A 234691-nucleotide genomic window follows, 5' to 3' on the forward strand; every position below is an offset into this window, starting at 1 on the left:
GGAAGCTGGGTTACGTCACATCATGAAAACCTTTAGCAGTTAATTTCTCTTTGAGCACACATTTTTATTTTGTGTGCACAAACAAACCGAAATACTTTTATTCACATTCTTATATGGAGCGTCCGGTTTCCCCCACAGTCCAAAGACATGCAGGTTAGGTTAACTGGTGACTCTAAATTGACCGTAGGTGTGAGTGTGAATGGTTGTCTGTGTCTATGTGTCAGCCCTGTGATGACCTGGCGACTTGTCCAGGGTGTACCCCGCCTTTCACCCGTAGTCAGCTGGTATAGGCTCCAGCTTGCCTGCGACCCTGTAGAACAGGATAAAGCAGCTACAGATAATGAGATGAGATGAGATACGGAGCGTCTCAGGTTTCATCCTAATTCTTGTCCTGTTTAAAGCGAGACAAATGAGCCAACACAAAAGTCAGATTTTCCTCAAACCATTTATTGTAAATATTTGACAGACTTATGAATCGAGGTAATCTATATTTTTCTCATTTTGTCTCAAATATGCATCAACATGCTGTAAACGTCTTTAACCTCCTAAGGCCCAAGCTGTTTTTTTTACATGCATTTTTTATTTCTTTTTGCTATTTGGGCTTATTAGAACCTGATTAGAAAAAACTAAGCATCATCTTTGATAAGATGTACTTTTTGAGAAAAAGTATGTCCACATATGTGGATTCTTGTTCTGAATTTCTAAAAAGTGCTGTCCACGTATGTGACCGCTAAGCCCTAGGAGGTTAAATTAAAAAAAGAAAGAAAATGCATATTCACGATCACACGAGTTGTAAAGCAGACGTTTTCAAAAGACGGCCTCTGACCCAGATACAAATGAGACAAAACGAAAGAAGACAAAAAATAAACATGAAACAGCAGTGTGTTCTGAAACAAACCAAACAGTCAGTCTGTCTGCAGTGTGCTTCCTGGACTCGAGCCATTTCAGCTTCCCCGTGCCAAGCACACGAGCAAAATTTCTCTTTAACAGCTGATCAGAGGGCAGTTTTTATTTATTTATTTTTCGTCTATTTGAGGTCAGTCTTGGATCAGATGAAAACAGCTTATCTTTTTGGATCACGTTACGAAAGTACTGTATATTTGCCAGCTAGCTAGCTCAAGTGCAATGCTACTTTAAAATTAAAGCATTTTTTTTTTTTGTAACCACAATACATCTCGGTTTTCTGAAGACACCAACCTCAAAAGAAAAGCCAGTCCATTTGGATTTTTCACATACGGGAATGTTGTGTGCCACATGAACATGCCTGCACTATGAACAAAAGTGTATGAACTTTAAGTCAGTTGTAACGAGCTCTGAATGAGGCATGGAACAGCCTCCGTCCTCCTCAAACTTCATCGTTCCAAAGTGCCCATCAGAGGCTCTATGGCTGCCAAGAAGGACACTTCAAACTCCTGATCAGAGAAGCGGCTGACGGACTGACGTGCGCGACGCCGGATCTCAAGTCGTGCTGCGGGAGTCATGGTGAAGATTCGCTCCATGGCATCAGCGTAGCTTTCTTCATCATCAGCCAGGAAACCTGTGATTGCGCCATCATATGGCACCACGATATCCAGCTTAGGACCACCAGACCTGTGGGCCAGAATCACTGTCCCAGCGGCCATGCATTCAACCACACCTGAGAGAGAGAGAGAGAGAGAGGAAAAAAAAAAAGCAAAGGAAAGTTGTGTATGGTTCATTCAGAGGTGGGCATGGCCATGCCCTGCAAAGCAAAAACTCTGATTGGCCTTCACCTTTGACCCCGTTTTAGAGTTCACGTCTTTATTTTTCCAAACCAAAGCTATTCTACTGCAGCACATTCACTGGCACTCATGTAAACAAGCATCAAAGATTAATAATAAACAGATCAACAAAACCGACTGCCCACCAGCTTCATTTACTTTTTACATTTTAAATCATCCAGTATCTATCTATCTAGATTAAAGCCCTAAATTCTGGCATGATAAAACAGACAATTGAGCGCCAATGGTGCGAAGTGAAACTAGGGGGTCTGGGGGCATGCCCCCCCCCCCGGAAAATTTTTTGAAAATTGATGCTCTCAGGTGCATTTTCAGGGTCTCTGAGAGGTTTTAGATACATGATTATAGGATAGGGGCAGCACAGTGGTGTAGCGGTTAGCGCTGTCGCCTCACAGCAAGAAGATCCGGGTTCGAGCCCCGTGGCTGGCGAGGGCCTTTCTGTGTGGAGTTTGCATGTTCTCCCCGTGTCCGCGTGGGTTTCCTCCGGGTGCTCCCACAGTCCAAAGACATGCAGGTTAGGTTAACTGGTGACTCTAAATTGACCGTAGGTGTGAATGTGAGTGTGAATGGTTGTCTGTGTCTATGTGTCAGCCCTGTGATGACCTGGCGACTTGTCCAGGGTGTACCCCGCCTTTCGCCCGTAGTCAGCTGGGATAGGCTCCAGCTTGCCTGCAACCTTGTAGAACAGGATAAAGCGGCTACAGATAATGAGATGAGATTATAAATAGTATTAATGTATACACATTTGAAATTTCACCTTAAAGTTCAACATGCAAGTTAAACTGTTTTGTTATAAGTAGATTACTGAGGTATACGATAGATTTGAAAATCTACGGGGATCCCTTGCACTTAATTATCTATGATCAAGTAGTGTTGTAACAAAAACGTGCATGAAAATATGACCAGTGGTTTTGCTCCATCTTACGCAATCCAACGAAGAGAATCGATCATCATGACCTCCTGTTGATCACAAAGGGATCTGAACCTAAGACCTGCCACCTTAAAATAAGTTGCTGTATTACTAGAACTGTAGTGATTTAGAATGTTTCTGATGCAATTACCGTAATATATGTAGAACTAAGATGCACTGAAAAGAAAAGTAAGGCAACTGCGTATTATAAAGTTTAAATTTCGGTACTTTATTAAATGGACTCGATTAAGATTAAAACATATTTAAAGGAAAACTTAATTCATACATTTAAGTTTGCAGAAAGATTATGTATTTATAAAAACATGCATGAAGAGATTGTGTTAATAAGTGTCAAATGTAGCATAATTTCGAATAATAACGATAAGCATATCTGGCAGCGTGATGTCACTGTGAGCCTTTAACAAAAGAATAATCCGGAGCCGCCTTCTGTTAAATGGATCGCAGTGACATCACACTGCCAAAAATGCTTATGATTATTATTTGAAATGATGCTGTATTTGACACATTTGGACAACTTCACTTCGTGAGAGTGTTTATAAGTACATAATCTTTCTGCAAACCCAAACTAATGAATCAAGTTTTCTATTCCTTTAAAGCAGATTAATTCTCCTTGGCTTTTGCTTGGCCCAATGTTGGCCAACCCTCTCATAGTCCATCTCGCGGTCATCCATGCTGATGTGGATTAATTTGTCCAGCGAGTCTTCTCCTAGCTTATTAAAGTCAGTCGGCTTTGTCCGTCTGGTTGGGGACAACATCGGCAGCCAATGAGATCGCTTATAATGAATCGGAAACTTCCGGGATGTTTGACGTTTTCTTTCAATGTTTTTATTGGACGGTTTGAACACGTGATCTTGACGTAGCCAACAGATTACAGTTTGTTTACATCATACCACGCGGACATATTACTTTGACAGAATCAACACAAACATTGGAAAAAAAAAAAGACCGCTTGTTTAACACAAATATCAATCAATATGTAAATGGATCTGTTATTTGCTCTCCGGTGTATCTAGTTACTTGTGGGTAGGGAATTTAACGTATCGGTATAAATCTAAGCGTATCGGATTTTAACTAAAGCGACTAAGCGTATCGGCAGGCAGAGCAAGCGTATCGGACCCGATACGCTAAAACGCTTTGGGGAAAACCATATCTGTTTAATAAAAAAACAAAACTTGATCAGGCCGTCGTTGTTGTATTCACGACTTTGGATTGTTAGTTTCCCAATATTGGTGGGACCCATGTTGATTTGCTGTTAAGAAAGAAAACAGTGTAATTACATTTGTAGTCTTTTCATAGTATTATCCCAACATATCTGAAAAAAATGGTGATATTCCCAGTCAATCTGTCATTTCCACCGTCACACTGCATTTACTTTGCCCATATAAAGACTTTTAGCGAAATAGTTAGCATCTCTTATTTGCTTGGATTTATATTTCCTAGCAATTTAATCAACAGCATTCTGTGGACTTTATCCACATGAACCCAAGTCTAACAATGCTATTAATCTGATCCCAGGTCAGGACTCTGTCTCTGATATTCAGCCCCCAAATACAAGAATTCTCCGAACTGTTTTGCTCTCACCGATGCCAAAATGTTCGTTCCACATGGTGTGCAGGCCGATCGTAGCGTCCACCAACTCCTTCTTCAACTCTTCAAATGGGATGTTCAGCTTAAACTCCACCCTATCGGCTACACCCAGCTCCTGGCACAGCCCCCTCAGCATCAGCACTCTATCCTCGTCTTCCTGGTTCCGGCATCCACCAATCAGGACCAGCTTCACCAGTTCCCTCCTGCCAGGCTCCTCTCTATATCTGTCCAGAAGTTTCTGGAAAGCTCTGACCTGCAGCCTGTGGTCCTTCTCTGGTCGAAACTGGGCCACTGACACTATGGAGCGGCACTTCCTGTCTCCATCTTTGTCCTCCTCATCCTCCTCCTCCAAGGGGACGTCAAGGAAGGCCTGGACATCGCAGGGTGGGTAGATGACGCTGGTGCGGTTCGGGGCACGCCACAGTGCCAGGATGTGACCCAGTGTCCAGGTGGAGTTCACCATGATCACGTCACTGCAGGAGCCGGCGAGACCGTACAGCAGGGCGAAGACGCAGTAATACACCACTTTAATGGCACTCAGAATAGGGTTATTACTGATGTAGTCTGCATTGTTGAACCTACAGATGATAAAATGACATAGATAAAACAGGACTGATCGGGTTATGATTAGATTTTGCAGTTCTGTCAGAACAGGTACCGTACCTGGGGTTTCGGTCACGAACCACCGACAGCATGTCTGTGCTGATGGTGGGGTAGTGCACGTAGCTCGCCACTCTGCATCCACTCAGGTAACGGAAGACGGGCAGCGTGAAAGCGTAGCCCATGGAGTCGATACAGAGATCGGGTGTAAATTCCGTGAGTGCTTCCCAGCCGAGGAAAAGTGAGCCGATGCTCTGGCCCAGCAGGGTGAAGTGGGGGTAAAGACTGGCCTCCACCAAAAGCCGGTGTTTCAGGAAGATAAAGCGGACCGGACGTGGTAGGCGGATGTTAAAGCGGCGACGCGCACCATCCACAATCTGTTCGCCCGTAACACCTTGATCGCCCGTGTAAATTACAAAATCCACATCCGTGTACCTGCGGTGAAGCAGAGAGATACGGAGCTAAATAACTCAATCAGGGGATACGTGATTACTGTCCCAATCATGTTATATTGGGGGTTACAGGGTAACGGAATTACATTCACAGCAAAACGTGGTAACTTTTTTAGTTGTAAGTACTCAAGACAATAGTACTACATAAAAAAAAATTTCACATTGTATGGGGTATCTTTTGACCCCCAAAAAAAGCATAGAAAAACCTTTTACAAGGAAAGAAGAGTCAGTAACAGAATTACGTCAGAAAAAAATCTGAACTTTAATTTCTTCAAATTCAAACCAAGATTTCTCTGAAGCGAAGTTATAATAATAATAATAATGTCTTTCTTGCACAAGATAAAAACACGTATCCTATGTTACAATGAAAATGTAAAACTAAAAAGGGCAGAAAAATACAGAATAATAAAAAAATATATAAAACCAAAGTACGGGGGCGTCATAGCTCAGCTGGCTAAGGCGCCATACCATAAATCCGGGGACCCGGGTTCAATTCCGACCCGAGGTCATTTCCCGATCCCTCCCCGTCTCTCTCTCCCGCTCATTTCCTGTCTCTACACTGTCCTATCCAATAAAGGTGAAAAAAAGCCCCCCCCAAAAAAAAAATATCTAAAACCAAAGTACAAACTAATTACCTCGCCCGGGACGGAGTCCACCAGGGGGCGAGATATTGTTTTCAACTGGGTTTCTTTGCACGTTTCTTTGTTAACGATGTTACGAGAAAACGGCTGGACCAATCTTCATAAAACTTTCAGGATAGATGGGCATTGGTCTCACATAGAACCTCCAACATTTTGAGGGTCATCCAGTAAAGGTCACCAAAAAGGTCAAAATCGTTTTTTTCGCGATGTCTTCCTTCATATTCATTCAGATGTGTTCTGATTGGCTGAGAGCAGTACGGTGTGTGAATGAGAATCAGAATCCTGTTTATTGGCCAAGTATGTTCACACACAAGGTCAAAATCAAGGTCACCAAAAAGGTCAAAATCTTTTTTTTTTTTGCGCGAAATCTTTTCATATTCATCATAAGTGCTACCAGGGGAGGTTAGTTTTGCCTGGCAACACTTGTTTATAAAAGCAAGTCCAGTTGCTCTCTTCTACCAACCACAGACTACAAGTAATATAATATTACAATCTCATCTCATTATCTGTAGCCGCTTTATCCTGTTCTACAGGGTCACAGGCAAGCTGGAGCCTATCCCAGCTGACTACGGGCGAAAGGCGGGGTACACCCTGGACAAGTCACCAGTTAGCTTAACCTGCATGTCTTTGGACTGTGGGGGAAACCGGAGCACCCGGAGGAAACCCACGCGGACACGGGGAGAACATGCAAACTCCGCACAGAAAGGCCCTCGCCGGCCACGGGGCTCGAACCCGGACCTTCTTGCTGTGAGGCGACAGCGCTAACCACTACACCACCGTGCCGCCCAGTTTTGGATATATGCTCCGGAAAACAATATTGCTCTTAGAAATGAAGTCAAAATATATTTATGTAAAAATTTGAAAAATACTTTAAAAAAAAAATTCCAAAATAGCAAAAGGCACCAGTTCACATGTTGCTTGATATGTATACAAAGTTTCACCCGACATGAGATCAATGATAACTAATAATATTATAATATATATTAAATACAACGTCTAATGGAAAAACTAAACTGTATCTAAAAATTAAGTGGCTTACAAAAGAGCTCATAAAATGCTTCATGTTTATTTTAGGCTTCTTAATTGACTTTCTTCTAAACTGATATCTGGTATCTTTGACCTTAGGCATCATACTGTATAACAGATGACTCTCCAAGTTCAGAGCATTCGTGTCTATTTTCTTATCTTGTTTTTCTAGGAGTTTATGAACGTCTATACTATTTGAGATATACCTACGTTTCTTACATCTATCCAAAATCATTGAACTGTTGTTAATTCAGCTTCTGCGGCCCTGTACACTGCAAGCCCATATGAAACATTAGGTAGTGCAATGGTATTGAATAAACAGTCAATTTCCATTTGATTATACCCTTCTTTTCTAAGCGTTCCAAGTACATGTAGGCACTTGTTAGCTTTTGATGACTTATTCTTTACATGAGTGGTAAATCTGGTGTCTGACTGGAAACTGACACCAAGCAAAACAAGTTCCTTAACCTGAGGTGTTCCGGTTATCCTATCAAACGTTCTCTACATCGCTCTTTTTCACAAAACTAAGTTCCTTACATTTACTGTGAGTACAGATCATAGAATTGGCTTAACTGGGGTGGTGATTTTTAATTAGGGTTTTTAGTACATTTTACCTTGGAGTTCATACTTTAGCAACATCACTGAGATGACGACAAGTTAAGGCAATCTTAATAATTTCATAATTTTGGCGTCTTTTGCTGAAGAATTGGCCTACACTTGAACCAAAATGAAGCCTCACAACTCTCAAAAGAACTAAAACAAGAAGAGTCATCTATATTCCCCGCCCTGTATACCAACTATATACCAAGTTTCAAGATATTTTTTCCAAGTTCTGCTGCAGGGAACCGACTCTACCACTTTACACTGACCTCAGCAGCCCATGGCATAAACCCACCGGACCTTTGGTCCAGGTGAGCTAAAAATTAAAATTTCTCACATTTCTTAGTATCAAAAGGCACATATACATTACTTAATCAACACATACACCAACTTTCAAGCCCACAGCACTCATAGTTTTCAAGTTCTGCTCCGGAAACAAAGTCTACCCCCAAGACTAACTGGAGAGACCAAGTCTGAAATTATTTCCATGGAAACATGAAAAATTTAAATTTCTCAAATTTCTTAGTATGAAAAGGCACATCTACATCACCTTGTTAGCATGTGTACCAAGTTTGAAATCCATATCATTAATAGTTTTGGATATATGCTCCGGAAAACAATATTGCTCTTAGAAATGAAGTCAAAATATATTTATGTAAAAATTTGAAAAATACTTTTTTTTTTTAATTCCAAAATGGCAAAAGGCACCAGTTCACATGTTGCTTGATATGTATACAAAGTTTCATGAAGATATCTTCAGTAGTTTTAAAGACATGGCCCGGAAACGAAAACATGACCGGACAGACAGAACCTGTTTCTATAGGATGAAAGAAAGAAAGGAAAATAATAATAATAATAACGACGGGGCGGCACGGTGGTGTAGTGGTTAGCGCTGTCGCCTCACAGCAAGAAGGTCCGGGTTCGAGCCCCGTGGCCGGCGAGGGCCTTTCTGTGTGGAGTTTGCATGTTCTCCCCGTGTCCGCGTGGGTTTCCTCCGGGTGCTCCGGTTTCCCCCACAGTCCAAAGACATGCAGGTTAGGCTAACTGGTGACTCTAAATTGACCGTAGGTGTGAGTGTGAATGGTTGTCTGTGTCTATGTGTCAGCCCTGTGATGACCTGGCGACTTGTCCAGGGTATACCCCGCCTTTCGCCCGTAGTCAGCTGGGATAGGCTCCAGCTTGCCTGCGACCCTGTAGAACAGGATAAAGCGGCTAGAGATAATGAGATGAGATGAGAGATAATAATAACCCCAAACCAGCACCAATCATGTCATGGCTGATTATCATATTTGGGGTAAAAGGGGAAAACTGTGCAGGTTCTTGGCTGAACTGTGTCTTTTATTCCAGGGTAAGTTTTGGTCTACTGTACAGTACTGTGTAAAAGTCTTAGGCACGTGTCAGGAAATGCTGTAGACAAAAAATGGCTTAAAAATAATAAAATGAAACGAAAAGTTTCAACATTAAACAAGAGTGCTCTGAGAGCATAATATCCCCCGCTGGCAACTATACCGTAACTCTGGCAAAATGAAACTGAATTGAACGAAATTACAATACGCGTATTACCGACATAGAGAATCCTGTCAAGTTTTGTGAAATTCCTCCAAAAATTGTGAGAGGAGTTGATTTCAGAAAGTGAGTACCCTTCCCGGGACGGACGGACAGGCAGACAGACATCGCCACAACATAATCCCCCTTCGAGCCTTTCGGTCAGTGGGGGATATATAAATTAAAAAAACACTATAAACAACAGTAAGCCATAATAAATGAAAGTCAATATTTGGTGTGAGACGACCCTTTGCTTTAAAAAAAATATTAGTCTCAGGTACAGTGAGTGCAGTTTGATAAGGTAATGAGCTGTAGGTTTTACTGAGCATCTTCCAGAACCAGCCACAGTTCTTCTGGACACTTTGACCGTCACACTCACTTCTTCATTTTGCACCAAAACCCAGCAGCCTTCACTGTGCTTTCTTTTTTCATCTGAAAAGTGCTCTCTTATGGAATATGCTGCTCAGATACTATTTTTCTGTAACATTTAAAGCTCACAGGCAACAGTTTTAATTTTATGCACATTTGAAACTTTATATGTTAAAAAACCCTCTGTAATTTTCTTCTGGTCCCAAGAAGTATTGTTAATAAGTAATAATTAAAATAAGTTGGCGCGGATCACGGCGAATTTCTGTTCGGCGATTTTTGTGACCGCTTGGCGCGTGACGTCATTTAAGACAAACAAACCGCTTGAGTCGAGTTCACTTCCGTTTACTTGCATTGCCGTTCGGCTTGAGTGCAGACGTGCATTCGGGAATTTCCAAAGAAAAACCCCATGCCTTATTGTTGTGCAGTGAACTGTAACAACGGGACCGGTTCAGGAAGAAGTTTTTACCTTTTTCTGAGAGAGGAGAAGAGGCAGAGAGAGTGGATTGGCTTTTTCCAGAAGAGGAGAAGAGGCGGAGCGAGAGGGTTGGCTTTTTCCGGAAGAGGAGACGAGACAGAGAGAGTGGATTGTGCATGTGAAGCCAGAGGGTTGTTTTTTTCCGGAAGAGGAGACGAGGCGGAGAGAGTGGATTGTGCGCGTGAAACAAAATCAAGCAGTCAAAGAAGAAACGGAGCAGCAATGCTCAAGCAAAAAGGAGAAGATTGGAGGTAAACATTTTTACTTTTGCTTGCAATTGACAAGTCAAGAATCCTGAGGGATCCTGTACAATCATTGTGGAAATGAGACAAAGGGATATTTCCTCGCTTAGAGTCGGCTATAAATAGTATCAGGCATGCAAACTGGTCAGGGGTGAAAAAGGTGAGAAGGATGCACGGGGACACGGCACGCGCGCAAAAGTACATTTCGTAGTCTACGTTACAAAAAAAATTGCAACCAGTGACATCTTGAATTTAATACAGTACAAAATAACTTTCCATAAACATGTCTTAATAAGTTACTGTTGAGTGGCCGGTAAATTGTACCATTTATTTGTCAGTGGCCGGTAAAGTTTGATATTTTGTGAAGTTAATTTTCACCCCTGTGTACAACACAGTGGGCTATTTACAAAAAGGTATATATTACTGCCTGTGCTATCTAACAGACCTACCCCAGAGGACACACCTGGCCAATCCCTGTCTGTCAATTTTCTTAAAGACATCACCTATGTGAAATCAGGGGCGGATCTAGAAAAATATTTATGGGGTGGCAAGAGGGGGGCAGGAATTTTTGAGGGGTGGCAACGTATTACAGACATGTATATATACTGAATTTAATCACAGTTTGACGACAAATAGTATGTACACACTACAAAAGGGCACAGACTGCCATTTACAAACTCATACAGATAAACTTAATCTCATGCCTTTATTGTTCACGAAGAACACACATTCTCAGATGAGGTCTATACCGTTTCTGGACAGTTTTATACTGTATATGCAAAAGAACAGACACTAAAAAACAACAATAACAACACTGCTTCAAGTTCAGCATGATTTAAACCATTTACACCAGTGTCACATTTTATAGTTTTTTTTCCCTCACGCTTTGTAAAGGCTCACCAGTGAGCATAACATGAACTTGTCATGCCTACAACAGCTGAATGCGGCAATTTCCATGTTGCTCAGCAAAACACTTCACAAATTTATCAAGATCTAATGCTTTTGTGCGCTTTGATTCAATGCTGAGTACAGCCAAACTTGATAGTCTCTTTTCTGTCATAGTCAACCGCAAATAAGTCTTTATGAGCCTGAGAGATGAAAAACTTCGTTCACAGGATGCACTGCTCACAGGCAAGACAACCGCTATTTTACACAACCTGAACAACTCAAAAAAAACCAACATCATCATCTTGGTATGGGTCCAAAAACAGTGAACTCCATGAGAGTGGTAGGACTCTCCTGTTCCCCCTTTTTTCTGTCTAGTACTCTCCTCGTCTGATGTAACTCATGTTTAAGATCCTCAATATTTGAATCATAAGCTTCAGCCAATAGCAATGCTTTCCTTGACAGACGGTGAATCAATATTAACTTTTGTGGCCGACTTTACACAAAACTAATGTCAGACCTAGCTAACATTAGGCAAAAAAAAAAAAAGTGTGTTTCAGGTAACATGAAATACTAAAATAAGGTCGGTAGGTAGGAAATTTTTTTTTCTTAATTTGTTTTATTTTGTTCGAAAAAATTAACACAAGTAAACATCTTACAAAATAGTATTTTGGCACAGAATCCTTTATACCACACATCATAATAAAATAAGTGTTTTAAATCTTTAAACGAATAAAAAAAATATCGCAAGAGTTCGAGTTATGATCTGCGGAAGCGTATTGCTGCCACACTCAAAAAAAAAATGGCTTAGACTCAAGTAATTACGTGAAAAGATATTGTTAACAGAGTTATCACGTTTTTACAATATATTTATCATGTAATAACATAACACGTAATTTCATGATATTTTCATGTGAGAATGTGAAAACACCTTATCAAGAAATAACGTGAAAATATGGTTTAACGTCCTAGGCTCGGCTACTTCCATTAAAAGCAGCCGGCCTCGCCTAGCCTACTGTAGAACTTGGGTCGAGCAAAAACACCGAGCAAAAACATGGCTGAATCCTGAATGACTCCTATTTGTATAAATAGGGGACTACATAGGCGGCAAAATGTAGTGTTTTTCCCTGCCATGGAAGTGCACTTGTATACTGAAGAGGAAGCAATTTGCATTACAGCCAGGAGGGCTGATAGAAGTGGCAAAACATTTTACTTTTTATCGTTTCTTTCACAACTTGAATGCGTTGAAACAAAAAAATTATGACAAACTAACGCCGCTTACACTAAAATATCGAGGGAAATTTGTAATAAAAACTTTACGGTCGGCAATTTCGACGCGGAAATTCTCGATCGGTCGGGTTACCGGAAACACACTTTTTTTTTTTTGCCTTACATGTATAGTTAGCTAAATAACCTTCTCCAACCTGATTTTTATCCTCTCAAAATCAGCATCGCAACTATGCTAGCACTGTTCATTCATTATAATTTCATTTTTTGATAGATAGTTAATCAGCTTTTACCCCTTTCCTCCCGTGTCTCCTTTCCTCGCGACTCCTGGCTCCCTCGCTTCGCGCCTCTCAATTTTCCAAAACAACCAATCTCTGGCGTTATCTCGTGCTGCATTCGCCACAGTCGGACATTGGAAATTCGCGCACGTAAATGTCAAATTGGCCGTAATTTTTCTTTGAATTCGTCGCTGCCAACTGGGGTAGCAGCAGGGGTGGCAAGGCTTTCTTTTAGAGTGGCATATGCCACCCCGGTAGATCCGCCCATGGTTATTCACCCCCGAGCGCGCTGGAAACTGTTCCATTGGTATTCAGATTCAGTCGCGAGATGAGGTTGCCAGATCTCTCTATAAAAAGGTGACTTTGCGGTCTGAATCTGTGGAATATTCGTAAGCGAGGAATGGCAACCAGCAGTGGGTTGTGCACCAGCTGATCAGAACTCCAATGGAAAAGAAGCGTGTTAGTAACTGTTTATCTTGATTGGCTGTAACCTTGTAAGTGAAATGTTTGGCAACAATAGCGTTGTAGCCTGCCTACCCCCCCCCCAAAAAAAAAACTCTTCGGATCTACACGATTCACACAAGTGACCTATTTTGGGACCAAAACGGCGAATTTCGCCGAAAGGTGAGGAGTTTGCATGTGTGTAGTATAATGCCGCGGATGGCAGGCTAATGTGGCCTACCGGCGCACTGTCCAGTAATCGTTCCCTATATCCACTAGGGAGGGCGGTTTAATTATTCTTCAAAAGGGCTCTTATTTAGTATTACGACGAAAGTAAGAATTTATCATAACTACCAGGATAAATCATTTGAGCGCGAGTCTTGTTGAGGTCCGGGGTGACCGTGATCAGAGTCGGCAGAGTCGCTGTCCGATTCCGAGGCTGCACGGTCAAACCAGTGAGCCACATTCACCGATTGCTTCGCAACGGCCATAGGTTCATACATATATGGTTTCACCTCTCGATATTCAATTTGGAGAGTTCCTACTTCAAAATCACTATCGCTTTCAGACATTTTACACAACCTCTCACAACCAAAGTCCGTACACGTGTGCTCGGTTCACAGGTAAACACAGAACTGCTCCCGGTCTGTTTGCCTTGAATGATGTCACGACGACGGTCCCCTGGCAGTGAAAGTGCGCATAAGTGAGATGTAAACAAACCTTTGGAAATTGGGCAAAACAGTATATTTTAACCATTTTATTCAATTTTAGGGTGCAAATTAGACACTAGAAAGATTGAATTCACTTTTTGGGTCGTTCTTCTAGACAATAAAGTTGATATTCTACGTTTCACCTCGGACCATTGCCTAAGACCCTGAATGTTGTGCTGGGGAAAAAAGAAAAAAAAAAAACACACAAAAACGAATGTATGGAACTCAAATGTTTTTGTACTGACTCAATAATCTAGAAGTCATAAAACAGAAATCTATACCAAAGTTTATATGAAAAAAATGGTGTCTCAGACTTTTGCACAGTATTGTAAGTCCACGTCTCTAAAGCAACTGACTTACTGATCTAGGATCAGCTCTGCTGGTGCACATTACAGTGTTTCCCAGGATATCCAGGATAAAACCTGAGCCTAGATCAGCACTGTTCTTAGAAAGGCTGTCCAACAAACAATTCCAAGTATTAGTGGAACGGTAAACAGCCAGTCCAAGTCCAGCCATAGATTTTACTAGCAATAAATCTATAGCGCAAGTTAGTAATTCTCATACATATGTTATTTACCAGCTGGGAGGTCTGTATGGTGAAATACTGTGACCGAGGTTTTGAAAGTACTGAGCAAGGCCCTCTGGGCCGAGGTCAGTATTCAAGGCCGAGGTCACGGTATTTCACCATACGGACCGACCTTAAGCTGGTAAATAATATATTTATTTTTTTCTTTACCAAATTCTAACAGAAAACGAGAGCGCCCGAAAGGGAAAACCGAGCCGAGCCGCCATTTTGAATCCTCATTCACAGCTCTAATGCAAATGGCTTCCTCCTCGGTATACAAGTGCACTTCCATGGCAGGGAAAAAAAACTACATTTTGCCGCCTATGTAGTCCCCTATTTATACAAAATTGAGTCATTCAGGATTCAGCCATGTTTTTGCTCGGCGTTAGCAGCAGTTACAGGTTTTAGCTTTCTCCTGAAATGTTTTCTTTTATTTCTTCTTCCTCAGGGTAGTAAAACTCGCTTTCGCTGTGAACACTGTCGTTATCGCTATCCATGCTGTAAAATTAATGCTATTCTCCTGAGAAATGCTGGCAAAAATTTACAAGATTTTTGATAAATCTTATAAATAAATCTTATTAAAAAAATAAATAAATGTTGACACAAAATGCTACTATGTTTGTCGTTGTGAATGAGCGAGTCACCAGAGGTCCGTAACCGGGGTCCGTATCGTAGGATACGGACCCGCTCGCCAGCCAATCAGAGTGCAGGATTTGGACCGCGAAAAAATATTTCCCAGCTGGGAGGTCCGTATGGTGAAATACCGTGACCGAGGTCTTGAAAGTACTGAGCAAGGCCCTCTGGGTCGAGGTCAGTATTCAAGGTTGAGGTCACGGTATTTCACCATACGGACCGACCTTAAGCTGGCAAATAATATATTTATTTTTTTCTTTACCAAATTCTAACAGAAAACGAGAGCGCCCGACAGGGAAAACCGAGCCGAGCCGCCATTTTGAATCCTCATTCACGGCTGTAATGCAAATGGCTTCCTCCTCGGTATACAAGTGCACTTCCATGGCAGGAAAAAACTACATTTTGCCGCCTATGTAGTCCCCTATTTATACAAAATTGAGTCATTCAGAATTCAGCCATGTTTTTGCTCAGCGTTAGCAACAGAGATTTTTAGCTTTCTCCTGAAATGTTTTCTTTTATTTCGTCTTCCTCATGGTAGTAAAACTCGCTTTCGCTGTGAACACTGTCGTTATCACTGTCCATGCTGTAAAATTAATGCTATTCTCCTGAGAAATGCGAAAATAAATGTTGACAAAAATTGCTACGATGTTTGTTGTTGTGAACGAGCGAGCTGCCAGCCAATCAGAGCGCGGGATTTGATGGAAACCGGACCGCGAAAAAAATAAACCTAGTTACTGATTGATTGATTTCAACTTGCTCGATCTCTTGGTTGCACAATTCCAGTCACAAACAACCTCAACTCAGAAGTGAACCAATTAATTGATTCACTGGCTTCTGAGGGCTGATGATAGACACGCTGATCCAAATTGACTCATAATTCAACCTTAAGAGCGTTTACTCACATGTCCATCAGAGGCACTCGCTTACTGAGGTTCTACCCGAGATGTGCAACAGGAAAAGCACACTAATATTAGTGCTTTCAGCCTTCATGCCAGTTCTAACAGAATTCAGACTGCAGTTTTTAATCCAGTACAGACATACCTGTTCTGCAGGGCTCGAATGGCACACCAGAGCACCCTCTCTCCTCCACCTCCTGCGTTACAATATGGGTGGAAGAAGGCGACAGCGGGTCGTCCATCTCGAGCTCGGCGTGCTTTCCTGTTGGACTGAAGCCAAGTGCGAATCCCGGCAATGAACAGGAAAAGCACTCCCGTCAGGACGAGACACAGGTAGAAGCATGGCAAGAGCAGCGACCACAACAATCTGCAGCAAACACACAGCAGGACGGAAGGAGTTTAGCATGCAATTAGTGGCAGCACAATAAAAACAGTGTTTAAATCATAAAATAATTAAGTCTCCACTAAGGAAAAAATAAAATCATAGTTCATTATCGAAGTCCAAATGAGGACAGCACTACAGGCAGAGGTGGACAGTAATGAAGTACATTTACTTGAGTACTGTACTTGCCGTAGCCTTGTCCACGGCTAACGATAACACATAGCTAGTTAACTTGGACACTGTTAGTTAGCATGTAAAAACAGAGCTACACTAACATGAATAACGTTAACTTATCTGAAGTCTCATCTCATCTCTAGCCGCTTTATCCTGTTCTACAGGGTCGCAGGCAAGCTGGAGTCTATCCCAGCTGACTACGGGCGAAAGGCGGGGTACACCCTGGACAAGTCACCAGGTCATCACAGGGCTGACACATAGACACAGACAACCATTCACACTCACATTCACACCTACGCTCAATTTAGAGTCACCAGTTAACCTAACCTGCATGTCTTTGGACTGTGGGGGAAACCGGAGCACCCGGAGGAAACCCATGCGGACACGGGGAGAACATGCAAACTCCGCACAGAAAAGCCCTCGTCGGCCACGGGGCTCGAACCCGGACCTTCTTGCTGTGAGGCGACGGCGCTAACCACTACACCACCGTGCCGACCCTTATCTGCAGTCCTTTCAGAAATATGTTTTCGCGTAACTTTGACAAACAAAATGTCGAAATCTTTTCTAGTAACGTTAGCTACCCAGTATGATTTTGAGTTTGAAGAGAGTTTGTTAGCATGTCAGATGAAGCGTCACTAACTAGCTTGCTTAAAGGTCCCCTTGCATCATTTTTTCATTAATTGTGCAGTGGTCTCTAGTATGAATGAATGCCCTATGAGTCGGTTTTGGTGAAAAAAATGCTGTGGTTCTCCTGTTTCAGGCTGTTCTAGCTTGGTGGAGGAATGAGTGGCGGGAGAACGACAGGATTTCAGCTCTTACTCATTAATATTCATGACATGTAAATGTATTACCTCTGATTGGCTAACAGCAATCAGTAAACGTGTTACCTCTGATTGGCTAACAGCACTGTGACGCTACCTCCAGTGGGTCAGAACAAGCAGATGTGGGTGTCTTTGTAAAAACTTTTGATTGGCTATTATGGTCTCGACATCAATGTTTTGACCAATAACAGTGTAGATGTGGCAGTGGGGGCGTGGCTGAGCATCAGTCTGTGAATGGAGGGCGGAGTCAGGGAAGGTAAGTGGCAGAATCACTGCACCTGACGGGAATTAACGTGTGTTTGTATGTCTTCCCCAATGACCGCGCCCTATAAGAGGAGAGGGAGAGCAGAGGAAGGGAGCTCTCTCCCCAACCAGAACGCTTGTGTGTGTGTGCGCGTGTGTGTGTGTGTGTGTGTGAGAGAGAGAGACTGGGAGGGAGTCATTCATTCATTCGTTTGTTTCATTCATTCATTTATTTGAATACTACCTGCGGCAGCGGCTCTCATTAAGGCACGAGGCACGGAGCGAAGCTCGCCTCAGGGTGTGTGTGGGGGGAATAACGTCCCTTGGCTGGGAGCTGACGGGCCCTGGCAGTGCTGGTTTGTTCGGGAGAGGGCAGGGGTTGCTGGCTGCCAAGTCTGGGGAGGCTAGGACCTAGGGTTAGGTGAATTACGTCCCGAGGCACGGAGCTAGCCCGCCCAGGGAGCACTCTTTCGTTCGGGAGAGGGCAGAGGCCGCTGGCTGCCAAGTCTAGGGAGGCTGGGACCTCCCCTACCTGAGTTATGAGCGTGCAAAGTCGGGCTTGGAGCCGCCGTTGAAACGAAACTGATGCGGAGCACCGCGCCGCGGGGTGAATTACATCCCGTGGCGCGGAGCTAGCCCGCCCAGGGAGCACCCTTTCGTTCGGGAGAGGGCAGAGGCCACTGGCTGCCAAGTCTGGGGAGGCTGGGACCTCCCTTGCCCGAGTTACGAGCGTGCAAAGTCGGGCTGGAGCCGCCGTTAGAAACGAAACTGATGCAGAGCACCGCGCCTCGGGGCGAATTACGTCTCTCTCCTCGCGCTTTCTTCCCGTGGGTGGCCGCAAGCCAAGGTGGACAAGGCCATGAATACTAATTTTCGAAGTGTGACAAGTTCGTAGGGCTTTTTCTGATCCGCTCGTTTTTCCGACTATTTTCTTTCATAAGCTATTACAGGGAATGGGAGTAGAATTACATTTTCACATGCAGCATGCATATGCAACTCGGAGTGAACTATGGGATTTCAAAAAGAGCCAGTATTAAACGTTTTTGGTGGAAGGGCACCTTTAATGTTAAACCACCATGATGCACAGCATACGTTCATTTTGTGAATTCACAAAATAATCCAGTCGGTTGTTTCAGAGGCATGAGGTATTATAAGCGTTGTGACAATAATACAACAATGTGTTGACAGAAAATGTACTTTTAATACTTAAATATTTTTAAAAGCAAGTACTTCAGTACTTTAACTTAAGTAAAAATTTGACTGGACAACTTTCACTTGTATCGGACTAACATTCGACCAGCGGGATCTGTACTTTGACTTCAGTAATGAAGTTGGGTACTTTGTCCACCTCTGCCTACAGGAATATCATTAAAGGAAGAGTCCACCGTACTTCCATAATGAAATATGCTCTTATCTGAATTGAGACGAGCTGCTCCGTACCTGTCCGAGCTTTGCGCGACCTCCCAGTTAGTCAGACGCGCTGTCACTCCTGTTAGCAATGTAGCTAGGCTCAGCATGGCCAATGGTATTTTTTGGGGCTGTAGTTAGATGCGACCAAACTCTTCCGCGTTTTTCCTGTTTACATAGGTTTATATGACCAGTGATATGAAACAAAGTTCAGTTACACAAATTGAAACGTAGCGATTTTCTATGCTATGGAAAGTCCGCACTATAATGACAGGCGTACTAACACCTTCTGCACGCTTCGACAGCACATTGATACGGAGCTCAGATATCAATGCGCTGCCGAAGCGCGCAGAAGGTGTTAGTACGCCTGTCATTATAGTGCGGACTTTCCATAGCATAGAAAATTGCTACGTTTCAATTTGTGTAACTGAACTTGTTTCATATCACTGGTCATATAAACCTATGTAAACAGGAAAAACGCGGAAGAGTTTGGTCGCATCTAACTACAGCCCCAAAAAATACCATTGGCCATACTGAGCCTAGCTACATTGCTAACAGGAGTGACAGCGCGTCTGACTGACTGGGAGGTCGCACAAAGCTCGGAGAGGTACGGAGCAGCTCGTCTCAATTCAGATAAGAGCATATTTCATTATGGAAGTACGGTGGACTGTTCCTTTAAAGTGAATGCACATTGCAAGACAAGAGTAGATCTTTTGTGTCATGATAGGTCACGCAAACAGAGTGCACTGCTATTCATTTGAGAACAGGATCACAAGCAATGCTGCAAAGTCCCATTTTGGCCTCTCAAAGCGTCTTTCTCTCCCCATTTTGGCTTAATCAGGACCAGAAAACTAGAGGAAGCAAAGCAGACTGTTTCAAATCCATGGAAATATCAAAATGCTAAATGTAAGAATCCTCCCAGAACCTCACCCGGACAACGTTCCATGACGCTGGCGTAACCTAATGCCAATAAAAACTGGTCAGGAAAGTTGACCCCAGGCATTTTTGTCCAAGGTGTTCATGGACTCCATAATGAGCTGGGATTATTGCTGGAAATATGCCAGTTAAGGAATTTAAAAGCAAGCGTTCTGTCTCCAGGGGATTCTAGAGGTGAATTCAAGAATGTTGCTTGAATTAAAGTGACACTTCGGTGGAAAAAGATGTCTTGTTACAGGACATTACAGGCATTTTGCAGACGCTCTTATCCAGAGTGACATACAACAGACCCAGAGCAGCCTGGACAGCCTTGCTCAAGGGCACTTCAGCCATTCCTGCTGGGTTCAGGGAATCAAACTGGAATTCTTTTAGTTCCAAAGCCGCTTCTCTAACCATTAGGCCATTGCTTCCCCTTCTTGTATGGTAAATGTTTAGCCTCGATTTCTCTGGTCATCATTTTCATTCACTGCATCCTTTCCTTGTGTCTTTAGAGGAAAGAGACAAGTAAGGAAAGGAATATAAGGAAAAAGAGTACTTGACTAGCACCCTGGGTTTGGTGGCTTGGGTTCCAAGTGCTTTCTTACTCATGGAGAACCAGCTTTAATTTTCTCTCTTTTATTCCTTTTTTCCCTTTTATTTATTTATTTAGGCGGCACAGTGGTGTAGTGGTTATCGCTGTCGCCTCACAGCAAGAAGGTCCGGGTTCGAGCCCCGTGGCCGGCGAGGGCCTTTCTGTGCGGAGTTTGCATGTTCTCCCCGTGTCCGTGTGGGTTTCCTCCGGGTGCTCCGGTTTCCCCCACAGTCCAAAGACATGCAGGTTAGGTTAACTGGTGACTCTAAATTGAGCGTAGGTGTGAATGTGAGTGTGAATGGTTGTCTGTGTCTATGTGTCAGCCCTGTGATGACCTGGCGACTTGTCCAGGGTGTACCCCACCTTTCGCCCGTAGTTAGCTGGGATAGGCTCCAGCTTGCCTGCGACCCTGTAGAACAGGATAAAGCGGCTACAGATAATGAGATGAGATGAGATTTATTTAATTGTTTTTAGACTAAACTGGAACTATGCCATTTACTTATTTTACTGTAATGTATTGTTCTTAAGGTCTGTTGTTTTGTATGATGTATTTGTCTTTTAGTCTTCCATGCCAGTGCCAAAGACAAATTTCCATTTAATGTACACCATAGGTGCTAAAGAAGGCAACTGGATTTGCTTGAAATTCTTGAAGACGTTTCACCTCTCATCCGAAAGGCTTCTTCAGTTCTGTGTTACCCCTTTTCCACCAAATCAGTTCCAGGGCTGGTTCGGGGCCAGTGCTGGTGCTGGTTCACAACTCGTTCAACTTGCGAGCCAGCTGAGAACCAGTTTGCTTTTCCATAGCTCGGGGTGCTAAGGGGAGCCACGTCAGTACGTCGCTGTATACGTCATTACGTCGCTGCGTTTGCATAAACCTTGGCGCGAACATCGAAGCAAAAACAACACGGAGAAGAAGAAGCAGCAACAACAACAACAATAATGGATGACTGTGTTTGTACAGCTGCTGCTTCTCATCGATTAAAAATGGTGATCTTTCGCGGTCTTGCTATTGTTGTTGGTCTTAACAACTCTGCCCCCGCGCTGACATAAGCGGTTCTTTCCTCTGGCCCAGCAGAGAGTTGGTGCTAGCCTGGAAGCGGTTTTTCTGGCCCCAGAGCCAGTTCTTTGTCAGTGGAAACAGAAAACCCGGTTCCAAACTAAGCACTGGCCCCGAACCAGCCCTGGAACTGCTTTGGTGGAAAAGGGGTATCTGACTAGTGGGGAGTTCCAGGTATTTATCCTCAAGTGGACCAAAAGCAACCCATGGGTCGGTGACTCTTTCAGGTGGTATTTACGTTAGACCGTATCCGTCTCGTTTTCGTCGCGGATGCACTGTCCGTTCACATTAAAACGCCGGGAAACGACTCCACAGGCGGAACAACTTGAATCCGCCAGGGCCCACGTATTCAATCCATTATGTATCTGATCCGGTGCTGTGTAAACATTGAGGAACGAGGATACGCAGTGCTGAGCTCTAGCTGACGTCGTCATTGGACAACGTCACTGTGACATCCACCTTCCTGATTCGCTGGCGTTGGTCATGCCACGTTGGTCATGTGACGCGACTGCTGAAAAACGGCGCGAACTTCACTTCCTGCTATTTGTCCCGAATCACTGCTCGTGCGCTTCACTCACGCGCTCTGTGAGCTGCGCAGGGCCGGAGTCCGCACCCTCCAGAGGGCACTCGCTTTCAGGGCGGAGTGATTTGGAGCCCAGGATGCCTGCGGAGCCGAGCGTATCCGTGTATTGGCGTTGCTGTGTGCACGCGAATCGTGTATTGGCGTTGCTGTGTGCATGCGAATCGTTTTAAAAACGTTAATCTGATGATCCGCTGATACGGTCTAATGTAAACACCACCTCAGTCATCCTGTAAGTGTTAGGGTCACTGGAGGCTGGGTGTGAATGGTGTTAACAGTCGAGAGTCGTTAGGGTGATCTGTGGGTCGCTGGCTCTCTCCGCCATCATGCGAGTCGTTGAAGTCAGCTGAGTCTTGGTGTGGATGTGTATTCAGTTTTCTGAGAAGTGTGCCAAGGACTGCACTGTAGGTGGTGTCTCAGACCACCTGTTCTGTTCAGTGATGGTCCTTCCAGGTTGATGAAGATGGCTTCTTTTACTCCTCTTTCAAACCACCAGTCTTCTCTGGCTAAAATGTGTACATTGCAGTCCTGAAACAGTCCGATTTTGATATTCACGTACAGCACCGCTAGATGGTGGTAAATGAAAATCCCATGAGAACTTCTATGACATTACGGAGTTGAATCTTCTCCAAAAGGTACTAACCTGAAATGCTGACTTGCCCTTCAGATCAGACTAGCCATGTTTGATCCAATCTACAGCCACAACTCAGAAGATTCACCATAGGATATAAAATGAGCTCTTTAAGCACATCTCAGATTTTTTTTTTTTACACATCAATTCACAGCTTAACCTTGCAAATAAGTATCAGATTGGGGATTATGTTATGGTGTAAATCACTGTCTTCTGGAAAAGATGCTGATTTTAGTGCATTCTAATCTACAGTGGTGCTTGAAAATTTGTGAACCCTTTAGAATTATTTATGCAGAAATATAGAAATGACCTAAAACATCATCAGATTTACACACAAGTCCTAAAAGTAGATAAAGAGAACCCAGTTAAACAAATGAGACAAAAATATTATACTTGGTCATTTATTTATTGAGGAAAACGATCCAATATTACATATGTGAGTGGCAAAAGTATGTGAACCTTTGCATTCAGTATCTGGTGTGACCCCCTTGTGCAGCAATAACTGCAACTAAACGTTTCCGGTAACTGTTGATCAGTCCTGCACACCGGCTTGGAGGAATTTTAGCCCATTCCTCCGTACAGAACAGCTTCAACTCTGGGATGTTGGTGAGTTTCCTCACATGAACTGCTCGCTTCAGGTCCTTCCACAACATTTCCATTGGATTAAGGTCAGGACTTTGACTTGGCCATTCCAAAACATTATTCTTCTTTAACCATTCTTTGGTAGAACGACTTGCATGCTTAGGGTCATTGTCTTGCTGCATGACCCACCTTCTCTTGAGATTCAGTTCATGGACAGATGTCCTGACATTTTCCTTTAGAATTCACTGGTATAATTCAGAATTCATTGTTCCATCAATGATGGCAAGCTGTCCTGGCCCAGATGCAACAAAACAGGCCCAAACCATGATACTACCACCACCATGTTTCACAGATGGGATAAGGTTCTTATGCTGGAATGCAGTGTTTTCCTTTCTCCAAACATAACACACCTCATTGAAACCAAAAAGTGATATTTTGGTCTCATCCATCCATAAAACATTTTTCCAATAGCCTTCTGGCTTGTCCACGTGATCTTTAGCAAACTGCAGATGAGCAGCAATGTTCTTTTTGGAGAGCAGTGGCTTTCTCCTTGCAACCCTGCCATGCACACCATTGTTGTTCAGTGTTCTCCTGATGGTGGACTCATGAACATTAGCCAATGTGAGAGAGGCTTTCAGTTGCTTAGAAGTTACCCTGGGGTCCTTTGTGACCTCGCCGACTATTACACGCCTTGCTCTTGGAGTGATCTTTGTTGGTCGACCACGCCTGGGGAGGGTAACAATGGTCTTGAATTTCCTCCATTTGTACACAATCTGTCTGACTGTGGATTGGTGGAGTCCAAACTCTTTTCCAGCCTGATGAGCATCAACGACACTTTTTCTGAGGTCCTCAGAAATCTCCTTTGTTCATGCCACGATACACTTCCACAAACATTTGTGAAGATCAGACTTTGATAGATCCCTGTTCTTTAAATAAAACAGGGTGCCCACTCGCACCTGATTGTCATCCCATTGATTGAAAACACCTGACTCTAATTTCACCTTCAAATTAACTGCTAATCCTAGAGGTTCACATACTTTTGCCACTCACAGATATGTAATATTGGATCATTTTCCTCAATAAATAAATGACCAAGTATAATATTTTTTGTCTCATTTGTTTAACTGGGTTCTCTTTATCTACTTTTAGGACTTGTGTGAAAATCTGATGATGTTTTAGGTCATATTTATGCAGAAATCGAGAAAATTCTAAAGGGTTCACAAACTTTCAAGCACCACTGTATACAACATTCAAACGCTACTTCATTTTCTAACACTAAAGTATAATTTCTGCCACTTTTACACGTGACAGCTTGTCTACGAAAATAGCAAACAGTTAGACTATTTAGGTTTTAAACACCAAAACCTAAAAAGTTCATTCATTACACAATGAGAGAACGAACATGCAGCTTGGTTCATTTAGCTAAACTAGATACAGTACAATATCACTCTGTCTTTCCTGTAAAACCTCACCAAATTTAACACTTTAATTAGTTTTATATATAAATATATCTATATTTAAAGTTTTAAACAGTCATTACTACCTGATTAAATTACACAAACAGATGGACAAGTGCTCGTGCTCAGACATCTTCGCATTAGAATCGACAACACAACAACATGTACACTTCCGGGTTGCGCTCTTCTTCTACGCTTGGTATGAGCAGTGTGTGAGACTCTGAACCCGAACTGTGCATTAGCGCCTCCGATAGAGCGGGAGTGAAAACACATACTTGGCCTGTACATGAAAATAACACTTCACTTCATGTCTCATGATCAAAACAAACAGTATAAAGGATTTAACTAGTTTATCTAGTTTTTTCTTTGGAAGGAAGATCAAAATAGTTCACTATTTGTGCGAACAATATATGAATTGGCATGGACAACGAGAAGAAATACAGAGGTGGACAGTAACAAAGTACATTTACTTTAGGGCAAGGGAGTAACTTTGATTTTGACATTGGTGGGGACACTAATGCCGCTTTTCCACTACAAACGCGGCTGAGTCGGGCTGAGCCGTGCCGTGCTGAGTCGAGCTGAGTGGGGCTGTTGGAGTTGCATTTCGACTACAACCGCGCTGAACCGTGCTGGCTGGAAGTGGGTGGACACATTGGGTGGAGTTAGCGAAAGTGGGTGGACGTCACGTGATGTCGTTAAGCGGCGCAAACAGTGACATCAGTGACTTTTTAAGTGGTAGTCTCACGACCCGGATAGTAAACAATAAACATGGAGGACATGGAGTCGTTAGTGTTGCTGGTCTTGGTGCTGTGGCTTGTTGTCACCGACAACGCCAACAGATACTGGCAAGAGCGTATAGATGAGGCGAGGTGCATTAAGGCTTCAGAAATTCTCGTAATTCATAATTATTCTTCTTCCGGGTTTACGGTGTTTACAGATCTCAGCGTGCTCGCGGGGCGTGTGTGGGCATGTGAGGACACTCCTCCTCACCAATCAGTGCACAGGGGAGTGTCTGCTCACGCCCCCAGCCCTACTCCAAAACCGTGTGAGTTTTGGGTGCTAAGCAGGGCTGAAGCAAGCTGAGTCGTGCTGTTCTGAGGTAGTCGAAACGCGAGCCGTGTCGGGCTGAAGTGAGCTGAAAAAGGGTAGTGGAAAAGGGCCAAAAAGTGATCCAAGGCAGAGCTTCCAAAAGGTGTTTTTTTTTTTTCATTAGCAATCATAATTTCATGTCATGCAGATCTTATAGGTTAACGAGGCCTAATGGTTAGGGAGTTGGTCTTTGGATCCCAGGTTTGTAGGTTCAAATCCCACCCTTACCTCTCCCTACATCTCCATCCATGGCTGAAGTGCCCTTGAGCAAGGCACCTAACCCAACATTGCTCCAGGGACTGTAACCAATGCCCTGTACCAAAATAGTAACAGTAAGTCGCTTGGGATAAAATGTAATGTAACGTCATGTAATGAAAGTCAAGGAGGCAACTTCAGAGTTCTCAGCTTTACTCATACACGATGTTAAGGGCAACATACTGTCAATTAACATACATCAAGAACACTGAAACGCCTAACTACAACATGTAAGTACACATAAATGAAATGTAAATGTGTTGGTTATTGATACTCAAACATAAAACGGTGAACGCAGCAGACTCAGTGGCTGTCACGCTGTTGATTCTGAAATGCAAGTCGCACATCTGCATGGCCATGCAGTAGCCTACATCTGACTACTTACATTCTGTAAAACCATTAGGTCTATAAATTTAACATTCATTCATCGAGGATATTGTACCCTGATTGTAAAACAACCCTAAAGCCCTAGCTTTAGGGTTGTTTTACAATCAGGGTACAAAGTTTGTGTCACAGGGGTCCAAAATCCAAATTGATTCAAACTGGTTCTTGTACCAGTTTTTAAGTGAAGGACAAGTTAAAGGGGAACAGAGGGCAATATATAGAGTAAATATAACAATAAAACACACATTAACGAACCTTATTCAAGACTTACAAAAGTTTTTTGTTCTAAGGTTGGAAAGTTATAGTGTTTTGAAAGTAGCTCGAGCAAACTATTTCCGCAGTTTGAACAGCCCGCCATGATATTAATTTTATCCAATCAGAATGCACGTTCATTTTCTCTGCGTAACACTCATGACGTATGTATGTGCCCAGTTGTGTTGGCTCATTGAAGTTGGGACTAGCACGTGTGAATCGGAAAGTAGGATGAATTGTAAGTGATCGGCTACACAAACTGGTTCAAACTGGTACCCTTCTAAGCCATAGCCTGCTTGCAGTGTGTCTTGCGGGATCTCTTCGTATGATTCGACAGAGCTGTCGCTTTCACTTGATGCGCCCGACGCCATGATTACACGCTTCTCTCCTAGTGCAGTGGGTAGGGCTGACGTCACGGTCTTTTAAAAATGGCGACTCTTGTGCCGTTTAGCGTACCGACTATTATATTTACAATTACCAAGATATTTCGTTGTTTTCTAGTATATAAATTTGATAGAATACTTAAGAATACGTTACTTTGTCACATCAGCAACTGTATATATTATATTTGGTACCCCTTTAAAGAACAGATAGGCATGTGTAATAGTTTGTATTATCACAAGATTAAGTGTAGCTTTAAGCAGGGCTGGGAGAAACAAATGAAGTGATTCTCGGAGAGGACGTTTTTTTATTTTTGACAATTCAGAATCCACTACTTCCATAGTGCTTTTAAATATAAGGCTGTAAGCTTTGTGTTAGTTGTCTCTAATATTTATGTCCCAATATCTTGACCACATTTTAGGATGAAAATAATCATTTTAGATATGTTATTTTATATTGAAAAATTAGCTGTCTCAGAGAGGACATTTTTTTGACACAATTACATATTAATTTGATCAAAATAGTCTGAAAACTTACTGGCATTCAACATTAAAACTTAACTATGTTTCCAATGATATGGAACCAAATATGTGTTTTATGGTATAAAGAATGATGTAAGTGCATCCCTTTTGGAGCTACCTGTGGTCAAAAAAGCACTTTTTCTAAATGACACAATTAATTATGCTAAATATGACATATATTGCCATACATTCACCAAAAATAACGTTATCACCAAATTTTTTTTGCATGGTAAATAGAGCGATCACAGGGCTACAATAAACAACCAAGTTTATTTAGTCAAGCCTTTTGATATTGAAGTGTTAAATGTGATTTTTAGCTTGCGTACCCTGATTGTAAAACAACCCTTTAGTACTTTTTGAGTATCTGTACTTTACTTGAGTATTTTTATTTTTTTTTTGGAAACTCATGACTTTAACTTCACTACATTTGAAAGGCAAATACTGTACTTTTCACTCCACTACATTTCTATCAGGGTCCTCGTTACTCGTTACTATGAAGCAGCTTTGAAAGTTGATGTTTTTTTCTTTTCTTTTCTAAAACATGATGGTTTTTCCACAGGTGACACTGAGACAGCCCATCAGTAATCACTAGGGTCACATTACATCCATAGACTGTACAAAATCAAGCTCAATTATTTCTCGGTAGCATTATTTAAACACGATCAGTTGATGGCAGAATGGAAGGAGGCGGTTCTTCTAGAGAATGTACTCACCCATGGCCCATGTTTCAGTTTTCTGAAAGGATTAAAGACTTGTTTCATTTTAAATGTTTGCTGAAAATGAACCACATCACAGCCTACAAAAACTCGCCATCCAACCTGCAGAAGCATCTTGAGGTATATAAATGTTTTGTTCCAAGAGAAAGCTTGCAACGAAGTTGTCTGTGCTTTTAGAGCTAGCGATAACATTGCAATAGCTATGCAGTCTGGTTAGTCAAATGACTTTCTACGGATTTGCCCGCCAAGTTGTCCATGGCTAACATTAACACATAGCTAGGACACTGTTAGTTAGCATGTAAAAACGGAGTTACGCTAACATGAATAACGTTAACTTATCTGAAGTCCTTTCAGAAATATGTTTTAGCATAATCTTGCCAAATAAACAAAATGTAGAAATCTTTATTTTCTAGTAGCATTAGCTACCCAATATGATTTCAAGTTTGAAAAAGGTTTGCTAGCATGTCAGGTTTCACTGACTAGCTAGCTTAACGTTAAACCACCATGATGGCACGGCATGCGTTCATTTTGTGAATTCACATTTCTGTCTTTGGTAACGGCGTTAGGTTTTGTAAGTGCTGTGGCAATAATAATGCGTTGACAGAAAATGTACTTTTAATACTTAAGTATTTTCAAAAGCAAGTACTTCAGTACTTTAACTTAAGTAAAAAATTGATTGTACAACTTTCACTTGTATCGGAATAACATTTGACCAGTGGGATCTGTACTTTCACATACATGTCAAGTTATACGGTTTCCCCGTATTTTGTACGGGAAAATGCAATTTTTTGGCTAATACGGCGTACACTGATTTTCATACGGGAAAATCACGTTTTGTATCAGAGATTTTTCCGTTACTCCGAGAAAATTTTCTGAGCATCCACCATTTATTTTTTCAAACACGTGTGCCCGATGAAATGGAACTATTTTCGATTTATGTGGTTTTATAGTTGCATGTGGTTTTCTCGGTCATTTAAGTACATCGGCTTGGACTGCCCAGACTTCTGTGACGGCTGCAGAAGTTATGTTCTGCCAATTTCCCGTGGAACACAACATCCCCCTGACTGTGGCAGACCATTTTTTGCAGCTAGCGAAAAAAAAAAAGTTTCTCAATTCAAAGACTGCACAGATAAGAATTTGTTTGTTTATTTATTTATTTTTTTAACTTTTTACTGTTTGCATGTAGGAAAGCTTCCTCCATTATGATGATAATTTAGGGAGGCGATACTGGGAGTCGCCGTTTATACAATGGCAAGTGTAGTTACCTGGCGATTTCTGGTTTCGTTTCCCTCAACATTTTAATTGCTGATAGACATTATATGTAGACGCAGATGACCAACACCCGTTACTACCATCAGTCGTCAGTAAACTGGAAAAGTATTGAATGACGAGTAATGGTGGTAATGACCGTTGGTAACCTGTCTCGAAAATGTGTAGTAGGGGATGGAAGCAATTTAACACCATCTACATGTTTGCCGTGCTCTGATTTTCTTTTATTGTCCAGGAAAATAATAGATGTGTATTGGGGAAAGGTCTTCGATGTAAAAACTGCTCTGGATGTTGCCAGGTTGCCAATGCTGAAACAACTTTTTACTGCTTTGCTGTGCCTCCCACAGAGCAATGCAGATAGCGAGAGGGCTTTTTCATTGGTTAGGAAAATTCATACTGAGGACAGAAAAAATCTGGCTGTAGACACATTAACTGCATATCTGCAGATTAAAATGAACTGTGATGAGGAGCTACAACTGCTACCCAAGCAGTGATATTATAGCTAGTGCCAAATCTGCAACATCTTTGTACAGCAAAGAACGCTCCAAAAAATTTAAATTCTTGTTATAAATTACTGGGAGGGGCGGCACGGTGGTGTAGTGGTTAGCACTGTCGCCTCACAGCAAGAAGGTCCTGGGTTCGAGCCTCGGGGCCGGCGAGGGCCTTTCTGTGTGGAGTTTGCATGTTCTCCCCGTGTCTGCGTGGGTTTCCTCCGGGTGCTCCGGTTTCCCCCACAGTCCAAAGACATGCAGGTTAGGTTAACTGGTGACTCTAAATTGACCGTAGGTGTGAATGTGAGTGTGAATGGTTGTCTGTGTCTATGTGTCAGCCCTGTGATGACCTGGCGACTTGTCCAGGGTGTACCCTGCCTTTCACCCATAGTCAGCTGGGATAGGCTCCAGCTTGCCTGCGACCCTGTAGAAGGATAAAGCGGCTAGAGATAATGAGATGAGATGAAATTACTGGGAAGATTTTAAATTTAACTTCATAATTTATTAATATTTTCACTTATCCTTGTTTACATAATATACTTGATGTAGTTCAGTCATCTTTAGTTGGCTCGAACACTGCTTGTGGTGTCGACACTTTTTTTTTTTTCTCAAATGGAACTTTTACTAACTGTGACATGATTATATATAATTTATTACATGTAACCTACTATTTTAATTAACATACCTACTTAGTACTGCTGTTATATTTCAAGTAATTTTCTTTGGCGGAATGTACAGTAATATTGTCGGTGATGTCAACACTTGTCAAATAGAACTTTGTGTAATTTTTATGAACTATTTAATATTCATACATTTTATTTGCAAAATTTACATCAATAATTCTGGTATTACTGATACAATGTATATTAAATAATTAAGTTTATAGTTCAGTCATTCTCTTTAGTTGATAATTGTTTACTTGACTGGACATATAGTCCTTTTTAATTCAGTTGTTTTCTCTGGGATCTAAAATTTCTTTTTATTCACTACATGCTTATTTGATCCCTTTAACTTGATGCAGTGTGATAAATACGCCGATTAGATTAGATTCACTTTATTCATCCTACATCGGGGATTATTCACGTGTTACAGTAGCAAGAAAAAGTCAAACAGATAACAAATAAAACTGAAATAAAAATTAGACAAACGAAGGATTAAATACAGAGGGCTATTTGCATTATCTACCGTGAAAAAGTATAGAAAAATTGCCTTATTGAGAGGCTTGGAAAAATTGCACATTACAGGTAGACTCTGTGTGTGTGTGTGTGTGTGTGTGTGTGTGTGTGTGTATATATATATATATATATATATATATATATATATATATATATATATATATATAATATGCACACACATACATAAATTATCTCATCTCATTATCTCTAGCCGCTTTATCCTGTTCTACAGGGTCGCAGGCAAGCTGGAGCCTATCCCAGCTGACTACGGGCGAAAGGCGGGGTACACCCTGGACAAGTCGCCAGGTCATCACAGGGCTGACACATAGACACAGACAACCATTCACACTCACATTCACACCTACGGTCAATTTAGAGTCACCAGTTAACCTAACCTGCATGTCTTTGGACTGTGGGGGAAACCGGAGCACCCGGAGGAAACCCACGCGGACACGGGGAGAACATGCGAACTCCACACAGAAAGGCCCTCGCCGGCCACGGGGCTCGAACCCGGACCTTCTTGCTGTGAGGCGACAGCGCTAACCACTACACCAGCGTAAGTATGCATAAAAATAGTTTAAGGCCTATAATATTGCACATAATAATTGCATCGATGAGAGATGGCAGAGGTAGTAGTGGTGAAGTAGTGCAAATATAACGACAAACAGGTTATTGGTGCTACGTTACAAGTTGTGGGTGTTATACAGTCTGACAGCAGCAGGTATGAATGACCTGCGGTATCTCTCCTTCTTACACCGTGGGTCTAGCAGTCTACTACTAAACGAGCTGCTTAAAGCCCCCACAGTCTCATGTAGGGGGTGAGGGGGGTTATCCATGATTGAGGTCAGCTTGGCTAACATCCTCCTCTCACCCACCTCCTCAATGGAGTCCAGTTCTACTACAATAGAAGTGTATAATGTGGAATAAAACAATCGGTGCTTTGGATGATATATTGGAATTTTTTCTCGTGTATAAGGGCTCATGGGTGTATGTAAGGGAAAAGTACAGATTTTGTAAGGGCATGGGGAACTAAAGGTTGACATGTACCGTATGCTTTCACTTAAGTAATGGAGTTGGGTACTTTGTCCACCTCTGAAGAAATAAGTTTATGTTATGTCCAACACAATTCTCAGTAACCTTTTGAGTTGTTAACTCATTTATGTCCTGCTGTAGCTACTAATCCAAGAGTTTTAAAGTGAATTAAACACAAAAGATTGTGCAATGATGATATATTTAAGCATATACATACTGTATGTGTGGAACTTTTTTTTTCTTTAAGGGAAAACAGCAAAAGTTTAACTAGTAATGTCAACATGTCCAAATCAATACTGTTCACTGTCTCACTATTGCACAAGAGTGTTATAAACCAACAGACCAAAGATGAGATCTCTGGCTTTATTGGCTGTTTTAATATATTTTCATTGCGTTCTGAGAAAATGTTTTTGTACATCAGAACAGTAAGTACACTTTTTCATACTTTGCTCCTCCATTTCTCTTTCCCGGTTTAATAAACCCTTGTCAGTTTGATTCTGTCCTACAGATCATACCGAAAACTGAGATCGGCCATGTTTCGTGTGAGGTTTTACCGAGAGCTTTGTTTGTAGAATTTGTGGAAAGTTTGATTATTGATGTGAAACAGACATGAATACATGCAAGATGCTTAAGGTTCATATTGGAAAGGAGTTCACGGTTGCACAAACTACTCTACTGTAACCAAATGTGTTATATCTACAAATGCCTCAGTCATGATGTCACAGATCTTTGTGCAAAAACATCTTGATCTGAATTCCATGGTTTTGCTTTTCTTCTATAAATCAGAAACAAAGTTCTGTCCATCACTGCTACAACGCAGGACCAAGTGAGCCTACTGCAGAATATATCCAGCCATAATGAGGCACGTACTGCACACACACACACACACACACACACACACACGAGTATGTACATTCAGCTCCTTAAAGTACATATGTAAGGAATAAACCACTTGGAGTCTTGCTTTTGTCGGAAAAAAGAAATCAACGATAGAGTAGTGTGACGCAAAGCACAACCACGTGTAGCATCCTGCTGTTGATTATTTTCCAATAAGATCAGATCCTAAACATCTGAAAGCATTTTAATCCTTTTATACCACATCGATTTCCAGCTATCTTTAATAAATAGAAATGGATTTCTTGTTTATTAAAGAATGACACCTCGTACTTTTTACCATTTATTTTTACATTTAATGTTGTTGAATATATGGCGGCACGGTGGTGTCGTGGTTAGCACTGTCGCCTCACAGCAAGAAGGTTCTGGGTTTGAGCCCAGTGGCTGACGAAGGCCTTTCTGTGTGGACTTTGTATGTTCTCCCCGTGTCCGCGTGGGTTTCCTCCGGGTGCTCCGGTTTCCCCCACAGTCCAAAGACATGCAGCTTAGGTAAAATACCCAGCCACTGGGATTGCACAAGCCAGTACATACTTGATACTGGTCCCAACCCTGGTGTAAAACCTATGCCAAATCAAATATGTAGAACAGATCTGCTGTAGCGACCCCTAACAGGAACAGCTGAAAAAAGACAAAGAATGTCGTTGAACGTCTGAGAAGCAAGTTAGTTTCTGTTATAACCTCTGTTCTCGTACCAGTGTCTCTTGTTTTTTCTGTCCTGAAGTTAATAAGACAAAATAGAGTTTACTGAGTATGTCAAATTTTCGAGCATACAGTAGAGTCCGGCGGCACGGTGGTGTAGTGGTTAGCGCTGTCGCCTCACAGCAAGAAGGTCCTGGGTTCGAGCCCCGGGGCCGGCGAGGGCCTTTCTGTGCGGAGTTTGCATGTTCTCCCCGTGTCCGCGTGGGTTTCCTCCGGGTGCTCCGGTTTCCCCCACAGTCCAAAGACATGCAGGTTAGGTTAACTGGTGACTCTAAATTGAGCGTAGGTGTGAATGTGAGTGTGAATGGTTGTCTGTGTCTATGTGTCAGCCCTGTGATGACCTGGCGACTTGTCCAGGGTGTACCCCGCCTTTCGCCCGTAGTCAGCTGGGATAGGCTCCAGCTTGCCTGCGACCCTGTAGAAGGATAAAGCGGCTAGAGATAATGAGATGAGATGAGACAGTAGAGTCCAAGATTAAAATTAAAATAGCAAGGAGAAAAGAAAGACTTTTTAGGATGTTCAAGTACTCAGAACAATCATCATTGTGTATGTCAGTATCCATAATGCAACAGCATCCATCTGAGCCTTCATCCAATGTACTGCACTGCGTTTTAAACTTCTGACCCGTGTAAAGCATGAAAGTGGATGATATACAATTTCTGTGTCATTAATATGGGTTTACTGTGTAATGCTGTGGATCAGACGGAGCTGTGGCAGCCGGTGTCTCCCAGTCACATCACAGTGAACACAAATGTCCATCTGTACGTCCAATCCAGCAGCATGACACGAGTCACTGAGCTGCTAAACACACATGGATTCACCTTCAGGTAAAGCAGCTTTCTTCAAGAAATCCTGCTGAGTTATATTCTAATGTAACTCTGATCTCAGAGTATCTGACACAAATGCTGCAAAGACTGTGAACTGAATCTCAGACATGTTGTGGTTTGTGCAGAGTCATGTTGGAGAACACGCAGCATCTGATCCAGGAACAGACCCAGAACAACACGGGAGATCCCAAGAGCGGCGGCACAAATTATGAAAGATATTACTCTTTAGAAGACGTAAGTCAAGAATTTAATTGAACATGTTAACGTCAGAAAGAAAGAAAGTCAAGTCAAGTTTATTTGTATCGCGCTTTTAACAATAAACATTGTCGCAAAGCAGCTTTACAGAATTTGAACGACTTAAAACATGAGCTAATTTTGTCCCTAATCTATCCCCAATGAGCAAGCCTGTGGTGACGGACGGTGGCAAGGAAAAACTCCCTCAGACGACATGAGGAAGAAACCTCGAGAGGAACCAGACTCAAAAGGGAACCCATCCTCATTTGGGCAACAAGAGACAGCATGACTATAACATTAACAGTTTTAACATGAAGTCAGTTTCGTTGATGTTGTAACTCTTCATTGATGGAAACTTGAGTGCAAAACTGTTCATGACAACTGCAGTCCTAAAGTTAGCAAGTTAACTGTAGTCCTCAGCCATAAAAGCATTACTGTAAGAGTCCAGAGCGTCCTCCAGGTGTAACCCTCAACTGTCCTCATGGGGCCGTCCTCTACAGGAGCGATGCGATAAAACCCCAACCAAAAAGAAAGAAAGAAATTGTATTACTCAGTCGTTATGAGAGTTGTGTTCATTTGATCATTTCATGTTTTTATCCAGATTTATCATTGGGTCAATATAACAAGCCAAAGCCATCCCAACATGACCAAACTCATTCTGATTGGCTCGTCATTCGAGAAAAATCCACTTTATGTCTTGAAGGTAAATTTTGTCGATTTTATTTCTTATTCCTTCAAGGAAATACTGTACAACTCAAACAAGACTTCCAACATGAAACAGCACGGTTCATCTTTTTCATGTTTTATTAACAATTAATCCTTTAGAAGAAGGGCTCCTTTAAACTCTAGCTGGTTTTACAAGTCTAGATAAGCCAAAAGAATCAGATTTCTAGATGATTCATTTGAACGAACGTTCGTTTGTGTTGTAGCTGTCAGGAAGACGAGGCCCAGTGGATAAAGCCATGTGGATGGATTGTGGGATTCATGCCAGAGAGTGGATCTCACCTGTTTTTTGCCTTTGGTTCATCAAATATGTAAGATTTACCTAGCTTTCTAGGAACAAATTCAAGCACAATATTGTTTTTAAAATGATTATTTAAGACATTCTAGGGCTGCGTACCTAAACGTAACATCAGGTACAGGTACACGTACCGGTACAGAGGTTTAGGTACAGGTCCGGACCTGTACCTGAACAATTTGACAAATTAACATGTGTTCTTCTGAACTTCTTCAATAATGACAGAAACATTAATAAACTGTTGACAACTTGTCAGTATCTTTATTCAAAGAAAACGGAACATAACTAGGCTTCCTACCTCACTTCTCAGTCACCCTCTCAGTCTCACACTTAGTTAACTTGGGACAAAAAGTCATAAGTTGTCTCACAGCGAGACAACTTGTGTTCTGGCCCCCTGAAAGCTTTGTTACGTGATCCCAGACCTGACTGGTCTTCCCACGTGGCATGACAAACAAATTCACTCGGCGCAGTCCGCGGCCTTTAACTTGCGCGGCAAAATTACACAAAGCAACAAAGGCCGCCAATGCCAGCAAAGGAAAAATGGCTGACCTGCTTTTGAGTCTTTTTGACCAATCAGAACGCTGGATCAGCCAAGCTCTCGCAATGTCTCGTGAGACTGTGGCGAGAGGATCTCAAATCAAAGATGGCTCTGATTTCAAGTTTCAGCGCGGCATTTTACGTCTTTTCCAGTGCTAAATTTTCATCTTTGTGGTAGGATTTGCGCATCTTCAGTCACAAAATAAGCAGATACTTGGTGTAAATTTATATCGGTACAGTACCGGTACTTCATGATCCGGTATTTTGGACCTGTACCGAATCGATTTTCACGGTACAGTACCGGTACGCAGCCCTAACACATTCTTCTTCTTGACGTCTCCTTATCACCAAGAGGTCAAAGCAAGTGGTAAATAATGTTGCTGAAACACATTTCTGTATCTTGTTATTAATAAGCTTGCAACCTCTTTAGAACCAGATTTTCAGTACCAAAGCAAAAGTTTTTTGCACTCTTGGGTGTCTTTTGTTTCCTCACGAACGAGAGTCGAACTTTACTCAAGCTTATCAAATATCAGTCCTTAAATGGTTATTTTATGTGGAAATGACAACATATTACATTACGTAATATTCAAGTTATTCCACGAAATCGAGTCGTACATGAGCCGATAGTCGACGAGGCGCAGAGCGCCGGGTTGGCTTTCAGCCATGTACGACAAGATTGAGTGGAATAACTGTTTTATTCTATCCACATTCACTGGATTTTGAGAAACAGAGCATTTTTATTTTTTGCAAATTCAGTCGATAAAAACTTTAAACAAGATGGCTGACAAAATCATTTCCGCTTAGAATGTAAACAAGTTGGCGAAATGACAGGAGCAATTTGTGAAAAATCTTACAATAATAATAAAAAAAGATACAGTACGTTTTTACCATCAAATATTTTCATTCCATATTTTGTTGCTTTTTTGTATTTTTTGGGGGGGGCTTGTTTTCAAGTAGAGTTTTATTTTGTCCTCGATTGGTTTAGCAACGTGTTCTGCCATTTTGTTTTTCTCTACTCATGGTATATGAGCTGATAGTCTAGTAGTAGTGTAGCCAATCAGAGCACGCGATTGCTCATATCCAGTGAATGTAGATCAAATAATACATTAGGATAGATAGATAGATAGATAGATAGATAGATAGATAGATAGATAGATAGATAGATAGATAGATAGATATGTCTTAAGATTTTTTTGTCTGGTCAACTGCCTAAACACGCCTTAAGTGGAAAAATGGATAATATTTCATGGCTTCCTCTCAAAGCAGTATTAAAAACACAACTTTATATGAAATTTGTTTCTGGTAAAAATCTGATTTTCTGAGATGAAACCCCTCACAATTGTAAGTAAAACAGTGTATGTTGTCCTTGTCCTTCCTCAGGCTCTTACATTTTACAAGGAAAACCGCGACATCACCACAATGCTGGACAAGATGGACATTTACATCTTACCAGTCATGAATCCAGATGGTTACAAGTACACATGGACGACAGTAAGACCTTTGTGTCTTACATATAGAATTTTTGAAATTATGTTAAAATGCGGGCAGCACGGTGGTGTAGTGGTTAGCGCTGTCGCCTCACAGCAAGAAGGTCCGGGTTCGAGCCCCGTGGCCGGCGAGGGCCTTTCTGTGCGGAGTTTGCATGTTCTCCCCGTGTCCGTGTGGGTTTCCTCTGGGTGCTCCGGTTTCCCCCACAGTCCAAAGGCATGCAGGTTAGGTTAACTGGTGACTCTAAATTGACCGTAGGTGTGAATGTGGGTGTGAATGGTTGTCTGTGTCTATGTGTCAGCCCTGTGATGACCTGGCGACTTGTCCAGGGTGTACCCCGCCTTTCGCCCGTAGTCAGCTGGGATAGGCTCCAGCTTGCCTGCGACCCTGTAGAACAGGATAAAGCGGCTACAGACAATGAGATGAGATGAGATGTTAAAATGCTTTAAATAGTAGTAATTTGACATCATACTGTAACAGATAGTAACATAATAAAAATAGCTCAGAAGTGGTTCTATCATCACACTATAGGAACCGAAGGTAATTTCTAAATATTATTTACTTGCACAGAGTTGTAACTCATCAGGCAAGAAACACGTCCAATCAAGTTAGTGTTGAACACATGATGGACAAGTGTAAGCGCATTTCAATATAATATAGTTTTAATATACAGTATTTTTGTGATGATGGTAAAAATATTGGTTATTGGGCACAAATCTCATAACACCAACAAAACAGAAAACAGAACTATAATGCAGCAAACTACACAAAGCAATCATAACAAGCCCCAAATTAAACAAAGATATGGGTTAAGAGGTGAATGACAAGCTCATGGCAAAAAGTTAAGTCTTCACAACATGAATAGTGAAGGAGAAACAAGCTCCAGGTGATGGGGACACAATGGGAGACATGGGAGAGTATATACATTTTGTTGTCTAAATATAGACCTTGTTGTTGGTCATGTTAATGCTTTGCTTCAGCACTGTGTGTCGGGTCTTACTGTACAGAACCGCATGTGGAGGAAGAACCGGTCAGTGAGGGAGGACAGTGTCTGTGTCGGAGTCGACCTGAACAGGAACTTTGATGCCAACTGGTGCAGTGAGTGATAAACCCTGGAATTCCTACACTGTAATTCTTCACTTCAGGCATTAATGACAAACTACTACTACTAATAATAATAATTTCAATTTATATAGCGCCTTTCTCAAAACCCAAGCTCGCTTTACAATTATAGGGAACAAACAAATAAATAATTAAAAAAAAAAAGTCTACCAAATATGCCGCTTTTCCACTACAAACGCGGCTGAGTCGGGCTGAGCCGTGCCGTGCTGAGTCGGGCTGAGTGGGGCTGTTGGCGTTGCATTTCGACTACAACCGCGCTGTGGACACATTGGGTGGAGTTAGCGAAAGTGGGTGGACGTCAGGTGATGTCGTTAAGCAGCGCAAACAGTGACATCAGTGATCTTTTAAGCGGTAGTCTCACGACCCGAATAGTAAACAATAAACATGGAGGACATGGAGTCGTTAGTGTTGCTGGTCTTGGTGCTGTGGCTTGTTGTCACCGACAACGCGGACAGATACTGCCAAGAGCGTATAGATGAGGCGAGGCGCATAAGGCTTCAGAAATTCTCGTAATTCGTAATTATTCTCCTTCCGGGTTTGCAGTGTTTACAGATCCCAGCGCGCTCGCGGGGCGTGTGTGGGCATGTGAGGACACTCCTCCTCACCAATCAGTGCACAGGGGAGTGTCTGCTCACGCCCCCAACCTCACTCGGCACGGCTTGGCTCGCTTCAGCCCCACTCCAAAACGGTGCGAGTTTTAGGGGCTAAGCAGGGCTGAAGCGAGCTGAGTCGTGCTGGTTTTTGGTAGTCGAAACGCGAGCCGTGTCGGGCTGAAGTGAGCTGAAGCGAGCTGAAGTGAGCTGAAAAAGGGTAGTGGAAAAGGGCCAATAGAGGCCAGGATGTCATTCCAATGGTGTAGCAGCCACAGTCCCACCAAAAGGCGCACAAAAACAAGTCCCACGCCACCAGCACAGCCGCCGTGTCGCCGCCAGCAACATCACTCGGAACAGCACACCATGGATCCACAAAGCGAGCACAGAAGCACCGCCACGCAGAGCGTCGGTACGTCCCAAACCGCCTGCACAGCCACTGCGACGCCACCGAGCAACATCACTCGGAACACCACGCCAAGCAATAAAGCACTGCTGCACAGAGCACTGGACAACCACGATGTTAAAATGAGCAACGAGCTCACTGCAGTCCATAGTGAGGAGCACAGGCATCACCCACGACGAACCAAGGCCTGGAGGGAACAGACGCCCAAAACTGGGTCCGGAGCTACAGCACAACCAGAGGACAAAAACACTCAAAGAAACATCAAACTACACAAACATAAAAAAAGAGAGAGAGAAAAGAAAATAAAAAAGCTCCGGTGAGAAGCGGCAGCCAGAATGTGCATGATGTACTCTCAACCGGAAACGGAAAAAAACAATATATTAATATATTAACATGTACATATTGCTATGATACAGTGTGTGGTCACATTAACCTCGATTCATTACATTAGATTAGATTAAGATAGATAAATACTTGCTTACATACTTTTACTTACTTTACTGACTTTGTTACTTAGTTACTTACTTGCTTACTTTCTTTCTTACTTATTTACTTTACTTACTTCGTTACTTACTCACCTTACTTGCTTACTTACTTTTCTTACTTATTTACTTACCTTACTTGCTTGCTTACTTACTTACCTTACTTACTTACCTTACTTGCTTACTTAGTTAACTTACTTATTTACTTACTTTACTTGCTTGCTTATTTACTTTACTTACTTACCTTACTTGCTTACTTACTTTACTTACTTATTTACTTACTTTACTTGCTTGCTTGCTTACTTACTTTACTTACTTACCTTACTGACTTTGTTACTTAGTTACTTACTTGCTTAATTGCTTACTTTACTTACTTGCTTACTTACTTGCTTATTTATTTTACTTTCTTACCTTACTTGCTTACTTACTTAACTTACTTATTTACTTACTTGCTTATTTACTTTACTTACTTACCTTACTTGCTTACTTAGTTAATTTACTTATTTACTTACTTTACTTGGTTGCTTATTTACTTTACTTACTTATTTACCTTACTTTACTTACTTACCTTACTGACTTTGTTACTTAGTTACTTACTTGCTTAATTGCTTACTTTACTTACTTGCTTACTTTACTTACTTTACTTACTTGCTTATTTATTTTACTTTCTTACCTTACTTGCTTACTTACTTAACTTACTTATTTACTTACTTTACTTGCTTGCTTATTTACTTTACTTACTTACCTTACTGGGCGGCACGGTGGTGTAGTGGTTAGCGCTGTCGCCTCACAGCAAGAAGGTCCTGGGTTCGAGCCCCGGGGCCGGCAAGGGCCTTTCTGTGTGGAGTTTGCATGTTCTCCCCGTGTCCGCGTGGGTTTCCTCCGGGTGCTCCGGTTTCCCCCACAGTCCAAAGACATGCAGGTTAGGTTAACTGGTGACTCGAAATTGACCGTAGGTGTGAATGTGAGTGTGAATGGTTGTGTGTGTCTATGTGTCAGCCCTGTGATGACCTGGCGACTTGTCCAGGGTGTACCCCGCCTTTCGCCCGTAGTCAGCTGGGATAGGCTCCAGCTTGCCTGCGACCCTGTAGAAGGATAAAGCGGCTAGAGATAATGAGATGAGATGAGACTTACCTTACTTGCTTACTTACTTTACTTACTTATTTACTTACTTTACTTGCTTGCTTGCTTACTTACTTTACTTACTTACCTTACTGACTTTGTTCCTTAGTTACTTACTTGCTTAATTGCTTACTTTACTTACTTGCTTACTTACTTGCTTATTTATTTTACTTTCTTACCTTACTTGCTTACTTACTTAACTTACTTATTTACTTACTTGCTTATTTACTTTACTTACTTACCTTACTTGCTTACTTAGTTAATTTACTTATTTACTTACTTTACTTGGTTGCTTATTTACTTTACTTACTTATTTACCTTACTTTACTTACTTACCTTACTGACTTTGTTACTTAGTTACTTACTTGCTTAATTGCTTACTTTACTTACTTGCTTACTTTACTTACTTTACTTGCTTGCTTATTTACTTTACTTACTTACCTTACTTGCATACTTAGTTAATTTACTTATTTACTTACTTTACTTGCTTGCTTATTTACTTACTTACTTTACTTACTTATTTACTTACTTGCTTACTTTACTTACTTACCTTACTTGCTTGCTTATTTACTTTACTTACTTACCTGACTTGCTTACTTAGTTAATTTACTTATTTACTTACTTTACTTGCTTGCTTGCTTATTTACTTTACTTACTTTACTTACCTTGCTTGCTTATTTACTTTACTTACTTAGTTGCTTGCTTGCTTACTTTCTTATTTACTTAGTTGCTTGCTTACTTATTTACTTACTTACTTTGCTTACTTAGTTGCTTGCTTGCTTACTTACTTACTTTGCTTACTTAGTTGCTTGCTTGCTTACTTTAGTTATTTACTTGCTTAGTTACTCACTTACTCACTCACAATTGTCTGCTGTGAGGTTTTTGTTTGTCTTGCATTTGTATGTGTGTATCTGTGTGTCATATAAATTATTGGATGCCTTCATTTCCTCCGGGAAGAAAGAAAGAAAGAAAGAAAGAAAGAAAGAAAGAAAGAAAGAAAGAAAGAGAAAATTACTTTACTTACTTAGTTACTTAACTTAGTTACTTGCTTACTTTAAGTAAGTAAAGTAATTTACTTTACGTAGTTTACTTATATTCTTTCTTTCTTTCTTTCTTTCTTTCTTTCTTTCTTTCTTTCTTTCTTTCTTCCCTCCCTTCATCCTGAAGGAAATTAAGGGATCCAGTAGCTTATATGACACACAGATACATACATACAAATGCAAAACAAACAAAAACCTCACAGAAGACAATTATGAGTGAGTAAGTAAGTAAATTGCGAAAAACAAAAAACATCGAGTGAGTGACAGTTCTGTGGGTGGAAACATCTCGTTGATAAGAGAGATCAGAGGAAAATGGCCAGATCGTTTTGAGCTGCCAGGAAGGATATAGTAACTCGTATGAACACTCTTTACAACCATGGTGAGCAGAAAAGCATCTCAGCATGCAACAGCAGAAAACCACATTGAGTTCCACTTCTGCAGCCAAGAACAAGAATCTTAGAATCAAGAACAAGTTCCTATTAAAGTAGCCGGTGAGTGTAAGTGAGTTTGAATTGCACTGAAGTTCTCAGTACAGGGAGACATTTGAAGTATTTGTGATACCTACACATATAGTACAGATGCAGACGAAAAAGTTTAGATTGAAAAAGGAACACTGAAGTGCTCCTTTAGCTATAATCAAGATAAAAACTATTTTTAAACAAGCAAGAGCTGACATCCTCTTTTCTGATCAACCCTTCTTTTGCTCCCTAATTCTTCCATGATGAAGCGACGGGAGCGTCTAGCAACCCCTGTTCTAATATTTACTGTGGGCAGTATCCGGAGTCCGAGCCGGAGGTGCAAGCCGTGGCCAATTTCTTACGCTCCCACAAGGACTCTGTCAAACTTTACTTCTCCATCCATTCCTACTCGCAGATGCTGCTGTTTCCGTACTCCTACACAAAGGAGCAGGTCCCAAATTACACTGAGCTGGTGAGGGTTAACACACAAACCTTTTTACACAAATACCTTTTTTAAGTATCTGTGTTTACAAGGGAATATTCATCTGTATTTCATCTGTTTTCAACTATTCCTTTAATACTGATGTTAAATAGACAGAGGGACCTTGATAAACTTTTCAGTGTGTGTGTGTGTGTGTGTGTGTGTGTTCCCTGGCAGAATAAGCTTGTCCAGGAGGCATCCTCGAAAATACATCGGTATTACAAAAATGTGTATCGCTATGGTTCTGGAGCACAAACAATATGTAAGCTTATTACCTATTTTAAGATATGTTCATTATGCTGAAAAAAGGTTGAGTTGTTTTTTTTTTTAATAGTGTCCATCTGATGGGCAATAAAGATTTTTTGCTGATATATACACTACCGTTCAAAAGTTTGGGGTCACCCAGACCATTTTGTGTTTTCCATGAAAAGTCACACTTTTATTTACCACCATAAGTTGTAAAATGAATAGAAAATATAGTCAAGACATTTTTCTGGCCATTTTGAGCATTTAATCGACCCCACAAATGTGATGCTCCAGAAACTCAATCTGCTCAAAGGAAGGTCAGTTTTATAGCTTCTCTAAAGAGCTCAACTGTTTTCAGCTGTGCTAACATGATTGTACAAGGGTTTTCTAATCATCCATTAGCCTTCTGAGGCAATGAGCAAACACATTGTACCATTAGAACACTGGAGTGAGAGTTGCTGGAAATGGGCCTCTATACACCTATGGAGATATTGCACCAAAAACCAGACATTTGCAGCTAGAATAGTCATTTACCACATTAGCAATGTATAGAGTGGATTTCTGATTAGTTTAAAGTGATCTTCATTGAAAAGAACAGTGCTTTTCTTTCAAAAATAAGGAAATTTCAGTGACCCCCAACTTTTGAACGGTAGTATGCACCTTCCACCATCACTTCCACCATATCACATCCTGTTTTCTTTCTCATTAGATTTAGCTCCTGGGGGATCGGATGACTGGGCCTATGATCTAGGCATTAAATATTCGTTTACCTTTGAGCTGCAAGACAAAGGGCGGTACGGCTTCCTCCTTCCTCCAAGCTTGATCCCAGTTGCCTGCAATGAAGCTCTAGCAGGGGTCAAAACCATCGCTGTGCGTGTCCTTGAGAAACTTCAATGAATCAGTGCTTCAGCCTTAACAGCTAAAAAGTTCTCACTGCCCTCCATAGGTTTCATGTTATTTCTACTCTTAACACACTCAGGTCATAATAACATGCTTGATAAGGTGGACATACAGTACTGTGTGTGATGGAGTAGAAAAAACCTGAACCTGTGCTGTGCAGTGGTTCACCAGGCCTGCGTTCCAATACTGTTTTTAATACACCGTCATCGACTTTCCTTTGAGTTAATTTAAATAGTTGCACAAGGCTTTGGCGGTCTCGCCAACCAAGTCAGCATTGGCACAGCTTTCTCAGAGGAAATTCCCTTCATATTATTAAGAATAGCATTGAAATGCAGGAACTGTGATACTGTTGTGGAAATTTGCTCACCAGAGAGAATCAAAGGCCAAGGCGTTGCACAAAAATAGACTTTTATTCGTTAAATAATAAAAGCCGAGCATGATCTCGGTCATCAATCATAGGTTGTTGTTGTTGTTTTCACTCTATACAGTTCCAAAATATCACAGTTTATGCCATTTTTTTTGATAGTTAGCAGTTATTCCACAAAATCGAGTCGTACATAAGGTGATAGCTGACAAGGCGCGTAGCACTGAATTGGCTATAATCCATGTACAACGAGATTGAGAGGAATAATTGTTTTATTCTATCCACATTCACTGGATTTTAAGAAACAGCATTTTTATTTTTTGCAATTTGATAACTAAAAACTTTATACAAAACATCCGACAAAATCATATCTGCTTAGAATCAGTGTTCTCCACTATCGTTAATGACTCGGTGGCCCGCCGAGTCATAACGGCTAGAAGAGCTATTACCGCCGACTCATAAATGCGCCGTCGAGCCTTAATTTTTGGCCGCCCAGTCAAAAATAAATAAAAGTTTACTTCAAAGAAAAGTAAAAAAAAAAAACACGCCAATACAAACACCAAATACAAACACCAAAGTAATTCTCTGATCACAGATCGTTGATGCGCTTTACTTTACAATAAGTTCAACAGGGGCCCTTAACGCTTGCTCGCTCACTTGTCACTACGCATGTGTAGTGCGGCGACGGAGGAGTGCGTGTCAGTTAAGTGGCTCCGATTGCCTCAGACCTCCGAGAGGAGTACGGTGGAAAGAAAAGACACATACTGCACATCAAATGAAAGGTAATTTTGTGTAGAATTCAAATAAAAACAAAGATATTCTATTCAATAAACATTTCAGTAACGGAGTGACAAAATAAATGTAAAGTCGGCTCCCAGTGTCAGAAGATTTTGCACAAAAGCAGCTACTTGCGAAATAAATAACATGCAACTTAGATGCCAGGAAATGGCATCTGAGGGGTTTCTTATTTAAAAAATTTCTGGTGCGAGGGGAGACACCCCCCTCACGAACCCCCCTCACGAACCCCCCGGCGACGGCCGCTCAATACTACCGCCGAGCTATAACTTCAGGTAGTGGAGAATACTGAGAATGTAAACAAATCGGTGAAATGACAGTAGCAATTTGTGAAAAATGCGATAATAATAATTCTTGAAAAATAAAAAGAGACGTTCTTAGCATCAAATACTTTTATTCCATATTTTGTTGCCTTTTTGGTGTGGGTTTTCTTCTTCTTCAGGGTTTTTTTTGCTGTTGGCAAACCAACTTAAAGGTGCATTACTGCCACCAACTGGGCTGGAGTGTGGAACAGGCGACATTGAAGAAAACAAAAACTTTATTCTTTTAGCCATTTCTGTTTCTTTTAAATACTTGATGACAATTTTTTGGGGTTTTGTTTTTGAGTAGAGTTTTTATTTCATCCTCGGTTGGTTCAGCAACACGCTCCGCCATTTTGTTTTTCTCTACGCACGGTATATGAGCTGATATCCTCGTAGTAGAGTAGCCAATCAGAGCACGCGATTGCTCATATCCAGTGAATATTGACAGAATAATGCCAGTTATCTAATTTGTTAACATATCTCACTATACCTCACCAACATCCTCTATTGAGCAGTAAATCTCATCGTTTCATACTTTGTATCCATCAGTATTTCCAAACAGTCCACTACATGACTACACGATTCAGAATGAATAACACACAATCAATTCAGAATGACTTGCAAAGCCAACACAACACACGATGCAGAATGAACAATATGCGATTCAGAATGACTATATTAAATAATATTTGGCAATAACAACCTTTCAGTAAAATCAGTCTCAATTTCATTACTCTGTTTACTTGTGTACTGTAATTATGATCATTCATAAATCAATGTATTGTTGCTTGTAATATTATCAACTTCATTTACTTTAATAAAATCAACGTCATTGTTTTGTTTAACATGAATAATTAAGCAGCGTGATTACATATAGGGCGGCACGGTGGTGTAGTGGTTAGTGCTGTCGCCTCACAGCAAGAAGGTTCTGGGTTCGAGCCCCGTGGCCGGCGAGGGCCTTTCTGTGTGGAGTTTGCATGTTCTCCCCGTGTCCACGTGGGTTTCCTTTGGGTGCTCCGGTTTCCCCCACAGTCCAAAGACATGCAGGTTAGGTTAACTGGTGACTCTAAATTGACCGTAGGTGTGAATGTGAGTGTGAATGGTTGTCTGTGTCTATGTGTCATCCCTGTGATGACCTGGCGACTTGTCCAGGGTGTACCCCGCCTTTCGCCCATAGTCAGCTGGGATAGGCTCCAGCTTGCCTGCGACCCTATTGGACAGGATAAAGCAGCTACAGATAATGATTAGATTAGATTCACTTTATTCATCCCACATTGGGGAAATTCATGTGTTACAGTAGCAAGAAAATGTCAAACAGATAACAAATAAAATTGAAATAAAAATTAGACAAACGAAGGATTAAATACAGAGGGCTATTTGCATTATCTACCGTGAAAAAGTATAGAAAAATTGCCTTATTGAGAGGCTTAGAAAAATTGCACATTACAGGTAGACTCTGTACTATATATACACACATATATACATAAATTTTATATATATATATATATATATATATATATATATATATATATATATATATATATATATATATATATATATAAAATATGCATAAAAATAGTTTAGGGCCTATATTAATTGCACATAATTGCATTGATGAGAGATGGCAGAGGTAGTAGTGGTGAAGTAGTGCAAATATAACGACAAACAGGTTATTGGTGCTACATTACAAGTTATGGATGGATGGATGGATGGATGGATGGATTACATATGAAAAACACTACAATACTGCACATGTAATATGGTATGATACTGGTCCAACACAGTACACACTTTCACAATAACTGCAATGATTACCAGTCATTCCCTATTAGTATAAAGTCCATTTGGCAGAAAAGAAAATAATAAAGCAAATTTTAAAAAAGCAAAGTTTCGCTGAGTTATTTTGTTGGTTAACTGTATAATTAATTTTTGTTTATTTTAAAACTATTTCCAAACTCAAATATACAACATCCAACTCACACAGCAAACACATAACATTATCCTAACATTAGCCTTTGTTACTCCTTAGGGGCTTCTTTGTTTTAATAACGTTGAGGAAACGTTCAGTTTAATTAACAAATTCAGCACTGCTCCTGAAATACTCTGGGAAACACCATGACCTTTTGCAATTCAGCAATGTTCACCAAAGGTTATTGTATATTTATTTGTAACTTAAAAACTAACCTTCCAGGAACATTCCCATAATATTCTCTGACAGGAAGTTTTTCATGTTCACCAAAGGTTTCTTTTAGGTTTTATGTTTATATACAAATGATTGTACAGTCAGCCATTAAGATAAATGTAGAATAAATCGATTGGCCCAATAGATTGGCCACTTTTTAAAATATTGTGTTGATCAGAAGGGAATAAATGTTGTTTTATAGGCATTATTGTGTATTCTGCAAAGCTAATAATGAATCAGACTACAGAAAAAAAGTCCTAGGAGTAATACAACAATAATATTCTTGTAGTTACAACAGTAATACCTTAAACCAACTTTTGGTGACTGTTTCTTGTCTGTTGCAGTATAATCATAAGAGAGCGTTGTGTTTTAAAGTTCCCAGAAGTTTCCACAATAGCGCTGAATTAGTTAACCAAAATAGAACATTCCCAGAATGTTACGGAACCATTCTGTGTATGCAGGGCAAATAAGTTAAAAGCTATGGGAATGTTATGGGAATGTTAGAGGAACATATTTAAAGGTTATGGGAACGTTGTATACAGGGCAAATAATTTAAAGGTTATGAGAACGTTAGAAAAATGTTCTGTGTACGCGTATGCAGGGCAAATAATCTAAAGGTTATGGGAACGTTATGGAAACGTTGTGTATACAGGGCAACTAATTTAAAGGTTATGGAAACAAGAAAATGTTCTCTAAGTATTCAGGGCAAATAATCTAAAGGTTATGGGAATGTTATGGAAACGTTCTGTGTATGCAGGGCAAATAACCTGAAGGTTATAGGAATGTTATGGAAACGTTGTGTACACAGGGCAAATAATCTAAAGGTTATGGGAATGTTAGGGAAACGTTCTGTGTATGCAGGGCAAATCATTTAAAGGTTATGGGAACTTATGGAAATGTTCTCTGTGTGCGGGGAAACTAATCGAGAAGTTATAGGAACGTTATGGAAATGTTTTGTGTATGCAGGGCAAATAATCTAAAGGTTATGGGAACGTTATGGAAACGTTGTGTATACAGGGCAACTAATTTAAAGGTTATGGAAACAGGAAAATGTTCTCTGTAAGTATTCAGGGCAAATAATCTAAAGGTTATGGGAACGTTATGGAAACGTTCTGTGTATGCAGGGCAAATAACCTGAAGGTTATAGGAATGTTATGGAAACGTTGTGTACACAGGGCAAATAATCTAAAGGTTATGGGAACGTTAGGAAAATGTTCTGTGTATGCAGGGAGTAATCTAAAGGCTATGGGAACGTTCTGTGTATGCAGAGCAAGTAATCTGAAGGTTATGGGAATGTTAGGGAAACGTTCACTGGTCCATCATGAAACAACGTGTAAATTTTATATTTCTGTAAATAAATCTTTCCTGGGAAATCCAAGCGGCACGGTGTCTGTTCTCAGAACCAAAAACAAACATTCCCACAACCAGAACCAACTGGACCTGTAAACGCCACACGAGATACCCCCCAGGTTCCCATAATCCTCTGTTCTGTGCTAAAGGCTCTGCACTGAATCCCAAATGACCTCTTCCACCCTGAGTAAGCGCACTGTCTAGGGTATGAAGTTAGTTCTTTCTATACCCTACCTAGGGCACTTCTATTAGTATAGAAGGTCGTTTGGGATGCGGCCTTAGAGATTCGGAGTCTCGCTACCTAGCATCATGAAGGCGGCTTGGGGAGCCCCGTTTAACGACCTGCGATATTTTTCCTGTGTGTAAGGAGAAAACACATTTCACAGCAGTTTATGAAACTGGACGCGGTGCTTTACTAAACATTTCGGTGAGTGTTTCTGGGTTTTCTTTTGTTTTCTTTCCTGACTAGCTTGGCCGTTAGCTAGGCCGAGGAGCTAACAGTGCTAGTGAAGCGGGCTGTGGTGCAGGTGGATAAACAGGACCAGAGCGAGCTAAAGCGATTCTGCAATTAAATACATCAATGTTTCTGATGATAAATATCAAACAATGCTAAAAACACACAAGATAATTTTAACTCTTGTTCATGCAGTTTACGGCACTCGTGCTAAATAGTTAGCTGTTTTCACTTGTTAGCCTGCTAGCTAGCTAGCTAGTGTTAATTCATTTGAGCAGAGTGAAATGAGTTTCTTTAGTTAGCTGGTTTCAGTGTGTTCTTTTTAAAATTATTCTGTAATTAAGCAAATAGAAATAAAATAGAAGCTGTTTTATCGACATATAATGCAGTGTGTGGTGGTCTGGTCCAATTCTGGCATTTCTTTTCTACACAGAGTTCAGAAAACCGTTCAGGATTTTCTTGAGCTGAAATACACACTACCGTTCAAAAGTTTGGGGTCACCCAGACAATCTTGTGTTTTCCATGAAAAGTCACAGTTTTTTTTATTTCCCACCATAAGTTGTAAAATGAATAGAAAATATAGTCAAGACATTTTTCTGGCCATTTTGAGCATTTAATCGACCCCACAAATTAATGTGATGCTCCAGAAACTCAATCTGCTCAAAGGAAGGTCAGTTTTATAGCTTCTCTAAAGAGCTCAACTGTTTTCAGCTGTGCTAACATGATTGTACAAGGGTTTTCTAATCATCCATTAGCCTTCTGAGGCAATGAGCAAACACATTGTACCATTAGAACACTGGAGTGAGAGTTGCTGGAAATGGGCCTCTATACACCTATGGAGATATTGCACCAAAAACCAGACATTTGCAGCTAGAATAGTCATTTACCACATTAGCAATGTATAGAGTGCATTTCTGATTAGTTTAAAGTGATCTTCATTGAAAAGAACAGTGCTTTTCTTTCAAAAAGAAGGACATTTCAAAGTGACCCCAAACTTTTGAACGGTAGTGTATAGGGCTGTAACGATACACCCAACTCACGATTCGATTCGTATCGCGATTTTTGACCCACGATTCGATACACCCACGATTTTTTAAAATGTTTTTTTAAAGTAGTAAATTTGACTTATTAACATTTACTTACTTACAATAACTATTTAATAAATAATTCAGACCACTGCAGAGAATGAGTAATATGTATGCAAAAATGAACAAATGTATATCCAAAGATTGTTTTATTTCTCAAAATAATACTGTTGAGCCGGAAGCTCTGTTTTTTTTCGGTTCTGAAAAAGTCATTTTTCCAAATCGTGTAAATCCGTTAAGATTTTTTTTTGGGGGGGGTGGCTCTCTCACGGTCTCACTCTCATAGGGCCAATGATTTTCTGTGATCACGGAAAACAGATGGAAATTACGGAATTTTTATGGTGAAACATTGCTCGCGTGTCAAAGTGTAACTGCCGCAGAAGGCTTCCGCCCAAGCAGACATGCCTTCAGTGTTGCCAGATATTGCTAACGTTTTCCACCCCAAAATATGTTCAAAACCAGCCAAAAAGCACCTAAACCTGCCCAATCTGGCAACACTGCATGCCTTTCCGGTCAAGTGATTGTGATTGGCTTGTGGCACACCTAGCCAGCCAATGAGCTGCTTGTTTACAGATTCGCTCCCCACGTCGCAACCAGAATGGCGACCGCTTAAAAGAAACGAATGCTCTGGTGGCCAAGGACGCCATATGGTTGCCAGTGGTGAGTGTGGACGTTGCGTGACTCGCAGAAGATTGTCGCAGGTCAGCGAAAAAACGACTTACTAATAGATATAAAAAATAAAAGTAATTTAAGTAAGTTTAAAATGTAATTTAAATAAAAAGTATTCATAAATTGAAGTTTGGAAGCGCCTCTGTTTTTGGGCTGAGGAGAAGTTTGAAAGGGTGTACCGCGATTCTGCCTTCTTGTATCGCGACACGGATCGTGGCTCTGCGTATCGCGATTTCGATTTCGATACGCATATTGTTACAGCCCTAGTAGTGTATTTCTCTTTTTGCATCAGTTTCAGCCACAAGTAAATATACTGCATTTAAGCTAAAGCTATTCCCAAAAGTGAAAAAAGGGGAAAAAATTACATTGAAGGATTTAATTCACTAAAAGACACCTTGCCTGTTTGTATATTTCTAACCTAATCTACTAATGGATAAACATGACTAAGAACTGTAAATCCTCACTTTGGTTACAAGTTTGTCGTGGAAACTCTTCAAGCAAAAATGATTCAAAGTCCAAGAGGTTGCAGAAAGGTTTAGACTTTTATTAAATCAATTAATAAAAGCCGTGTTCGGTCTGCAAAGTGACCCAACTCAAAATCGCAAAGTTCTCAAAAACAGTGTATACAAGTCAAGTTTATTTTTATAACATTTTTAAAGCAGATACGCAGAGCCTTTATTTTTAAATTTGAGTGGATAGTATCTCCATCCTTGACTCTTGTATGCTGCGTAAATGGGAATAAACAAAAATATATTTTTGAGAGTTAAAATCAACCGCAAAGTTGGCGTTCGAGCTGAGCCAGCCAGCCCTGAGTGCGTGACATCACAGCGGGAACAGGTTTTAAAGTGCATATCCTGGACCAATTTTGTTTTTTGTTTTTTTTAATATGAAAGTATGTCCCTTTACACACTCATCCAGAAGGGTAATTTTGCACAAGGCCATCTGTCTACAGCAGAAAAAAATAAAATAAAACGCATCTGGAAAAATCCCAACGGAGTCTGGAGCCAGATTCGTGACGTCACGTGCAGAAGCGCCAGCAGCAGGACTGGAATTTTGTCATTTTAGGGGCAAGGGCAGTTGGCCTTTTGTGCTGTCAATTTTTTGAGGGCACGAAGGCCATAAAATAAAACAATGAATTTAAGTTCATGTCTATAATGAATTTAATTTAAGGACTAATGACTCTTCTGAGGGGCGGCACGGTGGTGTAGTGGTTAGCGCTGTTGCCTCACAGCAAGAAGGTTCTGGGTTCGAGCCTAGTGGCCGGCGAGGGCCTTTCTGTGCGGAGTTTGCATGTTCTCCCCGTGTCCGCGTGGGTTTCCTCCGGGTGCTCCGGTTTCCCCCACAGTCCAAAGACATGCAGGTTAGGTTAACTGGTGACTCTAAATTGACCGTAGGTGCGAGTGTGAATGGTTGTCTGTGTCTATGTGTCAGCCCTGTGATGACCTGGCGACTTGTCCAGGGTGTACCCCGCCTTTCGCCTGTAGTCAGCTGGGATAGGCTCCAGCTTGCCTGCGACCCTGTAGAACAGGATAAAGCGGCTAGAGATGATGAGATGAGACTCTTCTGAGGAAGATTGGAGTCTCAGTCGAAACTATCAAGCAGGTAAAGAAACAATTCTGCACCGACAAATAGTGGTGCAATATCAGAAAGGAGTTCGACAGTGTAAAATTGCAAAGAGTTTGAACATATCATCTACAGTGCATAATATCATCAAAAGATTCAGAGAATCTGGAAGAATCTCTGTGCGTAAGGGTCAAGGCCGGAAAACCATACTGGGTGCCCGTGATCTTTGGGCCCTTAGACGGCACTGCATCACATACAGGCATGCTTCTGTATTGGAAATCACAAAATGGGTTCAGGAATATTTCCAGAGAACATTATCTGTGAACACAATTCACCGTGCCATCCGCCATTGCCAGCTAAAACTCTATAGTTCAAAGAAGAAGCCGTATCTAAACACGATCCAGAAGCGCAGACGTCTTCTCTGGGCCAAGGCTCATTTAAAATGGACTGTGGCAAAGTGGAAAACTGTTCTGTAGTCAGACGAATCAAAATTTGAAGTTCTTTATGGAAATCAGGGACGCCATGTCTTTCGGACTAAAGAGGAGAAGGACGACCCAAGTTGTTATCAGCGCTCAGCCTGCATCTCTGATGGTATGGGGTTGCATTAGTGCGTGTGGCATGGGCAGCTTACACATCTGGAAAGACACCATCAATGCTGAAAGGTATATCCAGGTTCTAGAGCAACATATGCTCCCATCCAGACGACGTCTCTTTCAGGGAAGACCTTGCTTTTTCCAACATGACAATGCCAAACCACATACTGCATCAATTACAGCATCATGGCTGCGTAGAAGAAGGGTCCGGGTACTGAACTGGCCAGCCTGCAGTCCAGATCTTTCACCCATAGAAAACATTTGGCGCGTCATAAAACGGAAGATACGACAAAAAAGACCTAAGACAGTTGAGCAACTAGAATCCTACATTAGACAAGAATGGGTTAACATTCCTATCCCTAAACTTGAGCAACTTGTCTCCTCAGTCTCCAGACGTTTACAGACTGTTGTAAAGAGAAAAGGGGATGTCTCACAGTGGTAAACATGGCCTTGTCCCAACTTTTTTGAGATGTGGTGTTGTCATGAAATTTAAAATCACCTAATTTTTCTCTTTAAATGATACATTTTCTCAGTTTAAACATTTGATATGTCATTTATATTCTATTCTGAATAAAATATGGAATTTTGAAACTTCCACATCATTGCATTCCGTTTTTATTTACAATTTGTACTTTGTCCCAACTTTTTTGGAATCGGGGTTGTAGAGAAGGCATTGAAAATAAGTGCAACATTCAACCATAAATATTGGTTTAATAAAACATAAGATTACTAAGATATCAACTAGACAGGATCAGGTCCAGACCTGAACCTGGACTCGAACCTGATCAAGCTGAACCGGTATCAGCCCTAGTGCTGCCAGTTATGTATGTATCTGTATTATGTATAAATGTGTGTTGTGCAGTGCAGTTTTTATAGTGCTCCCTGCAGATGCTGCACCACACCTTAGTAATATAGTGTAGCAATTCGGATGGGTTGGTGGAGCACAGAAGGACGGCAGGCCAGAACTGAGTTCACAAAACCTGTTTGTTACAGCTTTTCAGCCTTAACTAAAATATATATATATATATATATATATATATATATATATATATATATATATATATAATATTATATACACACGCGCACACGCTCCAGTCGTCTGGTTGGGGAGCGAACCCTCTCTGCTCTCGCTCTCTTCCTTAAATAGGGTGCGGTCACTGGGGAAGACACACAAACACATTAATCAACCTCGGGTGCAGTGATTCTGCCACTTACCTTCCCCGACTCCGCCCTCCGGTCACAGACTGATGCTTGGTCACAGACCGATGCTTGGCCACGCCCCCGCTGCCACATACCCCCACCGCCCGACTCAGGCCGGGCGGCCATCCGGCCTGCAGCCGACTCCCCCCCCCCCCGACGGGAGAGGAAGTCCGCCACGGCCATCTGCGCCCCCGGCCTGTGGATCACCTTGAAGTTGGAGTGCCAGATACCAACGGGTGATCCGTGCGTTGGCATCCTTCATGCGGTGGAGCCACTGGAGGGGCGTGTGGTCCGAACAGAGGGTGAAAGGGCGTCCCAGCAGGTACTAATGGAGGGCGAGGACCGCCCACTTGATCGCTAGGCACTCCTTTTCAATGGTGCTGTAGCGCCCCTCAAGCACAGACAGCTTCCTACTGATATACAACACTGGGCGGTCCTCCCCCTCCATCTCCTGGGACAAAACAGCTCCCAGCCCTCTGTCCGACGCATCCTCCTGTAACATAAAGGGGAGAGAAAAGTCAGGGGAGTGTAAAAGTGGCCCCCCACACAGTGCAGCCTTTACCTCAGAAAAAGCCTGCTGGCATTGCTCCATCCACTGGATCGGATCTGGTGCCCCCTTTTTAGTCAGATCAGTCAGTGGGCTGGTGATGTCCGAATAGTTAGGTATAAACCTACAATAATAGCCAGCCAGCCCCAGGAACTGTCTCACCCCCTTTTTGGTCTTGGGCCTCGGGCAGGCCGCAATTGCCGCTGTCTTGTTGATTTGGGGACGCACCTGCCCGTTGCCCAAGTGGAAGCCCAGATACCGTACTTCCACCTGCCCAATCGCACACTTCTTCGGGTTGGCCGTGAGACCCGCTTGCCTCAGCGACCTAAGGACAGCCCTCAGATGTTGGAGGTGCCTCGGCCAGTCATTACAATAGATAATGATATCCTCAAGGTAGGCGGCCGCATAGGTGGCGTGGGGGCGGAGGACCCTATCCATCAGCCGCTGAAACGTAGCCGGTGCCCCAAACAGCCCAAAAGGAAGTGTGACAAACTGGTGTAAGCCGAACGGTGTGGAAAAGGCCGTCTTTTCTCGGGATAATGGAGTCAAGGGGATCTGTCAAGAACCCTTTGTTAAATCCAGTGTCAAGTAAAAGCAAGCTGTGCCTAGCCGATCGAGCAACTCATCAATACGAGGCATTGGGTACGCGTCGAATTTAGACACAGCGTTGACTTTCTTATAGTCTACACAGAACCGGACCGACCCGTCGGCCTTGGGTACCAAGACCACCGGGCTGCTCCAGTCACTGTGGGACTCCTCGACGATGCCCATTTCGAGCATGGCCTCAAGTTCTTCCCGAACCACTTTTTTCTTGTGTTCAGGTAGCCTGTAAGGGCGGCTACGCACTACCACCCCTGGGGGCGTCTCAATGTGGTGCTCTGTGAGGTTGGTGCGGCCGGGCAGGGGTGAGAATACGTCCGAAAACTCGGTCTGCAACTGGGCAACCTCTGCAAGTTGGGTCGGGGAGAGGTGGTCTCCACAGGGGAGCGGAGAGGTACGCGATGCCAATGTTCCCTTTTGAACCTCCGGCCCCAGCTCCGCCTTCTCCGGAACCACCGACACCAACGCCACGGGGACCTCCTCGTTCCAGAGTTTGAGCAGATTGAGGTAGTAAATCCTGTAGCGCCCCACCCCTGTCCGTTCGCCTCACCTCATAGTCAACGTCCCCGACTCGCCGTGTGACCTTAAAGGGTCCTTGCCACTTGGCGACTAATTTGGAGCTCGATGTGGGCAACGGTACGAGAACTTTTATCTCCCGGTGCGAACTCCCTGAGGCGCATATGCTTGTCGTACAGGCGGGTTTGTCGTTCTTTGGCCTGCCGCAAATTCTCCTGGGTTAGGTGTGTGTGTGTGTGGAGTTTTGCGCGCAGGTCAATAACGTATTGGATTTCATTTTTACTTGGTGAAGGTTCCTCCTCCCAATTTTCCTGCAGCACATCTAGAATGCCGTGCGGCTTACGCCCATATAACAATTCAAACGGGGAGAACCCCGTGGAGGCTTGGGGGACCTCTCTCACTGAAAACAACAAGGGTTCGAGCCACTTATCCCAATTACGTGCGTCCTCACTTACGAATTTTTTAATTATGTTCTTGAGGGTGCGATTGAACCGTTCAACTAAACCGTCCGTTTGTGGGTGATAAACGCTGGTGCGGATCGGCTTAATACCCAACAACCTATACAGTTCCTTTAGTGTACGTGACATAAACACGGTGCCTTGGTCAGTCAGAATCTCTTTCGGGATTCCAACTCGGGAGATAACGTGGAAGAGCGCTTCCGCAATACTGTGTGCTGAGGGATTGCGAAGTGGCACTGCTTCCGGGTATCGCGTTGCATAGTCCACCAGGACTAATATAAAGCGGTACCCTTGTGTTGACCGATCTAATGGCCTGATAAGATCCATCCCAATTCTTTTGAACGGGGTCTTGATTAATGGGAGAGGGCGCAAAGGCGCTTTTGGAATGGCCGCTGGATTTACTAACTGGCATTCGCGGCAGGCCGTACACCACGTACGGACATCGCCGCAAATCCCTAGCCAATAGAACCGGGCCATTATTCGGGCTAGTGTTTTATCCTGCCTTAAGTGTCCAGCCATGGGATTAAAGTGAGCCGCCTGGAATACCAGTTCCCGGCGGCTCTTCGGAATCAACAGCTGCCTGACTTGCTCTTTAGTTTGAGTGTCCTGCGTCACTCGGTATAATCGATCCTTCATAATTGCGAAGTAGGGCAAGGACAGGGTGGCGTTTGGCTGGAGCATTTGACCATCGATTACTCTCACTTGGTCAAATGCATGCCGCAGAGTCTCGTCTCGCGACTGCTCTAATGGAAAATCCGCGAGGGATTCCCCAATAGAGAGAGGAGGAGCCGGCGGCTCCTCACTCTGACGCGGAGCTGACGTAGACGGTTTGTGACAGCTGCTCCCGCCAACGCGACACCGGGACCTCCCCTTATTAAACTACAGCAGGACCCACTCTTCACTAGGTGACTCATTAATTCCCCGGCCAATCCGTCCCCAAAATTATCAAGTGGGTAAGGCGAGGATTAACCGCCGCCTTCACTATAAATTTTTCCCCTCGAAAAAAATGTGGACCGACACTAAAGGGTAGTTGTGAACATCCCCGTGCGCACACAACACCTTCACCAATTGTGCTCCCCTAATGCCTCGTCTTGCACCAGGCTTTGGTGGATTTGAGGTCTGATTACAACCAGAATCCACCAACGCCTGATGTGTATCCCCTTGGATACTCACTGGTATGCGATACACTCCGGCCCGATCGAGGGCGGCTCCTGGTGCGTCGGGGATCCAAACCACCGCGCCCACCTCCATTACCGAGCACTGCTGTTGGAGGTGGCCCGGCTCCCCGCAGCGCCAGCAAACCGGCCTGGGCTTCCTCTTTGCACTGGTGCTCTGGGGCTCACTCACCTGGGGGGAGACAGACACAGAAGGGAGAAACGGGAGGGCACCGTGGGTGGGGTGGACCGGCTGGGGTGGGGCCGGCCCCCGCCTCCGCGGTGGGGGAACGGGGCGAGGATGAGACACAGGAGGAGAGGGAGAGAGGAGAAGAGGTTGTCTGCTGTCCTGCTGTCGGGACAGCTGCCAAATGGTCCTCCGTCAGTTCGATTGCCTGATCCAGCGATGCCGGGCGGTGGCACTGGACACACTCTGTAGCTCCGGCTGGTAGATGCGCGATGAACTGCTCCAGCGCTACCTCATTGATCCCCTCGGTGTCGCGGTTGTCGGCCCTCAACCACCGCCTGCAGGTGTCCTGGAGTTGCTGGGCAAACGCGAACGGCCGGCCGACTTCCTCCAAGCGCAAAGCGCGGAAACGCTGCCGTTGCTGCTCGGGGGTGCGCCCCAAATGCTGGAGGACGGCCCGGCAAAGGTCCGCGTAGGCCGGTCGGCGGGGAGCTGTAGCGCGGCCAGTTGCGCCTCTCCCGTTAGCAGGGGGAGGAGGCGCACCGCGCACTGTTCCATCGGCCACCCCGAGGTCTCCGCTACCTGCTCAAAGAGCATAAGGAAGGCCTCGGGGTCGTCCTGCGGGCCCATCTTCGTCAGGGTGAAGGGGGATGGCCCCGCGGTGGTGGACCCCGCCGATGCAAGGAGGTGCCGGAACGCCTGTCGCTCTTCCTGCTGAGCCAGCACCAGGGCCTCGAACTGCTGTTCCTTTCGGAGGGCGACTAGTGCCTGGTACTGGCTTTGCTGGGCCGTGGCGAGGGCGTGGACCAGCTCGGCGAAAGGGGAGGACTCCATGGGGCTGTTCTGCTTCGGCGCTCCAAGTCCCGGGTTTCGGCACCACTGTAGCAATTCGGATGGGTGGGTGGAGCACAGAAGGACGGCAGGCCAGAACTGAGTTCACAAAACCCGTTTATTACAGCTTTTCAGCCTTAACTACACACACACACACACACACACACACACACACACACACGCACTCCAGTTGTCTGGTTGGGGAGCGAACCCTCTCTGCTCTCGCTCTCTTCCTTAAATAGAGCGTGGTCACTAGGGAAGACACACACACATTAATCAACCTCAGGTGCAGTGATTCTGCCACTTACCTTCCCCGACTCCGCCCTCCGGTCACAGACCGATGCTTGGCCACGCCCCGCTGCCACATATAGCCTTCCTTGTCCTTCTCAAAGTGCAGCCAGTAATACCCCCAGGACTCTACAGTGGTGGCAGTCGGTTTTCTTTTCCTGGTTCCATCTACCTCTTGCTCCTGCCCTTGACTTGGTCCGTCCATGTCTCCTCCCTGTTCTCTCCTTCTCTCTCCCTTGTTTCTGTATCCCATCTAGTCTTCTCCCGCCTTTTCTCCTTCTCTCTCATCCCTGATTCTTGGTCTGTCATTGTCTCCTCCTGTCTTCTCTCTCATTTTCTTCTCCTCCTCTACCATCTCTGTGTCTTGGTATTTCTCCTCCCTGTTTCTTCTGCTTCTCTCTCATTATGTGGACCTTTATCGTCTCCTCCTCCATCTTTGTGCACTGTACTTTGTCTCTCTGCTCTTGTCTGTTCTCTTTCATGTTCAGCTCTCTTTTGCTTGTTTTCTGGGTCTCTTGTGTCACCTGATACCCCTTTTCCACCAAATCAGTTCCAGGGCTGGTTCGGGGCCAGTGCTGGTGCTGGTTCACAACTCGTTCAACTTGCGAGCCAGCTGAGAACCAGTTTGCTTTTCTATAGCTCGGGGTGCTAAGGGGAGCCACGTCATTACGTCACTGTATACGTCAGTTACATCGCTGCGTTTGCATAAACCTTGGCGTGAACATCGAAGCAAAAACAACACGGAGAAGAAGAAGCAGCAACAACAATAATGGATGACTTCGCGTTTGTACAGCTGCTGCTTCTGGCTTTACGGTGCTTCACTGGGATCAGAAAACGGCAGATCCAATATGTTTGTGTTGATCGACAGGTTTTGAGTGGACGGCGATTACGTTCTAGGAGACAGGTAACCTAATAACGTTTTGACTCTTCCACTGAATGTGAGATGGTTATGTTAGCCTTTGTTATGAGCTAACGTTAGCCGGTGTTATGTCAGCTTTGGCGGTCTTGCTATTGTTGTTGGTCTTAACAACTCCGCCCCCCTGATGACATAGGCAGTTCTTTCCTCTGGCCCAGCAGAGAGCTGGTGCTAGCCTGGAAGCGGTTTTTCTGGCCCCAGAGCCAGTTCTTTGTCAGTGGAAACAGAAAACCCGGTTCCAAACTAAGCACTGGCCCCGAACCAGCCCTGGAACTGATTTGGTGGAAAAGGGGCATAAGTGATCTGCCTTACTGTGATTTGAAAAATATTGACACACAATCAGCTGGGTAAAAATGGCCAACAGCAAATAAAAAAAAAACTGTAAATAACTATTTACAACATATTTCAATGTGCTAATCCTAAATGTCATAAATTAGTCATTCACATCACACAGCAGGACTGTTTACACAAACCCCCTCCTCCCTACAGCCACATACGCACCTTCGCACATACACACAGACGCTCACAACTCCTCCTCTCTTTCACACTCTCTCAGAGGGGAAAAAAAGGAAAAGAAAGGGTTGTTTACTCCCTAAAAACATGACTGTAAGGCACTGAGAACAGGCAAATGGAGCCTGTTCAATGGTTCTGAGCGGCTATGACCCCGAAATGTGACGCCTGTAAGCCAATGCCCAGGGTAGTAAAGTTCAGCGAATTGTTGAAGCGTGACCACAGGCTGTATGCAAATCATTCAGGGCTCGCTGAAAGCATGAAAGGTCATAGAATTATTTGTTTTTACAGAATTTAACTAGAGCAAACGATGTATTTTCTGCAAATTTTCAAAAATGACGTTCGACTCAAAGCGATTTTGATGAAATTTCACTGTACCGTTTTCTCTAGGATATTTAAATACGTTGCTGACGTCGCCTGTGAAACATTCAGGTTCCCTCGGAAACTTCAGAATCTCTGACGATTTCGCCAGTCCAGAGATACCAACCACTATGAAATTTTCATATTTTATACGATTTTCTGCCACTTTTGCACCACTACGACTAGTTAATTCGAAACTACGAATTTCGCAGTGATCGGAAAAAAATCAGTTCGTTCCGCATTTTTGTTTGGTACGTTGAACTCCGCCATGATCGAAGAAAATTCGATCCGTTCCGCATTTTCGGAAGGATGAAATCCGCGGGAATCATTCAAAGCTTTCGTGATACGTCGTCGCTGATTGGTTGCTATTCGCTTCTCGACCAATCAAAATTTGTGATAGTGCCGTCCGACAATGGAGAAGCCGAGCAAGAATAACCAGAAATTTAATGATAAATATACAGCAACATGGCCGTGTATTGTTCCTTCGCGAAAGGCAGGGCTTAATTTGAGCCGGAACAAGATCCGGAACCTCCGTCGTCGGATCCGGCAGCTATTTTCATTTCATTCGGTGTTTCGGCAGCTATTTAAATGGATCAGATCACCTCCGTGACCATCACGAAGGGAAAAAAAAAATCAAACAATAAATTAAATAAATAAGTAAATAAAAATTTGTTCGGTTTTGATTTTGATATCTGTTGTTGATTTTCTCTCCTATGACATCCACAAAATCTATGCGAAAGGGGAAGAGAGGGGGGACATGGGGTGTATACTTCCGCTCAATAGAACACCGGGTTTTTTGTAGCCGTTAGCTTGCGCTGTGGAAAAAATGGCAAAAAAACAAGAAAGCTTACTAAAATGTTTAAAATGAATTCTCCAGCTTGTTTTGTAAACCCTTTATTTCTTAACTAAACTTACGTTTGCTGGCACTGCTTTTAAATTATTCTCTTTTTTGGGCTTTTTCCACCTTTATTGGATAGGACAGTGTAGAGACAGGAAATGAGCAGGAGAAAAACAGGGAGGGCTCGGCAGCGCTCGAAACTAACGGTGTCCCGATGTCCCGGGGACCATAAAAAATGTCATCGGGACACAAAATTATCATATCTGGGACAATCCCGGGACAATGGAAAAAAATAGATCTAGAAAAAAAGTTCTACATTAATATTATTTACAAAGCCGTAACACATACGTAGACATTCACCTAATTTGTCAATTTTAATTTTAAAACGTTAACAGCGAAAAATACATAGTAGCTACACTTTCGATGCACCTGCATCCGTAGGCTACAGAGCAACGCATTCTGTTCTAGAATCTTCGGCCGGAGTCCGCATTATATGGACTTGGAATGGAATTGCTACCGCACGCGCTGCGCCGACTCTCGCCAGAACAAAAATGCTGAAGTGGTTGAAGCGGACCGACCGCGGGGAAGAAACTGAAAGCCCAGACATAACGTCTCCGGGACCTTCAGGATCCAAAGTGTCATCGCCTGGTCTGCAGGCAACGCTAGCAACTGAATGAACTTAATGAACACTGTTAGACACGTTATAAAATACAACAGGAATGATGTGGATGATATTGACGGAAGATACCGTTCAACAGAATAAGTGAGTTTTCTTGGTGTCTTTCTAGTTCAGAAAGTTTAGTCAGTCAGCAGCACAACTAGGCTCGGACCTGCCGCTATGTTGATGTTGCTAACATTTGCACCCACGTTTCGGCAGCGAAAGTTCATAAAAATGGATAACGGTAATGGTGAAAATTATAAGTTGGCCTTATAAGTGCCAACAGATATTCAAGGTATAAGTAGATGAAATGAACATAAAAGGGGTCTTATTTTCAGCTAAAGTGTACTGCAGATGTAGGGAGTTGAAACATTTTCTGAATGAGCTAGTTGGCCCCTTTAAATAAACGGGTATCTATTCATACAGTGAGATCGCCAAAGTTTAATAAACTGAAAATGCAATAACTGTAATTTTGAAGTAGATGATGCATAGGACATGTGTCGCTTGTGTCTTGTGACTTATTGTAAAAATGATATAAAGGGTTCAAAATCGCATAGTTACAAATATAATAGTAACTTCATATGATAATATTAACCACTGGTTATTTCAGAGAGGAAAAAAATGGGGACACTATTGCTTCCATTCGGGACAATACAACACAGAATTCGGGACCACTGGGGGACACAAAGAAAAAAAGTTAATTTCGAGCCCTGGGGCTCGGAAAATGACGCAGGTCGGAATCGAACCCGGGTCCCCGGATTTATGGTATGGCGCCTTGTGTAATCTGATCTCCAATGGTGAAATAAACTGGTTGTGATATGAGTACAGTCTGTTATTTTAGAAGATAAATTTAATATATAATTTAATATATAGCCTAATAAAAATAATATTTTATCACATATCACGACATATTACTGTCTGTAACTGCCACCTCCTGTGTTCCGGGACCTCCCACTTCACAAATTAAGCACTGGCGAAAGGGGATGTATTTCACACAATGCACGGTTTGCAACTGCGATATTTCTGTCCGGCACAGCGGACAATACGAAAACTACAGATTCTTCGGCCCCGTACTACAGATCTGTTTATTGAAAGGTTGGCATCTCTGCCAGTCTTTTCAGCTTTTGGATGAAAGTGTTTATAAATTCAAATCATTTAAAAATAAGTAGTATTTTGAGCCCACCGGCAGGCTCTGGGATCCAGAGGGTTAAATACTGTATATGGCCTAAATATTTATGGAGTGTGCATGATAAACTGATTCCCTGAATTTCACTTTTGGTGTGTTGTTAGATAGCGAACAAACAAACTACAATATCTTGTTGCCTCTTGAATCACAATTAAGCTACCACTCACCTCTTGAAAAAAGCGTCCATTGTTTTGCAGTTTTTAGCTGCATCTTCAACGTTTTTTTTTTTTAACGGCACCTCTCCCTCCGCTCCTTGCTTGGCATAACTATTACTGGGGGGTAAATGAATAAAAGTATATGTTAATGTTGTAATGACGCCAAAAACAATGTGAGAATCTCTTGCGATGGTGATCTCATCAAGATGGCAGCAGTTACACTTCGGTTAAACAGCAAAAAGAAACGTGCAATGCTAGTAACAAAACAATGCTAACTGCATAGATTAAAAAAGTGGCTATGAACAGACAGCAGCACATATCATGTATCATATTACAGCAGGAACAAGCAGTAGTAACATCCATGACCTTACGCTTAAAGCTCGACAAAGGAAAAACTTGACAGCAAGCTAATTAGCATTTGTTACCGGCTACAGTCGGTACTCGGCGCGTTAAAAGTGGGTCAACGTTGTAACGACGTAACGTTACTGTACAAGCAATGCTTATTTAACGGTAACAAACTTAAGCCCTATATGTTGAAATTCCTATCTTATTCGTTTGTTAATTTATTACACAGTCTTGCCTCAGTCAACTTCTTCCCTTCTTCTGTGAAAATTCAGCGTCTCAGACGCGGACACAAGTGGACGGGGGATGCGTTTGATTAAGTCTCCTGGTTGGCTGGTGATAAATTGGTGTCATTATAGCTAGGGATGTCCCGATCCGATCACGTGATCGGAAATCGGGCCCGATCACATGGTTTCAGACTCGATCGGAATCGGGCATTGCCTCCCGATCAGGGATCGGATATATATCTATATAATATATTCTCATTTTTAACACATCAATAGCTATGCATTGGCACAGAGTGAGACCAGACCTCTTGTCTCAACACAGCAACATCAACGCGTGCGGCATGACATCACTTTGTAGCGGAGACGCTATTGGTTATTGGCTGCCTGTTGCCGGCAAAGTTGAACACGGAAGCAGTTATAAGCGGAAAGCAAAGCATGAGATCATTTTTTTTTTTCGTTGGATGACAAAAGAAACGGGCTCAAACCTGAAAGGGTAGAAATGCTTGTTTTCATCAAGAAAAACGTTCATTTCCTTAATTGAAATTAGGGATGTCCCGATCAGGTTTTTTTGCCCTCCGATCCGATACCGATCATTTGATTTTGAGTATCTGCCGATACCGAGTCCCGATCCGATACTTCTTATAATCCATAAAAAATAAAGACGAGGAAAGAAACGGATCCAGGATGTTCCTCATTTTTTATTTAACACCTTATTTTAACATCCAACAACTCCGTTAGCAAACAGAGCACTTACGTGAGGCAGTTTGAACAATAAATAACAAATTAAAAAAATAACCTTAAAATACCTGGCAGGAATGTAAACAAATAAAAAAAAAATAAAGTGCCACAGTGCCAGTAATTTGCTTTTAAGAACGCATCTCACAGTGGTGTACAGTAATTTCAATTAAGGAAATGAACGTTTTTCTTGATGAAAACAAGCATTTCTACCCTTTCAGGTTTGAGCCCGTTTCTTTTGTCATCCAACGAAAAAAAAAAAAAAAATCTCATTCTTTGCTTTCCGCTTCGAACTGCTTCCGTGTTCAACTTTGCCGGCAACAGGCAGCCAATAACCAATAGCGTCTCCGCTACAAAGTGATGTCATGCCGCACGCGTTGATGTTGCTGTGTTGAGACAAGAGGTCTGGTCTCACTCTGTGCCAACGCATAGCTATTGATGTGTTAAAAATGAGAATATATTACATAGATATATATCCGATCTCTGATCGGGAGGCAATGCCCGATTCCGATCGAGTCTGAAACCATGTGATCGGGCCCGATTTCCGATCACGTGATCGGATCGGGACATCCCTAATTGAAATTACTGTACACCACTGTGAGATGCGTTCTTAAAAGCAAATTACTGGCACTGTGGCACTTTATTTTTTTTTTATTTGTTTACATTCCTGCCAGGTATTTTAAGGTTATTTTTTTAATTTGTTATTTATTGTTCAAACTGCCTCACGTAAGTGCTCTGTTTGCTAACGGAGTTGTTGGATGTTAAAATAAGGTGTTAAATAAAAAATGAGGAACATCCTGGATCCGTTTCTTTCCTCGTCTTTATTTTTTATGGATTATAAGAAGTATCGGATCGGGACTCGGTATCGGCAGATACTCAAAATCAAATGATCGGTATCGGATCGGAGGGCAAAAAAACCTGATCGGGACATCCCTAATTATAGCACATCAGAGCGGTTCATGCCAGGCTCGAGTCCGATCCACCACTGATGAGTTGCCCAATAAGAATCCAGAATGTCATCAAAAGACGTGTTTTTTTTTCCTCAATAGACGCAGGTGATGTTAAAGCCTATTGGCAGTCACGAGGCAGACTACAAACCGCAGGGCATCAAGGCCACTGTGGCCTTACAGCAGATATTTTTTTCCAAGGGCGCAAGCCCAAATTGAAATTCCTGCCCTGGCCAGCAGGCTGCGCGAGCTTGCACGGTTTCAGTGCACAGCCTGTGTAGGCCAAGCGCTCCCATTTCTCTCTCATTGTCCGGTCTTTTGGGAAACGATGAGTACTAATCCCATCAAGATTGGTGTTGTTACACCCTCCTACGATACATCTGTTAACCATTTTAATAATTACGCTGAAGAAATTTGCAAAAAAACACCAGGTCGTTTTCTCATAAACAAAACAGCGCTGACATAGGATTCAGAGGGAGGCGTCTCGCACGCGACGTCACGAAAATCAACGTTTGCCAGGAAATCCAAATGTGGAGTTTTTTTCAGAGGCGGACCAATTCGCCTCAAATGGCTTGATTTCAACTCAATTTTTCTGGTATTGCGCAAAGTAAAAAAAATTGCACAAAATGCAAAATGTGACAGATATTTGACCAAAGTTTACTATAAAATAGGAGAATTACATTGATCTTGCGCCTGAATTTACCCGTGATATGTACTTTAAGGTTGAGGCCTTTTACAGCTATAGACCAAAGTCCTATTAATAAAAAAATTATGGTGAAAGTAAGAAATACGGTTACTGACTTGCTCAACTAAGACTGATTTGACTTCATTGATTGTGGGTTGACTCTCATTAAAACAGGATGGGTGTTATAACTTATGCAACATACATGTACATGCATGCATTTTCACTGATAAAACGTAAAAGGCTCATTAAATAATCAGATGAACTGAGACAATCACGTTCTGAAGCAAATTAAATAATCTCATACCGGGAACTTAAACACACAATACAAGTTACATGGATTAATCTAAATGCAGGTAAACAATGTTTTTTGTATCCAAATGAGAGTCGGAGCTTACCCGTCTGTGTTCTCGCTTCTCGAAGGCCGACCTTGTGGCCGATTGCTTTGAAACAATCTGACTTTCAGTTGTTCGTTCAGTTCTCCGTTCGTTCACTTCTTCCACGTAAAGGCGAGATATTGCTGCTGAGGCGAGCATATCCAGCAGAGAAATCAGATGGCTGGTCCACTCATTCTCCATTTTCTCCATACTAAGTACTCCGCCATTACTGCTCGGCTCAAGCAATTACTAAAACCCGGAATGGAACGGAACCTCACCGGTTTTAGCAACAACTGCAGGGAGGTCACTGCCCGAGCGATATGTCCCGTCCTGTTCCGTCCCGGGTTTTACCAACAACCCTCAGCTCACACTCCGGGAGAACTGGTGCAACTGAACTCACTTTCCTTTAAAAAAAAAAAATTTTTTTCCTTGTAGTTTTCTTTTCCTTTAATTTTTGGTACTGCACCCTCTTTCAATACGGGCTTATAGCCAACGCTCCTCAACAGATCCGAGGTCTCGTACGAGTCTTCAGTAAAATGTGCAGAGCAGAGGAGAGACCACTTCATAGGCACCCAATGTGCCCGTGAACTTCTCGCAGAACGCGTCCAAATCTTTGCAGTTTGAACATTCTTGGGCCATGAATGCAACGTAAATCCACCTTCTGTCGTGTTGCTGGCACATCTACGTGGCATGGCGATAAATTGGCTCAAAATGGAGGATTGGAGTTGCAGTCAGCTCTGTGTTTTAGTATAGCGGAAATGGCGATGAGACCGATAGACTTCCTGCTGTGACGTTACGGACGTCAAAGCCATTCACTCAGACCGCTACCTATATGAGTCACTTTAATCGTAAAAATTACTATGTTAGATTTATTGTTAACGCTTAAAACTATTCCTGTGCCATTCTTGAGGTCTCAAGGCATTTATAAATGAAAGTGAGGCCATGGTTCTGCGTACATGCTTTAAACATGAGCTAATTTTATCCCTAATCTATCCCCAATGAGCAAGCCTGTGGCGACGGTGGCAAGGAAAAACTCTCTCCAACCTGCTGCTGACCTTCTACCGCTCATCCATCGAGAGCCTGCTGACGTACTGTATTACAGTATGGTACGGCAGCTGCACTGCTGTAGACAGGGAGAGGCTCCAGAGGGTAGTTAAGGCAGCACAGAAGATCATTGGCTGCCCTCTTTCCTCCCTGATGGACAGTTAAACCTCCCGCTGCCTTAGCAGAGCTAAAAACATTATCAAGGACAGCTCCCACCCTGGCTTTGATCTGTTCGACCTGTTGCCCTCAGGGAGGCGCTACAGGTGCATCAGGACAAAGACAAACCGATTCAAAAAGAGCTTCTTTCCAAAAGCCATAACCGCCCTGAACTTGGATATGCTCTGACTTTTTATAGTCTATTTTACTATGTGACTCTCTTCGTGCAATAATTTATAATGTGCAGTACTTTTATAAGGGACTCTGTGCAATACTTTTATAATGTGCAATACCTCACTCCATAATGTGAAACACAACACATTCACCTCACCTCAGGACTGTGCACCTTACACACAGCACATACACCTCAGGACTGTGCACCTTACACACACCAAGTCTGTGCACCTACCTTACCTTGCAATACTTCATAAATGTGTAATATTTTATTTTATAATGTGACTCTCTCTGTGCAATAATTTATATGTGCAATGAGCAATACCTCACTCCATAATGTGTAAAACAACACACACACCTCAGGACTGTGCACCTTACCCCCCTTACACACTCCCCCCCCCCCCCCCCCCCTTTTTTTTCTCCCTCTCTCTCTCTCTCTCTCTCTCTCTCTCTCTCTCTCTCTCTCTCTCACTCACTCTACACGTTGTTTTGCACTGTTATTGGAGATGCTTTAATCTCATTGTACATGTGTATAGTGACAAAGATATTCTATTCTATGAGGAGGAAACCTCGAGAGGAACCAGACTCAAAAGGGAACCCATCCTCATTTGGGTGATAACAGACAACGTGATGTTAAAACTGTTAAATGTTATCATGAAGTCTGTTTCGTTGATGTTATAACTCTTCATTGATGGAAACTTGAGTGCAAAACTGTCCATGACAACTGCAGTACAAATCATTTCATTGATTAACATGTCACGCCATACCACTTCAACATTTTCTATTGGGCAGTACATCTCACGCTTCTCATATTTTGTATCAACTGAGCCACATTTTCCAGTATTGAATGGTCAAGGTAGAAAGAATCAAAACATATGATGATAAGAAATGGTACGTCTTGAACAAGACAGCATTTAGAGCATACAATACATGATTCAAAATGACTGGGGCTAAATCAGGTTAAGGGTTGATGCAGGCTGTGGGTGGAAATTAACACAACACTCATGGCCTTGGCCAGTCCACTACAACATAGGATTAAAAAAAGAAAATGCACATTGCAGCTGTGGAGCTTGTGCTGTACAGGGCTGTGAAAAATCCGTGGAGTTGCAGAATTCCATGGATTTGATCACAAAAATACCATTTTTGCAAAAAAAAAAAAAAATGTAGGGGATGGGGGCACTCTGCTAATGGTTGGGGACTGTAATCGCCAACCAGTACATTGTTTACTGGATGGGGGGAAAATCTGATATCTGGTGTGTCTGTATTTTACGACATCGTACAACCCCGATTCCAAAAAAGTTGGGACAAAGTACAAATTGTAAATAAAAACAGAATGCAATGATGTGGAAGTTTCAAAATTCCATATTTTATTCAGAATAGAACATAGATGACATATCAAATGTTTAAACTGAGAAAATGTATCATTTAAAGAGAAAAATTAGGTGACTTTAAATTTCATGACAACAACACATCTCAAAAAAGTTGGGACAAGGCCATGTTTACCACTGTGAGACATCCCCTTTTCTCTTTACAACAGTCTGTAAACGTCTGGGGACTGAGGAGACAAGTTGCTCAAGTTTAGGGATAGGAATGTTAACCCATTCTTGTCTAATGTAGGATTCTAGTTGCTCAACTGTCTTAGGTCTTTTTTGTCGTATCTTCCATTTTATGATGCGCCAAATGTTTTCTATGGGTGAAAGATCTGGACTGCAGGCTGGCCAGTTCAGTACCCGGACCCTTCTTCTACGCAGCCATGATGCTGTAATTGATGCAGTATGTGGTTTGGCATTGTCATGTTGGAAAATGCAAGGTCTTCCCTGAAAGAGACGTCGTCTGGATGGGAGCATATGTTGCTCTAGAACCTGGATATACCTTTCAGCATTGATGGTGTCTTTCCAGATGTGTAAGCTGCCCATGCCACACGCACTAATGCAGCCCCATACCATCAGAGATGCAGGCTTCTGAACTGAGCGCTGATAACAACTCGGGTCGTCCTTCTCCTCTTTAGTCCGAATGACACGGCGTCCCTGATTTCCATAAAGAACTTCAAATTTTGATTCGTCTGACCACAGAACAGTTTTCCACTTTGCCACAGTCCATTTTAAATGAGCCTTGGCCCAGAGAAGACGTCTGCGCTTCTGGATCGTGTTTAGATACGGCTTCTTCTTTGAACTATAGAGTTTTAGCTGGCAACGGCGGATGGCACGGTGAATTGTGTTCACAGATAATGTTCTCTGGAAATATTCCTGAACCCATTTTGTGATTTCCAATACAAAAGCATGCCTGTATGTGATGCAGTGCCGTCTAAGGGCCCGAAGATCATGGGCACCCAGTATGGTTTTCCGGCCTTGACCCTTACGCACAGAGATTCTTCCAGATTCTCTGAATCTTTTGATGATATTATGCACTGTAGATGATGATATGTTCAAACTCTTTGCAATTTTACACTGTCGAACTCCTTTCTGATATTGCTCCACTATTTGTCGGCGCAGAATTAGGGGGATTGGTGATCCTCTTCCCATCTTTACTTCTGAGAGCCGCTGCCACTCCAAGATGCTCTTTTTATACCCAGTCATATTAATGACCTATTGCCAATTGACCTAATAAGTTGCAATTTGGTCCTCCAGCTGTTCCTTTTTTGTACCTTTAACTTTTCCAGCCTCTTATTGCCCCTGTCCCAACTTTGAGATGTGTTGCTGTCATGAAATTTCAAATGAGCCAATATTTGGCATGAAATTTCAAAATGTCTCACTTTCGACATTTATGTTGTCCATGTTCTATTGTGAATACAAAATCAGTTTTTGAGATTTGTAAATTATTGCATTCCATTTTTATTTACAATTTGTACTTTGTCCCAACTTTTTTGGAATCGGGGTTGTACAAGTTATACATACATTGTAGACCATTTTACGACATAGCACCATTTCTTTCTTACCATTTTCTGGTTACGCTTTTCAAACACTTGTTGACATTATACAGTAGTTTGCGATTTAAGTGATGATAAAAGATTTTTTCGGTATGCCCGTGTCGCGGTGAGACATTGTACAGAGGGAGGATGGTGATAATGACGATGTGAAAAAAGTAGACAAGGGAAACGGTATCGAGAATCCGTGGACTTGGCGGCGGCTGGAATTTAATGTCGGAAACGAATATCTTTATGAACCCACCTGAAAGATCAAGGAACCAGGCAAGGCGTACCGCAAGTTATGACATCAGGAGGTAAAATACGGATCGGGAGGAAGAACACGCTTGGTCGATCATGTGCAGGGAAAGAAACACGCAGAACTGGTGAAATTAAAGCATGGGAAGACTACTGCAGAACTATTCAAGAAGAAAGGCTTCCTTCGTGATGCTGTTGACAGAAAGTTGTGTCAAAATCTGAGAACTTCATCCAAGGCAGTGATGAATGATGAAAAGGCAGAGGAGGCGTGAGAGTGGTGTGAGACCAGGTATTTGGGTCAATCCATGTGAAATCACCAGAGGCCTCGCCACTGACCATCTCAGATTTGCTTCATACTTTCTGGAAATATCGTCAGTGTGCCCAATAAATAGTGTACAAAATTTTAGGCTTGTACCGTCATTAGTTTGAGATATAGGGGCTTAAAAAAGGGGTGTGGCCCCAATTTCACTGTTGAAACGTGTGCTACGGAAAACGGACCTAACTTCCAGAAGTCATTACTTTTAAACTATTCATGCAAGATGCATGAATTTTTCAAGGATTGTTCTTCAATGCCAGATGCCTTTTAAATATTAAAATAGAAAGTTCACAGTTCAATATTTGCCAAGTTATGGCTTGCTGAAAATCATAAAAACATGTGCTTTGGAGCAACTTTGACGCCCCATATCTCCACATTGAGGCACACCAGATCTTTCAAATTTTCTTACTTATTACTCATGTTGTTGTACTCTTTAGGCAACTAGGTATGTGTTCAATACTTATAGTTTGGTTTAGGGTACCAACTTCATATTTTGTGCATTTGCTAATCAAAACAAGCTCTTTCCAGTGGTATAATTGTTTTTGTGGTAGACCTTGTCATACATTTGTAATATGCATTTGAATTATAGGCGCAAATTTTTTTTTTTAAATTTTTTTATTTTTAAAGCCTAATAAATCAAAGTTTGATTTTCTTTTGAACACATACCTAGTTGCCTAAAGAGTACTATAACATGAGTAATAAGTAAGAAAATTTGAAAGATCTGGTGTGCTTTAATGTGGAGATATGGGGCATCAAAGTTGCTCCAAAGCACATTTTTTTAATGATTTTCAGCAAGCCATAACTTGGAAGACCGTCCGCGTGGCTCTCAGTGCCGCCCCTAGTGTTGCAGAACGCAGCGGACCTATGGGAGTAAACCCAGACAAAAAATCCCGGGAGTATTTGCGTCACCCCGGTTTTTCACAGAAATTTGAAAACTTGATGATGAGATCCAATACTTGCACCATGGTTCAAGCCTGTGCTCTAACCGTCTAAAATTTCATCTTTTTTTGGTGTAATCTGGTGACTTCTGGAGCTGCCTTAAAAAGAAATGAAAGAGCATTAATTTTAATTGTGAATTATATTTTATTAGGCATTTAACACATTTTATTTATTTACTAACTTAATAAAATGTTATAACAGTTTAAATGTAGCTTCTTATTCATAAACCAGAACTTTACAAATCACTGTAATTATCACTAAAATCATCTACAAATTCCTGCAAAAAAAAGCAGAAACCTTAAATTATAATTTCTAGTGCATTTAAGACAAAAAAACAAAATAATCGAGTCCTCTTACGCAGAATACATCTTTAGTAAAGATGACAAATGAGATTCAGCCAACTCTGAAGATTAATATTATGAAATATAATATACACACACGCACAAGTGAAAACAATAGATACCTTTTAACAAGTTTTGATTTTACGAAATATACATAATGCAAATGTTACATCACAAAATGTTAGGAATCATTTTGATTCTGTCAAAGTGCAGTAAAGAGGAGTTGAAAATAAGTGAAATTAAGTTACAAATGAAAGGAAGTTTTCCTGTAGTTACCTGAAATGTAAATCCTGTAAACAATACAAAAAATTCAGTAATAATGGTAGTTTATGAAAGTACTATTTACGATAATGCAAATCTTGGCGAAAGATTGAAAATGATTATTGTGCCGTTACCATGGGAACAGTCTTTTATGAATGCGGAAGTGGGCTCCCGGCGCTGAGTCCGGTGCGACTGAGGAAGGGGACAAGTTTTATGTTTCATCTAATTTAGGTCATTTAAAAACTATAATATTATTTGGCAGTGGGCACAGAGGGAAGTGTAAAGTTTCTGTCAATATGTTTATCATGTTTGTATGATGATAAACTTGCGAAGATCTTTATCTAAATGCACGACCTACTCATTCTAAACCTGCCGAGCTTCGCTGGCGAAGCTCTCAAAACTCGTAGTATTTTGCTTCCATTCAAGCCTCATTTCGAAGTCTGACCGATAAGAACGCTACATTTTTGGCAGTAGATTTGATTTTCTTGATTTAACTTCCATATATGGAAAGCACGCACGTTGGGCACGCCCTGGGAAACCGCTGACCGTCAACAAAAACGTCCACAGAAATGCACGAAATTACTTCACAAAACAACAAAATTTTGGTTAGCACGGGTTGGTATAAAATTTGTAGGCCGTGTTTGGGGATTTATGGCCATGTTTTTTGAGAACTGGCCGTGTGAAACACGGCTGCATGGCTCACTAGCTAAGCCTGTGTTTTGCTGTATTTTACTGTAATTATGATCATTCATAAACCAATTTATTACTTTTAATAGAATTAACTTCATTTATTCTTTACTGAAAATCAACATACTTGGCTTCGAATTAATATATAATCATTATAAACCACATTACTGCTTATGCGATTACATCAAGGTGTGTGTGTGTGGTTACATATGAATCAAAATACAATCCTCATAAACCAAATTGTTGTTTATATGAGGCCAAGAAAAAAATAATTGTTTCCTATTACATCTTGAAAAAAAATAGGGTGGGTAGGTAGGTCTTTTTATTTTTTTATCACACAAAATACCGGGTAGGTAGGTTTTTTTTTTTTTTTTAAATAAATTTTAGGTGTGGGACAAACAGTGGCACATAGTGGGGAAGTGTCATTCTGTGACTCAACCATCCAGAACCAGGCCTAAGAAAACCAGTGAAGCTTGTGGAATACAGGATTCGGAGCCCATGGATAAAATATGGAGTGCTCGGACGCTGAAAGGAACTATAAACATAATAACTACAGATGTTGAACCTTAACTTTATTAGGAACACTATTTTGTGAACTTGTATGTTTAATATGAATACAAAGAACATCGTGATATCGATACCGCCGTTAGCCTGGGCGCTGTGCGTATACTGTTTGCATGACTCGTCCAGCGGAGGATGATAATGTTCGTAGAGTTCTTTTACAGTTGAAAACTTATAAAATGAACTTATTGTCTTACAATCTTCCGTGTGGTCGCAACCGATCACGGTAATCGAGAACACTTCGTTGGCCGCCATGATGCCTAGCGTTTTGTGCAACACAAGCCGGAGTTTCCCGGAAAGAGGTCATGACGTCAGATTGAGGCCGTGAGAAATCAATGAGTGTTTCTTGTCCAATACATGCGTTTTAGAATTAGTCACTTGTCAGATCGACAATATTATGCAAATCGTAATGCAGATATATTTTTTTTTTCAAAATTTATTGTTGGTCGGTGAAAATACTTTTTTTTTTTTTTTTAAACATCTAACAAAAAAGTCTAGGGTCGGGGCATTTTTTAAACGGTCGGTCGGGTAACCGGAAACAAACAATTATTTTTTTCTTGGCCTGATGGCATCAAGGCATGTGTGCATGGTTACATTTAGGATATAAAATCTCCACATCAGTCTCGTCTCATCTGAGGTAAAAGTCACTCACGGTGTTTAAACGCAACTCGTTGTCATCTCCTCTTCACTCCACTGATCACTTTTTATACTTATAGCACGAAGGAAATAATTCATTCCCTTCTTTACTGTTGACTAAATACAGTGGTGCTTGAAAGTTTGTGAACCCTTTAGAATTTTCTATATTTCTGCATAAATATGACCTAAAACATCGTCAGATTTTCACACAAGTCCTAAAAGTAGATAAAGAGAACCCAGTTAAACAAATGAGACAAAAATATTATACTCGGTCATTTATTTATTGAGGAAAATGATCCAATATTACATATCTGTGAGTGGCAAAAATATGTGAACCTCTAGGTTTAGCAGTTAATTTGAAGGTGAAATTAGTCAGGTGTTTTCAATCAATGGGATGACAATCAGGTGTGAGTGGGCACCCTATTTTATTTAAAGAACAGGGATCTATCAAAGTCTGATCTTCACAACACATGTTTGTGGAAGTGTATCATGGCCCGAACAAAGGAGATTTCTGAGGACCTCAGAAAAAGCGTTGTTGATGCTCATCAGGCTGGAAAAGGTTACAAAACCATCTCTAAAGAGTTTGGACTCCACCAATCCACAGTCAGACAGATTGTGTACAAATGGAGGAAATTCAACACCATTGTTGCGCTCCCCAGGAGTGGTTGACCAACAAAGACCACTCTGAGAGCAAGGCGTGTAATAGTCAGTGAGATCACAAAGGACCCCAGGCTAACTCCTAAGCAACTGAAGGCCTCTCTCACATTGGCTAATATTCATGAGTCCACCATCAGGAGAACACTGAACAACAATGGTGTACATGGCAGGGTTGCAAGGAGAAAGCTACTGCTCTCCAAAAAGAACATTGCTGCTCGTCTGCAGTTTGCTAAAGATCACGTGGACAAGCCAGAAGGCTACTGGAAAAATGTTTTGTGGACGGATGAGACCAAAATAGAACATTTTGGTTTCAATGAGAAGCGTTTCTTTCTCCAAACAGAAAACACTGCATTCCAGCATAAGAACCTTATCCCATCTGTGAAACATGGAGGTGGTAGTATCATGGCTTGGGCCTGTTTTGCTGCATCTGGGCCAGGACGGCTTGCCATCATTGATGGAACAATGAATTCTGGATTATACCAGCGAAATTCTAAAGGAAACTGTCAGGACACCTGTCCATGAACTGAATCTCAAGAGAAGGTGGGTCATGCAGCAAGACAACGACCCTAAGCACACAAGTCGTTCTACCAAAGAATGGTTAAAGAAGAATAAAGTTAATGCTTTGGAATGGCCAAGTCAAAGTCCTGACCTTAATCCAATGGAAATGTTGTGGAAGGACCTGAAGCGAGCAGTTCATGTGAGGAAACCCACCAACATCCCAGAGTTGAAGCTGTTCTGTACGGAGGAACGGGCTAAAATTCCTCCAAGCCGGTGTGCAGGACTGATCAACAGTTACCGGAAACGTTTAGTTGCAGTTATTGCTGCACAAGGGGGTCACACCAGATACTGAAAGCAAAGGTTCACGTACTTTTGCCACTCACAGATATGTAATATTGGATCATTTTCCTCAACAAATAAATGACCAAGTATAATATTTTGTCTCATTTGTTTAACTGGGTTCTCTTTATCTACTTTTAGGACTTGTGTGAAAATCTGATGATGTTTTAGGTCATATTTATGCAGAAATATAGAAAATTCTAAAGGGTTCACAAACTTTCAAGCACCACTGTACTCATTTAGGCCAAGTTTACATTAGACCGTATCTGTCTCGTTTTCTTCGCGGATGCACTGTCTGTTTACATTAAAACGCCGGGAAATGGGAATCCGCCAGGGTCCACGTATTCAATCCAGATCGTGTCTGGTCCGGTGCTGTGTAAACATTGAGAATACGCGGATACGCTGTGCTGAGCTCTAGCTGGCGTCATCATTGGACAACGTCACTGTGACATCCACCTTCCTGATTCGCTGGCGTTGGTCATGTGACGCGACTGCTGAAAAACGGTGCGGACTTCCGCCTTGTATCACCTTTCATTAAAGAGTATAAAAGTATGAAAATACTGCAAATACTGATGCAAATACTGCCCATTGTGTAGTTATGATGGTCTTTAGGCTTGCCATCCTTCCACTTGCAAGTGGTAAGTGACGCGCATGCCTGACATGCACTGGGATCACACACACAGCGGCTCAGTCCCGAATCACTGCTCGTGTGCTTCACTCGCGCGCTCTGTGAGCTGCGCAGGGCCGGAGTGCGCACCCTCCAGAGGGCACTCGCTGTTCAGGGCGGAGTGATTTGGAGCGCAGGATGCCTGCGGAGCCGAGCGTATCCGTGTATTGGCGTTGCTGTGTGCACGCAAATCGTGTATTGGCGTTGCTGTGTGCACACTAATCGTTTTAAAAACGTTAATCTGATGATCCGCTGATACGGTCTAATGTAAACCCCACCTTTATCTTTCATTTAAACCTTTTAAAACCCCTGTGTGGCGATCTCTGTTTTGAGGATGACCGTGCAGGAACATTGCTGATATTTTGACAGCTGTGATCTGATTACAAACTGAATTGATTTGGATTATGTCCACGTTGATCAGACTGTGAGGAGATTTTAGACTGACTGCGTTTATCGCTGTGTATTTTACCTGGCATGATCTTTTTAGACAAAGACAAGACGAGGCTAGAAAATACCCGAGGTAAACAATTTCATATCACTTTAGTATAATGGATTTTTTTTTTAAGGTTGAGGTGTCCAAGTACAAGTATTGGCAGGAAAAATTCAATTTTGATCATTTTTATTTGCTCATCTGGCCTGCAGGCCAGGCTGGATGAGCTTATGCGATCAACAGTCATCCATCGTCTGTTGTCCGTCCACAATTTACAAAAATCGCTACTCCTCCTACAGGATTGATCAGATTTCCATCAAACTCGCCTACGATGTTCCTCAGGTGGGTGTGCATAAAAGCTGTCAAGCCGGTGGCGCCATCTGTAATATTTACGATTTTATGGGTGTCTGAAATTTTTGAGTGACTCATCACATTAAACACTACTCTTCGTATACTGCTGGGACATTTTCACTGAAACTCACCCAGAAGACACTAAAGACCTATTCCAACAAGAATGGTTCACCAGGTTGCGCCACCTACCATAGATGAGGCTACAGAGGGGTCATGTGCAATTTCACAAAAATCGCTATTCCTCCTCCAGGATTGATCAGATTTTGATCACTCTCATATGGAATGTTCCTCAGGTTGGTATGTATGAAAGTTGTCAAGACGATGGTGCCACCTGTCATATTTACGATTTTATGGGCGTTTGAAAATGTTGTGTGGCTCATCACATTAAACGCTACTCTTCATAAACTGCTAGGATGTTTTCATTGAAACTCACCACCCAGAAGACTTAAGAATTGTTCACCAGGTGGCGCCACCTGCCATGGATGCGGCTACACAGGGGTCATATGCAATTTCACAAAAATCGCTACTCCTCCCAAAGGATTTATCAGATTTCAAACTCGCACACAACAACAGTGGCCGGTACGAACTACAGCCTCATTGAGGCTATTTTTTTGGTCAGAATTCAGGCACAGACATCCGGCAGGTTTTTGCACCCATGTAAACCACGTAGTCTCATCATTCATCTCATTATCTCTAGCCGCTTTATCCTGTTCTACAGGGTCACAGGCAAGCTGGAGCCTATCCCAGCTGACTATGGGTGAAAGGCGGGGTACACCCTGGACAAGTCGCCAGGTCATCACAGGGCTGACACATAGACACAGACAACCATTCACACTCACATTCACACCTACGGTCAATTTAGAGTCACCAGTTAACCTAACCTGCATGTCTTTGGACTGTGGGGGGAAACCGGAGCACCCGGAGGAAACCCACGCGGACACGGGGAGAACATGTAAACTCCGCACAGAAAGGCCCTCGCCGGCCACGGGGCTCGAACCCAGGACCTTCTTGCTGTGAGGCGACAGCGCTAACCACTACACCACCGTGCCGCCTAAACCACGTAGTAGATGGAGAAATGTGGGATATAAATGTGATGTATAGTTATCAATGTGCAGAATGACACTCCTGGGTTCTCATAACTTAACTTTTTTTTTTTGTCTCCAAGCCCTGCAGAATGTCCAAGATCAGGCGGAAGGTGACAGTAGAAAACTCAAAGACCATATCAGAGAGCAGCAGCAGTACAACCACTCCATCCCGCAGGCCCAGCGTCTTCGAGAGACTCGGACCCAGCACGGGCAGTAATGCCACAGAGGTGATGTACAATCACACTGACTGTGTGAACGACAAGAATCAGATTAAGGGCGTGTCCATATAGTGTTTTTCTCTGGCGGAAAAGTGCTGGCTTCATCACAGAGCCTCACCCAAAAAAAACCCAACCCTCCGCTGTGCATAGGTTTTGTTTCAGAATTTGGATGTTACCACTTTAACTGCCGTTGTAGGATAGACTTGTATCACCCCTTTGCTTTTTATTATCCATTTGTTGTTCTTTGTCTCAGGATTGACCGATACAGCCAGAACAAGCTTCTCCTCCATTTTCTTGTCTTGGTTACCAAGTCCCGCCTATACAATTGGTTGCCTGAAAAGACGTGACAGTGATGACACCAGCACCTTTCTGAAAAGTTTTTCAACTAGAAATGCTCACACAAATAAGCAGGGCTTTGAACCGGTTCAAGGAACGAAAACGAAAACTGGGAACTTTTTCTATTTCACATGGAACAGAAACGAAACCAGAAACTTTATTTTTTATGTTCTGGAACAGAAACGCTTATTAAAAATAATGGTAACCGGTTAATACCGGTTTTTATTTCGTTCCTCAAAGTTTCCGTAGCCTACAAATAAAAAAGTCATTCTTCTCCTGCGCAAGTTTCTATGACCCGCTGGGGTTCACTTCCTGTGTGACGTTCGCTGACTGAATGGAGAGAGCGGGAGGGTGGACTACTATCACTTCTCCACATCTTAAATAAGAGGTAAATATTGCAGTCTATCGTTATTCAAAAACGTCAATTTCAAACATGATATCAATATATTTGTCCACGTTAATGAGAGGCTCGCGAACATTAAATGACATTAACCTCTGTTAGCCTATCAATGCATAGGGCCTGACTAGCCTTTGGTAACGCACTAAACGAATTATCTTTCATTTTTGGCACTTTTTCTGTTTGTGTAGATGGGAAGACATACTGAGAATCCAAATCGCCAACATTTGAAATAATAATTGTTTTGAATTATTTCTTGTCTTATTTAATGAAGGTTGTAATAGAATTAGCCTACATTTGGCTTAAGCTGGATGAGACAGAGACATCATTTTATAGCCATTTGTTAAACAGCTGACAGGGAACGTAATTAACCGTTCCGGGAACGAAATTTTTTTGTTCTAACCGGTTCAGGAACGTCTATTTAATGGTCGAAACCAGAAACGTTAAAATTCCGTTTCTGTTCGGAACGAACCAATAGGAAAAAAAATTCTGGTTCAAAGCCCTGCAAATAAGAGGACCGCTTTGAAAAAATCATGACAGGTTCAGCTCTCACGCTCGCTCCTCATTGGGAACAATTGTAAAAAGATGCTCATGTTTAGAAGAAAAGAAAAAAAAAATGCTATGTAGACACTCGCACCATGTTCCAATTCTCTTGTTTGCCAAAGAGCAGCGCCTCATCTTTTGATTCCGTAAAGTAAGGACCGAAGCAGAGTTAACTTTCGCTTTAATTTCCCCCAGACCCAGTGTAGAAATTGGTTGAAGACAGGAAATTGCAGTTACGGCAACACTTGTCGCTACACGCATGGAACTCCAGCAAGAGGCAAGAATTTTTCTGGATCATTCAGCAGGTAAGGCGGCTTTCCATTAGCCTGGTCCTGATGGGTAACAAACCGATAATGGACGTCAGAATGTGTTTAAGGTCAAGTCTACTTATAGTCAATTCACTCAAAATGAAGAATGAAATAAACCTTGTGTTACTTGATGTAGGAAAATATCTCTGGGTAAATGAAAAACGTAATGGATATGAGATTACATCCAAGTTTTGTTTGTTTGTTTGTTTGTTTGTTTTAACTTGGAGTTGTAATTTTTTGTGGCTGAAACACAAATGGTGTTTTTATTAGTAGGATAGTATAAGTAGTGCACTTATCTAGGGTCTACATTTCCATGGAGTGGACACACAGTGAAATGAGAATCCACTTGTGATTGAATTGAACTGCTTGAGGATGATTTGAAGATGTTAGGGACTTGCATGGATGAGCCGGGAAACGTGACTAGGTAGAGACAGTGAATAAAGTCACAGTAATTTGCGCGAGCTTACCTTTGTCAATTGAAGGTCAAGGTGAAGGTTGTTTTGCTGAACGAAAAAAAACCCCCACAAAAATAAAAAAAAAAGTCATGAGAATTGACAGTTATGAGTGATTTTTGAAAAAGATCCCGTTTTTCTTGGATCATTCCGGATCAGTGATCCAGATCAGCACCAAAAGTCATAGCAATGTAATTCAGCCCGGAGGTATTCATGTGAGATTTGGTGATTGGTTGAAATCTGAGGGAGAATTAGCATCCTAAAAAACTCGTCTCATCTCATTATCTGTAGCCGCTTTATCCTGTTCTACAGGGTCGCAGGCAAGCTGGAGCCTATCCCAGCTGACTACGGGCGAGAGGCGGGGTACACCCTGGACAAGTCGCCAGGTCATCACAGGGCTATCCTAAAAAAAACTGTTAGGATAATAATAATAATAATAATAATAATAAAGTAGAAAGATCCTGAGTGAGAGTAATAATTTGCACTCGCGCAAATTAAAAATGAGAATTTTTCAGTTTATAAAATTGTCAGCTTTTGCTCATCAGCAGTATTATAACATCATTAAAGTGCATATCACGGGTAAATTCAGGAGCAAGATCAATGTAATTCTCCTGTTTTATGTTAAACTTGGTCAAATATCTGTCACATTTTGTGCAATTTTTTTTTTACCTTGCGCAATACCAGAAAAATTCAGTTGAAATCAAGCCATTTGAGGCGAATTGGTCCGCCTCTGAAAAAACTTGGCATTTGGATTTCCCGGCAAACACTGATTTTCGTGACGTCGCGTGCGGGACGCCTCCCTCTGAATCCTACGTCAGCGCTGGTTTGTTTATGAGAAAACGACCTGGTGGTTTTCTGCAAATTTCTTCAACGTTATCGCGTAATTATTAAAATGGTTAACAGATGTATTGTAGGAGGGTGTAGCAACACCAATCTTGATGGGATTAGTACTCATCGTTTCCCAAAAGACCGGACAATGAGAGAGAAATGGGAGCGCTTGGTCTACACAGGCTGTGCACTGAAACTGTGCAAAGCTTGCGCAGCTTGCTGGCGCTTCCGCAGGTAACGTCACGAATCTGGCTCCAGACGTGTTTTATTTTTTTCTGCTGTAGACAGACGGCCTTGTGCAAAATTACCCTTCTGGATGAGTGTGTAAAGGGACATACTTTCGTATAAAAAAAAAAACAACCCATGAAATTGGTCCAGGATATGCACTTTAAAGGCTAACTCAGGATATTTTTAAGGTATTTAACCTGTATCCCATGGCATGTACACGTAGTGCTCTGCTATTGTGTGTGCGTAGGTCGTCCGAGAGGCCCACTGGTGATCTCCGGGAGAGGATGAAAAATAAGAGACAGGATGTAGATACAGATACTCAGAAAAGAGACCAAGACGATTCTACTTCACCCACAACTAGAGTAAGGGCAATTAACAAATCAAGCCCCGCCCTTCTTCCCTTTTGTACAGTGTGTTAATGTTACGAACGTGTGTGTTACACGAACAGCAGAGAGATTCATCCCGAAGCAGACACAGAGAGAAAGAGGATATAAAGATCACTAAAGAACGAACGCCAGCCAGCGAAGAGGAAGCAGCAGAGTGGGAAACCAATCGTGAAGGTGACCCTGTCTTCTGGATTTTAAACGTATTACAGCGTATTGAAGGATAGATAAATTGATAGAATTATTACAACACAAGTCTGAGGGTTAATTGATGTTGGATCTGTATATCCTGTCATTACTGGCTGCAAGAAAATGTGGCTTGTTTTGAAAGGATTTTAAAATCTCTCTAGAGCTTTAATATGTTTTAAAAATGCTTTATAAAAACTACATTCTGTGACCAAAACACTTGTTCAAGTATACCAGCATTTAAAAAAAAAAGAAGCAAACCTTAGTAGAGCAGCGGCTACAATTATCGACAGTCCGTAATTATCAACACCTTTTCAGATTTACCAATAAAAACAATTTTACAAAGGCGAGTTTCAGTTACAACAGTTATTATCGGTTAATTAATCAACCAGAAGACCCGCCTCACCCTTTGATCTTGTCATCTGATGACACAGCTCGTTACCTGAGATGGAATTTTTTTAGCGTGATCAGCAATCTGAGGAAAACCCGGACGTTCTCATCGCAGGTAAGCACGGTGGAAAGATCATGGACATGTTTTTACTGATCAAATTCACCGGTATGTCATGATCTCTTCGTCGAAACCTACTTTGTTTCTTACGCTTTCATTTGACAGTCGCCATTTTGTATCTAAACGCGCGTTTGAGAAGTCACGTGAGGTGTTGATAACAGTGATCACTTTCACCGGTGTCCACCATTATCGACACCCTGTGGAATTAAGCAACACTTACAACTGTGATGGATCGATCTTTGTGTAACGTTGTTGAAGTAGATGAAGCACTTTTATATAGATTTTTTTTTTTCCTGATTCATAACAGAATGGAATGTTTATAGAGTATCCGATTGCAATAAATAGAATTAGACCAGAATTAAATTCCTAGCATATAAAAAAAAAATTACATGCTTGAAATATTCAGATTTTTCGATTCAGAAATTTTTATTTTTTGCAGTTTGTTGTAAATATCTACCACATATTACAATATCAGTAGACGTTTTATATTTTGGTTCGAGGAATGACGTGCGGCCTTTTGACCTGGATTTTCATGAGGTTACAATGTCAATTGCCTGACATTTTATTGGTAAACTAGAAATTAATACAAACAATGAATGATTAACAAAATGTGATCGACGAAAATACTTAGTGGGTAGAAAGTGGAACAAAAAGATTTTCTGACACAGGATAAACATATATAGATGGAAGTCTTTGGGATATTTGACAAAACTCTTGAAAATCTCCGGTTTTCCGAATGGAGAAATTTATTTTTCGGATTTTTCGCATTCCTAGATGCGGCGTAATACTGTGCATCGTCCTTGCATAGTTTATTGATTAAAGACAGGTGTTCTTTGTTAACGGCGCGCGCGCCTTCAGGTGCACGAACTAAGGTGCGCAGGCAGGGCTCGAAATTAACTTTTTTTTTCTTTGTGTCCCCCAGTGGCAGCGCTTGAAACTAACGGTGTCCCGACGTCCCGGGGACCATAAAAAATGTCATCGGGACACAAAATTATCATATCTGGGACAATCCCGGGACAATGGAAAAAAAAATAGATCTAGAAAAAAAGTTCTACATTAATATTATTTACAAAGCCGTAACACATACGTAGACATTCACCTAATTTGTCAATTTTAATTTTAAAACGTTAACAGCGAAAAATACATAGTAGCTACACTTTCGATGCACCTGCATCCGTAGGCTACAGAGCAACGCATTCTGTTCTAGAATCTTCGGCCGGAGTCCGCATTATATGGACTTGGAATGGAATTGCTAGCGCACACGCTGCGCCGACTCTTGCCAGAACAAAAATGCTGAAGTGGTTGAAGCGGACCGACCGCGGGGAAGAAACTGAAAGCCCAGACATAACGTCTCCGGGACCTTCAGGATCCAAAGTGTCATCGCCTGGTCTGCAGGCAACGCTAGCAACTGAATGAACTTAATGAACACTGTTAGACACGTTATAAAATACAACAGGAATGATGTGGATGATATTGACGGAAGATACCGTTCAACAGAATAAGTGAGTTTTCTTGGTGTCTTTCTAGTTCAGAAAGTTTAGTCAGTCAGCAGCACAACTAGGCTCGGACCTGCCACTATGCTGATGTTGCTTTCGGCAGCGAAAGTTCATAAAATGGATAATGGAAAGTTCATAAAATGGATAACGGAAAGTTCATAAAATGGATAACGGTCTCATCTCATCTCATTATCTCTAGCCGCTTTATCCTTCTACAGGGTCGCAGGCAAGCTGGAGCCTATCCCAGCTGACTATGGGCGAAAGGTGGGGTTCACCCTGGACAAGTCGCCAGGTCATCACAGGGCTATGGATAACGGTAATGGTGAAAATGATAAGTTGGCCTTATAAGTGCCAACAGATATTCAAGGTATAAGTAGATGAAATGAACATAAAAGGGGTCTTATTTTCAGCTAAAGTGTACTGCAGATGTAGGGAGTTGAAACATTTTCTGAATGAGCTAGTTGGCCCCTTTAAATAAACGGGTATCTATTCATACAGTGAGATCGCCAAAGTTTAATAAACTGAAAATGCAATAACTGTAATTTTGAAGTAGACGATGTATTGGACATGTGTCACTTGTGTCTTGTGACTTATTGTAAAAATGATATAAAGGGTTCAAAATCGCATAGTTACAAATATAATAGTAACTTCATATGATAATATTAACCACTGGTTATTTCAGAGAGGAAAAAAATGGGGACACTATTGCTTCCATTCAGGACAATACAACACAGAATTCGGGACCACTGGGGGACACAAAGAAAAAAAGTTAATTTCGAGCCCTGCCCAGTGGTCCTGAATTCTGTGTTGTATTGTCCCGAATGGAAGCAATAGTGTCCCCATTTTTTTCCTCTCTGAAATAACCAGTGGTTAATATTATCATATGAAGTTACTATTATATTTGTAACTATGCGATTTTGAACCCTTTATATCATTTTTACAATAAGTCACAAGACACAAGCGACACATGTCCTATACATCATCTACTTCAAAATTACAGTTATTGCATTTTCAGTTTATTAAACTTTGGCGATCTCACTGTATGAATAGATACCCGTTTATTTAAAGGGGCCAACTAGCTCATTCAGAAAATGTTTCAACTCCCTACATCTGCAGTACACTTTAGCTGAAAAGAAGACCCCTTTTATGTTCATTTCATCTACTTATACCTTGAATATCTGTTGGCACTTATAAGGCCAACTTATCATTTTCACCATTACCGTTATCCATTTTTATGAACTTTCCGTTATCCATTACCGTTATCCATTTTTATGAACTTTCCGTTATCCATTTTATGAACTTTCGCTGCCGAAACGTGGGTGCAAATGTTAGCAACATCAGCATAGTGCCAGGTCCGAGCCTAGTTGTGCTGCTGACTGACTAAACTTTCTGAACTAGAAAGACACCAAGAAAACTCACTTATTCTGTTGAACGGTATCTTCCGTCAATATCATCCACATCATTCCTGTTGTATTTTATAACGTGTCTAACAGTGTTCATTCAGTTCATTCAGTTGCTAGCGTTGCCTGCAGACCAGGCGATGACACTTTGGATCCTGAAGGTCCCGGAGACGTTATGTCTGGGCTTTCAGTTTCTTCCCCGCGGTCGGTCTGCTTCAACCACTTCAGCATTTTTGTTCTGGCAAGAGTCGGCGCAGCGTGTGCGGTAGCAATTCCATTCCAAGTCCATATAATGCGGACTCCGGCCGAAGATTCTAGAACAGAATGCGTTGCTCTGTAGCCTACGGATGCAGGTGCATCGAAAGTGTAGCTACTATGTATTTTTCGCTGTTAACGTTTTAAAATTAAAATTGACAAATTAGGTGAATGTCTACGTATGTGTTACGGCTTTGTAAATAATATTAATGTAGAACTTTTTTTCTAGATCTATTTTTTTCCATTGTCCCGGGATTGTCCCAGATATGATAATTTTGTGTCCCGATGACATTTTTTATGGTCCCCGGGACGTCGGGACACCGTTAGTTTCGAGCGCTGTGCGCAGGACTGACACCGTTCTGTGCAAGCGCAACACAATCGCACTAGAAAGCATGTTGAAGCTGCCAGTGTAGCTGCAGTCTTTTCAGTTGCGAATTACGAGTATTTTCTCTTGTGTTAATAATTCATGTCAAAACGAGCAAAACTTTTCTCCTCCTTTCAACGTGAAGAGAGGTAAAGGCCCGGTCCCACTGCACTTAGGGATGCAAAGAGGATGTAAAACGTAAAAAAATCTTTGCCATCCGTTGGAAAACGCTATGCATCCGTTGTGTACTCATTGCATACGTGCTTCATACACTCTATCCATCGAGCATCCGTCCACTGTGATTTCATCCGCGCAAAAAGTTTTGAGCTGCACAAAACTTTTAGAACGGATGAACTTTCCGCCGTGTACGATGTAAATCCGCGACATATACGAGCAACAAACGTTCTATGTCCGTTATCCGTTAAACGTCTGCTGTATCCTCTCTGCATCCTCTGGGCATCCTCGCAACTCACATCCGCTGCAGCTGAAAACGGAAAGAGGGAGGAAAGATAAGGTACATGAAACATCTATTCATCGTTAGTAGCACGGAAATAGAAAGGATGTAAGCGTATGCATCTCGTGTATAAAGTATTCAAAACGGACAAAGCGTTTATATCTGGGATGTATCTCGTATATTTAGGATGTCTGGAGTATGTCTAGAGTATGTAGAAGGACACCTAGCGGACAATCGATATTTTGTATAAAAGGGGGGAGAAAATCATCTGGATCTCAGTATGAGTCGAACAGCCATGGTGTTGATACAAGATGTAGTAGAGATGTATCAATGTAGCCTTCTTCAAAAACGAGATGTAGTAGAGATGTATCGATGTAGCCGCCAGCACGTCTTTCCGCTTTATGCTGACGGCGTGCGTGCTGCATCCCTTTATATCCGCGGAGCAGACGCAATTCATACCCCCCGCATGCGCAGTGAACGGTCTGCATCCGATATACATCCGCGCAACATGCCCTTTGTTTCCGTTAGGCGTACGTGATGCATCCCCTTCATCCGCTATGCATCCGCTCTTTGTGCTATGCGTCCGCTTCTCAGTTATCACCGGTAACCCCTTCGGAGCTGTCATCCACTTCCATCCGCTTTCATCCGCTAGGCTTCCTATGAACATGCGTTTAACATCCCCGCTATATACTACCCACGTCCGTTCTTTTCCGTTCTGTTTTTGCCAATTTTGTCCATTTCTGGAGCGGATGAAAACGGATAGAGCCACCCCCGAAATTTTGCTCGTCCGCTGTGTCCTTTTTGCATATGTTTTGTGTCCATCGGCCAGTGGGACCCGGCCTTAAGCAATTTATTTAGTGCTGTCAAGCGATTAAAATATTTAATCGGGATTAATGTCGCGACTGTCATAGTTAACTCGCGATTAATCGCACATTTTTGTCACATGAAAAACCATTGTAATTCTCTTATCAGCATAAAGTGAATGGGCTTGCTTTGTACCAATGTTTTTTTTTTTTTTTTATTGCAGAGCATAACACGTCTTGTCACAGCCACTGACATCCATAACTTCCATATTAGATGAGAAAACCAAGGGATGAAAAATAAAGTGCATATCACTGTGAAAATAAAAAAAATTTTATTTTACTCTTCATTAGTTTATTTTGAAGAGAAGTATTTGCCATAAAAGAAGAAAAAAACAGATAACAAAAATAAAAACATTCATCATACGTTCAAAAACGTTCATCATAGTGTGGCGCTGTATTCTCTAATTCTCACTGCTTATAACTCTACACCCCCCCGGTGGAGATGAGCTGGGAGACTGAAGACTGAAGGAACAGTATTGAAAAGTATTTTTCCAGTCTCACCTGTGAAAGGTAATCCCATGTGATCTCGTTTGGATGGTAAACCTGTTGGTACAGTTAAACGCAGCACATGAATGAGGCATCTTTATTCTCGGCTACTGTCTAGACGCTATACCAGAGACGGTTGAAGAATCTCCACTTTGCCCCATCCAATATGGCGGCGAGGATGTTTATATGTCTATGCCTTTCTCCATCACTCACACGTACTCTTATTGAAGCAGCGCGCGACAAGCCTCAACAGGAACTACGGGTGACTCGCAGGGCCAAAGTAGAATTTGCGTTAACGGCACTATTTTTTAAAATCGCGTTAAATTGAGATCGCGTTAACGTGTTATCGCGTTAACTTTGACAGCACTAAATTTATTATATTTTTTTTCCTTCAAAGTTGCATTTTGTGGTTTTGAAGCTAAGTTTTAGTGCCATTTCTCGAACACAACATCAAGAAAACGTGGAAGAAACAGCAATAATGGAAGAGCCGGTTTCTAAGCTGCCTAAAACTAGCAGTGGTAATGTATTTTTTGTTACATAATGCACTCAGGCTGCCAGTCAGTGTGTGACACACACACACCCTGAAAAATCCTAGCTACGCCCCTGGTTTACGTGAGAAATTTGGTATTCATTGGTGTTTAAATTTACAGACAATACGAACTAAATGTAAACAATTGGCTTCAACTCGCATAAATCTGAATTGGAAATGTTTAGTTCACTTTAGCTTCTGCAAACGCACAACTCTACTAAAAGATTGATAAACGAGGCTCAATGTCCCCAACACTGAAACCTGAAAGCTTTAGAAATTCTAACAGACCTTTACTTTTTAACAGGACTGTTTTGGGATTTTGCTGAGTTTACCTTCAACTGTCTGAGGCCCTGTCCACACGGCAACGGATTCAGGTGAATCCGATAAAATTTTTTATCGTTTCGGCTTGGCGTCCACACGGCACCGGCGTTTTGGGTGCCCCAAAACGATATTTTTTGAGAATGGTTTCCAGAGTGGAAAAATCTGGCAACGGCGCCGTTGCGAAGTCGTCTGGATGAGTAGAACGGATTTGTTTACGATGACGTCACAACCACATGACTAGAACAAGCAGCACTCTCGCGCGCATCATTCGTAGCAACAATGGCGGACCCCAGAGTAGTAGTAGTTTCAGTGCTGCAGTCGCTGCTAAGTTTAGCAGACAAGAGAGTCGGTTTTTCCTCGCGTAATCGCAGCCATCTTCTTGTTGTTGTGTGTGTGTTCCTGTGAGTGCTTCACGCCGGGTAGAAGAAGTAGGTTTATGCGCATGCATCCTACTTCTTCTGTTGTTCTGGTGTCTCCGATGGGACTGTCTTACAGCGCACGTAGAGGTGTGACATGTGTATTGCATCGTTTTCAGCAAGCGTTGCATTGCCATATATACCTGATATTTTACTGATCCGTTGCCCATGTGGACGCGATATTTTTATTTTTTACCCGCTAAAAAAAAAATCTCGTTGCCGTTGTCGTGTGGATGTAGCCTGATTTTTTTTTTCAAAGTAATGAAGTGTGTAGCAGGAAAATCACCGCGTTTTCTAAATGCACTCCTGAAAATTACTCATTAACTCGGGGAATTAAATTAGATATTTTTGGCATGTTAATCATTAATGTACATGAAAGAAAAAGGCTTAAAAGTTATAACTTGTTTTAGTGAAAATAAGTACTAAAATGCACTAGAATGCAGGGTTTTGCGTGTTTATTAAAATATTTTCGGGGGACGTTAAAACACCCCCCCATCTTAGTTTGACTTTCAGGATTTTTTTCTTTGCTCCACTTTCATCTCTAAACAGATCAGTTCATTTGTTTACAAACATTAGAATTACTTCCTCATTTAAATAAGCACCGACATCCATATATTTATATAAAAGATATTTTGTAGTAAATACAAGTCTGTGTAAAACAAATTTTAAATAAAAACTGTTTTGTTAACTTAATACCACATACCGGTTATTATTTATTTATTTTTTAAAATAAATTATCTGGATGCCGATAATTGTGGAACGGTGTTGATGATTGTGGACAAAGGTGTCGATAATTGTGGAACGGTGTCGTGTGATCTGATGCACTAAGTAATCGGGAATCAACTAATTTTTTTTTTTACCCAGTGGAAGTTTGAGTAATTATTCATGCACAATTTACGTATTGAAAGTCTTTTCTACTGTTGCAACGGCCAAAAGATCGTTAAGGTGTCTAATTGTAGCTGCCGCTCTAGTCAGCGATTTTTGCAATACGATCAAAATTTCTCTCTTAAATGTTTAGGAGGGGGATTTAATACCTGTGAGGTTAATACTAGAATAGTATTTTACACTTATTTTATTTTTTTTATACCTTTGACACACTTTTTATGACTTGTTTAGGAAAAAAGGTGAGATTTTATTTTCAGCAGAGTCGCTCCTTTAATCCATCCCCTCTTTCTTTCTCCGAAGACTCTGATAACGGTGACTACGATTACGAGTTGTCCCTGGAAATGAAGAGGCAGAAGATCCAGAACGAGCTGATGAAGCTGGAGCAGGAGAACATAGACAAACGAGAAGAGCTCCTCATTAAGAAGGAGGTACAAACCCACATCGATTAAAGCGGCTACACATTTATGAGCTGCTATTTATTGAATGCCAACTATGGAAAGCGCATAAAGCCGTAATGTTAACACTGCTTATTCTCGGAAAAGGAATCAGTGGCCAAGACCAGGACCAGCAGCACTTCTAAAGATAAGGTACTTTAGCTCATAAAGCTCTTCTCCCCCCACCCCCACCCCAAGTTAGACTAAAATGTATTGAAACTCAATGAAAGAGAATTGTACTTAAAAATTAGTGATAAAATTGAGCCTCAAGAATTAAACTCTTTCGAAGTTTAGTAGATGAACTGGTGTTTTTTTTTGTTTTTTTTTTTTAAAGTACAAAGGGTAAAAAAAAAAAAAAGTGTTCTCAACAAAATGCAACTTGCAAATGAATCATTTAATTCATCAGGGATGAAAGTCTTCCGGAAATACCCAGAAATCCGGATATTTGACAAAACTCTTGAAAATCTCCAGTTTTCCGAATGGAGAAATTTATTTTTCGGATTTTTCGCGTTCCTAGACATGGCATAATACTTCGCATCGTCCTTGCATGGGCGCGGTCCTTAAATAGCCCAAACATAGTTCATTGATGAAAGACATTTGTTCTTTGTTAACAGCGCGCGTGCCGGAGCTCGTTAGGCGTGCGCGCCCAAGGCGCGCCTTCAGGTGCACGAGCTAAGGCGCGCAGGACTGACACCGTTCTGCGCAAGTGCAACACAATCGCACTAGAAAGCATGTTCAAGCTGCCAGTGTAGCTGCAGTCTTTTCAGTTGCGAATTACGAGTATTTCCTCTTGTGTTAATAATTCGCCATGTCAAAACAAGCAAAACTTTCCTCCTTCTTTCGACGTGAAGAGAGGTAAGCAATTTATTTTATTTATTTATATATATATATATATATATATATATATATATATATATATATTTATTTTTTTTTCCATCAAAGTTGCATGTTGTGGTTTCGAAGCTAAGTTTTAGTGCCGTTTCTAGAACACAGCATCAAGAAAACGTGGAAGAAACAGCAATAATGGAAGAGCCGGTTTCTAAGCTGCCTAAAACTAGCAGTGGTAATGTATTTTTTGTTACATAATGCACTCAGGCTGCCAGTCAGTGTGTGACACACACACACACACCCTGAAAAATCCTAGCTACGCCCCTGATTTACATGAGAAATTTGGTATTCATTGGTGTTTAAATTTACAGACAATACGAACTAAATGCAAACAATTGGCTTCAACTCGCATAAATCTGAATTGGAAATGTTTAGTTCACTTTAGCTTCTGCAAACGCACAACTCTACTAAAAGATTGATAAACGAGGCTCAATGTCCCCAACACTGAAACCTGAAAGCTTTAGAAACTCGAACAGGCCTTTACTTTTTAACAGGACTGTTTTGGGATTTTGCTGAGTTTACCTTCAACTGTCTGATTTTTTCCAAAGTAATGAACTGTGTAGCAGGAAAATCACCGCGTTTTCTAAATGCACTCCTGAAAATTACTCATTAACTCGGGGAATTAAATTAGATATTTTTGACATGTTAATCATTAATGTACATGAAAGAAAAAGGCTTAAAAGTTATAACTTGTTTTAGTGAAAATAAGTACTAAAATGCACGAGAATGCAGGGTTTTGCATGTTATGTTGTTAAAATATTTTCGGGGGACGTTAACCCCCCCCCCCCCCCCCCCAAAAGATATCTTAGTTTGACTTTCAAAAGTGCAGGATTTTTTTTCTTTGCTCCACTTTCATCTTGATTATGTTTATTTAAGCACAGGGATGCCTCCAGACGTATAGATTTATAAAAATACATCGCTAACATTTTATATGTGTCCTATTCTATAATTGCAGGTACATTTCAAGTGTTGACTCTGTTGTCAACTTTATCGTTAAACCGAGCAATCTGTTGACAGAATTGACGATAACAGAGTTGCCCCCCCCCCCCCCCCCCCCCCCCCCCCCCGTGCACCACCACCATTTTGTGTCTTAATGCTAACATGCTAACCTCAAACTAGCTACCACATGGCATGCATAAAAACAGAATTTGATGGATTTGTTGGTTTTTAAAAAATGAGTCCAGATTCACTCCAATATCCCAATAACAGATTTGACAAATGATTAATTGTTAGATTATTAGATTAGGGATAAAATTAGCTCATGTTTTAAGTCGTTCAAATTCTGTAAAGCTGCTTTGCGACAATGTTTATTGTTAAAAGCGCTATACAAATAAACTTGATTTGATTAATCTACTACTGGTGTATCGTTAACATTTTGTTCAAATTAATGAGAGAAGAAATATGACGCCTCTCGCTGCCTTTCTGAAGTTTCCCGCCAGAGAAAGTGACGTCTCTTGGTGCACGTGTCGAGCGTATTATTAAAAATCTTCATGGATTTTATGCGGTTTTATAACAGCGGTAACAGACGCTACGTTCACACTGCAAGGCTTAATGCTCAATTCCGATTTTTTTGTGAAATCCGATTTTTTTGTGAGGTCGTTCACATTAACAAATATATGCGACTTGTATGTGATCCTCAGTATGAACGAAAAGCGACCTAAAAGTGTTCCGCATGCGCATTGCAAGATACGACGACGTCACACGCAGTGAGCATGGCCAGTGTTTACGGAAGTAAAACCGCCCGGTTGCGGTATGACCCATCCAATCTAGCTTGAATAGCTGCATCCCCCCAAATGGAAATCAGCTCCCTAACCTCTGCGTCCTTCCATTGAGAAGATTCAGAACCTTCACAGCCCGAAGCGTCCCTCGCATTGATGTCATGCGCAGGGGCGCAGATACGTTTTTTGAACTGGGGGGGACAAAAAACTGGGGGGGGACAAAGCTGCCAGCAAACCAACCCCAACCCCGATATGCCTGTCAAACTTGTTGTGGGTTACCATAGCAACCAAGCTCAAGCTCGCAACCTGTGCAGTCTGCGCAGCTCAACCAACCGAATATCAGTCTTTGTTTTATGTGAGTTGTTGCAACTATGTATACACTGCTGTGCACCTCAATAACCCGAATGGTAATTAGTCTTTTGATTTTTCCGTGAGGTTTGCCTTATGCAAAGAAAGACAGCATAGACGTTTTTTCCTCCCTATAAGTGGGGGGGACCGAACGAGGTGAATTTAAATCTGGGTGGGACGACTCCCACCCTCTATCTGCGCCCGTGATTATGCGCCATGTTGTTGTAACTTTTTTGAGAGACCCGCCGCCTACTTCAGCGCAGAATAGTGACGTTTGTGGCTTGTTGATGACGTGTAAGTCGGATGAATGCGACCTGGCGGTTCAGATTGAAGTCGCATATGAAAAGAGCGGATAGGAATCGGAATTAGGACCACATATCCAAACGGCCTAGGTCGGATTTGAAAAAATCGGATCTGTGTCGTTCATATTGTCAATAAAAGATCGGATACAGGTCACATATGGGCGAAAAGATCGGATTTGAGTCACTTCAGCCTGCAGTGTGAACGTAGCCAGAGTTGACGAGAACATTTGGACTGATAAAATATATACTGTGTATATTTTTTATTACTGAAATTTCACAAAATACAGAAAATGGACTTTCTATGCAGTTGATTTTATAATAGAATAGGCCCCCAAAATACAGATTGTTCGACTGAATCACTTCATGTTTATTCGAGTTGAATGGATGAATCAGGAGTTGAAGACGGCCAGTAATGTTGGGGGAGGGGTGGGAGTCATTTAGTTAGTGTTTTATGGATAAATTGGGTCTAAAATGTACATCAAGCATCACTATGGGTGAAAGTTTGTCATAATTTGCATTATTGTTCAAAACTGATTCAATCAAGATTTCTTTTGTGGAAAATAACAACAGGTTTATCTCGGAGACGCGAAACGTACCCCGAATTCTAGAATGATATATATATAATTTTTTTAAATGATATTTTAACACGATGCTTCTTCACCAAAGTGATTTTTCAAGAAGGTCCTGTAAAACCTAATTACGTATTACAAAATTGGGAAGGTGTAAAAACAAAGTATTTAAACAACTTGATTAAAAGAAATTGCATTATAATAATGTAAAAATTTGAATCGTATGCATTTGAAAGACTTTTTAAAAGAATTTAGATTTAAAGGTCATAGGCAATGGTCCGAGGTGAAACGTAGAATATCAACTTTATTGTCTAGAAGAACGACCCAAAAAGTGAATTCAATCTTCCTAGTGTCTAATTTGCACCCTAAAATTGAATAAAACGGTTAAAATATACTGTTTTGCCCAATTTCCGAAGGTTTGTTTACATCTCACTTATGCGCACTTTCACTGCCAGGGGACCGTCGTCGTGACGTCATTCAAGGCAAACAGACCGGGAGCAGCTCTGTACTTACTTGCAAACCGAGCACACGTGTACGGACTTTGGTCGTAAGAGGTTGTGTAAAACGTCTGAAAGTGATAGCGATTTTGAAGTAGGAACTCTCCAAATTGAATATCGAGAGGTGAAACCGTACATGTATGAACGTATGGCCGTTGCGAAGCAATCGGTGAATGTGGCTCACTGGTTTGACCGTGCAGCCTCGGAATTGGACAGCGACTCGGCCGACTCTGATCGCGGTGACCCCGGACCTCAACAAGACTCGCACTCAAACGATTTATCCTGGTAGTTATGATAAAGTCTTACTTTCGTCATAATACTAAATAAGAGCCCTTTTGAAGAATAATTAAACCGCTCTCCCTAGTGGATATAGGGAACGATTACTTGACAGTGCGCCGGTAGGCCACATTAGCTTGCCATCCGCGGCATTATACTATTTATAGCCAACTCTAAGTGAGGAAATATCCCTTTGTCTCATTTCCACAATGATTGTACAGGATCTCTCGGGATTCTTGACTTGTCAATTGCAAGCAAAAGTAAAAATGTTTACCTCCAATCTTCTCCTTTTTGATTGAGCATTGCTGCTCCGTTTCTTCTTTGACTGCTTGATTTTGTTTCACGCGCACAATCCACTCTCTCCGCCTCGTCTCCTCTTCCGGAAAAAGCCAACCCTCTGGCTTCACATGCACACAATCCACTCTTTCCGCCTCGTCTCCTCTTCCGGAAAAAAACAACCCTCTGGCTTCACATGCACACAATCCACTCTCTCCGCCTCGTCTCCTCTTTTGGAAAAAGCCAACCCTCTCGCTCCGCCTCTTCTCCTTTTTCAGAAAAAGCCAATCCACTCTCTCAGGGTCTCCGCGGATCCTTAAAAAGTCTTAAAAAGTCTTATTTTTAATATGTGTTTTTTAAGGTCTTAAAAAGCATTATATTTCGCTATTTTTTGAGCTATGGTATTAAATTTCACATGGGAGGTATTAAATTTCATCCGGGTAGCCTACGGTAAATGAAAAAAAAAATATATGTCTGGATTTTTTTTCCGCGCTAACGTTATTTATTCAACCAGCGTCGTTTGTTATCAAGATGCTGAACAAGTAGCACAAGAGCCGTTGTGTGTCTAGCACTAGTTCTAATAGCGCAGGAACCACGCCACAGGGGGCAGTGTGTTCTTTTATCCATGTAGTAGAACCACTGAGAGTAGAGCAGACGAGGAAGAAGTGGTTGAACTTGAACATGAGCGGAGATGGGGAAGTGTAAGTTTAGTAACAAGTGGCTTGAGGAGCCAAAATACAAAAGTTGGCTAACAACAGCAACTTCAGAATATGAAGCGAGATGTAAGGTATGTCGGAAAGACATCAAGTTAACAACAATGGGCTGTAAAGCCCTTGACGCTCACTCGAAAGGGGAAAAGCATATGCGCTATGCTGCTAGTCGGGCAACAACAGTCCCCATGCCAATGTTCGCCTCTACGGTCACAAAAAGTGCAACGCCAGCTTTAGCGTCTCCGGCAGCGCTCGAAACTAACGGTGTCCCGGGGACCATAAAAAATGTCATCGGGACACAAAATTATCATATCTGGGACAATCCCGGGACAATGGAAAAAAATAGATCTAGAAAAAAAGTTCTACATTAATATTATTTACAAAGCCGTAACACATACGTAGACATTCACCTAATTTGTCAATTTTAATTTTAAAACGTTAACAGCGAAAAATACATAGTAGCTACACTTTCGATGCACCTGCATCCGTAGGCTACAGAGCAGCGCATTCTGTTCTAGAATCTTCGGCCGGAGTCCGCATTATATGGACTTGGAATGGAATTGCTACCGCACGCGCTGCGCCGACTCTCGCCAGAACAAAAATGCTGAAGTGGTTGAAGCGGACCGACCGCGGGGAAGAAACTGAAAGCCCAGACATAACGTCTCCGGGACCTTCAGGATCCAAAGTGTCATCGCCTGGTCTGCAGGCAACGCTAGCAACTGAATGAACTTAATGAACACTGTTAGACACGTTATAAAATACAACAGGAATGATGTGGCTGGATAACGGAAAAAATGGATAAAATGGATAACGGAAAAAATGGATAAAATGGATAACGGAAAGTTCATAAAATGGATAACGGAAAGTTCATAAAAATGGATAACGGTAATGGTGAAAATTATAAGTTGGCCTTATAAGTGCCAACAGATATTCAAGGTATAAGTAGATGAAATGAACATAAAAGGGGTCTTCTTTTCAGCTAAAGTGTACTGCAGATGTAGGGAGTTGAAACATTTTCTGAATGAGCTAGTTGGCCCCTTTAAATAAACGGGTATCTATTCATACAGTGAGATCGCCAAAGTTTAATAAACTGAAAATGCAATAACTGTAATTTTGAAGTAGATGATGTATAGGACATGTGTCGCTTGTGTCTTGTGACTTATTGTAAAAATGATATAAAGGGTTCAAAATCGCATAGTTACAAATATAATAGTAACTTCATATGATAATATTAACCACTGGTTATTTCAGAGAGGAAAAAAATGGGGACACTATTGCTTCCATTCGGGACAATACAACACAGAATTCGGGACCACTGGGGGACACAAAGAAAAAAAGTTAATTTCGAGCCCTGGTCTCCGGGTCCCAGCACAAGTGCTTTCGCGGCATTCGCCCCAACCGCTACGCTGAAGGCAGAAATACTGTGGGTTCTGCAGAAGATGCACTTATTTATTTTAAAAAAATGCTTTGAACTTAACCTAGAGTGTGCTTTTTTTTTTTACTGTACGTATTTGTTCCGCGGTAGTGGTCTTATTTTTTATACTCAGTGGTCTTAAAATGGTCTTAAAAAGTATTATTTTTGCTGGTCAGAAATGTGCAGAGACCCTGCTCTCTCCGCCTCTTCTCCTCTCTCAAAAAAAGGTAAAAACTTCTTCCTGAACCGGTCCCGTTGTTACAGTTCATTGCACAACAATAAAGCATGGGGTTTTTCTTTGAAAATTCCCGAACGCACGTCTGCACTCAAGCCGAACGGTAATGTAAGTAAACGGAAGTGGACTCGACTCAAGCGGTTTGTTTGGCTTAAATGACGCCACACGCCGAGTGGTCACGAAAATCGCCGAACAGAAATTCGCCGTGATCCGTACTAACTTATTTTAATTATTACTTATTAACAACACTTCTTGGGACCAGAAGAAAATTACAGAGGGTTTTTTAACAAATAAAGTTTCAAATGTGCATAAATTGAAAACTGTTGCCTGTGAGCTTTAAACTGGGAAATCTTCAAACATTGTTTAATAGTGTCACTTTAGATAGTTCCATTCTTTAATGGCTTGATCCGATATCATTTGTTTTCCCCCCAATTCGTTTTTGCGGTTAGTAGACAAAACTCGCTTCCATGTCTTGTCATAACCATGTTCATTCAGCTTAGTCAACTTTAAGTTTGACGATAACCAACTTATCCATGATAAGACAGAATCCCAGAAAAATAAAAAGATCTTGAGTTTTTAACTGTAAGTTTTGACATAAAAATAATGCAAAGCAACTAAAACCAGTTTGTATCTTGCAAAGTAAAATGAAAAATTAATTTTGTATTAATAATCTGTCCGTTTACAGATAGATACCAGTAAAGATTTAAGTAAATAACAATCACCAAATTCAGATCTTTGTAAATGTTTACACTTTTGTCTCTCCAGAGTTGAGTTACTTTCACACTTTCTCTCACACGTCCTTCCTCACGTTCACCCTCGCTCGCAAATGGAAAATGCAGATCTAAAGATCCAACTTTTCTTGAGGCTACATTAAATAAACTAAACATTTATAGTTTTGTTTTGACAGCACTGATGTGGAAAAAGCCGTCTGATCAGCGATTTAAATCTGCTGTATTACACACTAATAGGTTTTTAGATAAATGTTTGATTGTGCTGCAAGCAGGGCTTTGAACCAGAATTTTTTTCCTATTGGTTCGTTCCGAACAGAAATGGAATTTTAACGTTTCCGGTTTTGGGTTCCACCATTAAATAGACGTTCCCGAACCGGTTAGAACAAAAAAATTTCGTTCCCGTAACGGTTAATTACGTTCCCTGTCAGCTGTTTAACAAATGGCTGTAAAATTATGTCTCTGTCTCATCCAGCTTAAGCCAAGTGTAGGCTAATTCTATTACAACCTTCATTAAATAAGACAAGAAATAATTCAAAACAATTATTATTTCAAATGTTGGCGATTTGGATTCTCAGTATGTCTTCCCATCTACACAAACACAAAAAGTGCCAAAAATGAAAGAGAATTAGTTTAGTGTGTTACCAAAGGCTAGTCAGGCCCTATGCATTGATAGGCTAACAGAGGTTAACGTCATTTAATGTTCGCGAGCCTCTCATTAACGTGGACAAATATATTGATATCGTGTTTGAAATTGATGTTTTTGAATAACGATAGACTGCAATGTTTACCTCTTATTTAAGATGTGGAGACGTGATAGTAGTCCACCCTCCCGCTCTCTCCATTCAGTCAGCGAACGTCACACAGGAAGTGAACCCCAGCGGGTCATAGAAACTTGCGCAGGAGAAGAATGACTTTTTTATTTGTAGGCTACGGAAACTTTGAGGAACGAAATAAAAACCGGTATTAACCGGTTACCATTATTTTTAATAAGCGTTTCTGTTCCGGAACATAAAAAATAATAAAGTTTCTGGTTTCGTTTCTGTTCCATGTGAAATAGAAAAAGTTCCCGGTTTTCCTTTTCGTTCCTTGAACCGGTTCAAAGCCCTGGCTGCAAGTGACTATAATCAGCGCATATATGCAGGGGCCGTAAGTATAAAATTCAGAGGAAACATTTGGTGCATTTTTGAAAAAGTACTATAATCTGAGGTTCCTGTCTGAACATGGCATATTGTACCTAAATCGCATAAAGGCCTGGAGTTCTGCTTGAATGGCACTATTATACATTTGTTAATGTTAAGCACTCTGTATTTAGTAGCACAGCATTGAGGTCATTTTATGTACTACAGAGTATCTTGATTTTTAGGGCTCTCCTGATCACTCCAGTTCCAAGACTTCACCCCTGTCCCGCAAGTCCAGCGGCTCCCCTAAACGAAAACCCAGCGGTTCTCCTAAACGCAAGAACATTGGGAAAGGCAGCAGCTCCAGCAAGAAGGAGAAGAAATCTTCCTCTTCGTCAGTCATCTCCTCCCCGGCGGTGGAGCAGAGCCGAACCGAAGAGGCTGAGAGCAGGCAAGTTTTAACTCTGTCCCCTGCTCAGATATGGAGTTGAAAGTTTGATGTGCATGTTCCTGGGAAAACTGCACCGAGGAACTGTTCAGGTTTCCCCGATAACGTTGCCCTTTAGGGCTAAAGACAAGTTGAGAGACTCTCTTGAGCAACGAATGTTGTTTCTGTACATGGTTTTTCCGAACTCACTCTTAAGAAGGAGTCTTATGAGCAACACTACCAACAGCTTCTTTGCAAGGCACATCCCCGACATAGGCATTTGTACTATCCTTGCAGAAGGCAGTAGTCGTTGCTAAATCCAGTCGATAAGGTCACATGGGGGTCGTGTTTTTTTTTTTTGGGCAAAAAAACAAATATAAAGTGTTGAAAAATGTTAATATATTGTATCGTCATAAAGCATTACACATATATAATGTGGTAATTAATAACTGAAACTTTTATATTTTTGGGCTATAATATTATTTGGGTCCGTCTCAGAAATTGGGTACTGTGGGGTACCCCACTAAATATACTTGGTCAATAAACTATAAGGTTTTGAACGGTGATGTTTGTTTTAATTTGAAATAAAATGATGAAAGAAATAATACAGATAAAACTAAATCTTTGATGTGAATACTCTATTCAGAATTTGGCAAAAATTCTGCAAATTTGTGGAAAAATGGCGGCTTGATCTGGGACATGATAAATGGTTGACTACATCGCATTCCCTTAAAAAGGCTGTAGTCCACTGAAAAGTCTACAGTTATCACTAATTGTATTTTAAGTTGTAACTTTATCCACCTAAGGATCGGTGCGCTCACAGAATGATCATAACCGTAATAAACATCATGCAAAATATTTCATCACCGTTGTAACTCCATTTTCCGCAGACCCAAAACCAATACGATCGTGTGTTTTGATCTAAACGGAAAGCCTCAGGGTCGAGGTCACGACCTCACCAAAAGTAGTAACTTAATCACTACGCCATATAAACATTTAGTTATAAATCTGCGATTTTGTTTTTTAAAACGAAAGCTGAAAGTTAGGTGTAGAATATGTTTCTTACAGAATGTGTTACGATGGTAGCTGGTCCTGTGTGAATTTCTGAGCTATAAAATGAGTTGTGGTCTCTTTTTTACCGTAGCGTGTTATTTGTGTGCGGGGAAGGACACACATTAACAATTTGCATGTGTAGAATGGAATTTTCCACTCCAACAGTTAGTTGATCGTGCTTCCATTTGCGGTCTTTCTGTTACGCGGGTGATCTGTTCGGACGTTATCACTGAAGAGGTGAGTCTTGCAGTATAAGGCAATAGAATGTTTCTTTTTCATCTTACTTTCATATTTCATAATGTTTGCGTATTTTTGGCCAATATTTTGCAACCACGGTCAATTTAGATCGAACTTTTGATAGAATCTACGGCCAGTCATTTTGCCCCGCCCCCGCCTCGCGCTCCGTCCGGTGCGGTAGTGATGTCCCGTTGCTCGCGCGCCGCAGCAGAGACCCGCGCGACCTTCAGCCGCTACAGTCGCTGTTCTTTTACCACCGCCGTTATTCTCATCTTTCCGGTGTGTTCTTGATTTTTCCATTGTGTCCTATTTCGCCGTATCAAATACCCGAAACGCATCATATTATTCATATTTAAGTGAATAATCAATTCAGTCATCATAACTTGGCATTTTTAACCCAAGCAATCAAAAAGAGGAAATTTATTCAATATTTTCACTCATCTGTGAAGGAGGGGCTTTAATTCTTCATGATGGAGTTATTTTATATGGAAATCGATTTTACAAAAGCATTTGAATTGTAACCAAAAAAATTTCCCACAGTGGAGGCCAGATAAAGCAAGATGCTATCTTTATTCTTATTAAACATGACAAAAGAAACATTGAGTGTTTGGTAAATGCAAAAAAAAAAGTAAAATTAGAAAATTTATTTTTTGACCATAATGTCCCAAATGAGAGAGCAGTTTCTGAGACGCACCCATATATAATATTTTCGAAATAAACGGATGAGACTAAAGAAATCGCTTTCAGACATGTGTATGCTTATTTCTGAGGGAACGTGCGTTCCTATTTTAAAATGTACTCCAGGTCGTCCCCCTTTCCTCGCCGCCTTCAGCCAGTGGTCCCATGTGTGATTGTAGGTGTGACGTACTTCCGAGTTGTTAAAGGAAGTTGTCGAAAAGAGACCACTGAGCTCTAGCGCCGGGCCTTTTCCGGGAAATAAGAGTTTGGGTCATGGTGACAGTGTGTGTACGTCAGCCTCAGGTCGGCAGTTTCAGTTTCAAAAACTGTAAGACTAGAGTAATATAAAGTACTCTTGGTATATTTTACTTCTGTGATTTTGTTAATTTTTGGACTGCACTTCATTTTTTTGCTACTGCCTCATAGAGTAAATATACACTACCGTTCAAAAGTTTGGGGTCACCCAGACAATTTTGTGTTTTCCATGAAAAGTCACACTTTTATTTACCATCATAAGTTGTAAAATGAATAGAAAATATAGTCAAGACATTTTTCTGGCCATTTTGAGCATTTAATCGACCCCACAAATGCGATGCTCCAGAAACTCAGGCCCTGTCCACACGGCAACGGATTCAGGTGAATCCGATACAATTGCTTATCGTTTCGGCCTGTCGTCCACACGGCACCAGCGTTTTGGGTGCCCCACAACGCAATCTTTTGAGAACGGGTTCCAGAGTGGAAAGATCTGGCAACGTTGCCGTTGCGAAGTCGTCTGGATGAGTAGAACGGATTTGTTTACGATGACGTCACAACCACATGACTGTGAGTGCTTCACGCCGGGTAGAAGTGTAACGAACTCGATGCGAGTTGTCAACAAATCCTATAACTTGGTTCATGAAACGCACTTACAAAATATTTTCACTGTGAATATTTATTGTGTAATGGTGCAAAGTGAGAGAGAGAGAGAATAGCCCTTAGGGCAGAGTCAATCCCACCAGCAAAAATAGGGGAAAAAAGGAGCGATCTCACCTCTTCAGATGTTGGTTTAAGTCCTACAATACATTCCTCAAAAAGGGCGTAGAAGAACAAATTAATCCATCAACGTGTAGCATTCAATTTATTCCGGACCATTAAAGACGCCGCCTTCCGCGTAGAATCATACGTCATCCTCGCCGCCATATTGGATGGGTCAAAGCGGAGAATAAAGATGCCTCATTCATGTGCTGCGTTTAACTGTACCAACAGGTTTGCCGTCCAAACGAGATCACATGGGATTACCTTTCACAGGTGAGACTGGAAAAATACTTTTCATTGTATTTGGTCATTATAATGTAATTTTATGAACAGATTTTCCTGACTTTGTGGCTAATATGAAGTCTCGCGCATAATAGTTTATGCGCATGCGTCCTTACTACTTCTATTGTTCTGGTGTCTCCGAAGGGACCGTCTTACAGCGCCCCTAGAGGTGTGGCATGTGTATTGCATCGTTTTCAGCAAGCGTTGCGTTGCCATATGGACCTGATATTTTACTGATCGTTGCCCATGTGGACGCGATATATTTTTAAATAACATCTCGTTGCCGTTGTCGTGTGGATGTAGCCTCAATCTGCTCAAAGGAAGGTCAGTTTTATAGCTTCTCTAAAGAGCTCAACTGTTTTCAGCTGTGCTAACATGATTGTACAAGGGTTTTCTAATCATCCATTAGCCTTCTGAGGCAATGAGCAAACACATTGTACCATTAGAACACTGGAGTGAGAGTTGCTGGAAATGGGCCTCTATACACCTATGGAGATATTGCACCAAAAACCAGACATTTGCAGCTAGAATAGTCATTTACCACATTAGCAATGTATAGAGTGGATTTCTGATTAGTTTAAAGTGATCTTCGTTGAAAAGAACAGTGCTTTTCTTTCAAAAATAAGGACATTTCAAAGTGACCCCAAACTTTTGAACGGTAGTGTGTATGCAAAATTTATTGTATGGACATGGGATCAGAAAAGAGCTTTATTTATAAGCAGTAGCCACTTGGACCCATAGGGTACCTATTTTTAATTAAATGAACAAACATTCACACGAAAGAATGAGCAAATAAGCTAAATAATTAAGTAAATGTGTTCCCCATGCCCACAATTTTCACCGTACCGTCCCCCCCGCCCCCGATCATGCATTCGTGATTATTTCAACTGTTATCCACAATGACAAGTTGGCAGTATTCTCGGCGAGTCCCTCAGCGGCGCATGCGCGTTCTCTGTGTATTCGGCTGTGACCGAGTCGCTCTTTATTTTGAACAAGTGGGCCGGGTCCATCAGAGCACACTAAAGGACTACTTGGGCTACAGTGTTGTTTGGGAAAAGCACATTAGCTTGACGATGGATCTTCGGAGGTATTTAAAGACAGTCTTGGCGTTAAGAGGCTTTCGGGAAACCCAGCCCAGTTCATGTGAAAACGTCAGTTCGATTATAAATTAGACGTACACTACCATTTCAAAAGTTTGGGGTCACTTTGAAATGTCCTTATTTTTGAAAGAAAAGCACTGTCCTTTTCAATGAAGATCACTTTAAACTAATCAGAAATCCACTCTATACATCGCTAATGTGGTAAATGACTATTCTAGCTGCAAATGTGTGGTTTTTGGTGCAATATCTCCATAGGTGTATAGAGGCCCATTTCCAGCAACTCTCACTCCAGTGTTCTAATGGTACAATGTGTTTGCTCATTGCCTCAGAAGGCTAATGGATGATTAGAAAACCCTTGTACAATCATGTTAGCACAGCTGAAAACAGCTTAGCTCTTTAGAGAAGCTATAAAACTGACCTTCCTTTGAGCAGATTGAGTTTCTGGAGCATCACATTTGTGGGGTCGATTAAATGCTCAAAATGGCCAGAAAAATGTCTTGACTATATTTTCTATTCATTTTACAACTTATGGTGGTAAATAAAAGTGTGACTTTTCATGGAAAACACAAAATTGTCTGGGTGACCCCGAACTTTTGAACGGTAGTGTAGAAAAAGTCCAATGTGGTGTGTGTGGAGTTTTCAGTGAAACAGAAGCGATCGTTTAAGCCCATGCTTCTAATTTTGAGAACCTGAGGCTTAAATAATCATCAGTGCTGTTTCTGAAATAATATCCAGAGACTCCACATTTCTGTCTAATTATGACACTTTTTAATAAATCTGGATCCTGTGGGTATACAATAGTAATAATAATGTTATCATTATTAACCAAATACTGATATGCGAGTGGAGTGGCACTCCTGGCTTGGCCCCACACCAGCCCTGATTCATGTCCATGATGAAAGGCTTGATGATGATGTTGATGATTTATTCATGTATTATTGTAAACCAAAACCATGGACCACGGCTGGACTGCTATTCATGCTACTGATACTTTGATTTGATCATTTGCAAAGAACTCATTTGACCCTCTAATCATTGATCAGATCATCCAAGAGTGGACACAGCAAGAAGAAAGGGCCGCGTACGCCCAGCCCCCCTCCCCCTGTGCCCTTGGACCTGCCCATAGGAGGCAAAAAGCACAAGGGCAAGCACAAGAACAAGGAGAAGAATGAAGACAAGCAGAAAGAGGCCAAGGAGCGGGGCAGGGATCTCGATAAGCACAAGGAGAAGAAAGAGAAGCGCAGGTACATGCCGATGTGAACAAACTACCTTTATAGGATTAATAAAGCAGGGTTTCTTTTTTTATTTTAGTGCTTTATGCTGTCACACAGAGAGCGCAAAAATGTAGTAGATGCATGGGTGCAAGTTTTCCGGCATGTTCCGGAAGCTCCGTTTTTTTCCGTTCTGAAAGTCATTTTTCCAAATCGTGTAAATCCGTTGAGATTTTCAGGGGGTGGCCCTCTCACTGTCTCACTGTCAGCGTATTACCGGGTTACCGCGGTACAGTCTCCACACGAGACAAATCTTTTCATCTCGTCTTCACCACAAACGGTGTTATACATGTGGTGATATGTTTCACGCACGTAGCACGTTGTTCGACCAAATCAACACAGCTATTCCCATGAGTCGCCATTTCTTTTGGTGCAAGTTAGAACGGTGCTTTTGATTGGCTCGCTGTTAAGTGCCGTCCAATGAAACTTCAGCTTTTATAATAAGCCTTATTTCGCTTCCCTCCCTTGCGACAGATCCACGTGCTTGGCTTCTGGTTGCTGATCAAAACATGTCAAAATGAAGTTTTTATCGGAAGGCTCCAATACAGAAGAATTAGAAAAGACGTCTAGGAATGAATGGAGATGGGAATGGTTAAGCGAGTGTGACAAAAACGGTGACAAATAGGGAATATGGCTGAGAAAACCGGACGTCCCGGGAGTTGCGGACTGCTGTTCAAAGACTATCAAGTCCGGCTCCAGTGGGAAGAAGGGACTTAAGTCACGCCGATGAGACTAATCACTTTTCTGATTTTTGTGCTATGTAGTAATAAGTGAATTCAAAACATTTATTGGTGATTTTAAATTGTCATCTGATATTGTGTGATGTGCAAATGCAATGTGCTTTCTTCTAGAACTGAAATTATTCATCACAAGTATCTGCTTTTATAAACTTTTTTTTTTTTACATTTGATTACCTTTCAATTATTAAATAAAAGTAAGGTAGGTCTTGAAATAAGTTTGTTAGCTTTTTTTTATCATCTTTTCTAATGTGGTTGTTAGGTTGAAAACTCATTTGTAGTCAGTAGGGCTGTAACAATATGCATATCGAAATCAAAATCGCGATACGCAGAGCCACGATCCGTATTGCGATACAAGAAGGCAGAATCGCGGTACACCCTTTCAAACTTCTCCTCAGCCCAAAAACAGAGGTGCTTCCAAACTTCAATTTATGAATACTTTACTTTTTATTTAAATTACATTTTAAACTTACTTAAATTACTTTTATTTTTTATATCTATTAATAAGTCGTTTTTTCGCCGACCTGCGACAATCTTCTGCGAGTCACGCAACGTCCACACTCGCCACTGGCAACCATATGGCGTCCTTGGCCACCAGAGCATTCGTTTCTTTTAAGCGGTCGCCATTCTGGTTGCGACGCGGGGAGCGAATCTGTAAACAAGCAGCTCATTGGCTGGCTAGGTGTGCCACAAGCCAATCACAATCACCGACAAAGCTGCCTTGACCGGAAAGGCATGCAGTGTTGCCAGATTGGGCGGGTTTAGGTGCTTTTTGGCGGATTTTGAACATATTTTGGGGTGGAAAACGTCAGCAGTATCTGGCAACACTGAAGGCATGTCTGCTTGGGCGGAAGCCTTCTGCGGCAGTTACACTTTGACACGCGAGCAATGTTTCACTATAAAAATTCCGTAATTTCCATCTGTTTTCCGCGATCACAGAAAATCATTGGCCCTATGAGGGTGAGACAGTGAGAGAGCCACCCCCCCAAAAAAAAATCTTAACGGATTTACACGATTTGGAAAAATGACTTTTTCAGAACCGAAAAAAACAGAGCATCCGGCTCAACAGTATTATTTTGAGAAATAAAACAATCTTTGGATATATTGTACATTTGTTCATTTTTGCATACATATTACTCATTCTCGGCAGTGGTCTGAATTATTTGTTATTAAATAGTTAATGTAAGTAAGTAAATGTTAATAAGTCAAATTTACTACTTTAAAAAAACATATATTTAAAAAAAAATCGTGGGTGTATCGAATCGTGGGTCAAAAATCGTGATACGAATCGAATCGTGAGTTGGGTGTATCGTTACAGCCCTAGTAGTCAGTAATGGATTATAAAATAGATATTTTTGTCTATGGAAAAAGCTGAATCTTATTTGCTAAAATCCAGGAGTTTCTGAGGACATCAAGACATGCGGCCCCTTATTTTAACTCGAGCTGTGTGTATATTGTAAAAAAGGTATCACAGCAAAAGCATATTAAAAATGGTTGTTTTAACATTTAAATTAGTAGTTGCTAGATGTTTTTGAAATATCAAGCCTTGTACTGGAAATATTATTTCAGATGAATTGATGAAATGTATTAAACATTTGATGTGAATATGCAAATCATATAACTATTAATATTATAAATGTTTGCATGAGAGACAACCATTTTAACTTGTAATTTAAATTTTTTTTGAGCCCTAAGGGGGGCTCACCCCCCTTTGTAATCCCCCCTGCATGGCTGCGCCATGCACGTCTGACTTTTCAGGTTTTTGAAAATGTTATACTTGCACCCATGTAGATGTGGGGGGAAAAATGGAGATAAATAACTTGGTGGGTATTTTAGGGACCGCTCAGACAGTTCCCATAAGGCCAAGCGATCAGTGACATCAGAGGAACGTTCGGGAAGTGTCTCATCTCATGGGCGAGAGGTCTCACCCCACACCAGGAGGAAGTCCTCGTCCCCCAAGTCTGCCACTCAAAAACAAAGCTCACCACAGAGGTAAGCAAAACTACTGCAGTTCGACCAGATAACAGCTGGACATACTAACTCTGTTTTACGAAGTATTTTACATCAAGTCTCACAATAAGTGTTGGTTTGAATACTTTTTTTTTTTTCCTTCAAGTTAAAAGTGGAACTCGGGACGTCACTGGGTGAAATTCTCTCAGCTGATGATATAAGCGTAGAGGCAGCTATCCAAAACCACTGACCTTACCAGAGTTATTCAAACTAGACTGAAACAGCAAGTCAGGTTGAATTAACCACTGAGGAGCTGGGGGTGAGGAGGACAAAGGTGGTGTAGTGGTTAGCGCTGTCGCCTTCTTGCTGAAGGTTCTGGGTTCGAACCCAGCGGCCGGCGAGGGCCTTTCTGTGTGGAGTTTGCATGTTCTCCCCGTGTCTGTGTGGGTTTCCTCCGGGTGCGCCGGTTTCCCCCACAGTCCAAAGACATGCAGTTAGGTTGATGTGGGGCGGCCTTGGGCTGAAGTGCCCTTGAGCAAGGTACTGAACCCCTGACTGCTCCCCGGGCGCTCTGGTGTGGCTGCCCACTGCTCTGTGTGTGTGTGTGTGTTCACTGCTTCAGATGGGTTAAATACAGAGGATGAATTTCACTGTGCTTGAAGTGTGCATGTGACCAATAAAGGTTTCTTCTTATTAAAGGTCCCATGGCATGAAATTTTCACTTTCTGAGGTTTTTTAACGTTAAAATGAGTTCCTCTGACCTTCTTAAGTCACCCCAGTGGCTAGAAATTTCATAATGTGTAAACCAAACTATGCCCACCCTTTGAGAATGGCGCGTCAAAACGGCGCGTTGATAAACCCTTCCCTTTACTACTTCAGCAAGGGAGATGATCCCCACGCCCCCCCCTCTGGATTCCCACCCACTGTATGAATTGCCCGCCCAGTTGTAGTGAGGAGACCATAGAGGGAGGACACAACAACATGGCATCACCTAAGCGAGCGAAACATGGAAATTGTGCTGTACATGGATGTGACAACACAGAAAAGAGTCTGTTTTTACTGCCGACGGGAGAGCCCCTGAAGACGCAGTGGCTTAATTTTATTTACTTCAATAATACGCCGTCGAGTCTACCTAAGACGGTGTATGTTTGTCGGAAGCATTTTCCTGAGGAATGTTTCCACAACTTGGGACAGTACAGGGCAGGTTTTGCACATCAACTGTCACTGAAGCCTGGGTCCGTACCAAGCATCCCTGCCGCATCAGCAACAAACACCGAACAAGCAAGTGTATAACTGTTAAGTCGTTTTGCCGTGTTTTAAAATCGGTGCCACGTTAGCCGTGCAATGGCTACATTAGCTGTGCAGCTAACCGCTTCCTGCAGTTAGCCAGGTACTCTGCGCTACAAAACCAAAAGCATGCAGCATGCTCTGTTATAATAGCCAATCAAAACAGTTTTTACAAAGACACCCACATTCTTTTTTTTTTTAAGTCACTCGTTCATTTTATTTGTTTGTTTGTTCAGTAAAAACCCAAACATTTGTTGAATTTATTTTATTTCCTCGCGTCGCACCTTAATGACGTCAGCGCGCGGTATTTTTCCCTTCGCGGTTTGTTCCTTCTCTCTCGCCATAGTAAGACACCCACATCCACTTGTTCTGACCCACTGGAGGTAGCGTCACAGTGCTGTTGGCCAATCAGAGGTAACACGTTTACATGTCATGAATATTAATGATAAGACCCGCCCCCACCCTCTACCCTTCCCCGCCTCCTGCTTCTCATTAGCAAAATGACGCACTGGGAAAAGCGCTGAAATGGGGCTTTCTCCCAGGAGGCTATATCTACGTGCCGAGGGTTCATTTCGAGAAAGGCTGCGGATATAACATCCGGAAACCTCCACGAGCCCGTTTAAAGCATCAACAAACCACCATGCCATGGGTCCTTTAATCACGAGAGCACCATTTTGGAAGGGGTCAGTGATTTTTCAATCAAATGTACAAACTCGTGGTTTTAAATTGACTCGGGGCTTAAAAAATATTTTGAATACACAAATTAATCCCAGTCAGACCCAAGTACACTTCTTTATAATGTTGATTTTGTACACTTCTTCTAGGTCTCGTACTCCACCACGTCACCACCGGAGCCCTTCTCCTGCGCCCCGCCCTCACCACTCTCCCTCCTCTCACTCTGGGTCTTCCCACCAACGTCACTCTCCGTCGCCGAGGAGACGCCGTGGCTCTGCGTCTCCGTCTTACCAGAGGGACCTGCTTCCTCCTTTGTCCTCCTCACCCCCAGCTGTTCAGGCCTCGCGCCGTTCACGTTCACGTTCGCCCCCGACGCCGCAGAGGTCAAGCCCCGCCTCCCGCCACCACTCGCAGGGCCGGGAAAGGGAAAGAGAGAGAGGACGGGGGGAAAGGGAGAGAAGCCCTGCCCAGGACAGACGTCACGACCGCCGAGATGGTATGAGTGTAGCAGACTTTAAGATCTAATATCCAGACATGCAGTCTAGTAATTCAGTCTCTTTGTCTGTCTGTCTGTCTTTGGCATCCAGAGAGTCGTGGGAAGCGTGAGAAAGATAGTGGGCGTGACGATCGCAGCTACGAGGCTGACCAGACCTCCTCGCGAGATGACCGTGAGACCCGAGAGAGCCGTGACCGAGACCGGCGCTTCGACCGTGACCGACGAGACATGCGTGATGACCGTCAGCACCGCAGCAGCGATGCCAAGGATTTGCGGGACACCAGAGACCGCTCCGGCCGGGAGTCGATGGAACACCGAGAGCGAGACCGGGACAGGGAGAGGGACCGGGACCGAGAGAGGGACAGAGAGAGGGAAAGGAACGATGCTCACAGGAAGGATGACTCATCAATGCAGGAAGAGAGAAGTTACGGAAGAGGGCATGGCAGAGAAGAGGGGCGGAGCGAGAGCAGGGCGGAGAGCAGGAATGACTCGCGTGCAGAGAGGATGGGAAGAGGACGGGGGCGTGCGTCAGACACCTCCGAGAAAGGTAAAGAAATAATTCAGCACGTTAGACATGCTGTTCTCAAATGCTTGTGTGTTTTTAATAATCCGTTACGTTTTCCTCCTGCGTAGGATCAGCTCGTGGGTCTCGTACATCGCAGGCAGACAGCGGCGGCCATGATGGATGGGAGTCTCGTAGTAGTAGCCTAAGAGAAAGAAGCTCCGAGAGAAACTCGGAAAGGGGGACCGAACGTGATCGCTATGACGGCGACAGGCAGCGTGGAGAGCAGGCCCGAGATTCGTCTTACGACCGGCGTGGAAGTCAGGCAGACCGAGATCGCCGCGACCACAGGGACAGAGGTGATGAAATAAAAATGTTTAAAAACCCCGATGCTGCTGCATTGCATTACTTATTGGAAACGTAACACTGCTTTTACGCTCAGCAGATCAGAGAGCGCCCTCGCCAGGTCGCCACCAAGGCCGCAGTGACGACACCGAGCGTGAGGAAAGAAGAGACGAGAGGAGGAGCGACCGAGGCGAGGACAGACGGGAGGACAGGGGCCGCGAGCGAGAGGGCCGTGAGCGAGACAGGGAAAGGGACAGGGAGAGAGAGAGGGAGCGTGAACGGGAGAAAGAGAGGGAGAGAGACGCCGAGAGGGAGCGGGAAAGGGCCAGGGAGAGGGAGAGAGAGCGGGAGCGAGAAAGGGAGAGGGAGGAAAGAGAGCGAGAACGGGAGAGGGAACGGGAGAGGGAGGAGCGTGAGAGGGAGCGAGAACGAGAGGAGCGGGAGAGGGAGAGAGAGCGGGAACGCGAGAGAGAAGAACGGGAGAGGGAACGGGAGAGGAAGGAGAGGGAACGGGAGAGGGAGCTCCGAGAGAGGGAGAGGCAGAGAGAATGGGAGGAGAGAGAGAAGGGCAGGGAAGAGAGGCGGGAGAGGAGAGACGAGGCACGAGACGAACGCTCAGTCAGAGATACTCATGAAGAGCGAAAGAACACGTGAGTTTCAAAGCTTTTGTGATCTCAGCTGCTACCAGAGCTTTTCTTTATCATTCGATGAGTTTCACCGAACACTGAAAAATAAAACTTTTTATCTCCGTTAGTGGGCGCAAGAGGCACCGTGTGGAGAACACTCCCAGCCCCCGGCCCTCTCCTAAAAAAGCGCGGGAAGGTAGTCCTGCAGACAGCGATGGCTACAACAGCACGGAGGAAAAAGGTAATTACTGGTAAAAGATACCGTGCAGTAAAATAAGGCCGGAGTAAAGAACGCCACAGTACAAAGCAGAGTTATTTCCGTGCGTTTTATTTTGCACAGGTGATAAACACAGGCTCCTGAGTCAGGTCGTCCGTCCTCAGGAGTCAAGCCGCTCCCCTCCCCGCATATCCACCGATGACAAGCCCACCCGCTGGAGGGACAACGAGCGTCGCGGTGACAAGAAGGATGCACGTGGTCGGCACGAAGAAGCAGATCCTCGTAATGAGCGAGCTGCAGGTCGAGGGATGGAGCGCCGGGGAGATCATCCTTCTGAGAGTTCTCTGAACATACCAGCAGCTGAGTCTCGAAGGGGTAAAGAGCAGAGAGAGGTCATCACACCGCCTGCCCCTTCGGTTGGTGCACCTGAAGGACGAGATTCTGCGTCAGCTGGCCATGAGGAAGGCAAGAAAAAAACAAAGTCTCAGAAAAAGAACCTGAAGAAAAACAGGAAAGAGGATGAGAGCACTTGCACCGGCGGTGACCGTTTTAACCCCGAGCCCCCACCGCTGCCTCTTTCCTCCTCGGTACCTTCTGAAGCTCCACGCCCACTTCTGTCATCCCCTAAGATGGCCAAGAAGAAATCACTGGAGCGGAGGCGGAAGCGCTCCAGGGGCCCCGAGTCTGACCCATCTGAGGATGAGCAACCCATCAGCAAGAGACGCCGTGGCCCTCAGACACCTCCGCCGATCAACAAAGAGGACTTGCCTTCTCAGCGAGCGCTGATCTCCGGCCATCCCGTAGCAGCACCGCTCAAAATGGACACTAACTTCAGCGACTGGTCTGACGAGGAGGTCCCAGAACGCAACGACGCTTCATCTGAGCGAGCTCCAGAGCGGCTGCTGCCCCGCCGAAACCCACCTCTAGCCCCGCTGCTCCCTGACCCGCCCATGGTGCTGCACGCACTCCCGTTGCAGCCGCTGCTCCCACAGCACATGTTGCGCAAACCACAGCAGGCTGACCAAAGGCAGCAACGGAGTAGCAGCATGGGAAGCAATCCAAGTCGGGCAACATCGCGCCGGCTCCGTTCACCCTCCAGTGACTCCGCCCACCGTACGGACGACAGCCAGCCAGGGCCACGATCGCGCAGGGCACGTGGACAGGGCGCCAATTCACGTGACCGTGACAGAGAGAGGGACAGGGAGAGAGAAAGGGAACGAGAGAGGGACAGGGTGGCAGCCGCTGAGCCGATTGGAGGAAGGGAGGAACGGAAGTCGCGGATTGACCAGTTGAGGAGAGGAGAGCCGAGTCGCAGTACTTCATCAGGTAACGCGTTCCTTCTGTAAGATACGTGGTCAGCGCTCGAAACTAACGGTGTCCCGACGTCCCGGGGACCATAAAAAATGTCATCGGGACACAAAATTATCATATCTGGGACAATCCCGGGACAATGGAAAAAAAATAGATCTAGAAAAAAAGTTCTACATTAAAGGTGCAGTACAAGATTTTGGAATAATGGTTCCCGCAAGCCATATTTTGAAAAGAAACACTCCCACCCCCCGCGTCTCCACCCCTCCTCCCCCTTATAAAGCCTGAGAAATTCCGGCTTTATAATGGGTATCTATTGCGTTACACACCAGTGGAGCTCGTTAAGTTAGAGTGTAGAGAGCTTGGAAAAATAGCTCAAACTTTCTCATTTAAACTGTGTTTTCAGCCCCAATTTTCACTCCACACACATAATTTTCTCAAAAATAGTAGCCACACTTGTCCTGATTCACACAATGTGTCTACCTGAGCGATAGGATTTACAGTTTTTGAATGAGAAGCCTGAAAGTAACGAGAGCACAGCCGCGCAGCCTCATAGACTCTCATTATAAACGTGGCAGAAGTCACTCGTTTTTAACTCGCTCTAGTGACCTCATTTTTTACACTACAGACAAAAAAATTGCATCAGTGTGTTCAGGAGAGCCTTGTGGCGCTCACTGTGAAAGAATTTTGTGAATATCTCCTTCCGTTTTCGTGTAAATCCCCGTTGTTTGGAGGAAGCGCACTGAGAGAATCCTGCGCTCTGTGACACTCTGCTCGCTCTCTCTCACTCACACACACACACACACACACACACACACACACACACACACACAGAAGGGACGGGCTGCTCGCGGGCTTCAGTCTGATTGACGTGTCAGTATCCAATCATTTTGAGGTGGTACCTCGATATGATTGGATGGCGTTTTTCCTTTATTTTACACTGTAGACTGGATTAAAATATTTCGTTTTTTGGGTCAAACCTTCTATTGTACTGCTTGCAACATGGGTGTGCATTTCATCCATTGATGGTATGGCTGATGGCTTTCAGAACATCTCTGAATGGGGCAACAGGTATATTACATAAAAATGGATAACGGTAATGGTGAAAATGATAAGTTGGCCTTATAAGTGCCAACAGATATTCAAGGTATAAGTAGATGAAACGAACATAAAAGGGGTCTTATTTTCAGCTAAAGTGTACTGCAGATGTAGGGAGTTGAAACATTTTCTGAATGAGCTAGTTGGCCCCTTTAAATAAACAGGTATCTATTCATACAGTGAGATCGCCAAAGTTTAATAAACTGAAAATGCAATAACTGTAATTTTGAAGTAGATGATGTATAGGACATGTGTCACTTGTGTTTTCTGACTTATTGTAAAAATGATATAAAGGGTTCAAAATCGCATAGTTACAAATATAATAGTAACTTCATATGATAATATTAACCACTGGTTATTTCAGAGAGGAAAAAATGGGGACACTATTGCTTCCATTCGGGACAATACAACACAGAATTCGGGACCACTGGGGGACACAAAGAAAAAAAGAAGTTAATTTCGAGCCCTGTACGTGGTTCCCCGAGTCAGGAATAATTATCTATAATTGCTTTAATGCATGATTAATGTAATTCTGTATGAATCGGTCTTCTGATTGGTGGTGATAATGAACTCTTGTGTTTAGGGAAAAAGATCGGTGTATGCAGGGCTCGAAATTAACTTTTTTTCTTTGTGTCCCCCAGTGGTCCCGAATTCTGTGTTGTATTGTCCCGAATGGAAGCAATAGTGTCCCCATTTTTTTCCTCTCTGAAATAACCAGTGGTTAATATTATCATATGAAGTTACTATTATATTTGTAACTATGCGATTTTGAACCCTTTATATCATTTTTACAATAAGTCACAAGACACAAGCGACACATGTCCTATACATCATCTACTTCAAAATTACAGTTATTGCATTTTCAGTTTATTAAACTTTGGCGATCTCACTGTATGAATAGATACCCGTTTATTTAAAGGGGCCAACTAGCTCATTCAGAAAATGTTTCAACTCCCTACATCTGCAGTACACTTTAGTTGAAAATAAGACCCCTTTTATGTTCATTTCATCTACTTATACCTTGAATATCTGTTGGCACTTATAAGGCCAACTTATCATTTTCACCATTACCGTTATCCATTTTTATGAACTTTCCGTTATCCATTACCGTTATCCATTTTTATCCGTTATCCATTTTTATGAACTTTCCGTTATCCATTTTATGAACTTTCGCTGCCGGGTGCAAATGTTAGCACCATCAGCATAGTGCCAGGTCCGAGCCTAGTTGTGCTGCTGACTGACTAAACTTTCTGAACTAGAAAGACACCAAGAAAACTCACTTATTCTGTTGAACGGTATCTTCCGTCAATATCATCCACATCATTCCTGTTGTATTTTATAACGTGTCTAACAGTGTTCATTCAGTTCATTCAGTTGCTCGCGTTGCCTGCAGACCAGGCGATGACACTTTGGATCCTGAAGGTCCCGGAGACGTTATGTCTGGGCTTTCAGTTTCTTCCCCGCGGTCGGTCCGCTTCAACCACTTAAGCATTTTTGTTCTGCAAGAGTCGGCGCAGCGTGTGCGGTAGCAATTCCATTCCAAGTCCATATAACGCGGACTCCGGCCGAAGATTCTAGAACAGAATGCGCTGCTCTGTAGCCTACGGATGCAGGTGCATCGAAAGTGTAGCTACTATGTATTTTTCGCTGTTAACGTTTTAAAATTAAAATTGACAAATTAGGTGAATGTCTACGTATGTGTTACGGCTTTGTAAATAATATTAATGTAGAACTTTTTTTCTAGATCTATTTTTTTCCATTGTCCCGGGATTGTCCCAGATATGATAATTTTGTGTCCCGATGACATTTTTTATGGTCCCCGGGACATCGGGACACCGTTAGTTTCGAGCGCTGGGTGTATGCTGCCCCAACGACCTTGAAACACCAACTAGTGCAACTAATAATATATATATTGTTTTTCAGACCGACAGGACTCGCGTAGTCACAGTTCTCGGCGCAGCTCTCCAGAGTCGGAGCGGCAAGGTCGCTCCCGCGCCGGCTCACACGACAGCCGTGAGCGGGACCGGGACCGTGAGCGGGACCAGTTCGAGCGCGACAGGAAGGACTATCGGCAACCGCAGAACCAGCCACTATCACAACAGCGTGATTGGGAGCCGGAACCCCGTGAGTGGGGAGTTCGAGGTCGTGAGCCCCTCCTGCTCCGCCCTAACCGGGAGCCAATCAGAGAGCGGGACTTGCGTGAGATGCGCGAGCGGGAGAGACTGCTGCCCGAGGGATTACTCTCACATGAGCGTCTTGACCGCGATAGAGAGTGGGACAGGGACCGAGACCGAGGGGAACGAGAGCGCATGCTTCCCTTTGACCCCCTGCCGTTAGGGGAGCCCAAGAGCCGAGCAGAGATGCGCATGGAGCGAGGAGACTACGAGCCCCTGCTGCCTCGGGAAGCCCTGGTGGACATGGACAAACCCAGCGCTATAGATGAACCACATATACAGATAGAACCCTGTGAGACCGAGAAGATAGACAGCCTTGATGGTGAGCTGGTTCTCCAAATTACTTATTTAGTGATTGTTGTACACTATCTGGTACCGTTCTAAGATGTGTTTTCTGAGCTGTAAACTAAATGATGTGACTGTACTGTGATGAAAAGCAACTGAGAATGACCATTTTTATAAAAAAAAAAATCAGCGTTTTATGGGTTGAAAATGACTCAAAATGCCAGCTATTGGTTTAAATCATCCTGAACCAGGGTCAATGCGGACATAGAGGTGACCGTTTGGTACGTCCCTACATTCTGAAATGGTGGGATAACCCTCTCTAACCAGAGGTGGGCGGCTCACTTCCGCCAGCCCCTTCCCTTGACTGGGAGTCGGTGAAACGCTGCTCGTTTTCAATTAAATGCTGATCGAGACTCACTGTGCAACTCCTGCTTCACATAGCCACGCCCATCCAACCCACCTCTTTTGCTGTCACAAAACAGAACTTGCACATTGAGCCATTCAGTAGTTCACGTCTTGTTTCCTGATGAAAGAATTTTATTAAAGAACCGTGTGTGTGTGTGTGTGTGTGTGTGTGTGTGTGTGTGTGTGTGAGAATAGAGGATGAAGGGAAGTGTGAGGACGTCCAGTCAGTAGTGTCCGCTGGGGAGGAATACGAGCCTATCAGCGATGACGAGCTGGATGAGATCTTGGCTGACAGCCAGAAAAGAGACGATCAGCAAGAGGAAGAGAAAATTCCAGGTACAAACAAACCGTGTGTGCGCTGTTGGCTGGAGTGAAGGCCATCCTTAAAAAAAATCCGTTTCCTGTCCACCGGGTGAGCAAAAAAAAAAAATTTCAGTCGGGAGGGAGGGATTTTTTTTTTTTTTTTTAATATATGGATGGGTAAGAAATCGCAATGCTGTGTTTGCTTTTTCTTTCAGTACTTTTTTATTACAAAAGCAGACACATTTAATAAAATGACAGTTTAATCAACTGAAACTTGTACAAAAACTTTAAGTTAGCATTTTAAATGCTGACTGCAACATTTGCAAAACTTTTACAAAGGTACTTAAAATGTCCGACACATGGACTTTTTCTAGTTCTAAATCGACCGCTAGGCCTAGTTCGGATGAAATGACACTATTAAAATGATCACTGAATGATTTGTTTTTCTGAATTTTTACTATTTTGTTGTTCGCGAGAATACCATTTTGCGATTTCACACTCAAGCCAAATGTTTGAAAACTCCGGATCTCCTTCCTTCATGGTGGCTGCCATTTTTTTGTGCCGCACGGCGCATGCGCAGAGCTGATTCAATTCTATATTCTGCGCGGAATGCAGGGCTTTCCACAAGCGCCGGCTGCCGGCCATACAGCCGACTACACAATTAAGTCCAGCCGGCTACTTTAATGACTATTATTTTTGTAGCCCACAGGCTCTAAATATTAATTTTCGATTTTAATAAAATTAAATGTTCATCTAACGGACTGACAATAATGTCAAACTGAACCGCACTCATTTAAGTTGTGATTCGCGCTGTTTGTACCGATAATAACCACAAATTCCCCGACAACTTCGCTGATCAAGGGAGAGTAACTCATTCGCGGCCCCGACATGCGGTGTGTGCGCGCACTCGGCGGAGGCAGTAGTGTGTCGGGGCTGTCGGAGGGAACAGAAGCAGAGATGACGCTTATTTTGTCTCCGGTAAACCAGTCTTCTCTCGTTCAATTACGTGCTGGCATCAAAAGACACCGTTGGTTGTAAATGAAACCAAACTGAGTGGTTGGAGTGTATTTTCATACACAAATGGAGAAATGTTCGCTGAGTGTGTAATTGTGTAGCCCCACTGCAGACCATTGTCGTTGTTAATTCATAGCATGCTCAGCTGCGTGAATGTGTCATGCACCGAAAATAAGAGATTTACAAGCCAGGACCGCCTCATGATGCAATACGCAAGAAAAGAAAGAAGATTTACTGCCATTTTACTTTGTATTTGAGTAAAGTGAATAAATAAATGGTCTGTGGAAAATACATTTAATCCTGGGAACTGCGTGCACAGGAGTTTTTGTGTTTACTCCTCCCCCCCCGGCTACTTATTTGTCACTGGGCCCGCCCATCCTAAGTGTGACACAACACGAGGGCCTGTTGCAAGCTTAGGTGGGGTTTACATTAGACCGCATCAGCGGATCATCAGATTAACGTTTTTAAAACGATTAGTGTGCACACAGCAACGCCACTACACGATTTGCGTGCACACAGCAACACCAATACACGGATACGCTCGGCTCCGCAGGCATCCTGCGCTCCAAATCACTCCGCCCTGAACAGCGAGTGCCCTCTGGAGGGTGCGCACTCCGGCCCTGCGCAGCTCACAGAGCGCGCGAGTGAAGTGCACGAGCAGTGATTCGGGACTGAGCCGCTGTGTGTGTGCTCTCAGTGCATATCGGGCATGCGCGTCACTTACCACTTGCAAGTGGAAGGATGGCAAGCCTAAAGACAATCATAACTACACAATGGGCAGTATTTGCATCAGTATTTGCAGTATTTTCATACTTTTATACTCTTTAATGAAAGGTGATACAAGGCGGAAGTCCGCGCCGTTTTTCAGCAGTCGCGTCACATGACCAACGCCAGCGAATCAGGAAGGTGGATGTCACAGTGACGTTGTCCAATGACGACGCCAGCTAGAGCTCAGCACAGCGTATCCGCGTATTCTCAATGTTTACACAGCACCGGACCAGACATGATCTGGATTGAATACGTGGACCCTGGCGGATTCCCGTTTCCCGGCGTTTCCAGGCATTTTAATGTAAACGGACAGTGCATCCGCGAAGAAAACGAGACAGATACGGTCTAATGTAAACTTGGTCTTAGTCTGGCAAGGCAAGCTATCTACAGCTCTTCCAAGCTCCCAAAAAATCGGGAGCCAATCAGCTTTGAGCATCTCCAACGGCCCTGGGTAGAGGCGTGTTCAAGGCAGTGATGTAGTCGAACTGCGACCGGAAGCCATAGATTGTTTACAGAATCTATGCCGGAAGCGCTTCATTCACTAGAAACATTACGAACATGGAGCAAGTTCTCATTGAAAACGGAGCAAAGAGCAGCCCTGGAGGTATTTATTGAAAGGAAGGACGTTTTCGCCTTGCTCCCGACCGGCTTCGGTAAGAGTTTAATCTACCAGTTAGCCCCGTCGCGTCACATACGTCAGAGGAAAGAGTGATGTGATTGGTTTAAGCTTCGTCACAGCCTTTTCTGGCTTCGACCAGTAGCAAACTGAGGCATTTCAGGGAGGCGGGTCAACCACGCACTTTGGGAAACGGTTGGGCTTAATATCTTTGCCAGACCAATGCTCGCAGAGCTTTGAAGTCGCGTTAGCCAGACTAACGGCTGCCTAGTATGAGCCTTAGTGGAAAGCCCTGGGAATGCGGAAATGTCGAGTTCAATTTTAGATTTACGAACCCGAAAAAAATGTCAAAAAACCGGCGTTAAAAAAAACATTTCAACCGCACAAACGGCACTCACCCGGCCGGTGGACCGGAAACAGAACATTTTTTAATAATGGCCAAACGCTTGCTCTTTCTTCAGAACGAATGATTTCAGTTCTAACACGTTCAGTGAGTGTCAGATTGAAGTATGAATTAAACTGTTAGTGGTGAGGAAAAACTCCCCATGACCCAATCCTGGCAAATTATTGAAACGGTACACTATTTTCGTAGTTAAAAAAATGTATTACTGGTCCATCGTTCACCTAAACCTGATGGATAATTTGCAATAAACAATTACTTTAATAAAAATTGTTTGGTTTCCGCTTGAGTTGTAATTTTCAAGCTCACTCCTTTTGTTTTTGTGCTTCCAAATGTCTTGCTTATATATAAAATCTTGCAGCTGATTTGCTTCAAACTGTTGAACAATAAAGAGTTAGTCGCAATAAATTTCATCACTGCTCACAAATTTGGACTTGTGTAATGTCTCGACCCTTCACGTGGTTCTGCAGGACCCCTGGACGTGATCGACGTGGACTGGTCCAGCCTGATGCCCAAGCAGAAACAGGAAACCCGAGCACCGGGGGCTGCGCTGCTTAGATTCACACCCGGAGCCATGCTGCTGCGAGCGGGCGTCTCTCGTCGTCTGGCCGGTCCTCAGCTCCTCGCACGCGTTAAAGACGTCTGCGCTAAAGAGCTGGAGGATGCCAAAGGTGAGGAAATGATTTGAAACAGTTGGACAGATAGCTGAAGAGGTAGATGTCGAGCTGCCCTTCTTTCCCTTAAATCTGTGCTTTTTTTTTGAGGACTGGCGCCCAGCTTTATAAGTTGATCTCACCCCTGCTGCTGTTTTCAGATGCGGAGAAGCTGTTTGAGCACGACCTTGGTGCCCTGAACATGGCCGCCCTTAACAGGAGGACCGAGAGAGCGAACCTGCTGAGAAACCTGGGGCCGTGTGGCAAGGCTCTCTGTGCACGTCGAGACATCGCCATCCGCAGACAACTTCTCAAAAACGACAAGGTAACTAAACACGTACAACCGGAGGCAGGGTTTAGTTTTATGAGTATAACGCTTTTAACCGTAGACGGTCTCAAAGCAGCTTTACAGAAATCAGGATGTAGATGTAGGTTCTTTTTTTTAAAGATTTTTTTGGGCTTTTTTCACCTTTATTTGGATAGGACAGTGTAGAGACAGGAAATGAGCAGGAGAGAGAGACGGCGAGGGATCGGGAAATTACCTCGGGTCGGAATCGAACCCGGGTCCCCGGATTTATGGTATGGCGCCTTATCCACCTGAGCCACGACGCCCCAGATGTAGGTTCTTCAAGCTGGGCATACACTGTGCGATTTTTGGCCCGATTTTGACGATTTTCACTCGTGCGACTATTTTGGAGATCGGGCCGAGTTTTGGCTCAATCGTGCGTCTCGGATCGTGTAGTATACATGGGGTAACGACAAGCAATTAACACCTCACGACCTCCTCCCAATCGATCGGATGAAAATCAAACCTGTTTGAAATCCTGAGCATCGCATCCAAGCATCGGATCGTATAGTGTGAGAACAGGAATCGTAAGCTGCGTGCTGTTTACCCCTGCGATTCACTCGTACAGTGTGAGCAGCAGCTGAATACCGTGATTGAAAAAAATCGCACAGTGTATGCCCAGCTTAAGGCAGATACGCAGAACCTTTATTTTTAAATAGTGGATAGTATCTCCATCCTTGACTCTTGTGTGCTGCATAAATGGGAATTAAAAATATATATTTTTGAGAGTTAAAATCGACCGCAAAGTTGGCATTCGAGTTGCCCCGCCGAGCCAGCCAGCCCTGAGTGCGTGACGTCACAGCGGGAACCGGTTTTGAGGCCGAGGCCTTTTACAGCTATAGACCAAAGTCATATCAATACAACTTTATGGTGAAAGTAAGAAATACGGTTACCGACTTGCTCAACTAAGACTGATTTGACGTCATTGATTGTGGGTTGACTCTCATTAAAACAGGATAGGGTGTTATAACTTATGCAACATACATGTACATTAGGGCTGTAAAGATGCACCCAACTCACGATTCGATTCGTATCGTGATTTTTGACCCACGATTCGATACACCCACGATTTTTTTTAAATGTATTTTTAAAGTAGTAAATTTGACTTATTAACATTTACTTACTTACATTAACTATTTAATAACAAATAATTCAGACCACTGCAGAGAACGAGTAATATGTATGCAAAAATGAACAAATGTATATCCAAAGACTGTTTTATTTCTCAAAATAATACTGTTGAGCCGGAAGCTCTGTTTTTTTCAGTTCTGAAAAAGTCATTTTTCCAAATCGTGTAAATCCGTTAAGATTTTTTTTGGGGGGGGGTATAGGGGTGGCGGTCTCACTCTCATAGGGCCAATGATTTTCTGTGATCGCGGAAAACAGATGGAAATTACGGAATTTTTATGGTGAAACATTGCTCGCGTGTCAAAGTGTAACTGCCGCAGAAGGCTTCCGCCCAAGCAGACATGCCTTCAGTGTTGCCAGATATTGCTAACGTTTTCCACCCCAAAATATGTTCAAAACCAGCCAAAAAGCACCTAAACCCGCCCAATCTGGCAACACTGCATGCCTTTCCGGTCAAGTGATTGTGATTGGCTTGTGGCACACCTAGCCAGCCAATGAGCTGCTTGTTTACAGATTCGCTCCCCGCGTCGCAACCAGAATGGCGACCGCTTAAAAGAAATGAATGCTCTGCCAGTGGCGAGTGTGGACGTTGCGTGACTTGCAGAAGATTGTCGCAGGTCGGCGAAAAAACGACTTACTAATAGATATAAAAAATAAAAGTAATTTAAGTAAGTTTAAAATGTAATTTAAGTAAAAAGTAAAGTATTCATAAATTGAAGTTTGGAAGCACCTCTGTTTTTGGGCTGAGGAGAAGTTTGAAAGGGTGTACCGCGATTCTGCCTTCTTGTATCGCGACACGGATCGTGGCTCTGCGTATCGCGATTTCGATTTCGATATGCTTATTGTTACAGCCCTAATGTACGTGCATGCATTTTCACTGATAAAACGTAAAAGGCTCATTAAATAATCAGATGAACTGAGGCAATCACATTCTGAAGCAAATTAAATAATCTCATACCGGTAACTTAAACACACAATACAAGTTACATGTATTCATCTAAATGCAGGTAAATGTGTTTTTTATCCAAGTGAGAGTTGGAGCTTACCCGTCTGTGTTCTCGCTTCTTGAAGGCCGACCTTGTGGCCAATTGCTTTTGAAACAATCTGACTTTCAGTTCTCTGTTCATTCGCTTCTTCCACGTAAGGGCGAGATGGCAGCAATATCTAATGAAGAAATCAGACAGCTGGTCCATTCATTCTCCATTCTCTCCATTCTGTGTACTCCGCCATTACTGCTCGGCTCAGGCAATTACTAAAACCTGGGATGGAACGGGATGTCACCGGTTTTAGTAACAACCGCGGCGAGGTCACTATCCAAGCGATAAGTTCCTGTCCCGTTCCGTCCCGGGTTTTACCAACAACCCTCAGCTCACACTCCGGGAGGACTGGTGCAACTGAACTTATTTCCTTTTAAAAAAATAAATCAAATAATGCCTTCCTTTTCTTGTAGTTTTCTTTAATTGTTGGTACTGCACCCTCTTTCAATACGGGCTTACAGCCAACGCTCCTCAACAGATCAGAGGTTTCGTACGAGTCTTCAGTAAAATGTGCAGAGCAGAGGAGAGACCACTTCGTAGCCGCCCAATGTGCCCGTGAACTTCTCACAAAACGCGTCCAAATCTTTGCAGTTTGAACATTCTTGGGCCATGAATGCAGCGTGAATCCACCTTCTGTCGTGTTGCTGGCACATCTACATGGCATGGCGATAAATTAGCTCAAAATGGAGGATCGGAGTTGCAGTCAGCTCTGTGTTTTAGTATAGCGGAAATGGCGATGAGACCGATAGACTTCCTGCTGTGACGTTACAGACGTCAAGGTCATTCACTCAGACCGCTACCTATATCGCTACGTTCACACTGCAAGGCTTAATGCTCAATTCCGATTTTTTTTGTGAAATCCGATTTTTTTGTGAGGTCGTTCACATTAACAAATATATGCGACTTGTATGTGATCCTCAGTATGAACGAAAAGCGACCTAAAAGTGTTCCGCATGCGCATTGCAGGATACGACGACGTCACACGCAGTGAGCATGGCCAGTGTTTACGGAAGTAAAACCGCCCGGTTGCGGTATGACCCATCCAATCTAGCTTGAATAGCTGCATCCCCCCCAAATGGAAATCAGCTCCCTAACCTCTGCGTCCTTCCACTGAGAAGATTCAGAACCTTCACAGCCCGAAGCGTCCCTCGCATTGATGTCATGCGCAGGGGCGCAGATACGTTTTTTGAACTGGGGGGGACAAAAAACTGGGGGGGACAAAGCTGCCAGCAAACCAACCCCAACCCCGATATGCCTGTCAAACTTGTTGTGGGTTACCATAGCAACCAAGCTCGAGTTCGCAACCTGTGCAGTCTGCGCAGCTCAACCAACCGAATATCAGTCTTTGTTTTATGTGAGTTGTTGCAACTATGTATACACTGCTGTGCACCTCAATAACCCTAATGGTAATTAGTCTTTTGATTTTTCCGTGAGGTTTGCCTTATGCAAAGAAAGACAGCATAGACGTTTTTTCCTCCCTATAAGTGTGTGTGTGGGGGGGGGGGGACCGAACGAGGTGAATTTAAATCTGGGTGGGACGACTCCCACCCTCTATCTGCGCCCGTGATTATGCGCCATGTTGTGTAACTTTTTTTTGAGAGACCCGCCGCCTACTTCAGCGCAGAATAGTGACGTTTGTGGCTTGTTGATGACGTGTAAGTCGGATGAATGCGACCTGGCGGTTCAGACTGAAGTCGCATATGAAAAGAGCGGATAGGAATCGGAATTAGGACCACATATCCAAACGGCCTGGGTCGGATTTGAAAAAATCGGATCTGTGTCGTTCATATTGTCAATAAAAGATCGGATACAGGTCACATATGGGCGAAAAGATCGGATTTGAGTCACTTCAGCCTGCAGTGTGAACGTAGCCTATGAGTCACTTTAATTGTAAAAATTACTATATTAGATTTATTGTTAACGCTTAAAACTATTCCTGTGCCATGCCTGAGGTCTCAAGGCATTTATAAACTAAAGTGAGGCCACGGCTCTGCGTACATGCTTTAATGAGAAAGCCAGAGGGGGAAAAACTCCCTGAGGAGCAACAATATTAGGAAGAAACGTTCAGAGGAACCAGATTCAGAAATGAAACGGATGATGGTGTGGGGTCGTGGTTCAGTCCTGACACTGTCATAACACATAAAACACTACAATGTAGTGTTTTATGTGTTATGACAGTACAGTAAAGCACTTCCTGATCAAGCTGAACTGTGCAGTGCAGTGTGTGCATGCATGCGTGCGCTTCGACTCTAAAATGATGAAGTTATTCACTCCAGTCGTACAGCTTCAGAAGAAATGCCAGCTTCTCAAGCATATCCATTTTGCTATGTTTATACATGTACTGTATGTGTTTACGAACTCCTTATTTGCAGCATAACTCCTCCAGGTAGGTTATTTGCCGAAGGCGAAGTGAATAATAAGACAAAGTTGAGCCTGACGCGGATAATTATTTTAGTATAAATGCACAGGTGATTTTATTATTATTTTTTAAATAAATTGTATTTAAAAAAATAATTTATTTCAAACTTCCAAAACAGCATGCAAACGTAACAAAGGCACGGCGCAGTCTTGTCGCTTATCTGTGCCACTTCACATAAAATACTTTGTTTTGAAATAGATAAAATGAATCACAATTCCACCTTACCTTTGAACAGTTTTAGACCAAACTTCGTAGCATCTTTAGTGCTTTTAGGAACAGCATTTTCTTTCACAATACGCCATTTGCAGGAATTGGTCACATGTCAATTTTCCCCATAGCAACAAGCCCGTGGTGAGCAAGCTAACTTGACATTTCTTGACAACCATAAGAGTTTGACTGGCGATGCGAAGCAATCCATTTCTATACTAAGTAACTTTAAAAACGCACATTGATAAAACTTGCTGAATTCGTGCTGAGTTTATCTCAAGAAGAAAAGAAATATATCACAATGGAAAAATAACTTTGTTCCGCCCGAATAAGTTCCAAATCTGTGCTCAAATCAGAATTTAAGGGAGTTGTACTCAATAACGTACAATATGACTCGGGGAGTCAATGACATGGACAGGCTTTAATTTTCAAACAAATTTTGCATACACTGTACACACACAATCTTGCCTATAAATACCCGGGGGAAATGATGGGAAAATTGTCATTATTGAAGATGCCACGCCTAAGCCAAAATCAACGTGAACAGGCCATCGGGATGTTGCGTGCCGGAAGTACACAGACAGAGGTCGCCCGGCACTTCGGTGTTCATCATTCGACCATTTCCCGTTTGAGTCAGCGTTACAGACAGACAGGGAGCACCAGGGATCGTCCACGCCCTGGTCAGCCTCGAGTCACGACGCCAGTTCAGGATCAGCACATCAGGCTAGCTCACCTCCGTGACAGATTCCTGACACCCTCAGTCACTGCTGCTGAGACCCCTGGACGACACAGACCCAGAATCTCCAGCATGACGGTCCGAACATGGACCAACTGTCACTTTGAATTTTTTTATTGTGAATTAATTCTTGAGTTTGACAATAAATGTCCTTTATCGATGTTTCAAGATGTGTGTGCATTACATACAATATCATAAATTTCAAATATATGCATGGATCTAAAGTGATATCGTGTTGAATTCCATTGTGCGTTTTTAAAGTTACTTAGTATATAATGGCTGTTTTAACCTTTTCTACTGTTTTTTTTTTTTTTTTAACCCAAATTTTCATGTGTACTTGGAAAAAGTTTGTGATTTTAACTTCCGTTGTAAGTTAAAGCGAATCATTGGCTATAAAAGAGAGTTTTTTGGACTCAAGTTGGTCGCCACCGAAAGAAATTCACATGCGAAATGACGGACTTCTCAGGTATGTTTATAACTTATAATTTCTCCTTTTCTACCTTTTATCATTCGCTCGAAACCCGTTTTGCACTGTTTCTTTTGCAAACATGGCATTGCTTCTTATGTATTTTTAATCAGTTTCTTACCTGTCGACATGTCGTATGATTTTTCTTCTTTGCTTTACAGTACCACTCCAGTTAAAAACCGAAGGTACACCACCAGATTTCAGGTTTCTTTTTCCTTTGGTACTTGTTGTTCGATAATCAATTTCTTTCGGTGGCGACCAACTTGAGTCCAAAAAACTCTCTCTTACAGCCAATGGTTCGCTTTAACTTACGACAGAAGTTAAAACCACAAACTTTTTCCAAGTACACACGAAAACTCGGGTCAAAAAAGACAGTAGAAAAGGTAAAAACAGCTATTATAGAAATGGATTGCTTCGCATCGCCAGTCAAACTCTTATGGTTGTCAAGGAATGTCAAGTTAGCTTGCCACCACGGGCTTGTTGCTATGCGGAAAATTGACACGTGACCAATTCCTGCAAATGGCCTATTTGTAATTCTCCCTGACTTACGGCGACAAAGCGATGGGCTGCCATTTTGCCAAGGCGCTCGAGGTGATTATCAAGAAATAGTATAAATACGCAGGTGATTATACAAATTGTGAAAGAAAATGCTGTTCCTAAAAGCACTGAAGATGCTACGAAGTTTGGTCTAAAACTATATTCAAAGGTAAGGTGGAACTTTGATTTAATTTTATCTATTTCAAAACAAAGTATTTTATGTGAAGTGGCACAGATAAGCGACAAGTCTGCGCCGTGCCTTTGTTACATTTGCATGCTGTTTTGGAAGTTTGAAATTTTTATGCCTTCGCCACCGTAAGGTGCAGGAGGCATTATGTTTTCGGGTTGTCCGTCCGTCCGTCCCGAAACCTTGTGAACGCGATATCTCAAAGGCTAATGAAAGGAATTTCACCAAACTTTCACCATTTGTGCGCTTTGGGACAAACAGGAACTGATTAGATTTTGAGGTTAAAAGGTCACAGGTCAAGATTACTGTGAGGTCAAATGTCCATCCCCAAATCACAACTTAATAAGGCGTGTAGTCTACCAGGCGGAGGCATCCCCATCGACGCCGTTGGCGTAGAGTTCTATCTAGTTTTTTTTTTTTTTTAATAATTATCTGTGTATTTATACAAAACAGTTATCCAGCGCAGGCTCAGTGAATATCGGTGAATGATAACCTCGACTTTCTCAGTTATTATTTAAATAATACTGGCTGGCTTTGAGTGGTATATCAGATATTTCATTCAGCTACTCGTCTTCAACTCATTCAGTATTACGCTAGCTGAATGGAATATACAGCGCCCTCCACAATTATTGGCACCCCTGGTTAAGATGTGTTAAAAGCCTTAAAATAAATTCAATTTTTATTGCAGAAGCATAATCTTACACTGAAAATTGTAGAAAAATGTAACCCTTAACTCAAGTGAATTTTAAAAAAAAAATCCCTGACTAAGAAATAACTATTTTTCATAAAATCACCTGTTCCACAATTATTGGCACCCATAATTCCTAGAAAATAAATGTAATTGAAGCATTTCTGTCATTTCTACTGTAGTTTATAAAGTTGATCAGAGTATCTAGGAACCTTTAATTAGTAATTCATCACATCCTGTTCCCTGGGGTATAAATATGATGTGACACAGAGGCCTATTTCTCTTATCCACTCTTCAACATGGGAAAGACCAGAGAACACACCATTCAAGTAAGGCAGATGTGTGTCGACCTTCACAAGTCAGGCAATGGCTACAAGAAAATAGCCGCTCGCCTACACCTGCCCGTATCTACAGTCAGAGGAATCATCAAGAAGTTTAAAACAACTGGAACAGTGGCAAACAAGCCTGGACGAGGATGCAAGTTTATCTTGCCACCACGCACAGTGAGGAGGATGGGAAGAGAAGTAAAAAGTTCTCCAAAGCTCACTGTTAGAGAATTGCATCAAAGAGTAACATCTTGGGGTCACAAAGTCTCCATAACAACCATCAGGTGCTATCTACTGTACATGCCAACAAGCTGTTTGGGAGGCACGCACGGAAAAAGCGTTTTTTCACTTACAAGCATAAACGTAAACATCTGGAGTTCGCTAAGCGGGACTGAGACTTCAACTGGGACCGTGTGCTTTGGTCAGATGAGACCAAGATGAGTGTTTGTTGCCAAAAAGCTCTTAATACATCACAAAAGATGAGTATGCGGAAAAGCACCTCATGCCCTCTGTGAAGTATGGGGGAGGATCGGTGATGCTGTGGGCCTGTTTCTCTTCCAAAGGACCCGGGAACCTTGTTAGGGTGCATGGCATCATGAACTCTTTGAAACACCAGGACATTTTAAATCAAAATCTGGTGGCCTCTGGCCGAAAGCTGAAGATGGGTCGTCACTGGGTCTTTCAGCAAGATAATGACCCTAAACATGTGGCCAAAGCCACACAAAAATGGTTCACCAGACACAAAATCAAGCTCCTCCCATGGCCATCTCAGTCCCCAGACCTCAACCCAATTGAAAACCTGTGGGGTGAGCTGAAGAGGAGAGTGCATAGGAGAGGACCCAGGACTCTGAACGATTTAGAGAGATTGTACAAAGAGGAATGGTTGAATATCCCTCTCTCTGTATTCTCCCATCTTGTGAAATGTTATAGGAGAATATTAAGTGCTGTCTTGTTGGCAAAAGGGAGTTGTACAAAGTATTAACATCAGGGGTGCCAATAATTGTGGCACACATGATTTCATGTAAAATAATTATTTCTTAATGTGGGATTTTTTCCCCACTGAATAAATGCACTTGAATTAAAGGTTGGATTTTTCTCTTTCTTTGCATTGTTGTCCTATATTAAAAAAAAAAAAAAAAAAGAATTTATTAGAAACCTAAGAACATATCTTAACGAGGGGTGCCAATAATTGTGGAGGGCGCTGTATCTCATACACCACTCAAAGCCATTATTATTATACATGCACATTCAATGGAACAATTACAGATTTTACAAAAAGTTAAGAACAGGGGGTAACTTACCAATATTGAATGCTGATTCTGATTGAATGTAATTCAGTGTTTTGTCAATCCAGTGTACTGTACAACGTCAAAGTTTGAACAATAAAAACGGTACAAGTCCAAGAAACCTGAACAACAACCCAACTTATATACAAGCTGTATACAGGTTGGCAGTTCAAATTTAAAGTTACTTTTGGTTGTAGTTAATTGTTGTTCAAAACAAAAGGGCTTTTGGGTGTGTCGTGGCTCAGGTGGATAAGGCGCCATACCATAAATCCGGGGACCTGGGTTTGATTCCGACCCGAGGTCATTTCCCGATCCCTCCCCGTCATTTCCTGTCTCTACACTGTCCTATCCAATAAAGGTGAAAAAAGCCCAAAAAAAATCTTGAAAAAAACAAAAGGGTTTTGCTGAGTGAAGTCCACGAGTGACGTCCTCTTGTAAATGTCTCTGTCACTTTTCCTCACCTCCAAGTAGAACTTTGACAATATTTCCACTATTGCTCTCTCTTCCAGTTTTTCGATGTCCGTTGGTATGTTTTTCTCTTGTAAATATGCATGAAGAATATATGATCAAGTTTTGGTAGCATTTCAGTTGCTCAACGTGTCTTTAGTTTTCAGTTTATTTATTTAGTGCTTAATCTGAGCACTGAATTAACCCAGTCTTTCTTTCTCTCTCTCTTTCCTGGCCGACAAAGAAATGATTGTGCGCATGCGCAGCAGAAAAGTTTTGTCATTGGATCTTCGCATGAGGTCCGAAGTGTGACGTGTTGTCTTGACAACATGCGATATTATAATATTGCGTGCTCATTCTCCATTGGGGAGAGTGGCGTAATACATGGAGGATAAGCAATATGATGATATTGCATGCCATCAATAAACCCACTAGAAGCAAATGGATTATATGTTTTTATTCCATGGAAAAAGTGGTCTGTATGTATAATAATCACCGATGTTCACTTCGCCTTCAGTTAATAATTGTTAGAGTCGAATTTCCCAACCAATCAGTGCACGTGATTTTCTGTAACCACCTGTGTATTTATACTAATGTCTGGCATCACTAATATTTTTATTATACCCATAATTTAAGTTAATTTTTTTTTTAAAGATATTTTTTTGGGCTTTTTCACCTTTATTGGATAGGACAGTGTAGAGACAGGAAATGAGTGGGAGAGAGAGACGGGGAGGGATCGGGAAATGACCTCGGGTCGGAATCGAACCTGGGTCCCCGGATTTATGGTATGGCGCCTTATCCACCTGAGCCACGACGCCCCCTAATTTAAGTTAATTTGATTATTATTATTATTAACACTTCAGTCACTGCTTAGCAGCCGTTACTGTTTGCTGCTCAGCATTGAGGATGCCATCATTTCCCGTGCACATGTCGGTCAACATAGAGCTGTAAATTTACATCTCATACCCTGACAATATGTCTATCAGTTGCCACATCCTCCTCAAGAAGAGCCGCATTGGCATTTTCAGATAAAGCGATCTCTTGTTTTATTCCCGTTGTGTTCAGTTAACATCTGACTGCTCGTCTTGGTCTTAGGGGACGACTAAGCAGATCTACACCAGCGCTCCAGTGGTGGACCAAGAACTGCTGCAGCTCAGCATACGTCTCTTCAAGAAGAAAATGGCTGCCGGGCAGGAGAAAGCTGACCCGGCTCCCGTGGCTAACACCCCAGCTGAGGTGTGTGTGTCTTAAACACCTCATTGAGTACAGTACACGGAAACTGATCACCTGGACTCGGCCGCAGCCTTGTGCTGTGCAACACTGAAACTGTTTATAAGTCAGTGCTAACGGAGAATCAGCGACGCAGGCTTGAGAGATCAGCACCGTAGAGACTGGACTAACACTAGCCCACGAAGACGCTGTATAAAGTACAACAGCCAATGAACTTTCTGTTCTAAGCATGACAGAGAACTGTTGAGAAGAACTGGCTCTCATTCCAGCTATTGTTTTAGAGAACCTGTTTTTCCTTTTTCATGATCAGTCGTTAATTAATTATACCCGAGCTGCTTTGTGTTTTATTTGATGTACTACGTATTGGAGTTGTGCATTAAAGTGGTCTTGGTCATTTTTGAGTCGTCTTTGATTCCTCCAGTAGATCAGTGACCTGAAATGGGTATTAATTTTTACATTTATTTAGAATATTTATTTAGGAAGTTCCAAATAATAAATAAAAAATAATAATTCCATGGTCTTTAAGTAAACTTTCATTTGACACTATGAACAAACAAAAAAACAAAATTTAAAAATATATATATTTATATTATGTATTATATACATATTTTTATATACATATTTTATATATTTTTAATATATTTACATTATATGTAATATATATTTTTATATATGAGTGATTCCACGCTTATGGGTACTGAAATGGGGACATGAACTTATTTTTAAAAATTCACCTAAAACCATTTCTTTTTTTACCATCAGGTCACAAAACATGTAATCTTTAATGAATGATATGTTAAAAGATAACTTTAATTTTCGGAGATGTAATAAAAACATATTTATATGCCAAAGTCAGAACGTAACAGAAGTGTTGTGGACATATAGATTCTCAATTTTAACAATGTAGAATTACTTTTTGAAACATAGGAAGGTGATGTTTTAGCAAATATAATTAATAAACATGTGTAGTAGAATAAACATACACATTCTTTCAATAAGATTAACATGGTATAGAGCTAGATTGTAATTAATTTGTAACAGACGCGAGATGGACAATCGTAACAGAAGTAATGGAACAGACATCATTTTGGAACTCATAGGCTTGACTTTGGCATATAAATATGTTTTTATTACATCTCAGAAAATTAAAGTTATCTTTTAACATATCATTCATTAAAGATTACATGTTTTGTGACCTGATGGTAAAAAAAGAAATGGTTTTAGGTGAATAAGTTCATGTCCCCATTTCAGTACCCATAAGCGTGGAATCACTCATATATATGTTATATTTATTTATACATGTATATATTTTTTTATATGAGTGATTCCACGCTTATGGGTACTGAAATGGGGACATGAACTTATTCACCTAAAACCATTTCTTTTTTTACCATCAGGTCACAAAACATGTAATCTTTAATGAATGATATGTTAAAAGATAACTTTAATTTTCTGAGATGTAATAAAAACATATTTATATGCCAAAGTCAAGCCTATGAGTTCCAAAATGATGTCTGTTCCATTACTTCTGTTACAAATTAATTACAATCTAGCTCTATACCATGTTAATCTTATTGAAAGAATGTGTATGTTTATTCTACTACACATGTTTATTAATTATATTTGCTAAAACATCACCTTCCTATGTTTCAAAAAGTAATTCTACATTGTTAAAATTGAGAATCTATATGTCCACAACACTTCTGTTACGTTCTGACTTTGGCATATAAATATGTTTTTATTACATCTCAGAAAATTAAAGTTATCTTTTAACATATCATTCATTAAAGATTACATGTTTCATGACCTGATGGTAAAAAAATAAATGGTTTTAGGTCTCGTCTCGTCTCGTCTTCTTCCGCTTTATCCGGGACCGGGTCGCGGAGGCAGCAGTCTAAGCAGGGAAGCCCAAACTTCCCTTTCCCCAGACACCTCGGCCAGCTCCTCGGGAAGAACACCGAGGCGTTCCCAGGCCAGCCGAGAGACATAGTCCCTCCAGCGTGTCCTGGGTCTTCCCCGGGGCCTCCTCCCGGGGGGACATGCCTGGAACACCTCCCCAGGGAGGCGTCCAGGAGGCATCCGAAAAAGATGCCCGAGCCACCTCAGCTGATTCCTCTCGATGTGGAGCAGCAGCGGCTCTACTCCGAGCTCCTCCCGAGTGACTGTGCTTCTCACCCTATCTCTAAGGGAGCGCCCAGCCACCCTGCGAAGGAAACTCATTTCGGCCGCTTGTATCCGCGATCTTGTCCTTTCGGTCATTACCCAAAGCTCATGACCATAGGTGAGAGTCGGAACGTAGATCGACCGGTAAATTGAGAGCTTCGCCTTTTGGCTCAGCTCCTTCTTCACCACAACGGACCGGTAAAGCGACCGCATCACTGCGGAGGCTGCACCGATCCGCCTGTCGATCTCACGCTCCATCCTTCCCTCACTCGTGAACAAGATCCCGAGATACTTAAACTCCTCCACTTGAGGCAGAACTTCTCCACCAACCTGGAGAGGGCAAGCCACCCTTTTCCGGTCGAGAACCATGGCCTCGGACTTGGAGGTGCTGATTCTCATCCCAGCCGCTTCACACTCGACTGCAAACCGCCCCAGTGCATGCTGAAGGTCCTGGTTTGAAGAAGCCAACAGGACAACATCATCCGCAAAAAGCAGAGATGAAATCCTGTGGTTCCCAAACAGGATTCCTTCTGGCCCCTGGCTGCGCCTAGAAATTCTGTCCATAAAAATTATGAACAGAACCGGTGACAAAGGGCAGCCCTGCCGGAGTCCAACATGCACTGGGAACAGGTCTGACTTACTGCCGGCAATGCGAACCAGACTCCTGCTCCGTTCGTACAGGGACCGGACAGCCCTTAGCAAAGAGCCCCGAACCCCATACTCCCGAAGCACCCCCCACAGAATACTACGGGGGACACGGTCGAATGCCTTCTCCAGATCCACAAAGCACATGTGGACTGGTTGGGCAAACTCCCATGAACCCTCGAGCACCCTATGAAGGGTATAGAGCTGGTCCAGTGTTCCGCGACCAGGACGAAAACCGCATTGTTCCTCCTGGATCCGAGGTTCGACTATTGGTCGAATTCTCCTCTCCAGTACCCTGGAGTAAACCTTCCCTGGGAGGCTGAGAAGTGTGATTCCCCTATAATTGGGGCACACTCTCCGGTCCCCTTTCTTAAAAAGAGGGACCACCACCCCAGTCTGCCACTCCAGAGGCACTGTCCCTGACCGCCACGCGATGTTGCAGAGGCGTGTCAACCAAGACAGCCCCACAACATCCAGAGACTTGAGATACTCAGGGCGGATCTCATCCACCCCCGGTGCCTTGCCACCGAGGAGCTTGCAAACCACCTCAGTGACTTCAGCTTGGGTAATGGACGAGTCCACCTCTGAGTCATCAGCCTCAGTCTCCTCAGTGGAAGACATGACGGTGGGATTGAGGAGATCCTCAAAGTATTCCTTCCACCGCCCGACAATGTCCCCAGTCGAGGTCAACAGCTCCCCACCCGCACTGTAAACAGTGTTGGCAGAGTACTGCTTCCCCCTCCTGAGGCGCCGGACGGTTTGCCAGAATTTCTTCGAGGCCGACCGATAGTCCTTCTCCATGGCCTCCCCGAACTCCTCCCAGTTCCGAGTTTTTGCCTCCGCAACTGCCCGAGCTGCAGCACGCCTGGCCTGCCGATACCCGTCAGCTGCCTCGGGAGTCCTGGAGGTTAACATGGCCCGATAGGACTCCTTCTTCAGCTTGACGGCATCCCTTACTTCTGGTGTCCACCACCGGGTTCGGGGATTGCCGCCACGACAGGCACCGGAGACCTTGCGGCCACAGCTCTGAACAGCTGCGTCCACAATGGAGGTAGAGAACATGGTCCACTCAGACTCAATGTCCCCCGCCTCCCTCGGAAGCTGGGAAAAGCTCTCCCGGAGGTGGGAGTTAAAGACCTCCCCGACAGAGTGCTCGGCCAGACGTTCCCAGCAGACCCTCACCATACGTTTGGGCCTGCCAGGTCTGTCCAGCTTCCTCCTCCGCCAGCGGATCCAACTCACCACCAGGTGGTGATCAGTTGACAGCTCAGCCCCTCTCTTCACCCGAGTGTCCAAGACATAGGGCCGGAGATCAGATGAAACGACTACAAGGTCTATCATTGACCTCCGACCTAAGGTGTCCTGGTGCCACGTGCACTTATGGACACCCCTATGCTCGAACATGGTGTTCGTTATGGACAAACCATGACTAGCACAGAAGTCCAATAACAAAACACCACTCGGGTTCAGATCGGGGAGGCCGTTCCTCCCAACCACGCCCCTCCAGGTGTCACTGTCATCTCCCACGTGAGCATTGAAGTCCCCCAGTAACACAATGGAGTCCCCAGTCTGAGCACTCCTCAGTACCTCTCCCAGGGACTCCAAGAAGGCCGGATACTCTATACTGCTATTTGGGCCATAGGCACAAACAACAGCAAGAGCCCTCTCCCCAATCCGAAGGCGCAGCGAGGCGACCCTCTCGTTCACTGGGGTAAACTCCAACACATGGCGGCTGAGCTGGGGAGCTATAAGCAAGCCCACACCAGCCCGCCGCCGCTCACCACGGGCGACTCCAGAGAAGTGGAGAGTCCAGCCCCTCTCGAGGAGCTGGGTTCCAGAGCCCAAGCTGTGCGTGGAGGTGAGCCCGACTATCTCTAGCCGGTACCTCTCAACCTCCCGCACAAGCTCAGGCTCTTTCCCCCCCAGCGAAGTGACATTCCATGTCCCAACAGCCAGCCGCTGTGTCCGGGGATCAGGTCGTCGAGGCCCCTGCCTTCGACTGCCACCCAATCCACATTGCACCAGTCCCCTACTGCTACCTCTGTGGGTGGTGAACCCACAGGAGGTCGGGCCCACGTCAGCTCTTCGGGCTGAGCCCGGCCGGGCCCCATGGGCAAAGGCCCGGCCACCAAGCGCTCGCATACGAGCCCCAACCCCGGGCCTGGCTCCAGGGTGGGGCCCCGGCTGCGTCATCCCGGGCGACGTCACGGTCCTCGGATTTTTCTCCATAGGGGTTTTGGTGAACTGCTCTTAGTCTGGCCTGTCACCTAGGACCTGTCTGCCTTGGGAAACCCTGACAGGGGCATAATGCCCCCGACAACATAGCTCCTAGGATCATTCAAGCACACAAACCCCTCCACCACAATAAGGTGGCAGTTCAAGGAGGGGATGGTTTTAGGTGAATTTTTAAAAATAAGTTCATGTCCCCATAAGCGTGGAATCACTCATATATATAAACAAGCACCTTGAAATGATGGCTCGCACTGTACAGTCCTCCGCTATCCCAGAATTCCGTTGTGTACCAGGTGACGTGTCTTCCCCAAGCGTTATTTTTATCATACCGGTTTTCCGGAAAGCCCCGCCTCTTCCGCTGGGTTTGACTGGCTTCTTGATTTTCCTATTCGCTAATCATTCTCAGAGCTCTCCAATCCTTGGTCTGGATAAGAGTACGACCCAATCAGAGTCATGGGGCGGGGATAGTCGGAATACAGGTAGGAGGAAAAAAAGTAAGGCAGGCAAGTGTCTGAACTAGAAAAGTGGGTTACGCAGGCAGGCAGGGGCACTCTGCTTTTAACGAGCCGATCACAGCAAATGAGCTGTTTCTGGTAGCGGCGCTGTGGTTTGGTTGAGTTGAGTTTTTGCAGGTAATACGCTGCTGAATGAAGTGTTAGCTCTTCGACGGAGGCATGATGGTGTTTTTGCGAGTCCGGCTGGTGGTGATGTCCGCCGTTCTGCTCCTCGTCCAGGACGCTTCGGCTTTCTATCTTCCGGGTTTGGCTCCGGTGAGCTTCTGTGAGAAACCGAAGGACGCTGCGAGGGAATGCCAGGTGAGCCGCTGTGGCCTGCTTAAGTGTCTGGGTTTAAATATTGTGACTAAATTAAATTAAATGCGTCTTTCATATCCGTTGAAACCTCTTTAGCCTTCTGTGACTAGCTTGCTAACTAGCTTGCTTGCTAACTAGCGCTATTACTAGCTAATAAGCTCGCAGTGTAAACATGGCGCTGATATAAATTCTTTAAATTCCTGCTATTAGTTTCATACCAACGCCGTTTACAAAATCCGGACGAGTCACAGAAAATAAAATGCTTTTATATATAATAGACTACAAAGTACGGATCTTTTATTCACGGATGTGACGTTTTCTGTGAAATATATATCAGTAGCCTAGTAAGTGAATAAAGTAAACATACTGTAAATACAGGGAAGATATATTTTAATGATGAACTAAGGCAGTCCAGACATTTTTAGTTGTTTTTTGTTGTTAATTTGTATTAAGAAGCTGAATATGGAGACTTTGGTTTAATTCCTTTCATATGTTTTCTGTGTTCTGTCCTAAAATTGCAATAAGATCCGGAAAAGTTGCAATGAAATGAACAGATCCTGTGTCTTCATATGCAACATTATTAGGCTTTCTTTCTTTCTTTCTTCGGCTTTTCCTCTGTTTTGTTTTGTTTTTTCTCTCCTGGGTTTGACGGTTGGTCGGTCGGTGTCCTGTCCGTGATTTCCGCTCGCTAATAACCGAAGGGTTCGGTGTCGGGGAGGTTTGTGTTTGCTCTCTGCGTTAGACAGAGCTCTGTCCCCGGTGCAATGCAACACTGCAATGTTCAAGTTTGGCGACTCGAACCTCGTGTCGATCTTCTTGCCGAACTTGTTTTCTACATCATTTTTTTGGTGAAACATGTCAACTTCAACTCCTTTTAGCAAAATTGGCATTTCAGAGTTCTGGATATGATGAGATGCAGTGTTTCTCCTGAGGTTGCTGGTTTTGGAGGGGGATGAGGATGGGCCCCTGCAGGACCCCTCTCTGCGGCTCCTGTGGCACAGCATTTGGACCTGAACAAACAGTCATGTTTGTCTTCACATTTATTTTAGAAAATTTTTTACAATATAATTGCACTCCTGGGTGTTTTTTTTTTTTTTTCAGGGGGCAGGGTCCTGTGAGGGGATCTTTCAGCGGGTGGCGGGTCCCGTTGGGAGAGGGGTGGGGTCCTTTCAGCGGGTGGCGGGTCCCGTTGGGAGAGGGGTGGGGTCCTTTCAGCGGGTGGCGGGTCCCGTTGGGAGAGGGGTGGGGTCCATTGGGAGAGGGGTGGGGTCCGTTCAGCGGGTGGCGGGTCCCGTTGGGAGAGGGGTGGGGTCCGTTCAGCGGGTGGCGGGTCCCGTTGGGAGAGGGGTGGGGTCCGTTCAGCGGGTGGCGGGCCCCGTTGGGAGAGGGGTGGGGTCCGTTCAGCGGGTGGCGGGCCCCGTTGGGAGAGGGGTGGGGTCCGTTCAGCGGGTGGCGGGCCCCGTTGGGAGAGGGGTGGGGTCCGTTCAGCGGGTGGCGGGCCCCGTTGGGAGAGGGGTGGGGTCCGTTCAGCGGGTGGCGGGCCCCGTTGGGAGAGGGGTGGGGTCCGTTCAGCGGGTGGCGGGCCCCGTTGGGAGAGGGGTGGGGTCCGTTCAGCGGGTGGCGGGCCCCGTTGGGAGAGGGGTGGGGTCCGTTCAGCGGGTGGCGGGCCCCGTTGGGAGAGGGGTGGGGTCCGTTCAGCGGGTGGCGGGCCCCGTTGGGAGAGGGGTGGGGTCCGTTCAGCGGGTGGCCGTTGAGTAACCGATGACCGTTTGACCGGTGGTTGACCGAATCAACGTCAACCGGTTAATTTTTTTTTTTGGTTGTCGGTTAAAAAAAAATCAATCGTTTTGAAGCTGCCGATTTTGGAGCGGAGAACCTGGAATTCTGTGTTGTAAACGCTTGGGGCATGCCATGCGGTGTAAGGACGACAGCTGACAAATCAGAAACACCCATTCAGTCATGTCCCGCCCCAGTTGAACACAGCTGCCACTCGGCGAGAGAAAAGTGTAGACACAGGCTTTTTAGCTTACAAATTACTATTCTGTTTTTTTTTAATTGTTAGTAGAAGGCACATGGAGTTTAGCCCTGCCTTGGCCAGTGCATTCTGAAAGTATGTTTCGGTCTGTAGCCAACAATGCATGGTATTGCAGATCATATCTCTCCACACAAACTAAAGGCGCAGATGCCGACTTTTTCACAGCTGAATCGCGCAGATCCGGTTTTTGGGGGGGGGGCGTTGGAGTGTCTGATTGTAATTTCAAGGTGGATTCTGTATTAAAATTACTAAATAGGCGGGTGCCGTTGCAGTCCATGGGGCGTGGGAGGAGGGCAGTGGATCGGGGGGCTGCGCGCGTTTGCGCAGAAGTTGCGCAATCAGTAGATCAGAAAGCTGCGCACATTTGCGCAGGCGTGCGCGGCTTTCTGATTTGCTGTTTTCTTCTCGTGCTTGTACTTCCTGTGTTTCGTGGACTGTGGCGGCATTTGCTTATATGCAGAATTTGCTTTGATGAAGTTGTGGTCGGACACTCCAGCGCCCCCCTTGGGAAAGGAAGGTCGGATCTGCGTGATTCAGCCGTGGAGAGGGCAGCATCCGCCAAAAGGCGTGCCGTTTGCATCCCTGTCAATTCTAGAATTTTAAACTCCTAGGTTAACCGACTTTAACCGGCTAATGAGGCTCAGTGGTCGGTCAAGATTTTTTTTTAGTTTTCGCCATCCCTAGTTGGGAGAGGGTTGGGGTCCTTTCAGCGGGTGGCGGGCCCCGTTGGGAGAGGGGTGGGGTCCTTTCAGTGGGTGGCGGGCCCCGTTGGGAGAGGGGTGGGGTCCTTTCAGTTGGGTTGGCTTCCTGGTGTGGAGGGGAACGCTGAGATGTTCCACATCTCTTATCGAAAAACTCGACTGCCGATTAGTTAGTATTGGCTCAACTTTATCTGGCATTTCTACCTCCATCATGTAGCTGCCATCGGGAGATAGCGTTGCCATGGAGACAGTCTTTGTGATGTGTCGTTGTTCTGTCAGCTTGTAGCAACGTTCATAAAATAAACCGTCCGTGATGCATCATCATGCGTATGAAATCTGTAACCACTCTGTAATATACTGAAACATCCGTGACCAATCTGTAAATTGCTAGCATCCGTTTTAAAATCTGTAACCATGCCGTATTTTGTATCCTTTTTTTTATGTTTCTGTAATCTGTGACCTATCCATATTATCAACCACCTCATCCCACTGGCTGTTTAACATCCCTATACGAGTCCAAAATGTTAATAAATTAATATGTACTAATGAATATTAGCTACAGCATTAGGCTTCAATAGAGAAACCTTTGGGGCTGTTGGTGTAACCGACTGATTTGTCTGTGGAGCGAGCTGTGTTCCACACGACTCCCTGTTACACTCGACATTACTGTAGATGTGTAAGGAGTCATGGAGTGATTCAGGACGCAGCCTTGATCCTGTGATGAGATACAGACAGTAGTAGTGCGACACTGATGGTTTCCTTGGTAGAGCTGTTTAGTAAAATCACTTGCAGGAACAAGGACAAAGCTTTCCTAGAAGAGTGGAGCTTATTATAACAGCATCGCGGAACTCAATCTGGAATGAGATGTTTAACAAACACACATGGGTGTGATGCTCAGCTGTCATCAAACTTATGGCTGTAGGGAGCGTATATCAACATCCAGGCTTTGAATCACGTCACTCACATAATGATTAACTATTCTTTAAGATGGTCTGTGTTTGCGTGTAAGATCTTTACCATAATCATCACCTCAAGCACTTTTTTTTTTTTTTTTTAATGACAGTGTGGAATCCGATCTGATACTTGTCCAGTGTCTGAGGCCAGTTTCTGATCAATGTGTCCTCATTAACCTTAAAGCAGATACGCAGAGCCTTTATTTTTAAATAAATTTCTGAGTGGATAGTATCTCCATCCTTGACTCTTGTATGCTGCATAAATGGGAATAAAAATGTATATATTTTTGAGAGTTAAAATCAACCGCAAAGTTGGCATTCGAGCTGAGCCAGCCAGCCCTGAGTGCTTGACGTCACTGCAGTAACCGGTTTTAAGGCCGAGGCCTTTTACAGCTATAGACCAAAGTCATATAGAAAAATTTATGGTGAAAGTAAGAAATACGGTTACCGACGTGCTCGACTAAGACTGATTTGACGTCATTGATTGTGGGTTGACTCTCATTAAAACAGGATAGGGTGTTATAACTTATGCGACATACATGTATATGCATGCATTTTCACTGATAAAACGTAAAAGGCTCATTAAATAATCAGATGAACTGAGACGATCACATTCTGAAGCAAATTAAATAATCTTTTACTAGAGCTGTAACAATACACCCAACTCACGATTCGATTCGTATCGCGATTTTTGACCCACGATTCGATACGCCCACAATTTTTTTTAATGTTTTTTTTAAAGTAGTAAATTTGACTTATTAACATTTACTTACTTACTTTAACTATTTAATAACAAATAATTCAGACCACTGCCGAGAATAAGTAATATGTATGCAAAAATGAACAAATGTATATCCAAAGATTGTTTTATTTCTCAAAATAATACTGTTGAGCCGGAAGCTTTGTTTTTTCCGGTTCTGAAAAAGTCATTTTTCCAAATCGTGTAAATCCGTTAAGATTTTTTTTGGGGGGGGTGGCTCTCTCACTGTCTCACTCTCATAGGGCCAATGATTTTCTGTGATCGCGGAAAACAGATGGAAATTACGGAATTTTTATGGTGAAACATTGCTCGCGTGTCAAAGCGTAACTGCTGCAGAAGGCTTCCGCCCAAGCAGACATGCTTTCAGTGTTGCCAGATATTGCTAACGTTTTCCACCCCAAAATATGTTCAAAACCAGCCAAAAAGCACCTAAACCCGCCCAATCTGGCAACACTGCATGCCTTTCCGGTCAAGTGATTGTGATTGGCTTGTGGCACACCTAGCCAGCCAATGAGCTACTTGTTTACAGATTCGCTCCCCGCGTCGCAACCAGAATGGCGACCGCTTAAAAGAAATGAATGCTCTGCCAGTGGCGAGTGTGGACGTTGCGTGACTCACAGAAGATTGTCGCAGGTCGGCGAAAAAACGACTTACTAATAGATATAAAAAAATAAAAGTAATTTAAGTAAGTTTAAAATGTAATTTAAATAAAAAGTAAAGTATTCATAAATTGAAGTTTGGAAGCGCCTCTGTTTTTGGGCTGAGGAGAAGTTTGAAAGGGTGTACCGTGATTCTGCCTTCTTGTATCGCAATACGGATCGTGGCTCTGCGTATCGCAATTTCGATACGCATATCGTTACAGCCCTATCTTTTACCGATAACTTAAATACACAATACAAGTTACATGTATTCATCTAAATTCAGGTAAACAACGAGTGTTGCTTTGTATCCAAATGAGAGTCGGCGCTTACCCATCTGCCTTCTCGCTTCTTGAAGGCCGATCTTGTGGCCGATTGCTTTGAAACAATCTGACTTTCAGTTGTTCGTTCAGTTCTCCATTCGTTCGCTTCTTCCACACAAGGGTAAGATTGCTACTGAGGCGAGCATATCCAGTTTAAAAATCAGACGGCTGGTCCACTCATTCTCCATTTTCTCCATACTGAGTACTCCGCCATTACTGCTCAGCTCAGGCAATTACTAAAACCCGGGACGGGATGTCACCGGTTTTAGCAACAACCTTCGGCTCACACTCCGGGAGAACTGGTGCAACTGAATTTACTTTCCTTTTCTTATAGTTTTCTTTTCCTTTCCTTTAATTGTTGGTACTGCACCCTCTTTCAATACGGGCTTAGCCAACGCTCCTCAACAGATCAGAGGTCTCGTACGAGTCTTCAGTAAAATGTGCAGAGCAAAGAAGAAACCACTTCGTAGCCGCCCAATGTGCCTGTGAACTTCTCGCAAAATGCGTCCAAATCTTTGCGGTTTGAACATTCTTGGCCCATGAATGCAACGTAAATCCACCTTCTGTCGTGTTGCTGCACCGGCCAGCAACACATCTACATGGCATGGCGATAAATTAGCTCAAAATGGAGGATCGGAGTTGCAGTCAGCTCTGTGTTTTAGTATAGCGGGAATGGCGACGAGACCGATAGACTTCTTGCTGTGATGTCACAGATGTCAAGGTCATTCAGTCAGACCACTACCTATATAAATCACTTTCAATTACTATATTAGATTTATTGTTAACGCTTAAAGGTCATGGGCAAGGGTCGGAGGTGGAGCGTAGAATATCAACTTTATTTTCTAGAAGAACGACCCAAAAAGCGAATTAAATCTTCCTGGGGTCTAATTTGCACCCTAAAATTGAATAAAACGGTTAAAATATACAGGTAGTCGTCGACTTACGACTTATGCGACTTACGACCGATCGACTTTACAACCGTCTGGTTATGACTGGCAAGTGTTTCCCAGCTGAGCTAGCTGAGCGTACAACAGTTTCCGCCCCAGCTCCCAGCAGCGCCTCTCGCCGTGTACAACAGTTTCCGCCCCAGCTCCAGGCACATGCGCAGTCTCCCTCGCGCTCCGTCATACAGTTTCCGCCCCAGCTCCAGGCACATGCGCAGTCTCCCTCGCGCTCCGTCATACAGTTTCCGCCCCAGCTCCAGGCACATGCGCAGTCTCCCTCGCGCACTCCGTCATACAGTTTCCGCCCCAGCTCCAGGCACATGCGCAGTCTCCCTCGCGCACTCCGTCATACAGTTTCCGCCCCAGCTCCAGGCACATGCGCAGTCTCCCTCGTGCACTCCGTCATACAGTTTCCGCCCCAGCTCCAGGCACATGCGCAGTCTCCCTCGCGCACTCCATCATACAGTTTCCGCCCCAGCTCCTGGCACATGCGCAGTCTCCCTCGCGCTCTGTCATACAGTTTCCGCCCCAGGTCCAGGCACATGCGCAGTCTCCCTCGTGCACTCCGTCATACAGTTTCCGCCCCAGCTCCAGGCACATGCGCAGTCTCCCTCGTGCACTCCGTCATACAGTTTCCGCCCCAGCTCCTGGCACATGCGCAGTCTCCCTCGCGCACTCCGTCATACAGTTTCCGCCCCAGCTCCAGGAACATGCGCAGTCTCCCTCGTGCACTCCGTCATACAGTTTCCGCCCCAGCTCCAGGCACATGCGCAGTCTCCCTCGTGCACTCCGTCATACAGTTTCCGCCCCAGCTCCAGGCACATGCGCAGTCTCCCTCGCGCACTCCGTCATACAGTTTCCGCCCCAGCTCCTGGCACATGCGCAGTCTCCCTCGCGCACTCCGTCATACAGTTTCCGCCCCAGCTCCAGGCACATGCGCAGTCTCCCTCGTGCACTCCGTCATACAGTTTCCGCCCCAGCTCCAGGCACATGCGCAGTCTCCCTCGCGCACTCCGTCATACAGTTTCCGCCCCAGCTCCCAGCAGCGCCTCTCGCCGCGTACAACAGTTTCCGCCCCAGCTCCAGGCACATGCGCAGTCTCCCTCGCGCTCCGTCATACAGTTTCCGCCCCAGCTCCAGGAACATGCGCAGTCTCCCTCGTGCACTCCGTCATACAGTTTCCGCCCCAGCTCCAGGCACATGCGCAGTCTCCCTCGCGCACTCCGTCATACAGTTTCCGCCCCAGCTCCAGGCACATGCGCAGTCTCCCTCGCGCACTCCGTCATACAGTTTCCGCCCCAGCTCCAGGCACATGCGCAGTCTCCCTCGCGCACTCCGTCATACAGTTTCCGCCCCAGGTCCAGGCACATGCGCAGTCTCCCTCGTGCACTCCGTCATACAGTTTCCGCCCCAGCTCCAGGCACATGCGCAGTCTCCCTCGCGCACTCCGTCATACAGTTTCCGCCCCAGCTCCAGGCACATGCGCAGTCTCCCTCGCGCACTCCGTCATACAGTTTCCGCCCCAGGTCCAGGCACATGCGCAGTCTCCCTCGTGCACTCCGTCATACAGTTTCCGCCCCAGCTCCAGGCACATGCGCAGTCTCCCTCGCGCACTCCGTCATACAGTTTCCGCCCCAGCTCCAGGCACATGCGCAGTCTCCCTCGCGCACTCCGTCATACAGTTTCCGCCCCAGCTCCAGGAACATGCGCAGTCTCCCTCGTGCACTCCGTCATACAGTTTCCGCCCCAGCTCCAGGCACATGCGCAGTCTCCCTCGCGCACTCCGTCATACAGTTTCCGCCCCAGCTCCAGGCACATGCGCAGTCTCCCTCGTGCACTCCGTCATACAGTTTCCGCCCCAGCTCCAGGCACATGCGCAGTCTCCCTCGCGCACTCCGTCATACAGTTTCCGCCCCAGCTCCCAGCAGCGCCTCTCGCCGCGTACAACAGTTTCCGCCCCAGCTCCAGGCACATGCGCAGTCTCCCTCGCGCTCCGTCATACAGTTTCCGCCCCAGCTCCAGGCACATGCGCAGTCTCCCTCGTGCACTCCGTCATACAGTTTCCGCCCCAGGTCCAGGCACATGCGCAGTCTCCCTCGCGCACTCCGTCATACAGTTTCCGCCCCAGCTCCAGGCACATGCGCAGTCTCCCTCGCGCACTCCGTCATACAGTTTCCGCCCCAGCTCCCAGCAGCGCCTCTCGCCGCGTACAACAGTTTCCGCCCCAGGTCCAGGCACATGCGCAGTCTCCCTCGCGCTCCGTCATACAGTTTCCGCCCCAGGTCCAGGCACATGCGCAGTCTCCCTCGCGCTCCGTCATACAGTTTCCGCCCCAGCTCCAGGCACATGCGCAGTCTCCCTCGCGCACTCCGTCATACAGTTTCCGCCCCAGCTCCAGGCACATGCGCAGTCTCCCTCGTGCACTCCGTCATACAGTTTCCGCCCCAGCTCCAGGCACATGCGCAGTCTCCCTCGTGCACTCCGTCATACAGTTTCCGCCCCAGCTCCAGGCACATGCGCAGTCTCCCTCGCGCACTCCGTCATACAGTTTCCGCCCCAGCTCCCAGCAGCGCCTCTCGCCGCGTACAACAGTTTCCGCCCCAGCTCCAGGCACATGCGCAGTCTCCCTCGCGCTCCGTCATACAGTTTCCGCCCCAGGTCCAGGCACATGCGCAGTCTCCCTCGCGCTCCGTCATACAGTTTCCGCCCCAGGTCCAGGCACATGCGCAGTCTCCCTCGCGCACTCCGTCATACAGTTTCCGCCCCAGCTCCCAGCAGCGCCTCTCGCCGCGTACAACAGTTTCCGCCCCAGCTCCAGGCACATGCGCAGTCTCCCTCGCGCTCCGTCATACAGTTTCCGCCCCAGCTCCAGGCACATGCGCAGTCTCCCTCGCGCTCCGTCATACAGTTTCCGCCCCAGGTCCAGGCACATGCGCAGTCTCCCTCGCGCTCCGTCATACAGTTTCCGCCCCAGCTCCAGGCACATGCGCAGTCTCCCTCGCGCTCCGTCATACAGTTTCCGCCCCAGCTCCAGGCACATGCGCAGTCTCCCTCGCGCACTCCGTCATACAGTTTCCGCCCCAGCTCCTGGTTTATGAAACGAGCAAATGCTCCCGCCAGCCCGAGCGCTGCAACAGCTGATGATGACGTAGACGACCCACAGCCAAGCACCAGTGATGCCAGCGGTCACTAAGTTTTGTATTTTGCTATGTTTTACATTTGTATTTTGGTATGTTTCAAACTAAAATGGTTTCTATTTTTCACACCTGTATTTCGTATTTTTTGTTTTGCGCATATTAAACGAATTGTACTGTACGCAGTGTAGGATGCAGTGTTTGACTTAAACCAAATAATGAGCCAAGGTAATGAAATAAGAAAATGCTGATAAAATAAGACTTTAAGAGGATTACATCATTTAACATGGGCCGACTTATGACCGGTCAGTCGTAACCAAATGCAGTCCTAAGTCGACGACTACCTGTATTGGTTTGCGCAAGTTCCGAAGGTTTGTTTACATCTCACTTAAGCCTAGGTCACAACCGGACATACAATTTTTTTTTTTTTGGCCGTGCGATTTTTGGCGTTTCCCATATCGCTGCGTTTTGTTTTTTTTTTTGTTCGTGGAGAAAGACGCACGTTGGCTGTAAGTTTGTCTTGCAACCTGAAAAAACGTAAGCACCCATAGAGTTTGTTTGACATGACGAAGAACCTCTGCGGCCGGTCTACGGCTCGAAAATCAGCACGTCACGCGCGCCCTCCGTGCGTTTCTTGCGTTTTTTGCACGCAGACTGGCCGTAGGAGCACGTACGGCCGGTTGTGACCTAGGCTTTTTTTTTTTTTTAAAAGACTTTTTTGGGGCTTTTTTCACCTTTATTGGATAGGACAGTGTAGAGACAGGAAATGAGCGGGAGAGAGAGACGGGGAGGGATCGGGAAATGACCTCGGGCTGGAATCAAACCCGGGTCCCCGGATTTATGGTATGGCGCCTTATCCACCTGAGCCACGACGCCCCCTGTGACCTAGGCTTTACGCACACTTTCACCGCCAGGGGACCATCGTCGTGACGTCATTTAAGCCAGACAAACTGGGAACGGTTCTGTGTTTACTTGCGAACCGAGCACACGTGTACGGACTTGGGTCGTGAGAGGTTGTGTAAAACTTCTTCCTGAACCGGTCCCGTTGTTAAAGTTCATCGCACAACAATAAGGCATGGTTTTTCTTTGGAAATTCCCGAACGCACGTCTGCGCTCAAGCCGAACGGCAATGCAAATAAACTGAAGTGGACTCAACTCGAGCAATTTGTTTGCCTTGAATGACGTCACGCACTGAGTGGTCACGAAAATCGCCGAGCAGAAATTTGCCGCGATCTGTGCTAACTTATTTTAATTTATTACTTATTAACAATAGTAGTTCTTGGGACCAGAAGAAAATTGCAGAGGGTTTTTTTTAACGTATAAAGTTTCGAATGTGTGTAACTTGAACACCTTTGCCTATGAGCTTTAAAACTATTCCTGTGCCATTCTTGAAGTCTCAAGGCATTTATGAACAAAAAGTGAGGCCATGGTTCTGCGTACATGCTTTAACTCTTGACCCCTTAAAGCAGTTGCTACAGCCACACTTGTATGTGTATATACTGTTCACCCTGAGAACGTATTTACAAGAAAAAAAGTCTAAAGACAAGCTTTTGTTCATATCAGTTTTCCCCTTCATTATGTTGAAACAGTCATGACACATCATACATTTTTGAAAAGAGGGCGTGACACAGAATACAAAAATCACTCAAGTTATGTTTCAACATTCACCAACTCGCAGGTAGTGTCTGAAAGGTGAGTAATACCTGTGTGAAAACCGGTCTTCACACTTTACATGAATTAATGTCAAATGGCGTACAGTAAATGATTACTGCAACCTTACAAAGATGCTTTATGTAACGCTGTTCGATTATCTTTTCGGAATTCATACGTTTTATCATAAATATTCACCTGGGATGCCTGTAAAGGGTAAAATACGCATGTAGAGGCGAATTCAGAGTCGTCATTATGGTGCGTACGCGCCAGTGTCGTATGTCGTCATTTTGGGATATACACGGGGTCGTCATTAAGGGGTAAAGAGTTAAAGCACCTTAAGCTGGCTTTTGAGACGAAATTATGGGACAGACACTAATGCTGTGTTCACACTTATACCGGTACGAAAGTGGTATAACTGTATCGATACAAAGTATACCGGTACAGTTTAGTGCATCTGTCCACACTAGCGAGAAACGTTTGTGGTTTTCTTTCACGGAAGTTGAAATGCGTGTGCGCGAAATGTTTCCGTGGTTACCGAGTAACTTTCTTCCGAGAATATGGCGGATGAAACAACGTGTGCGCGCTTTTTGTCGTCAATGTACAGTCTGTATTTCTGGTGGTCATTTATTCAGTCGAATCGTATAAAACGCGCGACGCAGTTGAGAAAGAAACAAAGAAAATGAATCTCCCCTTCTTTGCTCCATGTAGCTCCACGGTCGTTTCGTTTGCGTATGCGCGTTATATTTGTATCGATACAGAACAGCTTCATCTGTCCACACTACAGCGAAGCACTACAGTACCGATACTGTACCGGTACGAAACCCATACATTTGTGGGTTTCGTACCAATACAGTTATACCGCTACAGTACCGGTATAGACCCTTTTCAGTCACGTGACCTTCGTAAACGCAACCACCATTTTGGACATGTAGCGGACTTCGGCTCAAATTGGTTTGAATGCGAGGAAGGCAACAAACGGAGAACATACAAGAAAAAGGAGCGAGATGCAGAAAATACCTTCGCTATCCAGCGACGTAGAGCATTTACAGGGCGAGCAGAGGGAGAAATAACAGTAACGACACATTAGCAACGCCGTACAGAAATAACGGTTTATGGCACAGACCCTTTCGGTTCTCGCTCATCTAGCTGCTACAATGACTGCTTAGACTGCAACAATAATACCTAACACACATTTAAGTATCCGTCGTAAAGACGTGAAACTCATCGAGTGACGAGTGTGTTCATTGATAAGCTAACACAATCTAAAAGTAGACATACCATCACACTGCCCTGGCGCTGTGTACAGTTTGCCTTCTACGGTTTGTGCACTCGCTATTTGCCATTACTTTCTCCAACCGTTGTTACAGATTACAGGGAACGGCCTGGATTTAAGAGACAAATACATGTTCCTCTTATTTTGAACACTTATTTGTAGGCAGTGCTTAATTTGTAAAGTGGGAGGTCCCGGAGCGCAGAGAATGAGCGGCTCTGGTGCGGAAAAAAAAGAGGGGGGCGCGGCGCTGCGCTTCTGGGCATGTTTTGTAATAACACTGCAAATTAAGTTCATCTGCAGATATTTTGTGGATGTCGTTTCATGAGAGAAATCACCAAGACAGATATCAAAATCAGACATTAACATTAAATAAACTTGCATTTTTTTATTTAATTATTTGTTTGTTTGTTTTTTGTTACATAGTCAAAAGAGGTGTCGGATCACCGGATCCAGTGTAAATAGCTGCCGGAGCCAACGCCCGAGGTTCCGGAGCGCGCTCCGGCTTGCTCCCCCTCAAATTAAGCGCTGTTTGTAGGACACTGCCTCTGATCTGTCCTACAGTCTACCAACAGCAAAGGAACACAACGCTAGCTAATGTCGTTAGCTAATAGCTACTACAGAAGAACAAAGAGGTTACAATGGGTTATTTTAGCCTATTTGGTTACACACTCGCCGCCACAGAATGTTAACAGCAATGTAATGCCTTTTCTGGCTAATTTTATTCGTCTTACCTCCAACAAAGTGGTCACTACACAAGCGTTGGTATGCCGCTATCCATCTTCTCCGTCAGTCAGCAACTACCGGGATCCGATAAAATGATAACCCTTGCCTTGTTTGTTGATGGTTACTACATCCAGGTGCACAACAATATAGTGGCATGATGGAAGTCTTGCTGAAAATAAACACTTTCTTTGCTGCCGTTCCTCAATGCTGGCTGTGGTAAACTACTGGTAGTACACGTCCAAAATGGCGGCCGCGTTTGTCGTGACGTCACGTGAAAAGGGTCCATAGTCGCTAGTGTGGACAGGGTAAAATACAGTAGAGACAATGACAAAATGTAAACTAAGTGCTCAGGGTTTATATTTAAAACAAATTAATGAAATGATGTGGGTCAGCACAGAGCGGAGTTACTCTTGCCACTCTGAAGTCGATTGTTTTCCAATAACTGTGCTTCTCGGAGTGTTTTATTTTATTTTATTATACCAATAATTTGCCAACAGTGACCACTTTTTATATTAAAGTCTGTCATGCTTTTATCAGTCTAGTTACGTTTAACAAGTTCCTGTTATCACAGGTTATAGCAGCTGTAGCTCTTTCCTTCACCAGCCTCTATTTTGTCTCCTCCAAATGCAGTCGGTCATGTTACCAAGGAACAAAGTCCGATGTCCTCGGTCTCGGAGCATTTCCTGTCTTGGAAAACCTAACGCTATGGCTTTACTCTTTCAAAAAAAAAAAACCCTCCTCACAGAGCTCTTTGCTATGACTGCTGAAACATTTAGTTCCTCTTATTCCATCTTATCAGTACTATTAATGATAGTTTGTGATCTTTGTCTTGCTGTCGGTGCCTCTGTGGATTTTACTGTGTATAAGCTGACGTTTTTTTTTTCCCCCCATTTTGCAGGACAAAATCGAGCTCTTTGTGAATCGACTGGATTCGGTGGAGTCAGTTTTGCCGTATGAATACAGAGTGTGAGTAGATTTGAAAAATAACCCCTTCATTGTGACACTTTGCTTCAGTATGTGGTATGACTTGCATGAGATGCTTGTAAAGGGATTCTGTTTTATCTTTTGAACATCATTGTGGCAGTCCTCAACCCCGTCACAGTCAAGCAGTGTGTGCGAGTGACAGGAGTTCCTCGTTCGTTTAGCTGGAGCAGTTTGGCAGGTTTTTCCGGTGTCCAATTTGATCCGTCACCTCAACTGTGAAGCTTTTAAAGCACCAGAGAGCAAACATTAAGGAGTGGTGCAGGGCTGTGAAAAATCCGCGGAATTCCGTGAATTTGGCCGCCAAAAATCTCATTTTAGTAAATCATCTAATTTTGCAATAAAAATTGGGGGGGGGGGTAGGTTTCTTTTGCAACAATGACAGACCGGTTTATGGCATTTGCGCCATGCTTACAAACCACGGCACGAATCTTGTGTTCTTTTCGTTTTACCATTGTTCTCTTTAAACACGCTTTCGATATCAGTGGTTTTGAAAAGGAGAATTTCGCGGTATGTCCGTGTCACGGAGGGACATCGTTCAGAGGGAGCATATAAAGCTTACAACAGTGAAAAGGCAGAAAAAGCAAAGAAGGAACAAAAAGAACAAGGAGTTATCCTAACTGCGGCAAAGCTACCATCCAAAAGGAAAGCTAAAGATGTGCTTGAAAGAGAAACCTATACCCCTTTTCCACCAAATCAGTTCCAGGGCTGGTTCGGGGCCAGTGCTGGTTCACAACTCGTTCAACTTGCGAGCCAGCTGAGAACCAGTTTGCTTTTCCATAGCTCGCGGTGCTAAGGGGAGCCACGTCAGTTACGTCGCTGTATACGTCAGTTACGTCGCTACGTTTGCATAAACCTTGGTGCGAATATCGAAGCAACAACAACACGGAAGAAGCAGCAGCAACAACAGCAATAATAATAATAATAATAATGGATGACTTTGCGTTTGTATAGCTGCTGCTTCTCGTCGCTTAAAAATGGCGATCTTTCGTGGTCTTGTTATTGTTGTTGGTCTTAACAACTCCGCCCCCCCGCTGACGTAAGCGGTTCTTTCCTCTGGCCCAGCAGAGAGTTGGTGCTAGCCTGGAACCGGTTTTTCTGGCCCCAGAGCCAGTTCTTTGTCAGTGGAAACAGAAAACCCGGTTCCAAACTAAGCACTGGCCCCGAACCAGCCCTGGAACTGCTTTGGTGGAAAACGGAAGGAGATATTCACAAAATTCTTTAACAGTGAGCGCCACAAGGCTCTCCTGAACAAATTGATGTAATTTTTTGTCTGTAGTGTAAAAAATGAGGTCACTAGAGTGAGTTAAAGACGAGTGACTTTTCTGCTAAGTTTATAATGGCAGTCTATGGGCTGAGCGCCTGTCCTTTCCTCACTTTCAGGCTTCTCATTCAAAAACTGCAAGTCCTGTCGTGTATGTAGACGCATTGGGTGAATCAGGACAAGTGTGGCTACTACTTTTGAGAAAATTGTGTGTGGAGTGAAAATTGGGGCTGAAAACACAGTTTAAATGAGAAAGTTTGAGCCATTTTCCCAAGCTCTCTACACTCTGCTCCACTGGTGTGTAACGCAATAGACACCCATTTTCTCAGGCTTTATAAGGGGGAGGAGGGGTGGAGACGCGGGGGGGAGCATGGCGAGGGCGGGCGTGTTTCTTTTCAAATTATGGCTTGCAGGAACCGTTATTCCAAAATCTCGTACCCCACCTTTAAATGGCATGGTTGAGAAAATATTTGCTTTCCGGAGATGCTTCAAATCTATCAATATCCACAAAATCTGTTCAGCTTCTGGGGCACTGCGGGCCCCAGGCCCCCTGCTAAAATCGTTTCCTCGGATTTCGTCATTTCTATTTCACAGCCCTGGTGGTGAGGTGGAGAGAGAAGGGAAATTTATTGCTTGAGGGTGGGTGGGTGTGTGGGGAGGTTAATGAGGTCTAGCTGCAGGACTGAGGAAGGATTGTTCTAACATGAACACTGCGCTCTTTAAGACCCTTCTCTGCCTCCGTGTAACCCGACAGCATGTGGGCTGTACCACACACATGATCCTAGACTGATAACTGGTTATATTATTATATGGGCACGAGTGTTTTTACTGGGAAATACGCCACTCGTATTTTTCATGCAAACTGCATCCAGGACATCGCAATCGGCAACCGTGACATTTCTCAATATGCCATTCGTGAGGAGATCAATGAATTGTTTTTGATAAATCTGCGTACTTTTTGTTTGCAAATGCGTCGATATAATAAGAATCACAAGTCGGCTTGAAGATATGAAGTTTATCTTCTCATGTTGAAGAAAATCGCGTTTTTCATACAAAATGCATCATAGATCTGAGTATGCTAGATCATGCTAGCTGAATGGAATGAGTTGAAAGACCACAAAAAAAAGCCATTATTATTATTATTATTATACAGTGCTCAGCATAAATGAGTGCACCCCCTTTGAAAAGTAACATTTTAAACAATATCTCAATGAACACACAATTTCCAAAATGTTGACAAGACAAAGTTTAATATAACATCTGTTTAACTTATGTGAAAGTAAGATAACTTGGATTACACATTTTTTTCAGTTTTACTCAAATGAGTACACCCCACAACAAAAACTACTCCATCTAGTACTTTGTCTGGCCTCCATGATTTTTAATGACAGCACCAAGTCTTCTAGGCATGGAATGAACAAGTTGGCGACATTTTGCAACATCAATCTTTTTCCATTCTTCAACAATGACCTCTTTTAGTGACTGGATGCTGGATGGAGAGTGATGCTCAACTTCTCTCTTCAGAATTCCCCAAAGAAGATAATTTCTTTACACCACAAAGGTGAAGGCTACAAGAAGATCAGCAAAGCTTTACTGATCAGTCAGAATACTGTAGCAAAAGTGGTGCAAAAATTTAAGAAAGATGGAACTGCAACCATCTCACAGAGACGTCCAGGTCGTCCACGGAAGTTAACACCTCGACAGGAGCGTCTTCTGATGAGAAGGGTTGAAGAAAATCAGCATGCAAGTTCACTGCAGTTATCTAAAGAAGTAGAAAGCCAAACTGGGGTGACTATTTCCCGTGACACAATACGGCGTACACTGCAGAGGAATGGCATGCATGGATGCCGTCCACGAAAGAAGCCTCTCCTAAAGCCCAGGCACAAAAAAGCCCACCTAGAGTTTGCCAGGGCCCATGCTGACAAAGATGAAGACTACTGGGACTCTATACTCTGGAGTGATGAGACCAAGATAAATGTTTTTGGAACTGATGGCTTCAAAACTGTATGGCGTCGCAAAGGTGAGGAATACAAAGAAAAATGCATGGTGCCTACAGTGAAACATGGTGGTGGCAGTGTCCTTATGTGGGGCTGCATGAGTGCTGCTGGTGTCGGGGAGCTGCATTTCACTGATGGCATCATGAATTCACAGATGTATTGCTCTATACTGAAAGAGAAGATGCTACCATCACTCCATGCTCTTGGTCGTCGTGTACTTTTCTGACATGACTAAACACACACCCAAGGCCTCTGTTGGATTTCTGAAGAAGAACAGGGTGAAAGTGATTCAGTGGCCAAGTATGTCTCCTGATCTGAACCCAATCGAACACCTATGGGGAATTCTGAAGAGACAAGTTGAGCATCACTCTCCATCCAGCATCCAGTCACTAAAAGAGGTCACTAAAAGATTGATGTTGCAAAATGTCGCCAACTTGTTCATTCCATGCCTAGAAGACTTGGTGCTGTCATTAAAAATCATGGAGGCCAACGTGAAAGTAAGACGTTTTAATCCAAGTTATTTTTCAGGTTTTACTCAAATTAGGGTGGTGCAAAAATGAGTACACCCCACAACAAAAACTACTCCATCTAGTACTAGATGGAGTAGTTTTTGTTGTGGGGTGTACTCATTTTTGCACCACCCTAATTTGAGTAAAACCTGAAAAATAACTTGGATTAAACGTCTTACTTTCCCGTTATAAGTTACACAGATGTTATATTAAACTTTGTCTTGTCAACATTTTGGAAATTTTGTGTTCATTGAGATCTTGTTTAAAATGTTACTTTTCAAAGGGGGTGCACTCATTTACGCTCAGCACTGTACATTCACTCTTATCAGCATTCTCGAAGGCCAACGCTAGCTTACCTGCAATTCAGTGCTGTTAGCCCGGCAGTCCAGTTGCCTTCCAGCCGGTGTTCATCAATAGTGTTAGCGACGGCCAACGCTAGCACAGTCAAGCCAGTGCTACCGAACGCTCCTAGCACAGGCTAACAACCGAGAAACTAAGCTTTCTGTCTTGAGACTCGTCATCCACGCACACTCGCGACAATATTTTTCACTCGTACATAAGTATTCATTTCCCTGTGTAATTTACTTAGCTATTTTTAAAATCGACAGCTACGCACAACGGTGCGACCTGGCAGCCAAAATTCTCAAAATCTTCCGTATTTAACTCAGGGGTGATAGCGTTCCGGCGCCGCGCCGGATTTCCGGCATACCGCGGCGCCGGAAAAAAAGAAAAATCTAGTTCGCCCATTATCCTGTGTCATTCTGAGATGCGCAGATAGACAGTAAAGGGAATTCCGAATTCCCTTTACTGTCTATCTGCGCATCTCAGAATGACGCAGGATAATGGGCGAACTAGATTTTTTTTTTTTTTTTTTCCTGGCGCCACAGTACGCCGGAAATCTGGCGCGGCGCCGGAACGCTATCACCCCTGTTAACTCCGCAAACCTGTCGGTCATGTTTGTTTACAAATTCACAGTTGCTTGCTCGTGCGGAAGTTTTACGTCTCCGACATGTGACCTCATGTCTTCACAACGTGCAGTATTGTAACAATATTGCACACTCCTCCATTGAGTAGAGTGGCGTAATGCACGTAGTATCCTATGATGGCGATATGCTAAGAATATTGCATGCTGTCAAACCAAATGAATGAAACCCACTAGAAGGGACTAGAATACATGTTTTTATTCCATCGGAAAAGTGTCCTGTATGTATAACAATTCCTGATATTTCACTCCGATGACATCACTCCCAGTGTTTTCCCACTGACTAGACATGCGTGGTCAAGCTGGTGAACTGGTTTAAAAGTAAAATTCTTTTGATTAACTTGAAATTGTTGAGCGGGGGGTTGTAGACGTGTCCAAATAATATAAAGAACGTTACACGGTGGCGCGAAAATATGAAGTTTATCTTGTGCTGGAGGGAGGAGGCGCTTGTTCGCGTCGCTCACTTGTAATATTTACATTCATCACTTGAAGACAAACTTCATATCTTCACGTCACTGTGTAATATCCTGATATTACTGTGTAATATCACCGTGTTGACTACGACAGTGAAAATAAATGCCGACTCGTGGCATTAAACGGCGTATTTTGCTTTAATAATCAGTCTAGACCAGCGTTTCTCAACCTTTTTTCAGTCATGGCACCCTTCTGAAGTATGCAAATTCTCAAGGCACCCCCATATAAAATATACGCAGTCACACTGACCATACGCTGAGCCCGGCAGTGACGTTGTGACATGGGAAAGGGGGCCGTGAGACAAATTTTGATGATGCATGAGGCAGCGATGATCTGCATTAGTGTAACTGTCGTTTTTTGGAATTTTAATTCATTTTATTTATTTCAGTGTGAGAATATATAACTCTTTGACGGCACCCCTAACGAAGCCAGACGGCACCCCCAGGGTTTCCCATACATAGGAATCCATTGTGTGGCGCAGCGCCACACAATGGATTCCTATCACCACACAATCGGACTCGTAATTTTGAAAAAAAAAAATTCCGTTGCGTATCGTTCCGTTCATTCATAGCGCTCGCTCTTCTCGTTCGCGCACACCCACACAGAGAGAGAGAGACGGAGAGGCGTGTACACAGGCCTGCCGTTGCGCATATACCCGGACTGCAAGTAGGCCTGTTAGGCTAATTAAAAATAACGCAGCCTTCCCGATTCGCCTTCCGACCCCTTATTTTAAAAGGGAGCCTACGTCGTGCTCGTGATGAGCTTTATCATAGCCTTCTTGGCTTACAGGAAACGGACATCCCTGAGTCAGGCTATAAACCAATTTTGATGCATACAGTAGCAGCTTGACGCGAGGAACCGGCCTTATTGCATTATCCCGTTTATCCCGCTTCAGCATTCATGCAAGTTATTAATAATGGCTTGACATTCACAATAAATAAGGATTTCCCACTAGTCTAAATAAAATGTTATAATCGCGGGGATGCCTAGTTGATATCTTTTTATTATTATTTTGTTGTTACATTATACTATTTATTTCATTTTAGTATTGGTTGAGGTAAGTGTTGAGTTCAATATTTAAAATAAAAACCTCCAGCTTGTTTTTTGCAATTTATTCCTTGAATGTCAACTAAAGAATGATTGAAAGATTGCCACCAAAAAGGCAAAAAACTAAACTTCAATTTTGGTGAGTAATTTTCATAAATTTAAAAGACAGGTTTTCCACCAACATCAAGCCCAGCAAGCTAATGGCCTGTCCTATAATGTAAAGTTGGGTCGAGGAATGAAACCAGGCAGGGTTCTGGTAAAAATTGTTTTAGCTGTCTTCTCTTAAAGAATTTAGATTGAACTGAATAATCTCAAATGCTTCTTGTAGCTTTAAAATAGTCCCAGCAGGTGACTGAAGAAAAATACTGTGTTTTGAACACTGCCCGCTGTAAACACTTTGCATACACCCCAATGACCGACTCCACCGACCGCCACGACACCACCGTGCACGATTCCCTCATCGGCACAGCAGAGCACCACAAATTGCTACCTGGTCTGTGGGAAACACTGACCCCGGTTGAGAGAAGCTGGTCTAGACTCTGTTTTCACTGTTGCACTTGGTGTGTTATTCACCTGTCAAGCTGATTTAGCTTCAGCACAGCAGCAGAGAGTTGTTTAGTATAGGTAATCGTATGAGGCCGAGTAAAATTAAGGATTAATTTCATGAATGATTTTGAAGTTTTGAAAATTGACCGAGAGTCGCAAAGTGATGAGGGCAATTTCAAGACTTTGAAATCACGAGTGAAATTAATTGTACGAGGAACCATATGATTACTTGTTATTACTTGTATAATGTACAGGGCCAAATTCATACTTCAGAAACCATTCAAGTTCACAACATTTTGTCATTCATGTTTTCTGAACCGATCAGGGCACAAGACAATCTTGCACGTTCGAATTAGTTTCTAAAGCATTCCTTGTTTTCGCAAATCTCTTGCTTTTCCCTCGAGGACTTTTCGTGATTTCTTGAAAAGTAACATCTTTCAGGATTGATCCCGTATGTTTCTCATCTCAGATGCCAATTCAGTGCTGCCTGCATTACTTTAAGAGAGTGGTTCGTAGTTTTCCCAATTTTCTTTCCTCATTTCTGCATAAAACTGCGATAGCACTTTGTCTAACTCTCAGCATTCATATGTGACCTAGAGAGTTGTTTATTTGTCTTTCTGCAGCCCATTTCTTAAACACGGAAAGCCAAAAATTCATACTCTTTTTTTTTTTTTTTTTTTGGTATTTTCACTTTTGCTTGCAGCTTTCGATTGGTTTATCATTTCTTTGTCAAATGTAGCAAAATGTGGCATTGCTGAGTCAGCTGTTTTGTTGGCAAAATTTGCTAATTTTTGTAACCGTAACCAAGCAACGAACTAGCCAATAGCATTTCAGAAATACGGCCCCGTGTTAAGGAAAAAAGCCCTCCTTGATTTGACCAATCAGAATTGAGTAATTTGGCCCAGTGTATTATAACTATGGTAAATATCTGGAATGTCATTTACTACTTTAATCAACGTCAGTGGGCGATGTCTCATCTCATCATAGGGACTTAAATGAAACACATTTTATGGACTTGGGTGGGAAGATTTCCAGAAGTAATAAGACAAATATTTAAACGTTCAACTAAAATTTTCAGCAGTGTGTCCAGACTTGTTTTCTTATGGAATAAGAGGAAGGTTTTTGTTTTTTTTTAATTTTATTAATTAGTGTTCACCTTATGTACTTGTGTATGTAATACAAATGTAAACCATTCCTTATCTTAATTTACCTGTTTGTTCTGCTGTTATGGTATGTAGACTTTAGAAACCATCTGGTTTTTCTCCGAAATACAGCCCCTTTCAAAAAATATTGGAATGGCAGAGACTGTTGTTTTTGCTATCTACTGAAGATATTTGAGTTCAGGATGAATCAGAAATGATGGATCAGAATTTTAGCTTTCATTTCCTGATATTTCAGTATTTCTAGCTGAAATCCTGATAGGTTTGATATTTTGCAAAGTAGTTTGAAATATTGTAATATGATTTTAGCCCATGTCACTGTATAAGTGTAATAATATTGTAATTAATCCACAAAAAGTTCTTATGAGATTTAGAATGACTTTTTGCACATGCTTATTTTTATGTTGTCAGTTTCTCTGAACTAGCATGTATACATGACTGTTTAATGACTGCATTTAGCTCAGATAATTAAGCTTGGAGAAGTATGTAATCTTCACCATGACAATGGAAACAACACACACACACACCTCTGACATGAATGCATTAAACTATTTAGCTTTATGACTGGATTATAAATATGTTGTGGGGATGTTTGAGTGTGACATGCAGTGGGTTTGTAAACCCCCCTCCTCCCCACGGTTCATGTTTTTCTTTTCGGACTCAGGTTTGACTTCTGCACTGTGGATGCTGAAAAGCGGCCGTCGGAAAACTTGGGCCAAGTGCTTTTTGGAGAGAGAATTGAACCATCACCGTACAAGGTAATACACGTGCATGCACAACTTTTCTTTTAGGTTGTGTGTGTACACAGCTATCAAGCTTTGAGCCACATTCAGTATTGGTGAATCTAATTACTGAAAGTTTTGCACTAAAGATTAGATCTAATGCAGAGATCATCTATACATTTTTTTTTTTTTTTTTAAACACTCCAGTTTCAAGCAACTACAAATCCTGGTTTCAGCTTTATACATGAGACTGGACATGGGGAGAATTTTTCAGTCAAAGGCACATTTCCTTCATATTGGTCTTTAAATCCATATTCCGGTTGGAAAATTGTCGGGTAGATTTTAATCGCGTCCAAATCTGTCAAAATTGCATGGGTTTTTTATTATTTTATTTTATTTATGGGCTGTTTTACAATCAGGGTACGCAAGCTAAAAATCACATTTAACACTTATTATCTTCAATATCATAAGGCTTGACTAAATAAACTTGGTTGTTTATTGTAGCCCTGTGATCGCTCTATTTACCATGCAAAAAAAAATTGTTGATAACGTTATTTTTGGTGAATGTATGGCAATATATGTCATATTTAGCAAAATTACTCGTGTCATTTAGAAAAAGTGCTTTTTTGACCACAGGTAGCTCCAAAAGGGATGCACTTACATCATTCTTTATACCATAAAACACATATTTGGTTCCATATCATTGGAAACGTAGTTAAGTTTTAATGTTGAATGCCAGTAAGTTTTCAGACTATTTTGATCAAATTCGTATGTAATTGTCAAAAAAAAGTCCTCTCCGAGACAGCTAATTTTTCAATATAAAATAACATATCTAAAATTATTATTTTCATCCTAAAATATGGTCAAGATATTGGGACATAAATATGAGACAACGAACACAAAGCTTACAGCCTTATATTTAAAAGCACTATGGAAGTAGTGGATTCTGAATTGTTAAAAAAAAAAAAAGTCCTCTCCAAGAATCACTTCATTTGTTTCTCCCAGCCCTGCTTAAAGCTACACTTAATCTTCTTTATCTTATAGCAGATTACACAAAACTACCATACACATACAGTATGTCAAAAAATTACCTGACATCTGTTCTTTAACTTGTCCTTCACTTAAAAACTGGTACAAGAACCAGTTTGAATCAATTTTAATTTTGGACCCCTGTGACACAAACTTTGTACCCTGATTGTAAAACAACCCTTATTTTATTTATTTATTTTTGTGGTTGAAGGTCCAAGAAGTAGTACTATATTTGGCTTCTATATAATGACCAGTAGAAATAACCCTGGGTAGTTGTATATATCCCATGCATATTGGTGTGTTGGTAAACGTCTTGCTTTTTCTTCAGGATAAAGACGCTGCAGGAAGCACCCTTCTCCCCCCCCCCCCCCCCCCCCCCCTTTTTTTTTTTTTTAAACCTCGAAACATCACCGAAATGAAACCAAGTATTGTCTGAGTTGAAAAGGATGTACAGTGTGAAATAGATAAGGGGTTCTTCTTGTTCTTACAATAACGTTGTAGAGCACAAAGCTATTTTAAATTAAGGTGTATGCAGTGCACATGGAATGTGAAAACCGTCCCTGTGTCCGAAATCCCTCCCTACTCACTATATAGTGGACTGTATTGTGAGGTCGCCATTTTGTAGTGCTGTCCGAATTATTTACACCCTATATAGTGCATTCAAAGTATCCCACAATGCGTCACAAAAAGTCGTGTACAACCGATGGTCACTAACCAAGCAATATATCCCATCATGCATTACGGTCGCACTGAAAGAAATCAAATCAAAAGCCTCACCTTTGATTTAATAAAAGGCAGCGGCAAAGAAGAAAGTATTCAGCCTTGATTTAAAAGAACTGAAAGATACAGCAGACGCAAAGTCCTTTGTATTTATTAACACTCAGGTCACCGACTCCCCCACAGGGGACTTTTAGGACTGTTAATAAACACACATCTAAAGCTCCGAGTTTTTGTGCTAGAAACATTCAAGTAACACCACTAGAAACCTTGAATATTTTAGTTTTCAAATATATCTCATCTCATTATCTCTAGCCGCTTTATCCTGTTCTACAGGGTCGCGGGCAAGCTGGAGCCTATCCCAGCTGACTACGGGCGAAAGGCGGGGTACACCCTGGACAAGTCACCAGGTCATCACAGGGCTGACACATAGACACAGACAACCATTCACACTCACATTCACACCTACGGTCAATTTAGAGTCACCAGTTAACCTAACCTGCATGTCTTTGGACTGTGGGGGAAACCGGAGCACCCGGAGGAAACCCACGCGGACACGGGGAGAACATGCAAACTCCGCACAGAAAGGCCCTCGCCGGCCACGGGGCTCGAACCCGGACCTTCTTGCTGTGAGGCGACAGCGCTAACCACTACACCACCGTGCCCCCGAACTGAGAAATGTTGGACCAAAATCTTTATCACTGTAATTGGACACACATTGTCATGATTTAGTACTGCATTATAATCCAATCAGATGCATTTTTAATACTTTTTTAATAAAAAAAAAAAAAAAGACAAGCGGTCACCCTGGACTCACTGCCATCAGCCTGAAAGCCCAGTTATTTGGATGTTGGTTATCCCATGTGTAGCACATGCGCACAAAAAAAAAATTATACATACAGTGGGGCAAAAAAGTATTTAGTCAGCCACCAATTGTGCAAGTTCTCCCACTTAAAAAGATGAGAGAGGCCTGTAATTTTCATCATAGGTACACTTCAACTATGAGAGACAGAATGGGGGAAAGAATCCAGGAAATCACATTGTAGGATTTTTAATGAATTAATTGGTAAATTCTTCGGTAAAATAAATATTTGGTCACCTACAAACAAGCAAGATTTCTGGCTCTCACAGACCTGTAACAACTTCTTTAAGAGGCTCCTCTGTCCTCCACTCGTTACCTGTATTAATGGCACCTGTTTGAACTCGTTATCAGTATAAAAGACACCTGTCCACAACCTCAAACAGTCACACTCCAAACTCCACTATGGCCAAGACCAAAGAGCTGTCAAAGGACACCAGAAACAAAACTGTAGACCTGCACCAGGCTGGGAAGACTGAATCTGCAATAGGTAAGCAGCTTGGTGTGAAGAAATCAACTGTGGGAGCAATTATTAGAAAATGGAAGACATACAAGACCACTGATAATCTCCCTCGATCTGGGGCTCCACACAAGATCTCACCCCGTGGGGTCAAAATGATCACAAGAACGGTGAGCAAAAATCCCAGAACCACACGGGGGGACCTAGTGAATGACCTGCAGAGAGCTGGGACCAAAGTAACAAAGGCTACCATCAGTAACACACTACGCCGCCAGGGACTCAAATCCTGCAGTGCCAGACGTGTCCCCCTGCTGAAGCCAGTACATGTCCAGGCCCGTCTGAAGTTTGCTAGAGAGCATTTGGATGATCCAGAAGAGGATTGGGAGAATGTCATATGGTCAGATGAAACCAAAATAGAACTTTTTGGTAAAAACTCAACTTGTCGTGCTTGGAGGAGAAAGAATGCTGAGTTGCATCCAAAGAACACCATAGCTACTGTGAAGCATGGGGGTGGAAACATCATGCTTTGGGGCTGTTTTTCTGCAAAGGGACCAGGACGACTGATCCGTGTAAAGGAAAGAATGAATGGGGCCATGTATCGTGAGATTTTGAGTGAAAACCTCCTTCCATCAGCAAGGGCATTGAAGATGAAACGTGGCTGGGTCTTTCAGCATGACAATGATCCCAAACACACCGCCCGGGCAACAAAGGAGTGGCTTCGTAAGAAGCATTTCAAGGTCCTGGAGTGGCCTAGCCAGTCTCCAGATCTCAACCCCATAGAAAATCTTTGGAGGGAGTTGAAAGTCCGTGTTGCCCAGCGACAGCCCCAAAACATCACTGCTCTAGAGGAGATCTGCATGGAGGAATGGGCCAAAATACCAGCAACAGTGTGTGAAAACCTTGTGAAGACTTACAGAAAACGTTTGACCTCTGTCATTGCCAACAAAGGGTATATAACAAAGTATTGAGATGAACTTTTGTTATTGACCAAATACTTATTTTCCACCATAATTTGCAAATAAATTCTTTAAAAATCAGACAGTGATTTTCTGGATTTTTTTTTTTCTCATTTTGTCTCTCATAGTTGAGGTATACCTATGATGAAAATTACAGGCCTCTCATCTTTTTAAGTGGGAGAACTTGCACAATTGGTGACTGACTAAATACTTTTTTGCCCCACTGTATGTGGAGCTGTGTTTTGATTTGTAACTTCATGTCTTATAATAATAATTTATATAGCGCCTTTTCATAAACCCAAGGATGCTTTACACAGGAGTTATACACACAAACCACACTGAGGAGTAGTGTGAGGTAAAGAGGAAAGTTTTCAGGTTAGCTTTGAAGGAAGAGAGAGTGGAACAGTCACGAAGCGATTGTGGTAATGAGTTCCGAAGTTTAGGAGCAGCAACACTGAATGATCTGCCACCCATAGATGCCAGTTTTAAACGTGGGACAGTCAGAAGTCCACAGACAGAAGATCTGAGGGAGTGGGAGGGGCAGTACAAATGAATTAGCTCACAGAGATGGGAAGGGGTGAGATCATGAAGAGCTTTATAGGTTAGAAGCAGGATTTTGTATTTAATCCGAGAGATAACTGGCAACCAGTGCAGTTGCTGTAAAACAGGAGTGATGTGAGCAGTGCGCTTGGTGAGTGTGAGGACTCTCGCTGCGGAGTTTTGGGTGTACTGCAGGCGATTGAGCAATGTGGCAGGGAGACCGTAAAAGAGAGAATCGCAGTAGTCAAGTCGAGAAAAGATAAAGGCGTTGACCAACATTTTGGCATCAGGTTCAAAGAGAAGAGGGCGGAGACGTGCAATATTGCGAAGGTGAAAGAATGTGTTCTTAGTAATAAGTGTAAAATGTGGTTCAAACGTAAGGGTGGAGTCAAAGAAAACGCCAAGGTTTTTTATAACTTGGGAAGGACTTACCAGTATAGACACGCCATCAACATCAGTAGTGAAATTGGAAAAGTTCAGAACCTGTCTTTTGGTACCTACTAATAGAACCTCCGTTTTGCTAGCATTAAGTTGAAGGCAGTTCTTGTGCAGCCATTGCTTAAATAAGAGATGCAGAGCCTTTATTTTTAAATAAATTTCTGAGTGGATAGTATCTCCATCCTTGACTCTTGTATGCTGCATAAATGGGAATTAAAAATGTATATATTTTTAAGAGTTAAAATCGACTGCAAAGTTGGCATTCGAGCTGAGCCAGCCAGCCCTGAGTGCGTGACATCACTGCGGTAACCGGTTTTAAGGCCGAGGCCTTTTACAGCTATAGACCAAAGTCATGTCAATAAAACTTTATGGTGAAAGTAAGAAATACGGTCACCGACGTGCTCGACTAAGACTGATTTGACTTCATTGATTGTGGGTTGACTCTCATTAAAACAGAATAGGGTGTTATAACTTATGCGACATACATGTGCATGCATTTTCACTGATAAAACGTAAAAGGCTCATTAAATAATCAGATGAACTGAGACGATCACATTCTGAAGCAAATTAAATAATCTTATACCGCTAACTTAAACACACAATACAAGTTACATGGATTAATCTAGATACAGGTAAATTATTTTTTTTTAATCCAAATGAGAGTCAGAGCTTACCCGTCTGTGTTCTCGCTTCTTGAAGGCCGACCTTGTGGCCGATTGCTTTGAAACAATCTGACTTTCAGTTGTTCGTTCATTCACTTCTTCCACGTAAGGGCGAGATGGCAGCAATATCCAGTTTAGAAATAAGACTGCTGTTCCACTCATTCACGTTTCTTCATACTGTGTACTCCGCCATGACTGCTGGGCTCAGGCAATTACTAAAACCCGGGACAGAACGGGATGTCACCAGTTTTAGCAACAATTGCGGTGAGGTCACTGCCCGAGCGATATGTCCCGTCCCCTTCCATCCCAGGTTTTACCAACAATCCTCAGCTCACTCCGGGAGGACTGGTGCAACTGAACTCACTTTCCTTTAAAAAAATAAATAAAATACTTTTCCTTTTCTTGTAGTTTTCCTTTAATTGTTGGTACTGCACCCTCTTTCAATACGGGCTTATGGCCAACGCTCCTCAACAGATCAGAGGTCTCGTACGAGTCTTCAGTAAAATGTGCAGAGCAGAGGAGAGACCACTTCGTAGGCGCCCAATGTGCTCGTGAGCTCGCAAAACGTGTCCAAATCTTTGCAGTTTGAACATTCTTGGGCCATGAATGCAACGTAAATCCACCTTCTGTCGTGTTGCTGCACCGGCCAGCAACACAGCTACATAGCATGGCGATAAATTAGCTCAAAATGGAGGATCGGAGTTGCAGTCAGCTGTTTTTTAGTATAGCGGAAATGGCGACGAGACCGATAGACTTCCTGTTGTGATGTTATGGACGCCAAGGTCATTCACTCAGACCGCTACCTGTATGAGTCACTTTAATCGTAAAAATGACTATATTAGATTTATTGTTAATGCTTAAAACTATTCCTGTGCCATTCTTGAGGTCTCAAGGCGTTTATAAACAAAAGTGAGGCTATGGTTCTGCGTATATGCTTTAAGGTCAGTGTTGCAAGTCCTTAGCAGCTGCACAGAGGCTATGGAAGGGGTGATGGTGATGTAGATTTGAATGTCATCAGCATAGCAATGAAAGCTAAGGCAACGGTTGTGAATAATCTGGCCTATCGGGGAAGCATGTAATATAAAAAGAAGGGGATCTCTGTTGAAAGTGTGTGTGTGTGGTTTGTTTGTTTGTTTGTTTGTTTGTTTGTTTGTTTGTTTTTGTCAGTGGTATATCAAGACATTTGTAACCGATATGCAAAGAGAAACTGTAATTTAACGCTTGAGCCACAGAGTGGATGATCCTGTTGAAACGAGGGTCTTTTCTCAGAGTATTACTGATCATCTTGTTGCAGTTTTTCTTCAAGCAAAAACAGACGTGTCAGCATGTGTGCACCAAAAAGTACAGCAGTAGTAAATCAGCGGACAAAGCCAACCTGGATTTCCTCAAGAAGGGCATGCTGCTTAATTACCAGCATCACTGGTGAGTCCTCTCCTCATCCTCCTTTGCTTTCCTTCTCCTTTCTTTTTATGCCTCTGCCACCATAAGGTGCAGGAGGCATTATGTTTTCGGGTTGTCCGTCTGTCCGTGTGTGCGTCCGTCCTGAAACCTTGTGAACGCGATATCTCAAAGACTAACGAAAGGAATTTCACCAAACTTTCAGCATTTGTGCGCTTTGGGACAAACATGAACTGATTAGATTTTGAGATCAAAAGGTCTAAGGTCAAGGTCACTGTGAGGTCGAATGTCTGTCCGAGAACCTTGCGAACACTATCTCTAAGGCTGATGCAAGTAATTTCACCAGGTCACGATTACTGTGAGGTCAAATGTCCATCCCCAAATCACAACTTAAGGCGTGTCGTCTACCGGGCGGAGGCATCCCCATCGACACTGTTGGCATCGAGTTCTGTCTTTTTTCCTTTCTTTTCTCCTTTCTTTTTATGCCTCCGCTACCTTAAGGTGCAGGAGGCATTATGTTTTCGGGTTGTCTGTCTGTGCGTGCGTCCGTCCCGAAGCCTTGTGAACGCGATATCTCAAAAGCTAATGAAAGGAATTTCACCAAACTTTCACCGTTTGTGCGCTTTGGGACAAACATCAACTGATTAGATTGAGATCAAAAGGTCTAAGGTCAAGGTCACTGTGAGGTCAAATGTCTGTCCGCGTGCGTCCGTCCCGAAACCTTGTGAACGCGATATCTCAAAAGCGAATGAAAGGAATTTCACCAAACTTTCACCGTTTGGGCGCTTTGGGACAAACACGAACTGATTAGATTTTGAAATCAAAAGGTCTAAGGTCAAGGTCACTGTGAGGTCAAATGTCTGTCCGAAAACCTTGTGAACACAATATCTCCAAGGCTGATGCAAGGAATTTCACCAGGTCAAGATTACTGTGAGGTCAAATGTCCATCCCCAAATCATAACTTAATAAGGTGTGTAGTCTACCGGGCAGAGGCATCCCCATCGACACCGTTGGCATCGAGTTCTATCTAGGTTTTTTTTTTGCATGGTGTACCCCACATGTCACCACTAGGTGGCCACCAGATTCTTTTCATGTTCCTCTTTGTCCTGACTGCAGGATTGTGGATAACATGCCTGTGACCTGGTGTTACGACGTGGAGGAGAATCAGAAATTCTGTAACCCCGGCTTTCCCATCGGCTGCTACGTCACAGAAACAAGCTTGGCCAAAGACGCGTGCGTCATCAATGTGAGCGTCTTTGTGTGTTTCAGATGTTTACGTGCATCGCTAATCGCTAGCTTGTCTTGTCATATTTTGCAAGTACAGAACTTTTTTTTTTTTGCTTGATCTCTTCACTGCAGAAGGTGCTGCTTGTTCACTCTGTTTCTCTTCCATACGCAGTCAGATTTCAAAGAGCCAGACACCTTCTACATCTTCAACCATGTGGACATCACTATCTATTACCACAACGTAGAGAACGAGGCCCCTGATTCCAGACTGGTTGCTGCCAAGATTGAGCCAAAGAGGTACCGGTGCTGTTTATCGTATACAGATTGAAATACAAGGGATGTTCGGTCACTTAAGCCGTCTAAGTTGAGGTCAGGAGTGTTGGTATAATAACCTTCTATAAAAATTAAAAAGTAGTATCGATCTGCTTCTTGTCCCGTCCTTGACTTTTTAGTTTTTTGTCTTCTAGTCGATACGTTCGCATTAGGCCGAGGTATAAAGATAACACTGAGCCTGCGAGCCAGGTCAACCCTTGCGTATTTGCTGCTAATGGACGTTTTGTGTGCGTGCTTTGTGTCGACAGCTATAAACAGGCCAAACCGGATGCTCCAGACTGCACAGGGCCTCCCATGAGCCTCAACAACAAGTTCACAGGAGACATCAGCATCCCCTACACCTACTCTGTCCAGTTCGAGGTCAGTTCTGTCTGTCTTTTTACTCTTAGAAAAGCTTTACCTGAGATTTGCCCAGATTCTGGTGCATGTGGAGGACAGCCAGCCAGGATTTTTTTTTTTTTTTAAAGCATAATAGAAAGAAAGCGAATGTTTTTATTTAATTTTACTCAAATGTTTGACTTTCGTGTCTAATCAGACTGTTGGTTATAGGAGGAGCCGACTATCCGATGGGCCTCTCGGTGGGATTATATTCTGGAGTCCATGCCTCACACCAACATCCAGTGGTTTAGGTGAGCGTGCACACATGGCCCTTTTTCAGCTCACTTCAGCCCGACACGGCTCGCGTTTCGACTACCTCAGAGCAGCGCAACTCAGCTCGCTTCAGCCCTACTCAGCACCCAAAACTCGCACCGTTTTGGAGTGGGGCTGAAGCGAGCCGAGCCGAGTGGGGCTAGGGGCGTGAGCAGACACTCCCCTGTGCACTGATTGGTGAGGAGGAGTGTCCTCACATGCCCACACACGCCCCGCGAGCACGCTGGGATCTGTAAACACCGTAAACCCGGAAGAAGAAGAATTACGAGAATTTCTGGAGCCTTATGCGCCTCGCCTCATCTATACGCTCTTGCCAGTATCTGTTGGCGTTGTCGGTGACAACAAGCCACAGAACCAAGACCAGCAACACTAACGACTCCATGTCCTCCATGTTTATTGTTTACCATCCGGGTCGTGAGACTACCGCTTAAAAGGTCACTGATGTCACTGTTTGCGCCGCCTAACGACATCACGTGACGTCCACCCACTTTCGCTAACTCCACCCAATGTGTCCACCCACTTCCAGCCAGCACGGTTCAGCGCGGTTGTAGTCGAAATGCAACTCCAACAGCCCCGCTCAGCTCGACTCAGCCCGACTCAGCACGGCACGGCTCAGCCCAACTCAGCACGGCACGGCTCAGCCCAACTCAGCCGCGTTGGTAGTGGAAAAGCGGCAATACAGTCTGTCGAGCAATACCCTACTGTCATGGAAACGGGTCCGTCTCAGAAACTGCTCTCTCATTTGGGACATTATGGTCAAAAAATAAATTTTCTAATTTTACTAATTTTTTTGCATTTACCTCACACTCAGTCACTGCGTTTACATGCACATAGAGAAAATCGAATTTCTGCCGTAGCTCGACTGAAATCGAAGTTCTAAATGCCATGGAAACACCTTCGCTCGGTTGAAATCGAACCGAACTGGATTTCTCGTAATCGAGCTACGCGACCTAGATTATGAGATTGTAGCCGAGCTACTTGGTGCATGTAAACCTTATCGAGCTACGGAGTCGAACTACTTACTTCAGCACTGCCCCTTCCGGAAGTGATGAGTGACGAGACCACAAGCAGGAAACACAACAGCCTCAGTCGGCATGACAACAGTAGTAGTAGCGAGCAGCAGAAGAGGTCAGGAGGAACAAGGAGAACGAATGAACGAAGAAGAGAAAATGGCGAGCAGAAACGTGCACTTCTGGAGCAATGTATAACTTTGTTTATACTCTTGAATAGCTCTTCATGACGACAACCGGAAGTGTACCAACACGATGGGGCGTGTAGCGCCACCTGTGGCTCGGGTGCACAATGTACCTCACACAATAGCTCGATTTCCTTGTGTGCATGTAGGATTGGATTTCTCTAGCACCCTGCTGGGACCTTCAGCTCGATTACCGACAGCAGCTTGATTTGGATGTGCATGTAAATGCACTGAATCTTTTTGTCATGTTTAATAAGAATAAAAGATAGCGTCTTGCTTTATCTGGCCTCCACTGCGGAAAATTTTTTTGATTACAATTCAAATGCTTTTGTAAAATCGATTTGCATATAAAATAACTCCATCATGAAGAATTAAAGCCCCTCCTTCACAGATGAGTGAAAATATTGAATAAATTTCCTCTTTTTGATTGCTTGGGTTAAAAATGCCAAGTTATGATGACTGAATTGATTATTCACTTAAATATGAATAATATGATGCGTTTCGGGTATTTGATACGGCGAAATAGGACACAATGGAAAAATCAAGAACACACCGGAAAGATGAGAATAACAGCGGTGGTAAAAGAACAGCGACTGTAACGGCTGAAGGTCGCGCGGGTCTCTGCTGCAGCGTGCGAGCAACGGGACATCACTACCGCACTGGACGGAGCGCGAGGCGGGGGCGGGGCAAAATGACTGGCCGTAGATTCTATCAAAAGTTCGATCTAAATTGACCATGGTTGCAAAATATTGGCCAAAAATACGCAAACGCTACGAAATATGAAAGTAAGATGAAAAAGAAACATTCTATTGCCTTATACTGCAAGACTAAAACAAAATAAAACTGTCAAAACTCACCTTTTCAGTGATAACGCCCGAACAGATCACCCGCGTAACAGAAAGACCGCAAATGGAAGCACGATCAACTTCTAACTGTTGGAGTGGAAAATTCCATTCTACACATGCAAATTGTTAATGTGTGTCCTTCCCCGCACACAAATAACACGCTACGGTAAAAAATAGACCACAACTCATTTTATAGCTCAGAAATTCATACAGGACCAGCTACCATCGTAACATATTCTGTAAGAAACATATTCTATACCTAACTTTCAGCTTTCATTTAAAAAAAAAAACAAAATCGCAGATTTATAACGAAATGTTTATATGGCGTAGTGATTTTAAGTTCCTACTTTTGGTGAGGTCGTGACCTCGACCCTGAGGCTTTCCGTTTAGATCAAAACACACGATCGTATTGGTTTTGGGTCTGCGGAAAATGGAGTTACAACGGTGATCAAATATTTTGCATGATGTTTATTACGGTTATGATCATTCTGTGAGCGCACCGATCCTTAGGTGGATAAAGTTACAACTTAAAGTACAATTAGTGATAACTGTAGACTTTTCAGTGGACTACAACCTTTTTAAGGGAATGCGATGTAGTCAACCGTTTATCATGTCCCAGATCAAGCCGCCATTTTTCCACAAATCTGCAGAATTTTTGCCAAATTCTGACTAGAGTATTCACATCAAAGACTTAGTTTTATCTGTATTATTTCTTTCATCATTTTATTTCAAATTAAAACCAACATCACCATTCAAAACCGTATAGTTTATTGACTGAGTATATTTAGTGGGGGACCCCCACAGTACCCAGTTTCTGAGACAGACCCATATACAAGATGTACAGAATAAAAATTATGGCACACCACCAATACAGAGAAACAAACCCACTCGAGTGAGTAGTTTTGTATTTACAGGTTGTTTGTTGTTCTTGTGTGTTTTGGCTGCAGTATAATGAACTCCCTGGTCATCGTGCTCTTCCTGTCTGGAATGGTGGCTATGATCATGCTGCGCACGCTGCACAAAGACATCGCTCGCTACAACCAGATGGACTCTGTGGTGAGTCTGGCACCTCGCAACACTATACACCCTGCAGTACAGGCATCGAATCAGCCTTTGTCTTTCAAATATGAGAAGTAAAACATGACCGGGGTGCTGTTATTTAACAGTTGTTCACTGAAGGTGAAGTGATTATACTCGTATACACAGGACTTTTTTTTTTTTCAATGAAATAAAAACGTGTTCTATTCTCTTCTAGCGGGTTCCGTTCATTTGGTTTGACAGCATGCGATATTGTTAGCATATCACTTATCCTACGTGCATTACGTCACTCTATCCAGCAGAGGTGGGGACTTGAGACTTGGGGACTTGGACTTGAGTTGACTCGAGTCACTGTTTTCATGACTTGTGACTTGACTTGACAAAACATGAAAATACTTGAGACTTGACTCGGACTTGGAAGTTTAAGACTCGGGACTTGACTTGACACACGATGACTTGAGTGTTATTTCCATCGTGTTTTTATTGTGAAAATAAAATATAATATGCACATACTTGAGTAATTTTGATTGCACTGCCGTTGCGTTGTCACCGCCCTGTCCATCAGGCACGCTCTCTGCATGGGCTATATACCGGCACGCCCCATGCCACGATGTGTTCACAGATTTCACATCATATCATCATGTCAGGCTACCAGGCTGCCAAAACAATGGTTTGAATGACTACAATTTAGAGAGCACAACTCTGTAACTGAACAGGTGCATTGGATATTTCCCAGTGAGGTAATTTAAAAAGTCTCTGGGTAATTGTTCAAGGAAAGATGAATCCCGCGCACTGTCCTTTCCGTATTGTTCCCGAAACATTGCACTTGTGGTAAAGAGGACAGTGCGTTAGCCACGACCGAAACGTTGTGAGCAAAGTTCCAGTGGAAAGGAATGCGCGGGATGCATATTTCATTTAACATTTATTTTCGTAACAATCTATTATAGCGGGAACCAAGACTCCCGCGCCAAAGTCGTTCTATATGTCCCCGCTCCGCACAGGCTGAGGCAGCCTCAACGAGAGAGAGAGCGCTTTTGCACACACCTCTGTAGCTTGTCATATGGGGTAAGATGATGTCACTTTTGCACGGGCGAATAGGTCTTCTTTTTGAGACCTAAATTATGTCTGACGCATTTCTCTATCCTTTGGGGTTTTTTTTAACTGGCGCAAACATACATCGAAGTCACTTCAGGTTTCTCCACGTGTATCTTATTAATAATAATCATCTCGTCTGACGTGATTAGAGATTGGAGGAGCTCATGCCCCTGTTAACCCAAGGTGTCGTCCTACCCTCTTTTAACTACGCACATAACAGAATGCCAGTTCTCTGTTTATTTTTCTTGTTGGCTGATGACAATGTGAGAAACTTAGTTGGCTTTCAATCTTGCAATCAATTTTGCCATCAATAAATAACTTTGACATTATTACTGTTTTGTTTTATGTATTTTACAGAACATGAGTATTTAAAATGGAAATATTTAACAGGTTGGGCACATGTGCCAGGGATGTTTACTGACATTTACTTATGTATTGCCTTTTCAATGTATTAAATTCATATTCTGCTGCTAAAATTACGCCAATACGCCTAAGGTGACTTGACTTGGACTTGACTTATAGGACTTGACTTGACATAGCCTGTGACTTGACTTGCCCAAGACAAAAAAGACTTGGGACTTGAAGGTTAAGACTTGAGACTTGCACATGTGTGACTTGGTCCCATCTCTGCTATCCAGTGGAGAATGAGCGTTGAATACGGTTTACGATATTGCGTGGTTGTCAAGACAGCATGACGTCACGCGTCGGAGCTGGCGCAGATATTCAATGAGTTTTCTGCTGCGCATCCGCACAAGCATTTCTGTGGTGTTTGTTCCATTGAATGTGTATGTGGTGTTATAATATTGGCTGGCTTTTTTTCGTGGTATATCAGAGATATTCCATTCAAATAGTGTGATATTGAACTCGTCTTTAATTCGTTCAGTATCGTGCTAGCTGAATGGAATATATCTGATAGACCACGGAAAAAAAAGCCAGTGCTATTTAACCCCTTCAGTGCCCTTGGACGAGTCACGTACATCGTGAAATCTTTTACCGCTGTGCCTTATGACGTACGCTACTCGTCATAAACGCCTCCTTTTATGTACCTTACATGGCACATTACTTTTACTTCACAGTGGCACATTACCGCGAGTTGGCCGAGTGGTTAGCGTGTCTGCCTCTCGATCGCAAATTCTATTTACGGTCAGGTTCTACCAAAGACCATCATAAAAATGGTATCCAGTTACTTGGTGTACGTTGTGTTTTTAAGTACTAGTAATTAATGTTTTATGGACACGTTCTCATTGACAAGACCCATTGTCTTGTGTGGTTTTTTTTTTTTTTTTTTGATGTTTTTGATCACTAAAATTATTTTTACAATACAACAGTGGTTTTTGTGATTTTTTTAATTCCCCCCCCATACAAATATTAAAAATGTAAAATTCTGAACAAATTGGAGAAAGGTTGTCAAAATATCCCAATTTTGACCTGTATTTGTCCTATACAGAGGCTCCAACTCTGCGGGAGATCTCCCTCTTTAGGGAACATTTAGAAAATCCTCCCGCTGACAGCATAAAAATCTCCTGCCTGCCCTTACTCCACATGATTAGTTTAAAAAAAATATATAACTTGATACGTTTATGTTGACAAAAATTAATAGTTGACTTTCCGCTTTGGCGGCACGGTGGTGTAGTGGTTAGCGCTGTCGCCTCACAGCAAGAAGGTCCGGGTTCGAGCCCCGTGGCCGGCGAGGGCCTTTCTGTGTGGAGTTTGCATGTTCTCCCCGTGTCCGCGTGGGTTTCCTCCGGGTGCTCCGGTTTCCCCCACAGTCCAAAGACATGCAGGTTAGGTTAACTGGTGACTCTAAATTGACTGTAGGTGTGAATGTGAGTGTGAATGGTTGTCTGTGTCTATGTGTCAGCCCTGTAATGACCTGGCGACTCGTCCAGGGTGTACCCCGCCTTTCGCCCATAGTCAGCTGGGATAGGCTCCAGCTTGCCTGCGACCCTGTAGGACAGGATAAAGCGGCTAGAGATGATATGAGACTTTCCGCTTTTCGTGTGTCTGTCATTGTATGGGTAGACTCGAGTGTGTACCCCGCAGTATATGCCGATTCCCCGGTCGGTACACCAATCGGCGTAACGGGGGGATTGGAGTGAATGCCGGAGGCATGTGCGCACAGATCAAGCGTGCATATGAATCGAGCGGAATTCGGTACGCCGCGGGGTACACGCTTGAGCCACCCAGTGTCTTAGCAGTTACCGATAAAGCATACAGATGGCGCTATTAATGATGCGTGCGAGAGAACGAGAAAACCTGTGACACTCAATCATTTTGTTTGTTTTTTTGCGTCTGCATTTATCACCTGCTCATCTTTGTTCTCTTGAATGAGATAATGAAACGAAGTTCCGTTGGTGGAAATGGCGAAAGCCAAACTACGAAGAAAAAAAAATCAGAAAATCATCAAAATAAAGTTCGGATTGCCCGTCGCGATGGTCGCCAGGGACGAATGGCAGAATATTTTGGACGGCAGCAAGACGACCCTATATCTGATGAGGTTAGATCGCCAGACCAGACGTTAGATTCTAATGAACTTGTCTGACCTTTTTTTTTTTTTTGTCTGACTTTTACTAACTTGGACTTGGAATATTATTAGAAGAACATTATCATCAGAGGGTCTACCATTGGCAGTTTATAATAGTCATTATTGACATTGACTTTATGCATATTAAAGTTTGGTCTGTAGTCACTGGATTTATCGAGATCTGTTACTGTTAAGATTTAATTGACACGAAATGTGGTGAATCATTATATATAATATAAAAATAAAACTTGCCTTCTCGCCAACAGCGCTCAAACTTGTCTCCCCTCCAAGAGGGATAATTTCCCAAATTGGAGCCTCTGCCTATATGCCTGGCACATTACAATTAATTATGGGTGGCAGCCAAGGGGTTAAATAATAACTGAGATGAAGTCGAGCCTGCAGCGGATAATTAATTTATTTTTTAAATCGTATAAAATAATTTATTCCAAACTTCAAAAGCAGCATGTAATTGTAATAAAGGCGCGGCGCAGTTTTGTGTCACTTATCTACGCCAATTCGCATAAAATGCTTTTTGAAATGGATGAAATAAATCCCAATTCCATCTTACCTTTGAACAGTTTTAGACCAAACTTCATAGCGTCTTTAGTGCTTTTCGGAACAGCGCTTTCTTTCATCGTTTGTAATTCTTCCTCACGGTGACAAAGCTGCCAAGTTGATCAAGGTGGATATCGCGTAGTAGTCCAAATTTCTCAACCAATCAGTGAGCACGATTTTCTCTAATCACCTGCATGTTTACGCTAAAAGAAAATGATCAACAACCCTGACGTTCCTCTTACACCACAGCAATTTTAGTGTATTACCCATCGTACTTTTTTTGTCCATTTGGAGTTACAAGTCATGCTATGCAACATCCACGAGGAGTTACTTCCTGTTCAAGCTTGCATTATGGCAGCAATAAACATTCGTTTTGTCACCGCATTCTTTTTCCCCCACTTTTAAAGACTAATGCATGTGAAAACTTGAAGCAACAGCTTACTTGTCACTGTTGAAGTACTGACAGTGCATGCTCCACGTGTGACGCATCCTTGCACGTCATCCACCCCTTAGTTTTGCTCTAGGTTTTTTTTTTTTCTCGTTAAAGCTTCAGCTTTTCAATCTTTTAAGCAGTCTGTCTCTCTGATTGTTAAATGTTTCTCTCTCACGCGCACCACAGTCATTAACCAGACCTGGGGCTGATGCAGTGTGACGGCATGTGTCTTTATATCCCCGCTCTGAAGGGGGAGGGGGGGGATACTGGTTTACGTCCGTCCATATCTCCGTCTGTCTGAAACACCCCTTTTTCTCAGCAACCACAAATCATAGCCACTTGGTACCAAACTTCAGCTTGGGGTTCTATACCGTGTATACCGGTTTCAGGTCTGTCGTACATTGACTTCCTGTTTACCGACTGAATGTATTTACGAAACACATCGCATGGATTTACAAAATTTTCATAACGCTTCTCTCAGCAGCGACAAATCATAACTGCTTGATATTTGGTACAGAGTTTCAGCTAGGGATTCTGTACCGTGTGTACCATTTTCAGGTCTGTCCCACATCGACTTCCTGTTTACCGACAATGTATTTGGGTCTGTCTCAGAAGCTGGGTACTGTGGGGGTCCCCCACTAAATATACTCGGTCAATAAACTATACAGTTTTGAATGGTGATGTTGGTTTTAATTTGAAATAAAATGATGAAAGAAATAATACAGATAAAACTAAATCTTTGATGTGAATACTCTATTCAGAATTTGGCAAAAATTCTGCAAATTTGTGGAAAAATGGCGGCTTGATCTGGGACATGATAAACGGTTGACTACATCGCATTCCCTTAAAAAGGTTGTAGTCCACTGAAAAGTCTACAGTTATCACTAATTGTATTTTAAGTTGTAACTTTATCCACCTAAGGATCGGTGCGCTCACAGAATAATCAGAACCGTAATAAACATCATGCAAAATATTTGATCACTGTTGTAACTCCATTTTCCGCAGACCCAAAACCAATACGATCGTGTGTTTTGATCTAAACGGAAAGCCTCAGGGTCGAGGTCACTACCTCACCAAAAGTAGTAACTTAAAATCACTACGCCATATAAACATTTAGTTATAAATCTGCGATTTTGTTTTTTAAAACGAAAGCTGAAAGTTAGGTATAGAATATGTTTCTTACAGAATATGTTACGATGGTAGCTGGTCCTGTATGAATTTCTGAGCTATAAAATGAGTTGTGGTCTATTTTTTACCGTAGCGTGTTATTTGTGTGCGGGGAAGGACACGCATTAACAATTTGCATGTGTAGAATGGAATTTTCCACTCCAACAGTTAGAAGTTGATCGCGCTTCCATTTGCGGTCTTTCTGTTACGCGAGTGATCTGTTCGGGCGTTATCACTGAAAAGGTGAGTTTTGACAGTTTTATTTTGTTTTAGTCTTGCAGTATAAGGCAATAGAATGTTTCTTTTTCATCTTACTTTCATATTTCGTAATGATTGCGTGTTTTTGGCCAATATTTTGCAACCATGGTCAATTTAGATCGAACTTTTGATAGAATCTACAGCCAGTCATTTTGCCCCACCCCCGCCTTGCGCTCCATCCGGTGTGGTAGTGATGTCCCGTTGCTCGCGCGCCACAGCAGAGACCCGCGCGACCTTCAGCCGCTACAGTCGCTGTTCTTTTACCACCGCCGTTATTCTCATCTTTCCGGTGTGTTCTTGATTTTTCCATTGTGTCCTATTTCGCCGTATCAAATACCCAAAACGCATCATATTATTCATATTTAAGTGAATAATCAATTCAGTCATCGTAACTTGGCATTTTTAACCCAAGCAATCAAAAAGAGGAAATTTATTCAATATTTTCACTCCTCTGTGAAGGAGGGGCTTTAATTCTTCATGATGGAGTTATTTTATATGGAAATCGATTTTACAAAAGCATTTGAATTGTAATCAAAAAAATGTTCCACAGTGGAGGCCAGATAAAGCAAGATGCTATCTTTATTCTTATTAAACATGACAAAAGAAATATTGAGTGTTCGGTAAATGCAAAAAAAAAGTTAAATTAGAAAATTAATTTTTTGACCATAATGTCCCAAACGAGAGAGCAGTTTCTGAGACGGACCCATTTACGAAACGTATCGGGTGGATTTTGACGCTATTTCAAGAAGCAAAATGCTATTTCGGAATGACGGTTTACCAGGATGCTATTTGAAATCCCTGGGGAGAGACGCTGCTCTTTACTCACTTGTTTCAGGGTTCATTATTTCTTGAAGTCAACATTCATAATAAGTGTCCTATTCCTTTGATTGCTTGCATCCTGATACAAGTGAGAGCGGGGAGGATACGTAAGTGAGCAGTAGCTCACACTTTTTTTTTTTTTTTCTTCCCCCCTCTCTTTAATCTCCGTTAAACTACTTCTTCGTTAGATGTGTGAAGCCCAAACCAGCCTGAAAACCCACACCCAGATCTCTCAGCCCCAACTGAAACTTTTGTCTGTGTTCTGCAGGAGGATGCTCAGGAGGAGTTTGGCTGGAAGCTGGTGCACGGCGATGTGTTCCGACCACCGCGTAAAGGAATGCTGCTCTCCGTCTTCCTCGGGTCTGGCACGCAGATCTTCATCATGACGTTCGTCACTCTCTGTGAGTGCCCCATGGTGAACACACCTGCTCATACACTCCAACACAGCCATTGGTCAACATGGTCATCACGCATAACTTGGCTCTTAACAAATTGTCCTTGTGTATTTCAGAGATGATCCATAGTTACGTTTTCATGTTATTTAAAGGTGTGTTCTGTTCTCTCATGAGTTAAGTACACATCCTGAAATTGATATTTCATGCCAGTAGCGAATTTCCCCAGACGATTTCAAAACGAACTTTATTTAAATAACCGTGAAATGCTAAATGATGTAAAGGAACTTTGAGTTCATAAAGGCTTTCTAAGGCTTATTTAAAAAAATAATAATAATAATGCTTTCCGTTGTAATGAGTCATCCGGATGTTCAGGTTAATGTTTGCCAAGCTGTATTTACACTGTGTGCAATTCAGTTAGATCACACTTAACACTCCCCTCTCTCTCCTCTTTCTTTGTCTGTCTTTAGTTTTTGCGTGTTTGGGCTTCCTGTCCCCGGCTAACCGTGGTGCTCTGATGACGTGTGCGGTGGTGCTGTGGGTGTTACTGGGAACTCCGGCTGGTTACATCGCTGCCCGGTTTTACAAGTGTGAGTACATGGCCGAGACACTAATCCCTCACCTCTGACCCAAGAGCCCTGTTAGGGCTTTGTACAGCTCATTGGGCCTAATCAGTGTCTGATAGGGCCGCTATTACCCGCATCCATACTAGGGGTGGGTATTGCCAAGGACCTCACGATACTTGAGTCACGATACGATGCGCATCACGATACTTGAGTCACGATACGATACAATATTGCGATATATCGCGATATTCTACATAGTTCACTGAAAAATGCAGGGGTGATAGCGTTCCGGCGCCGCGCCGGATTTCCAGCGTACCGCGGCGCTGGAAAAAAAAAAATCTAGTGCGCCCATTATCCTGTGTCATTCTGAGATGCGCAGATAGACAGTAAAGGGAACGAATTCCCTTTACTGTCTATCTGCGCATCTCAGAATGACACAGGATAATGGGTGAACTAGATTTTTTTTTTTTTTTCCGGCGCCGCGGTACGCCAGAAATCTGGCGCGGCGCCGGAACGCTATCACCCCTGAAAATGTAAACTGCATTATGCATCTTAAAATCCGAGTTGTATGTACATCAGATGATAGTGATAATTCATGGGACAAACTGAGTCAAAACAATGTAATTCAAATTATCCATGCCATTTTATTGCAACTATACAAGCGCAAGTTACAACATATTTGCAGGAACAACGCACTGTCTGGAACACATTGAAAAGTGCAGTGGGCATCTTGGTCTCCCTGAGCACAATTATGAAACAAAGTGCAGTGTGGCTCAGTGTCCACACACTGAAACTGAACTGAAACCTCAGTGAATCATGTTTCTTCTGAACTTTGAGTAAATACTCAAAATAAAATGCAGTGTCTCTCACACACTAAAATTAAAAACGCAAAATAAAGTGCAGCTTCTTGCCTTTGGCCTTAAATGACAAAATTAAGTTCACAGTTACAGTAAGTCACACATCGCTGAAGTAGACGGGAGGACTTTGGTGCTGTCCAGTGTAGTTTGCTTTGGGTCGGGTTTCGGTGGCTCCGGCTGAGCTAATATGTCGGGGTGGTGTCGTGCTAAGTAAGTTCGCAAGTTTGTTGTGTTACCTGAATATCTAATTGGAGCAAAACAGGTTTTGCAAAGTGCGTACTCTTTGTCCAGCTCACTGTTTTTTGTTTGTTTGTTTGTTTGTTTTTTCTCCTTTCCTTTGGAATCCAAAGTGCCTCCAAACATCTGCCTTAAAGTTCGGCGGCATCTCTAGGTTTACATTAACAGCCATGCTTGCTTGTTTTTTTTTTTTTTTTTTTCCCCTCACTGCAACCACCGGGAAAAAAAAGAGAAGACGAAGAGTGCCTTGCAGTGAGGTAGCGGCACAGCGACACCTTGCGGAGCGGAGGTGCGGAAGTCGTACTGGATTTACAACCCGTCTGAAACATGATTTATTATTTGAAAAAATATCGATATATTCAAATTTTGAGTATCGATATTGAATCGGAAGACAAAGTATCGCGATATATCGCCGTATCGATATTTTTGCCCACCCCTAATCCATACTCTGTGTGCGTGTTTCAGAGTGAGAAATAGAAATGTACGGTACCAGTCAAAAGTCTGGACACGCCTACTCATTCATAGGTTTTTCTGTATTTGGACTCTTTGCATTGTAGAACCTTACTGAAGACATCAAAACTATGAAATAACACACATGGAATTCTGTGGTAAATAAAAAAAAAAAGTTTTTCATATTTTAGACTCTTCAAAGTAGCCGCCATTTTCCTTGACACTTTGATTTTCTGTTTCCGGTTGAGAGTACGTCGTGCGCGTTCTGGCTGCCGCTTCTCACCGGAGCTTTTTTGTTTTTTTTATTTTATTTCTTTTTCTATTTTTTTCCTGTGTGTTTGTGTAGTTTGACGTTTGAGTGTTTTCTCCACCGGTTGTGGTGTAGCTCCGGACCTAGTTTTGGGCGTCGGTTCCCTCCAGGCCTTGGTTCGCCGTGGGTGATGCCTGCGCTCCCAGCTGTGTACTGCATTGAGCTTGTTGCTCATTTTACTTCATGGTTGTCCAGCGCTCTGTGCTTTAACGCTTGGTGTCAGTGGCGTGCGCAGACATTTTGGGGGGCAAGTGCTCTGGGGGGAAAAAAGGGCACTTTTTTGCGCATGTGGAACACCTTATTATAAAAGTCTGAGATTTAACCCTCCTCTTGTGTTCAGGTCGCCACTGACCCGTTTTAGTTTTTAAAGGTGTAAAACAACCACTTAATTTATTACATCAAGGCTTTTTGACTTTGCCAGGAATCTCTAGTTGAACAAAATAGAAAAAGAAATTTTTGTTTTCCTAAATCTGAAAATGGTCTAGCAAAAAATATAATACTTATGTGCAGTTGTTTCTGTATGCGACGGGCTACTTCACAACAAAATAATTACAGCTTGGGCTTAGAGGGCAAACCATACATTTTCACTCGATTCACGTGTTACCTGGCTGGTGGGGCAGGGGAAGAGCTGACTGACTGCCCGATGTGTTGTCTGCGCTACGACAAGGCCGTGGCTTCCAGGACGCTATGCTGCTGCAACCTCACATTGAATGCACTGCACGCTTGTTCACGTGACAGAGCAAGAGAGACAGAGGTCCGGTGTGTGTGCGGAGGGGGCACACATTGGGACATTATTTTCACACATGCTTTTAATGCCGCAGCTTTTCTAAAAGATCATGTCGACATTGGCCTCAGTAAACTGTAAAAAAAAAAAAAATTCAAAAGGGCACTTTTTTGGGCAGAGGGGCAGGTGCTTGAGCACCACCTCGTGTCTGTCTGTGCACGCCACTGCTTGGTGTGATGTTCCGAGCGATGTTGCTCGGTGGTGTCACAGCAGCTGTGCAGACGGTTTGGGACACACCAGTGCTCTGCATGGCGGAGCTTCTCTGCTCGCTTTGTGGATCCACGGCGTGGTGTTTGAGCGATGTTGCTGACGGCGTCACGGCGGCAGTGCTGGAGATGTGGGACTTGTTTTCGTGCACCTTTTGGTGGGACTGTGGCTGCTACACCACGGGAATTACATCCTGACCCCCTACTTGGTGGACTTTATTTATTTATTTATTTATTTATTTTTATTATTATATTTATTTATTTTTTTCTTTCTTTGTCTACTATTTATTTGTCTGTGTGTGTGTTTGAACTTCCTGTAAAGTGTCTTTGAGTACCATGAAAAGCGCTATACAAAACAGATGTATTATTACTTTGCGCACACGTGGCATTATCTCTATCCCAGCTTCGTGAGGTTGTCACCTGGAATGCGTTTCAGTTAACAGGTGTGCCTCATCAAAAGTTAATTAGTGGACGAGTTTCTTGCTTTATTAATGCGTTTGAGATCAAACAGTCAATAAAAGTCGAGAGAAGAGTCAAGCAGAATGGCCCATGATTTATTACATTTTTTTTTCTTTATGTATTTTTTGTGGCGATTGCTTCATATGGAGCACTTGCATGTGACGTCACAGCCGATCCAGATTGTGACAGACGCCATCTTGTCGGTCAAACGCCATATTTCCGACTTCTACTTCTGGTTCTACTTCTACCTTTTCTGGAAAACCCTACGATATACAATTCTACTACAACGGCTGCGGCTACAAGCTCTCCCTAGCTGTGCACGTTTTTTGTGTTTTTTGTGTGTATTTTTGCTGTTGTTCGTCTGTACCGGACTTCAATAACCACTACAACCGTATGGACTTACTGGACATTGGTTTCCAGCAGAAAATGACGGTTTGTAGCGATTTCCATCGCATGCACAACATTCCGGACGAGATAGCGAGACCAGCGGGGTCTCCGTGGATTGTTATCGGAAGCAAAGCGAAGGAGGCGGCGTCGGGAGTGGAAGCAAAAGCGAGGCTGCAGGCAGAGCCGGCCTGTTGACTAAGCTCAGAAAACAGCTACTCAAATCTCCACTGCTAAGCCTCTACCTCTCCAATGCCAGATCCATGGTAAACAAGACGGACGATTTGGAATTACAGCTGGAATTACCTTATTCTATTCTATAATCGGCTGGTCAGTGCTATACTCAATACTTAAGTGACTTACCCATCCAATGAGGATTATTTTCTTGTTTACAAGATGCCACATCTGAGTCGCTGACACATCCTGAATTTCTGTAGAGATAACTGTCCAGAGATTTATAAGCACGCAGTGCTTCACCACTGAACAGCGAGGGAAAGTTGATGAGGTAATTATACACGTCTGGGTATTCCACCTCTGGCAGTTCAATATCCACTGACACGGTCGTGAAAACTACGTCCGGTAAGCGATAAGGGTCACTAATCTGTAGGTCGTTTATTTTAGACATGTATCTAGTTATCTGTTCATTAGAAAAATGAGCCGTGTAGTCCGTCGGTTGAAATTGATCCATTTTGTACACGAGTGCAGCAGTATTCAGCGGTGTTTTTTACCGACAAGATGGTGGCCGTGTACTTCCGGGTCACGTGACTGCAAGATCTCTATAGAGAGGGAAAGTAATCTCATCGCCCCCTACTGGATGCGTTCCAACCTCTATGGCAGGGGTGTCAAACTCAAATACACAGTGGGCCAAAATTTAAAACTTGAACAAAGTCGCAGGCCAACATTGAACAAATGAACCTTTTAATATGCACCCAAACAAGTTTTGCTTTAACATTGAATATGGAACAAGCAACGCTTATTACTATACAATATATAAGAATAGTGCAGACATGCTAAACCGAATTTCAAATAAAAAACATCAATGGCATTAATTTATTAAATGAAATTTAAATAAAAATCGTATGCCTCTTTTTTTCTATTTGCAGCCTTCTGATTTAAATATCAAAATAAACTTTTTCCACAGGCTAATAATTTTAAAAATAAAACAACAATAATAAATCAATCAACCATTCAAGCCCATGCCTTGGAGTAGCAAGAAAAAGTGCATAAAGAAAAGGTTAATTATTGCTCAGTTTGCTACACACTGATCTAATCTGATGTGCCCAAGCCAGATACCTGGCATCTCTTCTTGGATGCTAGTTCATCAATGTCGGCACGTCTGCGTATTCCGAACCACACTCCTCCAGAAAAGACTTAAACTGGCGGTGATTCAGACCTTTGGCTCTTAAAGTTAACTACTTGTGTTACTGTGGTCATAACATGTTCCATCTTTAGGGCTTTGCCACACAGTGATTCCTGATGTATGATGCAGTGATAAACAGTTAGCTCACCTGCATAGTTCTCTTCCCGCATCTTCTCCCGAACCCTGCCCACCAGTCCACTCTTTTTACTGCACATCGCTGGCGCACCATCTGTCGTTAATCCCACGGCAGCTTTATTTCAGTTACGCATTTGGAAACCTCCTCAAAGATTTCCTTTCCTGTGGTTGTGCCATTCATTGATTTTAATCCCAATAGCTCCTCCGTAACACACAGGTTTGTGCCAAAACAACAGCAGAGCATTATGGGATTTGTAGTATTAGCGGTGAATGCGCTGTATACACGCATCCGACGAGTAGTCATTTGGGATTGCCTTGTGGGCCAAATATAATTACACTGCGGGCCAAATTTGGCCCGCGGGCCAGAGTTTGACACCCATGCTCTATGGCAAAATGAATGGGAATATCTTTTCCAAAAATTACATTTCGGGTTACACATCAAAGTTAAGACGATAGCTTCCATATGTTGTGCATGTCGGGCAGCTCTATCGATCCTGGTGATCATACTTTTATTTTTTCCACCGATTTGAATTGTTTTGAATGTTTTTTAATAAGCTGATCAAAGACTACACGGACCCGACATCGCGTATGTGACGTCACCGCAAGTCTAGCGCCTTTCCAAATCTGTAGCAGGTAGCGGCCGGCGAGTAGCCTACATCAACATGCCGATTTGTATAGCGTGGTTGGCGGAGTATTTCTGTACCAATAAGAAATGCATCCCTCGTGGGGATAACCATTACAGATCAGGGCGTGTAGTCAACTGCCACTATTCACAGGGAGAGCTGTCAGCACTCGGAAGGGCTAGTATGAAGAACAAAACTTATCAAGCTTACTGCTGACGTAATATGAGCGACTCTGACCGACTAGACAGTTTGGTTGTAGTCTGTTTCTGACAGGTTAGGCGCAATTTCGATCTTTTAAAAGACAGCAAAATTTCACCTGATACTTTCACAGTTAGTAGATAATCCCAACATGTACAACATATTTTTGGGGGGTGTACAAGTTCCACATCATAACTTCGTGGGATTTTTTTTAAAAATCGGGTCTATGGGATTTTCAATAGTATGGCTCTCGGCTTAGGAGCGCTACCACTAGGATCGCTGTGTTTTTCACTTTCCCTCCCTATAGAGGCTGTAGGCACTATGTCATCGTGCTGTAAGAGTGTAACAGTCACGCACTGCACATGCACATACAGGCGTTCCTATTAAAATGGCCGGTGAGCGTATAGAATTCGGTTCACCATTCGAAATAAACGGACTAGACTAAAGAAATGGCTTTCAGACACGTTTATGCTTATTACTGAAGGAAAGTGCGTTCCTATTTTAAATATACTGCAGGTCGTCCCCCTTTCCTCGCCTTCGTCAGCCAGTGGTCCCATGTGTGACGTAGATGTGACGCACTTCTGAGTTGTTACAGGAAGATGTCGAAAAGACTATTGAGACCACTGAGCTCTAGTACCGGGCTATTTCTGGGAAATAAAAGTTTGGGTCATGGTGACGGTGTGTGTGTGTCCGCCTCGGTTCGGAGGTTTCAGTTTTGAAAACTGTAAGAGTAGAATAATATAAAGTACAGACACTTGGTATATTTTACTTCTGTGATTTTTTTTTTTTTTTTTTATATAAATATGGAATGAAGGTATTTGATGGTAAGAATATATCTCTCTTCCCCCCCCCCCCCCCCCCCCCCCCCCCCCAAATAATAATTATTAGCATTTTTCACAAATCGCTACTGCCATTTTGCCGGTTTGTTTACTTTCTAAGCGGAAATGTGTTTGCCGGACATTTTGTATAAACTTTTTATTTATCGAATTTGCAAAAAATAAAAATGCTGTTTTCTCAAAATTCAGTGAATATGGATAGAATAAAACGGTTATTCCACTCAATCTCGTCGTACATGGATTATAGCCAACTCAGTGCCTTGTTGGCGATCGGTTCATGTACGACTTGATTTCATGGAATAACTCTCTTAAATCTCTTCGCTCGGTCCTATTTCCCAAAATTTAAACAATAGGGGTGTTCACACGGCACATATTTGCATCGATGCTGCACCGATGTATTTTGTTGCGATATATCTTACACCGGTGTAAATTTTGTGGAGCGTTCACACGTCACACCTGCTTACTAGAGAGAAGCGTGTTAGCACCGGCGCAGCCCCACTTGCGTTCACACGGCAGTTTTTGCGACCGTGCTATACAATAGTAATAATGCGGAAATGAAATATGCACATGCGTGAAAATGTACTTCCTTTTCCCGGTTGTCATGGCATCACCAAGCGCCGGGAAAACAACGTGGATGAAGACACCAGTGTTGCCAGATACTGCTGACGTTTTCCAGCCCAAAATATGTTCAAATCTGCCAAAATGCACTTAAAACCTCCCAATCTGGCAACACTGGAAGACACGCAGTTCTGTTGTTGTTGATATTTGCCATTTTGGAAGTGCAAAATACCAGGATGCAAATTATGCAGTGCCCGTATGTAATCAACTCTCCTCACGCGTAGCGAGTCTACCCCTGTAGCGTTCAGACGTCCCATTTTATATCGGTGCTGCTCCGCAAACTAGCATTTACTCCGGAGTAAATTTCTTAAACCACCTCCCGAGCAGGGTTAGATTTGCACTGGTTTAAGCAGCTTTCAGGGGCTACACCGGGATAACTTTGTACCGTGTGAACGCTCTACCGGGGCAGCCCCGGTGCTACACCGGAGTAAAAGTTGCCGTGTGAACACCCCTATTATAAAATCATGGGTCATTTACACCACAGCTCCCCTGACTGACTGGGAAAATGCATTTACTGACGATGAAAGAAGGAGCATAAACGCGCCCCATGTCGTGCCCAGCCTGCCTTGTCCAATATACTCCCATGTTAATACTTGGTGTTTCTTTGTCCTGCAGATTTTGCATATCATTCGCATTCAATTCAAAACTGGTGGCGAGCATGTTTTTGAATATAATTTTCAAGTGTGTTCCATGTAGGGCTTTGAACCGGTTCAAGGAACTAAAACCGGGAACTTTTTCTATTTCACATGGAACAGAAACGAAACCAGAAACTTTATTTTTTATGTTCTGGAACAGAAACGCTTATTAAAAATAATGGTAACCGGTTAATACCGGTTTTTATTTCGTTCCTCAAAGTTTCCGTAGCCTACAAATAAAGTCATTCTTCTCCTGCGCAAGTTTCTATGACCCGCTGGGGTTCACTTCCTGTGTGACGTTCGCTGACTGAATGGAGAGAGCGGGAGGGTGGACTACTATCACGTCTCCACATCTTAAATAAGAGGTAAATATTGCAGTCTATCGTTATTCAAAAACTTCAATTTCAAACACGATATCAATATATTTGTCCACGTTAATGAGAGGCTCGCGAACATTAAATGACGTTAACCTCTGTTAGCCTATCAATGCATAGGGCCTGACTAGCCTTTGGTAACACACTAAACTAATTCTCTTTCATTTTTGGCACTTTTTCTGTTTGTGTAGATGGGAAGACATACTGAGAATCCAAATCGCCAACATTTGAAATAATAATTGTTTTGAATTATTTCTTGTCTTATTTAATGAAGGTTGTAATAGAATTAGCCTACATTTGGCTTAAGCTGGATGAGACAGAGACATCATTTTATAGCCATTTGTTAAACAGCTGACAGGGAATGTAATTAACCGTTCCGGGAACTAAATTTTTTTGTTCTAACCGGTTCGGGAACGTCTATTTAATGGTGGAACCCAAAACCGGAAACGTTTAAAATTCCGTTTCTGTTCGGAACGAACCAATTGAGGTATTTCACCTGACGTCACAGGGTCACGTGACGCCCCGGTGTCCACCATTTTGGACGGCAAGCTAGCTAATGTCAACAACAGTAGCTAGTATGTTACTGTAGCAATATTTACTTTCAGTCATTTGGATGACTGTTAAAACCTTTCAGTCTCAAGTTTTTCCTTTACTGGATTTACTAGTTTACTGAGCTAGCGCGCGATGGCTCCCGGCACGGCCGGAGAGCGCGCGATGGCTCCGGCACGGCCGGAGAGCGCGCGATGGCTCCGGCACGGCCGGAGAGCGCGCGATGGCTCCGGCACGGCCGGAGAGCGCGCGATGGCTCCCAGCACGGCCGGAGAGCGCGCGATGGCTCCCAGCACGGCCGGAGAGCGCGCGATGGCTCCCAGCACGGCCGGAGAGCGCGCGATGGCTCCGGCACGGCCGGAGAGCGCGCGATGGCTCCCGGCACGGCCGGAGAGCGCGCGATGGCTCCCGGCACGGCCGGAGAGCGCGCGATGGCTCCCGGCACGGCCGGAGAGCGCGCGATGGCTCCCGGCACGGCCGGAGAGCGCGCGATGGCTCCCGGCACGGCCGGAGAGCGCGCGATGGCTCCCGGCACGGCCGGAGAGCGCGCGATGGCTCCCGGCACGGCCGGAGAGCGCGCGATGGCTCCCGGCACGGCCGGAGAGCGCGCGATGGCTCCCGGCACGGCCGGAGAGCGCGCGATGGCTCCCGGCACGGCCGGAGAGCGCGCGATGGCTCCCGGCACGGCCGGAGAGCGCGCGATGGCTCCCGGCACGGCCGGAGAGCGCGCGATGGCTCCCGGCACGGCCGGAGAGCGCGCGATGGCTCCCGGCACGGCCGGAGAGCGCGCGATGGCTCCCGGCACGGCCGGAGAGCGCGCGATGGCTCCCGGCACGGCCGGAGAGCGCGCGATGGCTCCCGGCACGGCCGGAGAGCGCGCGATGGCTCCCGGCACGGCCGGAGAGCGCGCGATGGCTCCCGGCACGGCCGGAGAGCGCGCGATGGCTCCCGGCACGGCCGGAGAGCGCGCGATGGCTCAGTAAACTAGTAAATCCAGTAAAGGAAAAACTTGAGGCTGAAAGGTTTTAACAGTCATCCAAATGACTGAACGTAAATATTGCTACAGTAACATACCAGCTACGATGTTGTTGACATTAGCTAGTGCTAACAGCTAGCTGCTAGTACACTGCTACAACACAGACACCGACCCTAATAATACAGTTCTTGGTCATTGCCTGGTAACAGCAAATTTATAACGGGCCATGTCTCAACAGACTAAGAAGTTATTTCAATGACATTTAATAACATTTTGTTTATCCTGAGGACCAAAAGTAAATGAAAATGTGAACAAACCTTAGCTGTAATCAGATGGCGACCACCGGCTCCAGGGACGACCCGCTGATGTAGGCATGTTACCCAGCCTGACAAAATATTTGTAGGCATCCAAACTCGTATACGCTTTCAGATCAATACCTGTGTATGGCGATGGGTTTTTAACGACATAGGTATACAGATCATGTGGGCCGAAGTCAGGTAAAGACGAGGGCTTCGTGTACTTCCGTACGTCAGTGAACAATCCTGGTGGAAGCAGGTAAACGTCGTTCTCTAAGCCTGCTAACCTCAATTTTTGCAAATACCTCTCCCTCTGCTCGCCCTGTAAATGCCCTACGTCGCTGGATAGTGAAGGTGTTTTCTGCATCTCGCTCCTTTTTCTTTTATGTTTTTCGTTTGTCGCCTTCCTCGCATTCAAACTGATTCGAGCCGTGCCGTCCAAAATGGCAGCATCACATGACTTGGTCACGTGAGTGAAATACCTCAATAGGAAAAAAATTCTGGTTCAAAGCCCTGGTTCCATGTGGGTTCCCCCCCCCCCTTTTTTCCCTCATGGTGCCTTTTTTTAAATGGAAATGACTTGTGCTTCACATGTTACTGATGCAAATGTGTGTTTGTTGTGTGCAGCATTCGGAGGAGAGAAGTGGAAGACCAATGTGCTCCTGACAGCATTCCTCTGCCCTGGGTGAGTTTTACTCTGTTATTTTGTCTCCGGTTTATGTTCGATTGGTTAATCATTTCTGTTTTAAATCAAAATCATGCTTTGTTTATAATGTGGTAGTTTAACCAAGTTTTTCTCCCATAGAGTGGTATTTGCTGATTTCTTCCTGATGAATCTGATTCTGTGGGGTGAGGGTTCGTCAGCCGCCATGCCCTTCGGCACACTGGTGGCCATCTTGGCTCTGTGGTTCTGCATCTCCGTCCCTCTCACCTTTGTTGGCGCCTACTTTGGCTTTAAGAAAGCTGTGAGTGCATTTAATAGTTGTAGTGCAATATTTAAATGTAAAGACATTCCAATGGTTAAGATCCTCTGTTCTCCTTAAGTCTGAAGAAGCTTGAAGCCGTAATCACATTAACCCTGACTAAAAGCCTGTTGTTGAATTGAATCATTACTATTAGTAACGCAACAATGGCCAAATCTTTAGGCACAATGATTAAGTTGTATAGGGTGGCACGGGGGTGTAGTGGTTAGCACTGTTGCCTCACAGCAAGAAGGTTCCGGGTTCAAGCCTCACGGCTGACGGTGGCCTTTCTGTGTGGAGTTTGCACGTTCCTCCAGGTGCTCCGGTTTCCCCCACAGTTCAAAGACATGCAAGTTAGGTAAAATGTCCAGTGACTGGGGTTGTGCAAGCCAGTGTGTACTGGGTGCCAGTCCCAGTCGTGGCTCAGGTGGATAAGGCGCCATACCATAAATCCAGGGACCCGGGTTCGATTCCGACCCAAGGTCATTTCCTGATCCCTCCCCATCTCTCTCTCCCACTCATTTCCTGTCTCTACACTGTCCTGTCCAATGAAGGTGAAAAAAGCCCAAAAAAAACATCTTGTAAAAAAAAAAATGTAAACAAACCTGCAAAATAACAGGAGCAATTTGTGAAAAAATGCGATAATTATGGGGGGGGCGTACGTTGTTACCATCAAATGCCTTCGTTCCATATTTTGTTGCTTTTTTGGGGGGGGGTGCCTTCGAATAGAGGGTTTTTGTTTTATTTCATCCTCCACTGGTTCAGCAACATGCTCTGCCATTTTGTTTTTCTCTACTCATGGTATATGAGCTGATGGCCTAGTAGTAGAGTAGCCAATCAGAGCATAATTCTAATAGTTTTGGAAATGCATGCAGGTTTACACATCATAGAAGACTTGACTGTAGTCCTTGGTGATGGTCTGCGCTCTCCAAGTGCCTTTTAGTCAGTCATTTGTTGGTTGTTTCTATGTGATGCAGGGAATCGAACACCCCGTGCGCACCAATCAGATCCCTCGGCAGATTCCGGAACAGTCTTTTTACACCAAACCCCTCCCAGGAATCGTGATGGGTGGGATCCTGCCCTTCGGATGCATCTTTATCCAGCTGTTCTTCATCCTCAACAGCATCTGGTGAGTTCTGCCTTGACAGTCAAGGACCAAGCTGATATTTTAAAAAAATGTAATTTATGCATGTGGTGCTCGTCACTGTACACGCTGTAGTGATTTTACGGGATAATCATTTTACTAAACGTGTTTTTGGGTTTAGAGGAAGTGCTGAAGATGTGGGCTGTATTTATTTGGGTTAAAAGAACTAGCTTGAGCTAAAATGTCTCGCTTTACCAGTATAAGAGTTTTAGATGCCTTGCAGAGGATTGGATCGAATTTTGATGAATAACTGGAAATATTTGGTTTGTAATTCAAATTTACGCAGGAATCTAGGATTCAGTAATATGGTCAATGTATTTGCTAAGAATATTTTTAATTTGCTATTGGCCCTAAAGAGTTTTAAAAGGTTTAGATCCTGAAATGAAGATTTGCACATGGACTTGTGTAGGTATAGTGTGGGCAGGAAATGATGGCCATAATCTGCTAATCGTGTGCGCTTTGTCTCCAGGTCCCATCAGATGTATTACATGTTCGGCTTCCTCTTCCTCGTCTTCATCATCCTGGTTATCACCTGCTCTGAGGCCACCATCCTGCTCTGTTACTTCCACCTGTGTGCTGAGGTTACAAGAACACACACACACACACGAGCTTGTGTTCTCTTTGAGGCTGATGGAACAATACAAGTCATTTCACAGCACGCTTCTTAGCAACACTGAGTGAAATATCGCAGCTTTTTCCTGAGACTGTTCACTTCTGGGACAGCTAGCTAACTAAACTACACTGTAATGAACAAAACTATAACATCTGATTAATAAAAGATGCAGATCAGTGGATAAAACTGGCACACTGATGCATACATGAAAATCCCTCACCTTTCGGCGAAATTCGACGTTTTGAAACCAAAATGGGTGACCTACGTGAAGATCCGATGAGAAAAAAAATTGGGGGGGGTTTGATATTGACCCAAAGGGCAAGGAGGTCGCTTCGCACCCATAGACAGTTCGTGCCGGTTTGCGCCTCCTCCTCCTGCTTTGATATTGACGCCATAGCGACGAGTACATCTCGCTGCGAAGGGCAAGCAGCATCATTTCGCGCCTCTTCTCCTGCTGGCCAGAGCGTGCACACATCAGTCAGAGTGCAGACCAGACCTCTGGAAGCTGGATTGAGTCATCAGACTGAATTTCCTACTTTTTTCAAACTTTCCTGATTTGCTATCAAAACTAACAAAACTTCCAGCTTGATCACGTCAGCATTCGAAAGAGGGCGCGTGCGTCTTTTGACAATCCCTGTGTCCGAAATTGCTCGCTACTCACTATATAGGGCACTGTATAGTGGAGACGCCATTTTGTAGTGCTGTCCGTGTTGAAAGAAATCAAATTAAAAGTCTCAAATTTGATTTAATAAAAGACGGCAGCAAAGAAGAAAGTATTCAGCCTTGATTTAAAAAGAGCTGAAAGCTGCAGGTACTTCCATGTCTTGGCAGGCTGAGTGGTATGCTGGGGCACCTCTTGCCAGCAGACCAGGGTATCCAGAGGGAACTTGTGCGGTTCAGTGTTGACCTGACCATCCCCAGCTTCAAGGAGGAAGAGCGCATCGTGGAGTGGTGGGGTCATCAGGGCTTTCCACTAAGGCTCATACTAGCCAGCCATGACAAATAAGTAGCCGCCGGGGGGAGTGTGTGTTTGAGAGAGAGAGCAGCCCCTCCCCTCTCTGCTCCCTGAGTGGAGCTCGTCGCCTTGGTAACGATGCTCTGGTGCAGGGAAGACACACAATATGACGAGCAAAGAGCACTTTTTCTCAGAGTTCCCTCTCCTCGAACAACGCTGATTTACACGGAAACGAAAGGAGCTGTTCACAAAATTCTTTCACATTGAGTGCTACAAGGCTCCCATGAACACATTGATGTAAATTTTTTTTTTTTTGTCCCTAGTGTAAAAAATGTGGACACTAGAGCGAGTTAAAAACAAGTGACTTTTCTGATTTTGCAGTAAAAGCGCTGCCACATTTATAATGGGAGTCTATGGGGCTGCGTGCCTGTCCTCTCCTTACTTTCAGGCTTCTCATTCAAAAACTGTAAATCCTATCGCTCAGGTAGACACATTGTGCAAATCAAGACAAGTGTGACTACAACTTTTGAGAAAATTGTGTGTAGAGTGAAAATTGTGGCTGAAAACACAGTTTAAATGAGAAAGTTAGAGCTTTTTTTTTTTTTTTTTCAAGCGGCCTACACTCTAAACTCCTGAGCTCCACTGGTGTGTAACGCAATAGACACCCATTATAAAGCCTGAATTTCTCCAGATTTGCTCATGGTGTTTGAGCTGGGACTGATCCAAAAGTATACAACCTAGCAAAAAAGTTGAATGCCAGATCCACACAGGAGAATTTTGTCTCCGTTTTAAAGTTTGAATCATGTCTCTAGGTGAAAGACAAAATAAGCGTTATCTCTGCTTCTGTTCCCTCTGATGTCGCCTCCGACGGCCCCGACACACTACTGCCTCCGCCGAGTGCGCGCGCGCACCGCATGTTGGGCCACGGATGAGTTACTCTCTCTTGGTCAACGAAGTCGGCGGGGAATTTGTGGTTATCGGTACAAACAGCGGGAATCACAACTTAAATGAGTGCGGTTCAGTTTGACATTATTGTCAGTCCGTTAGATAAACATTTAATTTTATTAAAATCGAAAATTAACATTTAGAGCCTGTGGTCTACAAAAACGATAGTCATTAAAGTAGCCGGCTGGACTTAATTGTGCAGCCGGCGCTTATGGAAAGCCCTGGGTCATGTCTTTGACAAACCAGACAAGTACCCCTCCCTGGGTGCACTGGTTAAGTGTTGCCTCTCCATCTTTCATGGACTTAGAGTCGAGTCCTCATTTAGTCTGATGAATGATGTAATTGATCAAAGGAGTGGCAACATGAATGTGGAAACATTTAATGCAATACAGACGGTCAAGTACACGCTGATGTCCAGGGGGAAGACAGCTATGCAGCTCTTTAGAAGGGAGGACGTGAAGTTTGGGGAAGTGGACAGAACATTAACTCTGCAGCAGCCACATACAAACACCAGCAGAGGGTGAACAAGGAGGAAAAGCAGCAGAGCAAGTATGGCTCTCGGGCAACTTGCAGTGCTCAGCAGGCCAAGAAACCGACTGCTGAAGGAGAGAAGCAGGCAAGGCTGAAACATGTGGCAACTCGGCAAAAGCGGGCCATGGAGACACTGGTGGTCCAGGCAAATAAAAGGAAAAAATGATCACTATTCCTTGTGTGTTCTCCACTTTCTTCGTTCCATTATTCGCATTTTTTTCCAGGGCGTAATTTCACTATAACTACATCTGTTTGAATTTGTATTTGTACTGTATGTCCTTGTGCAAATGTCAATACAGTATACTTAGTAAGGAGGCTATAATATTTATTCTGGGGGAGGACCCCCCCCCAAACAAAATAAAACACCACCAGAGGCCACGTCACCACTTGCGCACCCTTCTCACCTTTTTCACCCCGACCCGTTTTCATGCCTGCGTGATGGCACTGTAACTGTAAATGCACAAACACCAAAGTGAAAATTTAGTATGTATGAGGGGCGTTCAATAAGTAATGCCCCGACCCACTTCCCATAGCAGTAGAGCAACGAAACTTGGCACAGTTATTAGTCTTTCTCTACATAGGAACCACCCAGAGTTATGCATTTCTCCCATCGTTTGATGCAGCTCTGGAGACCGTTTTTGTAGAACACCCCAGGTTGGTCCTCCAACCACGACGTGACTTCAGAAATCAAGGCTGCATCATCTGGGAAACGCTTTCCTTTCAAAAACAACTTCATGGCTGGGAACAGGTGAAAGTCAGAGGGTGCAAGGTCAGGAGAGTAGGGAGGATGGGGGAGGATTTCATAGCCACACTCCCGTGCTTCTGATCTGGCGACAAGCGAGTTGTGGACCGGAGCGTTGTCCTGCAGGAGGAGGATACCTTTGCTGATCTTGCCCCGCCTCTTGATTTTGATAGCTTCTCTTAATTTCCTTAAAAGTGAAGCATAATAGGCTCCTGTAATTGTGGTACCCTTTGCCAGGAAATCTGTCATCACTACTCCGTCCTGGTCCCAGAAGACTGTGAGCATGACCTTGCCAACGGAGGGCTGCACCCTTGCCGCCTTTGGAGGTGGTGAGTCCAAGTGCTTCCACTGCATTGACTGGGCTTTGGTCTCTGGATCATAGTGATGGACCCAGGTTTCATCCTGTGTAATCAGTCTTTTGAAAAACTTTGACTCATCTTCTTGGCACATCTCCAAATTCATCCTCGAGCACTCGACGCATTCTCACTTCTGGAAAGGTGTGAGCAACCTGGGAATCCATCTGGCAGACACCTTATGCATATGCAAATGGTCATGAATGATAGTTTCCACAGACCCTGTACTAATCTTGACCTCTTGGGCTATTTGGCGAATAGTAATGGGCTATTTGGCGAATAGTAATGTGCCGATCTTCCAAAATGGCAGCCTCAACTTGACGGACAGATGCCTCATCAATGGCAGAAGGGGGGCGGCCAAGTCTGGGAGCTGTTTCCACAGACTTCCGGCCATGTTTGAATTCACGATGCCAGCGTTTTACAAGGTCATATGATGGGGCATTATCACCATAAGCTTCTTTCATTTCATCAAAAGTCTCCTGTGGTGTGCGTCCTTTCAAATACAAAAACCGGATCACTGCGCGACACTCAACAGGCTCCATTTCACACCTGACTCAGTTCAAACACGTGTAAATCAGAAACCATAATTAGTTCAGAGCTGTAATTTGCCACATAACCCATAGAGATATAAATCATTGCACATGCAAAATTTCAGCTAGATCAGACAACTGGAAGTGGGTCAGGGGCATTACTTATTGAACGCCCCTCGTACTACTTGGCTCTTTTTCGTTCTTTTGGTAAAGCACCTTTACAACTGGGTAACGGTTAAGTTATTCCATGAAATCGAGCCGTACATGAGCTGGTGGCTGACGAGGTGCATAGTGTGGAGAACAGAGCACTTTTATTTTTTGCAAATTCGTTAAATAAAAACTTTTATACAAAACATCCGACAAAATAATTTCTGCTTCGGCGGGCTCCTTAAAAACCTATCGAGTGCTGCATGAATTGACTTTAGTGAGTTTTTTTGAGGTTTTTTTTTTTTTGTAGGAAGTGCTGTCATGCTGAGGTATAGAATAGCTTTAGACATTTATTTAATTCTTCCTTGGACATTTCAGTGATGTAATTTTCAAACAACTTTGAACTTTTGTACCAATCTAAAAAAAAAAAAATCTATAAATTTTAATGCTTAAAGATGAAGAATGTAAACAAACTGGCGAAATGACAGGAGCAATTTGTGAAAAATTGCAGCAACAGCTCACTCGTTTAAGAGTGAAAAATGCTATAATAATTCTCGAAAAATAAGATGCGTTCTTACTGTCATACTTTCATTCTATATTTTATTATTTTTAGAAATATTTTTTAGGGTGTTATTTTCGAGTAGTTTTTATTTCATTCTTGGCTGCGTCAGCAAAAAGCTCCGCCATTTTGTTTTTCTCTGCTCATGGTATATGAACTGTGATAGCCTAGTAGTAGAGTAGCCAATCAGAGCATGCGATTGCTCATATCCAGTAAATGTGGATAGAATAATACAACAGTTAATAAATGATGAGTATTATTTACCATCGGAGTCTGACACTGTTGTTTTTTGATTTGTATTCATCAGGACTACCACTGGCAGTGGCGCTCCTTCCTTACCAGCGGTTTCACGGCAGCATATTTTCTCGTGTACGCCGTGCACTACTTCTTCTCCAAGCTGCAGATCACCGGCCTGGCCAGCACCATCCTTTACTTCGGCTACACCATGATCATGGCCTTGATCTTCTTCCTCTTCACAGGTGTGTGTAGGTTTAGGTTTGGTTCGTGGTGAAAATAATCAGCTTCAGGGTGGTAACATCATCTCACCACTCCATCATTGATTCTGTTCCTGTAACAGCACACCTAGGCATGTTTTATTCCTGATGTTATAATACATAGGGCGAAATTACTCAATTCTGATTGGTCAGTCAAGGAGGGCTTTTTTTTTCCCCCTTTAACACGGGGCCGTATTTCTGAAATGCTATTGGCTAGATCGTTGCTTGGTTATGGTTACAAAAATTAGCAAATTTTGTCAACAAAATGGCTGACTCAGCAATGCCGCGTTTTGCTATATTTGACAAAGAAATGATAAACCTCAAAATCCTCGTGTCGCCGTGTCATGATGAAAGACGCTTCAGAAACTGATTCAGATGTCCAAGATTGGTTCAGAAAACGTGAATGACGCATGCTGTGAACTTAAATGGTTTCCGAAGTATGAATTTGGCCCTATATATTATAAACATGTAATCGTATGGTTCCTCGTAAAATGAAGGATCCATTTCACTCGTGATTTTGAAGTTTTGAAATTGCCCTCGTCGCTTCGCAGCTCGGGCAATTTTCAAAACTTCAAAATCACTCGTGAAATTAATCCTTAAAGTGCCATTCCACCATTGGATGTATTTTTTTTTGGCATAAAATACAATATATTTTATGACAACGTGACTAGACAGAGAAATCTTTTAGCTTCAAAATGATATCAAACATAATTTTTTGACAACGACAAGTATATTAATTTTGCGACCAAAGTCACCTACCCTTTTAATTTCCGCACGGTAGTGAAACGTGATGTCATCGGCAGGTTCCCCTTCTTGTGTACAGATTATCAGCAATGGCGGATAGAACGCGATTGTCAGCTTCGGAAAAGAAGCGAAGGAAAATAGCAAGTGATGCCCAAAGGAGACGGTCGATGGTGAATATCGGCACAGCAATCGACAAGTGGAAATCGCGTTCTGTCCGCCATTGCTGATAATCCGTGCCACGTCACACGTGACGTGGTACACAAGAAGGGGAACCTGCCGATGACATCACGTTTCACTACCCCGCGGAAATTAAAAGGGTAGGTGACTTTGGTCGCAAAATTAATATACTTGTTGTCAAAAAATCGTTTGATATATCATTTTGAAGCTAAAAGATTTCTCTGTCTAGTCATGTTGTCATAAAATATATTGTATTTTATGCCAAAGAATACATCCAATGGTGGAATGGCACTTTAATTTTACTCGGCCCCATACGATTACCTATACTACTTCATGTGTACGCAGGGCTTTAGTTAATAATGAGAAGAGAAGATTTGTACATTTTGATTTAAGAAAACATATCTCGGTATGTTTGTGGGGTTTTTGTTCCCTCCCTTTCTCCAGTTCAAGCGAGGCGGCCTTTCGATTTCATAAAATCAGTGAAATTTAGTTCCCTCTGAAATGTGGTCATTGTGATGTATGTTTATTTCTGTAATATCTCACAAAATATCCGGCCATTCTGTGGCTGGGAAGTTATTTAATTTGAGGGGATTCCCGAGCAAATAATGTGCATGAAATCGCTCGCTTTGCGCAGTCAAGCAGACAGAGGAAGTCCGTGTGCGCATGCGCAGGTTTACCACCACCTTTTGGGTTTTACGGCAGCTGGCATCTACAGTGTTGCATTACTGCCATCTACAGGTTGACTTTTGAGCGTGCACTGATAGTTCCATCGTTCTGTCGCTAAACAAGCAGCTGATCACACCGAGGTGCTTGCTGAGCGCCGATATTTATTAGTTTGGTCCTGTGTTTCATTTGTATCCCCCATTTTTTTTTTTTCTCTCCCATTTCAAATTTGTATCCCACAATGCCTTGTGCGAACGGGGAAAGCCCACCACGTGACGCATGACGTAGTATCAAAAATGGTGGAGAATTTAGGACCATGTGGGCCTTAATTATATTTAAAAAGAACCTAATAAAACTGGAAGTCTGTGATTTTTGGATTCAGTAGCTTTCGGTCCACTGAACAAAAATAACTGGGTGTCGGGAAAATTCTTTTTATGACCTACACTTGAAAACTCTGAAAGGCAGTCTGCCTCTAAAGCTTAAACTCCAACTTTTCCTCTTCACAGGAACGATTGGATTCTTCGCCTGTTTCTGGTTCGTGACGAAAATCTACAGCGTGGTGAAGGTGGACTGATCTCGACCAATCGGAGCCTGTACTGAACTCTCCTTGGCTATAAACAGGATGTCTTTGGGAGAGGGGATTAAGAGTGCCGTTGGTGACGCCCTGTCGCCCCGACAACTCAAAATAAGTTCCACAGATCTTAAGCTTCCATTGGAGTGTGTGTATGTATGATTAAAAAAAGATTGCGTTTTTTTTTCCCCTTTTGTGTGTGTTATTTCACACATGCTTATAAAAGAGCACTCGTATAAATAGTACCATGCTGCAGCCCAGAACACACACACCACAGCTATGTTTCCCCTCAACCTTAATTTCAAATTCACATTTGTAAATACGACATTTTTCCCTTTTCTCATATATTAAAGTGCATCAGGTTCAGGTGTAGGTAGCCGACGTGTTAGAAGTACGACTCTGTAAATATATCTATTTTTTTTTTTTCTTCTTAAATGCTGAAACATGTCCAAAAAAAAAAAAAAACCAAGAATGCCGTCAAAGAGCTGCGGCTTTTTTTTTTTTTTTTTAATTTGGGGGGGGTTGTGTGCGTGTGTGTGTGCGTGCAATCAACCAGCTGGCTTTCCTTACTTTTATTTATCTCAATCGTTTTTAATTCGCACTGTCTTTGGTTTACACCTCTATGCTTTCTTTGTGCCTCATCGTTAAGAAGGAAGAATGAAGAAGTGTTTCACCTTAAGACACCAACAGATCAGTGAAAGCTGGTGTATACTTAATACATGAGCTGTTAATCAAGTTCTAGGCGTGTGTTTTTTTGTTTGTTTTTTGGTGTCTGTCTTTTTTTTTGGGGGGGGGGGTAGAGGTGAAAAATGTTTTTCCTTTAAGAGCCCTGGGTGCTCATGTGTAAGAGCTGATCTACTCTTGGTTTCTGTTTGTTGAATTCCGTTTGATGCATGCACAGGAGCTGATTGGAGATCAGGCTAACGGATGTTTCGTACATATTACCTGAATCGATTTTGTTTGTTTCCTTTCATCATCTTGCCTTCATTTTCGCACATGTCAAATTGGGAGGGGGTGGGGGAGGGACAAGGAATCCATTGGTATGTAGAAATGCATGGATGGGCTGGTTTTTGGGGATGAAATGTACATAGTCCCACTGTAGGCAGATCCGTGTGTAAGTTATAATGGTTTCATTGATTTACACTGATCAGGGGGTTTTCTTCACTGATTATAAAGTAATGAGATTGCAAACAATGGAAATTAAAAAGGATTTCCCTGTCCCTAATAAAATCTGACTTTTTCAATGATTCACTGGATCTTTGAAATTAAAAGTTGGAAAGCGTCATTTCTTGGGTACTTGGTTATATATACAGCACTGTGCAAAAGTCTTAGGCGCACACTTTTTTTAATACAAACTTTGTTTAGATTTCTATTTGATCACTTCCACATTATCAAGTCGCTACAGAAACATTTGAGTTCCAAACGTTTGTGTTTTTGTTTTTTTTCCAACCACAAAATTAAAATATTTGTATCTGAGCAGCATATTACATATAGACTGGTACCAAAATCCAGAATTGTGACACCCAAAGGCATTTTTGAGACAAAGTCGGCAAACAGTCTTATTTTGTCAATTTGGGTGTGCCGAATTCAAATCTGCAATATGCCGAGCTCTATCTGACCTCTGTTGACCTCTAGAGGTCATTGAACTTTGGGCCTGTAAACGTCTCGGCTGAACCCAGTTTCTCAGCTTTCTAAGGAATGAAATGTACTAAAATGATTAACGAAGTTAGCAAATGGCCTTGTTTGTTAAATGTTTGGGTGCTGAATTCATTTTTCATTTGTAAAACGACATATGACCTCTGATAACCTCAAGGTCATTAAACTTGGCGTATGGAGCACTTGCATGTGACGTCACAGCCGATCCAGATTGTGACAGACGCCATCGTGTCTGTCAAACGCCATATTCCGCCTTCTACTTCTGGTTCTACTTCTGCTTTTACTTCTACCTTTTCTTCTGGAAAACCCTACTATATAAAATTTTCTAATACAACGGCTGCGGCTACAAGCTCTCCCTACCTGTGCACGTTTTTTGTGTGTATTTTTGCGTGTTGTTCGTCTGTACCGGACTTCAATATCCACTACAACCGTATGGACTTACTGGACATTGGTTTCCAGCAGAAAATGACGGTTTGTAGCGATTTCCATCGCATGCACAACATTCCGGACGAGAAAAAAAAAAATTTCCGGACGAGATTGCGAGACCAGCGGGGTCTCCGTGGATTGTTATTGGAAGCAAAGCGAAGGAGGCGGCGCCGGGAGCCGAAGCAAAAGCGAGGCTACAGGCAGAGCCGGCCTGTTGACTAAGCTCAGAAAACAGCCACTCAAACCTCCACTGCCAAGCCTCTACCTCTCCAACGCCAGATCCATGTAAACAACACGGACGATTTGGAATTACCTTATTCTATAATCGACTGGTCAGTGCTATACTCAATACTTAAGTGACTTACCCATCCAGTGAGGATTATTTTCTTGTTTACAAGATGTCACATCTGAGTCGCTGACAAATCCTGAATTTCTGTAGAGATGACTGTCCAGAGATTTATAAGCATGCAGTGCTTCACCACTGAACAGCGAGGGAAAGTTAATGAGGTAATCATACACGTCCGGGTATTCCGCTGGCAGTTCAAAATCCGGTCGTGAAAACTCCGTCCGGAAAGCCATAAGGGTCACAAATCTGTAGATCGTTTATTTTAGACATATATCTAGTTATCTGTTTATTAGAAAAATGAGCCGTGTAGTCCGTCGGTTGATATTGATCCATTCTGTACACGAGTGCAGCAATATTCAGCGGTGTTTTTGACCGACAAGATGGGGGTTGTGTACTTTCCGGTCACCTGACTGCAAGATCTCTATAGGCCTATGCATTTAACGGCATTTTTAAACTGACTTTACTCCCCCAAAAAGAATATGAACAGACAAAAAACAAATAGAAAGGAACAAATACAACATTAAATGCCAGTCCATGTACATGTGACTTACTTTTCACAATGAGAATGCCGAGGCGATCACCTTACATAACATTGCATTACATTTAGCGGTTATTGTTTATACAAAGCTACTGAAAAAAGGACAGATTCAGCAGCATACAAAATGTGGGGGTATACAGGTTAATCAGGGTTAGTATATATGAGAGTTTTTTTTCTTTGTTGTTTGTTTTTTTTTTTGTTTTAAACTGGGTAAAGCCTTTACAAAAAACAAAGAAAAAAAACTGTCTCTTTGCGCCTGCAGCGGTGCTTTGCCTGTGCTGTGGCCGAAAATAGTTCCATATATAAATTGATCTAGTAAATCCCTTCGTGTTAATTTGCATTGATATGTGTACTCGATGTGAATGTACAGGTCATGAGAAATAATTATAAAAAATCTTGAGTTATTTGATTCACTTTTGCAACAACAATGCTAGCTGGACACGCCAGATTACAGCGACTACGCTAAGCTAAAGCTAACCGGGACGTTTCCAGATCAGGACAATGGCTGGGTCGGCTACAAAACGCTTTGGCTCACTCATCCAACTCTAGGGACTGACTCAATTTCACTTGGGGGTGGCGTATTCCTTTAAGTATTGTTGGGTACTTTAAAAAAAAAAAATGCACACAACCCTCTCTGGTTGAACAGGCAGCATTGATGTATCACTTTCTCTAGGGATGGTTAATTGGGCTCAATTGTGAGCTCTGATGGGGGTTGCCTGTCCTTACCTACCTATCCTTAGACACAGACTTCTTAGAGATGTGATAGAAATGTACAAGATGCTGACTGGAGTGTATGACCGAGGCACGATGCTCTTCCTGGTAGTGGATGATGGCAGCAGAACCCAAGGCAGCATTATGAAACTCAACAAGCCGAGGTGCAAAACTACTGTCAAGTAGAACAGCTTTACTCAACGCATTATAAACCCATGGAATAGCTTACCAGACAGCATCATCACCTCTAGTAGCCCCTCATTTGAGTGCAGACTAGATCAGCATTGGGCTAATCTGGACCTGAAATTCAATTTCATGGCTCCTCTAGACCTAAAAACCTGTTAAAACCAATCATTCTACAGCTCTGGATATACAGGATCAGTAGGACCTTCGTTTAGGAGTCCTCTATGCATGTTAAGACTTTCATATATTTTTTTCCTGAAGCCATGGCTGCATTGACGTTGCTGTGTATCATGTTGGAGTTGAACCTTCACTCCAGACTGAGGCCCTGATTTTCCTCACTGATCGGTGTTTCTCAACATCAAGGATGCTTCCTTGGTCGGATGGGTGCTTCAAATTTACGTCCTTCAGAGGCTTGGCAGGTGTGTGTCATTTTACAAGTTGGGACCTTTTCGTGCACAGAGGATTCTGGGTGCTTTAAGAACACCTGAGGATCCACACATGCATCCTTGAAAATTCTCTGAATGAACGACTCAGTCTTTGGTACAATCATAAGGATCTTAAACATCAGAACCGTCCTTTGGTAGGATTCGATGATGTGGCATCCTTGAACTGCAGGATCCTTCCTTCAGATCGAGGATCACCCAGGGTCTCTGTAGTTTCATCCCTTCTTTTTTCTCTTGGTCCTGAATCCCTCTTGTTTCTAGCTGCTGAAGATCAGGATGATGATGATGCCACCACCATGTTTTCTAGTAAGGATGGACTTCTTCAGTTATTCAGGGATACCCGGTTTCCTCCAGGTATTATGCCTGTCCAATTTTGGGTTCATCTTCGTGAATATTTCTTTTTCTTATTTCCTCAGAGTTTTTGTCATGTTCCTCTTACTCCAGACTGCCTTCAGTCCTCTTCAGATTTGCGAGAGGAGTCATCTGTTCAAGATGAATTCAGAGGTTATTCTCTGATTCTACAGTCCTTTTTTTTATTTGCTCAATTTGGCTGGAACTGAAAAGCTTCCATTTGAGAATGAAAGAAGTCACTGTATTCTTGAAAACCTTCAAATCTACAGAAATTTTACAGGTACCAGTGCCTTGATTCACTCCAGTATCAGAGGTCTGTGGGCAATTCCTTTGATCCCATGGCTTGTTTTTTGTGTCAAACTTGAATCAAGGATGATCAGTGGAAATGGGAATAATCCATGCACTATATCTGCCTCAGACAGCATCCAGATCTTCAGTGGAGTCACTTGGACTTACTGATATGGTGGAACTTACTGTAATCTGGAAACATGAACAGTATCCTCAGTGTAATCATCTTTTAGCTGTTCCTGTTTTAGTTGAGGGCCTGGGTTAGATATGTATGCACATAATTTAGGAGAGGATAACTCAACTGTTCTAGGCTAATTTGAACCTAAGGAACAACTTGATGTGTGCCAAAATCGCTATCCGGGGCGAACAGGCTGAAAATTACCAATCCAAGATGGCTGCCGGTAGCCATATTGAAAATAATATACATTTTTGAACCATTCACCACAGAAGTATGTGCAATACCTCATTTTATGGGTTTTTGGGTATGGGGAATCGATTAGTGACGACATTTTCATGATTGAAAGAAAAGGGAACAAGCTATGGTCAAGGGCAAAAAAAAAATTGGTCAAAATTGCAGTTTCACAGAAAACATGAGAAAAACCGAATAACCCTACCTCAAACATGAAATTGGGAGATTTATGTACATAATTTAGGAGAGTATAAGAAAGCAAGCATTTGATTTAATATACACTACCGTTCAAAAGTTTGGGGTCACCCAGACAATTTTGTGTTTTCCATGAAAAGTCACACTTTTATTTACCATCATAAATTGTAAAATGAATAGAAAATATAGTCAAGACATTTTTCTGGCCATTTTGAGCATTTAATCGACCCCACAAATGTGATGTTCCAGAAACTCAATCTGCTCAAAGGAAGGTCAGTTTTATAGCTTCTCTAAAGAGCTCAACTGTTTTCAGCTGTGCTAACATGATTGTACAAGGGTTTTCTAATCCTCCATTAGCCTTCTGAGGCAATGAGCAAACACATTGTACCATTAGAACACTGGAGTGAGAGTTGCTGGAAATGGGCCTCTATACACCTATGGAGATATTGCACCAAAAACCAGACATTTGCAGCTAGAATAGTCATTTACCACATTAGCAATGGATAGAGTGGATTTCTGATTAGTTTAAAGTGATCTTCATTGAAAAGAACAGTGCTTTTCTTTCAAAAATAAGGACATTTCAAAGTGACCCCAAACTTTTGAATGGTAGTGTAAAGAAATTGTATTTTCAATCATACTATTGAAAAATACAAAACAAAACATTAGTAGGCAGCAATATCTTGAGAGCCTAAATGTTTAACAGCCAACAATACAACTTTTAACATCACATTATTACTGTTTGTGCCACATAAACCAGGGTCAGGAACATGAAGAGTAACACAATAATAATACCATAATACTGGTGGCCATCTTGGATTGGTCATTTTCAGGCTGTTCGCCCCGGATAGCGATTTTGGCACACATCCCAAGTTATTCCTTGTGGTCAAATTAGCCTGTAACAGTTGAGTTATCCTCTCCTAAATTATGTCCTAGACTAGTTAGGGATCACTGCAGCAAATAATGTCCCTCCATCTCTTCTTGTCCTCTGTATCTTTTTCTGTTGCACCAACCGTTCTCGTTTCCTCCTTCACCACCTCCATAAATCTCATCTTTGGTTTCCTTCTACCTGGTAACTTCATCTCTAGATCCCTGGATCTCTCCTCTGTACATGTCCAAACCATCTCGATCTCACCTCGCTGACGGAGGTGGACAGTAACGAAGTACATTTGCTTGAGTACTATACTTAAGTACACTGAGTATCTGTACTTTACTTGAGTATTATTATTTTTTTTTTGGAAACTTATGACTTTAACTTCACTACATTTGAAAGGCCAATATCGTACTTTTTACTCCACTACATTTCTATCAAGGTCCTCGTTACTATGAAGCAACTTTGAAAGTGGATGTTTTTTCTTTTCTTAAATGTGATTTGGGTTTTTTTTTTTGCAGGTGACACTGAGACAGCCTATCAGTAATCACTAGGGTCACGTCACGTCCATAGCAGGGCTTTACATTAGCACCCGCCAAATGCGGGTAAAATTCGGCTTTGGCGGGTAATGACTTTAGTCTCACTAGCCACTTTGGCGGGTGGTTTATTCTGTGGTATGACAATACATTTTAATTGTAGTTTTCTCTGAAGGCATCTGATATAATAAACGCATTGCAATGTAATATTACGCGCCTACAACTCCCATGAGCACCTGCGTAAACATTCTGACATGTTAGAATTGTTTAGAACATTCATTAACGTCTCAGATAAAATCAATGATACGGTAACCTGTGGTTAATGAACGAAGCAACAAAGTTGCTGACGACTGACAAGCGCACTATGTGGCGGCATATAGCTGGAGTTTCAAACCCTGCTGCTCAGGGAAAAAGGGGCAGAGATGCGCAGGGCCGGAGGCAGCATTTTAAAATCGCAGAGGTCCGTGATGCGTAAAGTGCGTGCTGAAAAATTTTCAACGTATTTAAATCTGAGAGGGGTGAATTACATGTCACACAAGAGATCTATTCCTGAAATTACTTTTAATGGTGTTTGAACTGAATATCATCAGTTTTGAAAAAAAAAATCATGTGGCAAGAGTAAGAATAATTTAAGCTTGTTTAATGGTTTGATCTGGCCCAAGCAATGAGAACAAAAGATCCCCTAACCATGTAGCCTATGGAACTAAGATACATTAACAATCTGGCATCCGTTACACCGACACACAAAAAATTCTGGGGGAAAAAAAAATCAGTATACACCACCATGTTTTAGGCAGTTATCCAAGGCAAACATCAGTTGAAACTTTCCACTCTATTGCTTTGGCTTATTGAATGATTTTATTTTTAAAATCACAAACCAGGTAGGCTACAACTGTGTTACTTCGAAAATGTAAATTTAACAGCTTCATGAAAGTGCGCTGATTGGTTACCATGAAAAACCCGTGTCTGTTGCACTGCGTTCCCTCCGCCGAGTCGCGCGCTCAATCGCTTTTGTGTTCTTGGTCTCAGAGCCGCACGCACCAAACAGACGCAGAAGACAGAATCAACGTTTAACATAATTAACAATGCACTTTTTACAGAGACGTTTTAATGTTGTTCTTTATTTTTTTTTATCCAGTTGAATATTTAGTGTACAAATGTATTTTCAGCTCTTAAAAATGACTGAGGTCCGGACCTGAGTGGCCTCATAGCTGGTTGCGGCCATGGAGATGAACAAGACGCTAATAGGAAGATAAGACAGTTCAGTGACAAATGGAAGTTCGGGCAAGATTGGCTAGTTCATAGCAAAACCGAAAATGCCATGTACTGCAAAGACTGTAGAAAGTCTGGCAAAGACAGGCACCAGTAATTTTAAACTTGAAACTCTAAAGGACCACGAAAAGTCAAATGCACACATCAAAACCGGTGAAGACGGCTGGTTCACTACAGGACAGCATTGCTTTCAGTCCCTGGCTGTCATGAAGTCGGCTGAGCTGGAGAGGATGGAGCTGCTGTTTAGAAACGTTCACGCGATTGGAAAGAAGTTGAGCCGCCCCAGCTATCAACTTAAGGCCTGCTGGAAGCCTCCGGTCACGAAGACCATTTTTCATGGACCATTCAGACTCATCTGATGATGAATGTAATGAAGACATTTAATGTCTCTCTCTACACATGTTCACACACACACACTATTAATAGATAATACATAATATACATAATAATGCTTGATAATACACAATACTTGCATATCAAAAGTTTTTTAGTGATAAATCTTTTGAATTGGACTTTTAATATTAGAATCAGTTCAGTTGTACTGAACGTTATTTTTCATATTATATGATATGAAGGGGCTTGAATTTGAGTTCAATAAACAGAATACTCTTTATATTTTTGTCTGAATTGGTTGCATGTTTTCATATAGGGAGCTACCTTAACAGCGCTGAATACTTGAGTGCTACTGTAGAGATACATTATACGCTGCCATTCATAATTAAATCTAGATCTTCTGAACTTTAACGTATCATGGTGAAGAAAAAACTGCGATTTCCTGGCAACAAAATTGTGGCTAGTGAAAAGGCTGAATGGCTAGTGACTCAGGAAAACCACTAGCCACAGTGGCTGGTGAGCAAAAAAGTTAATGTAAAGCCCTGGTCCATAGACTGTATAAAATCAAGCTCGATTGTTTCTCAACACCATTATTTGAACACGATCAGTTGATGGCAGAATGGAAGGAGGCGGTTCTTCTGGGGAACACACGCACCCACGGCCATACCAAGAACCCATGTTTCAGTCTTCTGAAAGGATTAAAGATTAATTTTGTTTTAAATGTTTGCTTTATTTGCCTAAAACGAACCACATCACGGCCTACAAAAACTTGCCATCCAACCTGCGGAAGCATATTGAGGTCTGTAAACATTTTATTCCAAGAGAAAGCTTGCAATGAAGTTGTCTGTGCTTTTAGAGTTAGCGATATCGTTGCAATAGCTGCAGTCTGGTTAGTCAAAGGACTTTCTATGGATTTGCCCGCCAAGTTGCCGTAGCCTTGTCCACGGCTAATGTTAACACATAGCTAGTTAACTTGGACACTGTTAGTTAGCATGTAAAAACAGAGTTACACTAAAATGAATAACGTTAACTTATCTGAAGTCCTTTCAGAAATATGTTTTAGCATAATCTTGATAAATAAATAGAATGTAGAAATCTTTATTTTCTAGTAGCGTTAGCGACCCAATATGATTTCAAGTTTGAAAATGGTTTGTTAGCATGACCGGTGGAGCTTCACTGACTAGCTAGCTTAACGATAAACCACCATGATGTCACAGCACGCGTTCATTTTGCGAATTCACATTTCTGTCTTTGGTAACAGCATTAGGTTTTGTAAGCGTTGTGGCAATAGTACAACGATGCGTTGACAGAAAATATACTTTTAATACTTAAGTATTTTTAAAAGCAAGTACTTCAGTATTTTAACTTAAGTAAAAATTTGACTGGACAACTTTCACTTGTATTGGAGTAACATTTGACCAGTGGGATCTGTACTTTGACTTCAGTAATGGAGTTGGGTACTTTGTCCACCTCTGCTCGCTGAGTTTGTCTCCAAGCTGTCCTTCCTCTGCTGTCCCTCTAATAATCAAACCTGCAGTGACCATCTTGGACAACTGGAATCACTTATGGTTTCAGTTTAAAAACAATGAGAAAATGACAGGTAATGTATGTTTTGCTATTCTCAGTGACCACCATGTTAATACGAAGCAATATCCTCTGTGGTGCTGTTGTCAATAGATGGCGCCATTTTGATTTTTGGTTCCAAGGCTTTTGCTGACAATTACAGCGGAGTGCAATATTTGCTTTAGTTTCTGGATGTAAAATGCACTGCCATTTTAAAGTTTCTTTAGGAACCTAAATTCAGTGTGGAATTAAGTGATTTTCTGTAACAACATACAACCTGGATATTACAGACGCAAAGTCTGTCCTTTTTCTTTTTTTATTAGAACACTGAAAAGTTTACCTCCTTGTTGATAAGCCCAGTTTATACAGTATATATCATTTCTGAGATGGTATACTTCTAATAGAACAAGATTACACAGAAAACCATTCAGACCAAGCATTTACATTGCTCTGAACATACACCTTCTGTACTGATCAGTTACTTAACTAACTCGAGATCAAGGGCTCACCTGGCTGATCTTTTATAAATTAAGAGGCATAATCTTGTCTTGGTCTTCTCCATGTGAAGCAAAGCTATGAAATGTCATTAAGATGTGAACCTCATGTATACTGTACAGTAGATCAAGACACATGGTGAGAAAATAGTTCCAAAGAAGTTGGGAAGCTGTTTAAAGTGTAAATAGAAACACAATGTGGGGATTTACAAATCTTAGAAAAAGTTGAAACTGAGAATTTTATTTATTTATTTATTTTTAATTTAATGGTTAGCACTGTCGTCTCACAGCAAGAAGGTTCTGGGTTTGAGCTCAGCAGCCGATGGGGACCTTTCTATGTGGAGTTTGCATGTTCTCTCCGTGTCCGCGTGGGTTTCCTCCGGGTGCTCTGGTTTCCCCCACAGTCCAAAGACATGCAGGTTAGGTTAACTGGTGACTCTAAATTGACCGTAGGTGTGAATGTGAGTGTGAATGGTTGTTTGTCTCTATGTGTCATCCCTGTGATGACCTGGTGACTTGTCCAGGGTGTACCCCGCCTTTCGCCCGTAGTCAGCTGGGATAGGCTCCAGCTTGCCCGTGACCCTGAGCAGGCTACAGATAATGGATGGGTGGAATTTAGTGCGAGCAACATGTTTGGAAAAAAAAGTTGGAACAGGGGCAGCAAAAGACTCTGTGAAAGACTGCATGGGCAAATAGTGCAACATTTTAAAAATGACGTTCATCAAAGTAAAATTGCGAACAATTTGAGGATTACTTCATCATATGTGAGATCATTAAAACATTCAGAGAATCTGGAGAGATCTCTGTATGCAAAGGAAAAGGACGAAAACCAATGTTTGATGCTGACTACTAGATTAGTTAAGAGTTATCAGTTTGCTATTTGGGTTCTGCTGGGACTCGTCTCGAATAAGCAGCAAACGGCTCTGTTGTTGGGGTCTACAAAGAACCTTTAAGGGTTCACCAGTGTGACTGGGGAATTAAAATAATGGGAGGAAGCCATGGCCTAATGGTTAGAGAAGCAGCTTTGAGACCAAAAGGTCGTTGGTTTGACTCCCTGGGCCAGCAGGAATGGCTGAAGTGCCCTTGAGCAAGGGGTATCCGGTTATTTAGCACAAGTTCTAAAGTCTCTCAGCACAACTCCATGTTCTTGAGCACAACTCTGGATTATGGTCACAATAATTGAAAAAAATACTCATCTTGATATAGGAAGGGGTTTATTATGATGGAAGCCGCTGTCCATGTTAAGGATCAGTTGTTGATCCCTGAAATGTGGACTGAAAATCTGATTCTTTGGTGTCTTTGGATATTTGTAGTTAAGCCATAACAAACCTTGAATTGTCGGCACCTTCATAGATAACTTCAGTCACTTCTGATCATATCACAAATTCAACTGACTGTTAATAATTACGTGTTTGCCGAATTAATCAACGGGGGATTACGTCTCTTGCCCTACTTGACAACGTGTTTTGCTGACTAAGAGCGGAATCTCTTCCTAAAAACTTACTCAAATTATTAAAAGTCCATTTGATATCACATATTACTGTTTTTATATGTATTTGACTAATAAAGCCAACTGAAAAAAGACTGATTTCAATGAGAAAAATGAGAATCATGTCTCCTTAGTAGCCAACAGTTACGATATGCAAACAAATGAAAGAAACTTCCACTGAAGTATCCTACAACGAATGGCAATTAAATAAAAGTGCAATATAAACGTTCAGGAATGACAAAACAACCAAAATTAATATATCAGTTGTTTATAATATGGCAATCATGAAGCAAGAAGAAGAGATGACGCTAAGATGTAAGTGTGGCAGTGGGGGCGTGGCCAAGCAGCAGATTGTGAATGGAGGGTGGGGTTGGGGAAGGTAAGTGGCCAAGTCATTACACCTGCTGTCAATTAGTGTGTGGGTGGATGTGTTTTGTTTGTTGCAGGGATGGAGCATAAAAGGAGGGAGAGAGCAGAGAAGAGCTGGCTCCCGACCACAACGCATGTGCGCGTGTAGTGTGTGACAGTGTGACTGAGTAAGGTTGAAAAGCTAAAATAAGTACAATAAAGAGGTTGTGTGTGACCATCAACTCTCGCCTGCCGTGCTTCTGTGCTCCACCCACATCAGGAACTACTACAATGGTGCCGAAACCTGGGACGCACAGAAGGGAACCACCCCATGGAGTCCTCCCCATTCGAAGAGCACATCCTTGCCCTCGCTACTGCCCAGCAGAACCAGCATCAAGTGCTGATCACCCTCCGAAAGGAACAGGAGCAACACTTTGAAGCCTTGATACTGGCCCAGCAGGAAGATCGCCAGGTGTTCCGGCATCTGCTCGCATCAGCAGGCGTGTCGACCATCACCGCAGCCGGCACCCTCACGAAGGTAGGCCCGCAGGACGATCCGGAAGTGTTCCTCGCCCTCTTCAAACATGCAGCTGAGGCGTGGGGGTGGCCGGTGGAGCAGCACGTGGCGTGCCTCCTCCCGCTCCTGACTGGTGAGGCGCAGCAGCTCCCTGCTGACAGCCGACTGGTGTATGCTGACCTGAAGAAAGCCATCCTGCAGCGGGTCGGCCACTCCCTGGAACAACATTGCCAGTGCTTTCAGACACTGGCGTTGGAGGAGGTCGGCTGGCCGTTTGCATTCGAGTCGGAGTCGGAGCATATCCAGAGTCGGAGTTTCCCAAGAGAGGTGGGAGCTGTGATCCGGATCCCCAACACACCAGAAACTGCCCCAAATCGGGCCGGGACATATCGCATATCAGTAAGTGTTCAAGGGGATACATATCACGTGTTGGTGGATTCCGGCTGTAACCAGACCTCAATTCACCAATGCCTGGTGCAAGGTGAGGCATTGGGGAGAGCACACATGGTGAAGGTGTTATGTGTGCATGGGGATGTTCACCATTATCCTCTAGTGTCTGTCCATATTCTATTCCGGGGCCAAACACTTAGAATTAAGGTGGCGGTTAACCCTCGTCTCGCCCACTTGTTAATTTTGAGAACTGATTGGCCAGGGTTTAAAGAATTGATGGAACACATAATGAGAGGTGGGTCCTGCATAAATACGTCATGGGAAGCTCCCAGTGTGGCATTGACTGGGGAAGCTGTTGCAGAGCCGTCTACGTCAGAGCGATGTGAGGAGTACCCCACCCCTCCTTCCTCTCTCAGGGATTCCCTTAGGGATTTCCTGTTAGAGCAGTCGCGAGATGAGACTGCGGCATGCATTTGACCAAGTGAAAGTAATCGATGGTCAAACTCTCCAGCTGAGCGTGACACCGGCCTTCCCTTATTTCGCTGTTATTAAGGATAGGTTGTACCGACGGGAGAACAGATAACTCAATTATTAATCCCAAAGAGCCGCAGGGATGTCCCGTATTCGCAGGGACATCTGTCGGTGGTGTGCGGCGAGCCATGAATGCCAATTAGTAAATCCTGTGGCCACTCCAAAAGCGCCTTTGCGCCCTCTTTCTTTAATCGAGACCCCGTTTGAGCGAATTGGGATGGATCTCGTCGGGCCATTAGATCTGTCGGCACTGGGATATCGCTTTATTTTAGTTCTGGTGGACTATGCAACATGATATCCGGAAGCAGTGCCTCTCTGCAACATCTCAGCACGCAGTATTGCAGAAGCACTCTTCCGCTTTATCTCCCGGGCTGGGATCCCGAAAAAAATCCTGACAGACCAAGGCACTTCGTTTATGTCACACACACTGTGCGAACTGTATGGGTTACTGGGGATTAAGTCTATCCGCACCAGTGTCTATCACCCACAAACGGATGGCTTAGTAAAGCGATTTAACCGAACACTCGAACATAATCTGGAAATTTTTAACTGACGATGCACGTAACTGGGATAAGTGGCTTGAGCCCCTGTTATTCGCAGTACGAGAGGTCCTGCAAGCCTCCACGGGGTTTTCTCAGTTTTAATTATTATAAGGGCATGAGCCACGTGGCATTCTGGATGCGCTACAAGAAAATTGGGAGGGACCTTCGCCTAGCAAAAACGAAATCCAGTACGTTCTTGACCTGTGTGCAAAACTCCACACCCTCACGCACCTAACCCAGGAGAATTTGCAGCAGGCACAAGAACGTCAGAGCTGGCTGTATGACGGGCACGTGCCTTAGAGTTCACGCCGGAAGACAAAGTGCTCATATTATTGCCCACATCGAATTCTAAATTAATCGCCAAGTGGCAAGGACCCTTCGAGGTCACACGGCGAATCGGGGACGTTGACTATGAAGTGAGGCGAATAGATGGGGTGGAGCATTGCAAGTTTACCACCTCAACCTTTTAAAACGCTGGAATGAGGGGGTCCCTGTGGCGTTGGTGTCGGTAGTCCCGGAGAAGGTGGAGCTGGGGCCGGAGGTAAAAAGGATAACATCTCAAACCACTCCGGTCCCTTGTGGAGACCACCTCTCACTGACCCCACATACGGAGGTAGCCATGTTGCAAAAGAAATTTTCCAACGTGTTCTTGCCCCTTCCCGGTCATACCCACCTCATAGAACACCACATCGAAATGCCCCCAGGGGTGGTAGTGTGTAGCCGCCCTTACCGCTTACCTGAACACAAGGAAAAGGTGGTTTGGGATGAACGCAAGGCCATGCTCATAATGGGCATAATCGAGGAGTCCCACAGTGACTGGAGCAGCCCAGTGGTCTTGGTTCCCAAGACTGACGGGTCGGTCCGGTCCAGTTCTGTGTGGACTATAGAAAAGTCAAGGTGGTGTCTAAATTCGACGCATACCCAATGCCTCACATTAATGAGTTGCTTGATCGGTTAGGTGCTGCTCGCTTTTATTTGACACTGGATCTAACCAAGGGATATTGGCAGATCCCCTTGACTCCTCTATCCCAAGAGAAAATGGCCTTTTCCACACCGTTTGGATTACACCAATTTGTCATGCTCCCTTTTGGATTATTTGGGGCGCCTGCTACGTTCCAGCGGCTTATGGACAGGGTCCTCCGCCCTCATGCTGCCTATGCGGCCGCATATCTAGACGATATAATAATCTATAGCCATGACTGGCCATGGCACTTGGAACACCTGAGGGCCTTTCTAAAGTTGCTGAGGCGTGTACGGGCCTCACAGCTAACCCAAAAAAGTGTGCAATTGGGCGGGTGGAAGTACGGTATCTGGGGTTCCACTTGGGTCATGGGCAGGTGCATCCCCTAATTAACAAGACTGCAGCGATTGCGGCCTGCCCGAGGCCCAAGACCAAAAAGGAGGTGAGACGGTTCCTGCATCTGGCTGGCTATTATCATAGGTTTATACCTAATTATTCGGACGTCACCAGCCTGCTAATCGATCTCACTTAAAAGGGGGCTCCAGATCCGGTCCAGTGGACGGAGCAGTGCCAACAAGCTTTCTCTGAGGTAAAAGCTGCACTGTGTGGGGGGCCACTTTTGCAATCCCCTGACTTCTCTCTCCCCTTTATTTTTCAGACTGACGCATCAGACAGAGGGCTGGGGGCCATTTTGTCCCAGAGGGTGGAGGGTGAGGAGCGCCCCGTGTTGTACATCAGCCAGAAACTCTCGATCCGTGAAAGCAAGTACAGCACCATTGAAAGAGTGTCTTGCCATCAAGTGGGTGGTCCTCACCCTCCGATACTACCTGCTCAGGCGCCCTTTCACTCTCTGTTCGGACCACGCGCCCCTCCAGTGGCTCCACCGCATGAAGGATGCCAATGTGCGGATCACCCGTTGGTATCTCGCCCTCCAGCCATTTAAGTTCAAGGTGGTCCACAGGCCGGGGCGCAGATGGTGGCGGACTTCCTGTCCCGTCGGAGGGGGAGTCAGCTTCAGGCCGGATGGCTCTCCGGCCTGAGTCGGACGGTGGGGGTATGTGGCAGCAAGGGCGTGGCCAAGCGGCAGTTTGTGAATGGAGTGCGGGGTTGGGGAAGGTAAGTGGCCAAGTCATTACACTTGCTGTCAATTAGTGTGTGGGTGGGTGTGTTTTGTTTGTTGCAGGGATGGAGCATAAAAGGAGGGGGAAAGCAGAGAAGAGCTGGCTCCCGACCACAATGCATGTGCGCGTGTAGTGTGTGACAGTGTGAGTAATAGTGTGACTGAGTAAGGCTGAAAAGCTAAAATAGGTACAATAAAGAGGTTGTGTGTGACCATCAATTCTCGCCTGCCGTGCTTCTGTGCTCCACCCACATCAGGAACTACTATAGTAAGGGTTATTTGATCAAGACAAGTCTCAACGCTGTGGCGAGTTTACAGGGAAATTCACTTTGTTGCAGCACGTTTATATTTGATTTCAATATGTCTTTTTTTGTTCAATGCTATCGACCGCTAAAAAAAACTTATTTAACACTAACTTATCAAATCATTAAACCACAAACACTCATTTGTAGATTGTGCGAAAAAGTAAATCAGATCAAGAACAGCTTGCCCTTTATTTGAATAATAATAAAGTCTTTTGTGTTTTTGCGGCATTCTTTAAACCTGTCGTTGAAAGAACAATGGGATAGATGGCAAAAATTTTCACTTCTCTAATCCTATTTTTTTTTTCTTTTAATTGAGCACTCGGTGAACAGAGATGGATGTGTATATACTATACTGTTGGCTGTAGTGGTGTAGTGTGTCAGGGGACGTGTGTGTTAAATAATTTGGAGGGAGGATTGGTGACTAACATACGGGCTCCATTAAACATGGTGGTTTCAAGATGGTGGAGTGGGGAAATACAATCGCTCGTTTTCGATCGGAATCTCGGCAACTTTCATTAAAAACAATCCATCAAACGTCTTTGAACATGATCAGTAAGTATTCATAATAAAGATTAAGTGTTTTTGGATCTTGTGCTAAAGAACGTAGAACTTGTGCTAAAAGACTTTTGTGCTAAATAACTAAACTGAGCAAGGCACCTAACCCCCAACTGCTCCCCAGGCTGCTCTGGGTATGCTGTATGTCACTCTGGATAAGATGGTCTGCTAAATGGCTGTAATGTAATGCAATATCAATATCAGGACAATATATTTTTCACAGGAACAGCGTTGCTTTCAGGCTTCACTTCAGCTGTGTTTGATTTTTCTCGCATCAGGACACACTGTTGGAGGACCTACTGTCTTAAATAACACAGTTTGACCAGGTCTGAAATAAACATTGTCCTTCTCATGAAGCTCATTTTCTGAGTTGTACTGTGATCCCTGATTCACTTTGGAGTGGAACTTGAGTATGTGCAGAATAAAGTAATGGCACTGTTAACCTGAATGCCAGTTTCGAGCACTTTTTCTTCTCTGATGCTATACAGACTAAAGATCTGGCAGGGACAGAAGACGAGATCTTTACTCGCCAAAGTAAAGCACGGTGGTGTAGTGGTTAGCACTGTCGCCTCACAGCAAGAAGGTTCTGGGTTCGAGCCCAGCGGCTGACAGGGGCCTTTCTGTGTGGAGTTTGCATGTTCTCCCCGTGTCTGCGTGGGTTTCCTCCGGGTGCTCCGGTTTCCCCCACAGTCCAAAGACATGCAGTTAGGCTAACATAGGATGGCCTTGGGCTGAAGTGCCCAAGAGTGGCGGTGCGTACGTATGCAGTGGCTTTGCTCTCCTGTGACGAACTAAATTTCGTTGTACATTTGTGCAGTGACAATAAAGGCATTCTATTCTATTCTATTCAAAGTCGAATGATCTCTTCAAGCAGGCATGCTGAACACAGCTGATCCTCATCTCGAGAGAAAAAAAAACTTCTCTTAGAAACACCTCAGCTGTGAGTCACTACGCTGACAGCATGCATGTGGAGTGGTGTGTGTGTGTGTGTGTGTTCCTTGTTGAAGTTCCAGATGGCAACTTCACTCACTCTTTTGTGTAGCCTTCCTTTCAAAAATAAGAGTTTTACTGCTTCCCTTAAATTGGCCTGGCCTGTATCTGGATGAGACCGGAACAGCCTTTGAAAATCCCCTGCAAGTCCGTCTGTCGATCGTAATAATAAGATTCCTTCAGCATCCCAATATATACAATAGCAAAAGGAATTCCAGCATTATGGATGTGACTTATAAACTAACACACTGAGACAATGTGTGTATTTGATGAGTTTTAGATGATGAGACTAAAACCATACTTTTACATACTTCAGAGATCACGTGCTTGTATAGTTAACTGTGTATTTTCCCCTTGTGCTCACAAGGGCTGACATTTGGGTAGATCGGATCTGCATAGTTTTCTTCGTCACAATGTTCGTATTACATTTTCTTTTTAAATGTTCATTTAAATTGTAGAAATGCAGCTGAATATTCCTACATTTTATATTATTGACTACACTGGGGAACAATTTGAAAAAAAATTCTGTTGAGTTAGATTTTTATGCTGATTAAAACTAAAATTGGCATGCTGATTCCAAAATTGCAGTCAGTTTTTTTTTTTTTTTTTTTTTTTTTTTCCCTAGAACGTCAAGTTTTTTTCTCCACAGCTTACTCTTCAGATAAGCAAAATTCCACTGTAGTAAGACTATTTGAAGGTTATGGAAGAACGTTATCAGGGTAGATGGGATGTACATATGATGACTGACTATTGTTGGAGCATCAAACGCGATAGTCCTCAAGTTGAACACTCCAGAAAGAGCTATAAATGTAAATTTTTACCTTAACTACTTGCACAGGCGGCACGGTGGTGTAGTGGTTATAGTGTTGTGCATGAACATGTTCAAAAGAACGCGTTCACTGAACACGCTTGTTTTTCCATGAACTTTGAACTGAACGCAACAACTTTGTAATGAAAGAACTTGAACGTGAATTCGTTCAAATTATGCGACATGAACGACAAACATGAAGATGAACGAAACATGAAACCTGATGAATCGAGTGGCACGTCTACTTGCAAGATATTTTACGTTCTACTACTTCACTGTCAGTCTGATGTTGTTGTCACTCACTGCCCTGAGGTGCCGCGTGTGTGCAATGCATCATGGATAACGTAGTGTGAAGCCAGAGATAGTGGATGGCTCTATGATTTGGCTCCATACTACGTTACCCATGATGCAGCAGAGCAGAGTAGGCATAACCCGGCGTTCCCTAGCTACAGGCAGCAGACAGCGCGCACACCACAGCCGGCGCACACTCACAGCAACAAGGCCAGTGAAAGTTCAAGAAGCGGCACGGAGAACACAGATGAGACGGATTCTCCTCATGGTTATTTACAGCAATTTTACACAATTTCACACAAAGACTCAGATGGTAAAAACCTTACCTTTCTGTGTAAGCTCTGTCCACCTGCTCTGAAAAAACAAGAAAGAACATCGACAACGTCGTTCTCAAATTTGAAACGACACATTGAGTTGAAGCATCTGTCCAGTTTCAAAGTATATATGCAAGTCCTCGAGGGTCAGAAGGGAAAGGGCAAGAAGATCCCCTGCCAAAATCCTAAAATCCAAGTCGCACTGCCTGCAGCCTTCAAGAGTACCACTGTCTCCCAGCAGCAGGTACTAGATAAACTGATTATTGACTACATTGTGGAAGATTTACAACCACTAAGCAAAGTTGAGAAACCCTCGTTCATCAGACTAGTGACTGGCTTGCAACCAAGTATGTACAATAATTTCCATTTTGTGTGATAGAATATAATATCTATCATATGTGAATAGTTTTGAGCTAGAATGTAGCATATGATTTTAGTCTTTATTTTCATATCCCGCCTAAAAGTAAAATGAACTGAACTTTGAACTAGTTCAGAATTAAAACTGTGAACTATGAATGTGACCAGTTCACTTTTAACATGTTTGAACTGAACTTGAACTAGTTCAAAAAAAGTGTGAACTTGCACAACACTGAGTGGTTAGTACGGTCGCCTCACAGCAAGAAGGTTCCGGGTTCGAACCCAGTGGCCGGCGAGGGCCTTTCTGTGCGGAGTTTGCGTGTTCTCCCTGTGTCTGCATGGGTTTCCTCCGGGTGCTCCGGTTTCCCTCACAATCCAAAGACATGCAGTGAGGTTAACATGAGGCGGCCTTGGGCTGAAGTGCCCTTGAGCAAGGTACCGAACCCCTGACTGCTCCCCGGGCGCTCTGGTGTGGCTGCCCACTGCTCTGAGTGTGTGCGTGTGTTCGCTGCTTCAGATGGGTTAAATGCAGAGGATGAATTTCACTGTGCTTGAAGTGTGCATGTGATGAATAAAGGTTTCTTCTTCTTGCACACAATTATAATTACAGTAGCCATATCCTTTGTAAAAACATAAGTGTTAAATAAACTTTGCAGTCATGCCTGTTTCTTTCATATTTCATTGTATGTCAACATTTGTAAATTTTTATAAAACAAGTACATATCTGTTAAGTACAGTATTTTTCATTTTTTTAAGAAAACGGGGATATCAGAGTGTGCGATTGCTCATATCCAGTGAATGTGGATAGAATAAAATAACAATTATACATATAAATCAATAGCTATTGATTTATATGTATTTTTTTTTAATTCTATCCACATTCACTGGATATGAGCAATCGTACACTCTGATTGGCTACCCTACTACTAGAATATCAGCTCGTATACCGTGAGTAGAGAAAAACAAAATGGCAGAGCATGTCGCTGAACCAACCGAGGATGAAATAAAACCCCCAAAATTATCACATATTTAAAACAAACCGAAATAGCGAAAAGAATATAGGTTTTTCCCCCCAATAGCTCCTGTTCCGCGGCGGCACAGTGGTGTAGTGGTAAGCGCTGTTGCCTCACAGCAAGAAGGTCCGGGTTCGAGCCCCGTGGCCAGCGAGGGCCTTTCTGTGCGGAGTTTGCATGTTCTCCCCGTGTCCGCGTGGGTTTCCTCCGGGTGCTCCGGTTTCCTCCACAGTCCAAAGGCATGCAGGTTAGGTTAACTGGTGACTCTAAATTGACCGTAGGTGTGAATGTGAGTGTGAATGGTTGTCTGTGTCTATGTGTCAGCCCTGTGATGACCTGGCGACTTGTCCAGGGTGTACCCCGCCTTTCGCCCCACCCGTAGTCAGCTGGGATAGGCTCCAGCTTGCCTGCGACCCTGTAGAACAGGATAAAGCGGCTAAAGATAATGAAATGAGATGAGCTCCTGTTCCACTCTCCAGCCCAGTTGGTGGCAGTAATGCACCTTTAAGTTGGTTTGCCAACTGCCAGAAAAACCATAAAAAATAAGAAAACCCCCCAAAAATACCAAAAAAAGCAACAAAATATGGAATAAAAGTATTTGACAGTAAGAACATATCATTTTTTTATTTTTCAAGAAGAATTATTATTGCATTTTTCACAAATTGCTCCTGTCACTTTGCTGGTTTGCTTACATTCTAAGCAGAAATGATTTTGTCGGATGTTTTGTATAAAGTTTTTATTCATCAAATTTGCTAAAAATAAAAATGCTCCATTTCTCAAAATCCAGTGAATGTGGATAAAATAAGTTATTCTACTCAATCTTGTCGTACATGGCTTACAGCCAACTAGTCACTACGTGCCTCATCGGCTATCAGTTCATGTACGACTCGATTTCGTGGAATAACTGGTAATTATATACCGTTTTTCAAAGTACATTTATTTCCAGAGATCGTCGTAGCCCCAGTGCAAAACTAATGAAGCAAATGCCACACCAAATGTGTCAGCATGTTTGGGGTAAATTGTGTACATTTCCTGTCATGTTACTTTTCTGCTAACAGTTTAAATGACAATCTAAAGCATATTTACGAGTTGGTCTTTCATGTCAGTGTTTGAGGATTGTATCTATTGCTTTCTTCATCTCCATCATCCCACCACTCTATAGACTCATCCTATTGTGTGTGAGTCAGCTGCTGCTGGGAAATAAAGGAGGAGGACAGGCATTAACACCCCCACACACTCCTATTCACTACAAATGAGCATCTGGAGAGGTTTTTTTTTTTTAAACTCTGATCTGGCTTTCTTAAGTAGCTGGTAAAGCTGATTTCAGATCAGCTGAGAGGAACTTCAGCTAACCTCAGTTTGAAGGTTTTTTTTTTTCGTGTGTGTGTGTGTGTGTGTCGTAATCCCCCCTATTAGCACTTTGTTTGGCCTGAGATTCTTATACCCACACACTTGAATGAGTGAGAAACTATTCATTGGATCAAAGGAGTGAGTGATTTCCTTTAAGCGTGGCTCAATAGAGAAGGACCTGAGCGGAAGCATCAGCAAGCGAGGGCAGTCGGGTCAGGGGCTCTGATTCACATGGAGTTAGTTCATTGCATTCAGATTTATTCATTTGGTGGATGCATTCATCCTAGGCAGCTACCAAGTGAGGCAGAACCCAACCCAATCCAACTCAAGCATGCTATACTTCTGCTCCATGGTTACAGTTCTGTACTAGTCACCAGAAGATTCAAATATTATACTATATTATATTATATTGTTTGGGCTGACTTACTACTGTTCAGGAGTCTATAAATTCACTCCAATAGAACCACATGTCAGGGTCTAGGTTCTATCCCAGGGCTGTCCAAGCTTCTCCAGAAATGTCCAGTCTGGCTGCAGGGTTTTGTTCCAACCAGTCAGGAGCCTGATGCCACCTGTTTAGTCAGTTCCTCTTTGCTCCTGTTTGGTTGGAATGAAAACCTGCAACCACGCCACATCTGCAGCCTTTTGCAGATAAGATTGGTGAACACTCCTGTATTATCTCACCCTTGTTTTTCCTCTTTACTGAGATCTTCGTCTACAGAAAATGCTGACTAGAACTCATATCCATCATAATGCAGCTACAATTTCAGTCAGTACCATCATTTTTTTGAAGATGCCTTTCTGTGGCTGTTTACATGGATGCTATTTTGGTTTGGAGGAAAGCTGAAGGTACAATTACTGTACTAATCCCACCCCTTCACAGAAATATTTCCCTTTACACTGATCAAGGACCAGCCTATCATCATCTCCCTTGTCCAGCACTGTTGCTGGGTCGGGGTCCATGTGGATCCTATTGATCCACATGTCATATTAATTGGAGCATAGTTTTACGCCGAATGCTCTTCCTGCTACAACCCTCCCATTTCTGGGCTTGGGAAGTGACCATTCACACCTATGGACAATTTAGAGTAGCCAGTTAACCTAACTGCATGTGTTTGGACTGTGGGGGAAACCAGAGCACCCAGAGGAAACCCACACAGAACATGCAAACTCCACATAAGAAAGGCCCCCATCAGCCGTGAGGCTCGAACCCGGAACCTTCTTGCTGTGAGGCAACAGTGCTCACCACTGCACCACCATGCCGTCCTCAAGGACCAGCCTACCACTTGCCCCATACACACCATTCTGAATCAGTGGGGTAATATTGGAACTCATCCACCAGTTTGGACTGGTCAGTCTTCACAACCTTTTGGCCACAAATCAGGGGGATCGGGGTGTATGATAAATTTCTGGACCTTGTGTGCATTGAGTTCTCTTTGGGAGTCCTTTGGTGTTCCTTAAAGATGAACATTTTTACTCCAAACATTTCCATTTTTCCCCTCACAGTGACATTTCTTGTTAAGGCTCCAGGAAAAACACTCAGAAGTCCTACTCAAAGTACTGTTTGGTTGATGACGCCAAAGTTTCCCATCCCTGGAGGAGTTGGTATGGGTATGGTACATGTGGAGAAAATCACAAAGAGTATGAGCTTGAGACCCTCTTCCAAAAAATAAATAATAATAAGCTCTCCATTGTGTTTCTATTGCCCATTTGAAAACAAGCACTTTTCCAAATGTTAGCCAATCAAACTTGGGGTTTTAGTTCATTATGCATCAATTTGAGAGATGACAGGATTTGATATTTTAGTGTGTAATGATATCATCAACTTTTTAACTGAGTTAGTGTTAGGATTTGCTGCATTATCTGATTGGTCATTTGGTTAACCGACCAACAAACTCTGAATTTAGAATACATCTGCCAAGTAACCTAATGTACAATCAAGTGTAGATTTACTGAGATCATACTGATGCCTGTGTCTCCACATTGTTTCATGGCTTCCTCATTTTCAAACAACAATCTACAGGGTGTCCAAAAAGTCAGGAACCAGTGAGATTAAAACATGTACTTAATCGTGTATTTAGTATTTACAACCGTGTTTGCCCATACGCTTTACGCATGTTTTTCAACCATTGTATAATGTTTTTGCAGATTTTACTCAACATATTCCCAATGTGTCCTGACATTTCAGACACCCTGTTCAGTCCCTTATAATATTCTTTTAAAAATAGTGACTTTGTATTTGTTTACATGGTGTCATGTTGCTGAGGCTCTATGCAATGAACATAGCAATGCAGCTAGTCCCAGCTCAAGTACCATTAGGTCCACTTTTCAAGAAAGTGCTGGACAAATCCATGATCCCATATCTTTTTTTGTTAGTTTCATCACTAAGTTAACCAAACTATTACTAAGTACGAGTGCTGAATTGGGTTATTAGTTCATCCAGCCAACAGGTGATGCGTTCATGCCATCATGTGTTGCCCATCTGGCGTCGTCCACATTTCACAAAAAACGCTTCTTCTCTCTCAATTCTTCAGTGATTTTTATTCTTTTTGGCAAGAAGGAAGGTCTGCCTGGGGTGTATGTAGCTTCTACACAAATTTGCATAATTGCAATTAATAATGAAGATATGGAGTAATTAAGCCCTAACGAGTAGTTTCCACACACATAGCTTCTTCTCCCTCAATTCTTCACCGATTTTGATTCTTTCTGGCATGAAGGTAGGGGTACCTAAGGTGCATATAACTTATACCCAGATTTGCTTAATTACAATTATTAATGAAGTTATGGACTAATTAAGCCTTAATGAGCAGTTCAACAAAAATTGCTTTTTCTCAGTCAATTCCTCGCCATTTTGGATTCTTTCTGGTAAATGGGTCGGTATTCCTAGGGTGTATATAGCTTCTATATATAGCTTGTATATAGTGTATATAGCTTGCAACATTTATTGCACAAGGTGGCCCACTTTTAGATCATTCATTCTGGACTAGACGGGGCCGGAGTGAGCTACGCCATCATTTACAATCTTGTCAATGATATTAACCAAGTTCCAAGAGTACCTAACAGAGATTATATGGATTATACTAGAATTGGTGCAGTTTGTTTATTGGCCAGAGTTATCAAAGGACCTTTATGAGATGTCACTTGAATCTCAACTGTCTTTACAATTTTAATTATTAAAAAAAAAAAATACTGAGGTTGAATCTACTTTTCTTCCAGTGGTAGTAGTGTAGTGACTTCACTTTTCAAATGTGTAATTTTTATGCCTGCACTGATAATCACGCCTGTCAGTAGTCACCATGCCAACCCCCAGAGTTTAGTAACCTCACAATGCTGTACCACACTGTCTGGTGGAAAAACGCCATTGGGGTCAACCTTGAGAAGCCAAAAACCTAGAAACTTTGGTCGTTGGAAAAGCAAAGTTGCAGTTCTTTGTCGATTGGAAAAAGTCTCATTTGTTTCACTTTTCATTTCTGTCATGTTTCGCTCCCTTTCCTCTCTCCCTCTCTCAGCCAGGGGCTTGTTTCCCATGCAGAGCAGTTCACCTACTTACAATTGCTTACTCAGCCCCCACTACCTCAATTACTCCATTCAACCATGATTCATGCGTGTGTGTGTGTGTGTGTGTAACAGTCCTACATGACTCATAGTCTGATGCATCATGCCACAACATATAAAGAGAGCAATGTGTATGCTTTTAGGTTCATATGCTGTATGCTGTCACATTGAAAGAAGAGAAATTTACAACCGTTCTCCATCTCATTTTCTTATTTTCCGAGTGGGACATGATGAACAAACAGATCCTCCCTCCTTCTCCGCCTTTCTTTTCTGGAGCTTTTGTTTCCAACATGGTTCCCCAAAACCTTCATCACTCCATCCAAGTTTTGATATGACTGGGTTCTCGTTCTGTCTCCCTCTCTCTCCCCCCATCTTTTCCTCCATCTCTGACCCCCGTTCACCTGGGCAGAGGGGGCAGTTGTGCCCCTGTGTCTCTGGGGGCAGTTCTGTCAGATTTCCCCCAGCAGGGGTCTCTTTGTCTCCTTTCTCTTGCTCTCAGTGGGGGCAGGGAATGGCGGCGGCTCTGTGTCCGAGCCCATCCTGTCCCACAATGCCCCCGTGTCCATAACGGATCGACCAATCTGCTTATTTGGCTTGCTCGGAGTCAATAAAGAAAGCAAAGCCCCTTGGAAAAAAGTGACCCCTCATGGGCAATGGGCCCCTCCCAAACACGTGTTTGCCCCTCCCTCAGATTGGTTCTTTCTTTCTTTTTCTTTTCTTTCTTTTTGTCATTCTTTCTCTCTGTGTCAATAGGGAAGGCTGGGTAACGGTTATATACTGATGAAGAGGATGTGTTGGTTAATGTTGATTGGGACTGACACACCACATCTGTTAGGGACGGGTAAACGTGTCAATAGAAAGAAAGAAAGACTTGTAATAAAAAAAGTCTTTCAATTTCAAGACTGTCTTCTCCTCTGTCTCTAGTGCAACATTTAAAACACTTAAACAAGAAGGACTTGTAACTAACGTGTTGTAGTTGATAGAAGTTGCCTTTAAGAAGGATTAGACTGAACTAGGTCTCCTGAAGTTAATCAGTCTGGTTTAATCCTGTTTTGAGGACTGACTCGCTATAATCCAGCCTAATGATCCCGCTTTGAGAAGGGTGTGGAGGAGCTGAAACTACTCTTCTAGAGATAAATTGTTTTTGATTACTCTTTGGATATAACAGGCTCTGGATTTATATTGACTAAGCCTGGTGGAGTGAGACTGCTGATCTTAGATCATACCACCATCACTTTGTTCTGGATTATAATATCGTCACTTAGAATCCAAAATATACACTGTAGACACGTGCTTTTACTATAATATCCCATATTATAGATTTGTAGTGCTAGTTACTTTCCAGCAGGAAAATCAGCTTTTCATGAAAAATTGTAGGACTGATTATATTTTTAACCATTTTGTGCCTTGCTTGTGCTGATGCTGGACATTAAAATATAATTATACAAACTACTTTGTCACTGTATTGTGCATATTACTAAAGAGCTATAGATAAACTAATCTTGGCTAGATTAAGGATTACTTGGTAGCTAGGATATATCATGTGATACTGCTTGTTGAATTCAAATTAAATATGGTGTGAAGCTAATTTTCAAGATAAAGATAGAAGTCTTTCAGAAACTAGTCTTTTTTAATGTTGTTCACTTTAGTTAAACAATTTTTTTTCATGTTTCAAGTCAGTAGGGTTGTTGGGACGATAGTTTAATTGGGTATATATGATCTAAAGGACATCATAAATTATTCTATCCACATTCACTGGATATGAGCAATGCTGCGCTCTGATTGGCTACACTACTACTAGGATATCAGCTCATATACCATGAGTACAGAAAAACAAAATGGCAGAGCGTGTTGCTGAACCAACCGAGGATGAAATAAAAACTCTACTGGGACTTTTCCCAGGTCTTCAAATATTTAAGTTATTCCACGAAATCAAGTCGTACATGAGATGACTGCATTGAGTTGGCTATAAGCCATGTATGACGAAATTGAGTGGAATAACTATTTTATTCTATCCACATTCACTGGATTTTGAGAAACAGAGGATTTTTATTAATTTTTTTTTTTTGAAATTCGATAAATGAAAACTTTATACAAAACGTCCGACAAAATCATTTCCGCTTAGAATGTAAATAAACCGGCGAAATGACAGGAGCAATTTGTGAAAATGCGATAATAATAATTCTTTAAAAATAAATAAAGAGACGTTCTTACCATCAAATACTTTCATTCCATATTTCGTTGCTTTTTTTGGGGGGGGGGGTTGTTTTTGAGTAGTTTTTATTTCGTCCTCGTTGGTTCAGCAACACGCTCTGCCACATTCGTCGTCTTTAGGGTTTTTTGGCGGTTGGCAAACCAACTTTTAAAGGCGCAGTACTGCCACCGACTGGGCTGGAGTGTGGAACAGGAGATATTGGGGGGGGACCTATATTCCTTTCACTATTTCTGTTAAATACTTGATAACAAAGTGACTTGATGCGCGCCATCATTTTGTTTTTCTCTACTCATGGTATATGAGCTGATAGCCTAGAGGTAGAGTAGCCAATCGTATTACATTTCAAAAGGATAAATCTGCTGTGGTTGGTATACTTTTCAATAAAATCAGAAGTTTTAAATTGTGAGCTTGTAATTTATTAATTTAGCTTGTTAGAAATTTACTTTTAAAAAAAGAGATTTGTTTACTATGTAGGTCATGAAGTAAATTTTCAGAAACTTTAATTTGAATGACCCTCATAACGAAGTCTCATCGGGGGGGAAATATAATAATAATAGTGATGGTGGTGATGGGTAAAGAAAAGAATAGAGAATAGTCTGGCGAGAGAAAGACTGTTTAAGGGACAGCAGGAAATAACCAGTTTGTTAATGTCCGGAAGCCATTATTCTGCTGAGTTATACAGTGCCTTGCAAAAGTATTCATACCCCTTGAACTTTTTTACATTTTTCCACTTTACAACCACAAACTTAAAAGTTTTTTATTGAGATTTTATGTGATAGACCAACACAGAGTAGCACATAATTGTGAAGCGAAATGAAAATGATAAACGGTCTTCAAAATTTTAAACAAATAAAAATCTGAAAAATGTGGTGTGCATTAGTATTCAGCCCCCTGTACTCTGATACCTCTAAATACAATCCAGTGCAATCAATTGCCTTCAGAAGTCATCTAATTAGTTAATAGAGTCCTACTGTGTGTAATTTACTCTCAGCATAAATACACTTGTTCTGTGAAGGCCTCAGTGGTTTGTTAGAGAACACTGAAGAACAAACAGCATCATGAAGACCAAAGAACTCACCAGACAGGTCAGGGATAAAGTTCTGGAGAAGTTTAAAGCAGGGTTAGGTTATAAAAAAATATCCCAAGCTCTGAACATCTCAAGAAGCACTGTTCAATCCATCATTCAAAAATGGAAAAAGTACGGCACAACTGCAAACCTACCAAGACATGGCCGTCCACCTAAACTGACAGAGCGAGCAAGGAGAGCACTGGTCAGAGAAGCAGCCAAGAGGCCCATGATCACTCTGGAGGAGCTGAAGAAATCCACAGCTCAGGTGGGAGAATCTGTGCACAGGACAACTATAAGTCGTACACTCCACAAATCTGGCCTTTTTGGAAGAGTGGCAAGAAGAAAGCCATTGTTGAAAGACAGGCATAAGAAGCCATGTAGGGGACACAGCAAACATGTGGAAGAAGGTGCTTTGGTCAGATGAGACCAAAGTTGAACTTTTTGGCCTAAATGCAAAGTGCTATGTGTGGCGGAAAACTAACACTGCTCATCACCCTGCACACACCATCCCCACTGTGAAACATGGTGGTGGCAGCATCATGCTATGGGGATGCTTTTCTTCAGCAGGGACAGGGAAGCTGGTCAGAGTTGATGGGAAGATGGATGGAGCTAAATATAGGGCAATCCTGGAAGAAAACCTGTTGGAGGTTGCAAAAGACTTGAGACTGGGAAGGAGATTCACCTTCCAGCAAGACAATGACCTTAAACATACAGCCAGAGCTACAATGGAATGGTTTAGATCAAAGAATATTCATGTGTTAGAATGGCCCAGTCAAAGTCCAGACCTAAATCCCATTGAGCATCTGTGGCAAGACTTGAAAATTGCTGTTCACAGACGCTCTCCATCCAATCTGGCTGAGCTTGAGCTATTTTACAAAGAAGAATGGGCAAAAATTTCAGTGTCTCGATGTGCAAAGCTGGTAGAGACATACCACAAAAGACTTGCAGCTGTAATTGCAGCAAAAGGTGGCTCTACAAAGTATTGACGCAGGGGGGCTGAATACTAATGCACATCACATTTTTCAGATTTTTATTTGTTTAAAATTTTGAAGACCATTTATCATTTTCGTTTCACTTCACAATTATGTGCTACTCTGTGTTGGTCTATCACATAAAATCTCAATAAAACACTTTTAAGTTCATGGTTGTAAGGTGGAAAAATGTGAAAAAGTTCAAGGGGTATGAATACTTTTTCAAGGCACTGTATAACTCAGCAGAATAATGGCTTCCTGACATTTCCTCCATGATCCTGAATGCACAACATACCAGCACTAAACTCTCAGCAGGATTCCCAGTTTGCCTTCATTCTTTACTATCATTCATCGTTAGGCTGGCGTACTTGCTGAAACTATCCCTTTAATTACAGAGTTAGTGTGAGTGAGCGGGCTCTGATTGACTCGGTGGCCTGGTGGGGAGCGTGGCTGATGGGATTTGAGCTCCACTGAGGAGGCCATGGCTTCTTCTCTCCACACAAAAGGAACAAAGGAACAAGAGGCCATGGAGGACTTCATTTAAACCCTCTTAGAAACTGGACGACCGACACACACACACACACACACACACACACTCACTCTCTCTCTCTCTCTCTCTCTCTTAACAGG

The 234691-nt window shown here is 43.0% G+C and overlaps 4 protein-coding genes across 6 annotated transcripts; 3 read left to right on the forward strand and 1 right to left on the reverse strand.

Moving 5' to 3' along the window:
* Nucleotides 1-573: 573 nt before the first annotated feature.
* alg11 (ALG11 alpha-1,2-mannosyltransferase) lies at nt 574-24878 on the reverse strand. Its single transcript, XM_060899535.1, has 5 exons — nt 24788-24878; nt 16006-16227; nt 4939-5310; nt 4270-4853; nt 574-1636 (listed from the first exon to the last, which is right to left on the reverse strand). Exons 1-5 carry the CDS (start codon nt 24832-24834, stop codon nt 1353-1355), a joined length of 1509 nt encoding a protein of 502 aa, XP_060755518.1. The 5' UTR covers nt 24835-24878; the 3' UTR covers nt 574-1352.
* A 7718-nt stretch (nt 24879-32596) lies between these two features.
* On the forward strand, nt 32597-44807 carry cpb2 (carboxypeptidase B2 (plasma)). Its single transcript, XM_060899536.1, has 11 exons — nt 32597-32691; nt 33053-33128; nt 34562-34686; nt 34812-34920; nt 35522-35623; nt 35850-35954; nt 37856-37966; nt 38971-39061; nt 43453-43661; nt 43848-43926; nt 44620-44807. The coding sequence occupies exons 1-11, from the start codon at nt 32615-32617 to the stop codon at nt 44805-44807; spliced, it is 1272 nt and encodes a 423-aa protein (XP_060755519.1). The 5' UTR covers nt 32597-32614.
* Nucleotides 44808-50073: 5266 nt separating this feature from the next.
* On the forward strand, nt 50074-134910 carry zc3h13 (zinc finger CCCH-type containing 13). 3 transcript variants are annotated; one of them, XM_060898938.1, is made up of 21 exons: nt 50074-50230; nt 80264-80410; nt 81873-81982; nt 83741-83855; nt 83942-84053; nt 92340-92467; nt 92582-92626; nt 101801-102006; nt 107390-107590; nt 110191-110346; nt 112416-112762; nt 112854-113309; nt 113396-113623; nt 113707-114259; nt 114364-114476; nt 114576-115778; nt 118782-119354; nt 119918-120058; nt 123294-123494; nt 123638-123801; nt 134382-134910. In XM_060898938.1, exons 2-21 carry the CDS (start codon nt 80273-80275, stop codon nt 134535-134537), a joined length of 5346 nt encoding a protein of 1781 aa, XP_060754921.1. In that variant the 5' UTR covers nt 50074-50230; nt 80264-80272; the 3' UTR covers nt 134538-134910. The 3 variants fall into 3 exon arrangements, with proteins under 3 accessions (XP_060754921.1, XP_060754923.1, XP_060754922.1); XM_060898940.1 differs by having other exon boundaries at nt 113710-114259; XM_060898939.1 differs by lacking the exon at nt 107390-107590.
* Nucleotides 134911-140053: 5143 nt separating this feature from the next.
* On the forward strand, nt 140054-205032 carry tm9sf2 (transmembrane 9 superfamily member 2). Its single transcript, XM_060898941.1, has 17 exons — nt 140054-140371; nt 154404-154471; nt 163130-163223; nt 170143-170270; nt 171363-171492; nt 171646-171770; nt 172055-172166; nt 172356-172435; nt 175445-175553; nt 182655-182787; nt 183249-183368; nt 194259-194316; nt 194437-194596; nt 195571-195722; nt 196207-196318; nt 201420-201591; nt 203697-205032. Exons 1-17 carry the CDS (start codon nt 140231-140233, stop codon nt 203762-203764), a joined length of 1962 nt encoding a protein of 653 aa, XP_060754924.1. The 5' UTR covers nt 140054-140230; the 3' UTR covers nt 203765-205032.
* Nucleotides 205033-234691: the final 29659 nt, after the last annotated feature.

The sequence above is a fragment of the Neoarius graeffei genome, chromosome 18 (genome assembly GCF_027579695.1).
Source record: "Neoarius graeffei isolate fNeoGra1 chromosome 18, fNeoGra1.pri, whole genome shotgun sequence".
Taxonomy (NCBI): Eukaryota; Metazoa; Chordata; class Actinopteri; order Siluriformes; family Ariidae; genus Neoarius; species Neoarius graeffei.

Coding starts and splice junctions, on each gene's coding strand:
- alg11 (XM_060899535.1), bottom strand. CDS start 24,834: ATGTCTGAGCACGAGCACTTGTCCATCTGTTTGTGTAATTTAATCAG. Junction 4,854..4,938: donor GTTCGTGACCGAAACCCCAG/GTACGGTACCTG, acceptor TATCATCTGTAG/GTTCAACAATGCAGACTACA. Junction 1,637..4,269: donor GAACGAACATTTTGGCATCG/GTGAGAGCAAAA, acceptor TCTCTCTCTCAG/GTGTGGTTGAATGCATGGCC.
- cpb2 (XM_060899536.1), top strand. CDS start 32,615: ATGAGATCTCTGGCTTTATTGGCTGTTTTAATATATTTTCATTGCGTT. Junction 33,129..34,561: donor ATATATCCAGCCATAATGAG/GCACGTACTGCA, acceptor GCTGTGGATCAG/ACGGAGCTGTGGCAGCCGGT. Junction 34,687..34,811: donor ACACATGGATTCACCTTCAG/GTAAAGCAGCTT, acceptor TGGTTTGTGCAG/AGTCATGTTGGAGAACACGC.
- zc3h13 (XM_060898938.1), top strand. CDS start 80,273: ATGTCCAAGATCAGGCGGAAGGTGACAGTAGAAAACTCAAAGACCATA. Junction 81,983..83,740: donor TTTTCTGGATCATTCAGCAG/GTAAGGCGGCTT, acceptor GTGTGTGCGTAG/GTCGTCCGAGAGGCCCACTG. Junction 119,355..119,917: donor GAAGATAGACAGCCTTGATG/GTGAGCTGGTTC, acceptor GTGTGAGAATAG/AGGATGAAGGGAAGTGTGAG.
- tm9sf2 (XM_060898941.1), top strand. CDS start 140,231: ATGATGGTGTTTTTGCGAGTCCGGCTGGTGGTGATGTCCGCCGTTCTG. Junction 183,369..194,258: donor CGCTGCCCGGTTTTACAAGT/GTGAGTACATGG, acceptor TGTTGTGTGCAG/CATTCGGAGGAGAGAAGTGG. Junction 194,317..194,436: donor ACAGCATTCCTCTGCCCTGG/GTGAGTTTTACT, acceptor TTTCTCCCATAG/AGTGGTATTTGCTGATTTCT.